Source organism: Balaenoptera physalus (assembly GCF_965194825.1).
Source record: "Balaenoptera physalus genome assembly, chromosome: 3".
Taxonomy (NCBI): domain Eukaryota; kingdom Metazoa; phylum Chordata; class Mammalia; order Artiodactyla; family Balaenopteridae; genus Balaenoptera; species Balaenoptera physalus.
The window spans coordinates 20,403,109-20,682,516 of record NC_138890.1 but is presented as its reverse complement, the minus strand read 5'-3'; the positions used below and the strand labels follow the sequence as shown (position 1 = coordinate 20,682,516).

Below are 279,408 nucleotides of genomic sequence, written 5' to 3'. Positions count from 1 at the left end.
TTTTCAGCAGATTTACTACGTTGTTTCTCTGTATTTGTTTTTTATTCTGAAGGAGAGAAGCCTTACCTGCTTGGGGTTCTCTGAATTTTGTGGATATGTGGCTTGATGTCCCTCATCAGTTTTGGAAAATTCTCAGTCATTACCTCTTCAAATATTTCTTCTGCCACTTTTCTCTCTTCTCCTTCTGGAACTCCAGTCACACAATGTTAGATCACTTGATATTGTCTCATACTCATGATTACTCTGTTCTGTTGTGATTTTTTTTCCTACCTTTTTTCTCTTTGAATTTCTGTTTGGATGCTTTCTATTGACCGATTTTCAAGTTCACTGAGTCAATCTGACTAGTGAATCCACTGAAGGAATTCTTCATCTCTGCTTTCATGGTTTTTACTTCTAGTATTTCCATTTGACTTATCCTTTTGGTTCTGTCTCTTCTGAAGTTCCCCGTCTGTCCTTCCATGTTGTATACCTTTTCCATTATATCTTTAACATACTAACCATAGTTAGAGTCCCTGTCATCTATCTCTACGTCTGGTCTGTTCACAGCTTTATCTCTTAACAATGGATTGTTTTATTCTCACTTTTTTTGTTTACTAATAATTTTCTCATTGAATAATAAGACATCAAGGGTAAAACAGAAGAGACTGCAGTAGTTTTTATACCTGGAAATGGCCACACCTCTTCTTCAGTCAGGCTATTAATATGGTGACTAAGTCCAGCTAGGCAGGAGTTGGGCTGGGATTGCATTTTACAGTTGCTCTTTTTACCTTAAGTGTACCACAGGTTTCAAATTCTTCTAGCAGAGGGCTGCTGGTGCCTAATGCTTAGGATAATGGTTGAAATGCCAGAGAGGTTTTTCTTAGTATTCCTTATTCCCCCTGAGCTTTCATCTTTTCCTACCCACGTGTGCCACAGAGATGGTCTCTCTTTATCCTCTTGCCCCTTCCTCAGTGATAGGCTGCTATTTCTCTGACTGGATGCTATGCTTGTGGTGGGGCAGGGAGCTCTTCTGTTGCCCTGGTCCACATGCAGACTTAGGCAGGTCCTATCTGCTTGGGCCTTGGGGATGTACCTTCTTTTTTTTTTTTTTTTTTTTTTTTTTTGGCCGCATTGGGTCTTCATTGCTGTGTGCGGGCTTTCTCTAGTTGTGGTGAGTGGGGGCTACTCTTTGTTGCGGTGCATGGGCTTCTCATTGCGGTGGCTTCTCTTGTTGCGGAGCACGGGCTCTAGGTGTGCGGGCTTCAGTAGTTGTGGCACTCAGGCTCAGTAGTTGTGGTGCATGGGCTTAGTTGCTCCGCTGCATGTGGGATCTTCCCGGGCCAGGGCTCGAACCCGTGTCCCCTGCATTGGCAGGCGATTCTTAACCACTGCACCACCAGGGAAGCCCCTCAATTGATTTTTGATCAGGGTGCCAAGACAATTCAATGGGAAAAGAACAGTCTTTCAACAAATGGTCCCGGGATAACTGGATACCCAAGTGGAAAACAGTGGAGTTGAGCCTCTTCCTTACACCATGCACAAAAATGAACTCAGAATGGATCATGGGCCTAGATGAAAAAGCTAATACTATAAAATTCTTAGAATGAAGTTAGGTTAGGCAAAGCCTCTTTAGATATGACACCAAAAGCACAAAAGAAAAAACAAATAAATTGAACTTCATAAAAATTTAAAACTTTGAGTACATCTAGTACTGAGATCTTGGTTTCAAATACCCTTCTCCAGTAAAAGGAACCAGGGCTCCTTGGAGAAATGGCTGATTCTAGTACTACCAGGTAGGAATTATACAAGATGAGACTAAAACATCTTATAGTGCCAGAAAGTAAAGAAGTGATACACACACACACACACACACACACACATACATACACAGAGTGATGGGAATAATGTCAAAGGAACCCAGGACCAACTCAAAGCAGAGCTGGAACAATCTGAGCAACAAAATAAATAAAGTCGTATTGGCGTATAAAAATAAATATTGATGAGTCTATACTGATATAAATTAATGATTGAATAAATAAATAAGTGAGAAGAAGAGACAAGTCACCCATGCAGAAGCATTCTAAATAATTTATGTAGCTATTCTGCCCTCAAGGAGTTGGCATAACTCCATAGTCCTTAAATGTTGGCTGCACATAGTGGTTTTTTTCCAAAGAGGACAGTATGGAAACGGGGTGGGGGAGAGAGCTTTACCTGACAAACACTACCTCAGCCCAGTGGTCAAGTTCAACATCAACAGTGATAAATCATGTTGAGAGTATGTACCCTTAATGCGATGTAACGAAAATGGCACTTTGCCTCTGTGGTTTTCCTCCAGAAAAACACAACTCCAGTCTAATTAAGAGAAATACATCAGATAAACCCAAACTAAGGGAAATTCTAAAAAATACCTGAGCAGTATTCCTCAAAACTGTCAAGATCATCAAGAACAAGGAAAGTCTGAGAAATCGTCACAGCCCACAGGAGCCTAAGGAGACACGATCACTAAATGTAACGTGGTGCCCTGGATGGGATCCTGGCAAGGAAGCAGGACACTAGGTAAAAACTAAAGAAATCTGAATAAAGCATCAATATTGGTTCATTAATTGTAACAAATGTACCATACCAATGTAAGATGTTAATAACACGGGAAACTGGGTGTAGCGTATATGGGAATTCTTTGTACTATCTTTGCAAATTTTCTGTAAAACTGTTCTGAAATTAAAATTTTATTTTTAAAAAATGTAACACTTTTGTTCTTCAAAGGACATCATAAATAAAGTGAAAGGAAACTGAGAAGATTCAGTATTTTTCCTAGGAGAGAAAGGCCCAGAGAAGCAGGCAGGGCCAACGATGTTGAGTATTTTTCATGTACTTATTGGCCATCTGTATGTCTTCTTTTGTTAAGCATATGTTCAAATCTTTTGCACTTGTATTATTGGATCAATTGTCTTATTACTGCCTTTTGTGTGGAATTTTATTGGCTTAAAACAACACAAATTTATTATCTTATAGTTCTGTAGACCAGAAATCTCACTAGGCTAAAATCAAGGGGACAGCAGGGCTGGGCTCCCCCTAGAGACTCTAGAGGGTCATTCATTTCCTTGCCTTTTCCACCTTCTAAAGCCACCTGCGTTCCTTGGCTTGTATCTTCCATCTTCAAAGCCAAAAATGTAACGTCTTCAAATCTGTCTTCCTCTGACTCTCACCCTCCTGCTTCCATCTTCTAAGGTCACTGTGATTACATTGGGCCCAGCCAGGTAACCTGGGACAGTCTTTCCATCCCAAGATCCTTTACTTAATCACAACTGCAAAGTTCCTTTGCCATCTAAAGTAACATAGTCACAGGTTTTGGGGGATTAGGATGTGGACATCTTTGGGGAAGCCATTATTTAGCCTACAACACCCACAATCTATTTATTAAGTATAAAAACTAACAATAGAACAATGCATGTAGATTCACCCCACTTATATAAAAAACCCACTATTATTATTGAGTGTTAAGAGCTCTTTATATGCTCTAGATCAAGTTCTTTGACAGGTATCTGTGAACACCATCTCCCAATCTGTGGCTGGTCTTTACATGTTGCTAAGACACACAACAGCAGAGACTGATCTCAAAAACATTATTCTGAGTGAAAATGGCCTTACACAAAAAATTATACTGTATGATTCCATTGAGAAGAAGTTCTAAAGGAGACAAGACTATACTATGGTGGAAAAAAATCCAAACAGTAGGAAAGGCCCTGATATCTGTGCAGTTTAGACCCAGGGGAGCCTCTGCTCAGGGCAGCTACTCTGTGTTCTTGGCTCTGCCCTCCCAGCAGTTGTTGAATATAAATACTCAGCAGTCCAGGCGAGACCTTTACCCAGATAGCTTATGGACCATGGTAATAAGAATGATGGTCCCCAGAAATGTCCGCATCCTAATCCCTGGCATCACACACGTGAATATGTTAATGTTACATCGCAAAAGGGGAATTAGGATGGCTAATCACCTGACAAAATAAGGTGATTATTCTGGATTATCCATGTTGGCCCAATGTAACGACATGGGCTCTCAAAAGCAGCAGCAGAAGTCGGAGAGATGTGATGATGGAAGAGATTCAAAGTGTAAGAGGGAGTTGTCCACTGTTGCGGGCTTTGAAGATGGAGAAAGCAGGTCACGACCCAAGGAATGCAGGTGGCCTCTGGAAGCGGGAGATGGCCCTAAGCTGACAGCCAGCTAGGAAGCAGGGACTCAGCCCTATGTCCGCAAGGAAGTGAATCCTGGCAACAACCTGGATGAGCACACCATTGTCCCCTAGAGCCTCCAGAAAGGATTGTGGCCCTGGTGACACCTTGATTTCAGTAGGTTGAGGTTCACCTTGGGCTTCTGACCAACACAACTGCAAGAAATAAACTTATGTTGTTTAAGCCACCACGTTTGCAGACATTGGTTACAGCAGCAACAGAAAACAAGTACATGAAAAAAAGAAAAGAAAAGAAAACTAGTACATGGACCAAGCTATGTCCTCACAAATCTATTAATTCTGTTTCTCCAGGTATATCATAGACTATTTCTAAGCTCATCTTATGACATACATACACCTTAATAAACCCTAAAGCCAAATATATTCTGTGTGCATTTTTCTTAACCTAACACATTTCTCTTCTCAAATGTTCTGTCCCCAGGATATGATGCTGCCCCTAAGATCTAGCCCCACCCCGAGCCCCAAACCTGAGTCCTGTGTCATTTTGCTCTCATCTGGGCCACGTGCTCCTTAGGCCTCTGCCTCTCTGTGGGCCTCTCTCCTCCCACCACTATTCTCCTGGGTTGGAAGAAACAACTAGAGGAGTTTAAAAAGTGGTTCCCTGAGGCTGGAGCATGGGGACCATTGGACTGATGTTTTTCATGCCAGAGAGAACAGCTTCTCTTAAGACTTTCTCCTGAACAAAGCACAAAGGCAAGGCTTACAAAAGCCAAAAGATCAAAAACCAAAATCCACACACAAAATTGAATGGTCCATTAGTGAAGCCCGTGGGTGGTCCATTCAGAAGTGGTTGTGTGCAGCAGTGCACAGCTTGGGCTGGTTACTGATCTGTGAACTTGTGGTTTTCCAAAGGACTGTGTTGGTTGATCCAGTCTATTACACTTTGTTTTTTTCTGAGAGCTGGGCTGTCTGTTCTCTGCTGATGCTGATAAAGAAGTGCAGAGCAGGAAACCAAGCAAAGATGGAGCCCAACACTTACTGCGGTCAGGGCTTTCCTCAGTTTCCCCTTTTGGTCATATTCTGCATTTGGCAGGGATGGGAACAAGTATAAGGTGTCAGGGTTTAGGCTGGACTAGATGGGCTTCTAGGCCAGGTCCTCCCCACCCTTGAAAGCGGTGGCTGCAGCCAGAGCTTGTGTGCAAGTGGGTTATTTTGAGAAACAATCCAATGAAACAGAAATGGAGGCCAAGGAAATGAGAGTGAGAGGCAGGGAAGTCAATAAATACAAGGGGGTGTCATGGACTTGGTCACCTCTGTAGGCCACTGAGGTTCAAAATAGCCAAGAGGATGGAGGAGGTGCCCTAGGGCATCCAGTACGAACAGTTGCTTGGTTTCCGTCTGTCCTAGGACTGTGTGCCTGTCAAGGTAGAGGCTCGGACTGAACAGAATTTGCTCAAGGAGAGACTATGATCCAAAAGCACATGCAAGTACCTTGGACAATTACAGTTCCATCACCAACAACACTGCTCCTTGGAAAAGCCAACCTGTTCATCCTGAGACCATGTCAGGGAACCAAGAATTCCACCAGTGAGGTAAGAACCTTCACCATGTTTTTCAATGTGTATAATTACCTTGCTGTGCAGTACTATTTGGCATGTTTTCCCTACAGAGGTGGAACAAGAGTTGTTCTTTAATACTTAGAGCCTCTTTAGGCAGTTGACAAAACTTGACCTTGGCCCTGAGGCTGGGGCTTGGTAAAGCCCCCATGGTCATAGTTTTCACAACTTCCGTCAAGCAAGAAGTATTATCTAAGATCCTCATCAGTTCCTCGTCTTTCTTGAGATCCCAAGTTCGCCAACGTGCCTGTCTTGCCAGGAAGTGACCTCCTTACTGCCCATAGGCTGGGAATTCATGGACCATCAAACCAGCAGCAGGCCTGCTTCCTGAAACACTTTACAGGTACCTTTTCCATGCGTGCTCCCAGGGAGGGCAGCCAGCCCTGAGTGAGTGGAACAAAGCTTGGGCGCGGCATGGTCACAAGTCCGGTCTATCCAGCAAATACCCTGCAGGAAGGAGGGCCGAATGACTGGGCCTATGCCAACGGTTAGAGCACCATGCGAAGTCAGGTCACCTGTTTGGAGGTTCCTCAAAAAGTTAAACACAGAATTACTATATGACCCAGCAATTCTACCCTTAGGTTTATCCCCAAAAGATGTGAAAGTAGGGATTCAGACACTTATCCACCCACATTCACAGCAGCCTTATTCACCACAGCCAAAAGGTGGAAGCAACCCAAGTGTCTAACAGCAGATGAATAGATAAACAAAATGTGGTCTATCCATATAATGGAATATTATTTGGTCATCATATTCTGATACTTGTTAACCTTGATGACATTGAAGCCCTAATCCTAACCTTGAAAACATGTGAAATGAAATAAGCCAGACCCGAAAGGATAAATATTACATGATTCCACTAAATGTGGAATCTAGAATAGGCAAATTAAGAGAAAGTAAGTAGAATAGAGGTTCCCAGGGGCTGGGGCAGCGGGGAAAGAGGAGTTACTGTTTAATGGGTACAGAGTTTCAGTCTGGGATGTAGAAAAAATTCTAGAGATGGATGGTGGTGACGGTTGCACAAAACTGTGAATGTAAGACTTAATGCCATTGAGCTGTATGCTGAAAAATGGTTAAAATGGTCAATTTAATGTTCATATACATTTTATTAAACATTTTTTTTTAAGTAAAGTGACTTAGCGCAGGCAGTTTGTTTAACATTTGACCACAAACCTGGGTGGTTTTGTAGATAAAGGCAAGTCAATATGTCCTATTTTCAAAGAATCAATATCTTATTAAGCTCTCCCCTGATTATTAGCCTGTAATCTACATGATCTCCCAATGGATATTTTTCCTTAGTACTGATTGTTTTCATTCAGTTGGAACAATATAATCATTCAGACTGCTTCATTCTAGTTTGTATAAGGACAGCTTGGTAAACTAAAGACTAGAGACAGACAAGAAGAAAGTCAAGCGCTTCCTCATATGCCTCTCAGAAAAAAAGAACATTAAAAAAATACCACCCTTTGTTATAAAGCAGAAACTAACACACCATTGTAAAGCAATTATACTCCAATAAAGATGTTAAAAAAAAAACCACCTATGGTTATGCATGAATAAAAAGTTATCAAAAATACCAACAGTACTCTAAAACAAACAACCTCAATTGGTTTTTCTCATTGTTCATCACACAAACCACAAAAAGGAAAAATATAGAGTATCTGAGCAATAGAATAAGGTTGATCTAACAGACAGATCAAGCTCCACCTCTGAAGACCAACATTACAATCACAATGCAAGAGCTTATCTACATTTTACATCACAAAGAAAAGCTCAACTGATTGCCAGAAGAATAATACAGACCAGATCCCGACAGAAGGCACATGTGTCTAATTCTCCCCTCTCCAAAAATCCCATTAAAGTAATTAGAAAACACACACACACACACCCACACACACACACACACACCGCATAATTTTGAAAGAAATTTCGGGAAGTTGAGTACAGACTAACAGAAAAACTAAAGCAGAAAAAACCAAAACCCCAAAACCCACAGGATAAGACTGTTCAGAAGTAGATAGCACTCAAGGAAAGAGAACGAAAATAAGACACTGGTTTCCATCTGTGTGGTCTGGGAAGGTGGGTGTGTAATTTGCTCTACAAATAGTGAGCAGATCCTGGGGCAGACCAGAGTAAGCTGGGCCGCAAACATTCAGGGGAGTAGAGGGGAGAGCACTGAAAAACTTCAGGGAAATGGGAAAGGCATGGAAAACAGAAGCAGAAATGCCGGCAGGATTCTGCCCCTGCACACCTGGAAGGGCTTGTGGGAGAGCCAGGTGAGCTGTCTCCCCGCCACCCTGCACGCCGCCCTGCACACAAGATGAGGGGTATCACAGCTGAGTAAAATGCGCGAGCCCTTAGGTGAGACTCAGAGCATACAAGAGATAACTGCAGAATCGTAAACATTTTTCATGAAAATGCGGCGATTCCTTTTCTACTTTCAAATACGGCTTGATCCCACTGTATAGCACAAGAGAACTATATTTAATATCCTATGATAAACCATAATGGAAAAGAATATTCTAAAAAAGAATGCACATAGGGATTGACATGTATACACTGATGTGTATAAAATGGATGACTAGTAAGAAAATAAACATTTAAAAAAATGCATATATATGTATAACTGAATCACTTAGTTGTACAGCAGAAATTAACACATTGTAAATCAACTATACTTCAATATAAATAAAGAAATAAACAACAAATAGGGCTTGAACCTTTCTGAGTTAAGAATTAGCTCCCAGACACATTTTTGGGTAAATGTACATCACTTCATAGTTAACTGGGACTCTTCAGAATCATCCTTTAGGGAGAGCAGTCTTTTCATTAAACAATTGAAGTTTCTCACGCATCCGTCAGAAACTGAGTCAGGCTGCTGGTGACAGAGGCCAACCTGTGGCTTAATCACATAGGGCTTTTAATTATTTTTAATTGAAGTATGGTTGACTTACAAAATTATATTAGTTTCAGGTGTACAACAGTGATTCGATATTTTTATAGATGATTGCACACCATACAAAGTTATTATAACATAGTGATTATATCCCCTGTGCTGTACATTACATCCTTGTATCTTATTTATTTTATACATAGTAGTTTGTACCTCTTAATCCCCTTCACCGATTTTGCCCCTCCCCTTCCCCTCCCCTTCGGTAACCACTAGTTTGTTCTCTGTATCTGTGAGTCTGTTTCTGTTTTTGTTTGTTTGTTTGTTTTTCTTTTTGTTTTTTTGAGCCGCCGCGTGGCATGCGGGATCTTAGATCCCTGACCAGGAACTGGAACCTGCATCCCCCTGCAGTTGAAGTGCGGAGTCTTCACCACTGGACCACCAGGGAAGTCCCAGTCTGTTTCTGTTTTGTTATATATTGTTTTTCTCTCAGGTAGAGGAAGTGTTCAGCATCAGGTGTGCGGAGCTGGCAGGACGGCTGCAGCCAGCAGCTCCTTCTGCCTTTCTGCTAGGCCACCCCTAGCATGGGATGTCATTCTGAAGTTCACCTCATGGTCTTAGATGGCCACTGCACTTCCAAACATTAGGTGGGCACCCCAGGAAGGAGCAGGGGCAGGGGCAGAAGGGTGATCTTCCAGCTGAGCCAGCCCCTTCAAAGAACATTCTAGAAGCACCACCTGATGACTCCCACTAACTTCTAACCACCATCAGCAAGAGAGATGGAAAAGGTCACCCCAGATTAAATCTAGGTTTTGACAGGAGGGAAGAAGGAGATAGTACATATCCAGGAGACAGCAGTCCCCTAACTGGAATGAAGCCTTTCTTTCTTTTTCTTTTTAGATAGAAAATCTTTTATTGTTTGAGGGTGATATGATTAGAAAGTAAAAAAGCTACTGGATTCCAATTAATTCAAAACAAAAATTGCCTATTTTTAAAAGAGAGATCAGAGAATATAACAGAAAAGATTTAATAAATAAACTAGATTGAGTTCAACATACTGTAAGATAATTAGAATAAAAGTCATGAGAGGGTTTCCCTGGTGGCGCAGTGGTTGGGAATCCGCCTGCCAATACAGGGCACACGGGTTCGAGCCCTGGTCCGGGAAGATCCCACATGCCGCGGAGCAGCTAAGCCCGTGCGCCACAACTGCTGAGCCTGCGCTCTAGAGCCCGTGAGCCACGGCTACCGAAGCCCGCGTGCCACAGCTACTGAGGCCCGCGCACCTAGAGCCTGTGCTCTGCAACGGGACAGGCCAACGCAATGAGAAGCCTGGGCACCGCAACGAAGAGTGGCCCCCGCTCGCCGCGACTAGAGAAAGCCCGCATGCAGCGGCGGAGACCCAACGAAGCCAAAAAAAAAAAAAAAAAGTCATGAGAAATAGAAATTTTTAAACAGAAAACTACCAACTTTTCTGAGGGACACAAAATTAATTTGCACAACTGGAGAGTCTATGTTACAAAATAGAAAGAATTAGCACGAGAATAATTTTTAATAATGGCAACAGTTACTGGGGGCTCGGTCTGTAGCAGACAGACATTACTCCGTGTGATGGGTTCATGCGTACATTACTCTCAGCAGTCCTGAGGCAGACGGTAATATGACCCCCTATTTAAGATTACACTGAGACACACAGGATTTGAACTTGCTCCTTTCCTACATCTGGAAAAGGATGAAGGAAGGATTCAAGCACAGCCAGATGTCTATAACCACTGCATTTGTCACTATTTCAATCTAAAATTTCATGTAATTCCCCCCAGCTTTGCTGAGGTACAATTGACGTAACATTGTATAGGTCAAAGTACTTTCTTTATGGTGTGTTTGGGAAGGAGGGGCCTGGAGCTGTTGGGTGCATGTAACAGCCTGAGGTAGATTGATTAGAGTTCTGTCTGTGGTTATTCTAGAGTTGGGAGTAGAAAGAGAACCCAAGGTCACACCAGGAGTCAGAGTTTAGATTCTAGCAAAACTAGGAAGCTGTGCCTGGGAAGAGAGAGAACGAGGCCCTGGAGAAGTGGCTCCAACTCAGGAGGGCAAAGAACCAAGACCTGGGCATCGGGCAGCCACCCTGGGCCAGAGGGGGAATGACTGGGAAAGGAGGCGGAGACGACGTGAAGGAGCTTTAGGAAGAACTGAGGATTTGTACATGGGAAATATTCCAAGTTAAAAATGAGGCAAGTATCAACTCAAGAAAAAATTCAAAGCTGCACAATCGGGGTGCTGTATCTGGGGCGCTCTACCTGGCTTGAGAGTAGAATACATTTGCATCATAATTATCATGTATTTAGCTAAAAATAGGGACATAATCACACTTGGAGGTTGGAGAGAAGGCGGATGTAAAAGAGCTAAACCTCAAGTATCATACAAGGAAGTGAATATATAATGCTGAACACTTACAAATTAAGACAAAACAGGCATATCATTTAGAAATACAAAAGTAACTGCCAGGAGAAAGAGCTAAGAGTTGAAAATCACTGCCCCTGGAGAGCAGAACTGGGGATCACGAGAGAGTGGTCATTTTTGTTGTTGCTACTATGGCCTTTGGTATATTTGATTTTTATTTTATTATTTATTTATTTATTTTTGGCTGCATTGGGTCTTCGTTGCTGCACGCGGGCTTTCTCTAGTTGCGGCCAGCAGGGGCTACTCTTCGTTGCGGTGCGCGGTATATTTGATTTTTAAATAACTGCATGTATTATTTCTGTTTTTAAACACAGAACAGAGTTGATTCTACCTATAAATTATTTCAATTAACCCACATGATTGTTTTTAGCACAGTCTTTTCTTTCCTTGGTGAAAACTTCAGTTCCTGATATGATAAGTTTCTACTCTGAGAGGGTCTCATCCTTTTTCAGAGTCATAAATATTTCTGGGGCATGACTCTCTCGCATCAGGGGGATGATACCCTCTTACTTAAATGGCGAGCTCGCTTATTTAAGGGAACTTGTATTGCTGTGCACACTCTGGGTGATATTAAATTTGTTTCCAAATCATGTGCAGGGATGAACAGAAACATAAGCAATTCAAGTAATGATGTTAAGAATTAGACTGCATCCTAAAAACGTTTATTTTTGCATTCCAGGTTGAAATTTCTCTAAGTAGATTTTAGAGAGAGTCTCCTTATCAAAATCCTGAATCAGATCGCTCAAGGCTGCGGAGCTGGCTTAAAGTGTAGCTCCAACCCACAACTCTGGGGCTTCAAAAACCAGCCCAGGAAAATTTGGGGGCTCTCCCTCGAATGAAGTTCCCTTCAAGGGAGGCTGTGCTCTCGGAAACTGAGAGAACTCTGACACTGGGTCTCTGAGATAGAAAATATGAGATTAAAATTCCAACTGGATTCCGTCCTCAGTTTGCAAATTTTCTTACTAAGTGATTCCATATTTGACTCTGGAGTGTTAGCAGGAATAAGCCACCAGGGGGCGCTTTCTGGGGCTTATCCCAACCCTGTTCCCTGCACCCACCCTTAAGTGGAGATTGGCTAAGGAGATGGATGGGCTCTAGAGTTTCAATATTGTGCTTGTCTGCTTTCTGGGGGAGAGTAGGGAATACCATTACCAAATGGATTTTGTGTCCAAGATGATGAATATTGAAATTTCCCCAGTTTCATTCCAGACCAGATAAAGCATTACTTTTATTGGATTGTTTTACTATTATCATAGGTTTTCAGAATGCTTTGTGATGGGTTTGTGTAAGCCACCAGAGAATGCTAACACGGACAGCATGACTCAACCTGTGGTGTGCACAGGCCTCCCCTCAAGTGCTTATTAAAAATGCAGATTCCCAGGCTCCACCCCCCCAACAGTTTGGGTCAGTAGGCCTGGTGCCTCTGGGACCCCACTCTGAGAGCCATAGTCTACCTTATGCTGATCACTTGGATTTTTGTACCCAACCTTCCCAAGACTGGAAAGGGGAACGTTCACGGTCCTCAAAGCCCTGGGCTTCGGCACCCAATGCTCTGAAGAACTTCTCTGGTTACTAGTTGCACAGCATGCTTGTGGTATGTTAAAGTAGGTGGGATAGGTCAGCAGCCACTTATCCTGATAATGCATCCCTGTGGCCCTGTATGTGCAGGGACTGCCCTTCCCTGCCAGAAGTGGGAGGCCAGAAGTGGTGGTGCCATGTCTCCAAGGGTCAGTACAACATTAGTCCAAACATCGCCAATCTGAACGGCGGAGTCAACATAAGGCATTGGCAAAAGGCTCACACCTGCTGTGGGAAATGTCTGTTTCCCAACAATCAGATGACTGAGAGCACAAGACCACAGGATGATTAAGGCCAAGGCCACTTCAACACTTTTTCCCCTGGACTGGAGCTTAGAAGGGGAGAATCAGGAGATGGTGAGGAGGGGTGGGGGTGTGTGTTTGCAAATTTTCCAATTATGCAAAATGCTCCAATTATCTACTGCTGCATAAAAGCCCACCCAAAGCTTGGTGGTGTAAAACAGCAATCCCCCCCCCTTTTTTTTTAACAATTTGTTTATTCATTCACCTATTGATGGGCATTTGGAATGTTTCTTTTTTTTTTTTTTGGCTGTGTCGCATGGCACACGGGATCTTAGTTTCCTGACCAGGGATCGGACCTGTGCCCCATGCAGTGAAAGCGTGGAGCCCTAACCACTGGACCACCAGGGAATTCCCAGCAATTCTTTTTTATGCTCATGGATTCTGTGGGTCAGGGATATGAAAAGAGCACGGGTTGCTCCTCATCCGCTTCACAACGTCTGGGGCTTCTGCTGGGATGACCTGAACAGCTGATGTGGGAGCCCAGATGGCTTCTTCCCTCACACATCTGGGCTCAGATGGCTAAGGAACGGGACCAGCTGGGACTGTCACCTGGAGGGCTGCCCAGGGCTCCCTGGTCTGGGGCTTCAGGAGGTAGGCCTGCTTCCAAGGTGGCTCCAAGGGCCAGTGTCCCAGGTAACCAGGTGAAGCTGCCTGGCCTTTATGGCCCGGCATTGGAAGTCACAGCGTGTCACCTCTGCCATACTCCACAAATGAAAGCAATCACAAACCCACCAGACTCAAGGAGGCGGAAGGAGGACATGGAACCTACGTCTTGAGGGGAGAAACATCAAAGAACTTGGGGCAGTGTTGTAAAACCAACATAGTAGGTCATCAGAAGAGTAAATAATAAACGATAATAACAGAAGAAAATTTCCCAGAGCTGAAAAAAGACACAAGTTTCAAATCGAAAGAGGATTCCCCAGTGCCAAGGAGGAGAAAAAAAAAAGACTCAAATCTGGACACATCCTGGCAATGTTTCAAATCACCGAAGATAACTACTCCTAAAAACTTCCAGAAAGAAGAACCTACTCAAGAGGAACAAGAATCAGAAGATCACATCAGACTTCTACTTGGCAACACTAAACACAAGTATAAGATCAAAATAAACCTATTTTCAGACAGAGGAGAGTTCAGAATGATAACCTCCCCTGAACCGTCTCTAAGAGAGTTTCTAAAGGGCATGTGCCACAAAACAAAACCCAAAAACGCAAAAGGAGGACCTGGGACATAAGAATTGGAGAGCAAAGAGACAAGGAAGGCAAGTCAGTGCATATTTTTAAAGTAGCAGTTTAAAACCAAAATCCCAAATAATTTCTATTGGTTTCCTGTTCCGCCTCTCCCAGGATGGCGGTGAGGGCAAGATTATTACCACGGGATCCCTAGAGGACTCCGGTTCAGGTAAAGCTGAGACTGGGAGGGTCTGCCCCAAGCCACCCAGTTTATTATGAATCACCATCTCCCCTGCAAGGCTTCAGGCAAGGCAGTGTAGGGTTTGCCCCTTTCCCTCCTAAGTTTCCCTCTCCATGAGATCCACTCCCTCCCACATTCTCAACGACCGGTGAAATTTCTCCTAAATTTACCAACTTAGCCGTTTAATGTCTTTCCTCCTTCTACATATTAGATTCTCCCTCTGATTACACTTGCATGAGTTAGAATTAGGTTCAACCATGAGTAAAAGGAAACAACACATGCATGGAAGTTGATTTGTCTCCCTGTGAACGCCCGCTTCAGCAGTGGCAGGTCCAGGGACCCTGGCGTGCCACCCTCCAGGCAGCCTCGCGCCCAGCAGCCTGCTGCCTGCGGGTTATTCATCATCGCCTCTAAGCCACAAGCCCACTTTTCTATACTGTTGTGTGATTCTGGGTCTGGAACTCTGTAAATTACGTTTCACAGGCTCCTTAGCCTGCCAGCCTCCTGCTGGGTTCTGCTGTTGGAAAGTACTAGATGCAGATTGGAAGAAGAAGGCAGAAGGAGCTGATTTCCTTTTCTCCAAGGCCAGCAGCAGTAGCCAGCTGGCTCCAGCCTCTTCAGCGGCACAGACCTTGCCCTGTCCATCAGTGTCTGTACTGCACTTCCTCCCCGACGGGGCTGTGCCTCCTTTGGAGTCCAAGTATCTGCTAGTTCCCACCTTCTCAGAGGCCTGAGCACCAACCATAGGGCACTCCAAGCTCTTGATGCCTCTTTGAGGATACAAAGATCCTCCACTGACTAGTAAAGAAACCCAAATTAAAACTTTTGCACCCTGTAAAGCAATTATACTCCAATAAAGATGTTTAAAAACGAAAACAAAAAAACTTTTGCACCCAGCAGACTATCAAAACTTAAGCACTAAAAAAAAAAAAAAAAAAAAAAAAAACTTAAGCACTCTGATGACATCAAATGCTAAAGAGTGGCAAGTGGCTGGCAGCCAAGATGGGTGCAGAATGGATGCAACCCCCTTTGGAGAGCACCCTGACCTGTAGTAAAACTGAAACGCACGTGGGTTACAACAGTAGCTCCTGCACACTTGTGCGTGAAGACTGCTCACAAATGTTCAGAGCAGCGCTCTAAGGGCAAAACCTGGAAACTGCCTAAATGTCCAAAAGTGCAGAATGGAGAACTAGAGTCTGCTCAGGCCACATCTTGAGCTACATGAGGTCCAAAGGCTCACAAACAATGCTGAATTTTAAACACTGAGGAAGGGAATTCCCTGGCGGTCCAGTGGTTAGGACCCTGCGCTTTCACTGTTGAGGGCGAGGGTCCAATCCCTGGTCGGGGAACTAAGATCCCACAAGCCGTGCTGTGCGGCCAAAACTAAATAAATAAATAAACGTTGAGGAATACATCTGTGTGACATTTATAGTTTTAAAAAATGAAAAACAATACTATGTACTTAGGGATACATACTTCCATGGTAAAAATTTTCAGAAGCACATAAAATGTCAGAACCAGGGGCAGTCACCTCTGGGGGGAAGGACACAGGTTTAAGGCAGGGGACAAAGAGGTATGCAAGCATGTCGGCAATGTTTTGTCCCATACTGCACAGCAGCTCCAGGGATATAAATTAATATGTAACTTTCAGATGATCAAATACCTCAATTTTTAAACACACTTGGCAAAAATGTAGGTTACAGCATCATGATCCCACGTGTGTGAAAAGACAGATTAAGAACACACATCTAACCATCTAATCTTCTGAGGAAGCACCTCTGGGTGTGAACTTTGAAAGGGATGCAAACAAGACCCTGAGAGCCAAGCACAGACCAGCACCATCACTTTAAGCTCTGCCTTCAAATCAGTACCTTAACACCTGCTGGTTCTCAAGCCTGGATACTCATGAGAACCCTCGGGCGGGAGTGGGGGTGCTTTTAAAACTGTAAAACTGCCTTTGCCCGGGTCACCAACTTCTTACACCAGAGCTGGAGAATGAGGCAGGCTCGCTTTCATTCTGCAGGTGACTTTAACACGCAGTCAAGGGTGAGAACCATATAGTACCAGATGCCAACTTGCCTATTTCAGAAATTCAGGGGAGATCAAGTATGGCGAGTATGGTCCTGATGACATGGCTGCTGAGGCCACGGAGGGTTCCAAGCTCCAGGTCTCGGCCACGTGTGTCAGTGTGGACACGACACTCCCCTCCAGGAGGGAGATGCTCAGTGAGGCGGAGCCACCCTCCCTAGCAGATTCTCCGCCTCCACGTGGGTAAATGGCATGGAGTGAAGTGAGTTAATCCACAACAACCGCTTAGAACCACACTTGGCACATAGTAAGCACTCCACCTTAGCTACTTTTCAAGTAAATAAACTGAGGAAAGTGCTCAATAAAATATTTTAATGAGGATCATGTTTACTCTTATGGCTTCATGAGCAAGCTCCCAGACCCATGTGAGGGAAAGGAAAGGCAGCTCAGACCTCCTGGTCAAGCAATGTGAACAATCTCTCAACACCTAACCTGTGTATGCGCAGGAAACATCGAGAGCGACAGGAGACAGTTAAGAGATCAAAGAAGAGCTCTGGGAGTGAGCCTGAAAGACGAAGGAGAAAATAAGTTCTCACCCTTCACCTCATCTACTTCTACATTATCTATTTCACAACGAAAATCTAACTGATAATGTCAATTACAAAAAGCCTGGCCGCAACAGGGAGCAAGGGTTTGCACTTGCTTTAAGATGGAGGCTCGGGCTTCCCTGGTGGTGCAGTGGTTGAGAATCTGCCTGTCAGTGCAGGGGACACGGGTTCCAGCCCTGGTCTGGGAAGATCCCACATGCCGCGGAGCAACTAGGCCCGTGAGCCACAACTACTGAGCCTGCGCGTCTGGAGCCTGTGCTCCGCAACAAGAGAGGCCGCGACAGTGAGAGGCCCGCGCACCGCAATGAAGAGTGGCCCCCGCTTGCCGCAACTAGAGAAAGCCCTCACACAGAAACGAAGACCCAACGCAGCCATAAATAAATTAATTAATTTAAAAAAAAAAAAAAAAAAGATGGAGGGTCAGTTGCTTCTGTGTCCTGGCGCTGTGTCGATGCAGAGCCCGTGTGGTTCTTCAGCCAAGACGCTTAAGAAAACCCAGACCCAAGACCAGCCGATGGAGGAGGAGGTTGAGACGTTTGCCTTTCAGGCAGAAATTGCCCAGTTGATGTTACTGAGCATCAATACTTTCTACTCGAATAGAGAGCTTTCTGAGAGAGCTTATTTCAAATTCATCAGATGCTCTGGACAAAATCATGATATGAAAGCTTGACAGATCCCCAGTAAACTAGACTCTGGGAAACAGCTGCACATTAATCTCATTCCAGACAAGTAAGATCGAACCCTCACTATTGTGGGTACCAAAATAGGGATGACCAAGGATGATTTGATCAATACCCTTGGTGCTATCACCAAGTCTGGGACCAAAGCATTCATGGAGGCCTTGCAGGCTGGTGCAGATCTCTCTGTGACTGACCAGTTTGGTGTCAAGTTTTATTCTGCCTATTTGGTTGCTGAAAGTGGTCGTTATCTCCAAACACATTGAGCAGTATGCCTAGAGCCTTCTGTAGAAGGATCATCCGGTTAGGACTGACACAGGCAAACCTATGGGTTGTAGAAGAAAGGTTATTCTGTATCTGAAAGAAGACCAAACCGAGTCCTTGGAGAAAAGAAGAAGAAAGGAGATCGTGAAGAAACACTCTCAGGGACTTCCCTGGTGGTCCAGTGGTTAAGACTCCACACATCCACTGTAGGGTGCGCAGGTTCGATCCCTGGTCAGGGAACTAAGATCCTACATGCCTACATGCCTCGGGGCACAGCCAAAAAAAAAAAAGAAACTCTCAATTTATTGGCCATCCCATGACTCTTTTTGTGGAGAAGGAACATGATCAAGAAGTCAGTGACGGCTGAAATGTTGTTTAACTGTGAGTGGGAAGACGCTGGACTGGATGGAGGCCCTGTCCCACGGCGGGCAGGGGTCAGGGGAGGACCAGACGCAGCAGCCAGCTGCGCCGGGGACACAGCCTCAGAGGCTGCCACACATGGCACTGTCCACTGTGGGCGTTCCTCACTCCCTGAGCCGCCTCTGGCCCTTCAGGGCACCAGTGGGAACACCGCTGCTGACCCCAACCTGCCCTCCCGCCCCCACAAGCCCTTCCAGATCATCCAGAGCCCCTAGAGTTCCCTTGGGTGGAGGTCACACCCACCACACGGGAACCACATCTGCACCTCACTGGGTCCTTTCACACAGAGGCCCAGGGAACGTGGAGATGGCGCAGGCCCCGCCCCCATGACGCCACCAGCTGTGTGACACTGGGCACATTTTGCTTGACCTGCAAGAGCTGTGATTCCCTACCTGGGAAATGGGGACCACAGCACCTGCCTCCTGGGGCTGTGCCGCAGGCCTGAGGGGACGAGGCTAGGAGCTATAAAGCGTGGCCAGCTGGAAGTCATTTGAAGAAAAGAAAAGCAAGTCTCTTAGGACAGCCACACAGCTGAGGTTGGTTATTTCACTTTATTTAGCAAACCGTCACACTCTGGGCCCCACCAAACGGCTCCTCCAGCCTCCCCCGAGGGTCTGCCTTGGAAAGAAGCTCAGAGGGTGAACAGGAAGGCCCAGGCCCCCCAGCTGGCCTCCTCTTCTGTCACACACACCACACAGCACAGAACAAGATCACTGGTCATGTCCTCAGGTGCCCACCCCAGTGTGGTCTGGGGGCCTCCAGTGTTCAACAGCCACCTCCGGGCGTCTTGGCCCAGCACCAGGCACAGACCCCCTGCTCCTGAGAGGCTAGCATAGGGCAAGGGCCTCTGCCCCCAGCTGTGGGGATGTCAAACCCTTTTTCCCCAGCCCTGAAGCCTGTCCCCACTGGGCAAGAAGCAAAATGTACGAAAATACTTCTTTAATTATTTCTTTGAAATGGTTAAGAAATAAGATCATCTTATTTTTCTTTTATAATCCTAGTTAAAAAAAAAAGTTCACATTAGCGCCAGGGCCCTTCCCCAAGCCGAGTGCCCGTTGCTCAGTAGAAACGCTTGTTCCGCTCCTGCCGCTTCTGAAACACCACGGCCCCCACCACGGCACACACGATGATGCCCAGGAGGGCGCAGAGCAGCAGCAGGAACACCCGCCACCCCGTCAGGGGCCCGCTGCGGAAGTTCCCCGTCGGGTCGTCCACGTTGTCTGAGGGAGGAGAGAGGGGGGAATGAGAGGTCGGACGGGCTCCCAGGAGACGGGGGAGCAGGGCGACAGCCCGTTTAGGTCCCCACACCCACCCTAGAGGCGTCAGCTGTGGCCTGCTCACACCGCACCAGTGAGGGGCAGGGGCATGCACAGAGATTGTCCAACCTCACTGGGACCAAGGTTCCCAGGGATCAAGGCTCCCAGGGATCCAGGGTGAGGTGCTTTCTGCTACAAGAAACTGGTGAACACTGGACTCCTGGGGTCTCCTTGACAGCCTGAGGCAGGCCCAGGACCTGCTTTCACAAGCCCACCCCCAGCCCAATGCAGTGGTCTGAGGTCCCCATCTGAAGAAACACAGCCCTGGCCACAGGCTGCCCTCATTTACATCTGGATGCGTTCGGTCGTTGTCTCCTAGGGGGTCTCCCAGGGCCCCGACCCCCAACCCCCATCCTTCTGCTTTGACCCTCTACCCCAATGGGTCCACCCGTCTGAAAACGAGTTAACCCCTGCTTGGCCAACTGCATGGGGTTGCTGGGTGGGCTGGAGCAGATGATGTGTCCGAAAACCCTTGGCAGCAGAAAGCCTTCAACCAAAGGTCACAAAACTGGTCTATGGCAGGATTTGTTTGGCCCCCAAAACATTTAAAAGCAACTTGAATCTTAAAAAAGTGAGATGTCACATAAAATGTTGGGTTCCACTGGTGCTCTATCACCCGCTGGGCCCACATGCACAACTCTGGGGCTCCTGGGATAGATTTTGCCACACACACACACACACACACACACACACACACACACACACACACACACACACACACACACAGGGGCCTCACTTCCCCCACGAGAACCCTTGCTCTGTGAGGACGAAGCGGTGGCTGGCTAGTACTCTGGGAAGAACTCAGGCTTGGGGTTTTGCCAAAACTCAAGTTCACATCTTGCCTTTTTACCTTTCTAGCTGAGGAAGCCTTAGGATCACCTCTCCCAGCAGTCACAGGACCTACTTCCAGGCCATTCACTGAGGCCGCGCACTGAGGTATCAGACTGCCCAATGCACCACACACACCAACAAACAGCCCCTTTGGCTTCACTGGCCGTTATCCCAGCACTGAGTGCAGGAGGATGCAGACACCAGGTGCTCACACACCTGCTAATGAGCACTATTTGCTGATCCAAGGGCCTGGCTGGACCAGGGAAGGGCAGATGGACCCCGGGCACTTGCCCGAGCCGGCCCAGGCCCCACCGGGAGGGGCTGCAAGTGCATACCTTTGGGCGACTTGAGCAAGTTGACGCTGGGCTCGATCTTGGTCCAGTCAATGTTCTCCTCGTCAGGCGTGTGCTCCACCATCAGCTGGAACAGCTTCATGGAGATGATGTCATGATTGTCTGAAGGATGAGAGTTAGCTTCTAAGGGGCCTGGAGCCGCTTCGGCGCACATGGCCCAACGGCCGCCCCCCCCCCGCCACCACCACATAAAGTAGCCAGGTTCCCTGGGGAGAGCCCAGCAGCCCCCAGCAGGCAGCATTCCAGGGGCTGGAACACCTCCAGAACTCAGCAACAGGAAACCTGGAAGGAGGCAGAGCGGACAGGAAAAAGTAGGAGTTTTACAATCAAAATCATTGGGTCTAATCCTGGCTCTGCTGTCCTCTTTGAGGCTCAGTTTCCTCATTTGTAAATGCAGGTGGTAATCTCCATCTTGCATGATTATCAAGGCATATAAATGAGAAAGTACAGACAAGGCACAGGCGTATTGCTTGCAGATAGTATGTCTTTGAAAACAGAACCAGATAAGGACCCACACATTGTTCTATGACTGGTTGAGAAGCCTGATCCTCCCAAGGGCAGGCAGCCCCCCAACGTTCCTGTCACAGAGACCCAAATACAGGATGCAGACAAACGACTTGGCAGCCAGCTGAAAGCTCGGCCAGACACACAGTCAAGCGACTGTACCTGAGGAGACTTGAGAAAGGCCTGGGTCCAACTAGTATGGGCAGGAGAGAACCTCTAAATGACACTGACAATAACTGACCACCCCATTTTTGAGATGGGGAGGGTGAGGCTCAGAACCAAGACAAGGGTCCCGGTCAGCCTGACTCCAGCTATCAGCTCAGCTAACTGACTAGAATCTGAGGAAAGGTCCAGAAAAGGGAGAGCCTAAAGAGCAAGGACCTCCGCGGCTGGATTGGGCAGAGCCCAGCCATACCTGACACCAGTACGTGCAGCCCCTGGAAGCCCAGGGACAAGCACGGACTCTGGAGTCAGGCAGCAGGTCCCATCTGAGCTCTGCCGTTCCCTGGGTGCATGAACTTGACAAGATCCCTTCAACTCCCAAATGCCCGATGGTCCCAGTTGTATAAAAGGGGAAAGAGACCCCTTATCTAAGAAGACACCACGTGCCTTTACACATGCGATGCCTGATGGGAGGCTGGTGTGCACAACCCTCCAACTAATGGTCAGACACTACTGTGTGCATGGCTCCCTCCATTGCCCTTCCCGAGGCCTCTCTAAACAGCCGTAGAGAATATCCCCCTGCCACAGATCTGGCTCTGTTCCCAGAACCTTCTCATGACACCTGCTGAAACACTGTCAGATGGAATTCCAAGTAACCCGGAGGAGGGCTGTAGTGAATCCACAGATGGAACAAGACGGGCCATGAGCTGGTAATTACTGAAGCTGGTTAACAGCAACAAGGGGCTTATTAGAACACCTCCCCTCTTATGGGTATACAATCGGAATTTCCACATTAAAAGCTTTAAAACAAACCCCCCCCCAAAATAGACACTGGGACAGGTGGACCCAGACATCCGCATGGTGAGGGGCAGGCTCCTGAACGGTGCTGGCTCACAGGCCCTGGAAACAGCTATCCTGACAATAAACAAGCCTCTGACTGGTTCTCCACACTGCTTCCTAGCTCTGGTAGGCAGGAGCCAGCCCCAGGCTTGGTGCCTCCCAAGGGCCCTGAGAAGGGACTAAGGACCAAGGCCAAAGGCCACCATCAAGTGCCACCCAGGCCTGGTGGCCCCAAGAGGCCTGTGCAGGCAGGCAGCAACCCAATGCTTGTAGCACTCACCATAGGCCAAACAAGACAGAGCCCTGACTCTGTGAAGCTTACAATTCAGTGAGGGGGACACAGATAATGAAATAAATTACATGGCAAATTCCAGGATGGTTAAGTGCTATGAAGAAAAATAAAGCTAGGAAAGGTGATGGGAAGTGTGCAGGGGACTGGGATGTGTGTATGCGACTTTAAATGAGGGAATCAGGGACAGTCCCACTGAGGAAGTGACATCTGGGCGAGACCTGGAGAAGCCAAGGGAGAGATGCAAGCACAAAGGCCCAAGGCAGGAGGGCAGGGGTGGGTCTGAAGAGCGGCTAGGGGCAGTGTCACCAGGGAGCAGGGAGGATGAGCCAAGGGAAGGGGGTGGGAAGGCGGCACACAGGCCTGACAGATCACCGCTGGAAGGGAGGTGGGAGGAGCAGCTCTGCTGCTGTGTTGGGAGAAACTGTTGGGGCTGGCGTGGGAGGAGGGACCCTCGGGAGGCTCCTGTGGTTGTCCGAGAGAGGGAGGATGGTGGCCCGGACCTGCCGGCAGTAAAGGAAGGGAGAAAAGTGGTCTGAGGCAGGGAGAAGACAAAGCCAGCAGGACCAGCCAATGGATGGGAGGCGGCGTATGAGAGAAAAAGCGGAGACCAGAATGATACCAAGGTGTTTTGACCCGAGCAACTGCAAGAACAGAGGTTCGTTTCTATCTCTGGCTGTGGGTGTGTGAAGGCTGAGAGGCCTGCTTGGCACCAGGCGGAGATGCTGAGCAGGACGCTGGTGACACAGGTCTGGAGATAGAAATCTGGGGGTCCACTGCATCCAGATTCAAAGTCCCCCAGCCCCTAGAGGACAGAGAGAGATGGCGGCTGAGGGACTGCTCATGGATATGGGAAGACGAGGAAGAAAACCAGGCAAGCGTGGAATCAAATGAAGGAAGATCAAGGAGGAAAGGGACTGGCTGTGTCACAAGCTCCCAAAAGACCAGGGAAGGTCAGACTGAGACTTGACGCCTCGCTCAGCCCACACACTCACCAGACAGGTCGCCGGTGCCGGCCGAGGCTCCGAAGTAGTAGCCAGTGGGCAGGCGCACGCCCGTGATGTCAATGCAGTTCTTCCACTCGTTCTTGTCCTCCAGGTCAGTCATCACCTGCAGCCGACCAGCAGGTCAAGGGTAGCCTGGGGCCGGCCTGCCCACCTTCCCGAGCCCCCCCAGAGCCGCCCCTCCCGCCCACTCACCGTCAGGCGACCCCGGGAGTAGCGCACGGCCAGGAAGGTGTCGTGATCGCGGTTGCGGAAGTCAGCCGTGCAGCCTGCCAGCTCGGTCCAGCGGCCATCCTTGCTGTGGTCGTAGGACAGGGAGCCGTTGTTCACCATCACGGAGATGTACGGGAACACACGCTGAAACAAGACGCAGGTTACTCTGAGGCCAGCCCAGCCCGTGGGAGGCCTCAGGGCACCCACCACCCTGATCCCTGGAGGCTCCTCTCATGCAGGGACCAGGGAGAAGTCCCGTCCTGCTCTGCAGGAGAGCAGGGGCCTACCTCTGTGGTCTCATCATTGGGATACGTGTCCAGGAAGATGGCTAAGCCATGGAAGTTGTCTTTGCTTCCAAACACAGGCCCTGGAATTAGAAGGAGATGCTCCTGTAACGGGAGAAACTGGAGTTGTCCCATGGATACCTGAAGGACAAAGTAATGCCAGCATGGGTGGGTTAATCTGTGGTCATTCTCCCAGGAAAGAGAAGGGATCTCTAAGTGGGGGTCGGGTGGGGGACTGGAGGGTGGTCTCAGGGGTGTGGCAGAGAGGACTCAAGTTTGAAGCCTGAACTGTGAAGGAACAGCACCTGCCTATGTGCTCTGAGGTGTCAGGTGACAAGGGGATACCCAACCTGTGAAAACCAGGTGGCCATTGCAGTAAGAACCATCCCTTAACCCTTCTGTCCAAGGCCAGACAGCAAACATTTTAGGCTTTGTGGGCCACAGATGGTCACTATCACACAGTCTTCCCTGTTTTTTCCTTTTTAAAATGGTAGAGGGACTTCCCTGGTGGTCCAGTGGGTAAGACTCCGTGCTCCCAATGCAGGGGGCCCAGGTTCGATCCCTGGTTGGGGAACTAGAACCCGCATGCATGCCACAACTAAGAAGCCCACATGCTGCAACTAAAGATCCCACGTGCTGCAACTAAGACCCGGCGCAGCCTAAATAAATAAAATAAAATGGTAGAATGGTAAAACCATTCTTAGCTGGTGTAGAACACCAGGCCACAATGGGGCACAGAGTTGGGCCACAGGGTCATCTTCTAAAAGGACGCTCCCTCCAGTTGCCCCCAGGTCCCAGGTTTCCTCAAAGAGGAGCAGCAGCACCCTAACAAGGGGGTGCAGAGTGGAGGATCCTTGGCCACAGACGCACAGGTCCCACCTGTGCGAGTGCCACCCTACCTGGCACCAGGCGGTCCCGGGTATACCACAAGGCAATGCCGTCACCATGGAGATTCTTCTTCCCTGCGCCATGGACTTTGAAGTGAACGTGCATCTCCCAGTCCTTGAGGAAGCAAGGCTAGAGGGAGAGCAGAGGGCTGCTCAGAGCTCCCCAGGCTTGTCTGCCAGATGGAGGTGACCCGGCACAGACCCTGCACTGAGATGACACTCAGGACAGGGCCAGGCAGCAGGGTCATGAGTGTCACTGACCAACTGACCCCCCAGCGTTCTCAGCAGGGAGGGAGGGGCTGCTGGGCCTCCTAGGTCGGGAGTGGGAGGCCACAGAGTATCCCAAGGCTGCTGAGGCAGCTTTTTAACAGAACGAGGGAGATCCATAAGCACTTACACTTCAAGATCAAGATATTAAAGATACTAAGAGAGGAAAGATAAGTTGCAAAACAGTATCAGCACTATGTGCTCATTTTTGAAAAAGAAAGAAGTTAGGATATGTGTAGAGAAAGAAGGAAATGAAAGAAATATGAACCAACATTAATAAAAGCTAACTCTGGGAGGGGAATGTCTACTTTCTATGTCTGAATCTTCTGTATTGAACATATTACTTCTGTAATTAGAAAAAACTCAAATGAAAAATAAAAACCCTATGTCCCACTGTGGGTGATCTGGCTTGTGCACCACTGATTTACCAGATTCACTGTTCTGGGCCTGGGCACCAGGAGCCCAGGTGAAGAGACCCGGCCCCTGAGAACACAGGGTTAGCAGGCACCTGCACTACAGCCTGACACAGTGTGAAGTCAGCCCTTCAAGTTCTTGACAGTTCATTGGCTCTGGGAGACCCTGCAGATTCTGGAGGGGGCAACTGTGAGGTGATAAGAACCAGGTCTCAAGGACATATGGGCACGGAATCTAAGTCCAAGACCTGATGAGCAGATGGAAGGCCTGGTGAACCAGTCTTGCTTTGGACTGAGACGACAAAAACTGCAAGTGAAAAGTAAGAATGAATGAGAAAGGCTTCCCAGGGACTGCAGCTCAGCTCTGAGTCCTCACAATCCCTGAAATTAGACTAAACAGACTCACCCAAGCCTCACATTTCAGCAAAAAAATCTTGCAAACACAGGGGCGTCCCTGGTGGCGCAGTGGTTAAGAATCCGCCTGCCAATGCAGGGGACACGGGTTTGAGCCCTGGTCCGGGAAGATCCCACATGTCAGGGAGCAACTAAGCCTGTGCGCCACAACTACTGAGCCTGTGCTCTAGAGCCCACAGCCACAACCACTAAGCCTGTGAGCCACAACTACTGAAGCCCACGCGCCTAGAGCCCGTGCTCCGCAACAAGAGAAGCCACCGCAATGAGAAGCCTGCGCACTGCAACAAAGAGTAGCCCCCGCTCGCCGTAACTAAAGAAAGCCCGCACACAGCAACAAAGACCCAACGCTACCAAAAATAAAAATAAATAAATAAATAAATTCATTAAAAAAAAGAAAAAAGCTATCTTTCATTCTTCAGGGAGAAGAAAAGTGATCCGGATCCAGATGTAAAGTCAGAGATTCACGAAGGAATGAAGAACAATGACTAAAGTAGATATGAGACTAAAAATCTAAATAAATATTTGACTGCATAAAACAATAATGCTTTGCGTGATTTAAAACAGAAAGATTAATAACAACGGGGTAAAAAGAGTTAAAGTGTTCTAAAAGCCTTGCATCGTCCTGGAAGGAGTTAGAAGTACGTGTTATCATTAGACTTTGGTAAAACATGATGTGTGCTTTAAACTCCAGAGAAACAAAATACTGGGAAATAAGCACAGAACTTTCAAGCTAATAGAAGAGTAAAAGTGGAATAAAAATTAGCCAACCCCAAAGAAGCCAAGACCCGAGAGGAGAATGAACAGAGGTCAGTACAAACAGAAAGTAAACAGTAAGATGGCAGATTAAACCCAAATAAACGTATCAGTAATTTTACTAAATGTAGATAGACTAAATGCTGGTAAGGGTACACATGATCTCCCTGTATTATTTTCTTTTCTTCTTCTTTTTTTTTTAAATGAAGTACAGTTCACATACAATATTAGTTTCAGGTGCACCACATAGGGATTGATATTTACATACATTACGAATTGATCACCACAATAAGTCTAGTAACTATCTGTCACCATAGAAAGTTATTGTAATATTATTGACCACATTCCCTATGCTGTACATTACATCCCCATGACTTATTTATTTTATAACTGAAAGTCTGTACCTCTTAATCTCTGTATTTTTTCTTACAACTGCATGTGAATCTACAACTATCTCAAAATAAAAAGTTTAATTTTAAAAATAAATAACACATCAAAGACTTAAACTTAAGAACTATAAAACTCTTTAGAAAAAAAACGGGGGAAAATCTTCACAACACCGGATTTAGCAATAATTTCCTAGATATTACACCAAAGCACAGACAACAAAAAAATCAAATTGGACTTCATCAAAATTAAAACCTTTTACACATCAAAGAACATGAAGAGAATGAAAAGACAACCCACAGACTGAGAGAAAATATTTCCAAATCATATATTGATAATGTCCAGAATATACAGAAAACTCCTAAAACTGAACAAAAAACCCAATTCAAAAATGGGCAAACGACTTGGATACACATTTTTTCATAGAATATATACAAATGGCTCATCACATGAAAAGACGCTCAACATCATTAGTCATTAGAGAAATGCAAATCAAAACCACAAGATACCACTCCACACCCATTTGGATGGCTATCATCAAAAAAATGGAAAATAAGTATTGCAAAGATGCGGAGAAACTGGAACCCTGATGCATTGCTGGTGAGAATGTAAAATGGTGTGGTTGCTATGGAAAACAGTTTGGTGGTCCTCAAAAAGTTAAACAAAGAGTTACCATATGACCCAGCAATTCCACTTCCTAGGTATTTACCAAAAAGAAGTGAAAACAGGCACTACAACAGCCACCTATGTCCACCCACGTACGTAGCAGCGCTGTTCACAATAGCCAAAAGGTGGAAACCACCCAGTGTCCACCAACAGATGGATGGATAAACAAAATGTGGTGTGTGCGCACGCACGTGCACACACACACACACACACACAGAGGAATGTTATTTGACCATAAAAAGGAATGAAGTACTAAAATATGCTACAACATGGATGAACCTTGCAGATATTATGCTAAGTGAAATAAGCCAGATATAGACAAATATTCTATGATTCCATTTATGTGAGGTACCTAGAAAAGTCAAATTCAGAAAGAGAAAGCAGAATAGTGGTTACCAGGGGCTGTGGGGAGGCAGGGAGCGGGGAGTTAGTGTTTAATGAGTACAGTTTCAGCTTGGGATGATGAAAAAGTTCTGGAGATAGATGGTGGTGATGGTTGCACAACAAGGTGAATGTACTTAATGCCACTAAACTGTACACTTGAAAGTGGTTAAGGGACTTCCCTGGTGGCGCTGTGGTTAAGAATCCGCCTGCCATTGCAGGGAACACGGGTTCAAGCCCTGGTCCGGGAAGATCCCACATGCTGTGGATCAACTAAGCCCGTGCACCACAACTACTGAGCCTGCGCTCTAGAGCCCATGAGCCACAACTACTGAGGCTGTGTGCCACAAATACTGAAGCCCGTGAGCTATAACTACTGAAGCCTGAGCGCTACAACTACTGAAGCCCGCATGCCTAGAGCCTGCGCACCGCAAAAAGAGAAGCCACGGCAGTGAGAAGCCCGCGCACCACAATGAAGAGTAGCCCCCGCTCACCGCAACTAGAGAAAGCCCGTGCGCAGCAACAAAGGCCCAATGCAGCCAAAAATAAATAAATAAATTTATTTTTTTTAATTATAAAAAGAAAAGTGGTTAAGATAGTAAATTTTATGTCATGTATATTTTACCACAATAAAAATTTTTTTGAGAAATTTTATTTTCTTTTTCATGCAGATACATATTTACAGTAATCAAAGTATTTACATTTTTTACAGTATTTACATTTTTTTAAATATTGAAGATTGATTTACAATGTTAATTTCTGCTGTACAGCAAAGTGACTCAGTTATACAGATACATATACTCTTTTTCATATTATTTTTCATTATGGATTATCATAGGATATTGAATATAATTCCCTGTGCTGTACAGTGGGACCTTGTCGTTTATCCATCCTATATATAATAGTTTGCATCTGCTAATCCCAAACTCCCAATCCTTCCCTCCCCCACCCCCTTGGCAATCACAAGTCTGTTCTCTGTATCAGTGAGCCTGTTTCTGTTTCATAGATATGTTCATTTGTGTCATATTTTAGATTCTACATATAATTGATATATTTGTTTTTCTCTGTCTGACTTACTTCACTTAGTATGATCATCTCTAGGTCCATCCATGTTGCTGCAAATGGCATTACTTCATTCTTTTTTGTAGCTGAGTAATATTCCACTGTATATCCACATCCTTATCCATTCATCTATCGATGGACATTTAGGTTGTTTCCATGTCTTGGCTATTGTAAATAGTACTGCAATGAACACTGGAGTGCATGTATCTTTTCAAATTAGAGTTCTGTCTGGATATATGCCCAGGAGTGGGATTGCTGGATCATATGGAAAATCTGTTTTTAGTTTTTTGAGGAATCTCTATACTGGCTGCACCAATTTACATTCCGACCAACAGTGTAAGAGGGTTCCCTTTTCTCCACACCCTCTCCAGCATTTATTATTTGTAGACTTTTTAATGATGGCCATTCTGACCGGTGTGAGGTGGTACCTCATTGCAGTTTTGATTTGCATTTCTCTAATAATCAGAGACGATGAGTATCTTTTCATGTGCCTACTGGCCATCTGTATGTCTTCTTTGGAGAAATGTCTATTTAGGTTTTCTGCTCATTTTTTGATTGGATTGGTTTTTTTTTTGTTATTGAATTGTATGAGCTGTTTGTATATTTTGGAAATTAAGCTCTTGTTGGTCGCATCATTTGCAAATACTTTCTCCCAGTCCATAGGTTTCTTTTCATTTTGTTTATGGTTTCCTTTGCTGTGCAAAAGCTTATAAGTTTGATCAGGTCCCATTTGTTTATTTTTGCTTTTATTTCTATTGCCTTGAGAGACTGACCTAAGGAAATACTGGTAGGATTTATGTCAGAGAATGTTTTGCCTATGTTCTCTTCTAGGAGTTTTATGGTGTCATGTCTTATATTTAAGTCTTTAAGCCATTTTGAGTTTATTTTTGTACATGGTGTGAGGGTGTGCTCTAACTTCATTGATTTACATGCAGCTGTCCAACTTTCCCAACACCACTTGCTGAAGAGACTATCTTTTCTGCATTGTATATTCTTGCGTCCTTCGTGGTGACCGTTACATTTTAAAAAACTGTCCCAATGCCATTGAGTATTGTACTGAAGACAATCGTTTCAAAAATTAAAGTATTTAAAAGTAAAAAACAATAAAAGGTTAAATGGTAAATTTTATGTTATTGTATTTTACCACAATAAAAATAAACGAATAACCGCCCAAAAGCCTAATTTTATGCTGTTTACAGGAGACAACTCTAAAACATAAAGAAGTGGGAAAAAGAAAAGGATAGAAAAAGATATTGCATGCAAAAACTAAGCAAAAGCAAGCTCGTGCAGCTATGCCAATAACAAAGTTTAGAAGGGGACTCTTCTTAAGAACAAAGGACTCCATTTTTCAGGAAAATTTTGGTCTCAAAATATATAAAGCAGGGGCTTCCCTGGTGGTGCAGTGGTTAAGAATCTGCCTGCCAGAAGTTGAGACACAGATGTAGAGAATGGACATATGGACACCAAGGGGGGAAAACTGCGGTGAGGTGGGGATGGTGGTGTGCTGAATTGGGCGATTGGGATTGACATGTATACACTGATATGTATAAAATTGATGCCTAATAAGAACCTGCAGTATAAAAAAACAAACAAAACAACTAATACTAAACTTTCATTGGGTTATTTGTATGGAAATATGTTAATATAAATGTTTCAGACATTACATGAAATTCCTAAAAATCTTTTATTTGTATTTGTATGGAAATATGTATGGAAATATGTTAATATAAATGTTTCAGACATTACATGAAATTGCTAAAAATCTTATATTTGTATTTGTATGGAAATATGTATGGAAATATGTTAATATAAATGTTTTAGACATTACATGAAATTGCTAAAAATCTTATATTTGTATTTGTATGGAAATATGTATGGAAATATGTTAATATAAATGTTTCAGACATTACATGAAATTGCTAAAAATCTTATATGTTCTGGTATAATGTTATAAGTAATAATCCTAGTTATTACTTTAAAATGTATATCTCAGAAATAAAAAAAAAAAAAAAAAAAAAAAAAGAATCTGCCTGCCAATGCAGGGGACACGGGTTCAAGCCCTGGTCCAGGAAGTTCCCACATGCCGCGGAGCATCTAAGCCCGTGTGCCACAACTACTGAGCCTGCGCTCTAGAGCCCCTGAGCCACAACTACTGAGCTTGCATGCCACAACTACTGAAGCCCGTGCGCCTAGAGCCTGTGCTCTGCAACAAGAGAAGCCACTGCAATGAGAAGTCCCTGTACCACAACGAAGAGTAGCCCCCGCTCACCGCAACTAGAGAAAGCCCGTGCACAGCAACAAAGACCCAACGCAGTCAAAAATAAATAAATAAAATAAATAAATTTTAAAAAATAATAATAATATATAAAGCAGAAACTGACAGACTACAAAGATAAAGACAAATCCATACACAGGCATTTTAATACACTTCTCCTAATAACTGATAAAAACAAGCAAAAATGTCAGAAAGATATAGAGATTTGAACCCAATCAGCAAACATGACCTAAGGACCTAAATGGCACACTTCATTCAAGCAGTAAAGAATCCACATCCTTCACAAGCACACACAGAATGTTTCCCCAAAATCCTGATCATTCGAAGGACCATTTGCAAGTCTCAACAGACCTCCAAGGATTGAAATCATAGAACCTGTTCCCTGACCATGATGAAATTAAACTAGATATTAATAACTTAAAAAATAAAGATAACTAGAAAAGCCCTCATGTATTTGAAAAAACTTAAAAACATATCTCACGTACACAAAAGTCAGCCCAGAAACCAAGATTTCAAATGGGCTCTTCGGTGCCCAGGAGTTTTCTATGCCTGGGAACAATGCACTGAGATAAGACCCCAGCTGGTGGGAGGTGTGCCTCTGAGAAGGGCAATGATGCACTGGAAGGTGGGAAAGGAAAACCTCCCCTCCTGTCCCTGGCATGTTTGCAGGGAGATCAGTTTCAGGAAAGAGTACCCATGGAAGTTGAGGACCTAGAAACCAATACCTCCAAGACTATCCCAGCCTTAGAAAGTCTCCGTGTACTGCAGGTAAGACTGCAGATCATCAGACTGAATACTGTGATACAGACAATATAAAGAAGGATTTTAAGCAGATGAGGTACGGGCTAGAACTGATGTAGAAGTTGATTTTGAGGGCAGAACATGACATGGCCATGGTCCTCCATCCTGGCTGCACAGTTGAGCCACATGGGGAGCTCAGAAATCTTAATGCCCTGGCCCTCCTCCAGGCCAACTAAATCAGAATCAATCATTGGCGGTCACAGACCATTTTACAGTTAGGTAGTTTCTGTGTCTTGGCTTGCCACAAAGTGAAAGGCAGACCTAATCCTTTTTTTTTTTTAATTGGAGTATAGTTGCTTTACAATGTTGTGTTAGTTTCTGCTGTATAGCAAAGTGAATCAGTTATATGTATACATATATCCACTCTTTTTTTGGATTTCCTTCCCATTTAGGTCACCACAGACCACTGAGTAGAGTTCCCTGTGCTATACAGTAGTTCTCATTAGTTATCTATTTTATATTGTCTATAGTAGTGCATATATGTCAACCCCAATCTCCTGTAAGTTTGTTCTCTACATCTGTGACTCTATTTCTGCTTTGCAAATAAGTTCATCTGTACCATTTTTCTAGATTCCACATATAAACGATATTATACGATATTTGTTTTTCTCTTTCTGACCTACTTCACTCTGTATGACAGTCTCTAGGTCTATCCACATCAAGGCAGAGCTAATCTACAGTCAGCTGATACATTGTTAAAATTTTTGATGAAAAATCACTACATGATTTAGGGTTTATAAACCAAAGAAGTTCAAAACATTGAGTGACCCTGCTATAACAAAACTCCCTGCATCTCCATCTACTATTTAAGCAAACACAAGTTCTCAGCATTCACACAGATAAAAACAAAAAACAGAAGTCATGCTAAAGCTTCTCATTCTGACAATGACATCCATCCAAATGGGGGTGGGGAGATGACAGTTGGATGAGATGCATTTCAATAAATGTTTACTTTGTGTAATAATTATTCAAAAATTGTGTAATGTGTAAGGCATTTCTTTTGATCAACTGTATACCAATGATAATTATAATAATCCCAAAGAAAATATTAAAACTTAATTTCAAGGTCCCAACAAGGTTAAAAGCTTAAATTATTACACTTATTTTATTTGCAGAGGAACATGATAGTCTAATCAGTAAAATTTTCAAGCATTAAATATACTGCATTTAGATAAAATTCTGGGGGGCTTCCTTGGTGGCACAGTGGTTGAGAGTCTGCCTGCCAATGCAGGGGACACGGGTTCAAGCCCTGGTCTGGGAAGATCCCACATGCCACGGAGTAACTAGGCCCGTGAGCCACAATTACTGAGCCTGCATGTCTGGAGCCTGTGCTCCGCAACCAGAGAGGCCGTGATAGTGAAAGGCCCACGCATCACGATGAAGAATGGCCCCCACTTGCCGCAACTGGAGAAAGCGCTCGCACGGAAACAAAGACCCAACACAGCCATAAATAAAAAGAAAGAAAGAAAGAAAGAAAGAAAGAAATGAAGTACCTACTCTGCAGGGTTGTTTTAAAAAAAAAAAAAAAAGATAAAATTCTGTGTGGGAAATGAAATGAAAATACAAGTTCAATTTTTTAAAATGATGTACAATTTGGGCTTATTCATAGTCTTTAAAAGAGTGGATCTCAAAAGGGAACCCTCCTGCACTGTAGGTGGGAATGTAAATTGATACAGCCACTATGGAGAACAGTATGGAGGTTCCTTAAAAAACTAAAAATAGAACTACCATTATGACCCAGCAATCCCACTACTGGACATATACCCTGAGAAAACCATAATTCAAAAAGATACATGTACCACAATGTTCACTGCAGCACTATTTACAATAGCCAGGACATGGAAGCAACCTAAGTGTCCATCGACAGAAAAATGGATAAAGATGTGGCACATATATACAATGGAATATTATTCAGCCATAAAAAGGAACGAAATTGAGTTATTTGTAATGAGGTGGATGGACCTAGAGTCTGTCATACAGAGTGAAATAAGTCACAAAGAGAAAAACAAATACCGTATGCTAACACACATATATGGAATCTAAAAAAACAGTACTGATGAACCTAGTGGCAGGGCAGGAATAAAGACACAGACGTAGAGAATGGACTTGAGGACACAGGGCAGGAAGGGGAAGCTGTGAGGAAGTGAGAGAGTAGCACTGACATATATACACTACCAAATGTAAAATGGACGGCTAGTGGAAAGCTGCTGAACAACACAGGGAGACCAGCTCGGTGCTTTGTGACAACCTAGAGGGGTGGGTTAGGGAGGGTGGGAGGGAGGCTCAAGAGGGAGGGGATATGGGGATATATGTATACGTACAGCTGATTCACTTTCTTATACAGCAGCAACTAACAACACTGTAAAGCAATTATACTCCAATAAAGATACAAAAAATAAATAAATAAATAAAAGAGTGGATCTCAAATTGCAATATTTAGATTCCACTGAATAGGAGGCGGGGGAAGAAAGACAGCACAATTATATTCCAGACTGAAAAATCTGATGAAGGCAAGTGCAGAATTCTCTCAGCCTGTGACACTGCCAACCACCAACTACCTCCAACCATAATTAAGTTACTTGTGACTGAACCAATTTCTAGCAGTTCCAGCACTATTTGTACCTCACTTTAAAAAAAAAATTTTTTTTTAATGTTATGCTGAACTCACTTCCTTGAAAAATATAAGGCTACATTGTAATTCTTAAAAGTTATCAGAAAACATGGGGACTTCCCTGGCGGTCCAGTGGCTGGCACATCACGCTTCCACTGCAGAGGGCCCGGGTTCGATCCCCAGTTGGGGAACTAACATCCTGCATGCTGCACAGTGAGGCCAAAAAAAAAAGTTATCTAAAAACACTTGGGACCTAATTAAACTTAAAAGCTTTTGCACAGCAAAGGAAACCATAAACAAAACAAAAAGACAATCCACAGAATGGGAGAAAACATTTGCAAACAAAGCAACCAACAAGGGATTAATCTCCAAAGTATACAAACAGATCAGGCAGCTCAATATCAAAAACAAACAACACAATCAAAAAATGGGCAGAAGATCTAAATAGACAATTCTCTGAAGAAGACAGACAGATGGCCAAGAAGCACATGAAAAGCTGCTCAACATCGCTGATCGTTAGAGAAGTGCACATCAACACTACAATGAGGGGTGGCTGGGCAGGCAGGCAGGCAGGCGGCTAGGTGGGTGGCAGCGGCCTCTGGGCAGTAGAGGGGGCTCTGGGGTGGCACCACAGGCAAGGGTAGAGGGGCAAGTTGGCCGCCACCGCTGCTGGCAGGGGGGCGGGGGGGGGAGGAGAGCCACTTCCAGGTAGGGAGCGGGTGGGAGAAGGAAAGGCGGGAAGCCGCTCGGCTGCGGCACTCTTTAAATTTTTTGGGTGCCGCAGAGGCAACCCCTGCTGATGTTCCTGATCCCCAGGGTGACAACGGCTGCTGCCTAACCTGGAAAGAGGAATGCCAGCTCCTGAGCAGGCCTCATTGGTGGAGGAGAGGCAACCACAGACCCATCAGGAAGCTGCCTCCACTGGCCCAGGCATGGAACCTGAGACCACAGCCACCACTATTCTAGCTTCCATGAAGGAGCAGATAACCCTGCATGTTGAAGAAAGTTGGAAAACAATCATGATTTTTGCTGTGTAATTCCTTGATGGCCTCAGATGACTTCAAAATTTTATCTTTTGGCAAAGAATAGTATTCTGAATGGATGTTTTGTGGGAGAAAGCAAAAGGGGTTCTGGTTTCTTGAGAAAGAAGGAACCTACTTCTGCTCATGGGCTACCTCTTTCGTGAAGCCATGTTCACCCCAGCCTTAAGTCAACAAGTCAACTCTCTCTTGATCTTCTTTAGCACTTTATACCACTGCTCTCTTATATGCTCCTTTGAATGATATAATAAAAAGCTACCTAAGGATAAAAAAAAAAAAACTACAATGAGGTATCACCTCACACCAGTCAGAATGGCCATCATCAGAAAGTCTACAGGGACTTCCCTGGTGGCGCAGTGGTTAAGACTCTGTGCTCCCAATGCAGGGGGCCCGGATTCAATCACTGGTCAGGGGAACTAGATCCCACATGCATGCCGCAACTAAGAGTTCTCATGCCACAACTAAAAGACCCAGCGCAACCAAATAAATAACTATTAAAAAAAAAAGTGTATAAACAATAATTGCTGGAGAGGGTGTGGAGAAAAGGGAACTCTCCTACACTGTTGGTGGGAATGTAAACTGGTACAACCACTATGGAGAACAGTATGGAGGTTCCTTAAAAAACTAAAAATAGAACTACCATATGATCCAGCAATCCCACTACTGGGCATATACCCAGACAAAACTCTAATTTGAAAAGATACATGCACCCCAATGTTCACTGAAGCACTGTTTAAAATAGCGAAGACATGGAAGCAATCTAGATGTCCACTGACATGGATAAAGAAAATGTGATACATATATACAATGGAATATTACTCAGCCATAAAAAAGAATGAAATAATGCCATTTGCAGCAACATGGATAGACCTAGAGATTATCATACTAAGTGAAGTAAGTCAGACAGAGAAAGACAAACATCATATGATATCACTTCTATGTGAAATGTAAAAAAAAAAAAAAAAGATACAAATGAACTTATTTACAAAACAGAAACAGACTCATAGACTTTGAAAACAAACTTATGGTTACCAAAGGGGAAACATGGGGGAGGGATAAATTAGGAGTTTGGGATTAACAAATACACACTACTGTATAGAAAATAAACAACAAGGACCTACTGTATAGCACAGGGGACTCTACTCAATATTCTGTAATAACCTATATGGGAAAAGAATCTGAAAAAAGAATGGATATATGTATATGTATAAATGAATCACTTTGCTGTACACCTAAAACACAACATTGTAAATCAACTATACTCTAATATAAAATAAAATTTTTAAAAAAATTTATATGACAGAATAATGTGACAGAATGTGACTCCGGGGGAAATAAAGTAGTTAATGAAGTACTCTCTGAGTGGGTGGCACTCGAGCTGAGACTTAACAGATGAGAAGAAACCAAGCAAGCATGAAGAGCCTGGAGACAGTGTCCCAGACAGAGGGAATGAGTGCAAAGGTCCTGAGGCAAGAAGGCAGCCAGAGAGGCTGGAACAAAATTAACAGAGCGAATGACTGGAAATGCCAGGCACTAGGGGCCAGACTGCACAGACATAATGCATGTTTATCCCTTCACAAGAGACCCCAGGCTCTAAGGATCAGAGTGAAAGCTGAACAAAGTATCCCCAGATGCCCCTAGCTGGAAGGAGAGGTGGAGCTGAGGTAACAGGCAGATGAGGCAACGCAAGGACAGTGTGGGCTCTCAGAACTAAATGGGGACGTCATCCAGAAGGGACCAAAGAGCAGGGTGACAAAGAAAACTAGGACACTAGCCAACAGCTTAGGCCATGGGAACAGTAGGGATCAGGCAGGCTGAGGAAGGAGTACATTCTGCCCCCAATTATTCCCCTTTCACCTCTTTCCTGACCTTCCTTGGTGTGGAGTCTGTGCAGCAGCTGATCTTGGCCACTGCTTATATATGACACACCAATGTCACCTGAGGCTCCCTAACCTCTGCAGCAAAGGTCACAGAAACTAAACTGCCCATGAGTCCACTGATGACTAGACCCTCAGTCAAGCACTGAGGAAGGGGACTGAGTCTGCAAGTATTTCTAAGGGGTTCCTCCACTGTCCAGGCTGGGTCAAGTGTAGCAAATGAATTGCCGGGCTTGGAGATGAGACAGATCAGAGTTTAAACGTTGTTTATGCCATTCGCTGTCTGTTAGCTCTGCAAAAACTCAGGATAGCCATCTACATCAGTCTGTTTGAGAATTAAGTGCAATAAGGCACGTTAAAGTCAGTGCCTAACACACAAAAAATACCCAATGAAGACCCCACTCGTTCCATTTATCCCACTAATGAGAGGGTTCAGTTCAGGCAGACGACAGCCCCACTACTTACTGGCTATGTGATTTTGGGGAAGGCACTTTCAACTCTGAGTCTTAGCTTCTTAGTCAGTGAAACAGAGATAACATCAGTTACTTCACATGGCTTTTGAAGGAATGAAGTAAGAAGAGTGTACGAAATGTCAAGCACAGCTCCTGACGACACATGGTTACTTCAATTGTCATTACCTGTTATTACTGGCGGGTGTGACCAAGATAGGGAAGGGGGCGGAGGAGGGAATGGCGGCCTTCAAACTAAGCTCAGGCCTAGGCTGCTGACTGCAGTGGCTTACTTAATAATCTGCCTAGCCTCTTGGGAACCACTCACCAGGTGGTTCCAGATAGAGCCCTCTTTGCTGCGCTCGTCAGGGGTCAGACGCACGTACTGGCTCGTGAGCATTGTGCTGCCTTGAAAGTCCCAAAGGAGCGTGGAGCTGGAACCGACCCCTGTGGGCAGAGACACGGGCAGACAGGTGCGTAAAAGACCAGGCCAGGACTCGCTTTGCCAGAGGCAGGGAACCCACAGAACTGCTCTGACCAGAAGAAAGGGCACCCCTTCCCCAACCCCATCCAGCCTCGCCCTCACCCTGAACTCATTCCCGCCCCAGGCCTCACCGTGGTAGGGCTTGATAAGCGAATGCTCCCGTTTGAGGTGTTCACTGTTGCCGTCAGTTATGTCGGCAGCCACCGGCCCCAGAAACAGGAGAAAAAGTAGAAGTGTAGCGGGGCCAGGGCCGGGGCCGGGAAGCCCAGGCCTCCCCGGGCATCGCCGGCCCCAGCCCCAGCGCCAAACCCAGCCTGCCGCCGCCGCCGCCGCCGCCGTCGCCGTCGCCATTCTCCGTTCCTCTCGACCACTTCCGTCTTAGGACTTCCGCCTTCCGGGTGTTCCATCTAATAGCCTCCGGCCGGAAGCCCTCCAACCCTAGTGTCACCTGGGAACTGCCAGCAAAAGCAAAGCCTCGCTGCCGTGGAGACGGCGGCTGTATTTGCTGAGCAGCCTCCCATCCTGGTCAAGTGCCTCGGCGGCTGCGAGGCACCTGTCAGCCAGCCTCAGCAATGGGTTCTTATGAGCGACAAGAGCAGCAACCAATCATGGAACAGCACGTTCGGCTTGTGGGCCAACGGGGAGCAGAGGGATGATTTGTGTCGGAGAGCAGCGCGAGGGTCGTCTGTGAAGTGGGGCATGCTGGAACTTGTAGTTTTCATGGGACGCTCGCGCGGGCTGGGAAGACGAAGCCTAGAACGCTCTTGGCTTCTGGCCACTGGTGGCGTCCCTGGAGTAACATTTCCCAGTCCAAGGAGAAGGGAGTTCTAAATTGAAGGCGGAGACCAGAATTCCAACTCCCGCGCCCCCTAGAACTCACTAGGGCGAGACTTTTTAGCCGTTTCTGGCTCCACGCCTTTGGAAACAGAATTCCCTTACTTGATGGGAAGGCCAGGCCAGGACTCGCTTTGCCAGAGGCAGAAACTTCCCTTCCCAGTTCCTCAGGCCCAGTTGGGTTTCAGCAGGAGGAGCAGACTCGAATCCTGTCCCAGTGATAGCTGGGGCCCATTCGTATCCAAACGATTGTAGTGCCTGCCTGGCGCAGCAGGAAGCGTCCAGGAAAGGTCCGGGAAAGCTGGCCGTGGAGCAAAGGTGGAAAACTGGTGGCCCACAGCCAAATAGAGCACTTGCTGATGCTATTTCAATAAATGACTTAACTACCAATATTTTAAATCAGGAGACAAATTCACATTAAAAATCCAAATTTCCAGCTTCTCAGGAAAAATTGGAAGACCCAACCACACTAGGCTCATGGGGCTGCCCTGCTAAAAATGCCTTACTTTTCTAAGCTAGTCTCCACTCTGGCCACTAATTTACAGCACCTGCCTGGCCCTTCTAGACACTTGAATTAATGACCCCTGTTATAGATCACAGGGTGGGATAGTTGGTTTCCTGCTCCTTTAAGAAGTTGTCCTGGTGAATGAATGAACTTCTTCAGGATTAAGTGCTGAGACATCTTTTTAAAATTAGCGATATATATATGTATATTTCAGAGATTTATCTATATCTGTGCAAACAAGGACATGTGCATTCCACTAGACTTCCATGAGGGCTCAGATTTTTATCAGCTATAGTCACTACTTAATCCCCAGCATCTAGAAAAGTGCTTGGCACATAGAAGTTGATTAATAAGTAATTGGTGAAAGAATGAATGTTTGGTCTAGAGGTCATATTAGGGGGGAGACCTTGTAAACTTTAAAACCCCCTACGAGGCTAGGCCCAGATCCATGGCACAGCAGCCAGGCAGGTGGTCTCCACTCACAGCACACACCCTGCCACCCCCCATCACAGGTATATTGACACCATCATGCACCTTATTAAGACCACCATTGGCAATGCTCCAGGCCCAAATGCAACTCCCAATACACACACCAAGTCTGACTTTATTGAATCCCTCTGTCTGGGTGGCCTGGAGCAAGGTGTCTGGAAAGAAGTGAATTAGGACTGGGTGAAGAGGTATATTAACTAGGATAATGCTAACTGCTATAACAAATAGACCCTAATGTGTAAAACAGCTAGAAGAAGTTGATTTCTCTCTCCCTTAACAGTCCAAAGCTGGTGTTCCTGGTTGATGGGTGGCTTGCCTTCTTACACTAATGTGGAGACCTAGGCTCCTTCCTTTTTGTGGCTCCACAAGCCCTTAGGGCTTCATCATCTTCTGTATCGTCAGCTAAAGGGGAAGGAGAGAATGTGGAGGACACATAGGGCTGAAAAGCCTTGGCACACACCACTCCACTCACATTCAGTTGGCGGGAACTAGTTAGCACATGGCCACACCTGACTGTGAGAGAGCCTGGGAAATTAAAGTTTAGCTGTGTGCCCAGGAGGACTAGGATGTGAATTTGTGGTGAAGAATCACTCAGTTTCCGCCTCTGAAGGTTTCGGGTCATGGCCCTAGAAGGGGGCAGTGGAGTAGAGGGTAGAATATGGAAGAGGAGTGTCACCTTATCCTTGTAGAAAGAGGGGTCCAAACTGGAGTGGTGGGTGACTTGAGGGCTCTAAGTAAGCCCATACTTGTGTAAAATACAAGTCCCGGGGCTTCCCTGGTGATGCAGTGGTTGAGAATCTGCCTGCTAATGCAGGGGACACAGGTTCGAGCCCTGGTCTGGGAAGATCCCACATGCCGCGGAGCGGCTAGGCCCGTGAGCCACAACTACTGAGCCTGAGCGTCTGGAGCCTGTGCTCCGCAACAAGAGAGGCCAGGACAGTGAGAGGCCCGCGCACCGCGATGAAGAGTGGACCCCGCTTGCCACAACTAGAGAAAGCCCTCGCACAGAAACGAAGACCCAACACAGCCAAAAATAAATAAATTAATTAATTAATTAAAAAAGAAAATACAAGTCCCATGGTGGGTACATGCACATGTAAGAAAGAGGCCAACTGAGGACTCTGAAGAGCCTGAGTTCATCGGGGACTGGGTCAGGCTGAGGAAGCAGGGTGTCCCTCTTCAGTCGACGGTACTACACCAAGGTGGGACTTTTATGTGAATGACTATAAACGCACACGTGTCTTTGGGCACAGATGCGCCTGATCTGTTCCCTGCCCAGGTGGGCGAGCGTGTGCATACTTGGTTGCACATGTCACTGGGGTGTCTGAGTTCATATGTGCCTGTGTTCATATGTGACAGGCAGGTGTGCCTGTCACATGTACATGTCTGAAGGGCTGTGCATACGTATGACCGAACGCTCAGGTGTTCCTGACGAGGGAGAACCTGTGTGTTTCTAACCTGTACACCTGAAGGGTCTGTGTGTGCATGACCATGCATGCAATGTATCTGTTTGTCCACACCCAGGAACAGGCCTGCAAAGGACAGCCTGGAGATGTCTCAGGACAGAGGTAGTAACCGCACGTGCACAACTGCCAGGGGGAGGGATGCTGAGTGTGCACATGCCCAGCACACAGCAGGTGTGGGATAGGTATGTGCTGAGTAAAGTACACAAGTGGACACTCAGATCACAGTACACATGTCCCTGTGTCTATGGTAGCCCCTGCAGGGTGTATGAAGTTACCTAGGTGTGTGAATGTGTACTTCTGTGTGCCCAGATGTGCTCTTGGAACTCCCCAGGCTGGGCCAGACCAGGCTGGGCTCCTTGTTGGGCACACGGAGGCCTCTGCTGTGTGTTGGTGCCTGCATGGGGCACTGCTAAGGGTGCATTGGCGGCATGTGTATGTGCGTGTGAATATGTGTGTGCGCGTGCGCACGCGCGCATGTGTGTGTGTGTGTGTGTGTGTGTGTGTGTGTGTAGGAAGAAGCATTCGCTCTCTTAGACCTTGCTTCTTTCTGTGGTTCGGTTTCTATAGAGACACTTCCTGTGGAAGAGAAAAGAGGTAGTGAGCTGGTGTTTCAGGATGTGAGGGCCCACAGGAGCGGAGCTGGGCTCTCTCTCTGCTGCCTGCCCTTCGTCGTGCAAGCTCTGGCCAGAGCTGCCCACAGTCCCCATGGTGGGCGCCCCCCGCAGCGGGGACCCGTGAACAGCAGCGGCATGCCAGGGAAGCCCAAGCACCTGGGCGTCCCCAACGGACGCATGGTGAGTGCGGGCTCCAGGCCAGGCCCACAGGGAGGGGGTGGGCACACCCAGGGTGGAGCCCAACAGGCACACCCGGCAGGGCTGGGCTAGAGCCTGCATGCTGCCAGCGGACGGGAGAAGTTGGGGAGAGGCAGCAGCAGGTGGTAGAACCTGGTACCCTCATCCCAGGACCTTCCAGATGGTTCTGATGGGGACCTGGGGCCACCCCAGGGATGAGGCCAGAGGAGAGCAGGCATAGGCTTCTGGCCCAGTCCCCACTGCTCTCTTACCTAGTACTTTGGCACCATCTGGGGCTGCCTGCATCCTAGGGTAGCAGGGAGTCCCGGCATGCCCTTTGCCCCCTGTATACCCCTACGGGGACCCAAGCCCCCATACCTCACTTAGCCTCAGCCCCCTCCCTCACCCAGTGTCCTGATGCCCAAGGTCAGGTAAGGGGCAGCCCTTAATGGGTCATTGCCCTCCACCTAGACCTACTCCAGAGGCTTCCTGCCAGAACTAGCAGTCCTTGGGCAGCCTGGGATGGGTCAGCAGGGTCAGGCCCAGTTGGCACAGCTTCTGTCTGTTCTATTCCTGGACTACTAGGACGGGTGGGGGGACCTGAGCACTAGGGTGCCCCTGGCTGCTGCTAAATCCTCTCCCTGGCGGCTTGGCATCCAGGTGAGAGCTGCCCTGGAAGAGACCCGCTTCAGCAGATGGAACTGGCTGTGTCGGGCTGCTCTTCTCTCCCTAGGACACCAGCCCACTAGGCAGAGTCCCAGCCCCTCCTATAAACTCCGGAAAGTCCAGTGTCCTAGTCGCCTACCCAGCCCCAGCCTAGTACTGTGGGACAAAGCCAATGGGTCCAGAGAGACCTGGGTTCTAATCTCAGCTCTGTTGTCCCTTACTAGAGGGTCCTCTCTGACCCTCAGTTTCTTCATCTATAAAAGGAGGAGTTTGAAATGGATTTCAAAGGCTTGCTGAGACGATTAAGTGGAATAATGAATACGAGCCCCCTGACCCACCGTGGGGGTTCCATAAATGTCAGCCCAATGCCCCCCTTCATTCTCAGCCCCTTTTCAAGGATCCCCTGCCTCACCAAGAAGCTGAGCCACTCCCCACCCCTACTCCTCCTCCTAATTCCCAAGACCTGTCTCCATACCTCTTCCTCCAGCATCTCTTTATTGGGCAGGAGAGAGGCAAATCCCTCCAAGCTGGCCGTGTCCCCCACCTCACTATCTCTACCATCAAACTAACTTTGGAAGTTCGAGCATCCATGGGCCTCGCACTCCCTGGAGGCATGATGCTTGGCTCACCCCTCCCAGGGCATCCAGGCCAAGGAGGAACACGCCCACTCCCACCCCAGAGGGCAACTGGGTTGCTTCTTCTGGGCAGTGCCCAGAGCTGCAGGGCAGCTGAGGGGGCCCAGAGACAGACCCAGCCTCTGCCCATCCCACATCAACCTATAACGTCTCTACTCAAGAGTCATTCAGAGCAGGGAAGACCCCCAAGCTCTACCCCCAGCCCTGCAAGCCCACGGACACCCTGGCTTTTCTCAGCGACTTTCACACACAGGTTTATCTTTGCCCTTTCCGGGCCCATTCTGATCTCTGTGCCACCTCTTGGAATCCCGAGGGTCACAGATTGGCCACTTGCTGGCCATCGGGCAGCCTTCCGAGGCCACGCTCAGCTGAGAGGAGGGACAGACCGGCATCAGATGTGCATAGATGTAGGCCAGCTGTCAGCCTCCTTCCATGAGTTACCTCCTGAGGGAGGTTCAAAGGAGTACATGACATGCTGAGGGCAGCTAGCAAGAGAGGGACCCGCATTTGAACCAGGCCAATCTGACTCGATGCCAGGTCTCCTCCACCTCCCAGAACTGCCTGGCTCCGTCCTCCCCCACCTCCTCCTGTCACCAACCCCACCCACCACCACCGTCATTCCCTGCTGAGGCAACTTCATTTGTCAGCCTCGTCTTTCTGTCACTCAGCTTGTCAGGGGGTTGCAATGAAACCTGTCACTTACAGATGGCTCCCAGCCTCCCTCCCAGAGATGCCTTCACACAGTCCCAACTGCCACTTCATTTGTTCACTCATGCATTCATTCAACAATCCCTCCTTAGGGCCTGCTCAGTGCTGGCCCTGTCCCAGGCATCAAGACCAAGGCCCATCGCCCTAGGCCCTGCCCTCAAACAGCTCCTGGTCTGGCAAGGCACAAAAGGCACGAGCGCAAATACCAGAATAAAATTAAGGTTTGAGTAAAAGCGGTAGGTCAGGAATAGAGAAAGCTTGAGGAGGACCTGGGAGAGAGAACAAACTTCTCCACTCACTTCATACATTGTTGGTGTGGAAGATGTCCTGAAAGGATGTGCCAGCTGGAGGAGGGAACAACATGGGGAAAGGCCTACACGCAGGGAAACAGGATGTGTGTACAGGGACAAGGCCCAAGGGCTGGCGAGCCTAAAGCCTGGAGAGGAGCAGTTATTGCATCCTGTCACTCTCAGGTGCCCAGTTAGTCTTCCTGCACAGGAAGACCTGCAAGGCAGAGCCCACCGTACCTTGGCCTACATTCCTGGAGTCCAGCTCAGGGCCATAGGTCAGCTTCACAAAGCTGACTCAGGCTGAAGAGCCAGGCAGCCAGGGTTCTCAGTGGGTCTACCCAGAGAGGATCTCTGGGCCTCAGTCACCCCAAGCCAGGATGAAATAAGGTGATGATATAGAGGGCCGAGCCCAGAAGATGCTCAGTAAATCAGCCCTCCCTTCGAAGTCACCCCTCCAGGGGGCAGAATTCATCCAGGAGCCCCTGGGCCCTTTACCCCAATCAACCTTGACCATCTATGCCCCGAGAGCTGAGGCCCTGGACCTCCCAGCTCCCCGGTATGTCTCCTGTTCACCCAGGAAGGCAGCTCAGTGGAGGGGAGACCTTAGGTTTCCAGAGTCAGGCACACTTGGGCCCTAATTTCAGCTCAGGCACTTCCCAGCTGTGTGATTTCTTTGGGCCAAGGTTTCCATATCTGTAAAATGGGCGTAATAATACCTGCCTCACAGGATAAGGATGTGAGGATGGAGGGAGGATGTGTGACACAGATGTGTGCCATCCATGTTCTCTCTCTGCCGGAGAGCTCAGGAAAAGTCGGGTCACCCTCACCTTTGTATTCTCAGATACCAGCGGCTCCCCCAGGGCCCATTTCCAAGGAAAAATGTTTGGCAAACTGAGGCCAGACCGTGGGTTGGGGTTGCCGCTTGGCCACCACACCCTTCCTCATCCTTTCTTCCCCTTTTCTCCCATTCACTCACCACTTCTCCTCAGGCAGGCCAGGGTGGGGCAAGGCCAGCCCTGCTCAGCACAACTTCCCCAGACCCAGGAGCCTGGGCAGATCAGAGCCCCAGCCAGCGGCAGCAGCAGCGTGCCATTCTCCCTGCTGCACGCCTGCCACATTCACAAATGGGGCCTCGCTGACTCATCCTTCCTGGCAGCTCCAGGAGGTTGGGAATGCTGAGCCCTGTGCCACCCAGGGGGTAACTGAGGCCCAGAGAAGGGAAGTTACTTGCCTCAGAAGGGTCACTCTGGAATTGGACCCCATCCCTGCTCCCTGCCACCTCTGGATCTCCATCCTGTCTCAGACCCAGCTATATGGGTTATTAACATCTAGTGGGGCAAGAGGGGCCCAGGAAGAACTGCATGGGGCGTTCGGAGTCAGAGCATCCCTGGCAAAGGGGGTGCCAGCGCCTCCTGTGAGGGCAGCGGAGGGCAACTTGGGCCCTTGTGGCTGCTTGGGAGCACCTGGGCAAAGAGGGTGTTCCTTGAGGAGGGAGTTCAGGCTGATTCCCTCCTACGATATAGGCCTGCCCTCCAGGAGCTACAGGCTGCTAGGGGAGAGGCCCAGACACAGGTGGGCAGCGGTGCGGTGGGCAGGGGGATTCGGGGCAACTGGTGTTTAGGGAAGACTGATGTCAACAGGCAGAGACTGGAGAGCCGTAGGGTGGGGAGAGCAGGAGCAGATACCAGGCAGAGGAAACAGTAAAGCAGGAAGCAGGAATGTGAAGAGGTGTGGGGAAAATAGAAGTTTGATGAAGTGTAGGGTGGAGGTGAGGGGGAGGGCGACGGGGGAGGCTGAAGGGGTTCATTAGTCAGGCTCAGGCAGAGCTTCAGCAGTAACCCAGCAACTGCTCTGCCTCCCAGAGTGAGGAGTGGGGCCAGAAGAGGGCCTGGGAGCCAGCCCCACATAAAGACACAATCCATTCAACGTGATGTAAAGAACAAAACAAAATAGGAGTGAAGCCAAGCCCAGGCCCCTCTGCCTTCCCTGGGGTCCTGGGCTGCCCACAAGCATCCCGTGCCCCACTCCCCCACACACGGAAAAGTGCAGTGGAGAGCCCTGAGCAAGGGAGAGGCTGAGTCCTGGGTTGGAGGGCGGGCCAGAGAGAGGCCGGTGTGTGCTGGGTGCGGGAGGAGGGAGGGCCAGGTGGCCACCGTGGAGTGGGAGGGGAAAGTCAGGATGGTTCCCGGAAACCTGGACAGAGGGAGGTAACCAAGGCTGGGAACAGCCACAGAGCAGCCTGGGGAGGAAGAACGTGGGACAGGCAGGTGCAGGCATGAGGGCAGCTGACAGGAAAGGGAAAGAACAGTTGGGAGGGACCTTGGGCTTCAACTTGTCCCCTTCACACACCCCAGGAGTTGAGACTTTGTCCTGCAGCCCCGGGGAGAGAATTCCCATGAAGCTGTCAGATGGGCGAGTGCAAAGGCAGCAGGGCAAAGGCTGGGGCAGCCAGGGGAGGGCGTGCAGGGTGGTTCCATGTCCAGCCTCCCTCTGCACAAGCTTTCCCTCCTCCTCCGTAACGTCTTATCCCCGTGCTCCAGCTTGGAGACAGGCTCAGGGAGGGGCCCAAGGTTGTAAAACTAGAAAAGGACAGGGCTAGGATTTGAATCTTTGTCTGACAGACCCGATCCCTGTGTTCTTCCCTCTACCGCAGGGCTTGGCAAAATTGAAAGCTGAAGCAGGGCCAGACACCAATACTAATGCAACAACAATAATAGTAATGTTTCTTGAATATTTACCACATGCCAGATAGTGTTCTGAGTTCTCTTTCTATGTATATTTAACTTATTTAATCACAGCAAGCCTTTGAAGTCCTGACCATTATTTGCCCCAGCTGTATAGAGGGAGAAACTAAGGCACAGGGAGGTAAAGTACTCTGCCCAAGGTCACACAGCACAAATGTGAACTCAGGTAGTCTGGGGCCTGCCTCCATAAATAACATAAATGCATCAAACTGGCCCCAGAGACCTCTGAGGAGAGTGCGAACCCCTTCTAGGGAAAGTGGTTGCTGCTCAGGGCCAGCCAAGGTTGCCATTCTGGGAAGAAGCTCAAGGTAGCTGGGGCAGAAAGCTGGGGTTTCATGTAAAACTCCTGACTTTCAAATATGGGAAACCCCTTTAAAGTTAAAAAAAACAAAAACATTCTGATATTAATAATGTCCTACTTATTTGCAGGCCAGCTCTGGCCCACAGATGTGTGACCCGGGTGCTCCCAGGTTGGGGAACAGAGAGGGAGATTCCAGCCGGGAGGGCAGGGAGAGTCTTCCTGGGGAGGAGATGTTTGCAGACTTGTTTCCAGTAGGGATGGAACGAAGGGACAGGTGGCGGAAGCTCCTGTGACAGGACCTAGTGAAAATGTAGGAGGTGAGAGGGAGGAAGGAACTGGGGATCAGTCAAGCCCTGGTGTTAGGAGCCCAGGTGATGGGAGGAAAACCAGATTCAGGGAAGCTGGTTCTGTGCCCTGCTTTGGTGGTGGCAGAGGTGGCTTCCATTTGGGACTGGCTGAGTTGGAAGGGCTTGTGGGGCATTTGGGTGGAGATGTCAGCAGGAAGTTGGCTATGTGTGTTTGAAGCTGGGGAGATGTGGGAGGGAGAAAGGGCCCAGAACAGAGTCAGAGAGGGGTAGAGGCCACCTTGCGTGCATAGATGATGAGGAAGCTGGAGGATTTGCTAGGAAGGTAGGAAGACCGAGGGAAACCACTGCAAGATTCATTTTGAAAGGAGGGTTTTTCTGTTTCACTAATGGTTGGGATTCCCAGAGAAGTCAGAGTTGTGCATGTGGGGGAAGGGGGGATGTGCAGAGGAAGGGATTGGCCTCTACAGCTACTCACAGGGTAGTCCATAACCAGCAGCATCAGTGCTTGGGATCTTGTCAGAAATGGAGAGTCTTAGGCTCTCCTGAACCTGAATCTTTGGAGGTTCCCCCCGCCATCATTCTAATGCACACTAAAGTTTGAGAACCACTGCTCTCTACTATAAAATAGCATCCTGTGCCCTGCCCATGGTGGGGTGTTTCCAAGAGGAGGCAGTTGCAATAAGGAGATCATCAGTTACAGAGACACCTCTCCTTCCTCAAAGACAACAGCAAACATTGATATAACACCTGCCACATGCTGGCCACTATTCTAGATGCTGGAAATATATTAAACTGATTTGATCCTCACAGCAGGCCCAGGAAGTAAGTTAACTATTATTATCATCATCCCTCACTTACAGATGGAGACAAACAAGTTACTTGCCCAAAGTCATACAACTAGTAAGTGGCAGAGACAAGATTAAAAGTTTGTGTTCCTACCCACCATGCTCTACACCCAGGCTCACCCAGTGGGTGCTGGGGGTCAACAGGGGTGACTGGGGTGTACCTGGTATAAGTCCCAGTGCACATAGTGGTTGGCACATGATGGAAGGGGAGCCAGGGGCAGCCTGAGCAAAACCCTGAGCAAGCAGTGACCTGGCTGAGAATGCCCAGTGTGGCCCTCCAGGCAGAGAAGAACACAGCTCCAATCCTGGGGGCTGGGCCTAGAACTATCCCTTGAGAATCCACCCTGGGCTCTACTCTGACTTTCTACCTCGGGTTTCTTGTAGGTTCTGGCTGTCTCAGATGGAGGTAAGTGACAGAGTATGTGGAGGAAGCCTGGCTGGGGTCGGGGTGGGGGCTGAGGGGGGTGTATGTGGAAACAGCGTGGGGATACCCCTGCCATTTGCTGTCTTTCCAGGAAAAGTACCTGAGATGGGATTGGGCCAGGGGCTGGGGAAGGCTGCAAGGCTCAACTGCACTTGTCCATCCCCCTGCAGAGCTGAGCAGCACGGCGGGACCCCAGGGCCAGGGCGAGGGCCGAGGCAGCTCCCTCAGCATCCACAGCCTTCCCAGTGGCCCCAGCAGCCCCTTCCCCACCGAGGAGCAGCCTGTGGCCAGCTGGGGCCTGTCCTTCGAGCGGCTGCTGCAGGACCCGCTGGGCCTGGCTTACTTCACTGTAAGCCCTGGGGTGGGATAGGGAGGGCGGATGGCAGTGGCCACCAAGGGGGGAAGGGGGGAGGGCATGGGAGAGGGCATGGATGGAGTTTCAGGCTGGCCAGAGTGGGACTCCTCTGTCAGCTGCCTCATCTGGCCTTTGGCACTCTCTTACTCTTCTCCCAGCTGGGAAGTTTCCTTCTCTCTGCCTCTTATTTTCTCTCTGTGCCTCCGGATCTCATCCCATCTGTCTGTCTGACCCTATCTGTCTGGCTTGGCCTCTTGGCCCTCTCTCTATACCAATCTCTTGGACCACATCCCCTGACTGGGTCTCTGTGTCTGTGCCTCCTTCTCCCCACCCCTAGGAGTTCCTGAAGAAGGAGTTCAGTGCTGAGAACGTGACTTTCTGGAAGGCCTGCGAGCGCTTCCAGCAGATCCCGGCCAGCGACACCCAGCAGGTGGGGAGAAGGGGGAACTGAGGTGGCGAGATGAGACCAGGGCCTGAGCCATGCCCCTGACCTTCTCCTGTCCGTCCTGCCCCAGTTAGCTCAGGAGGCCCGGAACATCTACCAGGAGTTCCTGTCCAGCCAGGCACTGAGCCCTGTGAACATCGACAGGCAGGCCTGGCTTGGCGAGGAGGTGCTGACGGAGCCCCGACCGGACATGTTCCGGGCACAGCAGCTTCAGGTGAGCGGTCCCGGAGGCGCGGCCTGGGATAAGGGGCGGCGCCTTGGAAGGGAGCTCGGTGGAGCAGAGGCAGGGCCAGATCCAACGGTGGAGCCTGAGCGGCAGAGATGGTGGGGATGGGGTGGGGAAGAGAGCAAATCTGGATGCTGGGACCCAGCTAAACGTTGGGCAGGGCGCGGGTCAGAGGTAAGAAAAGAGGCGACAGTGAAGGAGGGGCTAGGGGCGGGACCTGGAGCAAGGAAGGGCTAGGGGCTCGTTCCCTAGGTTGGGGACGCCGCCAAACCCCAGGGCCGAGTCTGGGACTCTGGCGGCTCGCAGAGCGCCCTCTCCAGCTCACCGCCCCGGGAACCGGCTCCGCAGATCTTCAACTTGATGAAGTTCGACAGCTATGCACGCTTCGTCAAATCCCCGCTGTACCGCGAGTGCCTCCTTGCGGAGGCCGAGGGTCGCCCCCTGCGGGAACCTAGCTCCTCGCGCCTTGGCAGCCCTGACGCCACGAGAAAGGTGCGGACGACGGCCTGTGGGGGCAGGCGGCTGGGTGCAGATCTGCGAGGGTGTGCCCACGGTCTGCCTGCGGGTGCGGCCCGGCCCAGTGCCAGTGGCTTCCCTGTATCTTGCAGAAGCCGAAGCTGAAGCCCGGAAAGTCGCTGCCGCTGGGCGTGGAGGAGTTGGGGCAGCTGCCGCCTGCTGAGGGCCCTGGGGGCCGCCCGCTCCGCATGTCCTTCCGCAGGGGTGAGGGCAGGAGCGGGCCGCAGAGATGAGCGGGGTCGGGAGTCTGGGCAAGCCTGGAGAACACCCCCTTCCTCCTACTGGTCCCGCAGTCTCTAAGACTGTGAAAATCGAAATGCAGGTCCGTGTGACCCCCACGTTCCCCTGGTGGTTCGGTTCCCACGCTAGACCCCAGAAGTTTGGGAAGCCCCTCTCAGCAGCGAAGCTTCCAGGAACCCAAACCACGTTAGACCCCTGCAAAAGGGCTCCAACAGGGTCCGCCTGGCTGGGAGAGGCCTCGGCAGAGAGGTTGGGGGAGGGGCTGTCCTGCTCATTCTCCTCTCCCCTAGAACTAGGGGGCAGTGCGTCAAACTCAGCCTTGCGCCGAGAGTCCCAGGGGTCCCTCAACTCCTCCGCCAGTCTGGACCTCGGCTTTCTTGCCTTTGTCAGCAGCAAATCTGAGGTGAGCCCACTGCTGGGGGAGATGAGGTGTGGGCTCGGGCCACTACTCCGGCCCCTTTGTGGGCCACCGTCATTCCAAGTCACCGGCCCCACTTCATCCTCCACTTGATCCAAATGGCCAACCACTCAGCCTCCTCGCTTTCTTCCTGTCCTCACCACATTGGGCCCCATGCATGTTATGGGTGCACATCCTCTTCAGCCGATGTGTGTGCACGTGTGGGTGCCCAGGTGTGTACAGCACGTGTGTAGCAGTCAGTGGGTGGACCTGTCTCTGGGTGCCCATACGCTTGGGTGAGCATACATGTATTCCTGTAGGAGGATGTATCCTGCCTGCCTACAAGTGTGCCCTTGGGCATGTGTATGCCTGTGTGTGCCCCAGTGAGCTTACGTGTCTGTGTACCTGTCTGTGTGTCCTTGCATGTGTACACATCATCTCCCTTGACACCTGCTCTGAATCAGAGCCATCGGAAGAGCCTTGGGAGCTCAGAAGGTGACAGTGAAAGCCGACCAGGGAAGTATTGCTGCGTGTACCTGCCTGATGGCACAGCCTCCTTGGCCCTGGCCCGACCTGGCCTCACCATCCGTGACATGCTGGCAGGCATCTGTGAGAAACGAGGCCTCTCTCTACCTGACATCAAGGTCTACCTGGTGGGCAACGAGCAGGTGCGAACCTGGCCTGTTCCCCAACTCTAACTCCCTTCCTGATCCTGAACCCACCCCCATTCCTGTCTCTGCTCAGCCATGACCCCAACACCAATTCCACTTCTAATTCCAACCCCATCCCCTATCCCCACCTCCTTCCTAACTCCAGCCCCCACCACAGCCCCCCTGCCCCATGCCCAACTCCAAATCAACCCAGTACCACCTCCTCACTCAAACTCAGATATCCACTCTCATCCCATGAAAATCCTGTCCCCACCCCATTCCCATCCTGGTTTCCAGCTTCATCCATCATCCTCACTGTGATAGTCTCTGGGAGGAAGAGTAGGGGAAAACCACTGCTGGAGCTGAGTTTTTCCCTGTCACTCCCAGAGTTCAGACTGCCCATCCCTGAAATGGCCATTTGGGGATCCCTTACTTCCTCTGCCACCAGGGGCACACAACTGCACCCAACCTATGAAAAACTTTCCTTTAGGTACAAACTAACATAGCTTTAAAGAGGAGGCTAGAGCAAAATTCACTTAAACTAAACCATCCAATAAGGGGGAATCTAAAGGAAGGATGCTGTATCCCAGGGAGACCCGTCAGGATTTCATTCACCCAATAAACAGTCCTAAGCCCCTGCCAGGTGGGGGCAGAGGGAGCCAGGCTGAGTTCTGTCCTCCAGGTCCAAAGGCTGGAGGTGAGCCAGGCAGGATGTGATCAGGAGGAAGAGTTGAAGCTCCAGAGAGTTTCTGTGTCAAGGAAGGCATTTCTGGTTGGTCCCAGGAGGCTTCATGGAAGAGGTGGCCGTTGATGAGGATGAGGACAAATTTGCCTGGCAGAGCTGTGGGGGGAGGACATTCCAGGCACAGGTGGGTAAGAAGTGCAGGGCAGGTTCAGGGGCCTGGAGTATGGGAGTATAAGGGCCACAGTAAGAGAAGCTCTGCCCACTTTCTTGGGCCACCCAGGCAGCCTCTGCAGCCCTGATGGGTTTTCATGTCTGCTAAATATAACTTCACCACCCACACTCCACCTGTCCCTGCAGCACAGCACAGGCCTATTGCCTGGGAGGGCTGCCTCCCAGCCCTGGGCTTGTGCAGGCAGCAGGGCCTCCAGGGGTGGTAATTACTACAGCTACTTTTATGTACCTACTGTGTGCCAGGTGCTGTGCCAGATACTTCGCATCCTTCTGGCCTCACAGCTGTCTTGCGGGGAAGAGCCCTTTTTGCAGTGAGGAGACAAGAAGTGTCCTTAGTAGGTGGGAATGGAGAGAAGTGGACAAGTGTATAAAAAAGGGACAAGGCCTGGGTGGCTGACCAAGGGTAGGTGGTGAGGGAGGAAATGCGTCCAGCTGGTCCAGTTGGTTTTCCCAGGCCTGAGGGACAAGGGGCAGCTGTCCAGGAGGCAGATCCTGACCTGGCTCAGGAAGAGGTGGCCCCATGATCCAGGACTTAAGCCTGCCCCTTAACCAAGCAGCCCCATTACCATTTCGTGCCCACCCCACCTCCATGTTTCTCATAACTCTGTTCCTTTTCCAAGCCTGTCCAGCATTCTTGCCACTAGGCTCTGATCCAGCCTGGTCTCGTACTCTGTCGGCATCTCTATGGCTCACCCGACCACCGGCCCTTCCCTCTGGCCCTTAGGGAGCCTCAGTGGCGGCCCTGGGAGGAAGTGATGATTGTTCCCTCAGACCCTGGGGATGGGGGAGGAGGGAAGGAGAAGGAATTTTGAGACCCTGCCTGGCTCCTGCAGAAGGCCCTGGTCCTGGATCAGGACTGCACCGTGCTGGCGGACCAGGAAGTGCGGCTGGAGAACAGAATCACTTTCGAGTAAGTGTCTGTCGCTCCAGTCTAGGGTCCGGGGGTCCCAGCACTCGCTTGGGTCCCAGTTCTGGCGGCTGTTCTCCCTCCAAGTCCTGCCCCTGGTGCTAACCCCGCCCCTTAGGCTAAGACCCCACCCCCAAGAGGTCCCACCTCCCCAGTTCAGGCTCCACCCTCTCTCCGGCCAGTCCCAGGTGGGTTGGGGGAGAGGCGCGGCGGGCTCTGCAACCTTCCGCAGCGCCAGGGTCCCGCGCAGGCTCGAGTTGGCGGCGCTGGAGCGCGTGGTGCGGATCTCCGCCAAGCCCACCAAGCGGCTGCAGGAGGCGCTGCAGCCCATCCTGGCGAAGCACGGCCTGAGCTCGCAACAGGTGGCGCTGCGTCGGGTGAGCCGTGTGGCCGAGGGGCAGGGGCGGAGCGGGGCGGGCTGCCTGTTCCGCGGGCTGCTGACCTGTCCCCTCAGCCAGGCGAGAAGCAGCCGCTAGACCTGAGGAAGCTAGTGAGTTCGGTGGCGGCCGAGAGATTGGTTTTGGACACTCTCCCAGGTAAGGGACGTTGGCCCAGGGGCTTGTAAGGGGCAGCTCTGGCCCAAGAGGAAGGGGGTCCAGGCGAGAGGCAGACAGGAACGGTGGCCCTCTCTGCCGCAGGTGTGACGATCCCTGAAGCTGGCGACATATCCCCCTGCTGCAGCCAGGTGAGCGAGGGACTGGGCACCCTCTTTTGCCCGCCAGCCTCCCCTCCCGGTTGTGGCTCTAACCCCACATTCTCGCAGGGCGGCCAGCCTACAATCCAGGACAAGGCCGCCCACCTCCCTCCACTGTCCCTGAACTCACTGGCCCAGGCACCCAGTAGTATCACTGGGAAGCGGCAGACCTGTGACATTGAAGGTACATTGGGGATGATGGCGGCTAGGGACCAGAAGGGTTGGGGACCGTTGAGGGTGGGTGGCCTTAGAGAGCCTTGAGCTGAGGCAGGGGCCTGGATGTCACTGGGGCTGGAACAGGGTCCACTGGGGTTGAGGGACCAGAAAGGCTGGGACAGGGGGTGGGATGGGGGCATTGGTGCTGGGGTCAGGGAGGCTGTGGCCATAGTAAGGGCAGCAGGACTGTGGTGGGCTAGCATAGGTGGGTCTGCACCCATGGGCCCCTTGACTCTGCGGCCATTCCCAGGCCTGGTGGAGCTGCTGAACCGGGTGCAGAGCAGTGGAGCCCATGACCAGAGGGGCCTTCTGCGCAAAGAGGACCTGGTGCTTCCAGAATTTCTGCAGCTGCCTGCCCAGGGACCCAACTCCCAGGAGGCCCCACCACAGACTGAATCAGCGGCCCAGCCCAAGGGGAGCCCCTCAGACTCCACTGCGCACTCGGCCCTCTGACAGCTACCCAACCGTCCAGGCCGGCTGCATGGCACCTGGCGGGCCAAGCATGCCATGGGCCCGCTCTGCATGCCCTGTCTGTGCCATGAGTGTCCCTGGCCCCTTCCTGCCACGGGCAGGCCCACAGGAAGAGCTGGGAGGGGATGGAGAGGGGACTCAGAGGAGTGACACTCCACAGCTGCCACCACTTGGTCCCTTACAGGCTTGCTTGTCCATCCCTTGCTGCCAGGCCACCAGGGGGAAGTGGGCCTAGGCCCCAGTGCAGGTGTGCCCAACACGGAGGGGCGGCGTTGGCAGTGCCAGCCTCCCCACCATGTGCCAGGCCTCAGCAGGGAGTAGGAAGAGGGGCCGGCTCTTCCTCGGGGAGCTGGTATGAGTAAGGCCTGGGGGTGCAGGCAGGCAGGCAGCCCCTCCCGCTACCCACAGAGACGCTACTGGACTTTTGGATTTTGCAGTTGGCTTGGGGCAGCTGGGTTTGTCCTGGATGTATGATATTGTTATTATAATAATTATTATTATTCTGCCATGGGGCGTGTTCCTTGTGTGCCAGTCTACCCTGTGTGCCGCCCCCACCCCCAAACTGCGTTGCCTCTGTCACCAGGGTCATGCCAGGAAGCCCTTGGGGACCTCAGGATGTACCCCCTGACTTCCTGTTGTCAGAACCTCTCTTCCTGACTGCACAGAGTATGGGGTGTGAGTGTGAGAGAGAGACAGAGACAGCCAGAGAGAATGAGGGAGGGAAGGAGGAAGCAGGGGAGGGAGGGAGGAAGGGGAGGGAGGGGTGGACCCCTCTGGGGAGCTGTGCCTCTGCTGGTGTCATTGTGCTGTTCCTCAGTCTCTGAATCTGAGTACAGTGTCTGGTCGCTGTCCTGTTTCTACTGGGGACTGAAAGTGTCTCTGTAGACATGGCGGTGGGCTCTTTTGGATTCATCGAAGGCCTCGAGGAGGACACTGGTTTTTGTGGTGGGGGCAGGTTCTGCCCCCTGCCTGCTTTGGCTGGGTGGTCTTCTCTGTCCCCCGGCAGCCAGAGAAGCCCACAGCCCACACAGGGAGGAGGAGCAGGGAGAACCCCAGAAGGAGAGCCCCAGCCTGGGGGCAGAGAAGCTAGACTCAGTCCCGGTGCTGCTGTGACAGAGGAAACAAGAGGACGCAGGAGCCTTGAGAAGGCACTGGGGGAGTGAGGGGCCCTCTTGACCACCTCCAGCAGGTTGAGCTCTCTTCCCCACTCCAGCTCTTTGTACTTGCTGTCCCCTCTGCCAGGGGCTCCCCATACCTGCCCCCTATCTTGTAACTGGCTCCTCACCCGTGAAGTTCCTGGGAGAGATCAGTGCGGTTTGCTGGCCTTTCTCTAGAAGTGGAGCGCAAGCCTTCCTCAGGGGGCCTTCATGGCTTGTAAACAAGAAAAATTTATTTCTCACAGTTCTAGAGGTCAAAAGTCCAAGATCAGGTGCAAATATGGTGGGGTTCTAGTGAGGACCTTCTTCCAGGTTGTAGACAGCCAACTTCTGTGTCCTCATATGGTGGAAGGGGTCAGGGAGCTCTCTGGTGTCTCTTTGTAAGGGCACTAATCTCACTACATCCTCATGACCTAATCACCTCCCAAAGGCCCACCTCCACGTACCATCACCTTGGGCATTGGGATTTCAACATATGAATTCAAGGGGACACAGATATTTAGACCATAGCACAAGGTGACCAGGAAAGCTCTACTGAGGTGTGTAAGCTGAGACCTTCAATGAAGCGGGACTTTGGTGTTTGTAAGTCTTAGAAATCCCACTCAGAGTCACAAGCACACACACACTGAAAGAATGCATTGGCTTGTCTAATGAAGAAGTCTAGGAGTGGCTGGGTAAATTTAGGAGTTTAGGTCATTTTAGTCAGGAATCTCCGTCCATCTCAGTCCTGCTTTCTTGTGTTGGCTTCATTTGCACGCGTATTCTCTCCCTGCATGTCCTTTCTGCAAATCCCCAAAGGACGGTAGAAAATGACCAGGATTGGGATTCTGACTGGGGTCAGAGGATCATTCCTGAAGCACACTGAGTAGCCAAGCCTGGCTCATGAGATGACCTTAACAGCCAGAGGGCTGGGCCAAGCCAGCCAAACAAAATGGGCTGAGGGGGCAGAGGGCTGAAGGCCAGGTAGAAGAGCCTCCATAGAGGTCAGCCCCTACAGGAGGAGGAATTCACATCTCCCGAGGTCCCCAAGTTAAGCATGCTCCATCCTTTATCTCATTTTGTCCTCACAACAAAACAGCCTGGTGGGGATGAAATCAAGGCTGCAGGGGGGCAAGTGACTAGTCCAGGATCATGCAGGGGATTGCTGCTGGGGTGTCACCAGCACTCAGGCTGTCTGACTCAGGGACACACACCAAGCAGGGCCTGGATGCTGTAGAAACCCCCACTGGGGAGCCAGGGCCCTCTCAGAGGAGGGCACGTTGATGTGGCTACCCTGGGGGGGGGGGCGGAGTTTGGGAATTTCTACTAAAAATTAAAAACACACAGCGTGTGACTCCAGCAGTGCCACTAGAGAATCACTCACTTCTGGGCACGTGGAGGCCCATTGCTGCAGGGTTGTCTATTGCCTGAAAACTGGCAAAAGTGTATAGGGGTGGGGGGTAGGGTAACACAACACATGCTCTGCGATACCACACAGCAGATAAAGAATTGGGTACAGCATGTCCTGCCATGGGAGGTTCTCCAAGACAGTTTGGTAAAAGAATGCAGAGCAATGAACATGGCATGATACCTTTATATAAACCACAAACACACAGGCACTTATAAGTGTACGGAAAAGAGAGAGAATGTTCTAGAAGGATACATACCAAACTGACAGGGAGATGGGAAGCAGACCAGGAAGGGGTAGTGGTCAAAGGAGACTTTCACCTTTGCTTTAATTTTTTTTTTAAAGGATGCAGTTAAAAATAATTATAATAACACAAAGAACTCCGCAAAGCCACTTCTTTGTCACTGCTGGCCTGCCATCCCTTTCTCCATAAGTAGTACCCAGATCTTCCATTAGGGGCTTCAGCCCACTGCCCCCTCAGCCCATTTTGACTGGCTGGGTGTGTCCCTCTGCCACAATCCCCTTGTGATCTCCTCCCCATCATGCCCCCTGAAGCAGCCCTGAGCCCTCACTGTCCCAGCCTGGCCAGGCCCCAGCTGCAAGGAAGGGGGTCAGGGGCACCAGCTGGTTAACCCCTGGGGCCATGTTTCATAGTCACTGCACAGAGGTGGACTCCTGGGTGGTGGGGAAAGATAGCAGAGCTGCTTCCCCTCATCCCACCAGGTGGGAAGCCCGGAGAGGAGTTGGCCTGTTCACCCAGCACCCAGTGTGAAGGAAGGGAGAGAACACACATCTGCTGACCACTCTGCAGCCTCCAACACCCCCATCCTACAGAGTTCACAGGCTGACAGAGGAGGCGTGACTTCCTCAAGGACACCCGTGGGGCCCAACCCCATGTGGCTCCAAGCCTCTAAGAGAGAATCTGTCTCTTGTACCCCCACCCACCTTAATAGCCTTGGGGTACGGGATGGGCTCAGGGTGAGAACAGGGCACACAGTGACCTTGGCTCTGGGCCAGCGTGGGAGCAGGTAGAGGCATTGGCTGCTCACCTGGAGCCGGGCTGCTAGCACTGTTCTCTGGGGACAGCCACCCCACCCCCAAGGGCGAGCACAGAGTGCACCCGGTAGGGGGCCTGGTCTGGTGATCAGGTGACTCAGACTTATGGGGGATTAGAGGCTGGAATTCAGCTTCCACAGGGAAATGAAGGCCCAGATGGGGAGGAACACACATGGTTGGTTACAGTGAGTCAAATGCAGCCAGAGCTGGGCACAGGCCCGTACCACTGTACAACCACGGGGGCGCCATTCATGTCCACCATGGTCCTGGGGGTGTCCAAGAAGAGCTAGGGACATGAACATGTGTATGTGTCCTGTGACTCCTGCAGGGAGGGACTGAGCGAGTGGTGCTCTGTGACCATCTCAGCTCCTGTCTCCAGAGAACTGGCTTGGGGGTAGAGCGGAGGCAGAAAGCCAAGGAGGTAAATGAGCATCCTACCTGCAGGCCAGCCCAGAGTGCCAGCTGCCAGGACGAAGTGGCCAGCTAAGATTGGTGGACCGGGGTGACCCTACAAGCCGAGGAGGCCCCCGTCTTCCTGCCCCATTGCCAGGAAGCACTGAAGGAACCCAGAACCCAGACCCCAAACCTGAAGCTTGGAGTGTGGAACTGGAGCTTGGAATCTGGAGCACAAAGCCTGGATCTGGGGCCTGAAGCACAGACCCTGAACCTGGAGGCAAGAGCCGGAAGCCCAACCTGGTGTCTGGAATCTGAAATTGAAGATTAGGGCTCAGAACCCGGAGCCCAGCGCCAAGAACCAGAGCCCCGAGCTTGACATCTGATGTCTAAAACTGGAGCCCGAGACTGAAACTCAGATACTGGAGCCCACCTGAGGCCAGAACCAGAGTGGGGACCCCAGAAATTGGAGACAAGCTCCAGGCCCAGAGCATGAAGGCCAGGACCTGAAGTCTGAAGCCAACCTCCGAGCTTCAGGTCTGGAAACCAGAAGCCAGAGCCTGGGACCACCAACTGGGAGTCCACAGCCTACCATTCAGGCCTGGTCCCTGAGGCCAGCAGGAAGGGCATAGGACTGGGGCCATGTAAGGAAGGGAACTGAGGGGGAAGAGGTGATTTCTGAGAAAAGCCCAAAGCAGCCTCAGCTCTTTTGGCCACAGACTTTGGCCTTGTCAGTCAATGAGTGACCGGCGCTTGGGCCACCAGGATTAATCATTACATGGGGCACTTATCCCCCAAACAAGGACAGGGCATCCTCAGATCAGCCGCCCCTGCCCTGGACCCAGAGGATCTAATGTAGCCTTGGGCTCCCCCTCTGGAAAGTGGGCCTCAGATGGGACAACGTCTCAGGGCCCTGCCTGATCTGTGCCGGGCAGCTCAGATCAAAATCCAGGCTCTCTCAAGAGAGGGCAGTCAAGAGGGCCAGGGGAGGGACTGCTCTGTTCCCAGAGGGAGGTGACAGGTGACCCCTACCGTGTCACTCAGCCTGCTGGTGAGAGTGGCTGCTTTGACCGCAGATACAGAGAGGATGTATCCGTGTGTGCTATGCACACTCATGCTGTGTTGGTGTGCAGTTGTGCTGGCTGAATACCGGGCAGGAATGTTGATGCCCATATTCCCGACGTACAGCACTGTGCCGCCTCCGTGGGGCTTATATGCTGGTTGAATATTAAATAAACATATTGATGAGAAGAGGCACAAGTTTCTCAAACTGTGCTGATGGGAAACCCTGTTGTCATTAACCAGATCCCCTCAAAAAATCCAGGTCATGAACAGATGGTCTGGAATGTCAATTTTTCCTCCTTTGATTGTCGTTAAACCTTAGGTCCTGCAGAAAACTTACATGCAGCAAATTGTGTGTATTTAAGGAGCAAATGGATCTTAACAGAGAATTGTAGAAAGGGAGAATAACTGGAGCTGGTTGTGCCAGCTTCCACAGATTGCTCCCTTTCTGGAACACACACTTGCTCTTGGGACCATTCTCTACTCCGTTCAGCAATCATGCCGCTCCTGGAGAAATCCTTGTCGTTGGTGTGACGAAATTCAGTGTCTGTCAGCCTGTCCCATGCACGTTAGCCATGCTGTCTCTGCTCCCACCTCCTTTTCCTTCCCTTCCCCCAGCACTGCCCCGACTAGGCTCTCAAGGGTCACTAAATCCACTCTGTTCTCACGTTTCCTGACAGCAGCATTTGATCTTGCTGACTAGGGTATCTCTTTCAAAACGTGGGCAAACCAGGGGTGGGGATGGTGGTGTGCTGAATTGGGCGATTGGGATTGATATGTATACACTAATGTGTATAAAATTGATGACTAATAAGAACCTGCAGTATAAACAAACAAACAAACAAAACAAAAAACAAAACAAAAAAAAACCGTGGGCAACCCTGGCTTCTGGGGCATCTGCTCTTCTGCTCTTCCTCCCTATCCCTGCCGTGCCTCTTCCTGTTTCCTCCCTCAAATGTGAGTGCTCCTCTGGGCTTGGCTGGGTCTCTCCTCACTGTGCACACTCTCCCTGGGGGCACCTTCACCTGAGGTCACGCAGGCAGGAAGCCAAGTCACACTGCACCCTGACGCTGTGACAGGATGCTGGTCTTTGGACTAGCAGGGGTAGGATTTAAAAGGAAGAGGGGTGACATGGTGAGATTTGCATTTTGGAAGGCTGGCTGGCTGCTTTTTTGGAGACTAGATTGAGGGGAGCAATCAGACAGAAAGGCTACTACAATAACCCAGCTGAGAGATGGTGGCCAGGACCAGGGAGGTGGCAAAAGGATTAGGGAGCTCCCAGAAAAGGAAAATTGGGAGAATTGGGGGATGAATTTGAGACCAGGAGGTAGAGGAGAAGCGTGTGTCAAAGATGCCTCCTCCATGTCTGGCTCCGTGTCTGGACCACATGCTGCTCACTGAGGTTGGAACACGCAAGAGGCCCCATTTGGGGAAAGGAGAACATTGCGTGCTTCAGACCCGCAGCTCCAACTGCTCGTGCCAGAGACACCTCAGACACAGTGGTACAGTTCAGTACAGACGGATCTTTGCATCTTCCCTCCAAAACTACTCCTCCTCCTGGGTGCCTTTCTCAGTGTGAGACACCACCAACCACCCAGGCTCCGGGCCCAGAGGTCTGGGGGAGGCCGTGGCCAGAGTGCAGGTGAGCAGACAGGGCAGGACTCACCATTCAGGGGACACACAGAGTCTGTCACAGACAGAGAGGAGGCAGGCCATGCGCAGGAGTGGGCTGAGATGAGCAGAGGGGCTGAAATGCTTGGGGGCTGGGGTGTGGCCACCTTCTCCACTGCTCTCAAGAGTCCCAAAGGCAGCTCTGGTCAGCTCCCAAGTTTCCATGCTTTTGCTAGGGCTGTGGCAGCCCCACTCCCCACAAAATATTTTTGCAAGTGGTGGAGATCCACAGCATTATGTAATTGTTTCTCTTGCGATGCATTTGATTAATAACTGCCTCCCCCGCTAAACCCTGAGCTCCACGAGGGCAGGGAAGGTAGGCTTCAAAACTGTCAAAGATCCAAACCTTATTAAAAAGGAGACACACCCCCAGCTCATAAGGAGTGCCTTGGATACCGCTGCTCCTGCCCGGGGTCTGACTGGAGCAGGCAGGGGAGAGGACCACGCCTGTGGGCGGGGGTGCACGTACCCAGACAGTCTCTGAGTCCATCAGCTCAAGGATGAATCCAACACAAGAACTCAGTAATAATTGCATTTCCCTGGATCAGCAACGCCCCTCCCACCCGTGCATGAACGCCAGTCTTACCCAAATCACTCCCTCCATGTAGGAGAGGTTCTAGGACACCCAAGGGTTCACCATGTAAATTAGGGTTCATGACAGAACGTGATGCAACCATTAAAAACAACATCTGTGCTGAGTGTAAAGACACAGGAAAAGGCTTATGTTATAATGTTAGATGAAAAAAAGCAAGATGCAGTCTTCCAGAGACAATAAAATCCAAAGTAGATAGAAAAGGCACAGGGAAAAGGACAAAAGGCAGTGTTTTAAACATCATGGTGATGTTTCTGAGAAGCAGGATTGTCTTTATTTTCCTTTTTGCTATGAATGGAGACCTTTCTAGCAAGCAATGGGTGGCTGATTTCCTGCCTTAGTTCCCCAGAATCTTCCAGAACAAGCCATAAGACTATATGGCTTATTGTCCAAACCAGGGCACTTTGCAGAGTGAAAGGGGACTCTGGGCCAACAGTCATAAACCCGGACTTGGCCAGGCAAACCAGGACTTACAGTCACTCTCCTCAAAACCAATCCCAGCTGCACCTCCACCCCCGCAACCCCTCTCTCCCCTGTGGGTTCTGTGGCCTAAACTACCACGGCCACAATGTGGTGGCGCTGGGATCCAAACCCAGGCTGGCCTGTTCTCTGCTCTTAGCCACTTCGACAGAGAGTCTGCTGTGAACTCTATGCAGTAGATAACTCCACAATGTGCTGCAAATTAAGCACTAATGTTAAAGGGGGAAGTGTGCAGAAATGTCCATCCTCCCTGATGGAAAAGGCTGGGACTGTGTCGCCCTAAGATGTGTAAGATGTTGAGTGAGATTTGTAGCTCAGGGGACCCTGAGCAAACAGAGTAGCTGGTGAGCCAAGAGTTGTTGACCTGAAACAGGGCTGAGAATCTAGAGGAGATGGGGCCATTTCTTTGGCGGGGACACTTCAGCCATCCTGGAGACAGTGAAAAGGGCATGAGAACGTGAAGAGAACAAACATGCTGAGGGACTTTGTTCTAGGCACTGAGATGGGTCATTTATCTCATTGAATCCTACAACTCACTGAAAAATTCATGCTCATTTGCCATTTTATAAGGGAAGGGACTAGGGCTCAGGGAGGTGAGTACTTAGAATCCCAGGCCGACTCAGGGACTGGACCATTTCTTGGATCAGGAGAGAAGCTGGCCTTGCAATCTTGGCTCAGCATGGAATAGGAACTCAACTACTGTGCTTAGAAATGGATGGACAGACACAAGACTGGCTGGCTGGCTGGCTGGCTGGCTAGGTGGATGGATGGATGGATGGATGAATGGGCCGATGGATGTTAGGTCACTCAGACAGTTGCCCAAGCTAGATCTTGAATGGAACTCACCACTCCTGGATCTGAGAAAATCTTAATCCCTTAGAAGGGAAGCTCCCTTCTCATCTCTCTGTGAATATGGGCCACAACTCAGGCTCCAAGGTCCTGTAAAGAGAAACAAGCTTCTCAAAGACTCCCTAAGACCCCTGTCTGGGTTTCAGGGACTCTACAGCAGACCTCATGTCATCATCAGCTTCCTGATCCAGAAGCCCAACTGTGATATATTTCTTCTCCCTCCCACCCTCCCAACACCAATTGTCCTGCCCAAGAATCCCTGGGATGCATCTTCTCTCCATCCCTCTTCTTCCCACTTAGATTCAGACCTCATCCTCTCTCACCTGGACCATCTCATCACCCTTTTAACCGGTCTCTCTGCTTCCAGACTCACTCCCTTTGACACATCCCAACCCCCCACACCTGGGACCATTCTAAAATGGGGACCAGGCCCTGCCCCATGTGGCCAGGGGCAGATTCTCTCAGGCTCACATCCTGTATCTGTGGTCTTGGACCGTCCACAATTCAGCGCTACATAGCCTCTCTGGGTTTGTCTTCTGTTGCTTCCTCCATCACACACTCCCTCTCCAAATGCCCCTCAAGACACACAGAGAGACCCATAGACACCCAGATGCAAGGCAAGGCTGAAGGGTGTTTGTGTTACTCCTTGCAGAGTACTGTCAGGCCAAGAATGAGGGAAAGGGGCCAGAGCCATGGAATCTCTGGGGACCCCGGGAACGAGGTGCCTGAGTGGCATCAGGGTCTCTGCCTGGGGGCATGGGATGCATCTGTGCCCTCCTTGCTGTGTCTGGGTCATGGCTCTGGCTGAGTATCTGTGTGGGGGAGGGGAGAGCCTGTCCACAGACTCCCCCTGCAGAGCTGACGATTAGCAATTAACCGGGAGGAATCTCGGGGGTGAGGTTAATTGGGGAACAGAGGGAGGGCAACTAGGGTTCTAGGGACTTTGCCCCTGACCCGAGGGTATAAAGAAGAGGATCCCAGCTTCTCCTCAGGCCCCTAGGGCTTCCCTGAGCATCTGAGCAGGAGCTGAAACACAGAACACCAAGGTGAGTCCAGGGTCCCCACACCCCAACCCCATCCCCAACTCTTAGGCTCCTCACCTCTGTCCTTACTGTGCCTCTGTTTCCTGTCCCCCATAACATCTCAGTCCCAGCCCAGCCTGGCTCACTGCCCCAGAGTAAAACAGACTCATGCTCTTCCAGGGCTTGGAATTCAGCTCTGCATGCCCCCCAACCCCACAGCCAGGGCCCTTGGAATAAGGTTTGGGGTGAAGGGTGGGGTGCTGAAGCAGACTGGGTCACTCCCACCCCGACAGCCGGGAACTCCTGCGGCAATTCAGGGGCAGCTAAAGCAAGTCAAGGGCTTCCCAGACTTGGGGACAGGATGGGGGCCCTCCTTAACTAAACAAGTCCTGGTCTGAGCCTCATTCATGGCAGAAAGGCCCATCAGTGCTTGTTTATTGCTGGGGGGTGGGGGTGGATGGAGAAAGAAGTTCACTTGTGAGGATGAACCCCTGTGCCCCAGGGGCACTCTGGTGGCACCTGCATCTGTCATTAGAACACTTGTTCCCATTGCCATGTTCCATCTATTTGAGGGATTATTTCATTGACATCTGATTCTCCACTAGACTTTGAGCTTCCTGGGGGCAGGAGCTGCATCTGTATTTAGCCAGCTGTACCCCAGCATCGAGCTCAGTGCCTTCGATAGAGTAGATGCTCAGTAAATACTTGCTGAATGAATGAATGAATGAATCCCCAAATCTGTGCTGAGCACCTGAGTGTGCACGTCTGGGTGTGGGGGGACGGTGGAGGGTGTGCTTCGCTGGATGTATGTTTGGAATCACACACCATGGGTGTTTGCGCACGTGAGCGTATGGGTGTGTGAGTGTGTGTGAGTTTCCAGGACACGGCAGTTCTCACTCAGTGTTGCTGTGCCCCTGATGTGCAGGGCCCACGGTGTGCACCCAGGATGATGTCCTACGGAGAGAGGTTGGAGGGCCGGGCTGTCTCCCCACTCCCAGTGTGTGGGGGGCACATGATGCATGGGGCGGCCTTTGCCTACGTGCCCAGCCCACAGGGTGAGCGCTGCTCCCACCCCTGGACCCTGCTTGCCCTCAGTTGCCTACGTCCCGTCCCGGTGGGGAGGCCTCCACCCCTCTGCCCACCCCTCCCAACCTCCCCGGGACGTGGGGCCTCAGGGAACTCCTGACCAGCCTCGCTCCCCAGTCCTGCACAGGATTCCAGGGACCTCAGCCTATGCCTTCCCCAGCCTGGGCCCCGTGGCCCTCGCCGAGCAAGGCTGCCCCTACGGGGAGGTTCTGGAGCACCACGACCCGCTGCCTGCCAAGCTGGCCCAGGAGGATGAGCAGAAGCCAGGTGGGCCTGGGTCGGGGTGGCAGGGGTGTCGGCAGTCACTGGCAGAGCCCTCCAGCCACTGTGCTCATGACTGGCCCGTCTCCAGAGCCTGGGTTGGCCCAGAAGCTGCGCCGGGCTGGCTTGACCCTCCTCAAGGTACCACTGATGCTCGTCTTCCTCTACCTCTTCGTCTGCTCCCTGGACGTGCTCAGCTCAGCCTTCCAGCTGGCCGGAGGTAGGGCAACAGAACCAGAGGAATTATAGAAACAGAACCTGCAGGAGATATATAGAGATCTATGATTTATTGCAAAGAATTGGCTTACGTGATTGTGAAGCACGCTGGGCCTCTTGGGCAGAAGCCAATACTGCAGTGCACAGGTGGAATTTCTCCTTCCCCAGGGAAGCCTCAGGGGAGAGGTAGGGCGGAGGGGAGGGGACCAGGGAAGGGTTTTGAAGCGTCTCGGACAACGCTGGCTCATGCTCCCTAGGGAAGGTGGCTGGCGACATCTTCAAGGACAATGCCATCCTGTCCAACCCAGTGGCAGCGCTGGTGGTGGGGATCCTTGTGACCGTGCTGGTGCAGAGCTCCAGCACCTCCACATCCATCGTGGTCAGCATGGTCTCCTCCGGCTGTGAGTTGGCCCACGAGGGCCAGGGAAGGAGTGGGGGGCTGGGATTCTGGACCCGTGGCTGGGGTGGGAAGAGCAGGAGTGGGGGCAGGGGCCGCGGGCAATGGGCAGCTCTGGTGTCTCCCACTCTGTTCTCCAAAGCATGGCCTGGAGTCTCAGCCAGGAGGGGTGCCCCAGGAGCTGGGAAGGGTGGCAACTAGGGAGTACACCCTCAAGAAGGCTCACCTCCATGTCGCCACACAGTCACTCATTCCATCAGTCAGGGGAACAGAACCAGAGGAATTAGAGAAACAGAACCTGCATGAGATATATAGAGATCTATGATTTATTGCAAGGAATTGGCTTATGTGATTGTGAGGCAGGCTGGGCCTCTTGGGCAGAAGCCAATACTGCAGTGCACAGGTGGAATTTCTTGTTCCCCAGGGAAGCCTCAGTTTTGCTCTTAGGGCTTTTAATCTCATGAGATGAGGCCCACTCAGATTATTGAGGTTAAACTTTTCTCAAGGTCAATTGATGGTTGAGGCAAATCCATCCGCAAAACACCTTCACAGCAACATCTAGATTAGTGTTGGACTGAATAACTGGGTATTAGCCAAGCTGACACATGAAAGTGATGTCACACTCATGTACACATGTGCACACACAAGCACAGAGACACATTTGAATTTAGGACCCGTGCCCTCATGGACATGCACCCACACACTCGTTCACATATACACAGGTGCGGTACACATATGTGAACATCAGTTCACATGTATGCACACATGTAAACACACAGCATGTGCCCCCATGTACCTGTGACGCTGAGGCTGAGCAGAGTCAGCAGCATGGCAGGAATGCCTGCTGGGCGCTGGGATGAGGGCAATGGGTCTGACAGGAGAGGTTGTGGGGCAGGAGCTGGGTGGCCCTGATCCAGTTAGTTAAGAGGCGCCCTCTTCTACCAGTGCTGGAGGTAAGCTCTGCCATCCCCATCATCATGGGCTCCAACATCGGCACCTCCGTCACCAACACCATCGTGGCCCTGATGCAGGCGGGGGACAGGACTGACTTCCGGCGGTGAGGGGGTGGAACAGTGAGGGGCCTGTCCTTGTCGGGGGAGGGTGGTCCCAGACGCCAGGAGCCCCCAATCTGAGTGCATCCTGGCTCCGGCCTGCCCTGCAACGTGGCCTCCCTGCCCCAGGGCCTTCGCGGGGGCCACAGTGCACGACTGCTTTAACTGGCTGTCAGTTCTGGTCCTGCTGCCCCTGGAGGCTGCCACCGGATACCTGCACCACATCACTCGACTTGTGGTGGCCTCCTTCAACATCCATGGCGGCCGCGATGCCCCTGACCTGCTCAAGATCATCACGGAGCCCTTCACTAAGCTCATCATTCAGGTGGAGGCAGGGCTGTCGTGGGGCGGGGGCTGGGGGACTGTAGGACCCCACCCTCACTCCCCCCTCCCACACCTTGCCCACAGCTGGACAAGTCCGTGATTACCAGCATTGCCACGGGGGATGAGTCCCTGAGAAATCACAGTCTCATCCGGATCTGGTGCCACCCAAACCCCATGGAGGTGAGTCCCAGGTCTGGCTTCAGTGAGAAGACTCCCTCTTCAGACAGCTGACTGCCAGTGTCATTGTCTGTTCAAAAGCTCTATGTAGACCTAGGGGATCATTTACCCTGGGAGGACAAATATGGGGCACTTTTGCAGTGATACTGTGCCTATGGCAGATGTTGCTACACCCTCCCAGCCTCACACCAGCTTCAGGCAGCCATTGCCAATCAATTAAAGTTAGCATGTCATCGATCTAGCCCAGAGATTGGTTCTCAAAGTGTGGACCGGTGACACACATACCACCTGGGAACCCATTAGAGATGCAAACTATCCGGCCCTTTCCTAGACCCACTAAATCAGAAAAAAAAACAGGTAGAGCCCAGCAGCCTACATTTCAACAAGCCCTCTAGGGCTGTCCCACGCTCAAGTTGAAGAACCACTGATATGGCTCAACCCTGTGGTTTCATAGGTAGAGAAATTGGCTCTAAGGGGCTAAGAAACTCTCCAGAGCTTGTCCTACCACTTCAGGGCCCCAAGCTCAGGTCTTGCAATCTAGGGCTCTCTCTTCCCCCGGGGGCCAGGGGGATTAATGACTCACTTCTGCCGTGTTTGGGGGCCCAGGTAATGTGCGGAGGTGGGCGGGGAGAGAGTGTCCCAGGAGCAGGACAAGTGGGCCATGGAGACCTCACTGGAGACACAACAGCCACTTGTACTGATATTGGGCTCCTTCCCCTGGAGACTCCCACAGGCTGGTGTCCCCTTGTCCTGCTGCACTCTTCCTGCTGCTTTCTGGCTTCTAATGCCTGGAATGAGGCTCCGTTTGGATCAGTTGGACACTCGTGGACCAGCCATTACACCAGGCTAACATGGAAGCTAGCAATTAGCACACTTTCTCACTCAGCCATAAAAAGGAAAATGCTTCATCAAAACCATAATCCACAGTATTTGCTCCCCCTTGATTATAGCATACAAGAAGTAACACCATTTAGAACGAAAGACAAGGAAACCAGAAGCCCAGCACACCCTCTTCACTTGCTACTTGATGTTCCCAGACTTTATCCCAGTGTGAACGGAGAACATTCTTTCAACTGGCCCTGCGAGGTTCCTTTGCATCTGAGTGGCACACAGCTCCAGCTCAGTCCTTCTGAGTGTTCAAGGCAGTTTGACATCAAAAAGCCCATGCAGACAGCTTTCACGCTGGCTTTGTGACCCCTCTAACACATCTCCCCTTCTCATGAGCACTCTGGGCCCTCTCCAAGCTCTCTGAATGGCCAAAATCCCCTCCGCTTCACAGCAAAACCTGAAAGAGACCAAAGTCACACACTTTGAACTTCACAAAAAGCAAGCTGTGGAAGGGAACTCCTCAGCCGTGGTGATCCTCGAGTCCTCTGAAATCCCTGCTGCCTGCCTGCAGCTGCATTCACCTGGTCTCCCCTTGAAGGATGCACCAGCAAATGTAGCTCTCACCCAGTGGAATCCTCAGTGACGCTGGTCCTGAGGCCCAGGGATTGGAAGCAACCCACCCAAGTTCACTGGGCCGGGGCTGTCCTCACTGGTGCCTCCACTGCTCCTGCTACTGCTCGCCTGAGCACTGTTTTCTCGTCCCAGCTCTCCCGGGAAACCTTCCCTTGAGAGCAGGGTCCAGACTGGATTTCCTTGGCTTGGAGAGTAGCTGGGGGTGGGATGTGAGCTCCCTGTTCTGGCCCTCTCTCTGGGACAGTCCCCTTTGGAAAGTGGCTCACTCAGCCACGTGCACTGGCCGCTCCTCCTGCACTGAAGACTCACGTTTTTCCTCTGGCCACCGAGTCTCCTGTGGCCCCTTCCAACCTGTTCTCACTGCTTCCAGCTTTCACCAAGCTAGGCCCAACCTCGCCTAAGCCAGCCTCCAGGGCACCTATGTGATGACAGTCTGGGGTTTTCCAGATGGTGAAAGAAAAACCAGAGGCAGTGTTTGTTAGCATCCCAACAATTCTTGATGTTCCAGGGTCCTGACACTGTCCTGGGAATTACCTTCTTGTGTGGTCACGGTGTGGATTGTCAACCCTACATACCTGGTTTAAACCAGCTTCTTTTGAGGACTTGGGAGGCAGGGATTGTCACAACCCCATTTTAAACAGGTTCAGACAGGCTTGTCCAAGTCTATGTGATTGAGGTAGGACAAAAATCCTGGTGGAATCTGGAGCCCACACTCTTGACTCTCCATTTCGCTGTCTCTTCCAGATGTATATCCCACCATATGTGTCCATTTCCCACTCTGCCTATCAGGCGTGAATGCCACCAGGTGACCACAGCCACTTGGAGACCCTCCAGGGGTGGTAGGTGCAGCTGTAAAAATGAATTCTCCTCTTTGCCACCAGATGGCGCTGCTAGCAGAGCACTCACGCTCTGCTTCCAGAAAAGCAAAGACCCTAAAACACCTCTTCTCCTGGAGGGGAGACTACTGCACACGCCCACATCCTGCACGGTTTTCCCCAGGGGAAGGATTCTTGGAGCCCACATTCCTCTGTGAGCTTAATCATATCCTTCAGTTCCCAGAGGTGTCTTCTTAATTTGGGTTGTCTCTGCAAGCACATAAATCCCAAGCTCTCTCTTCCGAGATCCCTCACAACTAGCCCCTGGGGAGAAGTGGGCAGCATTATGGACCTCATGCTTCAGACAGGGAAACTGAGGTTTAGAGAGGTTACGTGTTTTGTCCAGTGTCACACAGCAGGGAGTGCTCAGCTGGGGTTGAGCCCAGGGCTAAGGCAACCCCTCCACATGCCCCTCCCACTCCTCCACCCCCACCTACCCAAGGCCCAGGAGGGATGGGCATATCCTGGGGCTATGCCCCAGACCCTGGGCCTGGCAGCTCTTTACCTAGGCTGGAGCTCCCACCTTCCCCTCTGCTGGACAGGGAATCCCCAGGGCCTGCTCCTTCCCCTCCCGTCTCTGCCCACCCAGCCTGGCAATGCAGTTGACCCTCTCTCTGCCACTCTTGCTGCCTCCACACTCCTCTCTTGCACTTTAGGGTCTCTGGACCGGCCCTTTGAACTCAGCCAGGGCCACATAACCCCAGGCAGGAAGGTCAAGTTTCCAAAACTCAGAAGTCCTAGCCCCCAGCCTTGCCCTGCCCTGACATTGTCAGCACTGAGTGGGACCCCAGTGGAGCTCCTCTCCTCCTCCTCCAGCCTCCCCAGGTCCCAGAGACCCCTCCCCCAAGAGACCCCTAGGCCCAGCACAGTGCAGGATGGTCCACCAATTTCCTTCCCAGCAGGGCCAGGATTTTCAGGCATGTCTGCAGGAGCCATTGATCCTGACCTAGGAAGTCAACCCATACCCACACACCATGTGATACTAGACAGGCCCAGGGAGGGAGGGGGTCTAATCCTTATTTGGAGGCACAATTTATCAAAGGCTTGTCATGATCTAAGCCCTGTTGTGAGTGCTTCACACATATTTCCTCCTGTAACCTTTGCAACAGCTCTTTTCTTATCCTGCTTTAGAGAAAACAGGCTCAGTGAGGCGGCATGACTTGCACAAGGTAGCTGAGATAAAAGCAGGATTTGAACTCAGATCTGCCAGACAGCAAACACCCAGCTATCTCCCAGTTACCACCACTTTTCCAGCCGGCTTTTCCAATCAAGCCCATCAGAGACTATTTTCTCCTGGTTTCTCGGCCTGCAATTCTGGCCCAGGCTTGAGGGTGCCCCAGGGCCCTGGTATGGCCAACTGGGTACACAGATGAGCACGCTGCCCCCCTCAAGGGAGTACATGTCACCAAAATAAACCCCAATATAAAGTCAGGTGCCATAAATAGTTCTTATCTCTAACACACATTTTTTAAATGACACAGATTAGAATAAAACATAAAGGAGCTGTAAATCCAAGTGCCAGTACCACACCTGAGCCCTTACCCTCAGCACCCAGGAAGGTCAGAGGGGTGTGGGCTGTGGACTCCCCAGGGGATCCCACAGGGAATGGGACCAGGGTCCATATCAGCTCCCAGAGGAGGAAGATGGTGGTGACAGGGAGAAGCTGTGGCTCTTTCATTTTGCCTGGGGCCCAAGGAGTAAGGGCCCCTTTCTGCGGCTCAAATCCTCCTTTGTAACATGGCTTCTTCCTAGCCAAGCCTGGCCCACTTTCTACTTTCACTGATGGGACCCTGGGGGAAAGGTAAGGAGCCCAGGTTGCATTTTTAAAAAGAACTCCTTAGGGAATTCCCTGGCAGTCCAGTGGTTAGGACTCCACGCTTTCACTGCTGAGGGCCTGGGTTCGATCCCTGGTCGGGGAACTGAGATCCCACAAGCTGTGCCAAGGAAAAAAAAAACAACTCCTTAACCCAAGAAGGCTACAGATGAGTGGTTCCAGACTGGCCAGACTGGCCTTCACAGAATTGTAAAGTATGTCTTTAAGTGGTTGCCAGCATTTACAGATTGGGAGATTTTATCTAAACCTTCAGAGTTGTGGTTTCTCTTGTAGAATCAGGCCCTTTGGCTAAGCTGGGCTGCATCTCTGGACAGTGACAGTGGCCTGGAGCTGAGTAGCTGCTGCCCCTTTAGGCCCAGGACACTCCCCACCACCTCCACGCACAGCCTGAGCCCCTCACTTAGGCTACCTGCCTGGCCCTGGGCCCTCTGAGTTAAGGGGCCTCTCCAGGAACCCCCTCCTCTTCATCGATAGTAGGTGGGGGAGGGAAGAGATGTTGGTCCTGGGCCCTCTGCCCCACCCCCTCCAGATAAGGAATTGAGCAAGAGGAAAACAGAACGTGGGCTAGGTGCCTGAGGGGAGAGGACAGGGCAAGGATGCTGAGGAAGAGGAGGCCCTGAGACAGGGATTGATAATAAAAGATGGGGAAGGGAGAGTTTTCAGAAGAAGTGGGCCATGGTCAGCAGCCTCCAATGCCAAGGAGAGGTAGAAGAAAACATGGACAAGACACCATCAGATCAGGAGGCCCCTGCGGGCCCCAGTGAGAGCCAGATCAGTGGGTTGATGGGGCTGAATATTCTGAGGGCCGACTACAGCCAGATTCTCCTGTGGCAGATATTTTCAACTCCATTTCATCATTGGAGGAAACAGACTCAGAGAGGGCAAGCAAAGCATCCAAGGGCATGTAGTCAAGAGGACCATCTGTATCCCCTCCATCCCTCCCTAACCCCCACCTTAGCCCCCATCCCAGGCTGCATTTTCCTGAATTCTCTAAGTCACTCTCCTCTTAATCTAGGTTCCCTCCCGCAGGCCCAGGGCAGAGGCCAACACCAGCCGGATGCTCGGAAATGCCACTATGGAGAAATGTGAGTACCTGCAGCGTGGGAGATGTCTGGCACGGCAGGGCAGAGTCTGGCAGAGGCAGGGCCATCTCCCACCTGGCCACTGCTGCTTCCAGCCCCAGGAGGACAGCTGTCAGCCAGCCCAGCTCCTGGGCTTGGGTCTGGCCCTGCTCTAGAGGTTGAAGAGACATGAGGCAGGGCCTTTGGCTCTGAGCCCAAGAGGGTGGCAAAGGTCGGGGGCTAGGAGCTGGATTGAGTGGGTCAGCTCTCAGAAGCTTGATACAAGTACCACCACCCTCCCGCAGGCGGCCACATTTTCGTGGACACAGGACTGCCTGACCTGGCTGTGGGGCTCATCCTGCTGGCTGGCTCCCTGGTGCTCCTGTGCACCTGCCTCATCCTCCTCGTCAAGATGCTCAACTCTCTGCTCAAGGGCCAGGTGGCCAAGGTCATTCAGAAGGTTATCAACACTGGTGAGCCTCGAGCAGTGGGTGGGCAGGCCCCAGGATGGGCCCTTCTGGATCTTGCTGAGTCCTGCCACTGCCTTGGTGTGTGATCTGGGTAAAGCCCTACCATCTCGGAGCCTCAGCTTCCCCATGTGAACAAAGAAGAGACTGGACGAGGTGATTTTTGAGGCCCCTGAGGTGCTGACACCTGGGGATCTGTGGCTGCTTCCAGCTGTGGTTCCATTCTAGCAGGTGGCTCCAAAGAGATTCTCAGAGGCCATTGTTTGATTCAATTAATAGTCATTGAGCCCCTACTGTGTGCCAAGCACGGCGTGGTGCCAGGGATACAGAGGTGAGCCACACAGAGATGGCTCCTGCCCTCAGGGGGCTCACAGCCCACAGGGGGAGACAAGCAATAAAAAAGTGATCGAGGGGGGATAAATTCAGATAGAGCGGTAACTGCCAAGGAGAAAGCAAAAAACAGCAAATAGAATATGGAAGAGGCTGCTTTTGATGGGTGGTCAGTGGCTTCTGTGCAGAGGTGACATTTGAGCAGGGACCTAAATGTGGAGCAGTCAGATGTGGCTGAAGAGCTTTTCGGGTGGAGGGAACCTACCTGAAAGTGCAAAGGCTCCGAGGCAGCGCTCAGCTGGGCAGGACTGTGGCACAAAAAGGTGGCCAGCAGTGTGGTGGGAGCTCAGTGAGTGAGGTGGAGAGAGATAGGGAGAGGTCAGCGAGGTAACAGGGACAGAGCAGGTCCCAGGCTGCGCTCAGAGCCTAGACTTTATCCAGGGTAATGGGGGCACTTGGGGGTTTGGGCAGGGCAGTGATACCATCTGACTTTCATTTAAGCCTCATTTTGAGCTTTCGGGACACTGCCTGGCACTGGCAAAGGCAGCATGACAAACGCTGGAATAAGGGGCATCCATGGATCTATGGGAGCTCAGAGGAGGGAGATGCAAAGTCTGCCCAGGGGCTGGGGTCAGGGAGGGCTTTCCAGTGGCAGTGATATCCACGCTGTCCCGAGGATGAATATTTAGGAGTGAGGAGGATGTCCCAGGCAGAGGGAACAAGGGAGCAAAAGGATGATAGAAGCAGGCTGAGAAGGGCCTTTAATCCAAGATCAAAGAGGACCAGGAAAAGCCACCGCCGTTGAGCAGGGGACTGACAAGGTCCCACTTGGAAGCTGACATCGATTCCTCCTCCCCAAGGAAAGTCCCCGCCCCCTCCCAATGCCCTCCCACTGACCCTACTGGGACCGTTTGCTCGCAGACTTTCCCACCCCCTTCACCTGGGCCACAGGCTACTTTGCCATGGTGGTGGGCGCTGGCATGACCTTCGTTGTCCAGAGCAGTTCTGTGTTCACCTCGGCCATCACCCCACTCATCGGTGAGTCCCCACACCGAGTCAGGGTCAGGTGGGGCAGGGTTGACAGGAAAAGGGCTGAAGGAAGGAGCTGGGGAGACCATGTCCTCTCCTCTATCCCCAGGCCTGGGTGTGATCAGCCTTGAGCGCGCCTACCCACTCACACTGGGCGCCAACATCGGCACCACCACCACGGCCATCCTGGCTGCACTGGCCAGCCCCCGGGAGAAGCTGTCCAGTGCTTTCCAGGTGCGCTTGGGAGAGTAACCCTGTCAGAGGCAGGACAGGGCTAGGACTGGTGCCTGGAGCCTGACCCAACGTAGGACAACACGTACAAATTAGTTTTTGACTGCCTACTAGGGGCCACCCACTATGCCAGACTCTATGGAAACCATACGGGCAAAGTATACCTGGTGCTGCCCTCAAGACCTTAGTGTCTAACAGGGGAGAGACATTACTGAGAGCCATGCCAATCGAACAAGAGTAAGAGGGATTTGTACTCTGAGGAAGGGGTGCTGGCTCAGTTTGGGGGATCAAGGACTGGGGAGGCAGACAGCAAAGGGGTTGCTGTTCTAGGAGCAAAGGAGTAACTGATAAGCCAGGATGTTGCCCACTCAGAAGGCCAGAGCTTCTGAGCCAGAAACTGGTGTGAATCTTTTAGCTACTGGATCTGGGCAGGATCTGCTGGGGAATTCCTGAGAGGGAGATCAGTGGGGGAAATGTGGAGAGTTCAGGGCAGCAGTTATTTACCTACTGGTCCAGAAGTGTTTCAGTATTTTACTGGGGGAATGTCAGCCCTAAGTGCTGACTTTCCTGCTGCCCAGACCCTGTAGGGCCACTGTTATCTATCTTGACTCAGGAGCTGGCGCCCCTGCCCACCTCCACCCCTCCACCCTCTCCCCTGCAGATTGCCCTCTGCCACTTCTTCTTCAACATCTCAGGCATCCTGCTGTGGTACCCAGTGCCCTGCACGCGCCTGCCCATCTGCATGGCCAAGGCACTGGGCAAACGCACCGCCAAGTACCGCTGGTTCGCCGTCCTCTACCTCCTACTGTGCTTCCTACTGCTGCCGTCGCTGGTGTTTGGCATCTCCATGGCAGGCTGGCAGGCCATGGTAGGTGTGGGCACACCCTTTGGGGCTCTGCTGGCCTTCGTGGTACTTGTCAGCATGCTGCAGAGTCGCAGCCCCGGGCGCCTGCCCAAGTGGCTGCAGACATGGGACTTCCTGCCCCGCTGGATGCACTCCCTGCAGCCCCTGGACCACCTCATCACCCGCGCTACCTTGTGCTGTGCCAGGCCCGAGCCCCGCTCACCCCCGCTGCCCGCCAGGGTCTTCCTGGAGGAGTTGCCCCCTGCCACACCCTCCCCCCGCCTTGCGATGCCCCGTCACCACAATGCCACCCATCTCTAGGCTCCAGCCCAGACTGCTGCCTGGAGTCAGGAAATGCCTGTGCCTGGTGCCCGGGGTAGAAGGGCAGAGGGGTGTGTCTGTGTGCTCTGGGCATGCGCCTGTCCTTGCGCAGGTCCTCAGAGGTCTGGGCTTGTGAGAGACCTGCTCTGTCCCTGTCACTCGTTGAGAGACAGTGTTATGTGCACACGTGGGCATGTTGGGGTGAGCCTGTGTGACAGCCTGCATATGCGTACTGATGCACCTGGGGGTGGGGTGGGGGGGTGCATGCCAACTGCAGGTTACTTGGGTATGATTTTGAGTCCTTTGCACATGTGTCTGAAGACCTGCACTGTGTTCTTGTGCACACACAGCTCTGACTGGGCTGGGTGGGAGTAAGGGTGAGTCTGAGTTCATGACCTACAGCTGTTTGCTCGCGCATAGATGTGGGAGCCTGAGTCGCTGGCTGAATTCTCACCCCCTCCCTGCCACCTTCCTTCCTCCATGATACCATTCTCCTCATCCTCACCCAGGTTTTCTGTGTCATTGTTACAACCCTCTTCCCCAACACTGCTTGATTAAAAAAAAAAAAAAGAAATGAAACTCTCATTGTGCACTTGGAAGTCTGCTTGCTCTCCGTCTAGGGGGGAGGAGAGACCATGGTTTGGGGTTCAGCAGCACTATCTCCCCTCCCAAAGAGAGCCTGTTGTGCCCTGGAGGAGCCAGCCTACAAGCTCTCCCCAACAATCCTCCTGGCCCTGCCTAATGAGTCCAATCCACAATTCAAACTTCCTGGAGCCCCGGCTAGGGCCACCTTAAGGCAAGTGTAAGGAGGACTCTTTGCTAACCCCACCAGGCTGACCTCCTCTGGTCTCTATCTGCCTCTGCTCACCCACCTCATTGCCTCCCTCCCTCCCTCTCTCTGGGATAAAATCAGTTCTCCAGAAAACAAGTGATAGGTGGGGGCCTGTCAGGGCCACTGGGGGAAGGAGAGGCAGGGTGGAGATGGGCAAGAGAGGTCATGCCCTGGACCCCAGTGCACAGGGCGCAGAAACTATCCACTCTCCCTCTCACCTTTATCCTCTACTTTTGGGCAATAAACCAGCCTTCATTTAAACCCACCCAAATTTTTCAATTCCTCCTCCTCCATAGGTCCCCCTGAGCTGAGGCTTGCAGAGGGAGGGTCAAGGGGTGGGGGGTGCCAAAGTTCCTCCCTCTAGTCCAGGGACATATCCAGGGCCTTTGGACCCCAAGGAGGCAGGAACGCTGTAGGGCCCCAGACCTAGTTGTGACGGTCTGCAACATGTGCCTCCCCACCCCCACCTCCGTCTCCTTTGAAGTATGTGCAGGGAGATGCAAGGGCCTGCAAGCCCTAGAGCTGCTCTCCAGGCTACCAGCCCCACCATCACCCACTCACAACCCTCACTAGTGCTTCCTCTTGTCATGTGGAGGGGGTGAGAAGTACCCTGGCCTCCAGCTTAGGGAGTGTTGTGGGAGGGTGGGGAGGGGACTTCCTTTACCGTATGTCCCACACAGATCTGTAGAAAGTTTTGTGGGAAAGGATGCTCAGGCCTGAGTTAGAGGGTTTGAGAACTCCCTCCTAGGGTTGGCCGTCCTTAGGACCCTGGGAAGGCACCAAGGCCCTTGGACTCTGGCCTAGGGAGTTAGGCCACAGGCAGGGCACCCATGGGAGGGCCTGGTGTAGGGCTCAGGAGGCTGGGAAGCCTCTGGACTCATAATACCAACCTCACCAGATACATTTTCTGCAAGGATCTTCTAGTAAAGTACTTTCCGCATCTGCAACCCTCCCCATCCCCCTCACGACCGGAGGGTGAGTCTGCCACGCCCAGGTCAGACTTTATTTTGCCGCTGTCTGGCTGTCCTGCTAGGTGCCCTGCGAGCGCAGCCCGTGGATCAGCTCGTGCATCTTCTTGTTGAGAATGCCCCCATGCACGCCCCGCCGGCCCATGAGCACGAGGAGCACACGCGGCGTGTGGCCCACGCAGATGGCGCGCCCGTCCAGCCCCTTAGTGCGCGCGTCCAGCACTCCGTCTCCCTTGGCCAGCAGGTGGTCTCGGATGACGCAGCAGCGGCGGCCCGCCACGCTCAGGCCCGCCTGCAGGAAGGTGCGCCGGTCCGGCCCCGTGAGTACACCCACCTCCTGCGGTGAGATGGCCGCCAGCAGGCCACCGGGCCGCGATGCCCACACGCAGCGATTGTCCGAGTGGCCCACGATGGCCACGTCGTCGATGCGCTGGTCCCGCAGCACCGCACTGATGTAGCCTTTCCACTCGCCCATGCCGGCTCAGAGTGAGCCCCTCGCCTCTCACTTTCGAGGGTTGTCCTGCTGCGCCGCGCACCTGGAACGCCCGGGGCACTATGACGTATTCGGGGGGCGGGGTTGTGACGTTGAGGTGGCTGCTAGGTCACAGAGCGGCTATCTATGCTGGAGAATGGGGTGCGGGTGGGGCGGCGTTCGTATCTAAGGCCTGATGAAGTTCTAAAGTTAGCCTGAAGGAGGGAATCGCACGAGTCAAAATAACTCTCAAAATAAACAAACAAGCGAACACTTAAATGGCCCATCAAGCACAGCACACATGAGTTTAAGAACAAAAAGAAAGGTGCCATGTCTAAACTGCCTGACCTCTCAGCCTGATAACCATGCAACTCCCAGAATGTGGTTCTCAAACATTAGGAGTATCAGAATCTCCTGGAAAGCTGATAAACAGATTGCTGGGCCCCAAGTCAGAGTTTTCTCATTCTGCAGTATGGGATGCAGGCAGAGAACACGCATTTCTAACAAGTTCCCTGGCGGTGCTGCTGCTGGTCCAGGAACCACACTTTGAGACCCACTGCCCTAGTGACAGTTGGGGCAGGGGTGAGGGTCTTCCACGCCATCAGCCTTAAGGGTCCACACCACTGATTTAATGTTAAGTACTTCTAACCATGGTTCTCAACCTCCGCTGCAGATAGAATCACCTGGGGAGGTTTTAAAACAAATGGCTAGGCCATTTTAGAAATGGCGGCTCTGCTGGGAGGCATGTTCTCCGGGCAGCCACCCGGACCCCCGCCACCCCCGCCGGGGCTCTTGGGCTAGGCTTCGCTTCTTCAGGCCATACCAGGCGTTCCGAGAACTTCTAACAGTACCTTGGTGGACGAGTTGGAGTCATTGTTCGAGGCTTGTTTTGCTTCTCTGGTGAGTCAGGATTATGTCAATGGTACAGATCAGGAAGAAATTCGAACTGGTGTTGATCAGTGTATCCAGAAATTTCTAGATATTGTGAGACAGACAGAATGTTTTTTCCTACAAAAAAGATTGCAGTTATCTGTCCAGAAACCAGAGCAAGTTATCAAAGAGGATGTCTCGGAACTGAGGAACGAATTACAGCGGAAGGATGCTCTGGTCCAGAAGCACTTAACAAAACTGAGACATTGGCAGCAGGTGCTGGAGGACATCAACATGCAGCACAAAAAGCCAGTCGACATCCCTCAGGGTTCCCTGGCCTACCTCAAGCAGGCATCTGCAAATATCCCTTCACCGATGAAGCAGACCTGAGGAAAAGCCACCTGAACATGAGCTGGTGGCTGAGTCAGCCCAGACACAGTTTTGTCAGACATCACTTCTTGTAGACATGACATTTTGGGAGAACTCTTTGCCAGAGAATATGATTTTAGTTTTGTGCTCTCATCTAAAATTTTCCCCCTATTTTTATAAGTGTTATTTCTGGAGTACTTTATAAAATGCTTATTGCTTTGGTAAACCAAGTATATTGTCTTTAGCAAAGTTTAAGACTGTTAGTGTGATGCCATTTACAGATTCCTTTTTATGTTTTTGGTTTTTGCTGCTTGTTATTATTTTTATTTTTGAATGAGTGTTAATCTCTCTGTTTCCAGTTTTAGATTATTTTGTATGATCTGAGGGGAAAAGCTTGTATGATCTGATCTGCATATCAAAGGATGAGGATTTTGGTTGTAGGCCTTTTATGATAATTTACCCATCAGTGGCAGTATATAAAAATATGTAAATGTGCTGTTTTTCAAGACTTTGAACTACCTCAAGAAGAAGAGTATATAAAAATAAAAATATATTAAAATATGTAAATAAATAAAAATATGTAAATTATATATATAAAAATATGTATATAAAAATATGTAAATTTGCTGTTTTTCAAGACTTTGAACTACCTCAAGAAGAAGAGTCTAATGCAACAATGTAACACTTCCAGAACCTCAGAAAGAGGATATTTTGTAAATAGGTTGGAAGAGGATTATAATATCGTAGGTTAGTGTAGTAACTGTTATTGTACTGCGGTAACCTAGTGCTATAGGAATCCAGTAGTATCCTTAAGTTAATGTTGACTTTTATTTGGGGTAAGTTTATATTTTGTGTAGTGTTTATTTACTTTTGGGGGGGGGGTAGGAGCAGTGATATGCTAGTGATATTCATTTCTGCAATAATCAGTTTAAGTAACAGAGCGGACCCTGCTCTCAATAGGGGCATAAGTGAAGTATGAGGGTTAAAGTTTGCTGTGATCATCTCTGAGTTTTGAGTTTTGTTTGTTTGTTCTGCTGTTTGGAGCAGATTTTTCCATTAATGAATTTCTTGCTAATGGGTAGTGTTGATTCCAAGGGACTGGGGCCTTGAGGTGGGAGGTTGGCTGCAGGGTGCATGGGAGACTCGGTGTTTGGGAAGATATTTTACCCTCTGTCAGTCACACAGGCCACCTCAGATTCTCTGTTGAACCGTTGTTGAGAAATACAAACCAGCACTGTGTCTGGTCTGCTGTTGAGAAATACAGACCGGCATTGTGCCTGGTCTCCTTGGATGAGGCTTTCCTTTCTCTGTTGTTCACATTCCCTCATTAGATTACACCCCTTCTCCCTCACCCAGTGCTGCACTGTCTCTTGAACAGGCAGTAATTCTGTGACTCGGTGTCTTGCCTTGCTTTTTCTCCAGCCTTGAAGGCCCTGCCCCACCCACCTTGACATCCACTCAAGTTCCCCTCTGGCCTGGACGCCACCTGGTCTCTGCAGCCTCCAAAAGCCCTCTCGTCATATCCACAGTACACAGGACTTCTTGTCTCTTCTGCCAGCCTTGCTTGGTTCTCCCTCTGGAGTTAGTGATCTGTCTCCTTGTTCCTCACGAGAAGTAGGCATTATTCCCCTCTGAATATACAGGGACCATTTATTATCTTTTATACATAATAACTTAGTACTTATTTTTGTTTGTGTATGTGTGTGTATGGTACACAGCCGGAGGCCAACGAATTCCCTCATTCGGAGTATATAGTTAAACAAAGCTTTTAAAAGTTGTTTTTAATCACATTATCTGATTTCAAGGTTGTTAACCTGGTCATCTCATGCCAATTAGAGGGTCTGATTGGCAGCTTTAGATTTCTTGATTAAAAACCTAACTAAATTGATTACATTTTAGGCATTCTTTCAGTAATGGAGAGGTTCTTAGCGAAAAGTTCAGGAACTATTCTATTTGGTGCTTAGTAAAAATATTTTGAATTAATGTGTGTACCAGTTATTGTCATTTCTTTATTAACTTCAAAAGTTTTCTGCCAAATAAACATTTCACTTTTTTCTGTTTGTAACAAAACAAAACAAAACAAAACAAATGGCTACCCACCCACCCCCCTTCCCTAGAAATATTGATTTAATTGACCTGAGGTGGATGTTGGGCATAGGTTCAAAAAGCTCCCCGTGGTGATTCTGATGTACAGTCAAGGTTGAGAACTCCTGTTCTATAAACTTAAAATATTAGTTTTATACTTGTGGAGTCACCTTGCACAGGTTTGGTACACAGTGTGGCTTAGTAAATGTCAGCTGGACATGAATCTAAACCTTGCATCAGATCTCAATAGATTCTGTTCTCTGAAGGGGTGTGGAGAAGTTGAGCACCGGTATACTATCTTGGCATTTCCCGACGGGACCCCTGAAGAGCTGTGCCTTTCAAGCATCTTCAAAAGCACTTTACTGAGTTCTATGCCATGCCTGGCGCTGGGCTGGCAGCGCTGGTGGGAATGGAACACATTCCTTGCTATCCATGATCATGCCTCAGCCATGCTTCCATTCCAGAACTGCCCAGGAGGGAAAGACGAGTCCCGGGGCGGTCAGGAAGCAGTGTGCTCCCGGATCCAGGCTAGGTAGTTGGCCACGTCGGTGTATACACCCGGCTTGTGGCGGTCGCCACAACCTGAACCCCAGCTGACGATGTCTCGCAGGATGAGCTGGAGCTCTGCGGTCTCATCCTCACACACCAGAGCGCCCCTGGAGTCACCCTGGTTCGGGGACACGCGGCTCAGCGCCCTTGGCTTGGGGTCTGCACTTGACCGGGTTGGAGGAGGGCGCCAAGCGAGTCCAAGGGCTCACCTGGCACGCGTCAGTGCCACCCTCGAGGAAGCCAGCGCAGAGCATGCGGGGGGGGGGGGGGGGGGCGGTGGTGGTGGTGAAGGCGGCTCCGTGCACGTCGGGGGCGGAGCAGCGCTCCGGACGGATGAGTGGCACCTGAGTGCCGCTTCTTCCTTCTACTGCAGGAAGCTGGAATATTCCCCTGACCCTGCGAAACGAGAGCGCCTTCCTCACACCCCTCCCGACTCCTCTCTGCCCAGGCCATGGACCTGGCTGCGCCAGGCTCTTTCAAACCCGCTCATCTCCTGCCTCCCTCACAGCAAGCCCGAGAGGGAGTGAGTTGCCTTTAACACTATTTCATAGACGAGAAAACTGAGGCCAGAGAGGAGCGGTGATGTGAATGAACCAGGAGGAAGCAGGACTGCTTCGGAACCCCACCCCCACTTCCCATCCAGTGTCTCAAAACCTTGGTCCCCATCCAGCCCACCTGCTGCTCCAGCGCGGGCCAGCGTCCTAGTAGCCCTTGCAGCCCTGTGCCCAGAGGGAATCAAGAGAAAGTGCGATTCTCCCGGTACGCCTCAGATTTGGGGACGCCCCCCAACAGTGAATACCAAGCTCTTGGAGAAGCAGACTGAAGAGACAAGGGCCCTGCACGTCCTCACAACCCACCAGGTCGGCCCCACCTGTCCCTGGCAGTACCAAACCTGCGGGCCTCTCTTGACTACCCCGGTGGCCAGAGGTCTCCCTCCCGCCCCCAGCCGTTCTGCCTATCTTCTAACTGGTGACCCCAGCCGGCCACTTCGCAGAGCGCAGGTTCGGATTCGGCCGGGCGGGCGGCGCTATTCGGCAGGCACACTGGCTGAACGAAAGACAACGGGTGCGCGCAGCAGCCTTCAGCGCTCTCCTGCAGGCGCACCAGAGCTAACCCAAGCGGGGAGGAGCATGAGACCGGGACGCTAGGACTTCGAGCTCTGCCCACCCTTTCCCCTGATCCCCGCGGGGGCGCCCCCACGCACCCAGGTCGTGCTGGTAGGTGATACGCGAGAAGGCCTCGTGCAGGGGGTAGGCGCGCACGACCAGCGGCGGTCCTGGCCGAGCACCACTGTCAGCTCCTCCGGCGCAGGTCTGGGGGCAGGGTCGGGAAAAGGAAGCGCGCTCAGAGCCGGCCACAGGCATCCTGCGGGAGCCCCCTCTTTCCGAGGCCCTTCTTGGGTTTCAGCTTCCTCCTGGGGAGCTCTGAAAGGGAGAAGGGGGAAAGGTGGGCGGAGACGCGGAGAGGTAGGGCACGTGTTCGGGTGTCGCGCGGAAGCTGGGCACAGAGGAGAGAGGAGCTAGGGATCCCGGGCCGGGAGCTGAGCGCTCAGGCACTCGCCGGTTCTGCAGGCAGTGAGCCGCGGTCAGCACCCAACAGGGGGCGATGAGGCTGCCGCTGCAGAAATTCTGGCCCTGCTACAGCGCGGCGATGTAGGGATGCGCCCCGGGGAGCGCCACCAGTTCCCCGACGACGCGGCTCAGCGAGGACAGCCGTTTGTGGAGCCGCTGTCCACAGCCCGCCGGGCCCGCGCTGGGCAGGGGAGTCCGCTGCTCGGGCAGCGAGCACTAGCCTGTGGGAGAAGCCCAGGCTGAGGGCCGGGAGACCCACGATCAGTTGGAATGTAGCTCGTCCCGTGATTTCTCTGCTCGTATTCTTAACCTTTCCCAACTACCTGAGGTCAGAGGTCGAAGCGGGGTCTGGGTCGTGGGCTGAGGTTTCTGCAAAGCCGAAAGCGAGGGCAAAGGGAAGTACTGGTGCCCCGATGAGATCCGGATCGGAGGAGGGATTTGGGGCGCCGCCGGGGCTGGGGCCTGGCATCGTGCCAGGCGGCAATAATTCCAGCTCAGTCGGTCGCTTCTCCAAACAAAGCACCACGGGCGGGTGTCATTGTCCTGGTTCCTGTAACCACGGGGTGGGGTTGGTTGAGAAGCCCTAGAGGGCCCTGGGGCGGAAAGAGACGCCCAGCCCTGCCCCACCCGCGCACCGGCAGAAGGCGTGGTCGCCCCGTCTCCGATTCAGCGCTTGCTCTGCGGTCACATTCCAGTAGGTGGCCTCGGAGGCCCACGGCTGACAGGGTGCACCCGAGAGCTTAGTCCGGGCCACGCCGCGGTAGCTGAGCCCGCGGTCGCGGTCGTCGTAGCAGTTCGCCTTGAAGTCTGGGGAGAGAGAAGGCTCCCTACAGCTAGGGTATGGAATGGTCTCCTGTCGCCCTCTCACCCACTTCTCCACTCTCCCTCCTCCCTCTCGGCAAGCCCTTCCCACGTGGGGGCGGGGCTTCTTCTTCCCAGACACCCTAACTCACCCACTTCGCACAAGCGTCCAGCGTAGCCCGTGGGGCAACGGCACAGGCGGTGGCCCTCTGCCTGTAGGCAGCTGCCCCCACTGAGACATGGGTTGGTACGGCAGACTGGGAGAAGGAGCATGCTGAGCCCCCCCTAGGCTCAAAGACCCCCGCCCCCCACCCCCCACCCAGAGAGCTCCCTCTTACGCTGGCACACCACCTGGCCTCCTGCCAGCCTTTCTTTCCCACCTTCTGCCCTCCTCCCTGGCCAGCTCCCCACCCATCTACTCACCCTGGCTGGCCAGTGGCTTGCACTGGGCATTCGGACCCTTGCACTGGCACTTGGCTACACCTGCCAGCTCAAGCCTATGCCATATTTCATTCTTCTGGAAGAACCAAAGAAGCTGGGGCTCAAAGCACTTCTCTGGGGACAAAGGGGTAGGGTAGTCTCAGGAGAGTGTGGGACCATGCCAAGTCTCTGGGAATCCACAGGACCTCTTCAGTAGGCCTGTGGCTGCCCCTGTTCCCCAGCAGCCCCTCCCCTGGCCTCAGCATCTCCTTACCTCTCTGGCAGTGCTTCCCAGTGAAGTGATCTGAACAGATGCAGTGTGGGCCGTTTGGCATGTTCACACAGGTCCCTCCTTTCTGGCAGGGGTTGTGTTTGCTGCAGTGATCTGAGAGATGAACACAGGGGGAGAAAGTGTGGGGAGCCTGAATCAAACAGATGGGGCCAAGTCCCTACCCAAACCTGCTTGTCTTTTGACCTTGGCCCTCCAAATTTCCAAGCCTTAGTTTACCCACCAGAAAAATGGGGCTACCCCCTCTTAGAACTTCTCCCTCTGGGAGGGAAGGAGATAGGTGGGCCCAGAGTCCCATATGTTTTAGATCTGATGATACCCAGGAGAGTAGCTAGGGTCGGGGAGAGGGCCCTGGGCCACCCCAAAGGTTGTGTGGCACCTTTCACTTTCTTTGGCTCCAGGCAGTATGCCCACATCGCTGATCCTTCTCAAAGTTGGGGGTGGTAGCACACCTGTAGACAGAGATAAGGCTTAAGACATGGAAGTGACCCAAGTGCCCATCAACGGATGATTGGTTTAAGAAGATGTGGTATATACACAATGGAATATTACTCAGACATTAAAAAAGAATGAAATATTGCCATTTGCAGTAACATGGGTGGACCTAGGGAATACCATACTAAGTGAAGTAAGTCAGATGGAGAAAGACAAATAATATGTGATAGCATTTATATGTGGAATCTAAACAGTAACACAAATGAATCTATATACAAAACAGAAACAGACTTACAGACATAGAAAACAAACTTACAGTTACCAAAGGGGAAAGCGGGGGTGGGGGGGATAAATTAGGAATATGAGATTAACAGATACACACTACTATACATAAAATAGATAAGCAACAAGGATTTACTGTATAATACAGGGAACTATATTCAATATCTTGTAATAACTTATAATGGAAAAAAATCTGAAAAAAATATATATATGTAACTGAATCATTTTGCTGTACACCTGAAACCAACACAATATTGTAAATCAACTATACTTCAATAAATAAAAAAAGAAAGAAAGAAAGAGATAAAGCTTCCTAGCTCTGCCCAAGGGGCTGGGCTGCCCTTCCCTATCACAGCCCCTTCTCTCCAAGCACTGTTCCTTGGACAGAAGGATGGGCAGAGTCCACCTCCCCCAGACCCCTGCTCCAACCCTTCCGGGGTAGTCTTACCAGGGTCGGGGCCGGGCCAGCCTCTGTGGATACATTTGTGATACAGCTGCCGGTGGTACTGGAAGGGGAAGTGGCAGGGCTCCCTGGTGACAGTGAGAACTGCAAGGGTAACACACTCCTTAATGACTTTCCCCGTGCCCCATTGCCCAGGTACCACCCCTCAGAGTCTGGTTGGAAAAAGGATAGACCTTTGAAAAGATCATTGTGCCTTCAAGACCACATCCTGCTTAAGAGTTGGGTTTCTGGAGTCAGTTGGTGGACTCCTGACTCCACCAACTACTAACTGCGTGACTTTAGACAAGTCTGCAGCCTCCAGGCCTAGAAGAGTGCTTGCCACAAAGTAGGCACTTAATAAATACTTGTTGAATGTTGAAGTCACTTGACCACTCTGAGCCTTAGTTTTCTCATCTGTTAAAAATGGCAGGGGCTTCCCTGGTGGCGCAGTGGTTGAGAATCTGCCTGCTAATGCAGGGGACACGGGTTCGAGCCCTGGTCTGGGAAGATCCCACATGCCACGGAGCAGCTGGGCCCGTGAGCCACAACTACTGAGCCTGCGCGTCTGGAGCCTGTGCCCCGCAACGGGAGGGGCCGCGATAGTGAAAGGCCCGCGCACCGCAATGAAGAGCGGTCCCCGCACCGCGATGAAGAGTGGCCCCCACTTGCCGCAACTAGAGAAAGCCCTCGCACGAACCGAAGACCCAGCACAGCCAAAAATAAATAAATAAATAAAAATAAAAGTAGCTATAAAATTAAAAAAAAAAATGGCAAAAATCATACATAGTACAGATGAAGGGTTTCAGTTTTGCAAGATGCAAAGAATTCTGGAGACAGATGGTGGTAATGATTGCACAATATGAGTGTACTTAATATCACTGAACTGTACACTTAAAAATGGTTGAGACGGGGATTCCCTGGTGGCGCAGGGGATAAGAATCCGCCTGCCAATGCAGGGGACACAGGTTCAAGCCCTGGTCCGGAAAGATCCCACATGCCGCAGAGCAGCTAAGCCCGTGCGCCACAACTACTGAGCCTGCGTGCTGCAGCTACTGAAGCCTGCATGTCTACACACCTAGAGCCTGTGCTCCGCAACAAGAGAAGCCGCCGCAATGGGAAGCCTGTGCACCGCAACGAAGAGTAGCCCCCACTCGTGGCAACTAGAGATAAACCCTGCACGCAGCAACAAAGACCCAACTCAGACAAAAATAAATAAATAAATACATTTATTTTTTAAAAACCCAGCATGTCAGTATGGTCCTATTTTTGTACAAACATATTTACATATGCATAAAAAATAAATCTAGAATGAAATCTCCAAAATTTGTAACAGTGGTTTTTGGAAGATAGTGGATTATGGGTGACTTTTCCTTCTTTTCTATTTCCGTAATTTATAAAGTTTTTACAAAAATAATATTGCTATTGTAATTTTTAAAAATAGTACAATTGAGCCTCATTCAGATTCTGTATTTGCTTATCTGCACTTCTTGCTAAAATTTATCTGTAACCCCAAACCAATACTCAAGGTGCTTTCACTGTCATTTGTGGACATGCACAGAGTGGTGAAAAATTTGAGTCACCCCAAGTGCACATTCCCAGCTGAGGTCAAACAAGGTGATGCTCTGCTTCTTGTTTCAACTCCTACTGTAAACAAGTGTCTTTTTTTTTTTAATTTTTAATTTTTATTTATTTTTTTATACAGCAAGTTCTCATAAGTTATCCATTTTATACATATTAGTGTATATATGTCAATCCCAATCTCCCAATTCATCACACCACCCCACCCCTGCCACTTTCCCCCCTTGTTTTCCATATGTTTGTTCTCTACATCTGTGTCTCAATTTCTGCCCTGCAAACTCGTTGATTTGTACCATTTTTCTAGGTTCCACATATATGCGTTAATATACGACATTTGTTTTTCTCTTTCTGACTTACTTCACTCTGTATGACAGACTCTAGATCCATCCACGTCTCTACAAATGACCCAATTTCGTTCCCTTTTATGGCTGAGTAATATTCCATTGTTTATATGTACCATATCTTCTTTATCCATTCGTCTCTCGATGGGCATTTACGTTGCTTCCATGTCCTGGCTATTGTAAATAGTGCTGCAATGAACATTGGGGTGCATATGTCTTTTTGAATTATGGTTTTCTCTGGGTATGTGCCCAGTAGTGGGATTTCTGGGTCATATGGTAATTCTATTTTTAGTTTGTTAAGGAACCAACATACTGTTCTCCGTAGTGGTTGTATCAATTTACATTCCACCAACAGTGCAAGAGGGTTCCCTTTTCACCACACCCTCTCCAGCATTTATTGTTTGTAGATTTTCTGATGATGCCCATTCTAACTGGTGTGAGGTGATACCTCATTGTAGTTTTGATTTGCATTTCTCTAATAATTAGTGATGTTGAGCAGCTTTTCATGTGCTTCTTGGCCATCTGTATGTCTTCTTTGGAGAGATGTCTATTTAGGTCTTCTGCCCATTTTTCGATTTGTTTGTTTGTTTTTTTAATATTGAGCTCCATGAGCTGTTTATATATTTTGGAGATTAATCCTTTGTCCATTGATTCGTTTGCAAATATTTTCTCTCATTCTGAGGATTGTCTTTTCATCTTGTTTGTAGTTTCCTTTGCTGTGCAAAAGCTTTGAAGTTTCATTAGGTCCCATTTGTTTATTTTTGTTTTTATTTCCATTACTCTAGGAGGTGGATCTAAAAAGATCTTGCTGTGATTTATGTCAAAGAGTGTTCTTCCTATGTTTTCCTCTAAGAGTTTTATAGTGTCCGGTCTCACATTTAGGTCGCTAATCCATTCTGAGTTTGTTTTTGTGATGGTGTTAGGGAGTGTTCTAATTTCATTCTTTTACATGTAGCTGTCCAGTTTTCCCAGCACTACTTATTGAAGAGACTGTCTTTTCTCCATTGTATATCCTTGCCTCCTCTGTCAAATATACAGTGACCACATGCACGTGGGTTTATCTCTGGGATTTCTATCCTGTTCCATTGATCTAAATTTCTGTTTTTGTGCCAGTACCATATTGTCTTGATTACTGTAGCTTTGTAGTATAGTCTGAAGTCAGGGAGGCTGATTCCTCCAGCTTCGTTTTTTTCCCTCAAGATTGCTTTGGCTATTTGGGGTCTTTTGTGTCTCCATACAAATTTTAAGATTTTTTGTTCTAGTTCTGTAAAAAATGCCAGTGGTAATTTGATAGGGATTGCATCGAATCTGTAGATTGCTTTGGGTAGTATAGTCATTTTCACAATACTGATTCTTCCAATCCAAGAACACGGTATATCTCTCCATCTGTTGGTATCATCTTTAATTTCTTTCATCAGTGTCTTATAGTTTTCTGCATACAGGTCTTTTGTCTCCCTAGGTAGGTTTATTCCTAGGTATTTTATTCTTTTTGTTGCAATGGTAAATGGGAGTGTTTCCTTAATTTCTCTTTCAGATTTTTCATCATTAGTGTATAGGAATGCAAGAGATTTCTGTGCATTAATTTTGTATCCTGCAACTTTACCAAATTCATTGATTAGTTCTAGTAGTTTTCTGGTGGCATCTTTAGGACTCTCTATGTATAGTATCATGTCATCTGCAAACAGTGACAGTTTTACTTCTTCTTTTCCAATTTGCATTCCTTTTATTTCTTTTTCTTCTCTGACTGCCGTGGCTAGGACTTCCAAAACTATGTTGAATAATAGTGGTGAGAGTGGACATCCTTGCCCTTGCTTGTTCCTGATCTTAGAGGAAATGCTTTCAGTTTTTCACCATTGAGAATGATGTTTGCTGTGGGTTTGTCATATATGACCTTTATTATGTTGAGGTAGGTTCCCTCTATGCACACTTTCTGGAGAGTTTTTATCATAAATGGGTGTTGAATTTTGTCAAAAGCTTTTTCTGCATCTATTGAGATGATCATATGGTTTTTCTTCTTCAATTTGTTAATATGGTGTATCACATTGATTGATTTGCGTATATTGAAGAATCCTTGCATCCCTGGGATAAATCCCACTTGATCATGGTGTATGATCCTTTTAATGTGTTGTTGGGTTATGTTTGCTAGTATTTTGTTGAGGATTTTTGCATCTATATTCATCAGTGATATTGGTCTGTAATTTTCTTTTTTTGTAGTGTCTTTGTCTGGTTTTGGTATCAGGATGATGGTGGCCTCATAGAATGAGTTTGGGAGTGTTCCTTCCTCTGCAATTGTTTGGAAGAGTTTGAGAAGGATGGGTGTTAGCTCTTCTCTAAGTGTTTGATAGAATTCACCTGTGAAGCCATCTGGTCCTGGACTTTTGTTTGCTGGAAGATTTTTAATCACAGTTTCAATTTCATTATTTGTGATTGGTCTGTCCATATTTTCTATTTCTTCCTGGTTCAGTCTTGGAAGGCTATACCTTTCTAAGAATTTGTCCATTTCTTCCAGGCTGTCCATTTTATTGGCATAGAGTTGCTTGTAGTAGTTTCTTAGGATGCTTTGTATTTCTGCAGTGTCTGTTGTAACTTCTCCTTTTCATTTCTAATTTTATTGATTTGAGTCCTCTGCCTCTTTTTCTTGATGAGTCTGGCTAATGGTTTATCGATTTTGTTTATCTTCGCAAAGAACCAGCTTTTAGTTTTATTGATCTTTGCTATTGTTTTCTTTGTTTCTATTTCATTTATTTCTGCTCTGATCTTTATGATTTCTTTCCTTCTACTAACTTTGGGTTTTGTTTGTTCTTCTTTCTCTAGTTCCTTTAGGTGTAAGGTTAGATTGTTTATTTGAGATGTCTGTTGTTTCTTGAGGTAGGATTGTATCGCTATAGACTTCCCTCTTAGAACTGCTTTTGCTGCATCCCGTAGGTTTTGGATCATCGTGCTTTCATTGTCATTTGTCTCTAGGTACTTTTTGATTTCCTCTTTGATTTCTTCAGTGATCTCTTGGTTATTTAGTAACGTATTGTTTAGCCTCCATGTGTTTGTGTTTTTTACATTTTTTTCCTTGTAATTGATTTCTAATCTCATAGCGTTGTGGTCAGAAAAGGTGCTTGATATGATTTCAATTTTCTTAAATTTACTGAGGCTTGATTTGTGACCCAAGATGTGATCTATCCTGGAGAATGTTCCGTGTGCCCTTGAGAAAAAAGTGTAATCTGCTGTTTTTGGATGGAATGTCCTATAAATATCAATTAAATCTATCTGGTCTACTGTGTCATTTAAAGCTTGTGTTTCCTTATTAATTTTCTGTTTGGATGATCTGTCCATTGGTGTAAGTGAGGTGTTAAAGTCCCCCACTATTGTTGTGTTACTGTTGATTTCCTGTTTTATAGCTGTTAGCAGTTGCCTTATGTATTGAGGTGCTCCTATGTTGGGTGCATATATATTTATAATTGTTATATCTTCTTCTTGGATTGATCCCTTGATCATTATGTAGTGTCCTTCCTTGTCTCTTGTAACATTCTTTATTTTAAGGTCTATTTTATCTGATATGAGTATAGCTACTCCAGCTTTCTTTTGATTTCCATTTGCATGGAATATCTTTTTCCACCCCCTCACTTTCCGTCTATATGTGCCCCTAGGTCTGAAGTTGGTCTCTTGTAGACAGCATATATATGGGTCTTGTTTTTTTTATCCATTCAGTGAGCCTGTGTCTTTTGGTTGGAGCATTTAATCCATTCACGTTTAAGGTAATTATTGACATGTATGTTTCTATGACCATTTTCTTAATTGTTTGGGGTTTGTTTTTGTAGGTCCTTTTCTTCTCCTGTGCTTCCCACTCAGAGAAGTTCCTGTAGCATTTGTTGTAGAGATGGTTTGGTGGTGCTGAATTCTCTTAGCTTTTGCTTGTCTGTAAAGCTTTTGATTTCTCCATCGAATCTGAATGAGATCCTTGCCAGGTAGAGTAATCTTGGTTGTAGGTTCTTCCCTTTCATCACTTTAAGTATATCATGCCACTCCCTTCTGGCTTGTAGAGTTTCTGCTGAGAAATCAGCTGTTAACCTTATGGGAGTTCCCTTGTATGTTATTTGTCGTTTTTCCCTTGCTGCTTTCAATAATTTTTCTTTGTCTTTAATTTTTGCCAAGTTGATTACTATGTGTCTTGGCGTGTTTCTCCTTGGGTTTATCCTGTATGGGACTCTCTGCACTTCCTGCACTTGGGTGGCTATTTCCTTTCCCATGTTAGGGAAGTTTTTGACTATAATCTCTTCAAATATTTTCTTGGGTCCTTTCTTTCTCTCTTCTCCTTCTGGGACCCCTATAATGAGAATGTTGTTGCGTGTAATGTTGTCCCAGAGGTCTCTCAGGCAGTCTTCATTTCTTTTCATTCTTTTTTCTTTATTCTGTTCCACAGCAGTGAATTCCACCATTCTGTCTTCCAGGTCACTTATTCGTTCTTCTGCCTCAGTTATTCTGGTATTGATTCTTTCTAGTGTATTTTTCATTTCAGTTATTGTATTGTTAATCTCTGTTTGTTTGTTCTTTAATTCTTCTAGATCTTTGTTAAACATTTCTTGCATCTTCTCGATCTTTGCCTCCACTCTTTTTCCGAGGTCCTGGATCATCTTCACTATCATTATCCTGAATTCTTTTTCTGGAAGGTTGCCTATCTCCACTTCACTTAGTTGTTTTTCTGGGGTTTTATCTTGTTCCTTCATCTGGTACATAGCCCTCTGCTTTTTCATCTTATCTTTCTGTGAATGTATTTTTTGTTTCACAGGCTGCAGGATTGTAGTTCTTCTTGCTTCTCAACAAGTGTCCTTTTCATGCTCTATTTAGTGCCATGTTTTTCAAATTTTGTGCTTTTGATACATGATTTTGCTGTTGAAAATGGCCCCCAAATAGAGTGCTGAAGTGCTGTCCAGTGTTCCAAAGTGCAAGAGGGCTGTGATGTACATTATGGAGAACACTTGTGGGTTAGATAAGCTTCGTCCAGGCATGAGCTATAGTGCCTCTGGCCATGAATTTAATATCAATGAATCAATAATATATATTAAGTAAGGTGTCTTTAAACAGAATCACACATAAAATAAGGTTATATGTTGATGAAAATGTTGTGACCAGAGCTCACAGGAACATAACCCTATATTTCCTCTAGGAGCAATGGTTCCGTTTTTGCTAATTCAGTGTTCATGGTGACTTTATAGAACATGACTACCACGAATAATGAGAATTGACTCTATCTATTTCAGAGGAGTGTTGTGAAACTTAAATGAGATCGTGTCTATAAAACACATACACAGAGTCTGGCACATAGTACATTAGCTGCTATTTTGTATTAGAGGCCCAGTGACACTTGTGCTGAGGGCCAAATCAGGGACAGGACATTAAAGGAAGAGAGAGGGGTCTGAGACGGACCTTTAAGATGCAAATGGAATGGACACAGAAGAGTAGGACCCTAAGTAGGTGACTAGGCAAGGGCAGGGCAGCTAGGTTGGGTCAGGCTAGAAGGAGGAGAGCAGTTTGGCTAGGTGTGGAGTGCTGAGGAGAGGAGGTGAGGTACTCAGGATTGCCTCAGTGCCATGCTAAGGGGCTGGGCCTGATCCCATCAGGGCAGGCTTGCCAGGGCAGGCTCAAACTAGTTTACAATTCTAGGTAAATATTTAGTGCCTGGAAGAATAAAGGCAATGGGGAACTATGGCAGGGGGGAGATGGCAGATATCCACCATCTAAAAGGGAGCTTGATAATAAAAGCGAATATATTTTAAGCATTTACCATGCACCAAACTGTGGGCTGAGTGCCTCACCGGGATTAATGACTCATTTCTCCTTCTCCACAGCCTTAAGAGTTTTACCATTACCAGCCTCATTTTACAGGTGGGGATTTAAGCTTGGAGAAGTCAAGTCATTGGTCCAGAGCCATCCAGCACATAAGGGATGAAGCTGGGATTCAGAGGCATTTGGGCTCCAGAGCCCTGCTCTTGATACTTCCTTGTCTGTCAAGGGCCCTGGCCTCTGTGTGGCATGACTGATGCCTGCGAGATGTATCGAGGAGAGGAAAGGAAGGGGGAGGCTGGGGAAACCGAGGAAGACTGGCAGGTACTGGACCAGACACTCAGATACAGCCTCAGCCTTGCCCTCAAGGAGCACTCAGTTCACTATCACTCTGGATCCCCAGCACCCATGTGCACAAGACCTGGCATATAGTAGGCACTCAGGTCTGAATGCCAGCCAGACAACTCTGGGGATGAGAGTGAAGAGCGCCCAGGATCCTTCCCCTCACCCCAAGGGCCAGAGACTAACAATCTGCACACTCCCTGCCATACTCATCCCTGTTCAAGGGTCTCTCAGGAGGCGGACCCAGGCTACTTACCCACTGTGTGCTCACTCTCTATGAACTTATGCTGCTTGGGGGCTTTCCAAGGTGGAGTCTATGACAGAGAGAAGAAAGCCGGGAATTTTCCCAGAAAGTCGTTGCCTGCCCCGATCCCATGCTAGTCCCCAGCTTCCTTTCACAGTCCAGAAATGCAGAGATTTCCTCAGAAGGCCTGGACCCCTCCTTCCTCCTCCCATTGTCTCCTCAAGGTCCCCCTCCCCCAGTAATGCAGGCCATGTCCTCATATCCACCAGCACTGTCTGTCTCTCTCTCCTCTACTTTGGCCTTATAGGCTTGCCTAGTCTTTCCAAACAGGCCTTCCAATCAGCTAGACTAAAAGGTCATGGGCAGAGGCCAAGGCTGTGATAGGGCCATCCCAGGGCCATCCCAGTACAACCCTCCTGGTTCCCACAGCCCTCACCAAAACCGCTGACTCCATGCTCACCAGCAGGACCCCCAGGAGCAGCAGAGCCCTCATGGTGTCTGTCTGTTGGTCCAACCACTTGCCCAGGAGTCCAGATCAATAGAACTGGTCAAAGGTCCCTAAGGCCTGGGAAGCAGAGATTGGTCGAGCTGCCCTCCTGGGCTGTTTATGGAAGGCCAAGCAGAGAGTTTCCTTGATGGGCCCCCAAGGATGGGACAGTTGGGAGCTGGTGGGTGGGAGTAGCATAATAAGGAGTGGGGTTCCTCCTCTCTTTCCCAGATAATGGAACTGGAAGCAGGAAGAGGGACCATCTTTGTTTCGGGTCCTATTGGGGATGAGGAGTTTAAGGAGATCCAAGAGAAGCTCCCTACTTTAGGAATCTTAGAGTCCATGGAGAAGTATATTCATTTTCTATTGCTGCCTAAAATTAACCACAAACTTTGCAGCTTAAAATAATACCCATTAATTAGTTCGTAAATCTGTGGGTCAAAAGTCCAGCACTGCATGACTCAGTTTTCTGCCCTAGGTCTCACAAAACTGAGATCAAGGCTAAGTTTTCTGGAGGCTCTGGGGAAAAATTCCCTTCCAAGTTCATTCAGGTCATTGGCAGAATTCAGTTTCTTGTGTTTGTAGGACTGAGGTCCCTTTTTCTTTGCAAGCCAGGGGTTGCCCCCAGCTGCTAGAAGCTACCTGCATTTCTTGCCAAAGAGCCCCTTCGATCTTCCAAGCCAACAACAGAGAATCTCCCCCACGTTGACTCTCTTACCCTTTGAATTTCTTTTTCCAGGAAGAACCCTGTCACTTTTAAGGGCTCATCTGATTAGGTGAGGCCCACTAAGGAGAATCTCCCTGTCTTAAGGTCAGCTGATTTGGGACCTTACTTACATTTGCAGCGTTCTTCTACAGAAGCATCTAGATTAGTGTTTGATTAAATGACTGGGAGAAGGTATGTTTACACCAGGGAACTTGGGGGCCATCTTAGAGTTCTACCTACAAAGAAAGTAAATTATCCCATGGAAAAAATACTAAAAATACTAAACCAAGGGGTGCTAAAATATGCAACTGGAGCACAAAGGAGGGAGATAGGTTGGGCATGTATTATTTTTCCTGCCCAACAACCATCCACCTTGGTTCAGTAAGGACACCCTGCTTTTTCCTTTGGGAACCACTCCTCCTTCATCCGCTCCATGAGTCTCTAGTGCTGCCCACTCTATCCTCAGTTCTAGGGCTGGGGGTGTGGCCTAGGTCTGGCCAATCAGAGCATGGTATCTCTAGACCACAGCGATTGGTTCAGGGATAAGCTATACACAAGTTTGGCCAATCAGAGTCAGCCTTGGGACTTTCACCAGAACTTTTATGATAAAGGTGCTTTCTTCCCCCTGGGGTCCCTAAGAATGCAAGCCTGGAGATGTTGATGGCCATCTCTGTCACTGCCTGGGGAAGGCCTGCCTGAGAATGAAGCATACACACAGGAATAGCAGAGCAAACAGGGAAGGAAGGATGGAGGAATGCTGTAGGAGGCAACCTCCTAGATGGTCCCCATTGATCCTCACCTCCTGGGATTCATGACCTTGAATAGTCTCTTGTAAAACTGATTCAGAGCTGTTCTGTGTGTCCAATAGAATATGGAAGAAATGATTGTGTTTGACTTCCAAGCCCAGATCAAAAAAGGCATTGCAATTTTTGCCTTGGTCTCATGGATCACTCACTCCGGGGGAGGCCAGCTGCCATGCTGTGAGGACACTTAAGCAGCCCTGCAGAGAGGCCCATGAGGGAAGAAAGTAAAGCCTCCTGCCAACAGCCAGCACCAACTGGACAGCCATGTGAATGAACCACTTTTGATATGGATACTGCAGCCCCGACCATCTGGCCTGCAACCTCATTAGAGACCTCAAGCCAGACCATCCTGCTAAGCTGCTCCTGAATTCTTGAAACTCTGAATTTGAGAAAATCCTAATTGATTTTTGTTGTTTTAAGCCATAAATTTTAGGATGATTTGTTACCCAGCATTTGATAACTAATACAGATAAATTGATTACTGATTATTTTATTTGAGAACCTGGATCCTAAAACGAGAGATACTCTCAAGAATTCTCAGTTACATGCACCAATTAAAACCAATTTGAATGGACTTCCATCGCTTTCAAAGAAGTCCTGACTGATACAAAGTAATTTGTGGGAAATGAAGGGAAGACAGAATGCAGCAATTCCTTAATTCTGCTGGAAGAGAGGCAGGCCATGGAAGACTTCCTGGAACAGAAACACAACAACAGGACGTCAGGAGTAGAGGCACCACTTCAACAATTGTTTTCAAAAGTTGATGTGACAGTTATTGGGACTTCTCCACGGCATGTGGGATCTTCCCAGACCAGGGCTTGAACCCGCGTCCCCTGCATTGGTAGGCAGAGTCTCAACCACTGCACCACCAGGGAAGCCCCTTTCATCAGTTCTTGATTGCAGTTCTTGAATACAGTCCATGGCCTAGAGCTGGTCCCATGTTGCCTCCTTCTTCCTGATGAGAAGCCAGCTCTCCCTCCAAATGGAAGGGGCCTTTTAACTTATTTTATTTATATTTATTTTGGGCCGCGTTGGGTCTTCATTGCTGCACGTGGGCTTTCTCTAGTTGTGGTGAGCGGGGGCTACTCTTTGTTGCGGTGCCCGGGCTTCTCATTGTGGTGGCTTCACTTGTTGTGGAGCACGGGCTCTAGGCGCATGGGCTTCAGTAGTTGTGGCTCGCGGGCTCTAGAGCACAGGTTCAGTGGTTGCGGCGCATGGGCTTATTTGCTCCACAGCATGTGGGATCTTCCTGGACGAGGGCTTGAACCCATGTCCCCCTGCACTGGCAGGCGGATTCTTAACCACTGCACCACCAGGGAAGCCTGGAAGGGGGGGGTCTTTAAAACAGGTCTTCACAACGAATAGGACTTTGCAGGTGGGAAAGGGAGAGAACAGCTTCCAGGCAGTGTGAGTACTACAACTTCACAGAAACCTGAATGTAGCATGTCAAATGAAGAATGTAATGAGCACAGGGTGCTTTGTAGGGAATGTGAGATGAGGCATCCAGTCTGTTGGGACTGGAGGTGGACATTCATGGGTATTTGGATGTTCAACATCTATTCCCCCTTCCTCTTCCTCTAGTCTCCCAGTTTCTATTTGGGGTCACCCCTCCCCCATTGTGTGGGGGAAGGGTAATTTCTAGTGATCACCTCCCACTCTGGAAGCCTAATGGACCAGATCACCCTCTCCCTACATTAACATAGTCAGAGGGGCCTAAACGTGGCCAATGGGCACTCTCTCCCAGGACTCTGAATCCTGAACAGGCCACCCAAGGATCGTGAAAAGAGCTGGGGTTGGAAGTCTGCCATTGCACCAACTGTGCCCCGACCAGATTGTCCCTGCTACATGGCATAAGTCAGGATGCCTTCCAAAAGCTAAGCTTAAGTAGCAAGGAAATTCTAATGCATCATTTCATATCATAAGAGATCTAGAGTGGAGGGGTTCCAGGAACAGTGCTTTCAGTGGTTTAACAATGTCATCAAGAACCCATGTTCTTTCTTCTTTTTGTTTACTATGGTCCTCAGTGTGTATACCTTCAGGCTGATTCCCTCATGGTCACAAGATGGCTGCCACAGCTCCAAGAATCACGTCTAAACTCCAATGAAGAGGAACCTTCCGTTCCAGTAGATCTTTCTTAGAAATGAGGAAACCTTCCTCCCCAAAAAATCCCAAGCAGACCTCCCCTCATGGCTCAATGGCCACAACTGGGTTACCTGACACTCCTAAACCAATCTCTGGCAAGGGTAAGGGGACCTCCTGTCTTAGGCCAATCAACCCTGGAGCCAAGTCAGGCTGTGAGGTAAAGTGGCCACAGGAACAGAATTGGGACTCTGCAAAAGAAGAAGGGGAGTGGTATTGGATATTAGTTAGACAACCAAAGTGTTTGCTGTAATTCCTGCTTCCAGATCCTCTAGTGGCCCTTAATGCCTTCTTATTTCCAAGCCTATTCCTTCTAGTTGATGCTATGAACCGCTGAGGGCATTCCCATAAAGTAAATTCCCTTTTGTTTAAGTAGCTAGAGCCACGTTCTCTTGCTTGCAGCCAAGGCCTTTCACTCTCCCTTATCCCTCAAGTCTAACCAGCCTCCAAGTTCTGTTCATTACACCGCCCACATATTTCTCAAATCCCTCCACTTCTCTCCATTCCTACTTCCTTTCTTTGACTTCTGTAAAATTAAAGGTATATACAGTGGCAGAACATAATTTGAGAACCTCTGGTGGACATCTGTCTTTTCCCTTCTTTAGCATTCATTCTCCCTTTATCTAGTAAGAGTCCTCAATGTTCCTTTGGGGAGGGGCCCATTCCCCCTTCCATCAAGTGGATATAAGAAAGCTTACCCCATCCCTCAGCTGAGGGTGGAGTGGGCATGTGATCCAGACCTGGTCAATTAGAACACTGCCTCTTTAGGAAAACTCAGGGTGCTAGATCCCTTATTCAAAGAGGAACATTTCTCATATTTGTTCATTCTAGTTTATTTTCATTTAAAATCTTTTAGGTTAAGTTTAAGCTTTTTAAGAGTTAGTTTTGGAAATTGAAACACATTACTAATACTGTAGGAATTGGTGAGGCCTTGACTTAAAACTTTCTTTGTACTGTGATTTCCTTTTGGGTGTATTTTGCTAAATGAAACTTGTTAAATTTTTTGTTAACTAAATTTTTTCTTAAAATAAAGAGACTTTTTCACAATGAAGAAAAAAAACCCTGCCTCTTTCTGTTCTCAGTGATTGGTTCAAAATGAACACCTGACCCAAATCAAACCAATGAGAGGCAACCCCGGGATTTTTGCTGGAATCAAGATAGAGGCTTTCTCTTTCTATAAAAGTTGCCGTGTTGGTAGGAAGTGAGGTTGAAGCTGCTGGCAGCCGTCTTTAAAAGCCGAGTCAGAATATGGGAAAGACAAATTTTGAGTGACACCATTTGAGACCTGGGATGCAATGACACTTGAAATCAGAACCACCACCTACACTTTTCAGTTACTTAAACCAATAAATTCCGGTTTTTTACTTAAGCCGGTTTTAGTTGCAACCAAAAGTCCTAACTGATGCAAGCAAGAATTCATACATTGTTACCAGGAAGTTCCTAAAACAAAACAAAACCGCTAGTGATCAGCACTGTAAGTCAGTAGCTTAAAGAATAGGAAAACAGCTTTTTCGCAACGGGTTTGTCGCCAGGACACAGGTGTTGTGAAAACCACCGCTAAACCTAAGCAAAAATGGGAAAGGAGAAGACTCACATCAACATCGTTGTCATCGGACACGTAGATTCGGGGAAGTCCACCACTACTGGCCATCTGATCTACAAATGTGGTGGGATTGACAAGAGAACCATTGAAAAGTTCGAGAAGGAGGCTGCCGAGATGGGGAAGGGCTCCTTCAAGTATGCCTGGGTCTTATACAAACTGAAAGCTGAACGGGAGCGTGGTATCACCATTGATATCTCCCTATGGAAATTCGAGACCAGCAAGTACTATGTGACCATCATTGATGCCCCAGGACACAGAGACTTCATCAAAAACATGATTACAGGCACATCCCAGGCTGACTGTGCTGTCCTGGTTGTTGCTGCTGGTGTTGGTGAATTTGAAGCAGGTATTTCCAAGAATGGGCAGACCCGTGAGCATGCCCTTCTGGCCTACACTCTGGGTGTGAAACAGCTAATTGTTGGAGTTAACAAAATGGATTCCACCGAGCCACCCTACAGCCAGAAGAGATACGAGGAAATTGTAAAGGAAGTCAGCACCTACATTAAGAAAATTGGCTACGACCCCGACACAGTAGCATTTGTGCCAATTTCTGGCTGGAATGGTGACAACATGCTGGAGCCAAGTGCTAACATGCCATGGTTCAAGGGATGGAAAGTCACCTGTAAAGATGGCAATGCCAGTGGGACCACACTGCTTGAAGCTCTGGATTGCATCCTGCCACCAACTCGCCCAACTGACAAGCCCTTGCGTTTGCCCCTCCAGGACGTCTACAAAATTGGTGGTATCGGCACTGTCCCTGTGGATCGAGTGGAGACTGGTGTTCTCAAACCTGGCATGGTGGTCACCTTTGCTCCAGTCAACGTGACAACTGAAGTGAAATCTGTTGAAATGCACCATGAAGCTTTGAGTGAAGCCCTTCCTGGGGACAACGTGGGCTTCAATGTCAAGAACGTGTCTGTCAAAGATGTTCGTCGTGGCAATGTGGCTGGTGACAGCAAGAATGACCCACCGATGGAAGCAGCTGGCTTCACAGCTCAGGTGATTATCTTGAACCATCCAGGCCAAATCAGTGCCGGCTATACACCTGTGCTGGATTGTCACACAGCTCACATTGCCTGCAAGTTTGCTGAGCTGAAGGAGAAGATAGATCGTCGTTCTGGGAAAAAGCTGGAAGATGGCCCCAAATTCTTGAAATCTGGTGATGCTGCCATCGTTGATATGGTTCCTGGCAAACCCATGTGTGTTGAGAGCTTCTCTGACTATCCTCCTCTGGGCCGCTTTGCTGTTCGTGACATGAGACAGACGGTTGCTGTGGGTGTCATCAAAGCAGTGGACAAGAAGGCAGCTGGCGCTGGCAAGGTCACCAATTCTGCCCAGAAAGCTCAGAGGGCTAAATGAATATTATCCCCAGTACCTGCCACCCCAGTCTTAATCAGTGGTGGAAGAACGGTCTCAGAACTGTTTGTCTCAATTGGCCATTTAAGTTTAATAGCAAAAGACTGGTTAATGATAACAATGCATCGTAAAACCTTCAGAAGGAAAGGAGAATGTGTTGTGGACCATTTGTTTTGTGTGTGGCAGTTTTAAGTTATTAGTTTTTAAAATCAGTACTTTTTAATGGAAACAACTTGACCAAAAATCTGTCACAGAATTTGAGGCCCATTAAAAAAGTTTAATGAGAAAAAAAAAAAAAAAAGAATAGGAAAACGATGACCTTAGAAGCAGGGACTGGAGGGAAAAAAACAGCAACGAACTTCAATCAGGAAACCTTCAGTCTATAGGAGTTTACAAAGAAACTTTCCCATGTGGACACCCCCCGCCTCAGCAATTTCTACACGCGTGCCCAGTTCCCCCTGAACATCTGGGTCCCTTCCATCAACTGCTTTGTATCAGAGCAGAAAGGCACCATCTCCTCACCCTGGTTTCTGTCTTTCCATACCTGGGGTGTCAGTCTATGGAATGAGAAGGGAGAAACCATCAAGTTCCTGCTCACAGGTGCCTGGATCCACAGACACACACAGACCCCACTCCTCTGTAGCAGAGACTTGGGGGCGTACATTTCAAGAGGTGGCAGAACTGCCTATTCAAAGACAAGTTTAGGGGGTCAGAAGGTACCCAGCCCATCATCCTTCATTCCTCCTCACTCGGTGGCACCATTTTTATCCCAGTCATTCAGGCCACCATAATGGAACATTTGTACAAATGGAAGCCACTCCTTCCTCCAGACCAGCACTGCCTGTCAGAACTTCTGCAATGATGGAAATATTCTCTACCTGTGTTCTCCAATACAGTAGCCATTAGTCACATGTGGCTATTGAGCACTTGAAAAGTGGCTAGTATGATGGAGGAACTGAATTTTCATTTTATTTAATTTTAATTTTAATTTAAATAGCCACACGTGGCCAGTGGGTACCGTACTGGACAGTGCAGCTCCACAGTGTGACAAGAGGGAGAGGTGTATGAAATACTGTTGGAGAGCTACACAGGCCCAGATCAAGTTGGGCCCTGGTAGGCCAAGGGGAAGAGTTTGGGTTTTATTTTTAAGTGTAATGGGAGGTGTCTTAGTTATCTACTGCAGCTAATAAGAGATGACATATTGCTCCCAAATTTAGCGGCTTAAACTACAAGAGAGTGCGACTGGGGTAGGGTCCACTTCCAAGTTCATTCACAAGGCTGTTGGCCTCAGGTCCTTCTTGACTGTTGGCCAGAGACCTCAGTTCTGGCCATGTAGGCCTCTCCATAGAGCAGCTTCCTTGAGGGTGAGCCAGCAAGGGGGTGAGAAGGCACCTAAAACAGAAGCCACAGCCTTTTAGTAACCTGATCTTGGAAGTGACATTTCAACACTTTGGCTGCATTCTTTTCACTAGGAGTGAGTCATTAGGTCCACTCCATGCTTGAGGAAAGGGGATCGCATCAGGGGGTGAATATCAGGAGGGGGGATCACTGGGGTCATCTTAGAGGCTGCCCACCCCAGGAAGCCACCAGGGGGTCCTGAGCAGGAGAGTGACAGGACCAGGTTGATTGTTTCTAAAATAAGCAATAGAGTCACATGATACAAGATTAAAGTCCAAAAGCGTATAAGGGGACTTCCCTGGTGGTCCAATGGTAAAGAATCTGCCTGCCAATGCAGGGGACGCGGGTTCGATCCTTGGTCAGGGAACTGATCCCTGACCAAGATCCCACATGCCGCGGGGCTACTGAGTCCTTGCACCTCAACTAGAGAGCACGCGCGCCACAACTACAGAGCCCACCTGCCCTGGAGCCCGCACGCCACAACTAGAGAGAGGCCCACGCACCACAACAGAAAAAAGATCCCGCATGCTACAACAAGGACCTGACACAGCCAAAAATAAAAATAAAATTAAATAAATAAATAAATACAAATCATTTAAAAAACAAAACAAAAAACAAAAACAAAGGGTATAAGATGAAAAGCCCCCCTCCAGCTCTGTCCCCAGCCACTTAACTCCCCCTTCCTATTGGCAACCAGTGTTCCTGTACCTCGTGTGGCCTTCCAGAGGGGGGTCCATGCATACAGAAGCAGATTCATCTGTGGGAGTTAGTGTTGTTCACTAAATATTTCCAATTCTATTCTCCTTCCAGGCGTATAGTCGTTATTCCAGAATCTATTTCTGGGTAGCAAACCACTCACAACTTAGTGGCATAAAACACCAACTTATTAGGCTGATGGATTTTGCGGGTTGGGAATTCAGGCAGGACACAGCAGGGATGGCTGTCTGCACCACAATGCCAGGGGCCTCAGCTGGGGCTGATGGGAATGCCTGGGAGCTGGAATCACCCAGGGGCTTCTTGTGCTCTAGGTGGGACAACTGGAAGGCTGGGCTCAGCTGGAACTGTCAACCATAGCAGAGCACCTACCTACACGTGACCAATCTATTCAGTGTGGGCTTATCACATCACAGCACAGCTGATGAGCCTGAAGGAACATCCTGAGAGAAGCTTCTAGAGAACAAGCATTGCAAGAAACCCAGGCTCCATGGCCTTTTGTGACCTGGCCTCAGATCTCATGTGTATCACTTCCACCATATTCTACTGATGACAAGAGTCACTAAGGCCAGGCCAGAGGTAAGGGCAGGGAAATGAGAGCCCACCTCTTGCTGTGTGGGTGGCAAGGTCACACCGCAGAAATGCCTGTGGGATGGGAGTGTACTGCTACACTCATCTTTGGAAAATACAATCTCCCACAGTAGTGTTGGATTTCCACACCCCTCTCAACTTAGTTGTGGCCATGTGGTTACCTTAACCAGTGAAATGTGAGCAGAAGTGACTTGTGTCACTTTCAGATGCAAGCTTTAAGGGCCATCATATGATTCCCCACATTTCCTTTTACTGCCTGACATTGCAGAAGTGCAGATTGACAGGGAGGCCCTAGTGTCCTGGGTCCCTGAGTGACTACTCCTAGTGGAGCCTCCTCACTTCCCAACAACCTGCACTGGACACAGGGTGTACCTGAGAAATAAACTTTTGTTGCTTTAAGTCACTGAAATTTGGGGATTGTTTGTTACTGCAGCATAACCTAGCCTATCCTGACCTTTTGTATACAACTACTAGCAAACCTTACCCACTGTTCTGCACTTTGCTTTTTTCAATTTTTTTAAGATTTTTAAAATATTTATTTAATTTATTTATTTGGCTGCGCCAGGTCTTAGTTGCGGCATGCAGGATCTTTTAATTGAGGCATGCGGGATCTAGTTCCCTGACCAGGGATTGAACACAGGCCCCCTGCATTGGGAGCATGGAGTCTTAGCCACTGGACCACCAGAGAAGTCCCGCTTTTTTTATTTAACAATATATCTTGGAGATTGTTTATATCAGTACATGAAGAACACCCCCACAGTTTTTTTTTTTAAAGCTACATAGTATTCCTGTACAGGAAAGGACCAAAGTTTACTTAACTAGTCCCTATTAAGGACAATTAGTACATTTGGTATTTTTGGACAATGCTGCAGTGAGCAACCTTGAATATTCATTTCTTATTTTGCTTGAGTGCAATTATATTTGTAGGATAAACCCTAGAAGTGCATATGTCAGACGAATGGTGGCAGACTTCCCTTTTAAAAAGGATCACTTTGGTCATAGCTAGAGAACAGGTTGAAGAGTCAGAACCCAAGAGTTGTGTGTGATACCATCCCCTCCTCACCCCATATCAATCACCAAGTCTTATTCATTTGAGCTCTATGATAGCTCTCAACCTGGCCACTTGTCTGCACCCACTGGCCACCGCCCCAGCACAGTGCATCATTCCTCTCTCCAATGATTCCTCTTAAAAGGGTCTCCCACCTGTCTTACTCAGGATACTTGGCTCTAAACAATGAAGCCGATTCTGGGTAACTTAGGCAGACAAGGAACTGATTGGATGCTCTCGGGTGCTTGCTGAATTCCCCTACCCCAGGAAGGGCCTGGCTCGACCACCTCCCCCTCTTCTTCCACTGCCACCACAATGAACCCTAAATGGTCCTCTGATGTCTTATGTTAATCATTTGCATTGGATTTCAAAGACCTGCTTGCAAACATTGGAAACGCTCCAGGTACCAGGGACCTTAGAGAGGAAATTCTGCCTCCTGATTTCCCTAGTGGAAAGCAGGGCCTGCCTCTGCATTTTATAGGTTTCCTCCCAAAGGGGAGGGGTGTTCAGATGCTGGGCGTCAAAACAATCAGTGTTTACAAGTCAGCCTAAGCCCCTCTCTCCCCACCCTTCACCCCACCCATAGCACAGTGTGGCTGAGTCAGCAAATATGATCAAACTACTCCCTGGTTTAGCACACCCTGGACAGCTCCCCACCACTCTCAAAATGAAGTCCAGACTCCTTACCTAGCTTCCAAGGACCTCCCTGATCCAGGCCTCTTCAAGGCCTCCCCATGCACACCCCAATGTGTACCTGAAACTCTAGTTCAATGCTCTGCCCTCAGGTGCCAAATGCATGAGCCCTTAACCACCTTCCTCTACAGAACTCTGAACATGTGTTGGCCCTCTATCCAGAGGCTCTTTCCCTCCCACTCCAGTTACCTCTGAAACCTGCACATTCTCACTTAACTCTCAGGTCTCACTTAGACACAACACCCTTCACTGGGTGAGGTACCTGCCCTTTGTCCTACTGGCCACTGGGTTTCCTTCCTTCAAAGTACTTTTCTTTATTCCCCAAAGTATCCTAGATCCATGCACTTTTCTCCATCTCCACTGCCACTTTCTCAGTCCAAGCAACCATCCTCTCTCTCCTGCAATTCAGTAGGCTCCCAACTGGTCACTCTGCTTCCACTCTTGGCCCCCTGAAAGTCTACTAGCTAGAGTGATCTTTTAAAAGTGTAAGTCAGGAACTTCCCTGGAGGTCCAGTGGTTAAGACTCCGTGCTCCCAATGCAGGGGGTGCGGGTTCAATCCCTGGTCGGGGAACTAAGATCCCACATGCCACGTGGCCTAAAAATAAAATAAAAGTATAAATCATCCTTTCAAAGGCTCCACATTTCATTTAAGAAAAACAAACTCCTCTCCGTGGTTTACAAAGCCTTTCAGGATCTACCTAGAATCCCTGCGCCTTCAACTCATCTCAGACTTTTGGGCCCTGAAGCTACACAGGCCTTCTTCCTGTTCCTTGAACATACCAAACTTACTCTAGGCTCAAAGCTTTGCACTTGCTGTTGCCTCTGCTTGAAACTCTGTTCCCCTAGATCTTTGTGTGGTTGGATCTGCTCAAATGTCACATCCTGAGACCATTTCCCCTATTTTGTCTTAATGTCTCAATAGCACTTGTCACTCCCTTAGACCATCCCATTTATTTGTTTACTCATAGGATTACCATATTTATCCCCCTTCTAGCAGGTAGGCAGAGAGATTGACAATCTTGCTGGCACCACTGTATTCCCTAGCACCTGGCCCAGTGCCTGGCACAAAGTGCATGCTCTGTATTTTTGGATGAATGAATGGATAGGAATCAGAGAAGCCTAGTTGAATCGGGCTCTGCCTTATCCGCAAGTTTGGGCAAGCCTCCGTTTCCTGGTGTGTGAAGTGAGGGTGGAGGGAGTAGGATGTTGAGCTAGAAGGTGTTGATTAGCTGTAAAATTTCGGCCTTGTTTTCTCCCTAGTCTTAGGCCTGCAGCCCTCCACTGGACCTCAGCTCCCCACCTGTATAATGGGTGTGAGTTCATTCCCTACGTCTTGGGGTGGTATCGCTGCCTTATAAGGCAGCAGAGGCCGAGGGCGGACAAGGCTGTGTGGGTGGAGAGAAATCACAACATCCGGCTGTGGGGGCGGGGCGGGGCGGGGCGGGGCGGGGGCGTCCGCTGTGGCCGGCCTGGAGGCCTGGGAGCAGCTCGGGAAGCCGGCACCCTCCTGTGGGCCTCTCCCTGCTAACGATGTGCGCCCTCCAGGATGGGCCGGCCCAAAGGAATACGGCCGGATACACGGCCCGAACTTGCTTGAGGCCAGCCTGCAGGAGGCCCAGGATACCAAACGCATCCCCTACAAACCCTGGACAAGCCAAGGCGAGCCAAAAGGACCTGGCCCACACCCACATCTAATGGCCCAATCAGAGTGCAAAGCTGAGAATGACTGACGCTTCCTTCATCCAATAAAATACCCGGGATCCGGGGCGTGACCCAGAGGACCCACCTCCTTTGTCCCAGCGGAGGGCTCGGCCCTAATTGGCAGTTTGGTATCCTACGAAGGCCCAGAAATTCGAACGTAGGGGCTGAACCCCACCGCAGACCAACCAGGAAGAGGTGACGTTTTAAGTCCCGCCCCCCTGTTCCTTTGAACGAATTCCTGGCTCTGGGGGCGGGGGATGATGAAGAGGCTATCTAATGGGAAGACGGCGCGGCGAGCGCTCGCCCGGTTATTGGCCGAGTAAAGTAAACAGAGGGCGGGCCGGGGCGGGGCGTGCCGGCGCCGGGGTGGCCCCCGGGAGGCGGCGCAGAGTGCTCGGCGGGCGGCGGCGGCCGGTGAGGCCCGGGAGGCCGCGGCGCGGTCACTGCGAGCCGAGCCGAGCCGCGCCGATCGCCATCCGGCCCCGGCTCCCTCGAGCAATCCCGGCCGGTGGCGCGGCCCGGCGGGCCCGGCGGCGCCGCAGCCCATGGAGCTCGAGAACATCGTAGCGAACACGGTGCTACTCAAGGCCCGGGAAGGTGAGGCTGTTGGGTGCAGAGAACGCGGGCGCGCGGCCTCAGAGCTCGACCGGGCGCTTCAGCCGCCCCATCCCCTAGGGCAGCTCGCTCCGTGCCCCGCACCTCGCGCAGACACGAGCCCTTCCGGCCTGTGGTCCTCTTCCTCCGCACCTGCCCCCCGGGAGCTGGAGCCCAGCAAGGGGTGGGGGTCAGGCTGCCGCCCGCGCGGAGGGGGGGTGGGGTCGTGGTGAGAGGGTGAGAGAAGGAGAGAGGAAGGAAGAGAGGAAGGAAGAGGGAAGGGTGGGACCCCAGCCCTGGGAGAGCCTCTCTGAGCCCTCTCCCAGGTGAGAGGTAAGAAGATGCCCCAGGAAGGGGAAAGGGCAGCCCACACCGCACGTGCCCGGGCCCAGACTCCGGCGCCCAGCCTGGGCGGGCACAAAGTTGGTGCAGGGTAAAAGGTTTGGAAAATAAATTAACCGAGGCTCTGCCGTAGCACAGCCTATGCGAGGTGGGGAAACTGCTGGTCATATATGCTACCAGCATGACTGCCACTTGCTCGGTGCCTCAGGACACTGGGGACAGAGGTGAATGGGTCACAGTTTTTGCCCTCGGGACTAGTAGGGCATCTGGGCACAGAAAAAACTGGAAGCTGAGTTTTGAAGGAAGGGAGGCATGCCAGGCTAGTAGGACTGTTAAGAGCAAGACCTGGCAGAGGGAGCCTGTCTTGTGAACCTAGTGTTGCTGAGCTCCTCAGACATTACCAGGCACCTCCTCTATGAGGGTCCTGGGGATGCATAGGGACCAGACTTGGTCCTCATTGCCTTGTGGTCAGTCTGCCCCTCACCTGCCACTGTTCACCTCAGTAACATAATCACCGAACACCTACTCTGTGCCCTGTCGTGTCCAGGGTGCCAGGGACCAGCAGAGAAGAAGACACTTCTTTTTGGAACTCTAGAGCGGGGAGGTCAGGGCTCTTTGCTGGGCTTTCAGGCTGAAAAAGACATCTGCTTTGCCTTTCTGACCTATTTTACAGGTGGGAAACTGAGGCTTAGATCAGTGACTAGCCCTCAGGACACACAGTGAGACTGGTTGACTCACGCCTAGGACACAGGATGTCCCTAATGCAGTCTGTAGGAAACCCAGAGGAACCCCCAGCTGGCACAGCATCTGGTGCCCCCTGCCTGCCCAGTGCATGTTGACCCTGGGGAAGTGCTGCCTGGAAAGGGGCATGGCAGTCTGGGTCCTCAGTGCCCAGAGCCTTCCTTATCTCCTGTCCGTTATCGAGTCCTGGGGCTAGGCCTTCCTCCCAGCCTCTGGGGGCATCTGCCGATTCTGTTCTGCCTCGTCATCCAGCCATCCAGGGAGGAGGGGTGGGGAGAGCCTGGCCAGGCCTCCCTCCCTAGGGCTGTAGCCAGTTCAGGCCTCAGGCCTGCTGAGAACACTGCCTTGCCTGACCAGAGAGTGTGGGCACCTTCTGGGAGGCTTCCTCAGGCCATGGGTGAGGCATAGGGGGTTATGGCCAGACTGAGACCAATGCCTTCACTGGAGAATCCTTACTCCAACCTGGCTTTGTCCCTCTCACCTGGGTGGCTCTAGACAAGTCTCTTCTCTCTGAACTTCAGTAACTCTTTTTGTGGGATGGTTGAGGGTGGGACCTGAAAACTAAAGGAAATCCCAGTTGTCACTGAGTTCTGAACCCTGGTCTGTAGATTGAGTGCATTGGAATCCCTTCATGAGCTGGCTGACAGCTTGGACCCTGGGCCTTTGCCAGCTTCCCAAGTGATCTGAGGCCCTGAGTGATTTGGGATTGCATGTATTCAATTGACACCTGATACCAGGCATGTTTGGGGTGGGAGAAGAGCTTGGGTTGTGGTCCTAGGGAGCTGGGTTCGAATCCTGCCTCTGGGACCTCCAGGCTTCGTAAGCTTGGACCAATTGACTCCTCATTTCAGGGCCTCGGTTTTCTCATAAAATTGGGCCAGGTCTGGCAGAATTGCTATGAGGATGAAGTGGGACAACACTGAGGGTGTGAACCCTCACTTAGTCCTCCTTCCTTTCCCAGGCCCCCAGAGGCACAGGGAGGGGACCAGGCTGGGGTGGGGAGGAGCCCCACTGACTCTGGTGGCAGTTCCAGGACAGGATATTTGCATGTGACTCTGCTGCTGCCTTGATGTGGCCGGGAGGAGGGAGAGGAGGAAGTAAGTGATGGGGGTAGCGGGCGGATGGAGGTGTGGGGGAGGAGTTCCCCTTCTGGGGAGGCCTCGCCCTGGGTTGGGGGGTGGGGGTCTGTTGCTCACTCACAGTGGAGCAATGACTGTGGGGTATGCTGGGTGCAGGCTGCAGGAGGGCTGCTAGCAGGTTTCCCAGTGGGTACCCTACAACACTTCCTCTTCCAGGCAGCTTAGGTCAGGGAGCCTATTGGAGGACCCAGCCTTGCCCTCTCCCTAGACGGTGGCTCCTCCTGCACCACCTGCCTTCAGTCAGGCCAGATGGAAACAAGGCTGGGTAAACCATAGCGGAAACTGAGGCCAGGCAAGGGATAGTGGTGGCCTGAGGTTGCCATTGAGTTGTTGGAGCTGGGACCCACCTCTTGCCACAGCTCTACTGGGTACTGGACACAGACTCTCCTGGTCACCATCACAATACCTCTGGAGATGGCTCTGGACCTGAAGTACACATGGAGAAATTGAGGTTCCTAGAGAGCAAGTGATGGGCCTGAAGTGTAAAGTGGAGATTCAAACCCAGGTCTGTAAGATTCCAAGACTCAGGCTCCTTCCACCATTTTCAACCTCATGGCCCACAGGCCACATCTAGCTAGATCTCTAACATGTTTTATTTATTGGGCTGCAGTGGGTTTTTTAAAATATAGGAACCAATATTTCATGTAACAGTCCAGAGTCTCAGCTGATTTTGAAAAGTCAGAAGAGCTGGCCACACTGGGCCAGCATTCCTGCCTAGTAACAATCAAGCAGTCAGCCGTGGTTGTGCTGCAGCTGCCCCTGTTCGAAGCAGCACCCCAGGTCCAGTTCCCACACTCCTCACCACTCCCTGTTGTCTACCATCTGGCCCACATTTACTGTACCTGTCTGGCTCTGTAGGCATTTGAGCTGCTACCCTGGTCTCAGCAGCTACAGATGAGGGGTCAACTAGGTAAAATGAGGCAGGTAGCAGGACCAGGAAAGCAGGAGTAGGGATCCTGAGTGCCAACCCTCCTGCCACCACTTTGTTTGCATCTCTGATAGCTCTGATGCAGGGCCCCGTAATAGGGGCCTGGAGCCTACCTGGTGACCCAGGCTGCCCTCTGCCTCTGGCATCTCTCAGGCATGTCCCACATGTCCTGGAACATCTCCCTTCTGGGCCTTGACTTACACAGTTCCCACCACTATTGTGTCCTTCTCTTTCTTCACCTGGGAAACTCCTACCTGGTAGGAAGAAGCTGAGGCCTGCCAAAGCTACCTGGAAACCCCACTCTCCCCCAGTGGCCTGGCCTCATGCCCCTCTTGGCTCTTCCAGCCCAGAAACCCCTAGCAGGAGGGCCTAGGGGCCCATGTGTGTCCTGGAACCCAGCAAGGGCATGTTGCAGCATGCGGAAGGAAGGACCGAGGTGCCTCCCAGAGTGGACTGAGCCTAGGCTGGGCCCTGAAGGCCTCTGGACTGCACTGAGGGTGGAGGGGAGGCACGGCAGTGGCGGGACTCGAGACCCAGCACCTGTTTGCTTCCACAGGTGGTGGCGGGAATCGCAAAGGCAAAAGCAAGAAATGGCGTCAGATGCTGCAGTTCCCTCATATCAGCCAGTGCGAAGAGCTGCGGCTCAGCCTTGGTGAGGCCTGGGTAGAGACGGGGTGTTGGGTGGAGAGGTGAGAGGGTCCCGCTGGTGCCAGGGGGGCCTCCCCTGAGACCTTGCCTCAGGGTGGAGGGGCAGGGTTGGGGGTTTTGGGGAGCAGAGAAATTGAGGCCGCACCACCAACCCAGTTTCAGTTCCTGGGTTTGGGCTGGGTGGAGGGCAGAGAGCACACAGGACAGCAGCGGGTGGTTAGGGTAGGCGTGGGGAGGAGGACGGGGTCAGATTGGGGGCGATCTGAGGGAAGCAGCGGAAGGGAGGGCCAAGCCTCGGGCGAGCAGGGCTCTCAGGATGGAGCGGAGGGTGCTTCGGGGGCTGGAGTCAGCCCTCACACTGACTGCCCGGGAAGCCCCAGGCCTGTGCTCAGCCCCACCCAGCTGGCCCTGTGGGTGCCCAGCAAAACCTTGACAAGAAGGGCCTGGCCCCCTCTGAAGGCCTGCACGTGGGCTAGGAGTACACCATGGCTGCTTCCACCGCCGGGAAGGAGGCCTAGCCTTGAGCTCGCCGGAAGCCACAGCTTCCTCCCACACTTTCGCCAGGCAGGCAGCAGGTGTGGGCCGGGCCCAAGCCGGGCCGGAACCTCACAGACCGCACCCAACCCCAACTGTGACGTATGCAAGTGGTGTGAACCAGGAGACTGCGGCAGGAAGTGAGGACCCCGGCTCTGGAGCCACACTCCTGGCTGTGTGACCTTGGGCTACTTACTTATCCTCTCTGGGCCTCGGAGTCCCAAGCTATGATGGCAGTAACAGTAGTGCCACCTCAGTGCTGTGGTGAGGGTTCTAAAGGAGACAGTGGCCGCCATACTGCAGGGCTGGAAGCTGTTGTTAGGGCCCCGGGCCTGGTGGTGTGGACAGGAGTGCCCTGCCGACGGGCTCCAGGTCCAGAAATCCAACAGCTCCCACCCCTGCCTGCAGAGCGTGACTACCACAGCCTGTGCGAGCGGCAGCCCATCGGGCGCCTGCTGTTCCGAGAGTTCTGCGCCACGAGGCCCGAGCTGACCCGCTGCATTGCCTTCCTGGACGGGGTGGTGAGTGCAGCCCAGCCCAACACCAAGGGTGGGCAGAGGTCCCGGGCCACATGTGCCCCACCTCCCCACGCCTGTTGCTGTATCCAAACCCCAAGCTTCTCTGCCTCCCACCCCACAGACTGAGTATGAAGTGACCCCTGATGAGAAGCGGAAGGAGTGTGGGCGGCGGCTAATGCAGAATTTTCTGAGCCACACGGTGAGTGAGCACCGATGGAGGGATGATGGCAGCGGGTAGAGCTCAGTGATGGGGAGAGGATTGACCACAGCTCAGGCAGAGAGTGCCCTGGAGCTGCTCCAGGCTCACCAGGCAGCACTGTGGGCATGGAGCCCAGGAGGGTGGGCTGGGGCTCTGGGCCCTGCAGCCTGCCAGCAGCTCTGCTTCACCCTGCCTCAAGGGGAGCAGGAGAAACCAAGTTCAGCAACTGGGCAGGCTGGCGCACCACCGGCCCATAGCCACCCCAGCACAGGCCCGAGGTCTCTTGCCATCTCTGCCCTGGGAGTGGGTGGCTGGCCAAGGGAGCCCCTGCACTGACCTGTCTGTGGCTTGTCCCTAGGGTCCCGACCTCATCCCTGAGGTCCCCCGGCAACTGGTGACTAACTGTGCCCAGCGGCTGGAGCAGGGGCCCTGCAAAGACCTCTTCCAGGAGCTCACCCGGTAAGCCTCTCCCTGCCCATAGGCTGAGAATCGTGTCCTGACGAGGGGGCTTCTGTGGACCCAGAAGGCTGTGAACAGTTCAGCAGGTGGTGAGGGAGCTCAGCCTCTCACCCCAGCCTTGCGCCGGCTCTGTGACCTTGGGCAGGTTGCCTCCCCTCTCTGTAGCATCCTGGGCTTCAGCCGGGATGCATGTCTCCCACCTAGGTGGGTTAGCAAGAGGGTTGGCCGAGGATGCTGCCTTTCAGGCTGAGCATACACATAACAGGGGGCCTGGCCCATCAAGCCAAGAATTTGGGGTGTCAGGGGCTGACCAGTGGGCTGGGTCTTCTCGATAGGCTGACCCACGAGTACCTGAGTGTGGCCCCTTTTGCCGACTACCTCGACAGCATCTACTTCAACCGTTTCCTGCAGTGGAAGTGGCTGGAAAGGTGAGCTCCTTGAAGGCTGGGCCGGGCTGGGCCGGGTTGTGGGGGCTCTCACGGGCGTCAGGCCCCTGATCAGCTAGTGTTTGCTCCCCAACCCCTTGTCCACAGGCAGCCAGTGACCAAAAACACCTTCAGGCAGTACCGAGTCCTGGGCAAAGGTGGCTTTGGGGAGGTGAGTGGCCAGGCCAGAGCCCCAGCAGAGGTGGGGTAGGGTGGACCCTGACAAGCCCCTTCCCCCTTTGAGCCCCTGTACCCCCAGGAAGGGCACAGCTGGTCCCCATTTGCCCCATCTACCCTGGCTACAGGTGTGTGCCTGCCAGGTGCGGGCAACAGGCAAGATGTACGCCTGCAAGAAGCTGGAGAAGAAGCGGATCAAGAAGCGGAAAGGGGAGGCCATGGCCCTCAATGAGAAGCAGATCCTGGAGAAAGTGAACAGTAGGTTTGTAGTAAGTACAAACAGGAGACCCTTCCCTTTTCCCTGGCCACGCCTGCTCTCCCCACTCGCTGGACTAAGATCTCTTCCCTCCCACAGGCCCCCTCCAGGCACGACTGCCTCCCCTGCCCTCAGAGATGCCTGGGAAGGGTGGGTTTGGGGAATTGACACCTGGCCTAGGGAGCAGGCTGAGCCCCCAGGGAGTGGTACTAAGAAGGACTTTTCAGGCGGCTGGCACCAGCCCCGCCACCAGGTGGCCCACGGCCCCTGCTTCAGGGCTCGGGCCCTCTTGGTCACAGGTGAGCTTGGCCTACGCCTATGAGACCAAGGACGCGCTGTGCCTGGTGCTGACGCTGATGAACGGAGGCGACCTCAAGTTCCACATCTACCACATGGGCCAGGCTGGCTTCCCCGAGGCTCGGGCCGTCTTCTACGCGGCGGAGATCTGCTGTGGCCTGGAGGACCTGCACCGGGAACGCATTGTGTACAGGTGCAGGGGTGTGGCCCTCCTTGCCAGGGACCGCAACTGGGCTTGGGTCGAGGCTGCAGAGAGATGTTGGTGTGCTGGGGCTGTCACTGCAGGCACAAGTCTGTCTGGGCTCTGGCTGGGGGCTCCACACTCACCCACACTAGGCAGACTTGAGAGGCTCAGAACCCAGGCTCTGGGGTCTGGTTGACCATGTGTGAATCCCGGCATTGTCACCCCTCTCTCACTCTGTGACCTTGGCCACTCAGCTTCCTGCTCACAACACCATTTTCTTTCCTGGGAAGCAAAGACTATAATTCCTGCCTCTCAGGTTGTTGTAGGGAATGAATGAGATAATGCTGTAAAGTACATAGAACTCGGTAGTGGAGAGCTCCTCTTACTACTGTTACTGGTGATGATTTCATTTGAGCCTCACAACAGCCCCATGAGGAGATGGGTGAGTAGCCTCGTTTGACAGATGGAAAAGGTAGAGTCAGCCACCAGAGTGGAGGGAGAGCGGAAGCCCCTTGACACTAGGGGTGAACAAATCTGCTGGTGACGTCTGGGAGGCTTCCCTCTGAGTGGGAACTGCCTTCCACTTGCGTAGCGAGTCCCAGGAGTCCTGGCTGCACAGATCCTTCATATGCTCCCTCAGGTTGGGGCTGCTGCCAGGGAAGGCAGGGCTGTCAGTCCTCTGGCAACAAAAGGCTCCCACACCTTGCTGCACATCCCATCCCAGGGAGTGAGCGAGCTAGGAGGGGGTGGCCCTGTCTGGCTGCTGGGCAAACTGAGCAGCCTCTGATCCTGCCCTTCTCTCCCCACAGGGACCTAAAGCCAGAGAACATCCTACTAGATGACCACGGTGGGTGAGGGGCCACAAAGGGTGGGAGAGGCATGGGGGAGGTCTGGCCCACCTGCCTAACGGGCCTCCCTGCTTCTCCACCCACATTCAGGTCACATACGCATCTCCGACCTGGGGCTGGCTGTGCATGTACCTGAGGGCCAGACGATCAAAGGCCGTGTGGGCACTGTGGGCTACATGGGTGAGTCTCCCTTCCCCCTGGCCCACCAGCCTCCTGGGCCCTCTCTCTGTCTTGGGCCCAGTCCCCACTACCTCTGTTGGGAAGTCTCCTGTACCTCAGGGAATAGAAAGAGTTGATGTTCTTCTTTTATAGATGAGGAGACCAGGACTCAGCCAGGGCCTCACACACTGTGAATCCACAGCGTTCACTCACTACATATTCATTGAGCTCGTCCTACTGGCTGCGCCTACAGGTGGCTACCAGTGAAAGACAAGAGCCTCATACCTGTTTCCACGGCCCCGGTCCTCCACTCCCGAGACCTGCCCATGCTAGAAGTAGGAGTGCCCATCTGTGGCGGAGGCCAAGATGTGGCCCCAAATTCCCCTTGGGACCACGTGACACAGTAGACAGAGCTCCAGCTATGGGCTCCACCTCTTCCTTGTTATGTGTCCTCGGGCCAGACATTCTGCTTCTCCCAGCCTCACTTTCCCTGACTGTAAAGTGATCATCACCTACCCCCAGGGTTGCCTTGAAGATGAAAAGAGGCAGTAGAGGCAAAAATCCCTACCTGCCTGTCCTGGCAGGCAGTAGGTATCCAGCAAATGAGTTGCTGTCTTCTTTCCTCTCTTTGATATTAAATCTAGAGGTTGCAAACTGGCAGCCACACTAGGCCTAATTTGGCCTCCATCTGTGTTTAAATCAAATTGTTTTTCAAACAAGTTGAATTGATCGCCAACATTTGATAACCCAGACAGCTTCATGTTAAAAATACGGATTTCTGACTTCTCTTGAAAAATCAGAAGACGTGGCCCCCTGCAGGGCCGTAGCACCTCCGTTTGATGGGATGTGTGCTCTCCTACTCACCTCAGTCCCCACCGGGCTGCTGATGGTGCCTGCCTGGCTGGTACCAGTGGGTGTTTGAGCTGGTTACCCCACCTTGACATGCATGCTGGGCATTCCTGGGGCCCCGGGGCTCAATTCCGCCTCCTGCCCCGTCTTAACTCCTGTGCTGTCCCTCCCAGCCCCAGAGGTGGTGAAGAACGAACGGTACACATTCAGCCCGGACTGGTGGGCGCTAGGCTGCCTCCTGTACGAGATGATCGCAGGCCAGTCACCCTTCCAGCAGAGAAAAAAGAAGATCAAGCGGGAGGAGGTGGAGCGGCTGGTAAAGGAGGTGCCCGAGGAGTACCCCGAGCACTTTTCCCCGCAGGCCCGCTCACTCTGTTCCCAGGTACAGCAGGCAGCAGGAGGCCCAACCGGCCAGGGCTGGGGCTGGGGCCGCCTCTCCCGGGGCTACCCTGACCACCCTGCCTTGCCGTAGCTCCTCTGCAAGGACCCTGCCGAGCGCCTGGGGTGTGGGGGGGCCGGTGCCCGCGAGGTGAAGGAGCATCCCCTCTTCAAGAAGCTGAACTTCAAGCGGTTGGGAGCCGGCATGCTAGAACCACCCTTCAAGCCTGACGTGAGTGCCCCCACTCCTGCCGAGGACAGGGCCAAGCCCTGGCTGGAGGGCAGGGGTGGGCGGGAAGGGTTGGGGGCTATTGGAGGATTGGTTGGGACACCCTCATTGCAAGTGTTAGAAAACGCAAGTGGGTTAACCAACAAAACAGAATTCACTGGGCTCAGAAAAATGAAAAGCTGTGGGAGAGGCCTTGCTTTTGGCCTGCCCGATCCAGGGCTCCAACAATGTTGCGGGAATTCCGTCTTCCTCTCTCTCCCCACTACTGGTCAGTGTGCAGGCTTCTCTTTCAGGCAGCTGTCCCCAGGGTGTGGCAGGCCTACATCTTAACAGCTCAGCCACCCTGGAAGACAGAGTGCCTCTTGCCCAATAATTTCAAAAGAAGTCCTAAAAGGAAAAAAAAACGCCTGAGGCTGACGCTCATTGCCTGATTGCCCAGAGGCCCCTCAGCAGCCACACCTGGATCCTATACCCACTTGAGCCACTGCCAGTGGTGGGAGATCAGTTTCCCAAAGGAAAACTAAGATGCCTTGCCAGCAGGGGAAAGGGCCATTGGGCTGGCAAAACATCTGCTGCCCACTACACCTGGCAAGGCTGACCTCCCATCTGGGAGCAGGACACTCCCCTCTGCAGAGTCTCACTCATTTACTGAGCATCTCAGTGGGTCAGGCATCCTCCTGGCAGAAACATCCTCGAGTCATCAAATTCTAAGTGGCAGAAGCCCAACTCAAACTTAACGCCCAACATGGAGCTTATTGGTTCATTTGGCCAGAAAGTCCCAGAGTAGGGCCAATGTCAGGGTTTCATACCGTGTTGTCAGGACTCCATCTCTCGGCTCTGCTGCAGCCTGTTGACTGTTCTCCCACTGAATTCAGGCTTCTCTGTATAAAGTCATAGGGAAGGTTCTGATTGGCCAATATTAGGTCATGTGCTTGCCCCCCTCTCATGTGTAAGAGAACTGGGACCTGTGATTGACAGTTCACCAGGAACACGGGGGAGGAAGGTAGGTGATGGGCAGGCCAGGTTGGTGGCTGTCAACCATGCACGTGATTGTTGACACACTCAACAAATATCTGAGTGCCCATATGTGCCAAACCTCAGAATTAATACAGTCAACAGGACCCAGTCCTCCCTTCATGTTCTAGTGAGAAGACAGAAAAATAAACCAGTAAGTGAGAAAGGAGTGGTGGAGGGGTGGGAGTATTTCTAGACAGGATGGTCTCTGAGGAGCTGATGGTTAAGTAGAAGCCTAAAATAATATGTGAAGGACAGAGCTGTACCAGGATTTGGGGCGTGAGCATTCCAGGGAGAAGGAGCAGCCAGGCGTTGAGATCCTGGTGCAGGGACCAGCCTTGAGAGGTGGAACAGCAGTGGAGGCCAGTGTGGCTGGCGTGAGCATGTGCAGGGAATGTGGAGCAGGAATATGAGGTGGGGGTGTGGGCCATAGAGCAGGGGAGCAGGAGCGGGAGTGGGAGGCCAGCTAGGGGGCTGCTGCCTCTGCAGGACTGCATCTTGTAGGTGGGTCTCACCAGCAACCCACGGTTTTAGCCTTGCTGTGGGCAGTTGAACTAAGAGCCTGACTTCCGGCAGCCTGCCTCAGGGCTGGCCCTGCCACTCAAGTTTACTCCTCCTTCCCTGCACATCAACCTTGAAAATCAGTGCCCTGGAATTTAACTTTTTTAGAAGCAGCAGATGAAAAATGTGCTTGATGATGATATAGTTTTTAACAGCTTTATTGAGTTCACATACCATACAACTCACTCCTTTAAAGGATATAATTAAATGGCTTTTAGCATAGTCAGGTTGTGCGACCATCACCGCAATCAATTTTAGAACATTTTCATCACCCCTCCCCCCAAAGTACCCCATACTCATTAGCAGTCATTCCCCATTCTCCCCTCCCCTGGCCCTTGGCATCCACTAATCGACTTTTTGTGTGTGTGTGTCTGCGTTGTGTCTTCATTGCTGTGCGCGGGCTTTCTCTAGTTGCGGCGAGTGGGAGCTACTCTTCATGCGGGGCACGGGCTTCTCATTGCGGTGGCTTCTCTTGTTGCGGAGCACAGGCTCTAGGCATGCAGGCTTCAGTAGTTGTGGCTCGCGGGCTCTAGAGTGCAGGCTCAGTAGTTGTGGTGCATGGGCTTAGTTGCTCCACAGCGTGTGGGATCTTCCCGGAACAGGGATCGAACCCGTGTCCCCTGCATTGGCAGGCAGATTCTTAACCGCTGCACCACCAGGGAAGTCCCTACTAATCTACTTTATGTCTCTCTATATTTGCCTATTCTGGACATTTCATATTAATGGGATTATATAATATGTGGTCCTTTGTGACTGGCTTTTTGCACTTTGCATAATGTTTTCAAGGTTCACCGATGTTGTAGCATTTACTGGTCCTGCATTCCTTTTTTATGACTGAATAATATTCCATTGTATGAATATGCCACATTTTGTTTGTTCATCAGTTGATTGACATTAGGGTTGTTTCCACTTTGGGGCTATGACGAATAATGCTGTTTTGAGCATTCACATACAAGTTTTTGTGGGGACATATGTTTTCATTTCTCTGGGACATACACCTAGAAGTTGAATGCTGGCTCATATGGTAACGCTATGTTTAACCTTTTGGGGAACTGCCAGACTTTTCCAAAAAGCAGGTGTATGATTTTACATGATGATATTTTGACATCCTTAACAGTAGGACTTAGAAAAAAATGTAACGATGAAAAAAGAAGTGGCCTTCTGGAGTGAGGTGGGCTCCTGGCAGAGGGCTGGGGGTGCAGGGAGGTGGGAGGAATGTTCTAATCCTTTGGTTGGCTGTGAAACAGAAGGGGATGGAATATGCCATTGTACGTCCCAGGACAGAGGACCTATCAGCTCCAGGCCCCCGCATGGGGTACCCAGCTGAGATTCAGTCTGCGCTGCCCTCACCAGTTGCACGTAGACAGCTGTATACAGGTGGAGGGGGGTGCCTGTTACTGATTCCGTATGGCACTGTGGGGGCTGGTTGGCCACCGTGGGTCAGCTCTGCAGCCTTGTCAGGCAGTGAGCAGTGAGGGATAATGAGCCCCAGTTTAGAGGGGAACTTGGGCCTCAGAGAGAAGGGACTGCCATGCTCAGGAAGTGCATGGGGCATTTGTGTTTTGTTTTGTTTTGGAAGTATAGTAGATTTACAATGTTGTGTATTAGTTTCTGGTGTACAGCAAAGTGATTCAGATATATATATGTACGGGTGTATATATGTGTATATATATGTGTGTATATGTGTATATACAGATATGTGTATATGTGTGTATTCTTTTTCAGATTCTTTTCCATTGTAGTTTATTACAAGGAATTGAATATGGTTCCCTGCGCTATACAGTAGGACCGTGATGTTTATCTATTTTATATATTGTAAAATATATCTGCTAATCCCAAACTCCTTATTTATCCTCCCCCCTTCCTCTTTGATAACCATGAGTTTGTTTTCTATGTCTGTGAGTCTGTTTCTGTTTTGTAAGTAAGTTCATTTGTATCATTTTTTTAGGTTCCACATATAAGTGATGTCATGTTAAATATATTTGTCTTTTAACGACTTACTTCACTTGGTATGATAATCTCTGGGTCCATCCATGTTGCTGCAAATGGCATTATTTCATTCTTTTTTATGGCTGAGTAATATTCCACTGTACATTATTTATATACATGTGCCACATCTTCTTTACCCATTCATCTGTGGATGGACACTTAGGTTGCTTCCATGTCATGGCCATTGTAAATAGGGCTGCTGTGAACACTGGGGGCACCTGCAAACCAGGAAGCTGCAAGGGTCAGGGCAAACCCAGCCCCAGCTCAGGGTTGAGCTGCCCTCCTGTCGAGGAGGGGTGTGTGTGGTGTTCCTGTCTAACCACTGCCTCTGTCCCCCCAGCCCCAGGCCATTTACTGCAAGGACGTTCTGGACATCGAACAGTTCTCCACAGTTAAGGGTGTAGAGCTGGAGGCCACTGACCAGGACTTCTACCAGAAATTTGCCACGGGCAGTGTGTCCATCCCCTGGCAGAACGAGGTGGGGGCCTGCCCAGCTGATAGGGTGGGCTCCAGAGGGGCACCCTTGGGGGCAGTACTCACAGCTGCCTGTTCTGCGGCAGATGGTGGAGACCGAGTGCTTCCAGGAGCTGAATGTCTTCGGGCTGGATGGCTCAGTTCCCCCAGACCTGGACTGGAAGGGCCAGCCGCCTGCACCCCCAAAGAAGGGACTGCTGCAGAGGCTCTTCAGTCGCCAGGTAACCCCCAGCAGTGTCCTGCCTGGGTCCCCTGCCTGGCTCCAGGGGACGGTGGATGGGAGGCAGAGCCGGTGCCTGCGTGCACGGGGAGTAGGCATCCTCCAGCCGTGTCAGCGGTGCCCAGGGTCTCTGGCCTCATTCCCGCCTGTCCCCCACCCCCGGCTGGGCTCACGGCCTCTTTTCTCTTTCCAGAGGTGAGCAGTGTGGGCTCCCCATGGGTTGGCCTTGCTGCCCGGCCTTGGGGAGCCACAGACAGCCCTTCCATGGCAGAGGCGAGATGTGGGCGAAAGAAGTCTGGTGCCCGCTCCCTACCTCCCCCTCCCCACTGCTTCCGTGCCCAGCACCTGCAAGCTGCTAGCCTTGCTTAGCCATCTGTCTCCCCATGCCCTGCCTCCACCGGCCCCAGGGGAGAGGGCCCTGGCAGAGCCTGGGATCCACCTGGTCCTCCTTACTTCAGCCTGTTGCCAGCAGCCTCTGCACTGATGTACACACATGTCTGGCCTGAGCTGCTGCTCTGGGCCCCTCGTGGGGAGCCCCCTCCTTGGAGCACGGAGCTCCTGGTCTGCCCGGGCAGGGCCGGCCCAGGTGACAGCCCTGGTGGCTAACTGCGCCCGCTCTGCCTCTCTCCCTCCGTGTCTTCCCTGCCCTCCAGGACTGCTGTGGGAACTGCAGCGACAGTGAGGAAGAGCTTCCCGCCCGCCTCGAGCTCCCCACCCGCCTCTAGCCCCCAGCCTGAGGCCCCGCTGGGCGGTTGGCGGTAGCAGCTACTCCGAGCGCTGTTTACAGTTTTGCACAGTGGTCTTCCCCATTGTCCACTCAAGTTGTGGCCTGGGGAACACAGCCGGAGCTGTCCCCAGTGCCCTCTGCCCCTCAGCCCCTGGTCTGGCTGAGTTTGGCAAGGCCTGGACTGTCCCTGGGACAAAGGTGCGTCCCTTCAGCTCTTGTCTGTGGAGCTCGGGGCTTTCTGTATTTATGTCTTTGTACGAATGTATATAGCAACCAGAGCGTTCTTAAGACCCACCCTGGAGCCGGCACAGGGGCTGCTGCCACACTCCAGGCACCTCAGGCCCAGCTCAGATGGGCGAGGTTGGGCCAGGCCAGGCCCCTGGGCCCCCAGCACTGTGCTTGCCACCGCCGACCTCCGAGTGAGACTCGTGCCTGCCCCTGCCGCCCTGGGCTTAGGCCGCCACCTCGGGCCCAATACTGTCCCTTCTCAGCACTTGTCAGAGCTGAATCTGGGACCTCTGTGTCCCCTAGGCCTGTGCCAAAGTGTGACCAGAGATTGGGCTGACCCTGGGATCCCTCAGTCCACTGCCCAGGCTGTCCCAGATGGGTCTGCCTCTGCCTTCCAGCTCCCAGGTCACCTCGTCCCTTGTGCTGGGCCCTGTCCTGAAGACACCTCGTGCAGAAACACCCCAGCCCAGGCCAGGGGAAGGGTAGGGGTGGGGGTATCCCTGGCCAACCGTCAAACATTCCAGACTCCCCTCATAACAGACACATGTGCCCAGCAATAATCCACCCCTCCCTGTGTGTGCCTGTGGGGTGTGTGTGTGTGTGTGTGTCTGTGTGTGTGTGTGTGTGAAGGGGGCAGGCGAGGCTGTGGGCCTGCGCCCTGGGCCCCAGCCCTGGCCCTTCCCCGACTGTGATGGCCATCCTGGTCCCAGTGTTAGGGTAGCGTGGGATTACAGGGTCCCAGTTTTTCCATATTTAAAGCCAAGTTTTATTACCCATTTTGTCCAATATAAGCTGCCACATGTCTCTGTGTGAATACAGTCCGAGCACAAACCTGGCCAGCTGCCCCTGCCTGCCTCTTTCTTGCCCCTGGTGGTCCAGGGGTCTTCCTGCTTCCCTGGCCGTGCTGGAAGTGGAAAGGGATTGGAAGTGAGGATAGTGGGGGCTGCCCTTCCAGCAAGGCCCAAGGGCCCCCAGGGCCGATCTTGGGGTAGCCTCTCCAGGCAGCCAGGTTTTGGTGGCCTTTGGGCCCAGCAGCCTCCTCAACAGGTTGAGGCCTGAGAGAAGAAGCCTTGGGTCCCCACTAGGTATGTGTCTGGCTCTGGAACCACTAGGGTGTGGGCCTGTGCTGGAGAGACGGGCTCAGCTGGCAGTATCCCCTCCGAGGCCAAGGTGGCCTGGCCGCCGTTTGTGGGTTTGGAGCGGCCTGGGGAGTAAGGTGGGAGCTGCTGTTAGGAACACCTGCCCAGTCTGTCTTACCTGGACACCTGCCAGTTAGGAACACCTGCCCAGTCTGTCTTAACCTGGACACCTGCTGTGTGATTTGCCCAGGGCCAGTACACGTGTGTTAGAGCCATTCCTCTGCTTTGCCTTTGAAGCAGGAAATGTGGCTGGGCAGAGACAGACACTGGTGACGCTGGAAGTTAGGCTGTGGCAGAGGTGGGTGGAGACCAGCCATGTGGCCATCAGGGAGGATTCTCTGAAGGTAGCAGTTGAGCCAGGTCTTGAAGGAGACATTCACCTGGGGGACAGAGGAAGTTGGGGAGCATTCCACCTGTGCAGAGACTTGGGAGTGGCAGCCTGTTGACCACAAGTCTGTCCCGGACTTCACAAATCTGTTCCTGGTCTGTAGCATCCCAGTGGCCCCAGCCCCCCAGGGATGCTCTGTAACCACCATAAGTGTTTGTTCCTTGCCTCTGGGCTGGGTACCCAGTGCCACAGAGGCCACATGAGCTTTGCAGTTGGATAGCTCTGGGTTCAAGTGCCAGCCTGGCCACTTGCCAAGCTGCCTTTGCATAGGCCCTTCCCTTGTCTGGAACCCTGGGTGTGATACCCATCGCCTCACCGGGCATCTATGAGAATCCAATTAAGTAGCCAGTCACCCCCTTGAGCCCCTGGGTCACTGGCAGGACTCTTGCCTGTTGGGGGTATGTGGGTGCTGGGGGTCAGGCTGATGGCTATCTTAAGGACAAGTCAAGGTTCCAAGTACCAACTTCGAAGGGGCCTCTGGTGGTGGCCTAGCTCTTGGTATGTGGAGAGCGCACCGCTGCTTCTATTGACTTGAGGGAAACGGGGTAGGGAGAGGGCCTTGCCTAGGTCTTCCAGCTGGTGAGCGGCCATTGCAGGGTGGAGAGGAAGCCAGCTGAAGATGAAGACGCTGGAGGTGAGAGGTTGGGGCCTGAGGTGCTCCAGGCTCTGTTGTGGGCGGTGGGGAGAGATAGGTATTAGTGTGCAGAGGCCACAGCCCAGCTCTGGGCAGGTGTGCGAGGGTAAATGAGTGCCAGGTTGCCGGGTGGGTCCAGACCTCCCACCAGACTCCCCTTAGGCTAGGTAGGAACTTCTTGGCTAGGGTTCAACCCACCTTAAAGTTCTTGCCACAGTGGATGCTTGGCAGAGAACACTCCCAGAATTCACTTCTTAACAAGCCTTGCCCAAGTTCACCTCCTCCCCATCCAGCCCTATGGTAAGAGCTGGGGGACCCAGATGGAGATGAGGCCCCTGCCAGCTTCGAGCTCTGTCTGGTAGGCAAGCAGATGTGGGGACAGTGGGACCCAGTGTGATCAGCACTGTAGCAGAGATGATGCTGGGACTGGGGGCCAACACCAAACGGGAGGCCCCTTGCCACAAAGGTGTCAAGTTGGTACCCTCCAGGATACAGAATCAGATGTTCCCAGGGGAGGAGACGGATGGTCTAGAGCCTCTAGTGGTTTAGGATGGCTGAACATGGGGTAGTGGCTGGAGCGGAGGTCAGTGAGACTCTGCCATCCTGGGCTTTGAAAGCTGTGTTAGGATGCGGGGTCTCATCTGGAAGGTGGGGAAGTCCTGAAGGGTTTTTTAGGTGGTTGTGTCAGGGTGTCTGCCTAGCATGTACAAAAGCACCCCATGTTTCCTTTGGGTAGACTCCCCTCAGTCCTTTTGGTTTATATGAGACTGGGCTTGCACCCCCTGCATACACATATACCTAGAGCATGTGACCCAGGTTGGGCTGTTAGGAATCTTTGGTTGCAAGTGACAGAGCTGTCCTATAGCTAACTTAGAAAGTGTTAAAGGGATATGGAGGGGCTTCCCTGGTTGCGCAGTGGTTGAGAATCCGCCTGCCAATGCAGGAGACACGGATTCGAGCCCTGGTCTGGGAAGATCCCACATGCCGTGGAGCAACTGAGCCTGTGCTCTAGAGCCTGCAAGCTACAACTACTGAGCCCGCGTGCCACAATTACTGAAGCCCGTGAGCCTAGAGCCCACGCTCCGCAGCAAGAGAAGCCACCGCAATGAGAAGCTCATGCACCACAATGAAGAGTAGCCCCCACTCACTGCAACTAGAGAAAAGCCCGCGCGCAGCAACGAAGACCCAATGCAGCCAAAAATTAATTAATTAATTAATTTTTTTAAAAAAAGGGTTTGGAGGAGCTGAGATGGGAAGAACCAGAACTGAGGCAGCTCATCAAGGCACAACCTCCAGAAGCAAAAATGCTACAGCCATGTTTGTGTCTCTGCACCACTGAGCTCCAGATCCAAGGAATCCAAATGACCAGGCTGGGAACCTGCCCACTGTACACCGGGGGCAACTAATGGGGTGAAATGAGTCCCCCAATGAAATCAGGGTGCTCAAAGAAAAGGTAACGGATACTGGGTGTCTGAACACATATCCCTTCCCCCATACCTGGATTGGATCACCTATGGGCACTTGGCCAAAATGAATCCAAAAAGAGCCTAGGGGGTTGCTAGAACTCTTGGGGAAGAATTGGGGTTCTCAGTTCCTCTGGGGATGGGTGGCTTGTGCCTAGAGCTGTGGGGTCATCCTCACCACCATCTGGGGGCAAATTTGCCTGAAAATAATGCAAACAGAAGAGAACTGAGTGGAGAGAACAGATAAATGCCTCATTCCATTGCTGGAACACAATTGTGATCACAGCTAAAATCTACCCCTGGACTTCCCAGTTACATGAGCCAAATGCCTTTGAGCTCAAGCCTATTTGTTTTGAGGTTTTGTCACTTGGAACCCAAAATGTCCCAGCCAACATGATGGTGGAGGATGTTTTTGGAAGACCACCCTAAGCATGGTGGAGAATTTGGACTGGAAACAAAGAACCCAATTAAGAGGCTGATGGACAGTCAGGTTCAGACTCAGCCTAGGTAGCGGGGCCCTCACTAGAGCTCACCTCTGTTCCCTGGGGATGAGCAGGGTCCATGAAAGCCAGGGCTATGGATCCAGCACTAGGTTTTCCCTGTGCTACTTCTTACTGGACATGTGGTAGTGTGTGCTGGGAACACAGTGGGAAGGGCCGTGAGTTGGGAGTGGGCTATGTATTTGTGAGTTGGAGCCACATTGGGGTGCCTGCCTGCTCCAGCCCCTGCCTACTGCGTGTGTGCGGTGCCTGTCAGGATGTGGCCAGGGCCTGGACATGTGTGCGTTCTCCGGGTTGAGGTAGGTAGGTAGGTAGGTGTGTGTGTGTGTGTGTGTGTGTGTTCGTTCTCCATCTCAGCTCCTTGGCTGAGCATCCTGTGTGCTCGGCCGACGACGGTGTGCACCGGGTCTGCTAGCGTCTGCCGGGTCCGGACAGCCTGTTGCCAGGAGCTGTGCGGCGTGGCGTGGGCATTCCCTGTGCAGGGTGAACCCAGCGCCCTGCCTGCCGAGTCTCGGTGCGGCAGGTGGGTGCCGGGTCCTCAGCCTTTCGCTCCCAGGACAGCATCCTCGGCGGCGAGTGACTGGGGGTGGGGGCCCTCTGCCGGCGGCCGCGCGCGCGCACGCCGGCCTCGGTACGCGCCGTGTACGCGCCCGTGCGCGCGCCCCGCGGCTCCAGCCCAGCTCTCGGAGCCGCCTTCGCTGCCACAGTCCGCTCCCTGGGGCCGCCGCCGCCTACCCTGGGTCGCGGGGTCCGTCCGCGGGGCCCGTGCCGCTCGCCCCGAGCCAGGAGGACGAGCTCGAGGAGGATGCCTGGGCCCGTGAGTACCGCGGCGGCGGGCCGGTCAGGTCCGGAGCGCGGGCGGAAGATGGTCCCGGGGCTGAGCCCCTCCCCGCGGGCGGCTCCGCGCCCTGGCCCCGGGTCGCCGCCCCGGACCCCCGCCACGGCCAGCCCCTCCCCCAGCCCACACCGGAGGAAGGGAGGGAGGGAGGGAGAGAGAGGAAAGGCGCCAGTGAGCCAAGAAGCGGGAGCAGGGCGCAAGCCGCCGCCGGTTCGCTTGGAAACGGTTGCCACAGCAACCGGGTTGCGCTCCCCGGCAACGCGGCTGCAGGGCGGCGACCCCCCATCCCCGCCCCCACGAGGGCCCGAAGCCCCGGGGGACTCTCCCTCTCGCGGTGGGGGGAACTCCGACCCTCTGGCCCGTCTGGGTGTGCCTGCCTCCACAGCCGTCGAGGGTGGGGGTGGGGGGCGAGCGGCCCCGTGGGCAGCAGCTGGCTCCCACGTGGCTGCAGTCGTCGCAGCAGGGCTCCTGGGGTGGCAGCAAACGTGGGGGCGGGCCAGCCCCTGGGCCAGCCACAGGAGGAGGAGGCATGGGTCCGGGGTCTGTGCCCGTCACCCCAAACCCAAACCCCCCACCACCACCCCCCGCCAGCGAAATGGCCTGACCCGAGTTGGGTGCCCCAAAGGCGATGGTCCCTACCAGGGGAAAGGAAAGACTCTCGCATCCCTCCTCCTTACGGCCAGAGCATGTGCCAGACCGTGGCTTGGGCCCGCAGTGGGTCTCTGCTCCTCTTCTCAAGCCATCATTCTCCGGGAAGGGGTGGAAGGAGCGTGGGCAGTAGCAGAGGAAAGGACACTGCTGACCCAGGGAAGCTGAAGCCCAGGCCAAATAGGAGCACCCGGCCCCCTGTCTGGATCACAAGTGTCCCTTTCTTGTCTGAGCACAAAGCCCAGACTGTGCTGGGTGGCATGCAGGTTGGCCGGCAGGCAGGCCAGCGCCACATGGAGATGTCCTGTCTTCCAGGGGAGCTCCTCTGAGAGGAGAATGACCGCTGAGTCAGAGGAAATGACCTCTGGCTCCCCTCCCAACCTCCCCTCAGTGGATAGCGTGCTGGGGGAGAGAAATGGCCCTCCTGCCAGCTCTCCCGGGCCTGACTCAGCAGATGCCAGCCCCAACCGCAGGCCTCGGACCCAACATCCCAGTGACCACAACCACCCTTGGGTTTCCTTTCCCATCCAGGGAGGTCTCCTGGGTACCAGAGGTGACCATTACCTGGTCATTTGAGGCCTTGACACAGATGCCCTTAGATGGGTGGTATCCTAAGTCAGGCCTGAGTCTCCCACAGGCAGGAGTGCCTTTGGAATTACTCACAGGCTCCTTTCATTCTGTTCCTGCTCTGTGTGAGACCTGTGTTGAGCACTCTGCATCCATGATCTCCTAGTCCTTACAACATTGTGCAAGGTAAGTTTATTATCCCCATTTTAGAGATGATGACTCCAAGGCTCAGGGAGGTAAAGTGACTTGCCCAAGGTTGCGCAACTAATAAGTGGTAGAGCTAGGTTTCCAGTGCAGGTTTCTCTGCTGGCATGGCCCCTCTCTGCTATGGTATTGCTACATACTATCTCTTGTGAGCCAGGCAGAAAAGAACTGTAGAGCCTTCTAGCGGAGCATTCTTAACCTTCTTCTGCATTCCTCCGGTGAGGAAATTCCCTATGTCTTTTAGGCCTTGGTACACCTTTCCTTCTTCCAGCAAAATCAGCCAGATTCTTGCCCCCAGATGCTCTATAGGACCGTGCTACGGCTGGGTTGCCTCCTTTCCTCCCTCCTTCCATTTTCTCTCTCTGAGGGAAGCTGAGCAGTGAGGGCTACCTCAGTCCCCTGGGAACTCCCAAGGCCCTATTCCTTGGTTTGTGGGCTCTGTGGCCTGGTCAGCTTGCAGCCCTGGCTGTAGCAGAAGGAATTTAGCAATGATGGGCCCATGCACTGCTGGCCCCTATGGGTGTTCAGTCTAGCTCAGGGGTTAGAAACCCAAATGCCTCCAAGGCCCAGGTGGATTAGGGCACTAATCAGCTGCAGTCTATGTCACCATCTGAGAATGTGGACTTGGTATGACGAGGTTGTCCAGTTTTCAAGTTGACCCAGAAATTTATGTAAAATCTCCTGGTTTTTAAATGTTGGCAACTAATCATATTTTTAAAAAATGATTATGGGCCAACAAAACATGTCCATGAACTGTGTCCAGCCTGAGAGTCACAAGGCTGAGATCTCTAGTCCATGGGAAAGTGATGGCAGTTTTTGCTAGACCATCTCCAGGCTTGTGTAGATGTAGTGCCATGGGCCAGTTTCCACATTTGAGCCTCTTGAGGCTGCAAGGTGCTGGCATTTGGTTTGTCAAGCGCAGCTGTATATGCTGGTGTATTTTCACATCCCCCATCAGTTCTGCTCCTACCTTGGCACTGCCAGGCAGGCCTCATCGTCTCTATCATACAGGTGAAGAAACTTCAGCTCAGGCATGGGAATAGCCGGGATGGGATTACACAGTCCGGGCAGGGCATAAGCAGGATTTGAACCCAGGGATCCCTGCTCAGTGCTCTGCGTGTTCACCAGGCTGCCCCTCAAAAGAGGGTACAATCACCTCTGCTCCACTCCCCCACCCCCGAGGTGTGGCCAACTCCCTTGGAGGGGCAGATCTGAGTACGATAGACACCAACCCACTAGGGCCCCAATCTCTGTTGTCCTGTTTGCAGTTTCGCAAGCCCTGGGTTCCTGGCATTGTGCCGAGGTTGGATCACAGAGATGCTGCCTGCAGGTGAGGGTGTCAAGCCAGTACCTTGGCCTCGCTGGAAATGAGGTTATGGCCAGCTCCACACCTGGCCGACTGTGGCAGCTGGGACAGTTGCCATCATCTCTCTCTGGCTTCAGTTCATTTGTCTTGGTGTGGGAGGAGTGTAAAAATGTCACCAGTGCCTCCCTAAAATGGCCTTCCTGCCAGGACAGTGGGCTTTACAGTCCCCTGGATTTCATAAGCCCGCAGGCGATGTGGGCCTGAACTGGCCCCAGCTCCCTGCCTGTAGAGTGGGGATGGCAGCAGCTCCCTCCTCGCTGAGGTAATGAATCTAGAGAGGTTAGCAGGGGGCTTGGCACGTGCAGGGCACGCAGGACAGGTGACTGGTCACCTTTCCTACCCCACCCTCATTCCACACACCATACTCTCCTCCTTCTCTCCTCTGTCCCCTGGCCTGAATGCCTGTTCCTTCACTTGACCAGCAACTCTGGTGTCACATCCAGGGCTTCCCCTTGTGACCCAGAGCCCCTGTTGCCTGGGATTCCTTCTTTCCACTCCAGAGCCCCTGGTACACATCTCCACATAGACTTTTCCTTTTATTCACGTAGACGTATGCATCCTCAGCTTGCTTATAAACCTCCCTGTGAAGGCTGAGAGCTGCTTTCTCAGTGACATTTTGGTGAATGGCCAACATTTCCCAGGAATGAACTAGATGCAGACCTAGCTCTTGAGGTATTCCTTGTCAGACAGCTAAAAGACCAAACAGGTAACTGGACACCTCCAGTTACTCCTTCAACAAGTGGTTTTTGAGCTACCGTACGCCAGATGATCAAGGCAGATGCAGCCCTCGTGTTGGACACAGGCCACTACAGAACACTGTGATTGATATCGTTGGTCTTCTCATCCAGCCCTGCAGGGTGAGGTAGCTGGAGGCTGACATGTCCAGGGAGGTAACAGGTGAGGCCAACAGGTGAGGCTGAGGAGCACGCGCTGGGGCGAGAGCAGCGAGGCTGTGTAGCAGCTGGGTTCAGGGGCGGGCCAGGGGGAAATGGACAGTGTGGAGAGTGGCAGGCCAGGCAGAAGCACAGCGTGGAAGTAGAGAGAGTGGTGGCAAGCACGGTAATGGGGGCCCAGGTGAGAGATGACAGTGACCTGACCCAGCCAGCTGCAGTGGGGGGACAAAAGGAAGTGGACAGATGAAGACACACTACACTGAGGGTTAAAAACAACAGGATTTGGCAGATGGTGTAAACGGTGGGCCCTTTGCTGAGATAAAAGACCCAGCAGCAGATCTTTGGGGTCTAAGGTTAGGGTGCCGGGGTTCTCCATACAGAGGAGTAATGTGGGAGGTGCCCACAGCAGTGCACCAGGCCCTAGAGTAAGAGATCTGTGTGACCTTGGGGGTCATTTAATCTCTCTGAGCCAAGTGTTCTCATCTGTCAAATGGGCAGAATGCTCACCTAGTTTATAGGGTGACTGAGAGAACTCTCTGTGGCGTCCAGCCTGGGGGCACACACCTCTGCACCCCCAGCTCCGAAACTGTGGACAGCAGTGCTCATGTTTGTTGGGCATCTCCAAGCCCTTTGTATGGATTAGCTCACTCTTCTCCACAGCCACTGATGAGGAAACTGAGACAACATGTCACCCCCCAGCTCTCACTCCCATCCCCTGCTGTGCTCCCAGTGAGTGTGTGGCCTAAGGAAACCCTACAAAGTGATATACTCACAAACTCCACAAATAAACCAAGATGGAATCCTGAAAAATGTCCAAATAACCCGCAAAAAGGTAAGAAAAGAGAATAAGGAAACAAACAGAAAACAAATCATAAAACGGCAGACTTAAGGATGAGTCTGGCCAAAGGCTCCTCTCCCAGCACACAGTTGGAGTTGGTATTTACTAGGGACCAGGCATGTGTCTGAAGGGGATGGGGAAGGTGAGTGGCTGTGAGCAAGAGGCAGGGTCTGAGTTTGAAGGGCGCCCCAGACCCGGACAGGAGCATGCACAGGTGTGAAGGGATAAAGGAACAGCCCTTTGGAAAGGCTTTGAGAAGCTTGGCTTGGTCAGGAAGAGCACTTGGAAAAGCCTGAATTAATTCCTTGACATTTATATATTGGGCAACTACTGTGGATTAGATGAGATGTTACTGAGCAACTCCTGTGGACCAGACACAGGGCAGGAGGGAGGTTCAGGCAGGATTCCTGCCCTCTGGGCCTGTTGGAGCACCAGGGTGAAGCAGCAGCCCAGGAGGCATTGTCCCACCCCACCCCCCCACCGCCAAACTGGGCATTGGAGCCAGTGTGGGGTCAGAGGGCCAGCTCAGCTGTGAGACCTTAGGCAGACTTCCTCTCTCAGACCCACAGTGGCCAAGTCTGCAAAATTCAGCAATAGTTCCTGCCTCTCAGCTGGAGTTTAGCTAAATTAGAAATAAAAATACCCACCAAGGCCTGTCTACTGTGTGTCAGGCCTTGTTCTAGGCCCCTTCCACACAGAATCTTATGTGATCTTCAACACCGCCTTCTCACTGGGGGTCATGCCCATTTGATAGATGAGACAGGCTGAGAGGCGACAGTGGCACCCAGTGGGTCTTGGGTGTGGCCTGTCCCAGTCCTCCTAATGCCCAGCGAGCTGAGCTGGACCCCTCAGGGCACAGTCCCTGTCCTTTGTTCCTTGTTAACCCTAGAGCTGCCATTCTGTCTCTCCTTCACCCTGTAGCCTTTCCCACTCTTGAGCTGAGGGCTGGTTGCCAGAAGCATCAAGTTTTGGTGGGAAGGAGTAGGAAGGCGCGTTCTGGCTACAGGCTGGCCAGCCTGGCCAGTGTCCCCACGACTGCCAAATCTCCTGTACTGAGTGCTCACGTGCATTTATTTACATCTCACTCATCACTTAGGGGAAAGTGTTTCAACACAGACTTTGGATTCACACTCAGGCTAAATCCTAGCTCTTCCCCTTATTAGCTGTGTGACCCAGGGCAAGTCACTTCCTTCTCTAAGCCTGTCTCATCCATCAAATGGACACGACCCCCAGTGAGAAGGTGGTGTTGAAGATTGCATTAGATTACTCTGCATGAAAGGGGCCTAGAATGAGGCTTCACACAGTAGACAATCCTTGGCAGGTATTTTTATTTCTAATTCAGCTAAACTCCATCACCTCCAGCCCCAGAAGTGCTTTCCTGACCCAGAGCTGTTCCTACTTTGCAGGCCAAGGAGCCCCCTAGTTAGGGCCAGCTTCCTCAGAGCACTCCTGAAAATTCCTGTGGGCTCAGGAAAAGGAGAATAACAGATTTAATTAACTCCCAGTGACTGGCAGCATCGTGTTTTTATCTGGGCTGCGTCGCCATGGCAGCCTCATGGTGGGGTTGTCGAGGGGGCGGGTGGAGCTATTGTTCCTGCCATTGTCTGTTCTGGAACACAGGCCCAGGAGAAAGGGACTGGCACGGGCACCAATGGCACATGGCACAAAGCAGTCACGGAGTCAGAAAGGAGCCATCTGGGGGAGAAGTGTGGGGTGGCCCGTGTGGCCTGGCTTCCCCCCAGCTTGCTCTCAGACCACTCTAAGTCAACTTAACGTGGGGTCCCCAGCTTGGGGCTCAGGCCCACTGTGGCCCCCAGAGCTGAATGCATGTGTGCCTTGGTTGGGCATGCTGAGGATGGGGGGTCCATGGGGCTCCTGGAAGAGACCCACAAAGTAGCTCAAGCAGCAGCACTCTCCCACCCCAGGCTAGGGTTTTGTGGCCAGGCTTGGGTTCAAATTATGGAACCGTCAACTGCCATCCACACAGCTAATTGTGTAAAATCTGTAAAACAGGAATAATTTGTTACCCCAAAGGGTTGTATGTGAAAGACCCTGGGTATAAGGCAGTCAGGAAGGGGTCATTCCTGTTCTGAGGGGGTGGTGAACAGTCGCCTGTCCCTCCTCAGTCAGGGCTCCCTCCTACATACCTCTTAGGATGCAAGGTTCCCCTCTCAACCCTGGCTGTGGAGAGGAGATGGAACTAGAGGTGCCCATCTGGAGTGATGTGGAACCAGGTGGTACCGATTACTTGAGCTAGTTTTCCTACCCTCTGCAGAGAGGGAAAGGAATTGGGGGAAGAGACATGGCGGCCTGGAGCTAGAAGGGCAGGGCCAAGTGGGGCTGCGCATGGGTAGGAGGCTGAGGACGCGGAGACGGAGCTGGGATTCAGCGAGCGGAGGCGCCTAGAGTAAAGGAAAAGAGGGAACGGCCCACGCTCGGCGGCGCGTTGGGCTCAGACAAAGACAGGCTGGTAGCACGCAGTAGCCGCGGGAACCACCCGCCCGATCCCTCCCTACAAGAGCTGAGACAACCAGGAAGCCGCGGTGCGGTCCGGAATGTTCCACGCTTTGTACATCCAGGGTTGGGAGCGGATACAAGGCCTAGGGCGCCAGGGGCTGCCAGGTGTGTATACATAGGGCTGAACCTGGGCACCGGCGGGCTGCTTGTGGGGCCTAGGATGTGGACCACCTTTTCTCCGCCGCAAAACAACCGCGCCATGGCTCCCCTTCAGCGCCCTGGGAGTCTGCCTATGGGCCTCTCAAGCCCTTTCGGAGCTGGGGTACCCTGCACCCCGGGGATGCGGATGGTAAATCTCCCGTCCTCACTGAGGCCGAACCTGGCCTTCACGCGCCCCCTGCTGGCCTGTCTGGAGTCACCTCGGCTGGGAGGCGGCGGCGGCCGGGTCTCAGATACGGGAAAGCCCTACGGGGGAAACCTCGGAGCGTGACGTCATCCCGGTGACGTCACCGGGCCCCGCGGAGTGCGGAGGTTCCGCAGAGGAGGCTTCCCCGGGATTGCGCAGGGCACCGGCGCGGGCAGGGAAGTCGTCCGGGGCTACAGCGCGCCTTCACTGCGCCCTGTGTCTGTCCCACAGGTCCCGCGCGGCCCCGGGTGAGGCCCGCCAGCGTGCCTGCCGGCGCCATGGGAAGGAGCGGGCGCCGCTGCTGCTGCCTCCTGCCTGCGCGCGCACGACTTGAACCCAGCTGCGGGCAGCCCCCGGCCGCGGGTCCCCGAGTGACGCTGGCGGCATCTGGGAGCTTGGCGCGGGCCCGGGGCCACGTCGAGGAGCCCATTGTCCAGTGAAACAGCCGAGGACCCGCCGCCCGCGCCGCCGCCATGGTTATGTCCCAGGGCACCTACACGTTCCTCACGTGCTTTGCCGGTTTCTGGCTCATCTGGGGTCTCATCGTCCTACTCTGCTGCTTCTGCAGCTTCCTGCGCCGCCGCCTCAAACGGCGCCAGGAGGAGCGGCTGCGTGAGCAGAATCTGCGCGCCCTTGAGCTGGAGCCCCTTGAGCTCGAGGGCAGCCTGGCCGGGAGTCCCCCCGGCCTGGCGCCCCCGCCACCACCTCACCGCGGCCGTCTCGAGGCGCCGGCGCACGCCCACCAGCACGTGCACGTGCACCCGCTGCTGCACCACGGGCCCGCGCAGCCGCACGCGCACCCGCACGCACACCACCACGCGCTTCCGCACCCACCGCCGCCGCACCTATCAGTACCGCCGCGGCCGTGGAGCTACCCGCGCCAAGGTAAGTACCGACCTCCGCCAGAGGGCAGCCTGGGCCACTAGGGTGGGCGAGGCCTCGGCAGGGGGCGGGCTCGCTGCTGACCCGCGGGGCTTCCACAGGGGAGCCTCCTTGAGAACCTAGGAGGAGGGAGCGGGTTGGGTGTGGGGTTGGCGGCTGGCCAAGGCCTCTGCGGGTGGCTGAGGATGGAGAGCCTCACGGCCTCGGACCGCTTCCCACTCCGCAGCGGAATCGGACACGTCCAAGCCACCGTGCTACGAAGAGGCGGTGCTGATGGCCGAGCCGCCGCCGCCCTACAGCGAGGTGCTCACGGACACGCGCGGCCTCTATCGCAAGATTGTCACGCCCTTTCTGAGCCGCCGCGACAGCGCGGAGAAACAGGAGCAGCCGCCGCCCAGCTACAAGCCGCTCTTCCTGGACCGGGGCTACACGTCGGCGCTGCACCTGCCCAGTGCCCCGCGGCCCGCGCCGCCCTGCCCTGCGCTCTGCCTGCAGGCGGACCGCAGCCGTCGGGTCTTCCCCAGCTGGACCGACTCGGAGCTCAGCAGCCGAGAGCCACTGGAGCACGGAGCTTGGCGCCTGCCGGTCTCCATCCCCTTGTTCGGGAGGACTACAGCCGTATAGAGGGCGCCCGGCGTCCCGGGCCCCACCCGCGGACTCCTGGCCTGATTGCGGGGCTTTTTAAACGCTTCCCTTGGACTGCGGAGGTGGGTGGGAGGGGGGTGGGGCGGGAGGGAGGGATTTCTTACCCCGTTTGTTACATTTTGAGGATAATAAAGGTGTGTGATCTGGTTTGGTACAAGCGGAGGGGGCACCCACTGCTTGCACCCAAGGTTCTGGCGGCCAGGTGTGCCTGGCCTTATCGGGACCGAACCTTGTTGCGCCTTTCAGCTACAAACCGGCCTGAGGGTGTAGAACTAAACCTGAGGTCTGCCTGCTTCAAACCACTGGCCGGTTCCCCAGGAGGCCTCATACCCCACCTTCCTTGCCCTTGAGGTCTTGGTGAGGGTGCCCCCTGCAGCCTTGGAAGTGGGAAGAGTTGGGAATGGGGTCGTGGCAGGCGGTCCACCCCAGATCAGCCCCTGGAGGCCCGGAGCAGCAGGCCCAAAGGGATCTGGATTTCTTTATTAACAGACATGAGCACGACCTGTTACAGAAGTTTGTGCTTTCCAAAAAACAGTTACTGAACGTGAAAAAGGAACCCAAGCAAAGAGGGAGGAGGTGGAAAGGGGCCACCCATAGCCCTGACCTGAATCACGCCTAGGGCCTCCAGCCTGGGACCTGCCCAGCAGGAGGGGGCAGGAAAGGGCCAGGAAGCTGAGAGGCCCCAGCTGGGCCTGCTACTTCCTTCGGGCCAGGTGGGGAGGGGTCAAGAGAAGGGGGGAGGGGGCGGGTCCCAGGGAGCCAGAGCCCACGAGCCATTTATTGCCATGTTTTAAAATTCGTGCAAAATATCTGAAGCCCTGGACAGAGAATACAAAGTGATATTTTTCCAAGAAACAGAAAACTAGGAAAAGAGGTGGGGGGAACATTTTCCCACCAGAACTTCCCCCCACGCCAGGCCCCAAGCAGGGTGAGGCCTCCACCCCGGCCAGCTGAGTGAGCAGGGAGGACTAAGAGCTACAATCTGGACCAGGTGGGAAGGGGGTGGAATTTGCAACAGCATCTCAACTACCAACGGGAGGAAAACCAGTCAACTGTACAAGTCTCCTATCAACTTCTTTAAAAAAGAGAGAAAAGCTGTAAAAGTAGGGCCCTGTGGGTAGGGAAGCGGCCAAGTCCCCGGCCAGGGCCGGAATCCAGAGTGGGTGCCAGGCGGAGCTGCTGCAAGTGCAGGCACTGCGGGCCGTCTGGCCAGAGGCCGGCGCAGGTGGGCGGCCTTGGCGAGGGCAGCCTGAGGGCAAGCATCACCGCTAGTCGCCACCCTCGAAGCCCTCCTCCTCTTCCGGTACCGGGTCTGCATCCCAGCAGGTGATGTCGATTTCTATGGTGTGCAGAAGGGAGGGGAGTTAAGGAGATGGCCCAGCAGATCCATGCCTGCGTCCCTCCCAACCCTGGGGAGCTGTGCCAGCTCTGCGGCAGGCGGGGGGAGGGCTGCCTGTCCACACTTGAACACAGCACCGCCACCCAAATTCTTCTCCATCACCCATCCCAGTACTACCTGGAGGCTTGTTGTAGAACATAGGAGGCGGAGCCTTTGCACACAGCTCTTCCGATTGGGCAAACTCCTCCTCCTGTGATTGGCTGAAATACCCCTCACTGGCCTGTATGAGAAAAGCTCCATGTCACTGGGTCCCACCCAGCAGGACTAGGGCTGACCTACCAGGCCTGAGCACGTTTCCCCAGCAACCAGCGATTGTATCAGTGGTTGCCAAGCAAACACAGATGCCTGCCTTGGGAATAAAAGCAGAGCTGGCCCAGGGAGGGGGAATGAAATACAGCTTCCCCCCCCAACGATGTGGGTCACAGTGAAGGGGGGCAGGGTACTGCTGCAAGCCTAAGGAAGGCAGGGTCAGCCCCCTGCTCCAGCCCTGACCACTTCCCCTCCCATCAGGCAGCCCCAGCCCCACCTGGGTCCCCTCCTTCTGGGTGGTCTCGCCATTGGTCAGCAGGTGGGGCTCTGGCTCCAGCTCCGGCTCCTGCTCCGGCTCCTGATCCAGCTCCTCTAGAGCTGAGGGCAGAGTTGGAGCCTGGGGAGCAGCCAGGGGCTCCCCTTCTACTTCCTCCCCTGGGTCACAGAAGGTGGCTGGTGGCTCAGGCAGCTCATCAAAATTGAGAAGGTTGGCACTGCCTTCACCTGCCGGCGGCAGTGGCTCCTGAGCCACCTCGTCCAGCAGGGGCACTTCTGCCAGAGTGACTTCGGCACCTGAGGGTGGTGTGGGGGCCCTAGGCTCAGCCTGGGGTACGGAGGCCCCTTCCCCATTGCCAGGCCATAGGTCAATGAGGCTGGCAGTGGCAGGGGTGACGGTGTTGGCAACACTGGTGTCAGCAGCAGCAGTGTCGGTTTCAATGGCATCAGCTGCTGGGGTGTCAGCTGCAGAGGCTCCAGCCATGGCAGGCTCTAGAGAGGCAGCCAGGACTGCCTGCTCTGTAGACGCCATGAACATCAAGTCCTCCGTGGGGCTGCCTTGGCCCTGGGGAGGCTCTGGTGCCTGAGGGGACTCCTCCAGGGGGCTGGCCCAGGCCTGAGGGTCTGCTGCTCTGGCTTCCTTGTGGGTCTCTTCACTATCCAGGCCGGGGCTGGGCTCCTGGGTCTCTGTCAAAGCACAGATGGAGGAGACATGTGATCAGCTCCCAGGAAAGGATGTGGGCCCTGGGCAGGCACCCTACAGTACCCTGCCCACCCACTGAGGAGTCCAGGAGAGAAGGCCTCCCCTAAGACTTCCACGCAGAGTGCCTTCTAGCACCCACTGGGCCCCACTGCCCCTTTACCTAGTGTCTTTCAACCGCTCAGCAGCCCTGGGAGGAAGGCACAATCCCCACTCCAGGGAGACACTGAGGTGCAGAGAGGGCAGGTCTGACCAGGGCTCCTCCCTGCCCCAGCCATTTCCAGGGCAGTACAGTCTGGCCCAGATCCCTGGGGGGTTGTTGCCATGGCCATTTGGAGTTCCCAGCCCAGGGGCTAGGGCCATTCACACACCTTGGGCTGCTGGGGGTGGTGGTGGCAGTGGTGGAGGCTGCGAGGACATAACCTCATCCAGGGCCCGCTCGATCTGCTCAGTGACAGGGGTAGAGGCCACGCTGGAGTCAGATGGGCTCCGGGCAGGGATCGGGGTAGGCACCATCCTCCGGTGGCTGTCCAGGTGGCTGCCTGTGGAACAAAAACCCCTAGGCTGGTCAGTAAGGGCCAGGGAGCCAGGTGGAACCAGGATTGTCCACCTTGGGGCCTGACCAGCCCCTCCTCTCTGGAGTCTGGGTCCGGGCTGGGAGCTCCCCAGGCCCCCCAGGGGCCAGACCACAGCTCCAGACCCTGTAAGCCAGGCCCCTAAGGGCCAGTGTCCCTTCAGGGCCAAGGGAAAGAGGCGGGCGGTACCTGCTCTGGGGACAAACACCAGAGATCAGCAGTCAGGCTGGGGGAGTGAGGGCAGGGGGGCTGCTGGGAAGCGGGGGGCCCTCCTTACCCCCCCCACGGAGGCCTGGGGCTGCTACCTACATGGGAGGGAGGAAGAGAGGTTTGGGGTGCGGTGACAGGTGATATAGGGAAAGGGAGTCCGTGGAGGGGAGGAGGAGGAAGAGGAGGAGGAGGAAGGCCCACTGTCCGATGCCTTTATGAAAGGGCAGTACGGACGACCTGCCAAGAGAGACAGACAGAGAGAGAGAGACAGAGGACAAGAGAGGGTCAGTCTCCCCCACCCCCACCCTGAGGCCTCATCCACCCCCAGCCTGGCCCTGGATGTCTAAGCTGCCTTCAGCCAGGGCGCACATTCAGCCAAGCTGGGCCAGAGCCTCAAGCCAACAGATGACTCCACCACACCAGCCACACACAGCAAAGAGCCTGATACGCCACAATGCAACCAGCCTCAGGGCAGCCCACGCCTCGGAACAGCCTGCCCCACCCCTGGAACCCTAGCACAGAGCCAAGCACACAGAAGGGGCAAACAGACCAGCAGACAGGGAGCGGAAGGGGGCTTCAAGGAGAGGTGGAAGCTGCACAGGGAGAATCCAAACAGGGAACCCTGGGTACAGGCTCCAGGCTGCTCAAACTCAGGACCAGGGAAAGAGCCCACTCCTCATGCACCCACAGCCCTTCAGATAAGACCTAGTTCAACCCCAGCAGGGCTACTCCTTGCAGCCAGGGGCATGCCTTAGCCCTTGTGAGAAATGCCCAGATGGCTCTAGCACAGCCAATTGCTCAGCCCAGGCCCAACACTGACCCTGCCGGAGCCCTTCTCAGCCCTGCCACCTGGAGGTGGTGGGTGGAAGCACACCTGATGATTGGCCTTGCCTTCTCCAAGGGGTCCTTGGGCAAGGTTTCCTTTCCAAGAAAGGTCCCAAAGAGGCTCAAGGCCAAAACCTGAGGAGTGGGGGATTGGGTGGGGGTGGGAGCTGGGACTACCTGGTCGGTGGTTGAAGGGTGAGGGCACATCACAGCTGCCTGCGGAGGCCGATGCGACTCTTTCCTGCTGCTTAAAGAACTCCCGTGGGTTATCAGGTCGCTGGGCAATAATGGCTGCGGCCTCCTGGGGGCACATGGAAAGGGTCAGGCCAGACGGGGCCCAACTGAGGCAGCCCTACCAAACTCAGATGTCTGGTCCCCCCGGCTCTCACCTCTACCTCCGATTCTGACTTCTTCATCTGGGTCTCTTCCTCCTCATCCCGCTGGTCACCCTGGAAACCAAAAGGGAAGGTGTTCTGAGCACCCCACTCCCACAGGAGCTCTTGGCTTTCTTACAGCCCCCATGTTTCCTCCACTATCTGGAACCACTTTCACGACCCAGTCACACAGCACCTTCTATCTGCAAGGTCCTCAGCCACCTCATCTCCAGTCCAGACAGGCCCCTGGGCACCCAGGGCCATCCAGGAGCACTCCCTGCTTTGCAGCTTACTTTTCTCCAACCTCCTACCACACCTACCGCACCTAGCCAACCACACCTCCATCACTGCTGCCTGGATCTTGGTAACACGACTGAGGCTTCTTCATTAGTCCCCTGCCTCCTTGCTCTCTTTCCCCCCATTTCTTCTCTACAGACCTGAAAGGATCTTTTCAAAATGTTAGTCGCCATCACTTAAAAATCAGGTTTTCTTACTGAGATCAGGGTCTCCAGTTTCTCTTGAAATGCCAGAAGCCCTGCCAACACAGGCCAGCGTGTCCCAAAGCAGCCATTGACTAGAGCTGCACTGTAGCGGCCCATAGGGTGTGTGTTGTCCAGTTCACCACAGCCCCCACCACTCCCTACTGCCCTTCACATGTCCACTTCACTCGCTGTTTTGAGATTGCAACCCCAGGAGTAAAGGTAGGTGGGGCCCCTTTGCTTGGCCCACGTTCCCTTCTCCCTGCCTGATCTAGTCCATCACTTCTCACAATGCTCCCCTCCCACCCTGACTCACCCACACCCTGTGAGATGTAGGCATAAATTCCTCAGCATGATGTAGTTGCAGTTCCTGGAACATGCATACAACTTCCCACCTCCGTGCCTTGGCATGGGAGATGAATCTCTCTCCCCAAGTGCCCGACCCCCACCCCAGGTCCAGCTCTTCCTGCTTCCGGCCTCAGCTTGGGCACTGCCTCCTCGGGAAGGGGTCCCTGGCCCATTCAGGTCATTTCCTTCCCTGGGTCCCCATGAGGTGTTCCAGGCATACACCACAGATTACACTGTGTCATAATTTCCTGTTTCTGGATCATCTCCCCACCCTTTGTGGGTGATATAGGATAAGAACTCACGTACGTGTGTGAGTGGCCAGCCCAAGGTTCAGTTCGTACCTGTTTCCTCAGTTGAACTCATCACACCAAAAGCCTCAAGAGGGCTGTCATCCCAACTGCCACTTTGTGTCTTCCAGAATGAAGTCTAAACTCCTCCTCTGACCTTGCTCTCTCCTCCCAAATTTCCCAGCGGGCTCCAGTCATTGGGGAAGTCTCCTTGCCTTTCCCAAAAAATGTACATCCCACCAGCCTTTGCTGTTACGCTGCCCCTGCCTAGTATAACCTTGCTAGGTTCCTCTGCCTTGTTCAAAAAAAGGACCAGAGGCAGCTTACCACAAAAACCTTAACTACATAACACTGTGAAAACCACTGAAACAAATTAGAGCTTGGGGTTGGAGAAAGACATCAATATACTAACCATAAAGGTCAATAGCATTGCTATCCCTGAGCATCTTCAGATAAATGGAAGCTCCCTGGCATCCCAGGCAAAAAGGGAACTCACGTAAGGAATGCAATTCTTATCAGAAGAGAGAAAGCAGAATAGCTCCTTAAGCCAATATAAAGCACTTCATGGTTCTAAATTCCAAAGTTTCTCATGTGGGAACTCCCTCAGAGGACCTGAAGTTGCAGGGTAACCACAGTGACCTGCTAAAACACCTACTGTCACTGTCACATGAGCCACACTTGAAGGGTCAGATGAGACTATAAAATAATGGTGTGACACTGTAAGCCTTTGCCTGAAACACTGGTAATTGGTGAAGATGAGCAATCAGTTCAGTGGGTTCACTATACTATTCTTTCTACTTTTGTGTATGTATGTGAAATTTTCCATAAATATAAGCTTTTTCAAAAAGAACTTGCTCTGAACGGATGAACAAAATCTGGTATACATATACAATGGAATATTAACAGCTTTCAAAAGAAAAGACATTCTGACGCATGGATAAACCTTGAAGATGTTATGCTAAATGAAATAAGCCAGCCACAAAAGGTAAAATAACTGCATGATTCCACCCATACAAGGTACTTTGAGTAGTCACATTCTTAAACACAGAGAGCAGAAAGCAGTTGCCAGGGGCTGGGGGAGGGGGCAATGGGGAGTTAGTGTTTAATGGGTACAGAGATTCAGTATGGGAAGATGAAGAAAATTCCGGAGATAAACAGTGGTGATGGTTGTACAATATAAATACACTTAACACCACGGAACCGTACACTGAAAAATGGTCAATATGGTACGTTTTATGTTATGTACACTTTGCCGCAATTAAAAATAAACTAATTCATCAATTAATTGTAAAAGAGCCTTGTTCATCTTGTTCTGCACCATGTTTCTCACACCAGCACGTGGCAGGTGGCAAGGGTTTGCTGAATGAATGAGGCTGCAGCTTACTAACCGCATGTCCTCTCCACCCCCAGGGGCTAATGTGAGTGGAATGACCTATGACAGCCGTTACTGCCAGTGCCGGCAGGGCTGTCCGGCCAGCCCCCTGTGGGCGCGACCTTGGAGCCTGAGTCCCCAGGGCCCAACGGCTACCCGTCACAGTCCCAGTCCAGACGACTACTGCCCACCTCCTGTCCTAAACTCTACCATGCTCAGCTTTGAATGACCTTAGCTATTGCTCAAGTATAAAATTCAATTCAAAGCATGAAGATTTGACTCCACTGTGATTTTGAAAGGGTCAATCATGATGACCCTATGGGCCATCCCAATGTTTGGAGGTTCAGCCAGCACCCCGGGAACAAGCGCCTGTTCTCAAAGAGACACTACACACACTTGTATATAGATGCTCAGAACACCAGCCCAGATTCAGTCAATGGCTCTGCAGCACTCTTGCTGTGGGGACCAGGCCTCGAGCCCCATAAGGGCAGGAAGCATGTCTAATCCACCTCGAGCCCCTCAGGCCCTGCTGGGAGGGGGCAGGAGGAGCCTGGCCAGTGAGGGTCTGGGTCAAGGTAGATTTTCTCTTTCAGTCTAGAGTATTAGCTTCTCCAAGGAGGTCTCTTTCCACAGCCAGGGAACAGAACCCCACACGATCAGGTACCAGGCCTGACACTGCATGATACCCCGTGCCCATGCAGCAGTACCCAGAATGCCCAGCACTGTCCCCAAGACACTTACTCCCCCTGCAAGAGGCCCAGGAACACAGGGACCATCCTCACTTCCCTCACCAGGAGACAGGAACCCCGACTAAGAACTTACAAAGATGGACTGCTCCTTCAACCGCCTCTTGGCCTCCTCTGCTTCCAAAGTCTGTTGTTTCCTCCTGGAATGAAAGGCGCAGGGAGCCCTTCAGGACGGGCCACTCGGGGCCGGCGGCCCAAGGCCCGGGGGGTGGGGCGGGGCGCACCTGTGCTCCTCGATCTGCTGCTCCCGCTCCCGGTAGCGCCGCTCCCGCTCCTCCTGCTCCTGCCGCTCCTGCTCCATCCGCTCCTGCTCAAACCTGAGCCTCTCATCCAGAGCCTTCTTCCTCTCCTCCTCCTTCCGCAGCTCCTCCTCCTTCTGCAGCACCCCGTGCCAAGGCAGTGCAGGCCCTGAGCCCGGGGCCCGCCCCAGCCCTCCAGCCCACCCCCAACCCAGGGTTCTGAGAATTCAGGGGCTTGCTCCCTCAGTAGGGGAAGCACGTAGGACGGGCCAGGCTGCTGAAGGGAGGCGCTTAGGGAGAGAAGGCAGAGCTGCCCCAAGGGGTCAGGACAGGGAGGGGCAGCTCAGCCTGCAGGCCGGGGTCAGGGTCCACACCTTGGCCTGCTCCCAGAACTGCTCGCGGTTAATCCGCTTCATCTCCACAGCTGCATCAGTCTTCTGATAGGTGGTGCCCTGCAGAGTCAAGCGGCCTGGCGTGAGCGAAGCCCACGGGCCGAGTGCTCAGGAGCCCCCACACGCAAAGGGTGAGGACTGAGAGGAACCGGACGGCGGAGCCCTGGGCAGGGCCAGCCTGCCTGGGGCGCACACTGACCACCGGCTCGGCGTTCTCATCCTCACGTAGCCGCAGTCGGTGCAGCACGGGGCTGGAAAGCCGTGCCAGCCCGTTGGAGAGCCGCTGCCCGATGGCGCCCGCATCTATGTCTTCCACACTGCTGGCGTTCACGATCACATCGACGCCCTGCAGCAGGAGGAAGGCGTGTTCAGGCAGCAGGGCTCCCTCCCATCACCGCCCCCTTGAGCCCTGACCCCACTCGCACCTGGAAGAACTCGGCCACCTTAGCCACGTGGCTGGCACAAGCACATTTGCGGGCATCAGGCACATCTTCGCCAACCTGCAAAGTACCCAGCAAAAGGGGGCGTCGGGAAAGGACAAGAGTTGGCGGCAGGCTGAGGCCCAGGGCTCTCTTCCCGGGACTAGTGGGGTTCTCTCCAGCAGTGTCAGTGAGTGGAGTGGGATGGAGGATAACCGTTCTTGGGCCTTCGGCTCCCTTCCCCAGCCCATAGCTGCATACCCAGTTGATGAGCACGTATTTCGGCAGAGCAGCCTGGGAGTCCTTGACGCTGCAGAAGCCATACATCACCTTCTGGTTCTCAAAGTGGCCAGAGAGCTCCTGCAAGCCCCCATCTGGGGGAATCAGGAGGGTGTCAGGCCCCATCTCCTGAATCCCTCCCCCACAAAGGGCCTGGAACCCAAAGCAAGGACTCCTCTTGTGGGCTCTGCAGGCACCGCCAGAGATCTGGAAGTCCCAGAGTTCTGTGTTGGTGTGAAAGAGGCAGCAGGCAGGTGTGAGCTTTGCCTCTGAATCCCCCAGGACCTTGGGGAAGAACTGAGGAAGTGTTCTTCACACGCCAAGTCTCACGCGGGGCTGGCACCCACTGAGGTAAAATAAAACCTTTTAGGGCTCTCAAGAAAGTGGGGTGATCTAGGCCATCCCTGCCAGGCCCGTTCCCGCCTAGCTGTGTGACTTTGGGCAAGTCACTCTCCCTCTCTGAGGCTCAGTCTTCTCATAATCAAACAGGAAACAAGTCTCCCTCCCTCCCCACCCTGGGGATCTTAGGGATAACCACAGGAAGGACACTTGGCCAGACAAGTGTGGGTCTGCTGGATGCAGGCAGCGAGGTGGCCTGGAGCCAGGCGGATGGGGAAGAAAACAACCGGAGGAGGGAGCGGAGAGGAAGGCAAAGGAATGGCTGGAATTCTTACCTCCTGACGCTGCAAGCTTGAGGTCATCTGAGCCATCCTCATATGTGTACAGAGCCCTGGGGAGAGGGAGGGGTGGCTGGGAGAACTGTCAGGGCCCAGGCAGCCAATTTTGGGTGGAGACGGCTCTCCGGGGTAGGAGGGACACAGAGGGGGCAGGACAGGAGGGGGGTTCCAGCCCAGCACTTAAGCCTTGTCACCATGACAACAGGGCTAAGCACCATTTCAGGCTGGAATCCAGTGGGGGACAGTCCGGGATCTGATGGAGGGAGGGCTGAGTCAGGTGGGGAGCAGGCAGTGGGGAAGAAATCGCTGCCCAGTCGCTTGCTTCCAGTGAGCCAGTGTGTTGCGTCCTCGGAGCCCTGGCCCTAGCAGCCTGCAACCCAGCCAGCGGTGTGAGATGGAGATTCCAAGGCGACGGTTCCTTGGTTACCGTTCCCTGGCTACCGCTCCTCATCCCCATTGGCCGTTGCCAGGAACCTACCTGGCGCGTGCCTCAGTACCCACTGCCCCTCCCCCCACATCGAGGGGGATGGGGAGAGAGAACCTGATGCTGTTCAGCTCTGGGCATCCCCTGGTAACTATGGCAACCCAGCAATTGGCACGCGACTGGCCCACCCCAGCTGCATCCTCCTGAACACAAAGGACCTCAAGGGGACACGCCCTCAGTCTCAATCTCAGTCTCTCTGAAATGGGGAGGAGGTCACCGTGGTCACTCCTGCCTGGACTCTGGCCCCTGGGTGAATGTGCTCTCCTGGCCTTCCAGCCCTAGGCCTCCTCCGCCCTAGCTGAGGCTCTGGCCTCTTGGGACTGCTGGCCTTTCCTTCCCTCTCAGCTTTGGCAGAAAGCTGACCTAGCAGCCTTCCTCCTTCCTCCTCCTCCCTAGCTTTTTCTTCACAGGTAGCAGTGGCACAGCATCCATTTCACAGAAGGGAAGAGAGAGATGTCTCCTCCCCAGGACCCACCTGGAGGACAGGCTTGGGGCCAGGAATAAAGGTCATGTTCCGGAGGTGCAGGAGGCTCAGCCCCTCCCCCAAGCTCCCCTTTCCTTACTGCCAAGGTAGGGGGCTAGGAGGAGAGGAGGCAGGAGCACCAGGGAGATGCAGAAGAGAAAGCGAGCAGGAGGCAGAAAGAGAAGACAAGAGAAGGGAGGGAAGTGAAGGGATGAAGAGAAAATGAAGGAGTGGGGAGAGAGGAAGGGAAATGGGAGGGAAGGAAAGAGGGAGGAGAGAAGAGGGAGGAAGGGAGAGAGGGAAGAGGAAGGAAGGGGGAGAGGGAGGAGGGAGGAGGGCGGAGCAAGGAGGGAGCAGGGAGGGCCTGGTCCAGGCCCAGCCCCATGAGGTCAGCACAAGTCACTGCCAGAGCCAAATGGGCCCCCAGCCCCCTGCTTCTCGGGATCCCTCCCTCCTGAAAGGGACACAGGTGGGCTGTGGGGCCAGGAGCTCCTGGTCCAACTGTTGCCCAGGCTACAGTCCTGGCAGCTGCTTCTCAACACAGCTGTCCCACCACCTGTCTGGCTGCCCTAACCCACCACTGGGAACAAAAGGCCCTTAGAGAAGCAGGGTCTTCCCTTCTCCATTCCACAGATGAGAAACTGAGGCAGCACTCCAAGACCCTGGCTCCCAGACACTGCTCTGGCCATCACACCTCCCTGGGGTGACTTGTCAGCCTCTCCTAGGCTCTCTGAGGGACCCTGGCTCCTCCCAGGACCCTGCCCCTTCCATTCTTTACTCCTTGCCTACCCACCTCCAGCCACCTTTCCTGCTGCAGCCCTGGCCCTTACCTGGTGGAAACCATAGCTGAGTTCAAAGGTTTCAGCAGGCCTTCAACCCTGAGCTCCGCCCACCTGCCTTTCCAGCCAGACCTCCGTATCCATACCGTACACTCCGGTCACATTGGATGGCTCCCTGATTCCCAGCACAGTTCTGGATATTTCCCACCCTGGAGCCTCTGCATATGTGGTTCCCTTCACAGGGAGGCCAGACCTGTTTCTCCACCCCATGCCCATCCCTGACTGAAATCTCTCAGGGACCCAATGCCAGCTCCCATGAAGCCCTGCCCTGCGCTGCACCTCCCCAAAGCGCTTACCACACTCCAGCAGGGACGGGAAGAGGCACCTGAGCCTGCCCCAGATCTCACTAGACCACCAGTGCTTCTCAAACACATTCGAGGTGGCCTGAGCCTTGGGTGGGTGGGAGCTGGTGAAACTGCAAGGAATCAGGATGGAGGGGGGCAGGAATCTACATGTCTCACCACCTCCAACCCCTGGAGACAGACACTGTCCTGAACTATAAGCTTCGTGAAGGTGGGACATCTAACTCAGTCCTTCAACACAGAGCACAGAGCAGCTCCAGAAGGTGTTTGCAATATTGAGACAAAACTCTGAGAAACCATCTCGGCCAGAGAAAGTGGACTGGGGTGAGGTGGGAGCTGGAATGTAGCAGCTCCAGGGAGATCCTGGGGTCAGCTGAGGATGGGGGGCTCAGGGCAGGTGGATTCTTCAGGACAATCACACTCTCAGGATATTAGAACTGGAAGGGCCTTGGGTATCCCAGGTATGGTTGAGCCCAATCCCCTTTTCCTCTTTTCAAGAGGACCAGAGAGGAGCAGAGACTAGCGTGGTTACATAGCGAGTCGGGTCACATCCAGGACAACACTAGTTCTTTTCACTACACAATCTGACTTCCTGGGTCCCCTGCTGCCAGCATCAGGGCAGCAGTCCGTTTCAGAGTGAGCCACCTAGGAGTGAACTCCCCCACCCCTACTCCCCACTCAGAGGTAAGGTAAGGGAGGGCAGTGCCAAGCCCCGTTTGCCCAGACAGCAATTTTACCCAAGACGCCCTCCTCCAGCCTCTGAATGCAGGGTCTGCCCCTGAATCTTGAGACCCCACTGTACCCCTGGTTCTGTGCTAGGTGCTGGGGACCCTCATGTCCCCTTCTGCAGGGTGATCCTCACATCCTTTCTACCAAATGTTTATCTGGGCCCTTGGGAGTGAGCAAATATATGTATGTATGACGGTGCACGTGTACATCTGTGTGTGTCCCACACACAACACAGATTGGGGTGGGGGAGGGGTGAGGCACGCCAGTGATGAATAACTCACTTTGGCCACATGGATGCTGCTGGGTGGTGGGAGCCCAGGCCTCTGCTGAGCAGGATGTAGGCCAGCAGTGGCTGTGGGAGCTTTGCCTTTGGGAAGGTAGGGGTAAATGGGGTGGTGGCAGGCAGCACCCCCAGACTGGAGGGCAAGGGTCCCGACGTGGGCTGTGCCTCTCTCCAGGCATGGCCCATATCCCAAGGCCAGCTCCTCCACCAGGCCAAGCCAGCCACTTGCCCTGAACTCCTCCCATGATGTCAGTCCCCCTGGGGCAGGGCTGGGACAACGGATGGGCCGCTTGCCCGCTTAGCCTGTGCTGGCCTCTCCTGTGACTGACCCGCAGGACAGGAGAGCTTGTCTCCCACGTCCATCCCTCCAGGCCTGGCCGCCCGCCAGTGCTGCAGTACTGTGGCATGGATGCCTGGCCATCTTGTCCCCTCCTCCAGCCCCCAGGTCAGTGTCCTCCCAGCATGAGGGTGAGGCCAGCCCAAGTGAGGTCCCTCAGACCTGCCTTCTCTTTGTGTTTCCTGCCTGCCAAGGAGAGAAGAGCCCTAGGGAACAGAATGGGCATCTGCCCCAGGAGAAGAGTATCTTGGGGGGATGATGATTCCTGAATGGGGCAGTGTGAAACCCCCTGGCTTTCCTGCCACCCTGGGGACTCCAGCCCCAGAGCAGGTGGTCCAACCCCTCCCACAGCCTAGGGGGAGACAACAGCTGGGGAGGGAGGAGAGGGCAGCCCAGCTCCTCCCCCACAGAGGAGCTGAGAGCCCCTTGCCCCTGGGCCAAAGGGCTAGGCGCTCAGTGGATCCATTCACCCCCTCATCATTCTCTGGGAACTCCTGCAGCGTGGTGCGCCTGGGGGCTTCCTCCCAGGGACCCCACCTGGCCCCCTAGGCAGGCAGTTCAGTTCCTTTGGCATGTCCCAGCCCAGCTGCCTACTCCCTGCAATCCCTTTGGCATCGAGGAGAGCACTTATCCTTGCCTCCTCCTCGACCCCTGAGGGGAACAGGAGTCACTTGGCGGTGGCCCTGCGGCAATGAACGTCTTTCCATCACACCCCAACTCCGAGAGGCCCCCCGGTGGGCGGGGCGCCCCGGCCCCCAGCCCGCTCTGCTCCTCCCCCGCCCTAGCTTTCCTTTGTGCTGTGGCCGGGGCCGGGTTGGGCCGGGTAGGCTGCGCTGGCTCTGCTAGCTCGGTCCCTGCCCGGTCCTCGCCCGCTCAAAGGTGGCAAAGGTGCCCTTGGCCGCCCGTGCACACCTGTCCGCCCGGCCCGAGGCAAAGGGGAGGGGGCGGGGGGTGGGCTTCCACAAGGCCGGGAGGCCCCGGGCCACACATCTGGACCCTGCGTCTCTCCAGCCCGCGTCCGGCCACCGCTCCCACCGCGCGGCTGGGGCCGCCTCCGGGCGCTTGGGGCCCGCCGGTGCCCCGCCTGGCCCGGCCCCTCCCCCGGCGCGCACAAAGGCAGCCCCTCCCTGGCTCTCCCGGGCCGCTGCACCATTTCGGGGTCTCCCCCTCCCTCCCGGCTGCGGGGCGACGGGGCCGGGTGGAAACAAAGGCGCGGCGGCGCGGGGACAAAGGGGCTGGGGGGCGGGGGCGGGGGCTCACCAGTCGGCCGCGCTCTCCTCCCGAATCACCTCCTCGTACGCCGCCAGCAGCTCCAGGCGGTGGCCGCTGAAGCTGACGCCGGCCATGCTGCGGGCCGGACCGAGGCCGAACGGACAGACGCACGGACGGACGGAGAAGGAGGGAGGGAAAGAGGGAGTCGCCGCGCCGCCGCCGCCTCGGAGCCTCTGCAGCGTCGCGAGCCGAGCGAGCCAGCGGCCGGGGGAGGGGAGCCGGCCGGCGGGGGGCGGGGGGCGCTGGCTCCGCCCGGCTCGCTCCCTCCGCGCGCTCGGTCCTAGCGCCGCCCCGACCCGGCCCAGGGGAGGCCCGCCCCCCCTTCCCGGCCTGCCCCGGGGCGCCCCCACGCCCCTCGCCGTCAGTATCTGCGCCCCGCGCCCGGGCGGGTGTACTCTTCTGCGCGGGGCCATTCTTCCCGTGTCCCAAATTCTCACCTGTGGTGTCCCCAGCCACAAACCTAGCCCCGTCCCCACCTCTCCAATCCCTATCCAGGCCCAGCTTCATCCCTCTCCTTTCCAGCTCCCGGTCCCAATCCCAAATCCACTCCATTCCAATCCGGCCCAGCCCCACTCCGTCCTTAATTTATCTCCACCCAGCCTCACCCCTATCCCTGGTCCATCCCAACCTCCAGCCCCAACCCAATTCCCGTGCCAGCCACCCCTGGCCCATCTGCAGCCCATCCCCACCTCTGAAAGGCCCATTCCTAGTCCATCCCCATCACTGTCCACTGCTGTCTTCATCCCCAAATCCCCCCCCATTTCTGTCCCCTCCCAGCTCCAGCCCCACTCCCAACCCCATGCTTAGCACACACCCCCTACCCATTCATCAGACCCCACCCCTAGCTGCACCTTCCTCTTTCCAACCTATCCTGTTCCCATTCTGATCCCTGTTCCCAACCACACCGCTCCATCCCTGCCTCCTAGACCATTCTCAGCTCCTTACCCCAACATTGCCAACCTCTACCCCATCCCTGCCCTACCCTATGCTGAGCACCCCTCCCTTACCAGCTGCCCCCTGAGTCCTCTCAGGTGGGGCCAGACTAGGAAATCCTTTGCCTTCTCTCCCAAGCCTCAGGCCTCCCAGAGGAATCTAACCCCAGACTCTCAGGGAAGGGCTCCTCCAAGGACGCTCCAGGGCCAGCCTCCTGGCACCTTAATTTCCCAAAGCTCTGAACACAGAAAACACTGGGGCCTAAGAGGAGTCCCTCGAGGGGAAGTGGACACCACTGCCAGGGCCCCCTGGAGCATCCCTGCTCCTGTCTGAGCTGGAATCCTGAAACCCTCTGCAGCTCTCAGAAGCTTTTACCTCCACCTACAAAGCCTCCCACCCCTGTCTTCCCAGAGGAGGTGACAGAACCTGAGCAAACTTTACCTGGTCCAATCTGGGAGGTGGTGGGGCTGGGCCTCTGAGTTCTGAGTTGGGTAACCAGCTGGGCCAAGAGGAGGAGAGCAGTGTGTGCACTGATCTCCAGCAGTGGGTCCCAGCGCTTTGGGGTAGGAAGAACCTCTTAAAACTCAATACATTTCATGGGTCCCCGCCTGGGGAACTCTCTGCGTCCACTATGCCCATGGACCCCTGGCCCTGGCAGTTTCTCCACGGCCCCCACTTGGAGCAAGTCCCAGGCAGAGTCAGTAGGATTCTGGGGAGGGAGGAAGACCCCACAGCAGGGCTGAGGGGTGCCTGGAAGCGGTAGGTAGGGGGATCTCCGGCCTCAGTCCCTTCCTGCTTCGACTTTTCCCAGCCCAGAACACCTTCATCTCCCCATCCCGAAGCCCCCTCCCCAGCCTCCTGCTCACTCAATTTCACATCCAAAAAACAGAATCCCTACCTGCATGCTCTCCCTTCCTCAAATTCCTGCTTCCCCCCAGACACCTACAAACTCCAGCCACACCCACTCTTACCTCTTTGCCATCTATATTTTTAAACAAACTTAATTTTAGAACAGTTTGAAATTCACAGAAAAATTACAAAGATAGTACAGAGAGTCCCCATATGCCCCATGCCCAGTTTTCTCTATTTCCAGGGGAGCAAGAAGTTTCCCTGCTCACACACCCTGGAGCCTACCCTTCACCCCTCCACATCATTATCATCCTATAATTTGTACATCCGGTAGTCTGTCTCCTTCCCGCATTTCCCTGGCACTGCTCTGACCAAGGTCACCAGAGACCACTAAATTGCCAAATTCAGTGGCCCTGTTGTAGTCCTCAGTTTCCTCAACCGGTGGGAGCAGGGTGACCAATGATCACTACCTCTTCTGCAAATCTGCCTCCCATCAGCTACCTGCTGCCCCTGAAACCCACACGCTCAGCCTTGGTGGGTGGGTGCTGGGTGCCTCCTTGGAGGCCCTCCCACCAGGCTTTCATGTCTACCACTCCCAGCACTGATCACCCTTCAAGTCTCTCCCACTCCTAGATCTCGAGCTCCTCCCTGCCCCTCCCCCCCTCAGCACTGGGAGCCTAGTCCAATGGCTTCTGGGTCCCCAGAGTGGAAAAGCCAAGAAAGAGGGAGGATTCAGATCCAGAAGTTGGTCACTCGCTGTGTGACCTTGAGTAAAATGCTTTCCCTCTCTGAGTTTCCTCTTTGATAACATGTTGTGAGGATAAGATGTGACTGGATGAAGGCTTAGGAAGCGAGAACCCCTTCCCCTTCCTCCTTGCAGCCCCGCCCTTCCACGCCCACCTTCCTGCTCTGCGCTCCCCCACACCTCTCAGAGAAGGCTTCAAGGCTGACATGTAGGTTTCAGGACTTTTTCAGCACCAGCTGGTGGAGCCTTCTCTGCCCTCACCCTCCCTCTGCAAGTTCCTACCAAGCACACCTTCAAAATTTGCCCCCTCATCATTACAATGCTCCCAGCACTTTCCAGGTCTTGCCCCTGGCATGGGGCCAGCCACTTTCATCACTTAGCTCTGCTCCTGAGCTGCACAGACTACCGTGTGACTTTAGACTCTGCTTGGCCTTTCTTGTCTCACTATAAAATGGGGATGATAATGATGGTACCCACCTCATAGAGTCTGTTTGAGGAGTTTTTTTTTTTAAGTAAATTTGTTTATTTTATTTATTTATTTTTGGCTGCGCGTGGGCTTTCCCTAGTTGCGGTGAGCGGGGGGTGGGGGTGGGGGGGGGCTACTCTTCGTTGCAGTGCACGGTCTTCTCATTGCGGTGGCTTCTCTCCTTGTGGAACACGGGCTCTAGGCGTGCGAGCTTCAGTAGTTGCGGCACACAGGCTCAGTAGCTGTGGCTCGCGGGCTCCAGAGCGCAGGCTCAGTAGTTGTGGCGCATGGGCTTAGTTGCCTCCGTGGCATGTGGGATCGTCCCAGACCAGGGCTCAAACCCATGTCCCCTGCGTTGGCAGGCGGATTCTCAACCACTGCACCACCAGGGAAGACCCTGTTTGAGGATTTTTTAAAAGTATCTAGAAAATGCTTAAAATGGCAACTGCACATAGTAGGTGCTATTGACGCGTTGGCCATTATTACTATTTCACAGCTGGGAAAACCGAGGTTCAGAGAGGGGCAGTTACTCTCCCTGTAACACACAGCTGGTGAGTGGCAAAATCTGTATGGGAACCCCAGTCTGTCCTGTATCACATCAGCATAGCACACACCCTCCCTGCTTCCCCTTCTAGCACCCCCATTTTTGCATCCAGGGGCTGGCCTGGAATTTGGTAGTAGCTCCTGAGGCTACAGCTGTGGGGTCTAGGGAAGGAGTCAGGGGGCAGGGATCCTAGGCGTGGAGAGCAGGATGTCTGCCCAGTGCAGTGGACGTCCATGGTCAGGCATCCCTGCCTGTCTTCTAGTTGATTTTCCACTGCAGGCTCCAGAGGGGAGCATGTGATTCAGGCCAGTGGGTCAGAACCAGTGACTGCTTCAGGAATGGACACATGACCCAAGTCAGTCCAATGGGAGCCAGCCCTGAGCTGGCCCCACTGGATGTGGGCCTGGAGCTGGCTGAGGGGCATCTTTGCTGATAATGGGGAGAGTTGCCTGAGAATAAAGCCAGCACTGAGAAAAGCAGAACTGAGAAATGGAGGTAGGGGGAGATCTGGGGGTGGGGGGTGCGGAGAGCGCACCCGGGGGCTCAGAGACTCCTGATATACATCCATGGGTAGTGGATCCTGCCATGTCTGAAGCCATTAACCTTTTAAGTTAAACGAGACAAATTATCCCTGTTTTTTTTTTTTTTTTTTCTTTGACAGGCAAACATAGAAGTACAGAAAAGAGAGAAAGAAGGTAAATAATTCCAGCATTAAGTCCTCTTAATAACGTGTCTCTTTATAATCATTGGGCTATCCCTGTTTTTGCTTAAACTAGTTTGAAATGCGGCTGAGAGTCCTTCCTAGTTGACCTAGTCTCCAAGTAGTAGTCATTTTTGTCAGTGGCAAGGGACATGGGTGAAAGCTGAGTTAACCTTCTACTGCCCCCGGGCCCTGAGCGGGAGAACCTAGGCTGGTCTTGGGACTCTCCCTGGCCACTCTGTAGTGACCCCACTGCACAATCTCCCAGGGCTGACCCCAGCCTCCTGAGTTCTCCGCAGGCTCCCAGCAAGCTTCTTCTTGCCCCACCATAGCTCCTGGAACCCTAGGGTCACCCCCGCACGCCCTACCCTGCCCCACTTTAGGTCCCAGTTGGGGAGGAGCCCTTCCTCCACTCTCAGGTTTGGCTTTGAACTCAGGCCAACTCAGGTTCGAATCCCAGCCCCGGCTGCTGCCCCCTGTGTGCCATGGGGCAGGGCCCTTTAGCCCCTAGCCTCAGCTCCCTTTCTATAGCAGGACCCTGTGTACCCTGTGAGTGTTCCAAGGCCCAGCTGGGGCCCAGCACCAAGAAGGCAGCACCAGAATCATCAGTTCCTGCCTGTGTACCCTGTACTCCACCGCCTGTCTCCCTGCTGACTTCAAATGAGCTCAAGCTGCTCAGAGCTGGGAAATGCCCCTCCCTGGCCTGCTGTCTCTCCAGCTGCCCACTCAGCCCCCCTCCAACGGCTCTGCCCCCTCGGCTGGGGGGACTGCACTCTCCAAGGGAGCTAATGGCCTCCCATGCCCGGTACAAAGACATTTCCCAGTACCCTTGGCCTCCACCTGCATAGCCTCACACCCAAGCTTGAGAACACCGTGATCCCTGCAGTTCTGTGTTGGGGAGGGCGGCTGCTTGGACGTGCAGTGGGGAGCACCTTGGCCTTTGATCCATGGAGCAGCAGACCCGGGCCATTCAGGCTGGGTGGCTCTGGAAGGTCACTTTCCCTCTCTGAGCCTCAGGTCCCTCATCTGAAACATGCCTTTCATGACATCTCTCTTAAGCATGTTTTGATGATTAAATGACATCTAAGAGATTGCTCTGTGGTTCCGGCAGAGAGAGAGGTGGCTGTTCAGAGCAGGTGCCCATGCTTGTTTATACTTCCATCCAGACCAGCTCTGCTTTCCTGAGATTCAGTCCTCAGCTCTCTGCTCTTTGCTCTACTCTCCCTTTACATCGGCCCTCTAATTTCTTCAACCACCTTCCCCTGGCAGGAGCCTCCAAGCTGCCTCCTCCACCCCTCTTGGCTACTCAGCTGACCACGATGGCTAGTGGTCCTCTGGGCCCACCACAGCCAAGCCTCTTAAGACAGTCGTCTACACTCTCATCTACACACTCTCTACACCCTCCCCCTTGATCTTCCAACCCTGGCATCGGAAGTCACCCAGTTGCAAAAGGCCATGGGGACTCCTCAGCCTTACCTGCCTGGTTGACACTCTTGGCGACTTCTGGAAACACTCCTGCCCCGCCCGGAGGCTGTGATCCTCCACTTCTGGCGGCTCCTTCTGCTTTCTCTGCCCAGTGCTGTGATGTCTCTACTCCCCCATCTCTCATGTCTTCTCTATGCTGCGGCCCTGGCCATCCTCACACTGGATTTGGTCCACGTTTATTTTTTTTTAATAGGATTTTTAAAAATTTAACTTAGTTGCCAACATTGAAAAACCAAATTTCACATAGAAGTCTGAATCTCCGGACGCTGTTGGTAAACTGGCAGATCTGGCTACAGCTCAGCATTCCCACACGGCTGCCCCCAGAGGCCCCCCACAGACGGCTTCCAGCAGCACTCACCATCCACCCCTCTCCATGGAAACCAAGGATGGACTGAGAGAGCTTCATGGTTCAAGAGAAGTGGGAGAGAGTATATTTCTTTGTGGAAGTGAAAGATACTCTGCATTTAATATGCCAAGGATGTCTAGGGACTTCCCTGGTGGTCCAGTGGTAAAGAATCCGCCTTCCAATGCAGGGGACGTGGGTTCGATCCCTGGTCAGGGAACTAAAATCCCACATGCCACGGGGCAACTTAGCCTGAGTGCCACAACTACTGAGCTCACGTGCCTCAACGAGAGAGCCCGTGTGCCCCCCACGCGCCCTGGAGCCCGCGTGCCACAACTAGAGAGAGAAAACCTGCACGCCACAACTAGAGAGAAGCCCGCGTGCCACAACGAAGAGCCCACGCCGCAATGAAAGATCCCGCACGCCTCAATGAAGACCCCGCATGCCTCAACTAAAGACCCGACACAGCCAAAAAAATAAATAAAATAAATAAATAAAATAAATATTTTTAAAAAGGCAACAAGAAATTCTTTTAAAAAAAATAAGCCAGGGAGAACTATGTTGAAAGAAAACCACATCCTACCTGCCTTGCTCCTGATGTGACCTGCCTGGGCCCCTCTCTGGGCATCAAAGACAAGTATCTATGATAACTGCCCCAAACTCACTCCCAAATTGAATCCAAGGTGAATCTAGACTTGAATCTTCTGCTGCTCCCTGAATTGGTCTCCTAAATGTCCCATAGGCACCTCATTCAGTCATTCAACAAACATTCACTGGGCATCCACCATGTGCTAGGTACTGTTGTTCTAGGCTCTGGAAAGACGACATGAAATTGGAAAAACCCGAATGAACTTTTTGGCCAACCCAATAACACAGGAAGCCCTGCACTCATGCTCCAGGGGTCCTCGAGAGAACACAACAGAGAGGCCCGTCTCTTCTCTTAAAGAGGACAGGCCCAAGCACCTGTTGAGAATGCCAACAACTTTAGATGTGCTGAGGTTCCTCATGCCAAGGGAGCCCTGGAGGACAGGTGGCCATGGGCACACTGAATTGTCTTGGCCTAGTTTGGGGCCTTTCCTCAGTCCCTCTCCAGTCCAAACTTGGAACAGGAGAAATGACAGTCCCCCTGGGGTAGTGGAGGGCACCAGTGGGAAGCAAGAGACCCCAGGGAAAGATGGGGCCACCACCATAGCCTCCAGGTTTTGAGGTAGCAGGCAGAAGTAAGCTTCCGAAGGAACATCCCTGGAGCATGGCACTCAGTGCCGGCCAGTCCCAGGACAGTGCAGCCAGCTTCGTACCTGCCTTCTAGTCTGGCTCATGGCTCAGCAGCTGTGCAACTTTGGTCAGGTCTCCTAAGCTTTCATCTATAAAATGAGAATAACTGCAGGCACCTCACAGTGTTGCTGGGAGGATCATGTAAGACGATGTGAGGAATGACTGGTATACTCCAGATGTCTAGCAGACCTGCCTTCCTTCCTCTCCTCACCTCTCATCCCAGGTCTCCACTCTGGGCTCCCTGGGACCTGTCACTGGATCCCATCTCTGCCTTTTGGCTTGTTGCTCCTCTCTTCCCCTGAGTCCTGCCCCTCCTCCCAGTCTCTCTCCTTCTGTTCACCCCACTCACGGCTCTCGGGGCTTTTTCTACAACACAGATCTGAACACTTCTGTGCCCTGACCTCCCCACCGCCACCTTGTCCTCAGGAAGCAGTCCTGGCTCCTTGTCCTGGCACTTGTGGCTTCCCAGGACCGGAGGGCTGCCCTCTCCAGCCCCACCTTCTTTGCCTGCAGCATACAGATGGCAGCGGTCCCTCTAGGCCCTCACTCTGGCGTACTGTTTTCCATGTCCCATCCCTGAGGATGCCCCTCAACTCCTCTTCTCTGACCTCCACGCCAGGCCAGCCCAGGCGCCCCCCACTTCTGCGGGTCCTGGGCCCAGCACATGCGATTCCCCTTTGCCTCCTCCTGCTGACTGAGAGTCCTCCATGTCCCCATCACAGGACCACCAGGATGGTAAGCCCTGGAAAACTTAATCTCCACCCTGCTACGTGCCTCAGATCCCACCTTTCTTGATGCGTAGGGGGAAGTGCACACCGGACACAGCTGGATACAGGTTTATTGTGGCACTGTATGTGAAGAGGGGCCGGTGTGGCCAGCACCAGTGTGCAGAGGTGGTGGAGGGAGTGGGGGGAGGTGAAGCGGGTGGGCAGGGGCTCAGGGAACCGCAGGCTCAGGCCAAGAGTCGGGGTTGGGCAACTTTTGCTGCCCCTACCCAGAAATCTGGGGTGATGACTCCAGAACCAGCAACCCCTCCAGCTGGACAGGGCGGGGTGGGCAGCAGTGGGTGGGAGGGGCTCACACGTGGGAGAAGGCGTGGCTCTTGCAAAGGGGCTTGTCCTTCTTGGAGTAGAAAGTCTTTCCTTCCAGGTTGATCTGACATATCTGGGAACAGCCAAGGTCCAGTTACATGGGGTTGGAGGTGGCAAGAGAGGCCCCTTCCCAACCACTTAGGAATCCCAGAGGCAGGGGTGGGAGGGAGGGTGGTGAAGAACACAGGGCTCTGGGGGCGGAGCCTGAGTCGGAGGAGGGGCACTCACCGCGCACACGAAGCACGTATCGTGCCAGCTGAAGCCCAGCGCCTCCAGGAAGCGGTCCCCGGCATCGATCTTGAAGTCACAGCCTCGGCATTTTGTGCCAAACATCTTCTCATAGTCTGGAGACACACAGAGAGGAAGGGGACCCTGGGTTCTCCCCTGCCCGCACCCCGCCCCCTCACCCAGCCCCGCCTCCTTGCCTGTTCCACCCCATACCTCGCTCGCAGTAGGGGGCTCCTTCCTCCATATAGAAGGCCCTGTTCCGAATGGGTGTCTTGCAGGCCGCACAGGTGAAGCAATGCACGTGCCAGGTCATCTTCAGGGCATGCATGATCTCCTGGGAGGAAGCGACAGTCACTTGGCAGCTCAGCACCCTCCTCTCCAGAGCCGGGGGCACAGGAAAGCAGGCTTGGGTCCTCTTTCTTTCAGGGTAAATGTTACGTCTGCACACGCATTGCTGCTACTTTCTCTCTCCAGCCCTGAGGTCTCCCCGTGGCTGTCCACCATGCCATGTCTAAAGCTCAGCTCCCAATCTCTGTACCCCAAACCTCTCGCATTCCCACAGCTGTCTCCATGTCAGTTGATGGCAACTCCATCCGCATGGGCCAAATTCCCTGCTTTCTCCCACACCTCACTTCAGGTCCACCAGGAAATCCTGCTGGGTCCACCTTCAAGATGCGTCCAGATTCTGACCACTTCTCACAGCCTCCGTGATGTGAGATGTGAGCCTTGGGCACCTCTGACCTGGATGACTGCATGAAACTGGCTTCTGTGCTCCTTCCTCTGCCCCTACAGACTGATATCAACCTGTGCCAGGTCACATCCTTCTCTGCTCCAATTCCTACCTAGTCCACATTTCTCTGAGCAAAAGCCAAAGCCCTGGGAAGGGCCCAGAGGCCAGCAAGTCTGGCCTCTGTCCCTCTGCTCTCCCCACACGGCCTCTCATCCATGGCTGACACACCAGACACACCGTCTTGGGGCTTCACACCAGCTGTCCCCTCTACCTGGACTGCTCTGCACCAGATACCTGCAAGGCTTACCCCTCACCTCCTTCAAGTTTCTGCTCAAAGGTCACCTTCTCCACGAGGCCCACTCTGACACCACCAGTTCATAGGCCAACCCGCCTTCCCAGAGCTACACTCCCAATAGCGCTTTCCTTTTTTCCACACTAACATACTACCAGGTAATTTACCTATTTTGTCTAATGCTTATTGTCTGCTCCCCACCCCCTTCTTCCTGATCCAGTGTAAGGTCCAGGAGGGCATGAAATACCAACTGTTCTGTTAGCAGGTATATCCCAACAGTGCCTGGTCCATGGGTATGCACCACAAGTGCTCGTGAGTTGAGTTAACCTGCTCCACTGGAGGCCTGCCAAAGCAGAGGCTGCTGGTGGGCTGAGCTCTCCCTGGGGCTGGGACCCTCGGGCCAACCAGGACAGCAGCATTCCTATCTGGAGCAGGCAGAAGGCAGTGTGGAGCTCGGAGGGGGGATCAGATCTTTGGGTTCAGCCAGACCTTAGCTGCATGGCTTGCCCAACAGCTTTACCTTCTCTTGACATTTGGCTCCTTCCCTTCTGAACTGAGAGCCTAATCCCAGCTTTGCAGCGGTGTTATAAAGATGGTCCCACATCTGAAGCCAGGGGTCCCAGACCCAGTGCCTGCCAGGGCCAGGTGGGGACTGTGCTGTGGGAGAGAACCTGTTCTCCCTGCAGGGGTGGTGCTGACCACTTCATTTAGGAATGCCTGGAAGGCTCAGGTGGAAATCTAGGTGTTAAAGTCAAATCCAGTTTTTCAATGTTGGCTATTAATTTAAAAATGAAACAGTGTGGACCAAGTAAGACATAAGTGTGGGAAGCACCTAGCTCTCAGCTGGCCCGTGTGACCTCTATAAAATCTGTCATGGGAATTCCTGGCAGTCCAGTGGTTAGGACTCCATGCTCTCACTGCTGAGGGCCCAGGTTCGATCCCTGGTCAGGGAACTAAAATCCCACAAGCCGTGTGGAGTGACCAAAAAAAAAAAAATTTGTCACATCTCACATATACCTCTCAACCACCCTAAGCAGGAAGTTACTGCCACCCCCATTTTAGTGAGGCCCAGAGAAAGTGACTTGCCCCAGGTCATACAGCCAATAGATGGTGGAAATGTGTTTTGAGCCCAAGTCTGGCTCGCTACAAAGCTGGCTCTTCCCACTGCCTGGTGTTGCCTCTTTGCAAGGATAAGACAAAGGGTTGGGGGAAGGAACTTGGCTGTGAGCCCACAGAACAGGGTCTTGGCAGGAGCATAGGGAGCCCAGAGCTGGGCCCAGTGGGAGCGTGGGCAGGGAGGCAGGTCTCTGCCAGTATCCAGAAGAACCCGTGAGCCAGTTTTCCCTATCTTATGCCCAAAGCTTCCTAAATCTATCTGCCTCTCCCATCCCACCATGCTGACCCAGGGCCAGCAGCTCAGTTCTCCTCCTCTAGCTGTCTCCCCCTGCCCCGGGGAAGCTTGCCAGGCACACCTGACCTCAGCAGTCCCCAGCTCTGAACTTCTAACACGGCCCCTGCCCCCCTCTTCCGCCTCATCTCACACCCTCCCTGGGTGTTGCCTTATGACACAGCTCTTCCCTCCTCTTGGAACACTTTCCCCTGATCCTTCTCCATGCTAATTCCTACTCATGTTTTAAGTTCAGCTTAGAGACCACTTCCATCCACTCCTTCAAGTCTTAATTGACCACTTCCTATATACGGGGCACAGCATAATGCGTGAGCAAAACCGCCCTGGCCCCAATCCATGAAGTTCACCCTGGGGAAGAGATGGGACAACAGGACTGGAAGGTAGTGAGCAAACAGTGGGGAGCCTGGGCTGGTGGGGAGGGTGGGTATCAGAGAAAGTGCCCCTGAGGAAGTGCTATTTGAGTCCCGGATGAGAAGAAATGAGGTAAAGAGAGTGCTAAAGAGTATTCCTAGCAGAGGACAGCCTGTGCAAAGGCCCTGTGGTGAAGGGAACAACACACTGGCAAAATGGAGAAGCCCATGTGGCTGGAGCACAGAGTGAGGGGGACTGGTGGTGAGTGGTGAGCCTTGAGAACATAGTGTTCCAGAGGGTCCCCAGACCAGGGGACAGGTCCCCTCTAATGTGTCCCCTCCAACTCTGCTGAAACAACCTGACTGTCCTGTGTTTCTCTCCCCATGCTCCACTCTGAGCTCCGAGAGCAGGCATAGTCCCAAACACCAGGCACAAGCAGAGCCCAAAGCGTGTGGTAAATTGGGAAGGTTAGCTTCCTGCCCCATGGGAGGGTGAGGTAGGAGCTTCCTGGGGTCTGTCAGGCCCTGGAGTCCCTGCAAGAGGGGAAGCTGAGGGCCCCTGGGCCACACTGTGGAACCACTGGCCTGGGCTGGGGCAGGAGCAGGGCTTGCCACCTTACTCTGGGCTTACTCTAGGACCCAGGAGCCAGTCAGGCTCTGTGAGCCTTGCCCCCTCATCTGCGGCCTGGGTGATAACCCTGCCCACCCAAAACTGTGGCAGGGAGGGACAAGAGTGCCGTGCAACACAGGCAGGGCCATCAGCGAACAGAAGGGCCTTGATCTGTGGGAAACGAACCCAGATGCCAGCTTAGGAAAGGTCCTGGGATCCAGCCCGTTCTGCTAGAACAGTCCAACAGGGTATGGCCTAGGCTGGTGGAGAAATTACTGTGATCTTGGGCAAAATTTCCTCATCTGTAAGATGAGAATAATCCAACTGACTTCGTAGTATGATTAGCTGGATGCTTACACATAGTAAATGACCCACAAGACAAGACTGTGATAATGTCCTTTCTTCCCTTCCAGTCTACTGATGGAGCCCCCATTTTTTGCTGGGCACATAGCTATACCAGACTATATTTCCCGGCCTCCCTTGCAGCTCAGTGTGGTCATGTGATTGAGTTCTGGGCAATGGGATGGAAGTGGAAGGGTTGGGTGGCAGCATCTTCTAAAGATGGCTCCCAAGAGCCTTCCACCCCTTCTTCTCATTCCAACATCCTGCTGGTTGGAACGTGGAAATTTTGCCTGAAGCTCAAGTGGCATCTTGGACTACGAGTGGTAAGTAAGCCAATGTTGAGAATGTCCGAGAAACAAGATACAGGAGCCTGGATCTGCCTACAAGTCCCAGATTGCCCACCTCTGGACTTTCTTAGGTGAGTGATAGCCGCCATTATTTTTTCTATCACTTGCGGTCAAGGTAATCGTCACTAACATGACCATCACTACAGAGCTCTCTAGCCACATCTGGAAGCTCTGCCTATGAATCCAGAAATGGGGAGAAGCATGAGTGGCAAGAAGAGCCCAAGCTGAAAGTCAGCAGTGCCTGGGGCTGCTCTGGTTCGGCCCTCATGCTCTGCAGCCCTGGGCAATTTCTGCCTCTCTCTGGACTTCAGTTTCCATACAGGTACAACTGAAACCCCCTCAACTTGTCACCCTGCCTGTTATGCTCCCCTTTCCTCAGGTTGCTCAGCCCCTGACACCCTCAGAGTCCCCTTCCTCTGTGTGCGCTCCTGGGGGCAGGGCCACACCTGTCTCTTCACGAGGTGCCCCTAGCGTGGGGCATACTGCCCACACTCAGTAAAGAGAACGAATGGGAGAAGGTAGATAGTGCATCACTCTTAACCCATGACATGTGCTGACCCAAGTCCCAAGCCCAGCTCTGGGTGGCAGCTAGGTTGCCCTGCAGGAGACCAGGTCAGGCTATACTGCATATTTAGCCTCAGCGGGAAGAATAGGATTTTGAATCACAAGTTTTTGAGCCTAAATTTCTGGCTTTGCAAATCAATAGTCCTGTGTCCTTCAAGCCCATCAAGTCATCTTTCAGAGTTTCCGTTTTCATATGTACTAGGGGCGGCAGACACTGTGCATTAGCCTCCCAAAAGCCTGTCACAACCCCCTTCTCTTTTGCCTTTCTCTCTTACAGGGGACAGAAGCTAAAATACTGGATTTGCCAGCTTCCCCCATGGCCCAGGTGCTCACAGGATAACAATTCCAACAACTGAGATAAAGATGCAAGTTCCTGGTTTTTCTTCCAGAGTCAAAAGGCAAAACCTCATTAAAAGAAAGCATCTGACCCAACCATTTATCTGGCAACCATGATACAATACACTTGAGGACAAAGATCTACATGCTAAGGATTTCAGAACTTAAAAAGAGGAAAAGCCTGAAGGCATCCTTGAGCTGCTATTCCACCCCTGGAATTCTTGTGATTGAAGTAAATATTACTCCTTCTGTTTCAGCCTCTGTAGTGGGGTTTTCTATTACCGAAGCTGAATGCAATCCCCACACAGCAGCCATCTCTTGTTTTGGCCTGACTAGCACTTACCTCCCTTCTTTGGGTAATGTCATCCTGGTTTTATTTTCAAGGAACCAGTCCTGTGGTTCAGGCAAGGCCACCAGACCCCACTCCAGGAGGGGGTGTCACCCAGGCCTGGCCAATTAGAGTCACGCGGCTTGGTTCGGAGATGGGCATGTGAAGCAAGCCAGGCCAATGGGCATCAGCACGGGGACTCTTGATACATCAACTGGCACAGAGATGCTCTTTCACTTTGTGGTGCTAACCTGGGGAGATGTAACCCTGGAGCCACTGTGGCACCATCTTTGCCGCTTTCTAGGGAAAAGCATGCTGGGAACGAAGCCAACAAAGATGAAACCAGAGGCAAGCAGTAGAAAGACTCCTGATGACCTCGGGATACGCATTCAGCTGGGCCTGAAGTTAGCACCCCTCAGCCTTTCTGATTATTTGCGCCAACGCTCTCTTGCTTGAGCCCTTTTGAGTAGATTTAGGTCATTTGTTAAGAGGATCCTGATTAATGAAAAGTAAGATCAATATAGCAGCCCGACTGTTAGGCTGGTAAGGTTCCAATAGGCTCCTGCAGGGAGAGCTCCCAGGCTCAGGAGTTGCTCAACAACACTCAACACTCAAGGGTCAGACTTGCCTTCCCAGCCACCCGCCAGCCCCACTCACGCCAGTGATCTTCTTCTTGCATTTGGCACAGCTGGGTGCATAGCGCACGTCATAGCAGGGCGGGCAGAAGATGGCGCCCTTTTCCTCGAAGAAGCCACCCTCTTCCAGGACCTTCCCACACTGACTGCACACAAACTCCTCGGGGTGGTACGCGTGGCCCAGTGCCACCAGGTAGCGGCCCCTGGCAGGAGGCAAGGGCAGTGAGCGGGAATGGATGCAAACGAAGTTGGGGCTCCTGGCCAGAACCCCACGGGGTTTACCCAACACCTACTATGAAGCCTTGCAGGGAAAGTTCATTCTCTCCATCTCCAAATAGGGTAGAAACAGGCTTGGGAGGTGACTTGACCAAAGTCACACAGCAAGAGAGACAAAGCTGCACTGTTTTGATGACAGGAGATGAGGGAGAGGGGCAGTGTTGGAAAAGGGAGGAAGGTTACACTGGGTGAGAGCTGCTGATTTAGGCCTAATAAGTTGAACCCAAGGAATTGGTGCCCTGGGGGGGCAGGAGGCCTGGAGTGCCCATGAGCCCTGAAGACCAGTGGGCACTTGAGCTGAGCCTGGTGCCCACCCTGTCCTGCTTGCCTGTTCCATCTGGCCTGGGGAGGGCCCTGCAGGTCCCAGATAAATGGCGATGTCTGAAGGAAGGGGTGCTTCACAGAGCCTAAGAGCTGACAGGAATCTAGAGCAGTGAAGGGCCTGGGATGAGAACTAGGAAGGCACACTGTCACACTGATTCTGGGGGGCTGTGTGACTCTGCCAGGCCCCGGGGAGCAGCGCAGAGAGGGAGGGACTTCAGAGGCTTAGCAGAGAGAGACCAAGCAAGCAGGAAGGAGAGAGGCAGAGGGGCTGGGAAGGGGAGGCCCTTCCTTGCCCAGAGAGCAGCGAATCTAGGGCTGCCGCTTGGCTGTGTCATTGGCACTTCCTCCATTTCACCAGGGCAAATGCTGAACAGAGGCTAATGACGGGTGGGCTGCGGGTAAGGAATGCGGGATTCAGAATCTGAGGAACCAGCCCAGGTCCCTACCCTCACTCCAATAGGGAACCGAATCCTCATCCTCCCGCAGGCGCGGTTGAGATGAGTGGGGAGATAGATGGGGGAGCAGAGATCAGAAAGACACCAGGGTTGAACTTGAGATCAGGAAAGACCATGGTAGGAAAGGAACAGGGCCACCCACCGGATGACCTTGTGGCACTGGTGGCACACGGGAGTCTTGCCATTGCTGCCACCGCTGCCTCCAGGGCCCCCTCCAGCGGCAGCCTGCACAATGGAGGTGCGGTTCTGCATGGGCGTGGGTGTGGCTGGCTGGGTGTGCCGGGTCAGCACCGTGCTGGTCTTGTCCGGGGCGTAGCGCTCAGCGAACGCAGGGTCCACAGCCCAGGGCGGGCGGCTGGTGGGGCTGGGGGTGGTAGGGCCTGCCAAGGCCAGGAAAGTGACTCCAGGGGGGTGTCCAGGGACGCCACAGGACAGTGGGGAGACCCCGGGGCAGCTTGGAGGGGCCCACCCCCATGCCTCTGGAGGCTACCCACCCTTCCCCAGGCCCGAGCCCACTCTCTCTCACCAGGCCAGGGTTCCTGGGGTGTAGCTGAAGCTGGGGCTGGGGCTTCTGTCCTGGGCACCTGGCTGTAAGATCTGCCATTCAAGGCCCTGCACGGCTGAGGCTCCTGGCATGGCTCCACCCCCCAACCTTGGTCCTGCTGGCCCCATGGGAGATGCGTGGGTGCATGAGAGCTGCTGGATTGGACTCCAGGTCCCACTGGGGTAGGGATGGGTAGGGCAGCTTCTCCTAGCCAGGTTCCAGCTGGCTGGTCTGTGGCACAGGGCTGGGAGGTGGAGCAGGGCTCTCACTTCTGGGGCAACTCTTGGGTCTCTTTCTGATGGCAGGGCCCCCTTTGCTGGGTACCCCCACCCACTGAGACCCAGACTGGCAGGGCCCATACTGGATCTTATCCAGCTAACACCCCTTTACCCCAAATGCAAACCAAGCCCACAAAGATAGAAGACAGAGGCAGAAAAAGCAGGGCCGAGCATGTTTATTTTCATGCCTAAGCCAGCACAGACCTGGCAGACAGCAGTACCATAGGGCAAAGAGTGAAGACAGTGTCAGATGGAGCCAGGCCCTGTGCCAGGAGGGCAGCCGAGGCCAGGCCAGTAGGAGGCTCAGTCCAGGGGCAGGAAAGGGAGGGGTGAGGTAGGCAGAAGCTGGAGGCACCAAGGGGGGGTGCCCTGGGAGGAGGAACAGAAAGAGAGAGGCAGAGAGGGCAGCCGGCTGGCGAGGGCCAGGCTACGACTGCACGTTGAGCACGTGGGCAGAGCGCTGGTGGTGCCAGTCCCGGAGGCGGGTGTAGCGTGGGCTCTGCAGCTCCAGGACATACTTTTCCCTGAGGAGCAGAGAGAGAAGGAGGAGAAAGTGGAAGGAAGGAGAGATGGAAGGGAGGAAGGGAGGAAGGGAGGAAGGGAGGGAGGACTGAAGAAAGGAAGGAGAATGGAGAAGCCTGGCTAGGGACGGCCAGGGGCAGACACAGGGTGGTGGGTGGAATGGGAGAGGCAGGAAGTGAGAAAGAGGGGCTGGAGCTCGTCCTGTTACCTTGATTTCTTCAGATGCTCCTCATCCGGGTCTTGCACTGAGAGGGCAGAGGCAGGAATTGACCAAGAGCAGACAGAAGGCCACCCCAGCCCTGAGCCCTGGCAGAGGGTCACGGGGTGCTGGAGCAGGCTCCAGCTAAGCCCAGGCCCAGGTTGGGGGCCAGGAAGAGAGTCTGCCCTGCCCTGGGATGGCACTTACTGAACTCGGTGCCCGTGAGGTGGGCGAGAATGCGGAAGGAACGGGACTGGCCTGTCCCAGGCCTTGGCCGCCAGTCCTCCGTGTCCTCCATCAGCCGCTGCTTGCTGGCGTCTGGGACCAGCAGTCGGAGCGGCTGTCTGTGGGGAGGGTGTGGCTCAGAACCTCATGCTGGGGTGGGCAGCGGGGGCAGCCCCTTCCCAGATTTGGTACATGTGGGCTATAGTGATGGCAGAGTGGGGAAGGGCAAGGCCAGGGCCCTGCTGGGTGGGAGGTTGGATAGGTAAGTGAGAGGGGAGGAGGGCAATCAAGGTGAGAAGAGGGCAGCCAGGGTGGGAAGGGGCCACCACCCAGAGTGCCAAAAGGAAGAAAGAGAGGGACAGGCAGAGGGGGCTCACTGACTTGTCAGGGGTCTGCACCTGTGAAGGAAATAGACACATGGACAGATAAAGGGACAAAGAAATAGACAAGGGGAGGAAGAAAGATGGCAAGGGATCAGAATAGCTTGAGGCAAGGCTGCACTGTCTAGGGCTCAGACGACCCGACACTAAACCCCAACCCCAGGCCACCAGCGAGGGGGCGCTGCCTCGTTCAGAGCCTCCAGAAGGACAGTGCCCAGGCAGGAGCCACACCCTCGGAGGGGCCCTGTGCCTGCAGTCCCCGCCCTGGCCGCCAGGGGTCGCTGCCGCACGGTTCCGGCCCGGGCTGGGGCGCAGCGCAGACTGAGCAGCAGCGGGCAGCGGGCAGCGGGGCAGCGGGCGGGCGTGGGGCTGTGGACAGATGGCGTGGGCGGTGGGCGGGCAGGAGGGGTGTGGGCGGGCAGGGTGCACGTACCCATTCTGCTGCGGGGCGCTGTCAGCGGGCTGGGGGGCCCCGAAGGGCCGGGCCGTCTTGTTGAGGGAGGCGCTGGGTGCAAAGGTGTACCGCGGGGGGTCCGCGGCGGAGGCCAGGGCCTGGGCGGAGACAGAGCGGGCAGGGAGGGCAGGGGCGGGGACCTGGCTAGAGTGGGGTGCCCCCCTGGCGCAGAGAGGACTGGAGAGGACTGCGGCGCTCCAGCCCCACCCCCACACATCTGGCCTGAGGCTACGGGGAAGGGGCGACTCGGGTTTCAAGGGGCCCATTTGGGAGCGATGATCTCCGCCCACGCGGCCCGAGGGCGAGGGCGGACTAGTGCAGCTTGCAGCACAGGCCGGCGGGAGGCAGACAGGCAGACGGACAGACAGGCAGATACGCGTGGTACCCTGACCGTGCGGCAGCCCCCGGCCCAACTCCCAGTCCCCAGACTCCCCAGCTGGCCTCCACCCTCTATTCCCGGCCAGGGATGGGGGTACCAAGGCTGCACCAGGGAGGGCAGGTCAGCCCGGACGTCCAATCCCACCCCGCCTGCCGCCCAGATGTCCCAAGCCCCTCACATACCTTCTGCGGTTTGCTCTGAGGCGGCTGGGCCCTAGAAGAGAAGGGAAAGGGGTGTTGATGGGCAGCCCCAATGGCGTGCCCACCTGCCAGGCCTGCTCAGCGCCCGCATACCTGCTGAGACCCAGGCTGAGGCGCTCCCCGCAGGCACGGATCTTGTTCTGGGCTTCGATGTGTGTGAGGCCCCCCGCATTCTCGCCATCGATACTCAGCACCCAGTCGCCCACGGCCACGCCGGCCTGCGCAGCTTTACCTCCAGGAGTGAGCTATGGAGAGACAGAGGATCATGGAGGCCCAAGGCTCTGCAGGCCAAACTCAGGCCAACAGCAGCCAACCCTGCCTTTCCTTAGCTGCTCCACTTGCAGAACCCAGAGGCCGCTTCATTCAACATATTTCTGGGCAGCTGCTGCATACTAAAGCCATCTGGAAAGGGGTGGGGCTCACCTGAGCTTCACCATCGCCCCAATCACCCTGCTTAGTTATTCGTTCACCTCCAGGGACCCTCCCCACAGTCCAGAAACTGCTGACATCAACAAGCAGCCACCTTCAGGCTAAAACCCAAGCTTCTCAGCTCCAGCCGCAGCCTTGAGGCCCCTGCTGGCCTCTCGCCCAGGCCATTCCACCCACTAGACATGCCCTCTGGCTTGTGCGTGTGGCAAGTACCTCCCTGAGCACTGTTGGGTGCTCTCATTGACCTCTTACACTCCTAGCACCCTGTCCTGGGGCCAACTGCAGGGATCTACCGGAACACTTTGAGCGCCAGGAATAGGCCCCATCACCTCTAGGTTCCCAGTGATCAGAGTGACTGAATGGGGTCCAAAATGTCAGCTGGGGCTTCATAGGTTGTAAATAAATATGGATGTCACCCCAAGCCCTCAACTGCCACATCACCCTCTCCCCCCAATCCTTCAGGCTCTGAGTTGTGAATCCCTGGTTCCCATGGCAAATGAGGAGCAATAGTAGGCTGGAAGGAATGGTCACCACTAGTATGAGCTGAAACTATCAGGATGACCTCTGGGAAGTGGTGGGCTTTGGCGAAGGGAGAGTGGGATGGGCTGCCTCTGGTGTGAGAGAGTCCAGCTATTTATGAAGGCCTCAAATGCTGGAAGGAACCAGGATTTGGCCTTGAGATTAGGAGGAACCAACAGCAGTTTTAAGGCCCGGGGTGGGGTATTTGCCAGGGTCCAGATAGAGGTGACCCTGAAGAACCCAACTGGGCCCTCCCATCCCTCTAGCCTAGTGGCAGCAACACAGGCAGGAGTAGCACTGCTGTTCATACGTCTAAGCCCACAGGGCTGCCTGGCCATCTGGCAAGGGGCCTGGCATTGAGCAGGCTTGGGGGGAAGTGCTGGGAGGCAGATTCACATTGTGAGATTTGAGGGGTACAGGCTGCCTGTGGCCCCATGAGGCTCATCAGGTAGGCTGATGCTCAGACTCAGTTGAGGTAGGGAGAGAGGAGGTAAGGGGTTCCAGAGAGATGGCAGAGGGACCATATGCAGAGAGTAATGGCACTAGGGCAAGAAGGGAGACCTGGGTTTGATGGCTCTATTTCATGCTTGGGAAGTTAGAAGGGTAAGACAGCTGGGTGGCCCTTTCTTCACCTGCTAAAGGATAACAGCAGCTTACATTTATTGAGTACCTAGTACTGCCACACACTGAATCCTTCAACAACCCTGTGGAGTAGAGTCTGGGAATATACCTATTTTACACATGGAAAAACAGAGAGATTAAGTAACTTGCTTCAAGTCGCCCAGCTAGCAACTCAAGAGACAAGGCCAGGACCCTGGCCCTAAGGCCCCACCCTACCAGGCCATCTCTGCTGAGAGCTGGGGCCCAACTCAGAGGTCAGCCCTCTGGCTGGAAAGACCCCCTGACCTCCTAGCTGGGTTTAGGGCTTGGATCCCCTATCTTACCTCTAGTCCAATCCAACCCCTTATAATGGGCATGGGGAAGTGACGCCCTTGCAAGGAAGTGACTTACTCAAGGTTGTGGTGAGTCAGTAGACGGGAAACCTGGTCTGGCCACTCCCTACCCACACTGGCTGGCTCCTGGGAGGTGTGGGCTAAGCTTGAGGTGGGGGTCTCAGGTTGAGCAGGAGCAGTTGGCTCCCAGAGAGGGGATGGGGAGCTGGGGACTACTTCCTTCTCTGGAGTGAGGAGGACAGGAAGCACAGGAGGGATAGGGGAATGATCAGAGAGGGGGAGACAGAAGCAGAAGGGGGGGGCAGGGGGGGCAGGGTGTGTCTGGAGAGAGAAGCAAGAGGGCCCAAGGGACCAAGGAAGGGAAAAGCCAGGGGGCTGGACACTGCATGGAGTAGGGGGTGAGTCAGCCTGAGGGCTCCACTGAGCAGCCCAACCCCCAAGTCCCAGACATTACCTCATCTCCCAGGCCCGGGCCTACAGCCAGCCCTAGCCCCTCCCTGCCCCCCTCCATGCTGGGGTCAGGGGAGAGAAAGGGTGCCAGCCCAGCTCAGAAAAGACCACCTCACACACCCACCCACCAGGGCCTAGGTCCAACTCCAGGGATGGGCTCAGCTAGTGGCCCCACCCACATGCTGGGGCTGCTGACAAGGGAGCCTGGGCTCAGAGTGCCCCCAACAGGCCACATTTGAAAGTCCATCCCTTAGGCTACTTTGTTGCCCATCCCCACCAATGAAGAAACTGAGGCGCAGAGGTCAGCCAAGGCACCAGCCACATTGGCCAGCACTTTCCCAGGGAGGGGAGTATAGGGTAGGTTTCCAGGGCTGGCAAGGCTTGAGTATGGGGTGGGTGTATGTGGTAGGGACACCACTGCCCTTAGCTACCTTGCTGGTAGGGGAGCTTCCAGGGAACCCTGTGGAAGGGTCCCTGGGAACAGTGACTGCCTGCCTGCCCTGGCCACCAAGCCCAACTCTGACAGACTCTGCCTTGGGGCCCCCTCTAGCTGGGCCCTCTGGCCCCCTCCAGGCTGTGCTTGCCCTGGGTTTCCTGCCAATAGCTGCCTGCCCACCAGGAGCCTGGGTGGGCCTCTCTGGACAAGCGGATATGGTGACAGGAAGTCCCCACCCCCTCCTGACCCCCAGGCCACAGTCAGAGACACCAACCCAAGGGCTGGCCTCGTGCTCTCAGGGCAGGCAGTTCGTTCTGTGTCCCACAACTGACCCCACAGCTGGAGCCACAGCCTGGTGGTGATCAGCTGAGGGGCCCACTCATGGGGTTCAGGGGTCCAGGCCTAGGCCAGCTTTTTTCCAGCTCTGCACACTCCAGCCACCAGTTGGCCATCCCAGCATGGGGCTGCATTCTTGGGCTTATAAGGCAATCCCCCTGCCATAGGGAGGAGCCAGCCCCCAGCTCCGCCCCCACCAGAACAGGCTCTTGGGAGCTGAAGTCACAGCCCTAGAGCCCCGTCCCAACCCCTGCTTGGGGTCAAAGGCCACTGCATCCTGAATGGGACCAGTGGCTGGGATATAGGTCCTCACATAGGCCTGGGGAGAGGCGCCCCACCCATCCACGAAAACCGCAGGCCACCCCTGTGCCTGAATTCCAATCCCTGCTTTGCCATGGAATCGCTGAAGGAGCCCCTTTACCTCTCCAAGTTATCTCAACTGGATAAACAGGTTGAGAGTTGCTATTCCTTGGGTGGCAATGAGGATGAAGTGAGATCCTGCAGTCAGAGTGCCCTGCCTGGGGTCCAGCTCCAAGCATTGCTCCCTCAAGCAGCTTAGATCCTTCCTTGAGACCTCAGGCTCCCCTCCTCCAGAAATGGCATCTCCCTGAGCCTCGAAGGTGGCCCCAGGAGCTTCGCGGACTGGCATCAGGTACAGTGCAGTGCTGTGGAAGTGTGGGAGCTCCTTTCCTAGTATCTGCCTAGTTGGGAGTCCTTGTGGCAGGTGCCCACATCTCTGGACCTGGACACCTCCTGGCCTGCTGGCCTCAGCTCACTCCTGCTCAGACTCCTCCCATCACTCACTGGAGATCTGAGCACCCAAAGATTCCTGAGGGAGCCCCTGCCTCAACCTAGGCTCACCCGGGAGATGGAGAGGGGCACATTGAAGTCCTTGCCCCCCTGCAGCCGGAAGCCCCAAGGTGCTGGCCCCTCTAGTACCACCTTGAAGGAATCCATGGTGCCGTTCCTGAGAGGAGAGAAAAGGTGAGTGATGCATAGTGGGTGCACAGGCAGGCCCATCACGGGACACCAGCCTCGGACTAGTGCCAGGCAGGCACTGGCAGACGCTGAGCACACCCAGGGGGAGGGTAGGCGGGCACCTTGTTAGGTTTGGCTGGGCTACTAGCTGGAAGACCTCACTTTGGAAAGACAGGGGCAACCCCCCTTCCCTAAGGAACTGGGAGGGTGAGGGGAGCCCGCATCCAGTCTTGAGGTTCCTCTCATCCAGGAGTGGACCGCAGGGCTAATTTGGCACGGCCTCCTCCTAAGCCAACCTTGAGCCTCGGACTGGACGGCAAGGCCATTCCGGGGCCGGCGCTCCTCTCCCCCGCCCCCAGGTCCCGGCAGGCAGGCCTCGACTGGAGCCTGCTCGGACTATATAAGGCGTGTAAGCTGACACTATGCGGAGAGCCAGCGGAGGGAGCACACGGGGGCTCGGGACGCGAGGGGGAGGGGTGGGGAGGGAGGCAGCTGGAGCGGGTCCTAGCCATTCCAGGACCAGTCGAAGCTGCTGGGAGCCAGGGCGGGACCCCTGGGCGCTGGGGGGGACTGCGCGGGGGCGCGGCCCCTGCGGAGGCTGGTGGGGGCTGGGACTCCAAAGCGTGGCCAGGAAGGAGATTCATCCTGGAGCTCAGTGGGGGTGGTGCCTCCCACACAGGCCTGCTACCATTCCGACGTGACTCAGTTTCTCCCGCCCGGGCCCCATGCACTGGCCGAATTCGGGGAGTAGGGAGCGGCGCAGGCGCCAATCAGCCCCGCCGCAGCCGGCTTTGCCGCAGGAAGGCGGGGGCGGGGGTAGGGGCTCCGGCCCACCGGAGGAAGCGCAGAGCTGGCTAAGACCCCCAGTACCCCCTGTGGTCCCCAGTAGGCCTCTGCCCCCCGCCTGGTCCTGCCCGAGACGCCCCACGCTGTCGCATGTACCTGCTCGGCCCCGCCGGGGCGCTGCTCAGCAGCGGCCTCCAAAAAGCCGCGTTGGGATCCGCCGCCCGAGTTCTGACCCCGCCCCCGTGGCCGCCGTCCGCTTTGAGCCCGCGTAAGGGGGCGGAGCCAGATACCACGCCCCTGTCAGAGTCACGGCCTCTCGGGCGGTGGGAAGCCCCACCCAATCCTTCCGCTCCGCCCAATCACGAAGTCCCATCTCACTTTGAGCTGTAAGACACGGCCCTCCTGGGTCCCCTTGGTGGGGCGGGGCCTGGACGGGGCCTGGGCGGGGACTGGGCTGCTGGACACCTTCCTTGCCCCGGAGCCCGAGTCGCCGCTCTCCTGGCCCCTTGCGCCTCCCGTTGGAGGAATGAAAAGAAAGCCGCCTTAGAAACCAGACAGATCTGGACCTCAGTCATCTCTGAACCTTAGTTTCCAACTCGGAAAAATGGGACAATGATACTCGCCTCTCAGGGCCGCCGTGTAGATAGGCACAGTTTGGCGTAAGGCACAGCCATTGGCGGTTCCAGAATTTCTAAATCGGACGAATTTGATAGAGAGTTGCGGGGTGGGGGTACCTCGAGGTGGGGTTAGTGGAGGAGGACAGGACACAGGGGAGCTTGAAGTTAAGTTTGCAGAACACTCCACCGAAGGCAGAAAATAATGGCAGCGGACGGAGGTGGAAGGGCCCTTGGCTCGCCCCGATCCTGACCTGTGGGCCCTGCCCTTACTCCTACCCGCTGACCCCCGGCAGTCAGCAGCCTGTGGCCCTGCAACCACGGCTCAGCGCTGACTGTCGCGATGGGCTGTGTCCTGGTATCCCGCTCCAGAGCGGGCAGCGCCTCCAATGGTGGTGTCAGCGTCCCCACTTTGCCCCAGTGCTCAGCCCCGGCGGCTAAGCGCAGGAGGCGGGGGAAATTGAGCAGGGACCGAAGTGTGTGGGTGGACGAATAGGCGTCCACCTCTCAACTCCTTCTAGGGCATGGCCCATGCTATTCTCCCCCCTCCACCATCATCTTCTGCGTCATCCCCCTCACTCCAGAAATCGGTGTAAGCGTTCTCATCTTTAAATAAATTCTCTCTTGATCCCACATCCCTCTCCAGCTATCTCTCTTTTATTCTACTCCCCTTGAGAGTAAAATTCCTCTGAGTTGTTTATCGCCCTGCCACCCTTGCTTTCCTCCCGTTCTCTCTTGAACCCACTCCGGTCAGGCTCTTGTCCCCACCAGTCCTCTGAATTAATTCCCTCTTCAAAAGGTCTCTAATGACTTCCAGGTTATCAAATCAATGGTGGTTTCTCAGCTTTCCTCTTACCCTGTCTAGGAGCAGCTCTGGTCCAGGTGCACTCCCTCTTCCCCATGGCTTCATGCCTTCCTCCTGCCCCACTGACTGCTCCTTCTCCACCTCCTTTGGCAGCTTCTCATTTACTTCCCAAAGTGGCCATCAGATGTTTCCTCTCTACATTCACTCTCTGGGACCCCATCCTGTTCTGTGGCTATCAATAACACCTATATGCCAAAGACTCCCAACTTATATGTCCAGCTCTGGCCTTCCCCCAAGAGCCCCAGACTCTAGTATCCAACAGCCTGTCAAACCTTGGATGTCTACTAGATATCTCAAATCATCATGTCCCAATTTAAACTTGCAATTTCCCCAGCTCCCTAACTCCTTCCTCACCTCGGTTAAGCAAAAAAAAAAAACCTGCAGTGCTATTCATCTGCCTGGTCCAGTAAAAATTATGGTTTTCCTTCCTTTATCTTCTGTGTCATACATCAGATTCTGCAAATTCCACCTTCAGAATCTGTTCCACACCTGGCTTCCATGGTTGTCCCTGACACTTGTCTCATGCCTGGACATCTTAACAGTCTCCTGATAGAGCTCCCTGCTTCTACCCTTACCCAGTCCAGAGTCTTCTCCATGAAGCAGCCAAAGTGGTATTTTTATTTTTATTTTTCTTAAAAGATGTATTTATTATTTTATTCATTTATTTTATTTATTTTTGGCTGCATCGGGTCTTAGTTGCGGCACACAGGATCTTCATTGAGGCATGCAGGGTCTTTAGTTGCAGTGCACGGGCTTCTCTCTAGCTGTGGTGCGCAGGCTCCAGGGCATGTGGGCTCTGTAGTTTGTGGCACACAGGCTCTCTAGCTGAGGCGCGCGAGCTCAGTAGTTGTGGCACACGGGCCTAGTTGCTCCGCGGCATGTGGGATCCCAGTTCCTTGACCAGGGATCAAACCCGCGTCCCCTACATTGTAAGGTGGATTCTTTACCACTGGACCACCAGGGAAGTCCCCAAAGTGGTATTTTTAAAGCAGAAATCACACCACATCACCCTCAGCTTTTAGCATTCCAGTGGGCTGGCATTGGGCTTAAAACTAAAGTCTTTCAGACATACATGACACTGATAAACTGGGTCCACCCCCCCATCACTCTCCTCCTCGCTCACTCCACTCTAGCCACTCTGGCCTCCACTAATCCTCCAACACAGCAAATGTATTCCTGCCTCAGGGCCTTTGCACTCGTGACTCCTTCTGCTTGAAACACCTTCTCCCAGATATCTAAACAACAGCCTGTCTCATTGTGTTCAGGTCTCTGCTCAGATGTTGCCTCCTCCTTCCTTGATTGTCCTATCTAAAACAGCAGCCCCCTGACACCTCACCTGCATAATGCACTAGTCCCTTATCCTGCTTTATTTTTCCCTATAGCGCTTACCACCATTTGACATTATATTAAGTGTTTGTTTCTTCATTGCCCTCTGTCCCCATTAGAAAGTCAGTCCTATGAGAGCAGGGGCTTGTCTGTCTTGTTCACCATCTCTCCAGTGCCTGCACACAGTGGATATGAATGAGCAGATGAAGGAAGGACTGAGAGAGTGAAACAGCAAATGAGCAAAGGAAGAAGTGGCAGCCTGGGGCTCCGGGCAGTGCTCCAGCAGAGAGGGCCCTGGGATCCCATTCCTTGGGCCCCTGCACGGCTCAGACCTAGATGGTGCCACTAAGAGCTCCCTGCACAGGCAGCCCCCGGGTAGAAACAGGCCTTGGGCTAGGACACAGTGCCCCCTGGTGGTCAGGACACCTGCAGCTCCAGGGCCAGTTCCCTAGATGTTTCCAAAGACTTTCTCTTCCACAGTCTGGTTGGAACTTCACAAAAATAGCCATGAAACAAAAAGGTTTAGATTTGTAATAAAAAAAAGTATGCCAAAACAACAAGAATCTACTGTATAAAACAGGAAACTACATTCAATATCTTGTAATAACCTATAATGGAAAATAATTTGAAAAAGAATGTATACATGTATACATGTAACTGAATCACTTTGCTGTACATCTGAAACATTGTAAATCAGCTATACTTCAATTTAAAAATGAATATAAATGGGCTTCCCTGGTGGCGCAGTGGTTAAGAATCCGCCTGCCAATGCAGGGGACACAGGTTCGAGACCTGGTCCGCGAAGATCCCACATGCCACGGAGCAACTAAGCCCGTGCACCACAACTACTGAGCCTGCGCTCTAGAGCCCTAGAGCCACAACTACTGAGCCGTGTGCCACAACTACTGAAGCCTACGTGCCTAGAGCCCGTGCTCCGCTACAAGAGAAGTCACCGCAATGAGAAGCCCACGTACCGCAACGAAGAGTAGCCCCTGCTCGCTGCAACTAGAGAAAGCCTGCGTGTGCAGCAACGAAGACCCAACGCAGCCAAAAATAAAATAAATAAATAAATTTATTAAAAAGAAGAAAAAGACTGCATCATTGTGAAGTGACAGTGGAGTGTCACTCTCATAAATGGGATGTACCAAGGGTGTGAGCAGCTGAGGTGGAGTTGAGGTCAAGGGGCCAGGAGGCTGGATCTTTGGGGGCACGATCCTTGTGTGTGTGGTGGCCCAGCGTTGGTGACAGGAACAGCAATAAGGGGAGGACAGTAAGGCAGGCACTAAAGTCTTCAAGAGACTCCTTATTTCCCTCTAGAATGAGGACTCCTTGAGAACAGGACTGTGGCTGTAATGAACATGGCTGTGACCTCAGTGCCTGGCACAGAGTAGGCACCTGATCAAACTCGAATGAATGTATGCTTGGTATGTAATTTGATCTTTATCCTTGACAGTTGAGGAAGACTGAGGCCAGGGGTTCCACAGAAGTGTCTGCACATTTTTGAGTCTCAGTGGGGAGTGTTTTGGGTGTGCGCACCTTTGAACTCCCTTCCACCCTCCCGTCTCCCCCCACACACACACTCCTCCCCAGCCCAGGCTTTCTGGTCCCTCAAAATCAGCCTCCACACTGCTTCCCTGGCTGACTATGTCCCTCTACTGAGGATGAGACCAAGCTCATTGTAGGATGGTGAGGCCTCTCATGTGCGGCCAACTCTCCCTCAGCCCCTTGGAGCCCTCCAGGTCCATGGTCTTCCCTTGCTCTCTGCACCCACCGTGCCCACCTTCATCCTGGAAAGCTCCAGGGCTCACTGCCAGCCTGGTGAAGCCCTGCCTGCCCTTCACACTCAATTCAGGGGGCACCTCTCCCATCAGCAAGCCTTATTTCTCCCTCTGCCCTACTGTCAGAGTTATTTCTGCTGAACAGGACCACGTGGAGCCGTAATTATCTGCATCTCACCCTCCTGCTCCAGGAGACTTGAGCCTACTGGTGGCGGAGGTCAGGTCCAGGTCACGTGTGTCCCTGGAACCCAGCACAGGGCATTCGTGTTTGCTGCAATGCCCGTGTTTGAGGGTCTGTGTGGACCCGGGCAAGCCACTGCAAGGAGCCGTAGGGAGGAGGCATGGACTGTGGGCCACAAGGTGGGACGGAGAGAAGAACTAAAAGGCTTTATTACCAGCAGATCTGTACACTATACACTGGGGGCCGGCAGGGCACCTGAGGGGTCCTCCCCAGGCTGTCTGCCTTGTCCCTCCAGGCTAGAGTGAGTGTGGGGGTGTGTCTGCAGATGTCCATTGTTCCCCCGCCCTCTTGTCCCAGGGAGAGCGCCTTCCTCTCCTCCGGCCACCACGATACTCGGTCAGGGCCTGTCGCAGGGAGCCGGGCCCTTCCTGCGCTCGCGGCTCAGCAGCGTCACCAGCTTGGCCTTGAAGCCCAAGTGCGCGCCGGCGCGGGCGGAGCCCCCGGCCTCGTCGCCGTTGTCGGCCAGCTCCAGCTCCAGCAGTCGCCGGTACTGGGCCTCCAGGCTGCTGTCGTGGGCCGCGCCGGGCCAGCCCAGGTCCTGGCTGTTGTGGTAGATGGGGATGGCCAGGGGGCTGCGGCCGCCCGGGCCCTCCTGCTCCGGACAGCCGGCGTCGGGCGCGGGGCCGGCGTCCAGCACGCACAGGTTCTCGTACAGGTGCTCGGCGGCGTCCGGAGGCCGACTGGCCCGCTTGCACACCGACGCGTAGAGCGCGGGCGCCGGCTCGTCCGGGGCTACGGGGCCCAGCAGAGCAGGCAGGCTCTGGGGCCCGGGCTCGGCCGCCCGTGCCCTCCGGGAGCCGGGCGCCTCGGGCCCCAGGGGCACCTCCCGCAGCTCCCCCGGAGGCTCCAGCGAGGGCAGGGAGGTGGCCCGCGGCAGGGGGCAGGGCTGGGGCCCCGCCGGCTCCGGGAGCCGCTCCCGCTGGCGGGCGATGGCGGCGCCTACGGCCGCGCATAGGTCGCGGGAGCGGGGGCTGATGAAGGCGAAGAGGCCCTCGCCCGAGTCACAGCGGCGGCCGGCTTCAAAGGAGAACACGCCCTGGGCACGGGCGGCACGGGGAGTCAGCGGCTGAGGGGCCGCCCGCCAACCGCTACCCTTCCCTGCGGGACCAGTGGGGCGGCCGCCCAGCACCTCACCTTGTCGGAGCCGAACTTGCGCAGGAAGCGGTAGGGCCAGGTGTAGAGCGCCTGGGGGCTGGCGGGCTCGTTCAGCTGGATGGAGTCCTGGCCCAGCAGCAGGAGGTAGGGCCCCTTCAGCTGGCAGCGGGCGGCTGCCTCCGTCCTCTGTACCACCACTGGAAACTCGCCCACTGCAGGCACGGCGCCGTGAGGGCCACAAGAACAGCCCCCGGGGGTCCCGGAAAGATCCCAGCCCTGTTTGTGCTAGGGCTGAGGCTGCCCCTGTACCTCCCCGACTCACCTTCCTGCCAGGAGGAGTAGATGGAGTTCTCCTCCATCTGGACCAGGCCTCTCTTGGGAGCCTCTGCCTCCCCTGATCCTTGGGAGCTCTCCCCTGTGCCCTGGGGAATGGGACAAGGTCAGAGGTTAGTGTCCCATCCACTCCTCTTCCCACATCCTTTCTCTGGGGTTCGTGACAAGCGAGGGCACCCAGAGACCTGAGTGCCAGTCCCAGTTCTACCCCTGACACACTGCAAGACCCTGGACACCCCTCTGAGCCTATTTCCCCACTGGCTCCCCCTTGAGGGTGCTGAGTGCTGTAAAGCAGAGGGCACAAACGAGGCTGTCCTCCATTGCCCTTGAGGTTGGCCACCGACTGGGCCGGCCTGTGTGTGTCCCTGACAGCTTGGAGCAGTAAAGGGGTGGGAGCTTCAAGGGTGGGACCCACGAGTGAATGGCCACTTGTTCCTCCCATCTCTGGCCTCTTTCCCCATCTCCCACCATGTCCTTTGGGCTCTGACCCTGAGCATCTCCATCATGACCACCTTGGCCCATGATACCATGGCCAGGGTCAAATGCAATGGCTTTCCACTGGTCTCCTTGCTCCTGTTTATTTCCTTTTTTTAGTTATAAGAATTGTGGTAAAATACACAACATAAAATTTACCATTTTAACCATTTTAAAGTATATGATTCAGAACTTTTTCGTCACTCCAAACGGAAGCCCTGTACCCATTAACTGCCACTTCCCATTCCCCCCCTCTCCCCATTTCCTGGCAACCCCTAAGCTGCTTTCTGTCACTATGGATTTGTCTATTCTGTATTTCACATTAATGGAATCATACAATGTGTGGCCTTTAGTGTCCAGCTTCTCTGACTTAGCATGTTTTCAAGGTCCATCCATGTTGTAGCATGTATCAGTGCTTCATTCCTTTTTATGGCCAAGAAATGTTCTGTTGTATGGATAGACTGCATTTGGTTTATCCATTCATCAGTTGATGGACATTTGCGTTGTTTGCATCTTTGGGCTATTGTGAACAATGCTGCTCTAAAGATTCTCTTACAAGTTTTGTTTTAACACCTGTTTCAGTTCTCTTGGGTATACGCCTAGGAGGAGAATTGCTGGGTCATATGTTAACTCTATGTTTAGTTTTTGAGGAACCGCCACTCATTTCCTTTTGGTCCATCACAGACCCTGTAAAGCTTTAAAACTCTCAGCTTCTGTGTCCAACTCCCCAAAGGCTTCTCCTCCCACTCAGAATAAAATCCCAGACTCAACATGTGGCCCAACGCAGTTTCAGCTGGCTCCCACCGAACTCTCCACTGTTGCCTCCTCCTGGGCCCCCTCTCACTCCTTACCTTCCAGCCACACTGACCTTTCTGCTGCTTGAACATCAAGCTTTTCCCTGCCTCAGGGCCCTTGCCCATGCTGTTCCATTAGTTCAGGGGACTCCTCAGACCTGTGTTTAGGACACTCTTTCCTCAGATCTTTGCCTGGTGGGTTATTTGTCCTCGAGGATTCAGGTGCACTCTCCTCTCCTGAGAAGCCTTCCTGGACTATCCTGTCTAACATCCCCCTACTCACTCCTGGTCCCACCCAGCCTCTCATTTTCTCCATAGCATGCATGGCCATCTGAGATTTGTTCTGTGGGCTTCTGGGCTGTTTCCCAGGCTTCTAGGTGCTTGGCAGGTGCTTGCTGAGTGATAAGATGTGAATGAGCATGGAGATGAACAAGGTGTGAGTGAACTGGTCTCCCTGGCTGGCCCCTGGATGCCTTACCCACCCACCCTGTGCTCACCGGGAAGGCCAGCTGGCAAATGGGGCCCATCCAAGACTGGCGGTGCTGTGCGGCCAGCAGGTGGCTTCTCTCCGTGGTGGTGAGCAGGAAGGCACCAGTGTCCCGCGGGCAGCTCTCGCCGTCAGCCGGCAGCACGGACACGCAGTCAGCCAGGCGGATGACCCGCCGCTCTCCTCGCCGGCCAGGCCCCACAGACCTGTCACCTGCTGGCCCCAGGCCACCATCCCGGACCTCCCAGCTCTCTAGCCGTGCCACGCCTGATGGGCCTCCTGCATACAGTAGACCCCATACCTTCCGCCAGGACTTCTGCAGGAGATGAAGGTGGGGGAGATGACCCTCGGGTGGCAGTTCTCCCTGCAGCTCAGCCTAGCACAAGCCACTTAGCAAACACTCCTGGCCACCCAGGCTGGCCTCTGCCTCGCAGCTCTTCAGGCCACAGAGGATGCCTTGCCAGAGCCAGCCCGGCAGCAGGAAGCGTCTGTGCTTGGAGTCAGTCAGCCCTAGCTTCAAATCCACCCCACGCTTTCCTAACTGTGACCCTCCCCCCCATAAGCACTAGGATCCTCGTCTCTCAAAAGGTTATGAGAACACGGGGTTGGCGCTTCTACTGGGCAATGTCTGTAAAGTATCTAGTGGCCGGAGCAGACCACCTGACACTACTGCTTTGTTGGTGCATCCACCCCCTGTAAAGAAAAGGTCAACTGGGCCACGGGACAAGGGCTGGGGCGGGAGGGAGGCCTCAGTCTCATGATGGCAAGGAAGGAAACATGCAAATAGCGTCGAGCAAAGGAAACAGACGGTTTATCTGCCTGGGCAGCAGCTGCAGCTGAGCTGTGGGTGTGCAGGGCCTGCTACCCCAGGACAGGGCTGGGAGGAGCTGAGCCCTCTTCTGCAGGATGGAGCTCCACTTCTGGGGGCTCCTCCAGCTCAGCCTCCAGCCCTCTCGAGGGGCCACAGTGCCACTAGTAGATGGGATGGAAAACTGTTGGATTAACCAGCCTCTCAGCTCTGCCCTGCCCCAAGGGTTCTTGGCTCCCCACTCTTGGCTTCCCATCTGTAAATGAGGCAGGGTCTCGAAAAGGCCCACTCAGCCCAACCCGCTCAGGCTGAGAATGGGGCTCTGTTCCACCTCCCCACACCTGGGTTGGATTCCCCACCTGGACTCCTACCCCCATTCTCCCAGGTTCTGGTGGGCTGTCCAAGGCTGCGGCAGAGGCCCACCACCTGTCCTAGGCAGCTGCCTGGCAGCCAGGGTCCCCACCTTGCCAAACTTGATGTGCTGCTGGTAGAGGATGCCGTCCTTGATGGGTGTCTCCAGAGGCTCCATGGCCATGGCCGCCGCTCCGAGGGCCTGAGGAGACTGGTGACGGGCCAGAGGGGAACTCCTCACACTTCCCCTTCTGGCCACTTCCCCCTCCCTCTGTCCAGAGAGGCAGCTGCAGGGGTGGGGGAGGGGAGCCCTGTCTTCGGAAAAGGGGGTAGGATGGGGGTGAAGGGCATCACATATTTCTTCCTTGGGGTTCCAGCTGGCCCAAGGTACCCACTAGTGCCAGGCAGCGGCCTTGGACCACCTGAGGGCAGATGACCCGTGCCTGCCCGGGTCAGCTGGGTGTGAGCCTCTGACCACAGGCTGGCTCCCGAATCAGGAGCTCCGACCCCTCCCCCATCCTGGGGCAGTTGTGTACCCTGGGGCCTGCCATTCCCACAGCCTGGTCCCTGCCCCAGGACCTTTCTCTAGCCAGACTGGCAAATTCCTTGCTTTCCCGCTTGGAGTCCTGGTTGGTCTGCTTGTCTTTATTCTGGAAATAGTTCTAATATTCACTTGCTCCTCTCCATCTTCACAGCCCCTATCCATTGCCAGCTTTGGCATCTCCCCTTTGAACCACGTCCCCACCTGGGCCCACCGGGCCCTCTCTGCTAACCCCAAACCAACCTGTCTCTCCCCTCCCTAAACGCTTCCTGGCTCCCAGTGCCCTGAGGTCTAGCTTGGACTCCTTGGCCCGGCACTCAAGGTGCTGGGTATTCTGGCCTCCACCTCCCCCAGCCTGGCCCCTTCAGGGCACCTCTCACCGTGCTGCTCAGGGCTCTGGGCCTTCTTCCTCTGGGAGGCCTCCCCAGACCACCCCACACTGTCTGAGAGCACAAAGGCCCCAGCCCTCATGGCACGGCCCCAGCCACGTGAGTGTGGGTGGCACGCCCCCAGCGGGTTCCCTGGAGAGCTCACAGGCTTTTTAAGCTTTGCTTCTTGCTGGAGTCCTGTTTCGGTCTTGTCTTCCTGGAGGCCAGTATGGGAGCTCTGCATATGAATCTGAATCCTGGGGACAGCCTCATTTCAGTTATTCAGTGCCACCTCTGGGAAGGAATGTATAAACAGGCTGAATACTGTTTGGGGTCACATATGGGGTGTGTAGCTTCTCGGGCAGGAAATCTTTTCCAAGGGCCTCATTCACATGGCTTTGTGCCCACTGTGGCCCCAGCAGCCCTGAGCTCTGGCAGCCTCAGACACCATGTCCTTTGCATTCTCATTGCCATTTCAGCGATGAGGAAATCAAGGCTCAGAAACATTAAGTAACTTGCCCTAGGCCACACACCAAGCGACAAACATGGCTTGAGCAACTGCTGTCCTGCTGGGATAAGCATGTGGCCTTGCACGTGAAGTGCCTGGACAGAGAAGCTATCACCAGTGCTTTTTCTGTCTACCCCTTGCAAGATGTTGAAATCCTGGCCCATTTGCCAGCAGTCCCGTGACCGCCGCCCACATTTATTTATGGCTGATCTGTCTGTCCCACTCACCTGTGAACTTCTCAGAGGGCATCTGCCTGGCTCATTTGTGTCCTGAGCCCAGCAGATACCTGGGCACAGAGCTGGGTCAGTGGGTGCTTGTGGCGTGAGTGGCAGTCCTGTGGCATCTGCTGCCCCCTTGGCAAACAGAGCACAGGGTTCCCTACTGGGAGCCTGTGTGGGAAAGGGGCCTGAGGCAGGAAGTCTCCTCCTAAAGGGCCTTAGGAGAAGCCCCAGGACCTTTACACAGTGACAGGAAGAGGGAGGCTGGGGCAGGGCTGGAGATTGTAACAGCCAACCAGAAAGACCAGCAGACCCAACCAACCATTTCCCCTTGGTCCATCAGTGTGGTCCTTCTCTGAGTCATAAATCCAGGTAGACTAGAGGAAATACCCTAAGCCCCCAGAGGGGAACCCGGGTGGGCAGCTCCTTCCACAACTGAGTACCAGCAGGTGTGGCAGTAGTGGTGGGAGATGCCAAGGCCCTACCTGACAGGGGCTCTGGAGGTCAGAGGGTGAGGCCTGCCCAGGAAGCACGGGGCAGACGAGGCAAAACACAGAAACTGAGACCAAAAAGGCTGGTGTTTTAATGGCAGCTGGGGTAAAGAGGAGCAAAAATAGTAATTCTGGGGGGCACAGGGAGCAGGCAGCCAGGTCCAGCCTGGCCCAACCCAGGCCAGCTGGGCCGAGGATGCTGGCTTCTTGCCCACGGGGCAGGGGTGTGTGGGAGGTGGCTGGAGCTCCAGGGACGGAGGCCCCTTGGAGAGAAAGAGGGATGACAGCCAGCTCAGAAGTCCATGGAGCTGTGGGCCAGGTAGTCCTTGCGGCCGATGTTGCTAACCTGCTTCGTCTGCATAGCCTCGAGTTTGGGGCAGTCGGTGATCCGATGGCCCAGGCCCCCACAGAAGGCACAGCCACGCTCTCCTGGGGGAATGGGGTAGCGGTGGATGGGGAAGGAGGGTCAGCATGGTGATGGGGCCAGGCTCTGTGCCCCAGACTCTGGGCCCCCATCAGACCCCCAGACCGCTGAGGGGCAGAACGGGCTTGTTCCGTGGTGTTCCCGTCATACCCCCACTGGACTAGTGTCTCCCACCCCGTGTCACCTCCAATGTCCAGCATGGACTCGTCCCCACAGTGCAGTACTTGCAGCACGGGTGGAACCTTCTGCTTGGCCTCCAGCAGCAGGGCTTTGAGATCCATCAGCACTGACTCGTCTGTGGGGGAAGCGGGGAACCATCAGGTCCAGCCCTGGGCCCTGTAGCCAGGACCTGGCTGGTCATAGGTGGAGGACCCAGGGGACAGCCAAAGGTGGCCCTGGTGGCAGACTCACCACAGGCCTTGTTGATGAAGGTGGTGGCAATGCCTGTGTTTCCTGAGCGCCCAGTGCGGCCGATACGGTGCACTGCAGAGAGAGGGAACAGAGCATCTGGCCCACTGCCCAGGCGCTGGGGCGTAGGCCGCAACCCCAGCCCCCCAAACAGCCCACCATAGTTCTCGATCTCCTCAGGCATGTCATAATTGATGACGTGCTGGATAGCAGGGAAGTCCAAGCCCTTGGAGGCTACGTCTGTGGCCACTAGGACATCCTTCTTGCCCTCCCGGAATGCCTCGATGGCCTTGGTCCGTTCCTCTTGGTCTGGGAAGGGTCAGGCAGGAGCTATTAGAGTGACAGCAGGAGTCTGGGGAGTAGTGGCAGGCCAGCCAGGTAGGGGAAGGGATAAGATGAGGGGCTGCTATGGCAGCGGGGTCCATGCCTATGCACGTGCCACCCTAACCTTTGCCCCCATGGATGGCCACAGCCTCGACCCCCTTGAGGAGCAGGTACTCATGGATGGCGTCCACATCTGCTTTCTTCTCCGCAAAGATGAGCACCTGTCCAGGAAAGCCAACTCCAGTCACAGGGGCTGACTCCTGGGTGCCCCCGCAACCTTCCGCCAGCATGCAGCCCCTGGGCTAGCCTGGCTGGCAGCACTCACGGGCGGCGGTGTCTTCTGCAGGCACTCAAGCAGGTACACCATCTTGGCTTCCTCCTTCACATATTCCACTTCCTGCCACCACAGGATCAGGTTAGGTGGTCCTGAGAACAGGCTCACCAGCCATGGCCCTGCCACAGAGGATGGGCCCCCAGTCCCGGCTAGGAGGTGACCAGAGAGCCTCTTGCCAAGGGCTGGGTACCATGAGAAGGCTTCCTGCTAAGGGCCGTGGCTGTGAATGAAACCCCTAGTGCCCATAAGGTGGCCCCCCACCCGGCTCCGATCAGCTAAGGGAGCCTCACCAGATCCAGCCCTCACAGGTGAGACCGCCCATCAGGAGTGCTTGCCCACCTGGATGACATCCAGGCTGGCAGCCCCGGCACGCCCCACATTGATCGTGACAGGCTTTACCAGGGCACTCTTGGCAAAGTTCTGAATCTTCTTAGGCATGGTGGCGCTAAAGAGTAGGGTCTGTCGCTGGCCCTGAGGAAGAAGAGGGCTGGGGCTGAGGGCACGTGGGGGCTGGGGAGCCTGAGGGGCTGGGACAGGGGGTGGGCAGCACAGGGCCTTAGGGCCCTCCAGAGTTGAATGTGGTGTGTAGGGGGAAGGTGGCAGGAGTGTCCCGGCCAAGTGGGGAAGGGCACCTTGAAGTAGGAGAAGATGGTACGGATGTCACCCTCGAAACCCATGTCGATCATGCGGTCAGCCTCGTCAAGGGCCAGGTAACGACAGATATCCAGGCTGACCATCTTCTTCTGCAGCAGATCCATGAGGCGCCCAGGGGTGGCCACCATCATGTGCACACCACTGGGGACCAAGGAGGGACACTGACGGCAGGGCCACCTGCTAAGCCCTACCTAGAGGCCGGCACTCCACCTTGTTCTGCCCTCCGGCCTCTTTCCTATCTCTCCTCACCTGACCCTCCTTGTCACTGCCACCACCTTGCTCTATGGACAGCACAAGGCTCTCCTGGAGAGTGCTGCAACCTTCTCGACCACGACTCTGTTCCACTGCTCTACCCCAGCCATGTGGTCACCTCGGCCCCACACACCCTTCCCCCAGGTCACTCCTCTTGCCCCCAGGAGGACAGTCCTGAATCTTCAGATAGGCCTCAGCCTGTGCTCCCACAGCTCCCTTTGTAGGCCTCAAAGGCTCACTTTCGTGGTACAATGAACTCATCTTTTCCATGTCTGCATCCTCCCTGACTAGCAATGCCTATGAAACAGGAACTGGGTTTGGCCTGTCTGTAACCCTGGACATCTAGTGAAGTCTGTTGGGAACTGCACTGTGTGGAAAGGGCACAGGGCCAGCCATGCCCCAGAGCCTCAGCCTCCTCGATGGGTCACACTGAACAACCCTGACCTTCCTGGACACCCTGGGGCCCCCACCTCTGTGCCTTCTGCCTGGAATGCCCCGATTCCTTGACCTCCCAGATGCCCCCATTCCATCTGCTGTGTTCCCACAGTACCTCACCACATCCCTCTGTCCCACCCCAACCAACCTCCCCATTAGACTGGGGGCTCATTGAGGGCTGGGCCCACGGGAGGCCTCCGCAAGGATCTGTCGAGTGGCTAAAGCAAAGCGTCCTTTAGCTTGTCTAGGGGCTTTGGGGAAGTTTGGGCGGGGGTGCCTATACTCACTGTCGGATGGTCTCCATCTGCTCTTTGACGGACATGCCCCCGATGCAGAGAGCACAGCGCAGGAGTGGCGAGCTGTCCTCCTGCAGCAGGCGGCAGTAATACTCCAGGATGCCGTGGGTCTGCCGGGCCAGCTCCCGCTGCAGGTACAGGGGCAGTGGCTGGCACCAGAAGGTGGCCCCATCTGTGCCCTGCCCTCCAGGCCAACCTATCTTACCGAGGGGCAGATAATGAGTCCATAGGGCCCTTCACGCTTAGAGAAAGGTAACCTCTTCTCTTGCTCCAGGCAGAACATGATGACAGGCAAAGTGAACACCAGTGTCTTGCCTGAACCCGTGAAGGCTATGCCTATCATGTCACGGCCAGATAGACTGGTGAGAGAAGAGAGGCCTGAGGATCAGGTTCAGCGGAATACAGGGACTGCTTCTCATCTAGCAACCACTCCTCCCCAGGGCCGCCATGTTCACACTCACATGGTGGGAATTCCCTGGATCTGAATGGGTGTTGGGTGGTGGATGCCCTTCTTCTTCAGGCCTCTCAGGATGGCTACAGAAAACAACACTGGCATCATCCTTGTGTCTCATAGGTACTTCAACAGGCCCCCAAAGCCTATAAAATTGGCACTATGTCCTTCAGGTTACAAATGATGAAACTAAAACCCAGTAAAAAAAAGAAAGAAAAACAAACACACAGACTTGTCCAAGGCCTCTAGGTTAAGCAGAGACAGGATTCACACCCAGGTCTGTTTAAGGCCGTCATCACTTGCCCACCAAAGCTCCCTAATGACAGAAGCTGGTAAATATGAAGAGTTGCAACAACTGAAAAAGGAGCATAAAGACACATCCCTCCTTCTCAAATCCCTCATCCCCACTGACTAGACCCAATGCTTCAGCTGCTGGGCTTGGTGGGGGCTAGGCTGCAACCTCACAGATGTTCCCCTATCAAAATGTGGTGTTGCTCCCAGCTCCCAGGCACCTGCAGGAAATTTCATTTCCTTGAAGCTCTTGATGGGCGGCGGGATACCATCTCCTTCCACCAAGATGTGGTACTTCTTCCGTACACGCTCATGCCGCTCTTCAGACATGCTCAGGACGTAACGGGGTGGTGTCCAACTGTGGGTGGGTGGCAAGAGTCAAGAGAGCCCCTGGGCACAGCTGGCTTTGGGGTGTTCCCGCCAGTCTCCACCACATATCGTCTTAAGTAAGAGTGACTGACTTTCCAGACCGGAAAGACATACCTAGTTTTGATTGGATCGTCATACGTGATTCCCTTAGCCATCTCCTTCACTGACATCAAGGCTGAGGAAACAGATGTGGCTCAGGGCTGGCTTCTGCTTTCCAGAGGCCAGGCCCTTTGAAATATAACATGTCTAGGACTGGGGGAGGAGGCTCAGTCCCCCTCCTCTCTGCCCTAGCTACAGCCATACCTCGACCCTCAGCCACACTCTCCAGGATCTTCTCCTCTTCCTTCAGCTGTTTCTCTTTGGCAGACTCCTTGCGGGCTGACCAAACAAGCAGAAGGTGTCAGAGAGAAACCGAAGCAGTGCACCAAGCTGAGCCTCCCGCCTGCTGCCCAGCCCACCTTCTGCCTTCTCTTTGAGGTGCTGGTGCTGATCCAAGAGGCTGACGTTGGACTGAGGGCCCAACGGGATGTCGTCCTCATCTCCCCGGGGCTCGCTGCCGCTGTCCTGCTGCTCCTCTTCCGCAGCTCCCTTGCGCCTTCGCTGCAGCAGCTTCTGGAGCTGAGGTTCCACCAGCGCCCCTCAGAGCCGAGCCCAACGCACAGTGGGGCATCGGGCCCAGGCGCCTGCGTCAGGATCCTGGCTTTTGGGAGAGGGTCCTTGTGCCCCGAGGCGCACAGCTGCCCCACCCCTCAGATCAGGTCGCCAGTTCCTCGTTTGCCTGGGGACCACGCTCCCGTGTACTGACACCTCACTCCTTAGACCGGGGGCCACTCCCCATCCCACCGCCAAACCCCCATCTCCTGCCCTCATTCCTCCCTCGACCCGGGGCCCTCACCAGCAGTTGCCGGCGCTGTCGCAACGGCACGTACGGCACGTAGTCTTCGTCGTCCTCATCCTCTGCCTCGGAGCAGCTTCCTGTGGCAGTCGCCTCGTCGGTGCGAGCCCGCTGCATATACACACGAGTCAGACCCAGACACCCACCCCCTCTTCACGATCTCTCGCCACCCGCGCAGACCCCCGCCGCGTTCCCACCTTCCGCTCGGGTTCCGAGTCCTCCATCCTTTGCTGCACGCATGCGCACCACGATAAAACCCCGCCTCACCTATGATGAGATCCAATCAGATGTGAAGGGGAGGACGTCGGCGCCTAGCAACGACCTCTAAGTGCCGGATCGCGCAGAGGGACAAACTTTCTCCTGTGCCCCTGTCTTGCGGCGTAGCGTCTCCGTCCCCTGTGGGCGGCTACGCAGCTGTTGCCAGGGCTGAGGGCGAAAGCGTCAGGCAAGGCATTGTGGGACGCTGGAGGATTTGGAGCACGCGCTGAAGGCGCAAACCGAGTCGGGTTGAGTCGTGGGGACCGCTGATCCCGAAGACGGCGGTGTGCTGGGTCCCCAGCCTCGCCCAGGGCGTGACGTCACCCGGCACGCCCCCGCCGGCGGACACTGCGCCCTCTCGTGGCCGGGGAGCTGTGGGACCCAGCCAGCTGGGATCCCGCCCCGCTCTCTATCCCGCCCCCATTAACCGGCGCGGGCCAAGGAGGGCAGGGCGGGGCTTGCAGAAAAAGTGACTCAACACACGCTGCCGCTGACTGGTGTTCTCATCTGTGTGAGACACCTATGTTCAGAGTGGTGAGGGATAAAATAATGATGACGGTGGGTTTTAACTGAGGGCCTGTATATGTGTGTAAACGATTATTAATGTAAATGCTGTAATAGAGCTCAGAGAGTGACTGGGGAACCAGAGAAGGCTTCGAGGAGACCTGGATCTGAAGTAACAGGGAAGTGTGGAATCTCAGAGCTGGGAGTGCAAGAAAGGGAGAGGCTTCCTGATAGAGGGTCTAGCAGGAGTGAAGTTCTGGCCACGTGCAAGTTCCCAGGGAACAAAGTGATCACGTGGCCCGTGTGGGGTTGGGTAGTCAGAGCTAAGGCTTTAAGGTAGACCCAGAGCATGCAGGGCCGAGACTGTCAGGGTGATTTCAACTTCACTGGGAACTTTTAAAGAGGAGTGATGGGTCAGTGCTGTTTTCTTCCTTCCTATATTAAATATGAGTATGTGCTGGGCATTGTGCGTAGTGTCGAAGCAGGTAAAAGATGAACAAGACACAAACCTGGCTTGTGAGGACCTTTCAGATTAGGTGAGGAGACAAACATAGATAACTGGTCTTGAGATTAAGAAATCTCCTCTAAGACACAAAAGGTACCACTTTTGGAATTAGCATAAATCCAGGGCAAACTTGATTTTCACAGTATAAGTGGCTTCTCAGTTGAAAGAAAGGGATGTGAAAGTTAAGGTGGAATTCATGAACAAAGTGTTAACTGGGAAGAGGGAAACAAGTGAGCAAAAGTCAGAAGCCCAGAGGGTGCCAGGCCTAGCTGGAGACTGAGGTCATCAGGTGTGGAGAGAGTGTACCAGAGGCAGGGGCCGGGCTTAGAGGACCCTCAATGCCATTCTCAAAAGTCTTTCTCTGTAGGTAAAGCGGCTGCTTGATCAGACCTGCAACTTTGAAATGATGAAGCAGAATTTTAGATAGTTGTGACAATTCAATTGTAGGGCAGGAGCCTAGTGTAAGAGCTGAAGGGAGAGAGGAGCACAGGTAATAAATATACAGAGAAAAGTTTCACAGAAGTGTCCACACTTCCTTGGGGATTGGCCAAGGGACCAGGAATTGTGAGCCTATAGTCAATGCTGTTTCACCTCTTTGGAAGAGGAAGCTTGTACTGCCAACCCAGTGTGTGTGGGGGGGTGTTCAACCTGGGAGGAAGGAGGGAGTGGTTTCCGATCCTGCTCCCAACACTCCACAAAGGGCTCTCTTAGTGACTGTGTGGCCACTACCACTGTCGCTCCGCACATTGAGCTCAAGCTAAGAGCTGGTTATGGTAGGAAAATGACATTGGAGGTGAGGATTCGGGACAAAAGTGTGTGTGAGGCATTTCTAGCGAACTATTATATTAAAATCTGAATTCACAAACCAGATCCATGGTGGGGAGGGGGGGATGAGATAGTTCATTACTCTCCTAACTCTCAAGTACTTAGGCTACACATCCATTCCCGTTGTAAAGTCAAGTCCAATTTATAAAAACTCCATTTACCATCAACTTCCCCTGACAACTCCAATTGTCCAGGCTATAGATGCCCAGTTCAAAGGCCTCAAGCCTTCCCCTGATACCTTCTCACATCAGCTGCACAGAGATCAAGTCGCACCCCCTCCAACTCACCCATCTTGGAGGTAGGGAAACTGAGACAGTGTGGGGAAGGGGTTGCTCAGGGTTTCCACACCAGAGTCCTCCCAACGGGAGGAAATGGCACAGATGCTGCTGGCATACAGGCCTATGCTCTAACCCTAGTTGGCCAAACTGAACTCAGTAGAGTCACCTTCTTGTCTGAGCTTTAATTTCCGCATCTGTAAAATGGAATAACAGTCCCACTTAGCATTGCTTCGAGAATTATGCAGAAACGATGCCAACCTGTTGACAGGTAGCACATGCTCAAGAAGGTTAATGACTAAGAAGGACTCCAATGCTTCTGAGTACATCCTTCACCCTCACTCCCCACCCAGACAAGGGAAGCACCAACATACCAACTCTGTGTCCAAATGTTGCTTTATCTTTCGGCAGGAAAGATCTTCACAGTATCAAAAAGAATTGAAAAAACAAGTAAAACAAAAACAAAAAACCAAACACAAAGAAAGCAGTGTTGGGCCAGCAGTACCATCAGCCCCCAAGCCCAAAGGCCAGCCCAGCCCCTGGGCTCTGAGTGTGGAGGCTGCGTAGCACCAGGAAGCGGTTCTGCGGAGGTCCTGAGGGGCCCCAGCACACACGGCATCTATTCAGCTTTTGGTTGGTCCGGGATGGCAGGGAGGGTCTTGGGCAGGTGGGTGGCGATGTGAAGGAAAAAGGTGTAGACCTTCAGCTGGCGGTCAGGGTCTCAGGACACCCTGAAGAAGCTTGATCTGGCAGGGGCTGAGAAAACAGAAGAGCATGGCCACATGGTGAGCAATGGCCCCCACCCTAGCCTCCCCATGCTGGCTCTGAGTCTCCACAGGTGCCCATGGAGGCAGGAACAGCTGCCTACTATTTTTGTCCCCTGGGCTGAAAACACTGAACAGACTTTCTCGATCACCTCCAGCAGGGGATGAAGGTTAAGTCACAATCGGGGGGACAGAGCCCTGGCCCCAGTGAACATCATCCTAAATCTCAAGGAATGTGAAAAAAAAAAAAAAAAAAAAAAATCTCAAGGAATGTGGACAACACTCGAGCCCACAACGCTCTGCTGTAGGCTAGAGTGGAATAAGAGCCCAACCTCTGGCATTGCGCTCCTGTTGACAGTGAAGAGGCCACCTATGCACTCAAACTCCTGCCTCAGGCTCCAGGTACATGGCCTGGGCTGGGTCCCGAGTCTGTGCCAGCACTGCTTTCTTACGCACCTGGGGCTCACAATCACGCTATGAGGAGGGTGGAGAAGGTCAGAGGAGAGCATTCACTGGAGGGGAGCATCCCCTGTCTTGAGAAAGAGATCAGCCAAGAGGGAGTGGGAGAAGATTATGGCTGGATGAGGTTTCCTAGATGACAGGGGCATTGGGCTGTGGGAGGAGGTGTGACCCGTTTTCTCTCATGAAGGGCAACAGATGAAGATGCCTGGAGTCCTTGTAGCTCCTGGTTCTTGTGGAGGTGGTGAAGAAAGGCAGGAGGGCAACCCAGCCCTAGCAGAAGCTCCTGGGGGCATGGATGTATCAATCTGGCAAAGGATCAGGATGCCCAGGCCCACAGAGCAGAGGGGATGCGGTGAGTCTGAGGACAGTCCTGACTCTGGGGTAGTACAAAGGTGCCACAGGGAGCCCAGCCCTGAAGGCTGCCCCTGGGAAGCTGAGGTCAGTGTCAAGGGTGGGGGGATCCTGACCCAAAAGGGGACTCGGGGACTCAGCCCAGGGTCCAGGAAGTCTGTTTCCCTGGCACTGGAAAGAGGAGGAAGAGGACAGGTGAGGACATCCCCCTGGGGGGTCCCTGAGCTCGGCCCACTTGCCCCAGCTTCCTGTTGCCTTGAAGGCAGCTGTGTGGTTGCCAGCCAGAAAAGGCCTGACCCCAGGGACGCATCTTAGGGTGAACTATGGCACTGCACAGCCATTAAGCCCCAAGTCCAGGACCAAGGTCTGCCAGCCAGCCATCTCTTTTGCCCTTGGTTCCCAGCCCACCACTGCCTTCTCAGTTTTCAGCCTGGAACATCATCTGATATGTCAATATTTCAGACAAAAGGACCCTTGCAGGTGACTGGGAGAGGAGGCCAGAGCCCAGCTGTGGGCCAGGCTCTTCTTCCAGGAGGCAGTTTCACTACCAATTTCCTCATGGAATCTGTCCTGTTTGGGGAAGAGGGCCCACCTATTCCTCTATGCCTAAATGACCTCCAAGGCCTTGGTCTAGCGTGGCTGCCCTGTCCCTGTTCCCTCGGGGCTGGGTCCTTTTCACATGGCTTCAACTGGGAAGCACCTTGGTAGCCTGCATGAAGAAGCCAGGCCAGGCAAATGAGATTCAACCCTCAGGCTGATAATGTCAGGTGTGGGAGCAGCTCTCTGAGGCCCATGGCCTCCTGGACACTTTGGGAGGCAGCTGGTGAGGGAAGTAGAGGCCTGGCAGTGACACCCCAGGAGATGGCAGGGCTGGAAGGGCCGTTCAGGAACACAAGCAGGAGAGCTCTCAGGAGAAGAGATGTGGCCGGCCGAGCACCTAGACCAACTCTCTGTGCCCCAGAGCATGAAATGGCCTAGCAGGGGCACAAAAGGTGGCACAGCATGGGATGAGGGGGTGCATGCAACACTTGAGGGGGGTCTCTATACCTCACTGAGCTGTGCTGGGAGTGGTTTTCTTGAGGCTGAAGTTGGTCCAGTTCACAGCAACTTTCTGACGCGTTTGCTTTGCAGAATCCAAACAGAACCTGTTAGGTTCGGGAGATGCCAGAGAAGCACAATCAGAAGTTCCCTCCTCTCCCCACTGGACCCTCTTCTAGACCTGTGTATCATGGTCACTAAAGAAACCAGGTCAGCTCTGCACAACCCCTCTGGCTCCCAGGTGTTGGGGTCTAGCAGTATGGGGCTTCCTGGATGAGATGCCCACAGGCCCAGCGGACAATGCGTAAACAGAGTGACACTGCCTTAGGATACAGCCTCCCTCCTCACCCTGTATTTTACTCTAGCTATACTGAGATGCCTTCTGTTCCTTCAAGGATGATGTGTTTCTTCTGCCCTCAAACTCTTTTCGTTTTACTTGGCCCACTCATTCCTATTCCTCAGGTTTCAGCCTGGTTACCGCCTTTTTTGGGAGGGCTGCCCTGGCCACCCCACCCTTCAGCTTGGCCATTCCTAGGCCCTAGCCCCATGCCCTTACTCCTCGGACAGCACTTATCACTGGATTGTATGTTTATGGCTCTCTCTCCCCGCCTAGATGGACTGTGTTTGATTTGCCTTTGCCCCCAAAACTCATCCCAGGCAGAGCAGAGGAAGTGCAGGTGGATAAAACTGGAGAAAGCCCTTGTTCTTGGGGCCTGACATGCCTCCTGCTCCCTGTCCCTTGCACCTTCCCAGATGACCTGTCCTGCCAAATCATCCTGGCTACCTGTGTCCCAGCAGATAGGCTGGTGGGAGAGGGCCTGGAGGGGCTGGACAAGCTCTCCCTCCAAGGGCACATGGCTAAGAGTGAGGCCTTTCTGAGAGGCTTGAGTGTGTGAGTGTGTGTGTGTGGGGGGGGCCCTGGAGTCCACCGTGAGCGGGAGAGCAGGCAGCCTCACACCTACCTCTTGAAATACTCCACCTCCCGGTCAGTCTCATCCATCTCCACCCCATCCATGTCCTTGGGCAGGAACACATCGTCTAGGAAGACACAGCCAGGAGGGCTCAGTGCTCACCGCCAGGCGTCTGGGTCATGCTTTTGGGGCAATGCTGCTCACATGTGAGGACTGCCCTCCACCCCATGGCCTGGCTGGGTGGGGGGTCAGCCACTCAGTTCCTGGTGCACTCACCCAAGGAGGAGGCTGACTTCTCCTGCTTGTTGCGGCTCCGGCGGCTGCGGGCCTTGCCCTGTGGCAAGCTCTGTGGCCTTGCTGGGCCTGGGGGCTGCATAGACTCCTGCTCCAGAGGCCGTGCCTTGGCGTCACCTGGCCAGTTTTGCCAGGAGCTGCCCTTCTCCTTGTCAGCTTTGGGGCTGCTAGCCCAGCCTGGTCCTGGTTGGGTTCCCTGGCTCCCTTCTCCAGCCTCGGCACAGCTGTCCACTCTGGGAGGCTCTGGGGCCTTGCTTGGCTGCTTGGGGCTGGGGGTCTGGCCCTTGGCACTGGGAGTCTCAAGGCAGGCTGGGGCCTGGGGAGCTGGGCTCACCTTGCTCTTCTTGGCCTGACTACCCTGTCGCTTGCCCTTCCGTGGCTTGCCACCTGAGGCCACAGGCTCAGGCAGCTCCTGCTTGCAACCAGGGACCTCCTTTACACTTAGCTCCTCAGAGCTAGGGTTACCTGGCTTGGGTGTCTTGACCCAGATCACCCGGGACAGGTTGGGCACGGTGTTGAGTCTCCTCACTAGCCCGTTCTCAGGGATGATACCAGGAGGGGGGCCCCTCACCTCTGTCCATGGTGGGTGGAGACTTCTCATTTCTGCCCATGGTGGGGCTGGCTCGCCTGGAGCGTGTAACATATGGTTCTGAGGGGAGCCCAAAGTCAAAGGGGACAGGTCAAGGTTAATGTCAGGCCGTTGCTCTGAGGAGCCATTGAGGTTTGAGGGGGCTAGACTCTGAGGCTCTGGCTCAGCAGCCCCCTCTTTAGTGAAGCCATTGCTGTTCATGCTGAGCTCACACACACTGAAGCTGGCGCGGATGGAGTCCTTGACAGTGTTCTTGATCTCCTGTAGACGGCTGCTCAGAAAGCTGTTGACCCGATCCAGCTCCCGATCGGGCCACTCCAAGAGCCTCTCCCTGGCAGGCCTCAGCTCCCGGCTTCCAGAAACACTACGATTTGCCTGCTTTAGAGCTTCTGCTGCCAACTGGGCCTTCTCCTTTTCCTGCCAATACAAGAGGCAGTTTCCGCAGGGCCTTGGCAGCTGCCAGGCACAATGCGACACCTGACACGTCTGCCTCTGGCCCAGTTTTGCCACTAACTGGCTAGAGGCAGGGCCTGGCAATCCTGGCCTGCTCACCCTGCAGTAATGAGGATGAAATGCAATCAGATAGGTACATGTCCTGGGGATGGAGGCAGTTATACCCACAGAGGGTAGGGTTTTTACATCTTGTTCATCCAGGGCCCCAGTATCAGTTCTAGGGCCTAAAAAGGCTAAGGCAGCTAGGACTCAAAAGGGATAGGATCTGCCTCCCAGGCATAAGCTTAAGCAATTCATTCACTTGCTGAGTCTCAGTGGACTCATCTGCAAAATGGGGACAATAATTCTGGAGTGAAGACCAACGTGGGGGTGCATTAAGGAAGATGGCTGCTACAGAGGCATTCTCTCCAATTCTGCAGGTGGTAGGGGAAAAAAAGCCATGACATCAGGTAGGTCTTTCAAGAAGGAAGATGTGGGGCTGTGAGACTGCCATGGTAGATCAGACTGCTCTGGGTGGCTGGGAATGTGTGTGCCCTCCTGATGCCCCATGAGGGAGGCTATTGGAGAGGGCCAAGTTCCCATAGGAAGGCCACTCGGTGCTTAGTTGGCCTCAGGCAATCAAGGCCATGCCTAAAGCATGCCCAGTGGCATACAAGACACAGCCACATGGGGCCCCCACAGCAAGATGTAAAAGCAGCCCCTTTGCCCAGGTGAGGACCAGGAGGCTGAGGAAGGCTGGACCCTGCCACTCAGCAGTGACAGAGTCAGATCTGGAGAATGAAAACAAGTCTGTGGGCTCTGAGTCAGCCCACCCCTCTGCCTAACCTCAAGGCACCAGCAGGTTAAGGAGGCCTTTAGAGGGAGATGGGAGACAGTTGTCAAAAGCCAACAGGAACAAGGTGGTAGCGGTGTGCTAGGGGGCCAGATGATTTCACCATTTCACCTATTTCCAGCTGATTTGGGAATGGAGAGGGAGAAACAGGATGAGTAAAGCGAGAAAAGAGGTCTTGCGACCACCTCAATGTCAACTTTAAGAGGGTGACCCTGTGCCCCAGTGGGCATACATTTATTTATTCTCTCATCTTTTTAAAATACTAGCTCCACAGCTGACTAGGACCACAACTGTGGGACCTTGGACAAATCACTTACTCTCCCTGAAGCTTAAAATCTCCACTTGTAAATTTGGGAGAAAAACTGCCAACCTATATACGTCAGAGGGTCACTATGAGGACACCTGAGTGGGTGTGTGCCCCTTTCCCTGGGCACTAATAACGCTTTGCCTTGGCAATGTGGTACTCAGGTGAGGAAGAGAAACAGTCTAGAGCAGCTGTGTGCCGTGGAGTTCAATGCTACAGAGCTCTGAGGCCATGGGGATGGACAAAGAACTGGAAGGCCCTTCACTCTGCTCCTCCTCTGCACTAGAACAGCTTTGCTTTTATTTGTTAGGAATTGAGGTTCCATGGAAGATTTCAATTGCAGAAAAGAGTTTTGCTCTCTACAAAAGACTGAAAACTACTGGTGTAGAGGGAGTGACGTGGAATCACGTATAATTTGGTAGTGAGAGAAGGAGAAAGCACAGATCCACGCATTTCCTGCTATGTACCATGAGCCTGGTACTTCCCCATGTTGTCTCACTTAATCCTCACAACTGCCCTTGCTGTGTCGTTCTCCTCAATTTACAGACGAGGAAACTCGACTTTGGAAAGAATAAGGAACTGGCCCAAGATTACATGCTAATGAAGAGGCAGAGTCAGGAAAGCACACCCAGGGGTGATCTTCAGACGTTGTGTTTTTCAATATCCTTTGACATTCATTTTTTGACTTGTGACTCTATGAGGCACTGGGAATTCAGCCATGCGTGAGACAGTCTCTGCTCACTGACTTGAATCTGCCAGGGGAGACGGACATGAAAACAGGCTGTTTAATTCTGAGCGCCAGTGACAAGAGGTACAGGGAAAAAAGCACAGAGTGCTCTGGGAACCCAGACTGGGCCATCAGGAGGTGGTTGCCAGAGAAGGTAGTATCTCCTGAGCACTGAAGGGTGAACAGGATTATCCTGGGAAGTGTGAGACAAGCACTTTCTAGACAAAAGGAAATAGAAAGGCTGGGAAATGGGAACAGGCGAAATATTTAGGGAATGCAAACATTCAGAGGGACAGCTGGAGCACAGATTTCTTCTGGTGGGGGGGAGTGGGCAGGAAGGCCAGAGGGGCAGACTGAGAGATGAAGCTGGAAAGCTAAGCAGGGGCTGGATCCTCAAGAGCCCTGCAGGACATGCTTGAGCCTGGATTTGACCCTAAAGGCAATGTTCAGCCACTGAAGGCTTTTTAAGCAGTGGCAACAGGGTGTGAGCTCCTTGGGAGGTAGCACAGCCAGGACTTTTGGTTACGGGTGGGGAGAGAGAATGAGATGAGTCATGAAATCAACATCGACAACCACTACTGCTGTTGCAGCAGCTACACTGACGAAGCGTTCACTCTGCCCAACCTTTCTGTGCATCACTCCATTTTATTCTCGCAAAAGCCTTGAATTAGGTTCTACGGTTATTCTCATTTTATGGAGGAAGAAACTGAGGCTTAGAAGTTAAGTGATTTGCCCAAGGTCATACAGCAAGTATGGCAGAGCCAGGTTTCAAACTGGGGTCCAATTCCAAGGCCCGCTGCTCTCCATCACCATGATGTAGTCCTCCCAGGATGGCACCTGGGGTTCTGGTTCAGGCAACTGGGTGGATGGTAGTGCCGTTAACTAGACAGACAACGGAGAAGGAAGAGCGGGCTCTTTGGACAAAGATGACAAGCTCAGTTTGGGATATGCTGAGTTTGGGTACCTGCGGGACATCTGTGAGGAGGTGCCCAGCAGCAGTAGGAGATGTCACCATGAAGCGCAGGGAGGAAACAGGTGGACATAATGACCTGGGAGGCAACACTATCTAGATGGCTGTTTCCCAAGGACCTGTCCTCAAGGGGGAGGGCCAGGCAGAGGAAGAGGCACTCACAAAGGAGACAGGACAGAAGGCAGAGAAAAAGTGAGAAATGTGGAGAATGTGGCCTCCCCATTGCCCTTTCCCCACCCCCACTTGGCTGAGTTGGAGGAGCCAAAGAAAACAGTGTTTGAAAAGGAGAACAAACAAAGTGTGAGATGTTGCCTAGTGAAAAAGAAGATGGAACAGGAGAGAATGATTTGGCAACAAAGAACTCATTGGCGGCTCTGTGGAGCGGTGAGCTGACAATTGCAGAGTAAATGCAGATGACGTCTTTCTGTGATGAGGAAAGAGACTGGGGTGGTGTGAGGTTGTATGCTCAAAGGACAGTCTGCTTTCAAAAAAAGAGAGTACTGGGCACAGTGAACTGCTGACGGGAAACAGCCCAGAGAGGCTGGAGCCACACAGCAGGAAGCTGGTGTTAGACTGAGGAGGCAGGAAGGACTGCACAGGCCTTAGGTAGGAAAAGGGCTAACTCTTCCCTCATGACAAGAAGGAAGTCTGCAGGTGGGGTGGTAAGCACTGAAAGAGTGCCTGTCCACTTGGCTTTTAATCCTTGTTGAAACAGTAAGGTTATCCTGCCAAAAAATAAGGTGGGGGTGGGGAGAGCCTGGCAGTTGGAGCAGAATGGAGGTCTGACAAAGGGACTGGGGAGAATGGAAGTGACGAGGAGCCAGAAGACTAGAGAGCAGCAAAGTGGGGGCTCAGGCACGCGGGAGACCACTCGGCCTGGGTGCCACAGATAGATTCGATCCAGTGCCTTCCTCAAGGTGTAGAAGGGGAGAGGCAGGCTTTGGTCGAACCCAGGACTGTGGTTCTTCTGAGCGGGTGTAAAGGAAGGGCAACGGGGCAAGGAACTAAGGACTGGTAGGAAAGTGAATGAATGATGGTCAAGGTAAGAGAAGAAGGACAGGTGACAGTCTTCAGTGGATGAAGAGTGGTGGTGGGAGGTTGTAGATGACACAGCCAGGGGTTGGTTTCAAAGCAGCAAGGGTTAGGACATGAGAGAGAGAGAGTCATGGTCCGGAAATTGATGAGGGAGCAGAAAAATACCCAGCTTTACCTGTCTCCCCAGGTGGGTAGTGGGTGGATGGTTCTTGTGGAAGCTGTGTTTTTGGTGGACTGCAGTTAAGTCTGGGAGGTGGAGGAGGGGTACCGGGGAGGAGGTTGATGTATAAACAGATAATGACCATGATCGCTAGTTACAGGACATCAGAACTACCCGCTTCTGTGTTGTATCTTGGCCTCTAGACTGGGCAGGGCAGACAGTAGCTGTGCAGGAAGTTTCTGAACGAGTGAGTAGAGAATGATAAAAGGCAGACTAGAGAGATGTGCGAGGTGCAGCCGTAGCACAGCGTAAGGTGTTACCTGAGGAAGACTGCAAAGAAGGAAACATATGAATTGGGCTTGGGAGGAGGTTTTCAGAAGGAAAAGGAGGGGGCAGACATGAAGGAGAAAGGATATCCAGGCATAGCGATTTATGAAAAGCACACCAGGCCTGGGAAATGTGAAGTGTGCTTGCTGGGACCTAACTGGGAACCACTGCCTTGGGAGGCCAGGAAAGGCCAAAGAGACCACTGCTGCCCACTGCACACTTCTGGCCAGGCAACGCTGGCTAGGAGACAGAAAATGCTGACCATTTTCTGAAGGCAGTGGTGGGACCCTTTGGTTTACTACTTCAGGCTGCAGGGAAGGGGTCCTGGTTTGTCCTTTGGTTTGGAAAAAGATGGAGAATCACTGCTGCTTTCCAGAGCACCAGGGCTGTTTGACCACCCAGGACCTGGAGCTAGCTAGCTGTCAAACCCATTCTCTTCGGCTGAGCTCCTGAGTGTGGCACTGTGCAGACAAAGCTGAGGGCAGGCAGGCCAAGAGGTAATGAGGTGGCAGGGGATGAGCCATCAAACTCTGGTGCTCGCCTGGCAGCAGGGCTGCCCAGGAATAGCTCCCCTGGTTCTATCCTCAGCCTTCTGGGAGGAGCTCACTCAGCCCTCAGGCTGGGTCATTCCCATGGCTTCAATTACATCCCCATGCCAGCAACTCCCAGCCCCACACCTCCATCTCCACTTGGACGTCTCATGAGAATCTCCGAGTCACCGTGTCCCAACTGAATTTCCAGTCTTCTGCCAATTCCACCCTTGCTCATTAAAGGTACGCCATCCTGACAGTCACCCTAGCAAACACCTGGGAGATAATCCCTGACTCCGTCATCTCCTTGTCCTGCAATCAGATCACCTGCCTCCTCTGAAAAACCCATCTCTCTTGCTCCAGGCCCACTATCAATCATCTCTCCCCTGGTTCTTGGTTCTCGAGCCTGGAGTATCACCCCTCCAGGCTACCTTCCATACTGCCACACGGTCATCTTGGGATGCAGATCTGGCAAGTGCATTCTGTGATTAAAGCCCTCCAGCGACCCAGTGGCCCCACCCCCACCCCCGCAGCTGTAGGATCAAGTCAAAGCCCTTAAGCAGGGCCCACGAGGCCCTTCCCTCACCTCCACTCTCTCTCCTGCCTCTCTTGGGTTTGAGCTCTGGCTTCACAAAGGTGCTGTGGATGTGCTATTGCCGCTGCCAGGAGGGCCCTCCTGATGAATCTGTACTCACTCCCCACGACTCAGCTCCCAAGGCAGCCTCGTGGTACAGCCATTTCCAGCATGCCCAGGCAGGACGGGGGGCTTCCCTCATCCCAGCACTTGTCACACACTAACGTGCTTGTCCAGTTTTGTGTCAGTCTCTCCACTGGACTGAGTTTCTCCAGGGTGAGAACTTAACTGCATCATATTTTAGCTCCCAGTATTTGCAGAAGTGTTTGCTGAATGAATACCTGACTGAGGCAAATCCTGGGCTTTGAGGAATCCAGCAAGCGGCTTCTGACACTATGACTTGTTTTTCCTCCAATCACTGGCCCCCAGGCTCCCTCACCCTGATGCCTCCCAAACTTATTCAGACCTTCCCAGAGCAGAGAGCCGCCAGCACCATTCATGCCCCAAAAGTCCTGGGGGCGAGGGATTCCTCTGGGAGAAGAGGTGGTAGAGCTGGGCTCCCGCCACACCCACCTTCTTTTTCAGTTTGTGCCGGGCCCGCTTGGCGGCCCTGGCGCTGTTGGGGACTTTGGGCTCCGTGCTGTTGATGAATTCCAGCAGCTCATCCACATCTCGGTGGTCCACGGCGGGCTCCCCAGGGATCCCGCCCAGGGCGCCCCCCTTCATGGGCAGCTCCTCTTTCCGCCTGGTCAGCCTTGAGCGGAGCTTCTCTCGGATCTCGGTATAATTCCGACTCGTCGGGGCAGCGGGTGGCTGGGGGAGGGGGAGGTGCTGACGTTACACCCTGGGCCTGGGAAGCCCGTAGCACTCCCACCCGCTGGCACCAAACATGTGGTGAGAAGCGAGACAACTGTTCTTTCTACCACAGCCACTAAGACCAAATGGCTTCACCCTCAGCCAGGCCCGGAGCCAAGGCAGTGGTGGGTGGAGGGAGTGAGAGGTACGCAGCAGTGTTGGGAGCACACTGACTTGGGAGCCAGGAAAGCAGGTTTGAGCCCAGGCTTTGTCACTCAGAAGCTGTATGACCTTGGGCAGGTTCACTGAGTCTTTGTGAGCCTCAAGTTTGTCATCTCTAAAATGAGGATAACCACCGCTAGCTCAAAGGTGACCAGCAGTGTAATTACTTTCATTTCTTCTGTCCTCAACTGCTCTCCCTTAGCCAGCAGCCCTTTCCTCTTCACCTTATGAGACTTCTGAACTGCTTTCTCCCCGTCCAGAGACAGCACGTACTCTGCTCTGAGCCTCCTCCCTGGCACCATGTGTGTTCACTACCTGTCCCTCGGCTGGCTCTCACACTGGGGACTGAGAGCCTTTGCTTCCACTCTGCCTTCATCATGCACGAGCCTTCACTTCTCTGTGATTACACACGTATACATACTCATCAGAATCATAGCTTTCCTCTGCCACCTCTTTTCTTTTTGCCTAAGGAAAAAAAGTGAATCTTAAGAGAAACCATGCGAAGAGCAAAGGCAGCAAAATGTTAAGAAATCTCTACCTCACCAACGTGCTGTGAGGATCAAGCGGGCGGACGCTGGTGTGAGGACTCACAGGGTCCAGGCGCAATTATTAGCCCCGTGAGCAAGGGGGCCTCGGGGAGAGCACGGTGCTCCTCTGGCTCCCCTGGCTGGCCACAAGCCCGCCCCGGCCTGGGCAGGGCTCACTCACCGCATTGTGGCCGAAGAACTCACAGTAGCAGCAGTCACAGAACTTCCCATCTCTCTGGTGGGTGGAGGATGAGGTGCAGGAGCTACGCTCTGAGCTGCTGTCCTCTTCCTCGCCCAGCCCCTCGTCTGCCTCGCAGGGCTGGGGCAGCTGGCAGGTCAGGCCACTATGGGTAAACTTGTGCCCCTTGCACCCAGGGTCCCTGCTGATGGGGGAGAAAGACAGGCCCAAAGGTGAGGAAGGGCAGGGCAGGAGCAGGCCACGAGGAGCCCAGGAAGCATCCCCACCATCACCTTCATCTGCCTCATCCCACAAAGGCCAAGGCAGTCAGACTAAATCAGAGCCTCACAAGAACAGGGCAAACACTCTCACTGTCCCTCAGGGCCCAGCTCAATGGCGTTATTCTGGAAAGGTTCCCCGTGCCTCCCCTGCCCACGCCTACCATGTGAGCCTCCTGGACTCTGAGGACGCCAGGTATACTTCTATCCTACTATCATGCTTTATAGCGACGGTCTGTTTACCCATCTGTCTTTCAGACCAGAGTGTGTATTCCTCAAGAATAGGGACTATGCCACTTCTATTTTTGGGTCCCAGTGTGTAGCATAACAACCTTGTACACAGTAGGTGCTCAGTAAATACGTGTCTGAACAGATTAGTGGACTGATGGCTCCCTGGAACATCTAAAGGAGGTCAATGTCCTTTTACTAAGGTCCTTTTTTCCCTATTTTGTTTGTTTTTGGCCATGCCACGCAGCTTGTGGGATCTTAGTTCCCTGACCAGGGACTGAACCTGGGACCCTGGCAGTGGAAGTGCCGAGTCCTAACCACTGGACCACCAGGGAATTCCCTCTAAGGTCCTTATGATTGAGTCTGAATCACTGGACAGAGCTGCCTTAGCCATGGGGCCTTGAAGTTAAGAAAGCAAATGTGCCCTGTGGGCCACAGACTCTAAGAGCTACTACTTGCGCCAGATACTGTATACAGCATGTTATTTCTAATAATATTTCTAATATTTCCCCAAATCCTGCAAAATAGGTGCTGCCATCCCCACATTGCAGTGGAGGAGGCCAAGGCTCAGAGTGCTTCACTGCTTTGCCCAAGGATCAGCTAGGACTCAGTCTGTGTACACAGCTCACGCTCTCTCACTGCACTGCTCTGCCTCTGGATTTCCGGAAGCATCCTGTAATATAGATTATTTTCCCAGGGTAAGGAAGAGACAGGCCTGCAAGGTCCCAGAATTGGAGCCAGAAGAGTCAGAGCCCTGGGTTGGCTATCAGCAGTAGGAGTGCCCCAGGGCTAGGGCCAAGGGAGGCAGGAGGAAGGGTGGGGCAAGGAGCAGGGGTGGGTCAACACTCCTACTCAGCCTTGAAGCAGTTACAGAAGACAGACCACCGCCCTTCTGCTTCCCATAAGAATATGGGAGTAAAATCTCTGAGCAGGGAATGAAACAGGAGGGAAGGGGGCAGGGCGCAGCCTTTGAGAGAATGACATAGCCCAAGGACATGACATAAACTGATTAGAATCAAATGGGTCCAAGATGGCACACAAGTCAACTTCCACTAGACCTTGAGCCTCTGTATATGCTTACTGTAACACATCAGCAAGCTAAATGACACACCAACAGGCACCATAACAGTTCCAAGATGGACCAAAAGGATCAAAAAGTGGGCTGTGGCCCAATTCCTGGAAATCCCGCCCCTTCCCAAAAGAGCTGGAACACTCCTCCCACTCATTAGCCTATGAAATTACCCACCCCTATAAAAACTGACAACCCCCGTACCCTGGTGCCTTTCTTACCTTCTGAGATGGGAGAAGGTGAGGGAGGTTCCATGGGGAAGGAATCATTATCAAGGTGCTTAGAGGACTTCCCTGGCGGTCCTGTGCTTAAGATCCTGTGCTTAAGACCCCGAGCTTCCACTACAGGCGGCATGGGTTCGATCCCTGGTCAGGGAACTAAGATCCCACATGCCATGGGTTCGATCCCTGGTCAGGGAACTAAGATCCCACATGCCGCCAGGCGTGGCCAAAAATCACACACATGTGATTTACAATATAAAAAGATAAATATATCTTCTCCAAAAAATTGTATCTTTCATTATATTAATATAAACTTTCTCAGTACTTAAGAGTTACTTCTAGGAATCTATCTTAAGGACAGAACTCCTGACTCAAAACAGATTTGTGTGCAAGAATGCTTATTACAGCCTAGTCTATAACAGTTAAAAACTAGAAATGCCTAAATATCCAGGAATAGGGGAATGATAAACTATGCTAGAGCTGTACAATAAGACATTATGTGGCCACTGAAAAGTTTTCTGAAGAATTTTAACTGGGGAAATGATCATGGTATAATGTTAAAAAATAACCACACAAAAATATATAGAATGTGGACCTTGTTTTGTTATTTATATATATTATTTATATATAGAAACATCACAGGACTTCCTTAGTGGTCCAGTAGCTAAGACTCAGCACTCCCAACGCAGGGGGCCTGGGTTCGATCCCTGGTCAGGGAACTAGATCCCACATGCCACAACTAAGAGTTTGCATGCTGCAACTAAAGACCCTGCATGCCGCAGCTAAAGATCTCGCATGCTGCAATTAAGACCCAGCGAAGCCAAATAAATAAATAAATATTAAAAAAAAAAAAAAAAAAAAGAACATCAAGAAGAAAATGTACTGCAGTGTTAAAGTTTAGGTTGCCAGGAATTATTTTCTTCTTTTATATATTTTAAATTTTTATACATTTCTAAATTTTTCCAAGTTTTTAAATAATAAACACATATTTCTTTTATAATTGAACTATGGAAAAAACATAAACACAGTCTACCCTTTAATTTCTATCCCAAAGGTACCCTTTGCAAAGTTTCCCAAAACTCTTAAGTTCAAGCTGTCAGGGAGTTTGCTCTTTGCGCCACTCACTTACCTGTGAGTGCTAGTGAGCTGCTGAGAGCTGGGTGGTGGGAGGAGGGGCCCGCTGCAGTGCCCGCTGCAATGCCCACTACAGGGGTGGCTGCAACCCGAGAATGGTGGAGGCATCTTCAGGAGCGGCATGCTAGTGGAGGGAAGGTGGGGGCTCTGACATGGCCCTGGGGTGTGGGGGGCAGCAGCCACGGCAATAGGGCATTCTGAAACCTGGGCAGGGAAAGGTGCTGCCGGGGTGGTGGGCAGCAGGTGCGGGTGGGGTGGTGAGCCAAAGGATCCAGGGTGAGATGGGATCAGCAGCGCTGGTTGGGGGTGGTGGCCGGTGGGGCTGTTAGGTGGAGCAGTGAGGTCTGAGTGCCGGTGGTGCTCCGAGATGGGGAAAACCTCACCTGTGGGCGGATGGGGGAGAGAGGTGTCAGTGGGAGCCCAGATCTTGGGAAGGAAGCCCAACGGCTCATTGCTGCAGCATCCTGCTTACTGCGACCAGAGGGAACATGCCTGGGCACAGCCTTTCAGCATGGTGGACTTGTGAGCTTTTGGAAAAGCCCAGCAGTACCTTGGGCTGGAGAGATTTCTCTTCAGGCAGCAGCTGGACAGGCTGAAGCCCAGGCCTGAGAGAGAAGGCACCAGGAATGCCAGCCCCATGCAAGGCCACAACACCTCTGCTGGCATAAACAGGGGATACATGTTCTGTCTCTCAGTGCCTCTTTAGGACCTGCCTGTCAACAGGCATTCCTCAGGCCCAGGGCAGGATCTACAGAAGCCAGTGGAGCAGCAAGTTGAGGCTCTGCCTCTGGGCCACGTGGACTGAGGCAGCCAGGGTATGCCAGACTCCCAGTTGGCCCCCGATTTCAGAGGACAAGTGGGAAAAGGCTTTGATGACTCTCTCTGGCTTATGCACCAAAATAACTGGAATTATGCATTACTCAACTCACAATTCTGGGGGCAGCACCACTTTGAAGAATTCAGGTCCTCCATTTAGAAACAGACAGTAATTCATATTTACACAGTACATCAAAAACCCAAGATTTTTTCTTTGGGTCACTAAGCGTTATCTCAGGGTCTGAAAAAGGCTTACACAGCTGCAAAACTGGCTAATAATCAAGGCAGCTCACACTGCCAATCTCTTGTGGATGGAAGTGCAGTGCTTTTATAAAAGCACCCATCCCCTAGATGGAGAAAAGGAGGCACCCAGGCCCTCTGTGCTGCTGCAGGAGTCAGATGATCTGATTCCTAATTCCCTAAAGGCCCTTCCAGACTTCACTTTCTGTTCAGCCAGTGCTTACCAGGTCCCCTCTTGGATCCAATGGGAACAGCTATCAGAGCCAGTCCTGGGGAAAGGAGTCCCACCAAGACAGTCAAGGGCTAGATTCCCTGCTTGGCTTCCACCAGAACAGCTCCACTTTTACTTATTGGGTTGGCCAAAAGAGTTTAGGTTTTTCCACAAGATGTTATAGAAAAACCCAAACGAACTCTTCGGCCAGCTCAATATTTTAATAACCGATCTTCTGATTTGTTTGAACAAAGCGGTTAGGAAAACAGAGCTCTCTCCACTTATGGGGCCTGGCTGTCTTCCGAGCTTGGAGACTCACCAGGGATGGAAGAAGGACTCCCGAGCGAGCTGCCTGGCACGGCCCCACTGGAGTGCGGGGAGTTCCAGAGGCCCGAGAGCTTATGTGCTGACAGGAACGAGCTGGGATCCCAGTCCCCTGAGTTCCCATGGCAGGAGGAGGACGAGGATGAGGACGATGAAGAGGAGGACGAAGAGGAATGAGAGTCACCCCCACAAGACTGCGATTTGCAGGATGTGTGTGACAAGGAGATCTGGGGAAGGGGGAAGAAAAAGGTTCATGGTAAAAGAGAAAACATCAGAGCTAACCCTCTGCTGCCTCAGCTTCCCCAGGGACACCTCCTCCTCCAGGCCCCCATGCCATGGCCAAAGCACAATTCCCACAACTAAAGGTGCAAGGGCAAATGCGGGCCAGGCCTTTGCCAAGAGGGGCTGTGGTGCTCCCAGTGAAGTATGTGGATATGATGAGACAGATTCTGGTAATGGCAGAGACTGCCTGTCAACTGTGGGCCTTTGGGGAGTCCTGAGAGCTGGCAAGGAGAGGAACAGTCTTTAAATTAGGAGTCCCGAAGCTGAACTGATTCTGGGTAAAAGAGAGGGGCTGGGGGGAATAAGAAACGAGAAGTCCGACCTCTGTGATTCAGGAGATGGCACTTAGACAGCTCCTAGGCATCTTGGAAGCCTTCTAATGGAGGCACATTGCAGACCCTCAAACTGACCTTTGCCCTCCATATCATATTGGTTGGCTTTTGAGCTGCCAGAGAGCTGAAGGCAGCACAGTCACAGGGAAGGGTCAGGATCTCAATCTACCGGTACATCTGAGCCGGCCCTCACACTGTGAACTGTCCTCAGGGGCTGGTGGGCTGCCTGAAACCTCTCTTTTCTTCCCCCAAATGTGAACCCAAGCTGCTAATGCTGTGTGGATGCAGCCCAGCAGCCTCTTGGCACCTGGGCGTAGGTGCTGCCTGAGGAGAGCCACCTGAGAGGACAAGGCAGCAACGGCTCAGCAGCCTGACTTCTTTGGGCAGGCAGCGCTCCTGCATTCAGGGACCCCTTCTCAGCGGTTACCTACCGCCACTGCATGTTCTCGACCTGTCTGCCTTTCATCTTCCTCCATGCTCTTTCGGCAACTCTGGCAGACCCATAGAGGCATCTCGCCTAGGAGATTCTTGACGAGCTTTGGCATGAAGTCAGGGGGCAGCTTCTCACCCTGCAACACCAGTCCATTTTGGGAAGGGCCTTCTTCCCAGCCTTTGCGTTCCCGGTGACACAGCAGGCAGCAAGTCTGCACAGACTGGCTGAAGGTGGGGGGAACCTGTCCAACAGACAGAAACAGGGTTTCCCAGAAGGGGAAGGGCTCTGCTTAGAAATAATATTAATAATACTAATGACGTCACTTATTACGTGCCAGGCACTGGGTTAGGCACTTTATTTACCTAATTTTAGTCCTTGTAACAGCTCTGCAAACTAGGTGTTATCATTCTTCTTTTTTAAAAGAAGAAACAGATTTCAAGAAGTTAAATAAGTTGCCCAAGGTTATAGAGTTAGTGAGTGAACTAGGATTTGAACCCTAGTGAGGGTGACTCCAAAGCTCATGCTCAAATGCCCTAATGCCCCGATGTCCCCCAAATCTTGAACGTTAATGAGAAGATGGCCCTTCCTTCTCTGGCATGTCTGGGAGACGCCACAATCCTTGGGTGTCTGTGAAGTCTATAGACCAATCCCCACCTGAAAGAAAAAATGTTTGTTAACGCAGTTTGGGGGAACATGTAGGTTTCCTGAAGAGCTGCACACTTCCATTAGGATCACAGCAGCATTTTGGAGGAGCCAGTCAAAGAGTATCAACTCAGCTGAAAATTGAGTTGGAGGGTAAGGCAAACCCTGGTGCTTCTGAGAGGCAGTAAGGTATGGTGAAAAAACCCTGGGCTTTGGGGGTCAGACTGACATGCATTCTAATCCTTCCCTGACCACAAATTAGCTGGGTGACCTTGAGCAAGTTATTGAACTTCCTGAGCTCTGATTTCCTACCTACCCTGCAGAGTTGTTGTGAGGGTTGGTGCCTAGATAGGGAAAGTGCCTAGCCCTGTGCGTGCCGATAGCATGGTCCCAGTACACAGTAATTATTATTTGGATTTTTTTTTTTCCCTTCTAGGACAAACTTCACCTAGAAATATAAGTCTATAGGTTTTCTGTCACATTGAGGGGTACTGACTGGGAGACTGATTGTGTCTAATGAGCCCAATTAATGGCTTTCCTATATCCTGCAACTTTGTACTATAGTCCCTTCTCACTCTGACAGTCATGTCACTTTCTTCAGCCAACGGGATGTTAGCAAACATGCTGCCAGCATAAGCTTGAAAAGTGTGTATGCATTTCTACTTGCCTCCTTGCATGGCTGGTCTTGCTCGCTCTCGCACCCCTGCCATGCCATGTAAGCATGACCAGGCTAGCTGCTGAAGGGATGTGAGAGACACGTGGGGAAAACTGAGTCTTCCCAGCTGATTGGCCAGCAGATCAGATACACGAGTGAGCACAGCTGAGGTCAGCCAAGTCGGCCCCGATCAGCAGAAACACCCAGTCAACCCAGAACTCATGACAAATAATAAATAGTATTGTTTTAAGCCACTAAGTTTTGGGGTGGTTTGTTACACGCAGTAGTTAACTGATATACCTTCCAAACTTACCCACCACTAGGTAACAGGTATTTGCAGAAGCCTAAGCAAAGGCATTAATAAGGGTATCATTTTCATCCTACCAATAAAATAAATGGCATCATCTTTTTCGAATAAAATCACCTTCTCACAATAAGTTGGCATCAGGGTATCCTTAAATCTGTAATGTTACAATTACACTGACCTGGGTCCCTGGTTTCTAGAAAAAGAAAGGAATCAAACAGCAGTACCAGGAGCATACTGAAACATTTACGGAAGTACAAGGACCTTGGAAAAGAGTATCAGAGAGAGAGAGAAAGAAAGGAATCTTACATATGGAACTCATGTGAGATGCTGCCTAAACAGTCTGTGCCAAGGGGACATTTCAGTGAGCAAGTCAGCTGCTTAATGGCAGCTGCGAAAGAATATAGGTTTCTAGAACCCATTGCTGATGAGTATCTCATGGAAAGGGTGGAAGGCTGATGGAGAAGGATGGTGTTCAGATGAGTTACAGCAAGGGAAGCCTTTCTGAGATGTGTACCCAGGAAACTTTCCATAGCTACAAAATGCCACAGTAACTCCAGAAGGAGGAGGTGAAGTCAATGCCCAAGTCCCTTTCCCTGTGAGAAATAGAAAAGTGACCATATTTTTAAGGCAAACACCAGGACGTGTAATTTTACTACAATGGAGTTTCATTTCATTTCAGTGTTAGGTTCTATAGTTACTACATAAGATGAAAATCTTGTATGAGTAAAATTATTCTCGAAATTTTTTATATAGCCTGTAAAGTACAGTATATATGGTTTTGTAGGTACAACCAAGAATTCAAATGTATAATGTAAATGACAATGTGTAATAAGTGATTTTTTGTTTTCTTTTAAAAGTGAAAACAGAATTCTTATAAGTTAAATATGTAATCAATGTGACTGTACTTAGTGCCAGAGTACTTGTGGGAGGTGCTGGGGTGTAGTAGAAACAACACTCGCTTTGGCATTAATCCTGGGCCTCCATCACTTACCAGCTGTATAATGCTGGGCAAGTTCTACTTATTCTACGTCTCTCCAACTATAAAATGGGATTAAGTCCTGACTTGCAGAGTTGGCTGTGAGCATTGTGATAAAGCACCTAGTGCCAGGCATATATGTTGCTCAACATATGGCACTAATTATGAACATGATGGGGGCAACGGGAAACAGTATTTAAAATCAGGATTACGATTGAAAATATAGAATATACAGTCACTGTATTTTAAGAGAAAGCAACAGTCTCTCACATGCAATGAACTGAAGGTGATTTTTAGGCATCTTAATCTGTCCTCACTCCATGAAGTCATTCCTTAAGTCCCCCCAATACTTCCTGTACTCTCCTATGTCATGCCTTTGCTAAAGGGGATCCTCTGCCTAAAACCCCCTTCCTCCCCACATTTACCAATAAGTAGAAGGGCAAGGCTTAAATAAGGCCCAGCTTAGGTCCAATCTCACCCAAGCTTTCCTAGAGATTCCCTCTTATAATTCACCTCTCCTTCCCATATCCCCACAGCACATTGTGCCTTTGTTACAACATCTGTGCCTTCCACTTAACTTATTTATCTGTCCCTTCTACTAGACTGTGCTCTTAGAAGGCAAGTACCAGATCTGATTCTTGTCTGTATCCCTCACAGTACAGCACAGGGCACAGGCTCAGCTGGGCACATAGTGGCTAAATCAGATTTGTTAAGTGTCCCCATGGCAATACAGCTGGCAGGCAGTTTGGTGAGACATTGCTTGAAATTACTGTTTCCCACAGAAAAAGGCCATCTCCCCACCCTGGACCTCCACCCAAATGGTTCCAATCTCAAGTGTGGAAGAGTGGAAGATTGCATTCCTTGGGGATTACAATGAGATTCCACATTCATGGAAATAACATGACTTTCCCTAGAGCCAAAATGGTACACATGATAAATAAGAACAGCCATCAATGGAAGTGAATTTACAGGGCAGGCTGTCTTTCTAGTTAAAGGAAGAAACACAGGGCCTGGAAAGCTAATTAAGTACAATCTGAAGCAGGGATATACCACCTACATTGCATAAAGTTGCCCAGAGGATTAAGTGACATTAGAGATGCAAAGCACTTAGCTCAAGGGATCCTTACAGGAGGTATTCAATCTATTATCTAGGCCCCTTGGCTGGTCTGTTCTTAATAAGTCTACACTGGAAACTAGCTTATCCACTGTCTTGAGTTTGGTATACTAGATTCTTTCTTTCTAGGCCCAGGTAGTTCTGGGGGCCACCCTCAAAGCTGTCTTAACTCTAATCTTTGGTGCCTGCCCCTGGGTAAAACTCCCAGTGGAGCCTGGGGACTTTTCCCTCTGACATTTTCATCTCTACTTTAATTGCCAGAGGGTTGTGGGAATTCCAATCCCTGGAGATATTATATACAGTTAATACCACCAGATTTTTCAAATTTTTGCTTTGGCAGAGAAAAGCTCTTGGTTCACAGTTCCCTTTGACTGCAATCTCCTGCCATTTTCCAAATTCCTGGCAATCATGACTTCTTATCCCCTGTAGTCAATTCAGGCTTTCAACTAGCTGTTCTCAAGCTGTACTTTTTAGCACCTGGCACAGGATTCCCACATGAATAACATAATCAATAAATGTTTATCGAATGAATGAAAATTCCAACCATGTTTCTTCATCACAAAGGCTGATGGAACTGATTCTTAAATCCAGCAACCCTGGGCAACAGCTACTTATTCCTTCTTACCTCAGTTTAAATTCAGAGCCTCTCCAGATTCCGGTCTAGCCTTAGGTAAAACATGGAGGAGAGAAAGGAAAGGTTCTAGTGGTTCTCTAGATTTGGGATCTGCTCAAAAAAGCTCCAAGATAATTCTGCTTCATCCTCTGAGCAAACCCCAAATCTCTGGACAGTGTGGGGTTACTCACACAGGGGATCGGTGTTGTAGCATGCACATCCCCAGAGCAGTCAATGAGCCAGGGGAACCCTAGACTGTGGCCACTCCCAGCCCAGGAGGCTGACATGTGCAGCCATTAAAACCAGTACCTGCTCCCTCACCTGACCAGGCCCAAGACTTTTCTTTGTCTGAGAAGCATTATGCTAAGACATTCTAGTTTTTCCTGTGAAAAAAGAGATAAAATCAAAGAAAGGGGAAGCCAATTTTTTCATGGAACACCATTTTTACTTCAAAGAATGACTGACTGACAAACTACGGTTATTCAAACTTGGGTTATTGGCAGACATTTTCTCAAAAAATGACCAAAACGAGCCTGTCACTTCAAGGAAAACAACTCTGTATTTACGGTCAATGATAAAATTCAAGTTTTAGGAGAAAATTAGAATTTTGGAAAAGTTGTATCTACAACAATGAGCTTGACAGCTTCCCAATACTTAAAGACTTTATGATGAAATTGATGGTGATATTAACAAATGTTATCTTTTGATATTATAAAATGAAACAGGAAAACATTTGGAAGATATAAATAACTCAGTGAACCTACTTTCCAAATGATCAAAGCATAATGTTACAGAATCATGCACTGGTATAAAGTCCGCTCAAAGTGTTAGGTGAACCAACAGATTTTAATGTAAATGAGTATAAAGACTTTACTGATATGGTCTCAGATTCCATACTGCAAAGAAGAATACAAACAATCATCTGGAAAGGCTATCAAAATACTTTTCTCTACGTATCTGTGTGAGGTTGGATTTTTTTTTTAAATACTTCAATCAAAATAATGTATTGCAACAGACTGAATACAGAAGCATATATGAGAATCTAACTTCTTTCTATTAAGGCAGACATAAATTTGCAAAAGTGAAAACAAGACCATTTTTCTCACTAATTTTTTTGGAAAATTGTTATTTTTAATTTAAAGTTGTTATTTATGTTAATGTGATAGGTTTAATATTGTTATTCTGCAATGAATTAGTAACTAAATATTTTTAAACTTTCTCAGCTTTAATACTTAATTTGGTAAATATCAACAGTTTAACCAACAAAAGCTCTTTCGGGTCCTCAAAATTTTTTAGGAATGTAAAAGGGTCCCAAGACCAAACACTTTGAGAACTGCTGATGTAAAGCATCTAACAGTGCCTGTCACCCACTGGGTGCACTATAAGCAATAGTGATTATTAACAACCATATAGCAGTTCATGGCATATCTGGATAGCTTTCTGGGGGCATGAGTAAATTTTGCACTTCAGACTTTCTGGCCACAACTTGGGAATTATGTGTCACTAGGCCAGATGGCTGTCAAGGACTGCTCTTGAAGCTGGATCTAATTTCCAGAACCAAACCTGCTCTCATTCCTTTCATGGATTCTTTTTACTCCCAAGAGTTTGTGTATGTTTGAGAGGATTCCCCCAAGACACATGCTGTATCTAGCCAGCAGCCCTGCAACAGTTTCCAAATTCTATTCTGAAGTGGCCCAGTAGAGCACTCTACTCTCAAGTCACCCAACTCCAAAAGCCTCCTTGTCACTGAGGCAGGCAGAGGACAACAGTTAAAATTCCCTTCCAAAAGCAGAGAAAATGATTAATCCTCAGCCTAGAAAAACTTATCAGCTCAGTCATTACCACTCACTCTTCCATTCACCCATTCTTTCCCTCATTCAACAGACATTCTCAGGGCCCCTACCTGGTGCCAACCATTGTGCTAGGTGCTGGGAACCATAGAGTTCCTGCCTTAAGAACACATGCATAAACCAGGCAGGTTCATGCACGGGGTTGTCAATGCTCCCAAACTCCCAGGATGCCTCATACTCATTTTGGAGAATCAGGCAGGAACACATATTAAAATAACATACAATTATAATTAATAAACAAAATAATACATAAATTAAAAACTGATTAGGACACTGGGCTTCTCTACTTAATATAAGCTTATTATGTGCCTTCTCACATACCTATCCAGTTTGAGGATCTCTTTCCTTTACCTCCTCTTTCCTACCTTGGTCCCTCTTTGATCTCTAGGCTCCTTTCCGGTGGAGCTCGCTACCATGGCACCCTTTGGCCCCTGGCATTTATAATTCGGCCCCAGCTGACCTCTCCATACTCCATTTCCATGCTTAACATCTGAGAGCCATAGGTTCTACTCATACTGTTCCTCAGATACACCTTGCCCCTTCAAACCCCAGCACTTCAGCTTTAACTCCTCAGGAAATTCCTACTTATCCCCTAAAATCTTGGTCATAGGTCGTTGAAGCTTTTGCTGGACCAGGCTGAGTAGAATTATTTCAGTATAGCACTTATCACATTGTGCCATAGACATATCCTCTGCCTACTCCAAATCCTGGTAGAATGGGAGCTCTTTGGGGGCAGGGAGTAGACTGCAGCCATTTAAGTGTGTCCAGGAACTAGGCTTGGCTTGGGCCCGGCACATAGTAGGCATTCATTGAATAAATGAACGAGTCCTTAAAGCCCATCTGGCTCATGTCTCAGCTGCTCTACACAAAGGATAGAAACTAAAACACAGCCAAACAGCCCCTTTCCCGACATACCATGTTGAAAACACATGGCTGCGTCACTCCAGGCCACTAATGGGAGGGCATCAGTGCTAAGAATCTCAGACCATTCTACTGCTGGCCATCAGAGGTGTAGTTAATTCTTAGGGAGCTGATACAACCTCAGTGCCCTGGAGCTTTCACCCAAACTCCCACTCAGGCTGTTGGCTCAGGTCCTTCCAGGAGGTAAGACAGTAGTTTCACAACATAAAGCCACTTTGTGGAGAATTCTCTTTGGTTGTACAAGCTGAGTCAAGGATAGGGCAGTGAGTCTTTCTGACCCCAGGGGCCCTCTACCCACCAAGGCTAGTTCATCTGTCAAACCTGCCTCCTGGGTGCAATCAGCAACAGGAAGGCCTAAGCTGCTTCTTATTTACCTGGAACCTTGGGCAAACCTTATTACCGACTACTCTGTAATGGCAACACAGAGTTCTCATGGGTGGAAGAGTATGAACTTTGGAGACAGACTGTTGTGAGTTCAAATCCCAGTTCTGCCATTTTCAGTATGATCTTGGATTATTATTGAATTTCTTTGAGCCTCAATTTCCTCATTTATGAAATGAGAATAAAACCATACTTCACAGAGTTGTGAGGACAGAAGGAAATAAATTATATAAAGTACCTGGCCTGGGCCTGGCACACAGTAGGTGCTCAATACCCGTTAGTTTCTTTCCTCTTCTGTCCTGGAAGAAATGACAGGGAAACTTACTAAGTGAGACTTGCCCAATCCAAAGTTATTACTTGAAGCACAGGACAGAAGACTAGACAGGTGAACTTCAAGGTCTCTTTGACCCCCACCCCCCCACCCCTCAGCCCACATTCTCTTGCTGCAACTTCCTAATAAGAACCTTCAATATTTCCGGGCCCTTCTTTCTGCCTTAGTTTCCCTATATCTACTCACTTCAGAATGGAGGGGGAAACCACAAAGGGATCTGGATAGCTAAGAGCCTTGGGTAGGAAATAAAGGACAGGTGGCCTATAGGACTGCACCATGTTCATCCACCTGGAGTCTGAAGGATGAGGGTGGGAACATGGGCACAGAACTGAAGGGTGCAAACACTGGGCCTTTCCCGGGACACAAGCATGCCTCTCCTCAGTCCTTCTCTGCTCTGCATATTCTGCCACGAAGAACCATTAACCACTCCTTTCCAAAATATCCATTCCCTTTCTCCAATACATAAGCACTCACATCTTCACTCATACTGTTCGCTCTGCCTCTTCCTTTTTAGGCTCAATTTGGGTGTTACATTCTCCTAAGTCCACAGGCAAAATAAACTGTGCTTTGCTCTGGGATGCCCTAACACTTTTTTACATGTCTCTTGTAGAGAGCTTATCACGTGTATCCTGATTATTAAAATCTGTCTTCTCCACAGAAGACAGCTTTTCAAGGGCAGGGCCTGTGTCTCATGAATCACTGCATCCCAATCATTCAGTAGAGGTGGCAGCATGTGTTTCGATACACGAAGAAAGATTAGCAGTTGGAGAATATGGGCAACAACTAGAGAACTGGGAAAAGTTTGTTTTTTAAAAAACTAAGGCTGTTTCTTCTCCTGCTTATGGAAAAGCTCTCTCCTCCCCCAGGAAGCCCCATTCTTTAAAGAATAGCCTAGGCCTCCGCAAAGATCCCCATGGCACCCTCAGTTCAGCAATTCCCAGACCCAGCCACACATCAGAATCACCTGGGGCAATTTAATAACAATAGATCCTGGGCTCCAGACCTAAAGACTCTAGGTTTGGGATAGGGTCCAGCAAAGCACAAAGGATCTGATTATTAGTTAGGCTGGGGTGAGGGAGAGGTAGAATCAAGCAATCACAGCTGCCTCTCCCACTGAGAATTACTTCCATGCTATCAGAGAGAATTTAATGAAGCACATCACATTCACTTTCCTACTTAAAACCTTTCATTGATTCCTCATTGCCTACAGGATAAAGCCCAAACCTCTTGGTTTTCAAGAACCTGCGAAACTCTCCAGCCAGACCTCTCACCACTCTCCATGAGCTGGGCAGTTCTGGCCTCTGGGTCTTTGTCTATGCTGTTTGCTTTGGTTAGACACTTTCTCTCACCTTCTCTGGAGGACCTTCTACTTGACCTTGAAGCCTCAGCTCTGAGAAGCTTTTTCTAGGCTAGCACGTCTGTGCATCCTCAGAACAAAGCATCTATAATAATCACAGCTACCACTTGTGCTCAGTGCTTGACATGCAGTACTTGCTAAACCCTAGTGTGAGCCCAGCATCACTGTCATTTTATACATTAAAAAAAACCCCAAAAGGCTGAAATACTTCTAAAGGCGTGTACTAGGATCTAGGATTTGACTCACCTCAGAGGAAGTGATGCTCTTCTAGCCTAACTGCAATTATTATATGCATGTTCTTTAGACCATGAGCCCCTGTGGGCAGGGACCATGTCTGATTCACTTCTGCATTCCCAGCTAGCCCAGGGCCTGGCACAGATCAGGTGTCCATTAGTGTTGGTAGAATAAATGAACGCCAGGTCAGGTGAGAGGAAGGCTGGGCATGGTGTGTGTGCAATGTGCCTGAATGAATGAGTGACTGCCAGCCTGGCCTAGCAGTGCGGGCAGATAAGAACAAAGTGCTAGAAACCTAACATCTCTTTTATTATAATTTAGTTTAACAGCCATTCATTGAACACATAGGACCATGCGTAATAAATACACCAAAAATAAATTAAAACATAGCCCATGCTCTCAAAAATTCTAGGTTTAGTAAGTAAAGATGTTAGGATCTTAATAGTACATCTGATATCATTTATTTAGCTTATAGCTCTGGGACATTTTAAGGAAATTTAAAATTTTAATTACTTTTTTTTTTTTTTTTTTGCGCTGTACCACATGGTATGTGGGATCTTAGTTCCCTGACCAGGAATGAACCCATGCCCCCTGCATTGGAAGCTCGGAATCTTAACCACTGGACCACCAGGGAAGTCTGGAAACTTAAAATTTTAAAATCTTAGTAGGTAAGTCTTCATCTTAAAAAGACTTTTGGCATTTCTACATAGTGAATCTCTACTGGCTTACAAAGAACCAGAGGTGACAAGGATCTCTCCTCAGTACCATTTCTTCCTAACTGCAATGAAAATGGCTGGGTGGGCAGTGATTTTAAGGGGGAAGTCTCAGGGTATAGGGATTATCTCATTCATCTGTGTGCCCCAAATAAAGGCCTTGGCACAGAGATCGTTAATACTTGCTGAGTGGATTAAACATAATGAGATGATTTTAATAAAGATACTGGCTGATCATTTACTCCAGTCCCATGAGGGAGCAGGTTTAACTCTGAGCAGTGGGGGAGCCAGGTCTCTACAGTTCCTTTAAACTAGGCTGGGCAAAGTCCCAGGTGATGCTGTAGAGATGAGAAATGGGAAGGGCAGGATGAGCTCAACCCCCACCAAATAAATGCCAGTTTACAGTCTAGCAAGTCTCCTGGGGGTTTACTGAGTGTGCACCTGGACTACAAGCTGAGTGGTCCAAGAGAACTAGAGACAGCCAGCAGAGCTGGCAGGTGAGAACACTCAGGCTTTGGATGGCCAAATGGCTCCCTGCCACATGCCACGTCCAATTCTAGCTCTGGCGTGAGGAGCACTAGGTGCTATGTGGGTTGCTCCACATTCTCTGGTGAAGTTGTGGAAGAGGCTTAAAGAAGGGAAGAAACATGCCCACAGCAACAAAGCTAGGAGACTGAGCAGGAAGCTCACCCCAAGTCTGTAACATTAAATACTACGTCTCACTGCCTCCTCCAACTGCTTTGTAAGTTGGGTTTGTTGTTTTTTCTTTGCTAAGAAGGCTGTAACTGTTTTAGTCTTCTTGTGAAATAAATGAGGATTTGGGTTTTTAGTGAATGTATCAATGTAGTTTAGTGGCCTAATCAATTAGAAGTAAGGACTTTTGGGATTCAAATTAAGCTCAAAGTCCTGCATTTAAATGTGTACAGGTTATGAAAATGAGCAAAGGAAACTGGATGCAATCAGAGTGGCCTATGAGCCTTAACTCAGAGTAAGTAATGATCTTCTAGCCTTACCGCAAACTACCATATACTTGTTCTCTAGACCAAATGAGCCCCTTGTGAGGAGGGACCTCGGCTGATTCACTTCTGCATTTCCAGCTGGCCCAAGGCCTGGCACAGATCAGGTGTCCTTCATATGATAAAGAGGGCAGACACTTCTCAGAGACTGCAGATTACTGCCTCCTGGAAATGTGGGCCCAGGAGCACCAGATTTTATTTTAAGAGATGGCACAAATCTAGTTTTGCGGGAAACCTTTGATTTTTAAAAATACTGGCTCAAATCAAAACAAAAACAGAAACAAAACTACATGTGACTTGAGGCATTTAAACCTGTATGTGGACTGAAAGTGATCTCATTTGCCATCTTTGGCTTCGGTTTGGCATCTGACACTGAATTTCACCTTACTTACCCACTCTAAGTATTTAAGATAGGGTTCTAAGTGGTGGTGGGAGCCAGAGATCCTCACCAAAGGTATGCCTGTGGGTAGAGCAATGACTGATCCCAATTCTTTCAGCAGGTGCTTTTCACCAAGGCACAAAGGCCTGCTTCTGGCACCCAGAACCCCCTTCCCCAACAAAAATGGGGCACAATCAGAGGAGAGTTTGTCAGTTTGTTTCACCTATTGAGGCTAGAGTAAAAAAATGCCCTGTTAAATACCCCACAGTACACAGAGTGTCCTGTTTTTGGTGGTAGTGGGGGCACCTATAGTAGGAGTTATTTGGGCAAATGTTTAGCTTCTCTGAGTTTCTGTTTCTTCATCTGAAAAATGGGGTTAATAGTATTTATATCCTTCAGTTCATTCATTAAAATTTGTTAACCACCAGGCATAGGGGTACAATGGTGACTGACTTGGTTCCTGCACTCTCAGAGTTTACACAGCAAAAGCAGACCAATAATTACACCAATAGCTAACTCATCACTTTGTGCTAAATGCTGAGGAGAACACAGGGGTAGTGGCAAGGTATGTAAAGTGCCTAGCATGAATAAATGAATGAATTGGCAGGTCAAGCAGTGGAGTAGGTAGGAACCTACATGTTAAAGTTGTGTCCTATATAAAAACTAACTGGTTAAGCCATCAACCAAACTTTCTGGCCATGAATACTATAGGCTGGTTAAGTGGCAGGGGACCCTGAATGGGAAAGAAAGAAGACAACTCCCTGGTTCTCTCCTCCCCCACTATCCCATTCTGGAGAACAGCACTCCCAGGGGGCCCAGAGAAGGGAAAGAGAAGGCTAGAGGGGAAAGCAGCTTCAGGGTGGGACGTCAGACCAGGCAAGGGTGGGGTCCAACCTGAGGAGTCAAATCCTTTGGAACCAGTCTCAGCCCAGGGTAGGGGTGGGGATGAAGGTGGGGCTTCTGACACTCAATAAGTGGTGACATCTTCATTAATTAAAAATCTGATTGTGATCTGAGACACAAAGGAGACCAGTATCAAAACTGGGTTACAATAAGTACAGGTTCTCAACGGATTCATTCTCTCTCATTCACCTAATTATTCCTACTCTGTGTCAGCAAGGCCCAGGGCTAGGTGTGGAGGATCAGGGATAGATGGCATGATCTGTGCCCCAGTGGAGTTCAAAGTTAGGGGGGGCGGGGCACAGACACATCAACAGACTATCTCATTGTAGAATGGGGAGTGCTACCGGAAGGGAGCACACGGGGCTGTGGGACAGAGGGGGCACCTCACGCAACTGGGGAGGTCAGGGAAGGCTTTCTGGGAATGGTACCCCAAACAGCATCCCCACTCACATGCACAATTCCAGAGATTCTACTAGAAAGCTGTCAAGAGCCATGCCTTCTGGCTGCACCAGCCTCCCAGAGTCCCCTGCTGCCCGATGCAGTGTCTGCAGAGCCAAACGCATCTTCTGCCACGCCTCATCCTCATCCGGCGCTGCATCCGACCCTCCAAGACTCCTGCAGGAGCCTGCCTTCCTTGGCAGGCTCATCCAAAAAACCAACTCAAAACTCTTTTGTCAGAGCAAGCTTAGGGCGAGCCACCCAGCCCCAGGTGCCATAACCCTCCCAGAGCAACTGTGGCTCATGCCACCCCAGCTTCGCAGTGAACATCGGCAGGGTACCTCCTATTATCTCCTTTGCTCAAATCAAAGTGACCTTCTCCCAGGTGGCAAACTGGAAGCTTTGGAGAGTCCTCCTACTGCTCACTCTCAGCAGGATTCGCCAAACCCAGGGATCTGAGGGTCTGGGTGGGCCGCCTTGTAGGTCGGGGGTATACAGGGGAGAAAGAGCAGGTTTTGCTGGGTTTCCACCTCGGTGCAGGAGCCCCCACCAAATAGTCTTCTGGGCAGCCTGACTGCTGCAACTGCTCTGCTGGGCAAGGAGAGGAGGGAGGCCCCGGGAGACATATGCTGGGGGCACAGCTGCTGAGGGGGCAGCGAGGGGAAGGGGTGGAGCCGCTCCCGGGGGGAGAGGGAAGAGGTTGCAGCCTTCCAGGCCCCAGCGCCCCGAGGTGGCCTGTGGGTGGGTGGGGAAGCAGGTGGGCCCAGGGGAGGTAAAGGGCACAGAGCTAAGCTGTGGCCTCAAGATTGGTGCGCGGTCCCAGTGTGGGTGTGCGACCAGAACGTTTCCCGGAGGCGGCGGGAGAGGGCAGGAAGCCTGGTCTCAGGAGAACAGGACGTGCCGTGCCTCGGCTTTGGACCAAAGGATCCAGACTCCACTCCCGCCTTGGGGGAGAAAGCCTCAGCCCTGGCCCAGGGGGTAAGGCTCTGGCCCCAGCCGGGGGAGGATGGTCCATCCCCAAACCCGTCCCGGCCCCGCTCCGGGGAGGTGAAAGAGCCCGAGCAGCCAGACTCGCCTCGCTCGCTCCTACCTGGGGACCGGGAGCCAGATTGGGGTCGTCCTCCTCCCTGGGGCCGTCGCGGTAGGGCTCCGCCGGCGCCTCCGGGGGCCCTGCACCCGCTCCTGCTTCCAGGCTCGGCGGCGGCGGGGGCTCCGGCGCCTGGGGCTTCTGCGGCCCCGCGGCCCGCGCCCGCTCGCGCCGGCCCGCGCCGCCACTCGGCCTGCTCCGCCTCCGAGTCATGCTGCTGCTCGCGCCGCTCCCTCGCTTCACTCGCGCCGCCGCCTCCGCCTCCGCCTCCGCCTCCGCCGCCGCCGCCGCCGCCGCCGCTCCCCTTGCAGGACAACAGCCAATATGGCGGCGCCCGGCTCCCCCTCCGCCGCTGCCAGCAGGTCAGAGGGCACGCGGAGTCCGCGCCGCCGCACTAGCCCCCGAGGCTGCCTGCGCCATTTTGAGTAAGGTCACCACCCGGAGTTCCGCGGAAGAGTGAACCTGCTGAGGAAACGCCCTCCCCATCCCAGGATCCAAGGGATGAGACCTGCGCGAGGGGAGGGTGTGCGCTGTAGTAATCGTGCTGCACGGCCCTGGGCGCTTAATAACTGTTAAATGGATGAGTGAATTCGTAATTTCTATAGTGCTACGCTACTTTCACAGCCATGACCTGAGTCCTCGTACCTATTTTGCAGCGGAGAAAACCGAGGCTGCAAAAGGCGAAATGGTTGCTCAACATCAGCCAGCCAGAACTCATGGGCTCGTGGACAGCCTGAGCTGAAAGGGACAAAGGGATTGTCTAGATTCTTATTTTCAGTGTATGGTCCACGGGGAGTCCAGCGTTTGGTGCTTGGGACAGCGAGACACACCTTCTCAGTCTGTTGGGGAGAGTGGACACTTAAATACACAATTACAAGTGTGATAAAGATGAGATGACTGGGGCACGTACTAGGTCAGTGTTTCCAAAACAGTGGTATGTGCGCGAGAGGATTTTGAGTGGTACGCAAAGGAACATTAAAAAAATGTAATGATTATGTATTTAACAGTTAAAATTGGGATATTTTCCCTCCCTTTCTTTTTTGAATATATGACATGCGTATAGTACAAATTTTTTAAAATAGTTTTGAGTGCAACTTGTCTCATGCCAGGGCCAGTGGTGGCCTGAAACCATATGGTGGTTATATGTAGAGTTGCTGTTGACCCATCAACAAGGGCAGAATTCTGACATTGGCCCAACCCAAGGGAGCAAGGACTATTTTTTTTTTAAATTATTATTTATTTATTTTATTTTTGGCTGTGTTAGGTCTTCATTTCTGTGCGAGGGCTTTCTCTAGTTGCGGTGAGCTGGGGCCACTCTTCATCGCGGTGCGCGGGCCTCTCTTGTCGCGGAGCACAAGCTCCAGACGCGCAGGCTCAGTAGTTGTGGCTCACAGGCTTAGTTGCTCCGTGGCATGTGGGATCTTCCCAGACCAGGGCTCGAACCCGTGTCCCCTGCATTGGCAGGCAGATTCTCAACCACTGCACCACCAGGGAAGCCCACAAGGACTATTTTGAGAGGAAGGGCTAAATGGAAGGCCCTGGAGCTCTCCCTAACTGCCAAATGAAAAAATAATACTTCCATCTCATTACAGGGATTAGCGCCACCATCAAAGATTTGAAAGATTCAGGGTGATTCCCACTATATCAACATTACCTCTTCAGTTTGGCCAGAACAGAGAATAGATGGTATTCTTTCCCATTCATTTATTTTCATTGTGGTAAAATTTGTGTAACATAAAACTTATTGTCTTAACCATTTCTAAGTGTACAGTTCATTGGTATTAAGTACATTCATATTGTTGTGCAACCATCACCACCGTCTATCTCCAGAACACTTTTCTTCTTGTAAAACTGAAACTTTGTACTCATTAAATAATAACTCCCCATTCTCCTGTCCCTTCAGCCCTTTGCAACCACCATTCTACTTAAAAAAACCTTCCCCTTTTCCCTACATCTCAGCCTCTGGTAGCCACTATTCTACTCTCTGTTATTATGAGTTTACCTTTTTTTTTTTTTTAATATTCCACATATAAGTGAGCTCATGCAATATTTATCTTTTTGCGACTGGCTTGTTTCACTTAAAATGTCCTCTAGTTTCATCCGTGTTGTTGCAAATGGCAGGATTTCCTTCTTTTTTAAGGCTGAATAATATTCCTTTATATTTATATTTTATATATATATACTTTTTGTATATTCCTCATATATATTCCTATATATATTGTAGATATTTATATATTCCTTTATATACATATACATATATACAGATATCTATCCATCTATATCACATTTTCTTTATCCATTCATACATCAACAGAGAAGATCTATCTATCTATCCATCTATCTATCTGTCTATATCACATTTTCTTTATCCATTCATACATCAACAGAGAAGATAGGGCTTCCCTGGTGGCACAGTGGTTAAGAATCCGCCTGCCAATGCAGGGGACACGGGTTCGAACCCTGGTCCGGGAAGATCCCACATGCTGTGGAGCAACTAAGCCCATGCACCACAACTACTGAGCCTGTGCTCTAGAGCCCACAAGCCACAACTACTGTGCCCGCGTGCTACAACTACTGAAGCCCTTGCGCCTAGAGCCCATGCTCCGCAACAAGAGAAGACACTTCAATGAGAAGCCCGTGCACCGCAACAAAGAGTAGCCCCCGCTCGCCGCAACTAGAGAAAGCCCGCGTGCTGCAACGAAGACCCAATGCAGCCAAAAATAAATAAATAAAATAAATAAATTTATAAAAGCAATAGTAAAAAAAAAACAAAAAACAAAGCCAGAGAGGATAGATGGTCTTAAATCATGACCGAGCATTATGATAAACTCATTCTGGTAGGGAACCCAACTGAGGGACTTTCTCAGAGTGGTCGTTCTTGGAGGAGACCAGTGCAATTGTTGGCCCACAATTATAGGTCTGATCAATGCTTTTTAAAAAAAAATATTTACTTGTTTATATGGCTGTGCCAGGTCTTAGCTGCGGCACGTGGGATCTTCGTTGCTACGTGTGGGATCTTTGTTGCAGCATGTGGGATCTAGTTCCCTGACCAGGGGTTGAACCTGGGCACCCTGCATTGGGAGCATGGAGTCTTAACCACTGGACCACCAGGGAAGACCCTAGTCAATGCTATTTATTCTATACCAAACCTCAGGAAAAGTTTGTGTTCCTCTGGCAGGGGCAGCAGTAGACCTTTACTGTCTTGCTTCAGGGATATGTCACTCTCTGGACACACTCAGTTTACAGGAATTTTTGACCAAATCACCATTTCAGTGGATATCAGGCTAATCTACTGTGATGCTGATGACAATATCCTGAAGGACCTTGAGAACAGGAAGTAGCAGATACCCTAGATGATTTGGTAAGCATGATGTGTGTGCCAGCGGGCAGATAATAAATCCCACGAATATATAGGGGCCTATCTACTCAGTGAACTATCTAGGGTTCTGGGGTGTGTTTTGATATTCTGCACCAAATAAAGGACAAGCTGCTGAACATCACACTCCTGACCACTAAGAAAGCGGTACTGTACTTGGTGGGCTTCTTTACTTGGGTATAAAATATACCATATTTAGGTATATTATTTTTACCTATTACTGGGTCACTTGAAAGCTATCAACTTTAAGGGGGACCATACAAGGAGAGAAGGTTTTCTTACTGGATCAGGCTGCAAAGTAGGTAGTTCTGCCTTTGGCCCTTATATTCGGGCATTGGCTTTTGGAGCAAAGTTACGACCTCGTTCAACAGTTGTTTTCCTTCCGAGAAACATCTCCTGGCTTGCTTCCGGGGTGTGTGGAAATTGGATGCCTGACCATGGCGTAGCAGGTGACCACGTGACCTGAGCTACCATGTTATCTAATCTACCTAGTCACAGAATTAGGGGTGGCTAGCGGTACTCCATCATGAAGAAGAAGCGACATATATGGCCTGGGTCCAGCAGGCCCTAAAGGCACAAGCAGGTTGCCTGAGCAAGTTGTTTACATTCCTCTCCTTCTATTGATGTTCATGGTCCCCTGGAGAGTTGTTTGTGATGGGTTGACTAAGTAAGAATAATCTAAAGCCCTGTTTATAAACGGCTTTGCACATTATGTTGGCTCCGTCCAGAAATGGATTGTCGGGGTCTTCCAATCTTCCTCCGAGAAGGCCTGAGGGACCTGGAAAAGGGAAGTGTGCCCAAAGGCCCCAAAGTAAAGAGGCACTGATTCCTAGCCGTTGGATAATGGTTTAGTCTGTTGGTCAGGGACTTGGAAGGAACCAGACTGAAGGCTTAGTGACAAGAAGTTTTGAGGAAGGTAAATGTGGATAGACTGCCCAGAATGTCTTCAGAGCATAGGGTTATTAGTGTACCAGATGAACGTTCACCAAAGGGTCTCACTACAGAAGAACTTCTTAAGAGCCTGGTGGGCAGTTTGGCTCCTTCTGTGGCTATCAGGCAGTCTCCTTCCCTAGCCATCTCAGGACTTGCTCTATGGGTTTATGAGAAAACTGGCCCAGTATTATGGACTGCTCCCTTCCACAGCTGGCCTACTCTTTGTGCTGAACCCAATTTGCAAGCCTCAGGGAACCAGCCTGAGCCCCCAGGTGGAGCCTTACTTTGAGGGAACCAGCCAGCTATCTCGTGGCAGGGAGATTACATTGGACTCTGTATTAGTCAGGGTTGGCTAACTGCTGTAACAACTGACCCCAACATGTCAGGGGGTTAATACCATAATAGTTTAGTTCTTGTTCATGTCACAAATCAATGCTGGATGAAGGGGACTTTGCTTCATGCAGTCATTCAGGGGTCCACTCCCTCTCTGTCTTGTGGCTCCGCCCTCATCCAGGTTCTCTCCATTCAACGAGAGGATGGTAAAGAAGATAGAGCGAGGGTTGCCTGGGCTGTTTTTATGAGCAATACCTAGTAATGACTATACATCACTTTCACTCACATTCTGTTGGGGAGATTTCAGCCACATGGCTCCACCTGACTGTAATCTTTACTTCCCACTCCTTCCCCTCTCCCCAGGCAAACCACTGATCTGCTTTCTGTCTCATGAATGGTCTACATTTTCATACAGTATGCACTCTGTTTTGCCTGACTTCTTTCCCTCAGCATAATTATTTTGCAATTTATCCATTTTGTAGTGTGTATCCATAGCTCATTCCTTCTTAATACCGAGTGGTATTCCATTGTATGGAAGTACCACAGTTTGTTTATCCATTCAGTATTGATGAATAGTCATGACAGACCTTTCTCATACATTTAATTAACTTATTATGCTGCTCTGAGAACTGGAAGAAAATATTTTTAAAGCATGTATGCAAGGTACTAAAATCACATCTCTTGCAACTGCTTACATTTATATATTTTTTTAACATGCTAACCCTAAAATGTGTGAGAGCAAGGCCAGCTTCACGGATGTACAACCTGCACACCCACTCAGGGTCCCTTATTCGGAAGGGCTCTGAGCTTGGCTTAACTTTCTGCCATCACCTTCTTGAAATTCTCTCTCTCTCTCTTTTTTTTTGGCCGTGCTGTGCAGCATGGAGGATCGACCCTGTGACCCCTGCGGTGGAAGCACAGAGTCTTTTTTTTTTTTTTTTTTAATTATTTATTTATTTTATTTTATTTTTGGCTGTGTTGGGTCTTCGTTTCTGTGCGAGGGCCCTCTCCAGTTGCGGCGAGCGGGGGCCTCTCTTCATCGCGCTGCGCGGGCCTCTCACTATCGTGGCCTCTCTTGTTGCGGAGCACAGGCTCCAGACGCGCAGGCTCAGTAGTTGTGGCTCACGGGCCCAGTTGCTCCGCGGCATGTGGGATCTTCCCAGACCAGGGCTCGAACCCATGTCCCCTGCATTGGCAGGCAGATTCTCAACCACTGTGCCACCAGGGAAGCCCGAAGCACAGAGTCTTAACCACTGGACCGCCAGGGAAGTCCTTTGAAATTCTTAATAATGTTTGAGCAAGGGGCTCACATTCTCATTTTGTACCAGGCACTCCAGTTTATGTAGCTGGTCCTGAATGAGAGGGTGTGTAGTTTTTAAAACTGTTTTTTCGGGGGCATGAAGCAAAAGTTTGAAGGCCACTGGCCTCGACTGTCAAGGCTGTAAGAGCTTGGGCTTTTGAAACACAGCATCCAGGATGGTTTGCAAGTTCTCCTACCTTCCACTCTGTGATCTACTTTACTCCTACTGCAAGGCAACAGTTACAGAACTAACTGCTTGAGTGGTGAGGAGGGAAGTGGAAACTATAAGGGTGATGCAAACCAGATTACCAGATCAGCATAGTGTCCCATCTGCACAGGTGAGGTTGGGCACTATAGGCCTCACACAGCTAATTGAGGGTTTTACCCTTTCCCTGGGGTTGTGTTTAAGGCCCTGGAGTCTTATCTAGTACTCAGCTGTGAGTGAGTGTGTATGTGTATGTGAGAGAGAGAGTGAGAGTGAGTGTGTGTGTGTACAGGTGTATCTAGTTCTCAAGGTCATCCATCCACACAGGCGTTCATGGAGATGTCATTTGTCCCCAGTGGCTGCTGCTGAGAACTGGCTGTTCTCACTCACATGTCTACTAGAGACCCCAGCTCTCTTCCTGCCTCGTGAGAATCTTGGTGAGGTTACCTAAGGTTCTTTTTGCCTAGATGTGCCCCAGAGCCATCTCCATGCCCGGTTTTTCTGTTTCTCAGGACAACCTTCCCCTCTATTTTGGATTCTTTGCTCCTTCCTCTGGCCTCTCTCTGTGCTCTCATTGCTTCCCTCCATCCTCCTCTTCTTTACTTCTGTGATAGGGGAGAGCCAAATCTGACTACATGTTGGATCTGTTTCTTTTACTTTAACCTTTGCTTTCCGCTGCTTTTTTTCACTAAAAGGATACTGTCTATACATAATGGCCTAATAATGCCTCGGGGAACCCTGCCCCTCTGCCTGAATGTTAAACTAAAGTGCCTTTGTTCAGGGAAGCATCCTCACCCTGTCCACCTGTGGATGGCTGCAAGTAAGAAGAAATTAACACATCCCCTCCCGGAGGCTGGCCATTCCAGGGGATATTTACAAAACGTACGGCCTTTTTACTATACTTCCTCATCTCCTCCCCCCGCCCCACCCCCCGCACCCCTGCCCCGTTCTGTAAAAGAAACGGGCATTCAAACCCCGATAAGATAGTTTTTTGGAGAATTTAGTTGGCCATCTTCTCAGTCTGCCGGCTTTCCGAATAAAGTCGTACTCCTTGCCTCAACACCTTGTCTCCCGATTATTGGCCTGTCGTCTGTCGTGCGGCGAGCAGAGTGAACTTGGACTCAGTAACACTTCCATTTCTCCAGACCACTGAAGTCCTCCTTTTGGGGTATCTGGAGGAAGCCCCAGTAGATAGCACTGTCTTCTTTTTTTTAAATATTTATTTATTTATTTAGTTAGTTGCACCGGCTCTTAGTTGTGGCAGGTGGGCTCCTTAGTTGCGGCTCACCGGCTCCTTAGTTGCAGCTTGCAGGCTCCTTAATTGCAGCAGGTAGGCTCCTTAGTTGTGGCATGCATGTGGGATCTAGTCCCCCTGACCAGGGATCGAACCTGGGCCCTCTGCATTGGGAGTGTGGAGTCTTAACCACTGCGCCACCAGGGAAGTCCCAATGGCACTGTCTTCTTGACTAGAGTTCTCTACATACTGGAAAATGAAGCAAAGGAGAGGCAGGTGGAGGCTGAATATTACCTTATTACTGACAAGGACCAGGGAAGAGCATTTGCTCGATGTGGGCAACTGAACCCCCAGCCCCCAGTCATGGCAGTGCTAGAATGAGTGGACCTCCCTTCCAGAGCCCCTGGAGGGGTGGTGGATGTGGCAGATCCTAAGAGGAAGAAGGGCAGAGCTGAGCAGAGCATGTACCATGTTCTTCCCAAGTACACTAATCAGATGAGTTCTCTCTCCCAGAAGCAGAAGTTTCCTGTCAGTGGAACCTCTTCACCCTGGACCAATTCTTCCTCTCCTCTCCTCTCCTCTTTCTCTTGAAGTTTCTTAAAACTTTTCAGGGACTTCCCTGGTGGTGCAGTGGTTAAGAATCCGCCTGCCAATGCAGGGGACACAGGTTTGATCCCTGGTCCAGGAAGATTCCACATGCTGCAGAGCAACTAAGCCCATGCGCCACAACTACTGAGCCTGCACTCTAGAGCCCACGAGCCACAACTACTGAGCCCGTGTGCCACAACTACTGAAGCCCGTGTGCCTAGAGCCCATGCTCCGTAACAAGAGAAGCCACTGCCATGAGAAGCGCATGCACCACAACAAAGAGTATCTCCCGCTCACCGCAACTAGAGAAAAGCCTGCGCACAGAAACGAAGACCCAATGCAGTCAAATATAAATTAATTAATTAATTTAAAAAAATCCTTTTCAGCTGTGGCTGACACTTCTCTCCTTTGCCCTGAGTCCTTGTTGAAACCAAATCCAGAAATACTTAAAAAAAATCTTTTTAAAATAAAAATTTTTTAAATAGACAAATGTAGACAGAATTCTATAATGAGTCCCCTTGCAGTCATCACCCAGCTTCCACAATAATCAACTCATGGCCAATTTTGATTTATCTATAAATTTTACCTTCTTCCCCCCACCCCAGCTCCTGTGTTATTTGAAACAAGTCCAACGTATCACACCGAAAAGACTCTTATTTTCTGCCCTGTCACATTCCACCCCTGAGGAGCAATGAGCACAGAATGGACTAGCTATTTGAAACGGGGTCGGAGTGAATTACTAGGGGAAAAAAAGTGGTAACATTATAAAGACACTCTCCTGCCATAGTAGTTAGGCTGTTTCCATTTTCCTTGCCACAGTTGAGGTTCAAGGACTTATCATTTGTCTCTGGCAACAACCTTGTTCTTAGTTTCCTTGCTTTTCTCCCTCTGTATTACTAGTGTTTCTTCATGTGACCACCTGCATCAGAATCCCTTGGAAAACTTGTTAAAATGCAGATCCTGGGCCCCTCTCCAGCCCTGCTGAATGAGATTTTTTAAAAAAATTTATTTAATTTATTTATTTTTGGCTGTGTTGGATCTTCATTGCTGCGCACGGGCTTTCTCTAGTTGCAGCGAGCGGGGGCTACTCTTCCTTGTGGTGCGCCGGCTTCTCATTGCGGTGGCTTCTCTTGTTGCAGAGCATGGGCTCTAGGTGGGTGGGCTTCAATAGTTGTGTCACGCGGGCTCAGTAGTTGTGACTCACGGGCTCTAGAGCACAGGCTCAGTAGTTGTGGCACACGGGCTTAGTTGCTCCGCGGCATGTGGCATCTTCCCGGAGTAGGGATTGAACCCGTGTCCCCTGCATTGGCAGGCAGATTCTCAACCACTGTGCCACGAGGGAAGTCCCTGAATCAGACTTTTGAGTGTGGTTCCAGGTGTTTTTTAAAGGGAGCCCAGAATGATTCTGATGTGCACTGATGTTGAGAACTGCTGTCCCAATCTAGCCTCCATGCTGTCCCCAGATAGTCTTCAAACACCAAGTCTGACCATTTCACCCCCCACTTAGGACAACCAGGAGGCCCCCCCAACAGGATAAGTTCCAGGTTAAGGCCTGGTACTTAGGGCCCTTCAAGAGCTGGCCTTTGCGTGCAGCAGCCTCGTTCCCCACCACTCTCTCCCTGAACCCTGGGTTGCAACCCTATCATACAATCTTGATGTGCTCAACACTGCATTCTCTCCCTTACCCCTACAGGGTTTGATAAACTTATTCTGATTATTCAAGGACCGGGCCAGGCCAGTGTCTCTTCTTCTTGGAAGCCATCTGTGACTCATTCCTCTGTACATTGTGGTAGAAAAGCTGGGGATTCAGATAGACTCAGGTGTCCATCTAAGCTCTACCACTTACTGGCTATGTGACCTTAGGAATGTCCTCGATTGCTTTGGGTCTCAGTCTCACCATCTAGAGAATGGGGATGAAAGCAGTATCTCATGGGACTGTGAGACATAAATGGAGACCTTGGCACAGTAGGGAGGCAAAACTTTACCTCTGTCCTCTTAGAATCTCTGGCTGGTTCCAAGAATTAAATTGACCTAGGACAGATTAATAGAAGAAGAGCATATAGATCTTTACATGGGAGTCCCCACAGGAAAAACAAAGATCCAGAGAAGTGGCCAGGCCTAAGTGTTTATATAGTAGGCTGGACAAAGAGAGACAATTGTGGAAAAGTAACTAAAATATATGGGGAGGGACTTCCCTGGTGGTCCAGTGGTTAAGACTCCACACTTCCACTGCAGGGGGCAAGGGTTTGATCCCTGGTTGGGAAACTAAGATCCTGCATGCCATGTGGCACGGCCAAAAAAGAAAAAATGGGGAGACTAAAGATGAGTTATTTTAATAAGGTCTGTTTGTGCAGATTTCTCTTGGTCTCAACTTCCCATCTCTGGTGATAAGAATCTTTCCTCCTGGTACAGAGAGAGCATCTTTCACAAATTTTGTCTCCTGTTTTCAGGAAGAAAAGCGGAGGTCAGAGTACCCTTCACGTACCTGCTATTTCTTCAAGAGCCTTTAGCTCAATAATTCTTATGCCAAAGTGGCATATTTGGGATGGCATATTTGGGATGGCATATTCTGCCACCTTTCAGCACAGTGCCTGGCACATACAGTAGGGTGTTCATAAACAAGAGCTCCCAAACAAGGCCCTGGCCAAGAGACGGTTAAAGACCAGAGCATCTCAGATCACTCTGATATTTAATGGAGCCCACACTGTCAGAATTCAGCTAATGCAATGATTTATCGTGATAATAACTATGAGGGCATCATAACAATGAGATCATCACTGCTCATTGGCCAATATTAGCTCCATCACAGGGCACTCTGACTCCAGTTTTGTCCCCTTGGGCCCTCTGCCACCTTAGAGTGACTTTTCTAGTAAGTATTATAATGTTGTAACCCAGGGTTTTATTAATTTCCCATTCCAAAATGGCATTCGAGAAATTATAAGGTGTGTGTGTATATCACATTTTCTTTATCCATTCATCTGTTGATGGGACACATAGTTTGTTACCATGTCCTGGATTTACTGTAAATAATGCTGCAATAAACATGGGGGTGCAGATATCTTTTTAAGATAGTGATCTTGTTTGCTTCGGATGAACACCTAGAAGTGGGATTGCTGGATCATATGGTAGTTCTATTTTTAATTTTCTGAGGAACCTCCATCATGTTTTCTGTAGTGGGTGCACCAACTTACATTCCCACCAACAATGCACAAGTGTTTCCTTTTCTCCACATCCTCTCCAGCATTTGCTACTTCTTTTTTTTTTTTTTTTTTTTAAGAGCAGGTGATATACAAACTGGCTTTTTATTTTTATTTTTATTTACTTAAACACTATTTTATTTATTTATGGCTGCGTTGGGTCTTTGTTTCTGTGCGAGGGCTTTCTCTAGTTGTGGCAAGTGGGGGCCACTCTTCATCGCGGTGCGCGGGGCCTCTCATTATCACGGCCTCTCCAGACGCACAGGCTCAGTAATTGTGGCTCACGGGCCTAGTTGCTCCGCGGCATGTGGGATCCTCCCAGACCAGGGCTCGAACCCGTGTCCCCTGCATTGGCAGGCAGATTCTCAACCACTGCGCCACCAGGGAAGCCCCAACAGCATTTGCTACTTCTTGAGAATGAAAATTCTGTGGGAGAGATGGGCATAACCCTGATAAGTTCATTCTCTAGTTGGGCATTCTTTGTCTTGGGTCATCATTTCAAAACCTTGTAAAGATTTCTTCCTTGATCTTGTCCTTGTATCCCTGAGAACTATTTTGTTTAGCTTAGTTTGCCTAGAGTTAGGAGGTTGTATCTGGCTCTGATGGGTGCTGGTTGGCCTTTGGCCAAGCTTCAGAGAAATAAAGTTACACATGAACCATCCTTATGGACCATTCGGTTCCATGGGCTCTTTTAAAAAAGGGCTTCTTCCTGGTCAAACACTTAACCTGCTGAATGCTTTCTCACCACAAAACCACCAACTTGTACTTAGCTTTCTGACTGCTACAATTTCACCAGTGACAATTTGGAATTGCAGTGGCCACTTTGGGGGGCTTTTGACATTGAAAAGATTGTTCATTTAAGAGACACCTTCGAGCAAAAAACAAACTCTCATGAAGAGATTGTCTTGTTTGTTGAAAAGAGAGATCATTTTATTTAATGTAGGATGAACTCCATGCCTCCATTTCCATACCTCAGGGATTAGTAAATGTGGGCTTTCTAATTGTAAGGCTTGAGAAATTTGTCAAAGGCCCAAGTTACTCTCTAAACCAGCTGTAATGTGGTTTCTTCTGTTTTTCTGTTTCTAAAGTTCTTCCCTTCCCTTGCAGAGGAAACATAAGTAGTCTTTTAAAATAACAATTTCAGATTGGTCTAAAGCCAGCTGCTTCTCACTTTTTCTGTTCCTCTCTCTTATTCTCTCAGTAAACTTAAAGAATACCATTAAAACAAAATACAAAACAAAACAAGACATTCAGTTGTTATGTGCACACTCTAGAACTATCTAGTCCAAATAAATAGTAAAAGTTGTCTAAAACAAAGTTATTCAACTGTGTTTTTTATGTGTGTAGACACTCAAAAGTCTATGTGCATAATAGCCTTTGTTAAAAGATAAGAAGAAGCTTTAATTCCAAGATAAAAGAGCTTTGGGCATGATTGAGAGTCTTGGAAAAGTAGTTTACCATATAAAAATAATGTAAACACAATATTCTGGTTTGTACATGACCAGGGTTAAATTTCTCATGATTTAAACTTTCTAAATTTCCTGATTCATTTTATGAGTTAGGTAAGTTACCACTGTTTCCATAACCTGTTTAAAATGAAAGATATGTATATAGTTTTATTTCACTAAATGAAATTATAATGTTGGATGTCTTTTTTTATTGTGGTAAAATATACATAACATAAAATTTTACCACTGTAACCATTTTTAAGTGTACAGTTTTGTGGTACTAAGTACATTCACATTCTTATGCAATCATCGCCACCATCCATCTCCAGAACTTTTCTTCATCCCAAACTGAAACTCTGTACCCATTAAACACTAACTCATCATTCTCCCCTTCCCCAGCCCCTGGGAATCATTGTCCTACCTTCTGTATCTATGAATTTGGCTATTCTAGGTACCTCATGTAAGTGGAATTATACAATATTTGTCCTTTTGTGTCTGGCTTATTTCACTGAGCATAATGTCCTCAAGGTTCATCCATGTTGCAGTGAATGTCAGAATTTTCTTGTTTTTGAGGCTGAATAATATTCCATTGTATGTATATGCTACAGTTTGCATATTTATTCAAACCTGATGGACATTTGGGTTTTTTCCACCTTTTGGCTATTGGGAGTAATGCTGCTATGAACATTGGTGTACAATATCTGCTCAAGTCCCTGCTTTCATTTCTTTTGTGTATATACCCAGAAGTAGAATTGTTGGGTCATAACGGTAATTCTACATTTAATTTTTTGAAGAACTGCCATACCATTTTCCACAGCAGTTGCATACATTCCCACCAGCAAAGCACAATAGTTCCAATTTCTCTGCTTATTTGTATATCTTCTTTGGAGAAATGTATATTCAAGTTCTTTGTCTATTTAAAAATCAGGTTGTTTGTTTTTTTGTCATTGATTTGTAGGAGTTCCTTATATATTCTGAATGTTAATCCATTATCAGATATATATAATTTTAAAATATTTTCTCCCATTCCATGATTTGCCTCTTTACTCTGTTGATTTTGTCTATTGATGAAAAAAACTTTTTAATTTTTAAGTAGTTCTATTTATATAGTTTTTCCTTAGCTGACTGTGCTTTTGGTGTCACATCCAAGAAATCATTGCCAAATCCAAAGTTGTGAAGCTTTTCCCCAATGTTTTGTTCTAAGAGTTTTATGGTTTTAGCTCTTATATTTAGGTCTTTGATCCACTAAAAAATAATTAGCTTCTTTAATTTACGTTATTAAAATTTTACTTTATTTAGTTTTTAGTCATGGTAAAAAAACATAAAATTTACCATCTTAATGATTTTTAAAAATATATCATTTTTTTTTATTTTTTATTTTTTTTGGCCATGCCGTGCAGCTGTGGGATCTTAGTTCCCCCACCAGGAATTGAACCTACGCCCTCGGCAGTGAAAGTGTGGAGTCCTAATCATGGGACTGCCAGGGGATTCCCCATCTTAATGATTTTTTTTTAAAATTTATTTATTTATTTAATTTATTATTTTTGGCTGCATCAGGACTTAGTTGCGGCACATGGGCACTTCGTTTTGGTGCGCAGGCTTCTCTTTAGTTGTGGCGTATGGGTTTTCTCTTCCCTAGTTGTGGCACGCAGGCTCCAGGGCGTGTGGGCTCTGTGGTTTGCGGCCTGCAGGCTTTCTAGTTGAGGCGCGCAAGCTCAGTAGTCGTGGCACGCGGGCTTAGCTGCCCAGCGGCATGTGGGATCTTAGTTCCCTGACCAGGGATCGAAGCTGCGTCCCCTGCATTGTAAGGCAGATTCTTTACCACTGGACCACCAGGGAAGTCCCTCTTGATGATTTTTAAGTGTACTGTTTAGTAGTGTGAAGTACAGTATATTCACATCGTTGTGCAACTGATCTCTAGAATTTTTCATCTTGCAAAACTGAAGCGCTATACCATTAAAGAGTAACTCCCCATTTTCTCCTCCCTGCCAGCCCCTGGCAACTACCATTCTACTTTCTGTGCCTATGAATTTGACTACTCTAGATATCTCACACAAGTGAGAGGCATCACACAGTATTTGTCTTTTTGCGACTGGCTTATTTCACTTAGCACAATGTCTTTAAGCTTCACCCATGTTGTAGCATGTGATATGATTTCCTTCCTTTTTAAAGGCTGAATAATATTCCATGGTATGTATACATTGTATTTTATTTATCCATCCATTCAATGAACACTTGGGTTGCTTCCACCCCTTGGCTATAGTGAATAATGCTGCTATTTTGAACATGGGTATGCAAATATCTCTTTGAGATTCTGCTTTCAATTATTTTTGATATACAGCAGTAGGATTGCCAAATCAATATGGTAATTCTATTTTTAGTTTTTGAGGAACTGCCATACCATTTTCCATAGTGTTGTGCTGTTTTACTTTCCCACCAACAATGCACAAGAGTTCTAATTTCTCCACATCCTTGTCAACACTTGTCTTCTGTTTTGTTTTGTTTTGATAGTAGCCATTCCAATGGGTGTGAGATGATGTCTCATTGTGGGTTTTTTTCCTTTTAAACAGGCTTTATTTTTTAGAGGAGTTTTAGGTTCACACCAAAATCGAGCAGAAAATGCACCAAGTTCCTGTAAACCCTCTGTCCCCACACAGGACAGCCTCATCCACTTTCAACATTCTACACCAAAGTGGTACATTTGTGACAATCGATGAATCTTACATCATTATCACCCAAAGTCCACAGTTTCATTAGTGTTCATTCTTGGTGTTGTACATTGTATGGGTTTTGATAAATGTAGAATGACATGTATCCATCATTATATTATCATACAGAATAATTTCACTGCCCTGAATATCCTCTATGTTCAGCCTATTCATCCCTCCTACCCTCCCCTCCTAACCCCTGTAACCACTAATCTTTTTACTGTTTCCATAGTTTTGCCTTTTTTAGAATGTCATATAATTGGAATTGGAGAGCAGAATAGACCACCCCAAGAAATCATCCTTATTGTCAGAGATAGGGAATTCAAAGCTGAGAAGGCTCTATAAACAAATTTTGTTACTTTTCATTAATTTGCTACCCCAAGTCCAAACCCCCTTGTTTTGTCAAATCTTCACAAGTAATTGTTTCTTTGTCTAAAAGGTTAAGAAGCAGCCTGCTTTGGTCACTTCTTTGAGTCTCACATTTCTTCAAGCACTCATATGTACAAATTAAATTTTTCTCCTGTTAATCTGTCTTATGTCTAATTATTAAACCAGCCACGAAACCTAGAAGGGAAGAAAGGAAAAGTTTTCCTCCCCTACAGAATAATACAGTATGCAGCCTTTTAAGATTGGCTTCTTTCACTTAGTAATATACTTTTAGAAAAAAAAAATTATTTATTTTGGTTGCTCTGGGTCTTAGTTGCGGCATGCGGGATCTTCGTTGCGGCATGCGTGTGGGATCTAGTTCCCCAACCAGGGATCGAACGCAGGCCCTCTGCGTTGGGAGTGCAGAGTCTTACCCACTGGACCACCAGGGAAGTCTCTTAGTAATATACTTTTAAGGATCCTCCATGTCTTTTCACAGCTTGATAGTTCTTTTTTTTTTTAGTGCTGAATAATATTCCATAGTTTGGATATACCACAGTTTTTTTTATTCATTCACCTACTGAAGGACATCTTGATTGCTTCCAAGTTTTGGTAATTATGAATAAGTCTGCTATAAACATTCATGTGCATGTTTTCGTGTGGACATAAATTTTCAACTCATTTGTGTAAATACTAAAGAGCATGATAGCTGAATTATATGCTAAGAGTATGTTTAGTTTCGTAAGAAGCTGCCAGTCTTCCAAAGTGACTGCATCATTTTGCATTTTCACCACCAATGAATGAGAACTCCTGTTGCTCTACATCCTCACCAGCATTTGGTGTTGTCAGTGTTCTGGATTTTGACCAATCTAATAGGTGTGTAGTGGTATCTCATTGTTGCTTTAATTTGCATTTCCCTATGACATGATGTGGAACATCTTTTCATATGCATGTTTACCATCTGTATATCTTCTTTGGCAAATTGTCTATTCAGGTCTTTGGCCCATTTTTAAGTTGGATTGTTAGTTTCCTATTGTTGACTTTTAAGAATTCTTTGTATATTTTGGATAACAATCCTTTATCAATATGTCTTTTGCAAATATTCTCTCCCTGTCTGTGGCCTGTCTTCCCATTCTGACAGTGTCTTTTGCAGAGCAGAGGTTTTTAATATTAATTAAAATGAAATTATTATCCATTATTTATTTCATGGATCATAACTTTAGTGTTGTCTCTTATAAGTCATTGCCATATCCAAGGTCATCTAGTTTGTCTCCTGTGTTATCCTCTAGGAGTTTTATAGCTTTGTTGTTTTACATTTAGGTCTGCGATCCATTTTGAGTAAATTTTTGTGGAGGGTGTAAAGTCTGTGTCTAGATTCATTTTTTAAAATATTTTTTTAAAATTTAATTTTATTTTTGGCTGCGTTGGGTCTTCATTGCTGTGTGCAGGCTTTCTCTAGTTGCAGCGAGCAGGGGCTACTCTTCGTTGCAGTGCGTGGGCTTCTCATTGTGGTGGCTTCTCTTGTTGTGGAGCATGGGCTCTAGGTGCGTGGGCTTCAGTTGTTGTGGTGCGTGGGCTCAGTAGTTGTGGCTCGTGGGCTCTAGAGCACAGACTCGGTAGTTGTGGCGCACGGGCTTAGTTGCTCTGCAGCATGTGGGATCTTCCTGGACCAGGGATCGAACCTGTGTCCCCTGCATTGGCAGGTGGATTCTTAACCACTGCGCCACGAAGGAAGTCCCTAGATTCATTTATTTTGCATGTGATGTCCAGCTGTTCCAGCACCATTTGTTGAAAAGACTCTCTTTTCTCCATTGTATTGTCTTCACTCCTTTGTCAAAGATCAGTTGACTACATTTATGTGGGTCTATTTCTGGGCTTTCTACTCTGTTCTGTTACTCTATTTGTCTATTCTTCCACCAATACCACACTGTCTTGATGACTGTAGCTTTATAGTAAATCTTGAAGTTGGGTAGTTGTTCTCTTCCTTCAATATTGTGTTGGCTATTTTTTTCCCAGTTACTTCATTTTTACTAGTTCACATTTTCAGCAGACAAATCAAGGTGCAAACAGGGTCTTTTAGCCTTCCATAGAAACTTTAGAATCAGTTTATTAAAGTCTATAAATTAATTTGTTGGGATTTTTATTGGGATTGTGTTGAATCACAATCAAGTTTGGAAGAACTGACATTGTTACAGTATTGTATCTTCCTATCCATGAATATGGAGTATCTTTCCATTTATTTAGTTCTTCTTTGATTTCTTTCGTAAGAGTTTTGTAGATTTTTCTCATATAAGTCTCGTACATATTTTGTTAGATTCATACCTATTTCATTTTTGGGGGTGCTAATGTAAATGATACTAGATTTTTTCTTTTCTTTTTATTGAACTATAGTTGATTTACAATGTTGTGTTAATTTCTGCTGTATGGCAAAGTGATTCAGTTATACATATACATACATTCTTTTTTATATTCTTTTTCATTATGGTTTATCACAGGATGTTGAATATAGTGCCCTGTGCTATAAAGTAAGACTTTGTTGTTTATCCATTCTATAAATACTAGTTTGCAGCTGCTAACCCAGAACTCCCACTCCATCCCTCCCCCACACCCCTCCCCCCTTGGCAACCACAAGTCTGTTCTCTATGTCTGTGAATCTGTTTCTGTTTCATAGATAAGTTCATTTGTGCCATATTTTAGATTCCACAATGATACTATATTTTTAATTTCAAATTCCACTTTTTCATTGTAAGAAACAATTGACTTTTGAATATCCATCTTGTATCCTGCAACCTTGTATCCTGCAACCAGGATCACTTATTAGTTCCAGGAGATTTTTGTGTTTTTTTTAATGTTGATTCTTTCAGATTTTCTACATAGATGATCAAAGTTTGTTTGATCATGGGGTAGCCAACCTTGGAGAGCTGAGCATGAGGTGGGGTGCTGGGCTGGTGGGCTGGTCCCAGGCTCCCTGGGTCAGGCTCCTGACCCCACTTCCACATGGAGGCATTTCTCAGGACAACTGGCACAAGGGCTGCAAGACTGGGGGCAAGAGAAAGCCCTACCACAGAAGTGGAAGTATGAGCTGGGACACCCCGCTGCCAACACCAAGAGTGGCCCCCGCCGCATACACACAGTCTGGGTGTGAGGAGGTGACAAGAAGTACCGGGCCCTGAGGCTGGACGTGGGGAGCTTCTCCTGGGGCTCAGAGTGTTGTACACGCAAGACAAGGATCACTGATGTTGTCTATAATGCATCCAACAACGAACTGGTCCATACTAAGACCCTGGTGAAGAACTGCATTGTGCTCATTGACAGCACATGTACCAACAGTGGTACGAGTCTCACTATACACTGCCCCTGGGCCGCAAGAAGGGGGCCAGGCTGACTCCTGAGGAGGAATAGATTTTAAACAAAAAATGATCAAAATAAAAATTCAGAAGAAATATGATGAAAGGAAAAAGAATGCCAAAATCAGCAGTCTTCTAGAGGAGCAGTTCCAGCAGGGCAAGTTTCTTGCATGCATCGCTTCAAGACCAGGCCAGTGTGGCAGACCAGATGGTTATGTGCTAGAGGGAAAGGAGCTGGAGTTCTATCTGAGGAAAATCAAGGCCCGGAAAGGCAAATAAATCCTCTTCCCTCCTATCTTAGCTCATGTAATAAAGGTGTTTATTGCTCTAAAAAAACAAAAAATTGTTTGATCACAGAAAGTTTTATTTCTTCCTTCTCAATCTGTATATTTTTATTTCCTTTTCTTGTCTTATCATATTAGCTAGGTTTTCAGTATGATGTTGAAAAACAGCAGTGAGATGGGACATCCTTGCCTCATTTCTGATCTTAGCAGGAAATCTTCGAGTTTCTCACCACTAGGTATGATGTTAGCTGTAGGTTTTTTGTAGATCGTCTTTATCAAGTTGAGAAAGTTCCTCTCTATTCCTAGTTTGCTGAGAGTTTTTTAAAAAATAAATTTATTTATTTATTTTTGGCTGCATTGGGTCTTTGTTGCTGTGCATGGGCTTTCTCTAGTTGCGACGAGTGGGGGCTACTCTTCATTGCAATGCACGGGCTTCTCATTGCAGTGGCTTCTCTTGTTGCAGAGCATGGGCTGTAGGCGCGCGGGCTCAGTAGTTGTGGCACACAGGCTTAGTTGCTCTACGGCATGTGGGATCTTCCCGGACCAGGGCTCGAACCCATATACCCTTCATTGGCAGGCAGATTCTTAATCACTGGGCCACCAGGGAAGCCCACCAAACATTTATTAATAGTTCTAAACCTTTTGTTTCTCTGTAAAAGGAAACCAATGTTCAGTAATTAATGTATCAGTATCTTATTTTATTTGGTAATGACCTAGTTATTCAATAAACTTCCATCATTTAACTTAATTTAGCACAACTCTAAATTTTCATGTTGTCGAACACTTGGAGAGGTTTTTTTTTTTTTTTGGCTGCAACCCCATGCGGCACGTGGGATCTTAGTTCCCAGGCCAGGGATCGAGCCTGTGACCACTGCGGTGGAAGTGTGGAGTCTTAACCACTGGACCACCAGGGAAGTCCCTGGAGAGCTTATTTTTAGATGGGCATTCCTAAAACATAATTATTCCTAAAAAGTTCAACCAAAACTCTTATCTCATTTGCATTTTCTTTCCTTAAAAGTTTCCTCACATTGAGTTTCCCCAGCAGTCAGCCACAAAGGGCTTATGGACTGCTGAGATCCTGATCTCCTTATCTCTCACCCATGGCCAAGTCGAGCCTGAGGCAGCCAGAACCCCTGGGCCACTGGTCTTCAGTAGCAAGCATCCTCACCCATTTACCCCAGGGTGCTGAAAACAATTTCATTTTCTACACATGCAGTGAGTGAAAATGGCTGGAAAGCAGTGAGAAGAACTGGTTTCTCCATTTCCCTGGCCCTGAACCAAGACGGCGGAGTAGAAGGACGTGCTCTCACTCCCTCTTGTGAGAACACCAGAATCACAACTAGCTGCTGGACAATCATCGACAGGAAGACACTGGAACTCACCAAAAAAGATACCCCACATCCAAAGACAAAGGAGAAGCCACAATGAGATGGTAGGAGGGGCACAATCACAGTGAAATCAAATCCCATAACTGCTGGGTGGGTGACTCACAGACTGGAGAACACTTTTACCACAGAAGTCCTCCCACTGAGGTGAAAGTACTGAGCCCCACGTCAGGCTTCCCAACCTGGGGGTCCAGCAACGGGAGGAGGAATTCCTAGAGAATCAGACTTTGAAGGTTAGCGGGATTTGATTACAGGACTTTGAAAGGACTGGGGGAAACAGAGACTCCACTCTTGGAGGGCACACACAAAGTAGTGTGTGCATTGGGACCCAGGGGAAGAAGCAGTGACCCCAGGGGAGACTGAACCAGATCTACCTGCTAGTGTTGGAGAGCCTCCTGCAGAGGTGGGGGGTGGCTGTTGCTCACCATGGGGACAAGGACACTGGCAGCAGAAGTTCTGGGAAGTACTCCTTGGTGTGAGCCCTCCCAGAGTCTGTCATTAGCCCCACCAAAGAGTCCGGGTAGGCTCCAGTGTTGGGTTGCCTCAGGCCAAACAATCAACAGGGAGAGAACCCAGCCCCACCCATCAGCAGTCAAGCGGATTAAAGTTTTACTGAGCTCTGCCCACCAGAGCAACAGTCAGCTCTACCCACCACCAGTCACTCCCATCAGGAAACTTGCACAAGCCTCTTAGGTAGCCTCATCCACCAGAGGGCAGACAGCAGAAGCAAGAAGAACTACAATCCTGCAGCCTGTGGAACAAAAACCACATTCACAGAAAGATAGACAAGATGAAAAGGCTATGTACCAGATGAAGGAACAAGATAAAACCCCAGAAAAACAACTAAATGAAGTGGAGATAGGCAACCTTCTAGAAAAAGAATTCAGAATAATGATAGTGAAGATGATCCAGGACCTCGGAATAAGAATGGAGGCAAAGATTGAGAAGACAAAAGAAATGTTTAACAAAGACCTAGAAGAATTAAAGAACAAACAAACAGAGATGAACAATACAATAACTGAAATGAAAAGTACACTAGAAGGAATCAATAGCAGAATAACGGAGGCAGAAGAATGGACAAGTGACCTGGAAGACAGAATGGTGGAATTCACTGCTGAGGAACAGAATAAAGAAAAAAGAATGAAAAGAAATGAAGACAGCCTAAGAGACCTCTGGGACATTAAACACAACAACATTTGCATTATAGGGGTCCCAGAAGGAGAAGAGAGAGAGAGGACCAGAGAAAATATTTGAAGAGATTATAGTCGAAAACTTCCCTAACATTGGAAAGGAAATAGCCACCCAATTCCAGGAAGTGCAGCGAGTCCCATACAGGATAAACCCAAGGAGAAACACACTGAGACACATAGTAATCAAATTGGCAAAGATTAAAGACAAAGAAAAATTATTGAAAGCGGCAAGGGAAAAACAACAAATAACATACAAGGGAACTCCCATAAGGTTAACAGCTGATTTCTCAGCAGAAACTCTACAAGCCAGAAGGGAGTGGCATGATATACTTAAAGTGATGAAAGGGAAGAACCTACAACCAAGATAACTCTACCCAGCAAGGATCTCATTCAGATTTGATGGAGAAATCAAAAGCTTTGCAGACAAGCAAAAGCTAAGAGAATTCAGCACCACCAAACCAGCTCTACAACAAATGTTAAAGGAACTTCTCTAAGTGGGAAACACAAGAGAAGAAAAGGACCTACAAAAACAAACCCCAAACAATTAAGAAAATGGTCATAGGAATATACATATCGATAATTACCTTAAACATGAATGGATTAAATGCTCCAACCAAAAGACACAGGCTCGCTGAATGGATACAAAAACAAGACCCATATTTATGCTGTCTACAAGAGACCCACTTCAGACCTAGGGACACATACAGACTGAATGTGAGGGGATGGAAAAAGATATTCCATGCAAATGGAAATCAAAAGAAAGCTGGAGTAGCTATACTCATTTCAGATAAAATAGACTTTAAAATAAAGAATGTTACAAGAGACAAGGAAGGACACTACATAATGATCAAGGGATCAATCCAAGAAGAAGATGTAACAATTATAAATATATATGCACCCAACATAGGAGCACCTCAATACATAAGGCAACTGCTAACAGCTATAAAACAGGAAACTGACAGTAACACAATAATAGTGGGAGACTTTAACACCTCACTTACACCAATGGACAGATCATCCAAAATGAAAATAAATAAGGAAACAGAAGCTTTAAATGACACAATAGACCAGATAGATTTACTTGATATTTATAGGACATTCCATCCAAAACCAGCAGATTACACTTTCTTCTCAAGTGTGCATGGAATATTCTCCAGGACAGATCACATCTTGGGTCACAAATCAAGCCTCAGTAAATTTAAGAAAATTGAAATCATATCAAGCATCTTTTCTGACCACAACGCTATGAGATTAGAAATGAATTAAAGGGAAAAAAACGTAAAAAACACAAACACATGGAGGCTAAACAATACGTTAGTAAATAACCAAGAGATCACTGAAGAAATCAAAGAGGAATTAAAAAATACCTAGAGACAAATGACAATGAAAACATGACGATCCAAAACCTATGGGATGCAGCAAAAGCAGTTCTAAGAAGAAGTTTATAGCTATACAAGCCTACCTCAAGAAACAAGAAAAATCTGAAATAAACAATCTAACCTTATACCTAAAGGAACTAGAGGAAGAAGAACAAACAAAACCCAAAGTTAGCAGAAGGAAAGAAATAAAAGATAAGAGCGGAAATAAATGAAATCGAAACAAAGAAAACAATAGCAAAGATCAATACAACTAAAAGCTGGTTCTTTGAGAAGATAAACAAAATTGATAAGCCATTAGCCAGACTCATTAAGAAAAAGAGGGAGAGGACTCAATAAAATTAGAATTGAAAAAGGAGAAGTTACAACAGACACCACAGAAATACAAAGCATCCTAAGAAACTACTACAAGCAACTCTATGCCAATAAAATGGACAACCTGGAAGAAATGGACAAATTCTTAGAAAGGTATAACCTTCCAAGACTGAACCAGGAAGAAAGAGAAAATATGAACAGACCAATCACAAGTAATGAAATTGAAACTGTGATTAAAAATCTTCCAGCAAACAGAAGTCCAGGACCAGATGGCGTCACAGGTGAATTCTATCAAACATTTAGAGAAGAGCTAACACCTATCCTTCTCAAACTCTTCCAAAAAATTGCAGAGGAAGGAACACTCCGAAACTCATTCTATGAGGGCACCATCACCCTGATACCAAAAGCAGACAAAGATACTACAAAAAAAAAAAAAGAAAATTACAGACCAATATCACTCATGAATATAGATGCAAAAATCCTCAACAAAATACTCGCAAATAGAATCCAACAACACATTAAAAGGATCATACACCATGATCAAGTGGGATTTATCCCAGGGATGCAAGGATTCTTCAGTATATGCAAATCAATCAATGTGATACACCATATTAACAAACTGAAGAAGAAAAACCATATGATCATCTCAATAAATGCAGAAAAAGCTTTTGACAAAATTCAACACCCATTTATGATAAAAACTCTACAGAAAGTGCTCATAGAGGGAACCTACCTCAACATAATAAAGGCCATATACGACAACCCACAGCAAACATCATTCTCAATGGTGAAAAACTGAAAGCATTTCCTCTAAGATCAGGAATAAGACAAGGATGTTCACTCTCACCAGTATTATTTAACATAGTTTTGGAAGTCCTAGCCATGGCAATCAGAGAAGAAAAAGCAATACAAATTGGAAAAGAAGAAGTAAAACTGTCACTGTTTGCAGATGACATGATACTATACATAGAGAATCCTAAAGATGCCACCAGAAAATGACTAGAGCTAATCAATGAATTTGGTAAAGTTGCAGGATACAAAATTAATGCACAGAAATCTCTTGCATTCCTATACACCAATGATGAAAAATATGAAAGAGAAATTATGGAAACACTCCCATTTACCATTGCAACAAAAAGAATAAAATACCTAGGAATAAACCTACCTAGGGAGACAAAAGACCTGTATGCAGAAAACTATAAGACACTGATGAAAGAAATTAAAGATGATATCAACAGATGGAGAGATATACCATGTTCTTGGATTGGAAGAATCAATATTGTGAAAATGACTATACTACCCAAAGCAATCTACAGATTCGATGCAATCCCTATCAAATTACCAATGGCATTTTTTTATGGAACTATAGCTAAAAAGCTTAAAATTTGTATGGAGACACAAAAGACCCCAAATAGCCAAAGCAGTCTTGAGGGGAAAAAACGGAGCTGGAGGAATCAGACTCCCTGACTTCAGACTATACTACAAAGGTACAGTAATCAAGACAATATGGTACTGGCACAAAAACAGAAACACAGATCAATGGAACAAGATAGCAAGCCCATAGATAAACCCACGCATCTGTGGTCAACTAATCTATGACAAAGGAGGCAAGGATATACAATGGAGAAAAGACAGTGTCTTCAATAAGTGGTTCTGGGAAAACTAGAGAGCTACATGTAAAAGAATGAAATTAGAACACTCCCTAACACCATGCACAAAAATAAACTCAAAATGGATTAGAGACCTAAATGTAAGACCGGACACTATAAAACTCTTAGAGGAAAACATAGGAAGAACATTCTTTGACATAAATCACAGCAAGGTCTTTTTTGATCCACCTCCTAGAGTAATGGAAATAAAAACACAAATAAACAAATGGGACCTAATGAAACGTCAAAGCTTTTGCATAGCAAAGGAAACCATAAACAAGACGAAAAGACAACCCTCAGAATGGGAGAAAATATTTGCAAATGAATCAACGGACAAAGGATTAATCTCCAAAATATATAAACAGCTCATTCAGCTCAATATTAAAGAAACAAACAACCCAATCCGAAAATGGGCAGAAGACCTAAATAGACATTTCTCCAAAGAAGACATACAGATGCCCAAGAAGCACATGAAAAGATGCTCAACATCACTAATTATTAGAGAAATGCAAATCAAAACTACAGTGAGGTATCACCTCACACCAGTTAGAATGGGCATCATCAGAAAATCTACAAACAACAAATGCTGGAGAGGGTGTGAAGAAAAGGGAACCCTCTTGCACTGTTGGTGGGAATGTAAATTGATACAGCCACTATGGAGAACAGTATGGAGGTTCCTTAAAAAACTAAAAATAGAATTACCATATGATCCAGCCATCCCACTACTGGGCATATACCCAGAGAAAGCCATAATTCAAAAAGACACATGCACCCCAATGTTCATTGCAGCACTATTCACAATAGCCAGGTCATGGAAGCAACCTAAATGCCCATCGACAGATGAATGGATAAAGAAGACGTGGTACATATATACAATGGAATATTAGCCATAAAAAGGAACGAAATTGAGTCATTTGTTGAGACGTGGATGGATCTAGAGACTGTCATACAGAGTGAAGTAAGTCAGAAAGAGAAAAACAAATATCGTATATTAGCACATATATGTGGAACCTAGAAAAATGGTACAGATGAACCGGTTTGCAGGGCAGAAATTGAGACACAGATGTAGAGAACAAACGTATGGACACCAAGGGGGGAAAGCGGCGGGGGGGTTGGGGTGGTGGTGTGATGAATTGTGCGATTGGGATTGACATGTATGCACTGATGTGTATAAAACTGATGACTAATAAGAACCTGCTGTATAAAATAATAAATAAAATAAAATTAAAAAAAAGTTTCTTCACATTGAGTTATTTTCCTTGCTGACAAATTTGTAACAGATATAACAAGATTTTATTTTGCATATATTTAGCCTAGGCACAATAAAAGTATACTTAATGTTGGTGACTCTGAAAAAAACAAAAATCAATAAAACAATACTATATCACTTCATGGGTAGTGCAAGTATCTTATAACACAAAATATTTCTAATTCCTCTTTCCTATCCCTGTATCACTGCTGTCATTCACTTAACTCATCTCTAAGCTATAATCATTGTGTATATTGTTGCTTTATTATCTTGAATGAACTGTTATCTATTAAATCAATTAAGAACAAAAAATTTAAGGTTTTCATTTTACCTTCACTTATTTCTTCTCTAATGGAGATCTCTTTATGTAGATCCAAGTTTCTGACCTATGTTACTTTCCCTCTTTCTGAAGAACTTCTATTAACTTTTTTTTGTTTGTTTTTGGCTGTGTGAGATCTTAGTTCCCTGACCGGGGTTGGAACCCATGCCCCCTACAATGGAAGCACGTAGTCTTAACTACTGGACCGCCAGGGAAGTTCCAATTAACATTTCTTGCAAGGCAGGTCTACTGTCCACAAATTCCTTCAAGTTTTGTTTGTTTGAGGAAGTCTCTATTTATCCTTCATTTTTGAAGGATAGTTTCACAGAATTATGAAAATATAATATAGAATTCTAGGTTGGTGTTTATTTTCTCTCAATACGTTAAATATTTCACTTCACTCTCTTCTCACTTACATAGTTTCTGAGGAGTAGTTGGGTATAATTCTCATATTTGCTTCTCTATAGGTAAGAAGTCCCCTTCCCCCAGTTTTTTCAAGATTTTTCTTTATCTTTGATATTCTGCAGTTTGATTATGATATACTAAAGTATAGTTTTTGTTGCTTTTGTTTTTGTTTTCAGCATTTATTCTGCTTGCTGTTCTCTGAACTTCCTGGATCTGTGGTTTTGTGTCTGACATTAATTTGGGGGAAATTCTCATTCATTAATGTTTGAAATATTGCTTCTGTTCTTTTCTCTCTTTCTTTTCCTTATGGTATTCCTGTTACAACTATATTATACTTTTGGTTGTTATCCCACAGTTCTTGGATAGTCTGTTTTGTTTTTTTCAGTCTTTTCTCTCTTCTCTTTCCAGTTTTGGAAGTTTCTATTGACATATCCTCAAGCTCAGCGATTCTTTCCTCAGCTGTGTCCAGTCTACTAATGACCCATCAAAGGGATTCTTCTTTCTGCTACAGTGTTTTGGATCTCTAGTATTTCCTTTTGACTCTTTCTTAGAATTTCCATCTCTCTGCTTACCTTACACATGTGTTCTCTTATGTCATCTACTTTTTCCATTAGAGTTCTTAGCATATTAGTCATAGTTATTTTAAATTCATGATTTGATAATTCCAGCATCCCTGCCATATCTGACTCTGGTTCTGACGCTTGCTTTGTCTCTTCAAATTGCATTTTTTTTTGTCTTGTAATATGCATTATAATTTTGTTGTTGTTGAAAGCCAGACATAATGTACTGGGTGAAAGTAACTCTGGTGAATAGTCTTTTAGGAAAGTGGTGGTAAGGTGTCAGAGTAGGAGAAGCATTCTGTAGTCCTATGATTTGGTCTCAGTCTTTCAATAAGCCTGTGCTCCTGGGCTGTGAAGTTCACTAATGCCTCTTAGTACCCACCCCCCCACACCCCCCAATGGCTGAAGTTAGGTATTTTCCTTCTCCCAGTGTTATACACTGATAAAATCTCAATAGGTTAGGCTCTGGTAAAATAGTTTTTCTTGAGGGCAGACCTTGTTAAGAAGAAAAGAATGCTTTGGCATATGTCAAAATGGTTACTTTTCCACTCCCCCTGATGGGATCCCAAGGAGATTTTCCCTGATATTCAGGGGGATTCATAGACACTTAACCTGGTTGAGCTCCTGTGGATTAAACTCACAGAAGTGAGGGCCCCCTCTGGAGTTTTTAATTTTCAGACTTATCCACACTGAGCATCTAGCAGTTTGTAAATTACAGTTCAGACTTTCCTACCCTGGTACTGGTTCCTGAGGAGGTTCCTGCTTGTGGGTTTCTGCTATAGTAAGTTGTGATTATCTGTATCCACTTTTCTGTCTCTCCAATTTTGGGGGCCGTGGTTTGCCCTGTGACCTCGCTTCTCTGACAGATCTAAGAAAAGTTGCTGATATTCCAGTTTTTTTTTTTCTTTCTTATTCTTAGAATAGAGTGTTGATTTCTAAGCTCCCTACATGCCAGACTGGAATCGTTGTGATTTTCATTTGCATTTTCCTAATTATTAGTGTGTTGAGCATCTATTCATGTGCTTGTGCACCATTTGTATATCATCTCTGAAAAAAATGTCTGTTCAAGTCCTTTGCCTATTAAAAAATTGGATTATTTGGGTTTGTGTTGTTAAATTGTAGGAGTATATATATTCTATATATTTTATATAGATTTGTAAATATTTTATCCCATTCCATAAGTTTCTTTTTCACTCTGTGGATTGTGTCTTTTGATGTACAGAAGTTTTAATTTTCATATAGTCTCATTTATCTATTTTTTCTTTTATTGTCTTGTCACATCCAAGAAATCATTGCCAAATTCAAAGTCATGAAGATTTTCCCCAATGTATGCCTTTAGGAGTTTTATAGTTTTAGGTTGTATATTTGGGCCTTTGATTTGATCCATTTTGAGTTAATTTTTGTATATGGTGTTAGGTAAGGGTCCAACTTTATTCTTCTGCATGTGGATATCCAATTTTCCCAGCACCATTTGTTAAAGACTGTCTTTCCCCCAGTGAATAGTCTTGACACCCTAGCTGAAATTCATTTAACCATATGTGCAAGAGTTTATTTCTGAGATCTCTATTCTGTTCCATTGGTCTATATGTCTGTCTTTATGCCAGTACCACATTGTTTAGCTTTGTAGTAAGTTTTGAAACCAGAAAGTGTGAGTCCTCCAACTTGTTCTTCTTTTTCAAGATTGTTTTGTCATTTTGGAAGTTCCCTTGAACTTCCATATGAACTTTAGGATGGATTTTTCTACTGTGCATAAAATGCCATTGGGATTTTGATGGAGATTGGGTTAAAAATGTAGATCACTTTGAGTATTGTGGAAATCTTAACAATACTGTTTTCTAATCTATGAACACGGGTTGTCTCTCCATTTATCTATGTTTTCTTTCATTTATTTCAGCAATGTTTTGTAGTTTTCAGTGTGGAAATCTTTTACCCCCTTGAATAAGCTAATTCCTAGGTATTTTATTCTTTTTGATGTTATTGTAAATGGAATTGTTTATTAATTTCCTTTTGCAGTTGTTCATTTTTAGTGTATAGAAATGCAACTAATTTTTTAGTGTTTATTTTATACCTTGCAATTTTGCTGATTTCATTTATTAGTTCTAAGAGTTCCCCCCCACTCCCCGCTTTGGTGTGTGTGTGTGTGGAATCTTTAGAGTTTTCTACCTATAGTATAATGTCATCTGTGAATGGAGATAATTTTACTTTCTCTTTCCCAATTGGGATGCCTTTTATTTCTTTTTCTTGATTGACTGCCCTAGTTAGAACTCCCAATTATATGTTGAATAGAAGTGGCAAAAGCAGGTATCCTTGTCTTATTCCTCATCTTAGAGGAAAAGTCTCTCACCATTGAATGGGATGTTAGTTGTGGGTTTTTCATATATGACTTTTATTATGTTGAGGGAGTTTCTTTCTATTCCTAGTTTCTATAGTGTTTTTATCAAGACAGGGTGCTGAATTTTGTCAAATGCTTTTTCTGCAACAATTGAGATGATCATGTGTTTTTCCCCTTCATTTTGTTAATATGCGTACTACATTGATTGATTTTCATATGTTGAGCTATTCTTTATTCCAGGAATAAATCCCACTTGGCCATTGTGTATAATCTTTTAATATGCAGCTGAATTCAGTTTGCTAGTATAGGCATACCTCGTTTTACTGTGCTTCATTTTATTGTGCTTTGCAGATATTGTGCTTTTTACAAACAGAAGGTTTGTGGCAACCCTACATCAAGCAAGTCTGTTGGCCCCATTTTTCCAACAGCATTTGTTCACTTCATGTCTCTGTGTCACATTTTGGTAATTCTCACAATATTTCAAAAATTTCATTATTATTATATTTGTTATGGTGATCTATATGAGTGATTTTTTTTTTTCTGGCTGCTCCACGCAGCTTGTGGGATCTTAGTTCCCCAACCAGGGATTGAACCTGGGCCCCAGAAGTAAAAGTCCTGAGTCCTAACCACTGGACCGCCAGAGAATTCCCTATGATGAGTGATCTTTGATGTTACTACTACAACCAGCTGAAGGCTTGGATGATGATTAGCATTGTTTAGCAATGACATATTTTAAAATTAAGTTGTGTACAATGTTTCTTTAGACATAATGCTATTGCATACTTAATAATAGACTACAGGATAGTGTAAACATAACTTTCATATGTACCAAGAAACCAAAAAATTTGTGTGACTCACTTTATTGTGACAGTTGCTTTATTGTGGTGGTCTGGAACCAAACCTGCTATATCTCCGGTTCTGCCTGTATATGTTGAGAATTTTTGCATTAATGTTCATAAGGGATATTGGTCTGTAGTTTTCTTTTCTTGTAGTATCTGTGCCTGGCTTTATATAAAGGCAGTCTTGGCTTTATATTCTCATTCTATGAGTTAGGAAGTAATCCCTCTTCTTCACTTTTTTGGTGTTAGCTCTTCTTTAAATGTTTGATAGAATTTTTCAGTAGAAGTTTTCAGTGAAGCCATCTGGCCTATCATCTTTATTTGTCAGGAGATTTTTGATTACTGATTCAATCTCTTTATTAGTTATGAGTCTATTCAGATCTTCTATTTCCTTGTGATTCTGTCTTGGTAGATCTTTGGTTTCTAAGATTTCATCTAGGTTATCTAGTTGTTGGTACAACTATTCATAGTATTCTCATAATTCTTTTGTTGATTATCAATAGCAATGTCCCCATTTTCATTTCATTTCTTTTTATTACTGAATAATGTTTCATTATATGGCAGTATCACAGTTCATTTACCCATTTGCCTATTAAAGGACATCTCATTTGCTTCCAAATTTGGGGCTATTATGAATAAAGCTGCTATAAACATCTATGTGTAACTTTCTGTGTGGACATAAGTTTTCAACTTATTTCAGTAAACACCAAGGAGCGTGATTGCTGAATGAAATGGTAAGAATACATTCAGTGTCTGTAAGACACTGCAAACTGTCTTCCAGTTAAATCCTTTTTTAGGTAGATATAAAAACCATGGTTTTCCACCCTTTTTGGGTACTGTGACATTTGTTTATTAACTTTATTATATATATAAAGTTCAATAGAAGAAAGTTTTCACTTTCTGCATTTCTTTTCTAACTACCATAATTATTCATCATGATTGTTCTTGAAAATATTTTTCCTATGGAGGAGAGGGGTGTTAAAATATTATCTATTCCAGGTGTGAAATATGCTAGGTTCCTCACTGAAGGAATGAGATCTCCTTCAACTGGCTTCAAATATGTGTTCAAAAGTCATTTCCGGGCTTCCCTGGTGGCGCAGTGGTTGAGAATCCGCCTGCCAATGCAGGGGACACGGGTTCGAGCCCTGGTCTGGGAAAATCCCACATGCCGCAGAGCAACTGGGCCCGTGAGCCACAACTACTGAGCCTGCGCATCTGGAGCCTGTGCTCCGCAACAAGAGAGGCCGCGATGGTGAGGGGCCCACGCACCGCGATGAAGAGTGGCCCCTGCTTGCCACAACTAGAGAAAGCCCTCACACGGAAACGAAGACCCAACACAGCCAAAAATAAATAAGTAAAATTAAAAAAAAAAAAAGTCATTTCCTCATCCTGAGGCCCACCCTATTTAGAAATTGCTTTCTCACAAATTTAGATAATATTCGTGGTTTATATAAAAGTGAAGAATATTAATAAAATATTCCAGGCAACATTTTAAAGAATCCAAGACTTGGGGTAGGAACCAAAATGGCGGAGTAGAAGGATGTGCTCTCACTCCCTCTTAGGAGAACACCAGAATCACAACTAGCTGCTGGACAATCATCGAAAGGAAGACACTGGAACTCACCAAAAAAGATACCCCACATCCAAAGACAAAGGAGAAGCCACAATGAGATGGTAGGAGGGACGCAATCAGAGTAAAATCAAATCCCATAACTGCTGGGTGGGTGACTCACAGACTGGCGAACATTTATACCACTGACGTCCACCCACTGGAGTGACGGTTCTGAGCCCCACGTCAGGCTTCCCAACCTGGGGGTCCAGCAACGGGAGGAGGAATTAATAGAGAATCAGACTTTGAAGCCTAGGTGGAATTGATTGCAGGACTTCGACAGGACTGGTGGAAACAGAGACCCCACTCTTGGAGGGCACACACAAAATAGTGTGCGTATCGGGACCCAGGGGAAGGAGCAGTGACCCCGGGGGAGACGGAACCAGACCTACCTGCTAGTGTAGGAAGGTCTCCTGCAGAGGCGGGGGGTGGCTCTGTTTCACTGTGTGGACAAGGACACTGGCAGCAGAAGTTCTGGGAAGTACTCCTTGGCATGAGCCCTCCCAGAGTCTGTCATTAGCTCCACCAAAGAGCTGGGTAGGCTCCACTGTTGGGTTGCCTCAGGCAAAACAACCAACAGGGAGGGAACCCAGCCCCACCCATCAACAGTCAAGTGGATTAAAGTTTTACTGAGCTCTGACCACCACAGCAACAGTCAGCTCTACCCACCACCAGAGCCTCCCATCAAGCCTCTTAGATAGCCTCAACCACCAGAGGGCAGACAGCAGAAGCAAGAAAAACTATAATCCTGCAGGCTGTGGAACAAAAACCACATTCACAGAAAGATAGACAAGATGAAAAGGCAGAGGGCTATATACCAGATGAAGGAACAAGATAAAACCCCAGAAAAACAACTAAATGAAGTGGAGATAGGCGACCTTCCAGAAAAAGAATTCAGAATAATGATAGTGAAGATGATCCAGGGCCTCAGAATAAGAATGGAGGCAAAGATCGAGAAGATGCAAGAAATGTTTAACAAAGACCTAGAAGAATTAAAGAACAAACAAACAGAGATGAACAATACAATAACTGAAATGAAAACTACACTAGAAGGAATCAATAGTAGAATAACTGAGGCAGAAGAATGGATAAGTGACCTGGAAGACAGAATGGTGGAATTCACTGCTGAGGAACAGAATAAAGAAAAAGGAATGAAAAGAAATGAAGACAACCTAAGAGACCTCTGGGACAATATTAAACGCAACAACATTCACATTATAGGGGTCCCAGAAGGAGAAGAGAGAGAGAGAGGACCCAAGAAAATATTTGAAGAGATTATAGTCGAAAACTTCCCTAACATGGGAAAGGAAATAGCCACCCAAGTCCAGGAAGCGCAGTGAGTCCCATACAGGATAAACCCAAGGAGAAACACGCCGAGACACATAGTAATCAAATTGGCAAAAATTAAAGACAAAGAAAAATTATTGAAAGCAGCAAGGGAAAAATGACAAATAACATACAAGGGAACTCCCATAAGGTTAACAGCTGATTTCTGAGCAGAAACTCTACAAGCCAGAAGGGAGTGGCATGATATACTTAAAGTGATGAAAGGGAAGAACCTACAACCAAGATTACTCTACCTGGCAAGGATCTCATTCAGATTTGATGGAGAAATCAAAAGCTTTACAGACAAGCAAAAGCTAAGAGAATTCAGCACCACCAAACCAGCTCTACAACAAATGCTAAAGGAACTTCTCTAAGTGGGAAACACAAGAGAAGAAAAGGACCTACAAAAACAAACCCAAAACAATTAAGAAAATGGTCATAGGAACAAACATATCGATAATTACCTTAAACGTGAATGGATTAAATGCTCCAACCAAAAGACACAGGCTTGCTGAATGGATACAAAAACAAGACCTATATATATGCTGTCTACAAGAGACCCACTTCAGACCTAAGGACACATACAGACTGAAAGTGAGGGGATGGAGAAAGATATTCCATGCAAATGGAAATCAAAAGAAAGCTGGGGGCTTCCCTGGTGGCGCAGTGGTTGAGAATCTGCCTGCCAATTCAGTGGACATGGGTTCAAGCCCTGGTCTGGGAAGATTCCATATGCCGCGGAGCAACTGGGCCCGTGAGCCACAACTACTGAGCCTGCGCATCTGGAGCCTGTGCTCCGCAACAAGAGAGGCCACGACAGTGAGAGGCCCACGCACCGCGATGAAGAGTGGCCTCTGCTCGCCACAACTAGAGAAAGCCCTCGCATGGAAACGAAGACCCAACACAGCCAAAAATAAATAAATAAATAAAATAAATTTATAAAAAAAAAAAGAAAGAAAGCTGGAGTAGCTATACTCATATCAGATAAAATAGACTTTAAAATAAAGAATGTTACAAGAGACAAGGAATGACACTACATAATGATCAAGGGATCAATCCAAGAAGAAGATACAACAATTATAAATATATATGCACCCAACATAGGAGCACCTCAAAACATAAGGCAACTGCTAACAGCTATAAAACAGGAAATTGACAGTAACACAATAATACTGGGGGACTTTAACACCTCACTTACGCCAATGGACAGATCATCCAAAATGAAAATAAATAAGGAAACAGAAGCTTTAAATGACACAATAGACAAGATAGATTTAATTGATATTTATAGGACATTCCATCCAAAACCAGCAGATTACACTTTCTTCTCAAGTGCCCACGGAACATTCTCCAGGATAGACCACATCTTGGGTCACAAATCAAACCTCAGTAAATTTAAGAAAATTGAAATCATATCAAGCATCTTTTCTGACCACACTATGAGATTAGAAATGAATTACAGGGAAAAAAACGTAAAAAACACAAACACATGGAGGCTAAACAATACGTTACTAAATAACCAAGAGATCACTGAAGAAATCAAAGAGGAAATCAAAAAATACCTAGAGACAAATGACAATGAAAACACGACAATCCAAAACCTATGGGATGTAGCAAAAGCAGTTCTTAGAGGGAAGTTTATAGGTATACAAGCCTACCTAAAGAAACAAGAAAAATCTCAAGTAAACAATCTAACCTTACAGCTAAAGGAACTAGAGAAAGAAGAACAAACAAAACCCAAAGTTAGCCGAAGGAATGAAATCATAAAGATCAGAGCGGAAATAAATGAAATCGAAACAAAGAAAACAATAGCAAAGATCAATAAACTAAAAGCTGGTTCTTTGAGAAGATAAACAAAATTGATAAGCCATTAGCCAGACTCATTAAGAAAAAGAGGGAGAAGACTCAAATCAATAAAAGTAGAAATGAAAAAGGAGAAGTTACAACAGACACCACAGAAATACAAAGCATCCTAAGAGACTACTACAAGCAACTCTATGCCAATAAAATGGACAACCTGGAAGAAATGGACAAATTCTTAGAAAGGTATAACCTCCCAAGACTGAACCAGGAGAAAGAGAAAATATGAACAGACCAATCACAAGTAATGAAATTGAAACTGTGATTAAAAATCTTCCAGCAAACAAAAGTCCAGGACCAGATGGCTTCACAGGTGAATTCTATCAAACATTTAGAGAAGAGCTAAAACCCATCCTTCTCAAACTCTTCCAAAAAATTGCAGAGGAAGGAACACTCCGAAACTCATTCTATGAGGCCACCATCACCCTGATACCAAAAGCAGACAAAGATACTACAAAAAAAGAAAATTACAGACCAATATCACTGATGACCATAGATGCAAAAATCCTCAACAAAATACTAGCAAACAGAATCCAACAACACATTAAAAGGATCATACACCATGATCAAGTGGGATTTATCCCAGGGATGCAAAGATTCTTCAATATATGCAAATCAATCAATGTGATACACCATATTAACAAATTGAAGAAAAACCATATGATCATCTCAATAGATGCAGAAAAAGCTTTTGACAAAATTCAACACCCATTTATGATAAAAACTCTCCAGAAAGTGGGCATAGAGGGAGCCTACCTCAACATAATAAAGGCCATATACGACAAACCCACAGCAAACATCATTCTCAATGGTGAAAAACTGGAAGCATTTCCTCTAAGATCAGGAACGAGACAAGGATGTCCACTCTCACCACTATTATTCAGCATAGTTTTGGAAGTCCTAGCCACGGCAATCAGAGAAGAAAAAGAAATACACGGAATACAAATTGGAAAAGAAGTAAAACTGTCACTGTTTGCAGATTATATGATACTATACATAGAGAATCCTAAAACTGCCACCAGAAAACGACTAGAGCTAATCAATGAATTTGGTAAAGTTGCAGGATACAAAATTAATGCACAGAAATCTCCTGCATTCCTATACACCAATGATGAAAAATCTGAAAGAGAAATTATGGAAACACTCCCATTTACCATTGCAACAAAAAGAATAAAATACCTAGGGAGACAAAAGACCTGTATGCAGAAAACTATAAGACACTGATGAAAGAAATTAAAGATGATGCCAACAGATGGAGACATATACCATGTTTTTGGATTGGAAGAATCAATATTGTGAAAATGACTATACTACCCAAAGCAATCTACAGATTCGATGCAATCCCTATTAAATTACCAATGGCATTTTTTACGGAACTAGAACAAATCATCTTAAAATTTGTATGGAGACACAAAAGACCCCGAATAGCCAAAGCAGTCTTGAGGGAAAAAAACGGAGCTGGAGGAATCAGACTCCCTGACTTCAGACTATACTACAAATCTACAGTAATCAAGACAATATGGTACTGGCACAAAAACAGAAATATAGATCAATGGAACAAGATAGAAAGCCCAGAGATAAACCCACACACCTATGGTCAACTCATCTATGACTAAGGAGGCAAAGATATACAATGGAAAAAGACAGTCTCTTCAATAAGTGGTGCTGGGAAAACTGGACAGCTACATGTAAAAGAATGAAATTAGAACACTCCCTAACACCATACACAAAAATAAACTCAAAATGGATTCGAGACCTAAATGTAAGACCGGACACTATAAAACTCTTAGAGGAAAACATAGGAAGAACATTCTTTGACATAAATCACAGCAAGATCTTTTTTGATCCACCTCCTAGAGTAATGGAAATAAAAACACAAATAAACAAATGGGACCTAATGAAACTTCAAAGCTTTTGCATAGCAAAGGAAACCATAAACAAGACGAAAAGACAACCCTCAGAATGGGAGAAAATATTTGCAAACGAATCAACGGACAAAGGATTAATCTCCAAAATATATAAACAGCTCATGCAGCTCAATATTAAAGAAACAAACAACCCAATCCAAAAATGGGCAGAAGACCTAAATAGACATTTCTCCAAAGAAGACATACAGATGCCCAAGAAGCACATGAAAATATGCTCAACATCACTAATTATTAGAGAAATGCAAATCAAAACTACAATGAGGTATCACCTCACACCAGTTAGAATGGGCATCATCAGAAAATCTACAAACAACAAATGCTGGAGAGGGTGTGGAGAAAAGGGAACCCTCTTGCACTGTTGGTGGGAATGTAAATTGATACAGCCACTATGGAGAACAGTATGGAGATTCCTTAAAAAACTAAAAATAGATTTACCATATGATCCAGCAATCCCACTACTGGGCGTATACCCAGAGAGAGTCATAATTCAAAAAGACACATGCACCCCAATGTTCATTGCAGCACTATTTACAATAGCCAGGTCATGGAAGCAACCTAAATGCCCATCGACAGACAAATGGATAAAGAAGAAGTGGTACATATATACAATGGAATATTACTCAGCCATAAAAAGGAACGAATATCGTATATTAACGCATGTATGTGGAACCTAGAAAAATGGTAAGATGAAAGAAAGATGAGCCGGTTTGCAGGGCAGAAGTTGAGACACAGATGTAGAGAACAGATATATGGACACCAAGGGGGGGAAACTGCAGTGGGGTGGGGATGGTGGTGTGCTGAATTGGGCGATTGGGATTGACATGTATACACTGATGTGTATAAAATTTATGACTAATAAGAACCTGCAGTATAAAAAAACAAACAAACAAAACAACTAATACTAAACTTTCATTGGGTTATTTGTATGGAAATATGTTAATATAAATGTTTCAGACATTACATGAAATTTCTAAAAATCTTATATATTCCGGTATAATGTTATAAGTCATAATTCTAGTTATTACTTTAAAATGTATATCTCAGAAATAACTAAATTTCCTTGTCAATTGCATTATTATGAACTGTCATCAAATCTTTAACTGTGGTCATTTTTAAGTCTTTTGTCATTGACAGACAGTTCTGGGTGTACTCTGATGCTTTTGCAAATATGTTCCTATAAAAGGGTTTCATCTTCAAGGAATTCATGGAAAAGACTGACAAGTACAGGTTTCTGGTAACTGACTGTACTGCTGAACTGAATGAATAAGCATTTTCAGAACTCTAATGAAAAACGAACGAACTCATAAAAGTGCTAACAAAAGATCAAGATGAAAAAAGAAATTAATTACATGGGACTGAGTGAACTGATGAGGATGATTATAATTTTTGTGACTTTCTGTTTGAATTTAAAAAAAAATCCCACAAGGACTCAGAGGCAAAGAATATACAAATCAATTTTCACTGCAAAGTAAAGGAGCTGTTACAGTGGAGGATTACTGGACTGAATGTCAATATTATGACATAGTATGAGTGTCTTTCATGTTTGGTAATTGCAATCATTGTTGCTTTTGTTGTGGTCATCCATTTACAATGCTTGGTGTCAGTCTATTTATCTCTTGTAAAAATAAAATACAGTGTGTGTGTGTGAAAAAAAGTGTTCATTTATCTATTTCATATTTATTGACTACATCTTAGACACTGTGTTAGCTGCTTGTTCTAGATGTTAGTAAAATATAGACCTTCCTGCTCAAAGGGTCACAGTATTTGTGGGAAAACAAAAAAATGAACAACCTGTCTCAAATAGCTTTGTACTTCCCAAAGAGAACACACCTCGTAGGTACAATAAATATATGTATTATAAAAAAAAAAAAAGAATCCAAGACTTAATTTTTTTAAAATTGCTTTCTCATGCCCCTGCCAACCCTCTAGCATTCTTGTTGCCCTTACTCTGGTCTACTTTTTATTTTTCAATCTTTCTTATCACTTCCAAGCTCTCATATAATTTATTTATTTATTATGCTCATTGTCTGTTTGTACTACTGGAAGGTAAACCCATGAGGACAGGGATTTTTGTTTGGTTCCATTATCCTTCCCAAGTGCCCAGAAGTGTCTGGCACATGATATATGCCCCATAAATATTTGTTAAAAGAATGACTTCATGAATCTCCCTGGGTGTATTGCACAGTGGTTGCAACCTAAGGATATGGCCTGACAGACCTTTCAGAGTGGGGTGTCAAACAGCTCCATTATTCCATTATTGGTTGGTCCTCCACACTCTTTCCCTGATCTTTAAGGAGTCAGATTCTGTTTGGCGAACTGTCTTCTTGGAATGTGCTGGAGATGGCTTTACCTATCAGATCTCTTTGGTGGATCACCTTGAGTTTTCCTATCCCACTGTCAGCCTGCACATCGTACACATGTAGGATTCTCAGTTAGTTTCTGGTAGAATGGGACAGCCTGTCTACCAGTCAGCCATTTGGAGCTTACTGGAATAGCAGGAGGCCACAGCTATGCAGGGCTCATGGAAGGAAGTCCTCCTTCAGGACTTGTCAGACCACAAGGGACATTTTGGATCTCAAGACATCAGCTCCTTTTGGAGCTTGGCATTAGGTCCTCCACCTCAGGAAGGAGACTCAAAACAAGGCCTGGCCCAAAGCCAGTCCCCTCTCCCATACTTCAGTTCTGCTCCCAGGATGGGGAACAATATCATTCTTCCTTCCTCCTACAGCATTTACATCAAAGTGCTCACCTTCTTGGGACCCTTGCTTGGCCTTCATATCAACTTGGCCCCTAGCAAGGGAGGACACCCAATTAAGCAAATGAAAGTTCCCTTCTTCAGATTGATCCCACTTGTTTTCAGAGTGAACTGGGTGTGGTGCTATGTTAAGACAGCTCCTGTGTCCAATTGCTGATGTCCACTCAGTGACACTGCTGTGCCTAAGATGTTGCAATTTCAGTCCAAGTAAAATGGATCAGCTCTACAGCACAGGGATTGGTGGCTGCAACTTTTCTCTGGCACCTTTTGCATAGTAGCGTGGGTTTCTTCCATGGACTTGGGCTGGCTTGATCTCAGGATGGGTTTTCAGGGTGCACTTGATATTGTGAAATAAAATTCATATTTTATGGCAAGACAAGAAAAATTTAAACATAAAAATTTTCTCTGCCCTTTGGCCTACCCTGTGCATTGTGTATCTGCATTATACATCAACCAAAGCTTCCCCATTGGCAGAAATACCTGCTTAACAATAAAGAACAATATTCTCCTAACATCAACAAGACAACTCCTTAAAGATAACATTCCTTCCTGATCTTGTAAGGGGCCACGATGATGCTTAGATCTGGATTGTGTAAACTGTCATTTAATGTACAGCCCTCTGTCTCAAAAAACTTATATAACTCTGCCTTGACTTCTAACAGGAGGAACAGTTCTCAGAGCTTTCTGAGATGTTTTTCCTGGATTATAATCCTCAATTTGGCTTGAATAAAATTTTCCATTTTTTTCTTAGATTGACTGATTAATTTTTTGTTGACAATATGACCTGACTAGGTTAAAACCCCAGGTGTGGTACTGTTCCTCCTTTCTGCCTTCAAATGTATTGCTTTCTAAGATGGGACTGTGTGTGTGTGTGTGTGTGTGTGTGTGTGTGTGTGTGTGTGTGGTGTGGTGTTTGTTCCCCTACCAGTGAAGAAAACCTTATTTTCTTTAGTAATGTGCCTGATAAGGAAGCTCGCCTGGCCAAGGAAGTGTTAATTTTCTTGCAGATGACAAAACTGTCTCCCTGGAGGAAAGAATATTCTTCCTGGCAACATAGTATTGCCCTTTAGGAAGCCATAGCCTTAGAACCATCACATAAGGAGTGTTTGACACTTCCTGGGCCTGGCTCATCTATAGAACTGGCTTCACCAGGGATCTTAGGTCTCCCATGAAGTTACATCTAGCTCCCACTTGATTTTCTTTTATTTAAAATGATCATTCAGATGATAGAGTGTCTGTGTGTTTCCAGTTTGTCCCATTGCAAAAGAATGCCATTTATTCATTCAGTAGGCCTTTGTTAGCACTCCCTCCATGTCACAGCTTAGCTTGGTGATGGGTAAACATTTAGAAGAAAAAGATACTGTTCTTGGCTGAGGAGCTCCTGATCCAGAAAAGGGAGCACAGAGTGACAAGGCCATTGAGTGCAATGTGATAGGGGCTGACATTCGGGACGCACGGTGGTGTGGGAGCCCAGAGGCTCTGGGAAGGTTTTATAAGGGAGAGAACTTTGAGGTGAGCCTTCAAGGGTGTGTAGGATTTTGTTATGCTGGGGGGGGTGGGGGTGGGGCGTGGCGTGGCGGGATAACTCTGCAGTCAGAGGGAATCGCCAGTGAAAAGTTCAAAGTGTGAAAGGGTATTTGATGTTCCTTGAATAATACAGTGAGAAGCCCCATGAGGTTTGAGCATGGAGATGAGAGTGGTCTTGAATGAGAGGTGTGCACTTTCTTCTATTGTTTATGGTGAGCAGCTGAGGGCTGTGAGTCTAGCTGGCAGGTAGAATGAGAGTACAGGGCCCAATCTGTACTGGGAGGTGTTGTGGTGGAATTGATCCTGGCCCAGTTTCTTGCTGCCATTTCACCAGGGAATGCAAACTCAACATCCAGAGGCTTGGGCTCTTATTCTTTTTGAGCTCCAATCTCCCCATCAACTGCGACAGGCACTTATATTTGAAAGTTAACAGTGGTGTCTGTTTGCTTACTTGCATAGCATTTTACAAGGAAACAGCAACTACCATCTGCCAAGTGACTTTTTCTTTGAGTTAGAATTTTGGGGCAAAAAAATATGCATGGAATATCTGCATACGTGTATGTAAAAAATCAAACAATCTTTATTGTGAAATATAACATACATAGAGAAAATGTATATTTACAGTTGAAAGAGGAAATAATAAAGTGAATAGCTGCATACTCATCTCTCAGGTTGGGAAACAGACTGTTACCAGAACCATAACTAATCTTCTGTTTGTCCCTCCCCCACAAACCACTCAATGTCCCTAACCTCCCCCAGATAACCACTAGCCTCACTTACGTATGTCTTCTTTGCTTTTCTTTGTGGTTTTACTTCTGTGTATGTACTCCTTAAGAATGCACTGTATAGCTTTGAAAACCCGAGTAGTAAACCCATCTGTGTAAGGAAAGGACAGTATGGCCACTGTTAGATGAAGCTCCAGAGGATACACTGAACAGAGGTTCTGAGGCATACCTCAGAACTTCCCTCTCAGGGAAGTTGGTGGGCAAGATCGTGAGTGAGTCTTGGAGGGTCTCACCACAGTTGGGAAATCCCACAGGGCTCCGGAGTTTCCAGGTGCTGCACATCTGGCAGCATTATGATAGGAGGAAGGGGCTATTTCTATGTGGTGGGCTGAGCGTTCTCAGCTGATGCAGGCAGCAGGGCATGGAACAGAGCAAGAACTTTTCCTGTATAACCAAGTACAGATGAAAATCAGGACCAGGCTCAGTAGGCCGTGTGTCTTCCGGTTATAAAGACGGTGCAATGAAAGTCAGCATCAAGCGATTCTCCTTCAACGTTCTCCTGGGGATTTCCATCACTTCTTTCCATGTTGGGTCTTCTGGTCCTTCTAACCCATCTCTTCCCCTTTCTTGTTTATCTCTTTTGTTTTTGTGGGGAACATCGCAGTAACCTTTCAAGAAAAGATGCTTGGGAGGTCAATTTTTAGACTTTGCATGCCTGAAAATATCCTTATTCGACCTTCCCCCTTGACTGCTGGTTTGTCTTGGATATGAAATTCTAGGATGGAAATAATTTTCTTTCAATATTTTGAAATGATTACTCCTTTGTCTTCTTGCCTCCAGAGTTGTTGTGGATAAATCTAAAGCCATTGTGATTCTTGATGTTTTTGTGTGTGACTTGTTTTTTTCCTCTTTTCAAGTTTTTGGAATCTTCTATTTGTCCCCAGTGTTCTGGAATTTCACAGTAACTTTCCTTGGTATGGGTCTGTAGGTTTTTGAAGCCTTCTTCCAACCTTCAAGTCAAGATCTTCAGTTCTGGCAACATTTCTAAAATTATTATTATTTTTTGTGGTTGTTGATTATCTTCTCCCCTCCATTTTCTCATTTAGATGGTTGAGCTCCTGGAGAGTTTCCCTCATTTTTCTTATCTTTTCCAGCCCCTTTTTTTGCCCTCCTTATTGGGAGAGTTCCTCAAATTATCTTCCAACTTTCACATTGCGTATTTTCCATTTATGCCTTCAGATTTTGAATTTCCAAGACCTTTTTTTCTTCTTCTTCTGAATCTTCATTCCTTCCTTCCTTTTCCCCTCCATCCCTCTCTCTCTCCTTTCCTTCTATCCTTCTTTCTTTTTTAAAAATAGCATTGTTATTGTTTTAAGGATATTTATTTTTTTTAAAGCATGACATTGTAAAAAATTAACTTATTTATTTATTTATTTTTGGCTGTATTGGGTCTTCTTTGCTGTGCATGGGCTTTCTCTAGTTGCGGTGAGCAGGGGCCACTCTTCGTTGCGGTGTGAGGGCTTCTCATTGTGGTGGCTTCTCTTGTTGCGGAGCACAGGCTCTAGGCGTGCGGGTTTCAGTAGTTGTGGCTTGCGGGCTCTAGAGTGCAGGCTCAGTAATTGTGTCGCACGGGCTCAGCTGCCCCATGGCATGTGGGATCTTCCCGGACGAGGGCTTGAACCCATGTCCCCTGCATTGGTAGGGGGATTCTTAACCACTGCGCCACCAGGGAAGTCTCAAGAATATTTAATTTTTTAAAGATTTCAATGATAGTTTTTAAAAATCTTACTCAATTAAAAATTTACATACAGTAGTATTCACTATTTTTGGTGTTTAATTTGAAGAGTTTTAACCCATGTATAAAATATTCTCCCTGCATAGTGTCTATTTCCTCCAGGTTGCTTTTTTTCTCTTTTGTTTAAATGCGGTCGACATTTTTCTCAGATGTCTAGCAATTCCTGACTCCCTGCTCATGATTAAGAATGGGGCCTAAGAGACTAACTGGGGACTTTTTGAAAACACAGTGGGCCTTGTCAACTGGGAGCTTCACAGTGGGTGTTGACGTGGGCCAATTGTTTGGGGTCAGATTCCCCAGTGAGGAGCCCTCCAGACTCCTGCATTCAGCATGTAGTATGTTTTTAGTATTTCCACCCTGTCTTATTCCTTTAAATATATTTTTATTACTTATTAGCTTACGACAGTATCTAGTTACTATTCTGCTGGGAAAGATGAGAAAATCAACATATTTATACTATCTTCCACCATTTCTGCCTCTCCTTTACCGAATTTACTGAAGACAGTTTCTTTGATTATTTCTAAGTCTATTTTCTGGAACCAAAGTCGCTGCAGTGATTTTTGGCTCAGTTGTACATGTGAATGTATTCAGTGCTCACTACTGACTTTGTTGCTGTCATTGCTAGTTTTTCTGTTCATTTTGGCTGAAAATTGTCTTCTAGGACAGTGATTTTCCAACTTTTATGTTCTTAAGATTCACCTGGAGATCTTCAGACTCTGGTTCAGCGGGTCTAGGACGGGGTCTGAAAGTCTGAGTGTCGGACTGGCATCTCCCAGGTGAGGCTGATGTTGCAGATCACACTGCAAGTGGCAAGATTCTAGCAGGCTCTTCATGAGTTCTGAAACTTTGAAAACATCTCTCTGATGCCTTGATACTTGTGTGAGATTTGAGCATGAAATTCTTGGGTCACATTTGTTTCCTCGATGATTTTGCAGACATTGCTGCACTATCTGCTGATGTTGAAAGTTTTTTGGAGATTCTGAAGGTAGCTTGATCTACCCCTTGCAGGTGGCTTGATTTTTGTGTGCTTGTTTCTTTTTGGCCTGGAAGCCACGAGATTGTTGCTTTGCTTTATCTTTGAAATTCAGTGTCCTTGCAGGTGATGTCTCAGTGCTGACTGATGTGTGAGAGCTCTTTTCTGGGATGTGGTGTGATGCCCTTTTAAATCCGTGGACTCAAAGTTTCTTCTGTTTTGCAAGAGTTACCTGAATCTTTTTGTCTTATTTTCATCTAAATCATTTTTTAAAATATTGAGATATAGGACTTCCCTGGTGGCGCAGTGGTTAAGAATCCGCCTGCCAGTGCAGGGGACACGAGTTCGAGCCCTGGTCCGGGACGATCCCACGTGCCACGGAGCAACTAAGCCCATGCACCACAACTACTGAGCCTGTGCTCTAGAGTCCACGAGCCACAACTACTGAGCTCACATGCCACAACTACTGAAGCCCGCGCGCCTAGAGCCCATGTTCCGCAACAAGAGAAGCCACCGCAATGAGAAACCCACGCACCTCAACAAAGAGTAACCACTGCTCGTGGCAACTAGAGAAAGCCCACGGACAGCAATGAAGACCCAATGCAGCCAAAAAATAAATTAAATTAAATTTTAAAATATTGAGATATAATTCGCACACTATTTTAGTATATTTATCCTTTTAAAGTATACAATTCAATGGTTTTAAAGTATAGTCACAAAATTGTAAAATCATCACTACTATCTAATTCCGCAACATTTTCAACACCCCAGAAAAAACCCCATTTCCCTTATTGGTCACTCCCCATTCCCTCCACCCCCACCACTGGCAAGCACTAATCTACTTCTGTCTCTATGGATTTGCCTATTCTGCACATTTCACATAATTGGGATCATATAAGATGTGACCTTTCATGTCTGGCTTCTTTGGTCTGCATAATGTTTTCAAGGTTCATCCATGTTGTAGCATATATCAGAATTTCATTCCTTTTTATGGCTGAACAGCGTTCTGTTGTATGGATAGATCACATTTTGTTTATCTGTTCATCAGCTGATGGACAAGGGTTCCTTCCACTACCTGAATCGTTTTTGAATATTTCTTTTTTTCTCTTGCTTATCTTCTTCAGAGATTCCAACTATGTGTCTAGTGGGATCTCTTTTGTTCTATGTCTTGCATTTTTCTCTAATCATTTTTTCTTATTTGCTCTTTTTCAATTCATCTTTCTTAATTTTTTCTATCCTTTTCTCTCTGTCCCTGATTGTTATCCATAATACCTCATCCCCTCTTCATGGCTTCATATGTGGCCTTTATTTCAGGGATAGTCAAATTCTCCTCTCCCTCTTTTTCCTGAGCTCTGCTAGAAAAAAAAATTTTTCATTTCTTTCTGCTGTCCTATCATTGCTTCACCAAGCGCCTGCGATTCAGCTTTGAGACCTTGCATGATGGAGGTGATAGTTTTAGTATATTCTATGAGTTCTTGGGGGTGAATCTTTGCTCATCATGCTCATCTTTGCTCATCATGCTCATCTTTTCTACAACAAAATCTTTTGGAGAGATGTTCTTCACTCGTTGATTTTTCCTCTTTCTTTCTTTTTTTCCTCGTTGAATTCTTCTTGGATGAGCTGTTTTCACAAGGATGGTGTGGGGAGAAGCCAGGGTATTTGCATTAGTTCATGGAGATGCCTCATAAGACAGGTGTGTGTGATTGAGGCTGCTGCTCTCTCCCCTGCTGAGCTGACCAAGAGCGGCAGCTGCTTCCCCTGGAGCCCCTCCCTACTCCCCTTGTTAGCCAGGCAGCGGTTTGCCAGGTCCTTCATGTAGCCTCTTATCTCTCTGAGCACCTTATCTCCTTCCACTCTACTGTATCAAATGTTCTTGTTTTGTCCCAACCCCACCCCGGGTTGGCCACCCACATGCATGGGTCTGTCCTGCACTGGCCCTGCCTTGAAGGTCTCCGTGGATGGCCCAGTGTACCCTGCCCCCGGCAGTTTTTCTCATTTTATTTCAGAGTTTGGAGTTAGAGGTTTTCCCTCATTTAATCAAAGACAGAGAGTTGCTGTTTCTCATTGTCTTTTCTTTTCTTTTTTTTTTTTAATGGATATGGGTCCCTTAAAAAAATCTTTTTTAATTTAATTTTTTAAATTTTTACTATTTTTATTTTTGGCTGCATTGGGTCTTCGTTGCTGTGTGCAGGCTTTCTCTAGTTGTGGTGAGCGGGGGCTACTCTTCCTTGCAGTATGTGGGCTTCTCATTGCAGTGGCTTCTCTTGTTGTGGAGCACGGGCTCTAGGAGTGAGGGCTTCAGAAGTTGCAGCAGGTGGGCTCAGTAGTTGTGGCATGTGGGCTCAGTAGTTGTGGCATGTGGGCTCAGTAGTTGTGGCTTGCAGGCTCTAGAGCACAGACTCAGCAGTTGTGGCACACAGGCTGAGTGGCTCCGAGGCATGTGGGATCTTCCCGGACCAGGGATTGAACCCATGTCTTCTACATTGGCAGGCGGATTCTTGACCACTGCGCCACCAGGGAAGCCCCTGTTTCTCATTTTCTTTGCTGCTTTTGTTGGGTTTGGGAGAAGAGGCAGACAGGAAGTCATGAGGAATCCTTTCTCACATTAATTCCAATAAAAGAATGACCAAAAGCAAATGCTTGGGAAAAATTAATGAAGATTTGGAGCTAACACACCCTCCCTTACTACAAAATGCAGGAAAAATTAAATACATGTAAATTTCTGAATTCAGTTAAAAATCTTTACAGGGATATCCCCCACCCACACACTCCAGTTTATGATAGTAAAAATAAACAAAATGCCCCAATGTCTCTAAAACCAAATTTCAACTGTATTATATAGCTCATGTTTTAAGTCAAACTATGCCAAACATTGCTTCTGAATTTGGAGAAAATTCAGCCGTCTCCATAGCATGGTAGAAAACAGTTATCTTACAGAAAGGCAGAAATACTACTTCATATAAAGGAGCAATGGGTGTAAAACACTTGGCAAAGTGTTGCTCCCATTTGAAATCAATGTTGGGTTTTTCTCTTTGCCTCATCTCCTTCCCAATCACAATGGGGACCTGGCCAGGCTGGACCAGGTCCTGGGCAGATACAGTTTTGGGGGGAAATGGAGCTCTCCATCAGGATTGGGCCCTTAGGACAGTCACTGGGACAGCCATCTCTCCCCTGGTGCTGTTTTTGGCCCCTGCAGGTCTGTGTCTAATTGACTGTGGCCTGGGCCTCTCTCTCTGGAGCACTATGACCTGGAGGGCCCTAGAGCTCTTTGTGAGGCTGCCAGAGACTGGTAATACCCGAAGTCACAATCTCAGGGCTCTCAGCCTTGTGTTTTCCAGCTCAGCCTCTAAAGCCAGTTCTGCAGGCCATCTGGCCTCTGTCACCACTTTGCTTGGTTTTCTCCACCTATGCCCACCCCCTGAAATGGCTACTGGAGTCCTCACGGCAGCTTTTTCACAGTCTTCCCCCCAGCTTAACTGGAATCTGGCTGCCCTCCCCCGTTGCCCCTCATCCTCCCTTGTCCTGAGCCTCTTGGTGCGGAGCTTGCATTGGAGTGTCCCAATGCTGCTGCCCCTCCCCGCAATTCTGCTCTGCAGTCCTTTTGAAATCCTGTTTGGGCTCATCACCCTCCCCCGCACTACTCACCACCGCTTTGGAAGTTCTGGGGCTGTGGCTCTTAGCTTCTGCTCTATGCCTGGGAGATTTCCAGGGCCCACCCTGCTGTGAAGGGTTACCTCTGTGGCTCCCCTGGCTGCCCACAGCACACCGGTCACCCCCAAAATGGCCCTGACTCCTGGGCATAGTTCTCTTTATGTGATTGTCTCTCCAAGCCCCCTGGAAGCTCCTCTCCCAAGATAGAGTCTTAGTCATCTGTATCCCATTGTCAAAGTTAGGGACAGCCTAATGACCAGCACAGTCTGTTTTAAGAATAAACAAGACTGGAAGATGGGAACGTAGAGAAAGAAGCACAGGCTCTGCTTCCCTCTGCTGCGGCTCAGCGTGCCCCTTCCCCAGGCTGGAAGCTTTTCTCCATACGCCAGTGTCAGGGGACACTTCCTTGCTCCTCCTTCCTCCCTCCATAGCCCTTAACTTCCAGGACAAGTCCTCGGGCCCTGCTTCCAGTTTTCCTTTCTGCTTAGGGAAGGAGACTGGAGGCCGGCGCGGCCTGTGGCCGGTAGAGGGCAGGCACCCTCCCAGCCGGCAGGGGATTGCTGCCTCCCCCGGTGCCTGGGGCCGGTCTTGGAGGCTCAGGTGAGATTAAGTAAGGGTGCATTGGTGCTGAGCCTTGAGCCCTGCTCTGCAGCCTCCAGCTTTGACTACTGACTGAAGTAGGGTACCGGCCACGCGGAGGAAGCCTCACGCTGGCAGGAAGGGAGGAGGCTCCTGAGGTGGTGAGGTGTCTTGCCTCTCCTTTGGTGAGAGGCTCTTGGGGGCCAGTGAGGAGGGAGGCCAAGCAGGGGCGTGGGAAGAGCTCAAGAGGGAGAGTTGGGAGCCCAGGTTGGGATCCCCTCTATGCAGGTGCTCATTGCTGCCTGCTGTCAGCTCTTCCAGTCCCAAGGTCACAGGTAGAGGGAGAAGATTGTCTGGGAACTTTCCTGGGACTGGAAAAGAGTGGGTGGTTGGTCAAAGAGTTGTGTTTGACCAGGTCTGATTCTTCCACCCATTTATCCCTGCAAATATACAGAAGTAAAGAAATACAACAACGGACTCACATGTTCTCCATTCACATGTTCACATGTTCTCACTCCATTCTCTAGACTGAATAATTACCAAGATTGTGCTGTATTTACTTTGTTACTTTTTCTTTGCTGAAGCATTTTAAGGCAAATCTTAGACATTTTGCCATGTCACTTCTAAATACTTTGTTATGCATCTTTCAAAAACATGTCAGCTACTTTCATACCATAATGCCATCATCATACTTAACAAAATTAACAATGGTTCCTTGGTATCAACTAATATCAGTTCATAGTTGAATTTCTTTGGTGTAGTTTTACTATTGTTTGTCATGTAAGGCCCAATATTTGGTTGTGATAGCTCTTTTTTTTTTAAAGGCTTACAATATAACTGAGAAGGTAGCATAGAACTTTGGCTTTTTTTTTTTTAAATTCACGTTCTTTTATTTATTTATTTATTTATTTATTTATTTATTTATGACTGTGTTGAGTCTTCGTTTCTGTGCGAGGGCTTTCTCTAGTTGCGGCAAGTGGGGACCACTCTTCATCGCGGTGCGCGGGCCTCTCACCATCGCGGCCTCTCTTGTTTTGGAGCACAGGCTCCAGACGCGCAGGCTCAGTAATTGTGGCTCACGGGCCCAGTTGATCCGCGGCATGTGGGATCCTACCAGACCAGGGCTCGAACCCGTGTCCCCTGCATTGGCAGGCAGACTCTCAACCACTGCGCCACCAGGGAAGCCCGTGATAGCTCTTAAGTCTGTTTTGATGGACAGCGTTCTCCCTTTTATTCTGAGTCAATGACGTGTTGCTGACGCTGGTCAACCTGTACAATGGCTCTCAGACTCTCAGTCTGTTTATCTGTATAGTAGGTAGTGTTGCTGCCCTGCCAGGTTCCCTTTACAGGCGCACCCAACATTTTTTTTTTAATTAATTAATTAATTAATTTTTATTTATTTTTGGCTGCGTCAGGTCTTAGCTGGGGCACGTGGGATCTTCACTGAGGCGTGTAGGATCTTCTGCTGCGGTGCACAGGCTCTTCGTTGTGGTGTGTGGGCGTCCCTCTAGTTGTGGCCTGCAGGTTTTCTCTCTCTAGTTGTGGCACACAGGTTCCAGAGCGCATGGGCTCTGTAGTTTGCGGAACGTGGACTCTAGGCTCTAGTTGAGGCGCACGAGCTCAGTAGTTGTGGCCCACGGGTTTAGTTGCCCCGCAGCATGTGGGATCTTAATACCCCGAACAGAGATCAAACCCATGTCCCCTGCACTGTGAGGTGGATTCTTTACCACTGGACCACCAGAGAAGCCCCTGGCACACCCAACTTCTGTCTGCAGTGAATGTTGGCTGTAAGGGCTCACAGCTGCCCTCTACTCAGGGGAATTGCTTGTAGAAAGTTGCTCTTAGCCAACCCGAGCTCACCCTCTTCATGGCCCGCAGCCAGTGATTGACAGGGTTACTGAAGCCTAGCTTTCTTGACCTGAGGAGGGACAATACTGTAGTGGTGCTCATGCTCCAGAGCTTTCCAGGGGACTAGGCAGAGCCTAGACTTCAACTGAAAGCACTCATTTCCTTAGCTTCTTCCCCTGTCCTACTCTGCCTCCCTCAGTTCCTTGCAGGTTTCTTTTGAGAGCACTTGCATGAGAATCCTAGGGTCAAACTGTGCTTCTAGGAGACCTAAGTCTATTTTCTTCCTTAGAGTGTCACTTAACTTTTACTCTGATTTCTTGAATACCTACAAATGGAAATGAACTCTGGAGGCCTAGTCAGAAGCAGGTTCAACTCTTTATAGCAAGATTACTTCATCAGTGGTCTGGGCAGCATATTGTAAGCCATCTGGAGGCATAGGGGATCAATGAATTCAGTCTGATCCCTCTGTTGTGAAGTTCCCCATCAACCTCTCATCTAGACACTCCATCCATTGATTATTCCCTGACTCAGTTACTGCACTAAGGGTGGCAAGGAGGATATTTTTCTAATTCTTTTTCTAACATCATTTCTTCCACATTTATCACCTGGAATATTTCCATAGGGAAGAATTTTCCCTGATCAATGAAAGCTATTTGGTTGTCCTGCAATGCAATTTATTCAGGAAAGGTTAGTTTCTTTCCTGTTAATTGACAATGCTCAGTAAAGAGGTGATGCCCTTTACTTCCTGG

At 50.5% G+C, this 279,408-nt stretch overlaps 12 protein-coding genes, 1 long non-coding RNA gene and 3 pseudogenes across 51 annotated transcripts; 8 read left to right on the top strand and 8 right to left on the bottom strand.

The window, feature by feature from the left end:
• Positions 1-18,951: 18,951 nt before the first annotated feature.
• On the bottom strand, positions 18,952-39,504 carry LMAN2 (lectin, mannose binding 2). The gene is made up of 8 exons (XM_082453599.1): positions 39,114-39,504; positions 38,827-38,945; positions 25,115-25,232; positions 24,219-24,298; positions 23,914-24,075; positions 23,710-23,824; positions 20,902-21,021; positions 18,952-19,639 (listed from the first exon to the last, which is right to left on the bottom strand). Exons 1-8 carry the CDS (start codon positions 39,331-39,333, stop codon positions 19,479-19,481), a joined length of 1,095 nt encoding a protein of 364 aa, XP_082309725.1. The 5' UTR covers positions 39,334-39,504; the 3' UTR covers positions 18,952-19,478.
• Positions 39,505-39,651: 147 nt separating this feature from the next.
• RGS14 (regulator of G protein signaling 14) lies at positions 39,652-56,529 on the top strand. Of its 4 annotated transcripts, none has more exons than XM_082453516.1 (15): positions 39,652-43,070; positions 49,949-49,970; positions 50,159-50,337; positions 50,681-50,773; positions 50,859-51,002; positions 51,363-51,506; positions 51,623-51,734; positions 52,061-52,173; positions 52,632-52,835; positions 54,567-54,643; positions 54,891-55,017; positions 55,095-55,176; positions 55,279-55,325; positions 55,404-55,518; positions 55,801-56,529. In XM_082453516.1, the coding sequence occupies exons 1-15, from the start codon at positions 43,026-43,028 to the stop codon at positions 56,001-56,003; spliced, it is 1,707 nt and encodes a 568-aa protein (XP_082309642.1). In that variant the 5' UTR covers positions 39,652-43,025; the 3' UTR covers positions 56,004-56,529. The 4 variants fall into 4 exon arrangements, with proteins under 4 accessions (XP_082309642.1, XP_082309641.1, XP_082309640.1 ...); XM_082453515.1 differs by having other exon boundaries at positions 54,873-55,017; XM_082453514.1 differs by having other exon boundaries at positions 51,321-51,506.
• Positions 56,530-65,621: 9,092 nt separating this feature from the next.
• On the top strand, positions 65,622-78,235 carry SLC34A1 (solute carrier family 34 member 1). Its single transcript, XM_082453482.1, has 13 exons — positions 65,622-65,714; positions 66,616-66,745; positions 66,894-67,043; positions 67,129-67,257; positions 67,511-67,654; positions 68,596-68,707; positions 68,832-69,027; positions 69,111-69,206; positions 74,389-74,458; positions 74,740-74,907; positions 76,153-76,269; positions 76,370-76,494; positions 77,153-78,235. The coding sequence occupies exons 2-13, from the start codon at positions 66,637-66,639 to the stop codon at positions 77,654-77,656; spliced, it is 1,920 nt and encodes a 639-aa protein (XP_082309608.1). The 5' UTR covers positions 65,622-65,714; positions 66,616-66,636; the 3' UTR covers positions 77,657-78,235.
• A 567-nt stretch (positions 78,236-78,802) lies between these two features.
• PFN3 (profilin 3) lies at positions 78,803-80,652 on the bottom strand. Its single transcript, XM_082453628.1, has one exon. It carries the CDS (start codon positions 79,929-79,931, stop codon positions 79,518-79,520), a length of 414 nt encoding a protein of 137 aa, XP_082309754.1. The 5' UTR covers positions 79,932-80,652; the 3' UTR covers positions 78,803-79,517.
• LOC309656755 (mediator of RNA polymerase II transcription subunit 28 pseudogene) lies at positions 80,646-81,320 on the top strand (annotated as a pseudogene). The gene has a single exon. The product of its transcript is annotated as a mediator of RNA polymerase II transcription subunit 28 pseudogene (transcript).
• Positions 81,321-83,730: 2,410 nt separating this feature from the next.
• On the bottom strand, positions 83,731-101,853 carry F12 (coagulation factor XII). The gene is given in 20 exon segments (XM_082453533.1): positions 83,731-83,919; positions 84,011-84,166; positions 84,169-84,197; positions 84,761-84,910; positions 85,006-85,071; positions 85,074-85,114; positions 85,362-85,438; positions 85,442-85,585; positions 85,587-85,588; positions 85,696-85,922; positions 86,008-86,179; positions 86,326-86,430; positions 86,597-86,728; positions 86,868-86,978; positions 87,262-87,295; positions 87,298-87,334; positions 88,048-88,054; positions 88,057-88,146; positions 96,334-96,391; positions 96,758-101,853. Coding segments are annotated over 20 exon segments (1,863 nt in total). The 5' UTR covers positions 96,815-101,853; the 3' UTR covers positions 83,731-83,751.
• Positions 101,854-101,957: 104 nt separating this feature from the next.
• LOC309656732 (elongation factor 1-alpha 1 pseudogene) lies at positions 101,958-103,727 on the top strand (annotated as a pseudogene). Its single transcript has one exon. The product of its transcript is annotated as an elongation factor 1-alpha 1 pseudogene (transcript).
• A 6,197-nt stretch (positions 103,728-109,924) lies between these two features.
• On the top strand, positions 109,925-137,386 carry GRK6 (G protein-coupled receptor kinase 6). Of its 12 annotated transcripts, none has more exons than XM_082453483.1 (17): positions 109,925-110,158; positions 113,862-113,957; positions 114,896-115,008; positions 115,127-115,204; positions 115,563-115,663; positions 115,999-116,091; positions 116,197-116,260; positions 116,394-116,527; positions 116,763-117,011; positions 117,812-117,849; positions 117,941-118,030; positions 119,032-119,240; positions 119,331-119,468; positions 123,370-123,507; positions 123,590-123,724; positions 128,072-128,292; positions 137,251-137,386. In XM_082453483.1, the coding sequence occupies exons 1-16, from the start codon at positions 110,107-110,109 to the stop codon at positions 128,243-128,245; spliced, it is 1,902 nt and encodes a 633-aa protein (XP_082309609.1). In that variant the 5' UTR covers positions 109,925-110,106; the 3' UTR covers positions 128,246-128,292; positions 137,251-137,386. The 12 variants fall into 12 exon arrangements, 10 of the variants coding, with proteins under 10 accessions (XP_082309609.1, XP_082309617.1, XP_082309615.1 ...); XR_014261492.1 differs by lacking the exon at positions 128,072-128,292 and adding an exon at positions 124,375-124,648 and having other exon boundaries at positions 109,926-110,158; positions 137,251-137,372; XR_014261493.1 differs by lacking the exon at positions 137,251-137,386 and adding an exon at positions 124,375-124,648 and having other exon boundaries at positions 109,926-110,158; positions 128,072-128,199.
• Positions 137,387-137,487: 101 nt separating this feature from the next.
• On the top strand, positions 137,488-139,621 carry PRR7 (proline rich 7, synaptic). Its single transcript, XM_082453606.1, has 2 exons — positions 137,488-137,904; positions 138,128-139,621. The coding sequence occupies exons 1-2, from the start codon at positions 137,493-137,495 to the stop codon at positions 138,523-138,525; spliced, it is 810 nt and encodes a 269-aa protein (XP_082309732.1). The 5' UTR covers positions 137,488-137,492; the 3' UTR covers positions 138,526-139,621.
• On the bottom strand, positions 139,011-153,668 carry DBN1 (drebrin 1). 2 transcript variants are annotated; one of them, XM_082453474.1, is made up of 15 exons: positions 153,090-153,668; positions 148,390-148,445; positions 147,698-147,810; positions 147,443-147,517; positions 147,217-147,363; positions 147,000-147,077; positions 146,611-146,762; positions 146,463-146,526; positions 143,170-143,229; positions 142,958-143,081; positions 142,055-142,192; positions 141,542-141,712; positions 140,472-141,157; positions 140,063-140,165; positions 139,672-139,885 (listed from the first exon to the last, which is right to left on the bottom strand). In XM_082453474.1, exons 1-15 carry the CDS (start codon positions 153,512-153,514, stop codon positions 139,815-139,817), a joined length of 2,463 nt encoding a protein of 820 aa, XP_082309600.1. In that variant the 5' UTR covers positions 153,515-153,668; the 3' UTR covers positions 139,672-139,814. The 2 variants fall into 2 exon arrangements, with proteins under 2 accessions (XP_082309599.1, XP_082309600.1); XM_082453473.1 differs by lacking the exon at positions 142,055-142,192 and having other exon boundaries at positions 139,011-139,885; positions 153,090-153,644.
• A 7,593-nt stretch (positions 153,669-161,261) lies between these two features.
• Positions 161,262-177,086, bottom strand: PDLIM7 (PDZ and LIM domain 7). Of its 7 annotated transcripts, XM_082453551.1 has the most exons (14): positions 176,982-177,086; positions 175,923-176,028; positions 172,032-172,183; positions 171,921-171,951; positions 171,339-171,457; positions 170,903-170,923; positions 170,508-170,644; positions 170,310-170,346; positions 169,284-169,345; positions 168,900-169,137; positions 167,725-167,905; positions 161,974-162,094; positions 161,761-161,876; positions 161,262-161,605 (listed from the first exon to the last, which is right to left on the bottom strand). In XM_082453551.1, exons 2-14 carry the CDS (start codon positions 176,016-176,018, stop codon positions 161,519-161,521), a joined length of 1,398 nt encoding a protein of 465 aa, XP_082309677.1. In that variant the 5' UTR covers positions 176,019-176,028; positions 176,982-177,086; the 3' UTR covers positions 161,262-161,518. The 7 variants fall into 7 exon arrangements, with proteins under 7 accessions (XP_082309677.1, XP_082309678.1, XP_082309679.1 ...); XM_082453552.1 differs by lacking the exon at positions 170,903-170,923; XM_082453553.1 differs by lacking the exon at positions 171,339-171,457 and having other exon boundaries at positions 170,907-170,923.
• Positions 177,087-177,119: 33 nt separating this feature from the next.
• On the bottom strand, positions 177,120-187,899 carry DOK3 (docking protein 3). 4 transcript variants are annotated; one of them, XM_082453520.1, is made up of 6 exons: positions 186,913-187,899; positions 186,104-186,306; positions 184,843-185,148; positions 183,067-183,166; positions 182,784-182,956; positions 177,120-182,685 (listed from the first exon to the last, which is right to left on the bottom strand). In XM_082453520.1, the coding sequence occupies exons 1-6, from the start codon at positions 187,142-187,144 to the stop codon at positions 181,987-181,989; spliced, it is 1,713 nt and encodes a 570-aa protein (XP_082309646.1). In that variant the 5' UTR covers positions 187,145-187,899; the 3' UTR covers positions 177,120-181,986. The 4 variants fall into 4 exon arrangements, with proteins under 4 accessions (XP_082309646.1, XP_082309648.1, XP_082309647.1 ...); XM_082453522.1 differs by having other exon boundaries at positions 186,104-186,202; XM_082453521.1 differs by having other exon boundaries at positions 186,104-186,202; positions 187,067-187,899.
• An 89-nt stretch (positions 187,900-187,988) lies between these two features.
• DDX41 (DEAD-box helicase 41) lies at positions 187,989-193,654 on the bottom strand. 6 transcript variants are annotated; one of them, XM_082453476.1, is made up of 17 exons: positions 193,448-193,654; positions 193,251-193,361; positions 192,814-192,973; positions 192,659-192,733; positions 192,470-192,530; positions 192,208-192,344; positions 191,706-191,778; positions 191,450-191,603; positions 191,236-191,372; positions 190,240-190,402; positions 190,007-190,078; positions 189,599-189,670; positions 189,398-189,494; positions 189,109-189,258; positions 188,953-189,024; positions 188,766-188,836; positions 187,989-188,546 (listed from the first exon to the last, which is right to left on the bottom strand). In XM_082453476.1, the coding sequence occupies exons 1-17, from the start codon at positions 193,472-193,474 to the stop codon at positions 188,004-188,006; spliced, it is 2,175 nt and encodes a 724-aa protein (XP_082309602.1). In that variant the 5' UTR covers positions 193,475-193,654; the 3' UTR covers positions 187,989-188,003. The 6 variants fall into 6 exon arrangements, with proteins under 6 accessions (XP_082309602.1, XP_082309601.1, XP_082309605.1 ...); XM_082453475.1 differs by having other exon boundaries at positions 189,947-190,078; positions 193,448-193,652; XM_082453479.1 differs by having other exon boundaries at positions 189,947-190,078; positions 192,814-193,055; positions 193,448-193,466.
• Positions 193,655-195,995: 2,341 nt separating this feature from the next.
• Positions 195,996-227,497, bottom strand: FAM193B (family with sequence similarity 193 member B). 7 transcript variants are annotated; one of them, XM_082453457.1, is made up of 10 exons: positions 227,149-227,497; positions 213,227-213,469; positions 212,177-212,408; positions 210,586-210,973; positions 207,664-207,862; positions 206,512-206,751; positions 199,420-200,443; positions 199,195-199,270; positions 198,242-198,339; positions 195,996-196,373 (listed from the first exon to the last, which is right to left on the bottom strand). In XM_082453457.1, exons 1-9 carry the CDS (start codon positions 227,356-227,358, stop codon positions 198,243-198,245), a joined length of 2,709 nt encoding a protein of 902 aa, XP_082309583.1. In that variant the 5' UTR covers positions 227,359-227,497; the 3' UTR covers positions 195,996-196,373; position 198,242. The 7 variants fall into 7 exon arrangements, with proteins under 7 accessions (XP_082309583.1, XP_082309582.1, XP_082309586.1 ...); XM_082453456.1 differs by having other exon boundaries at positions 207,664-207,865; positions 227,149-227,495; XM_082453460.1 differs by lacking the exon at positions 206,512-206,751.
• Positions 227,498-228,737: 1,240 nt separating this feature from the next.
• On the top strand, positions 228,738-237,048 carry LOC309656764. The gene is made up of 2 exons (XR_014261499.1): positions 228,738-232,696; positions 233,018-237,048. It is a non-coding gene; the product is annotated as an uncharacterized lncRNA (long non-coding RNA).
• A 1,664-nt stretch (positions 237,049-238,712) lies between these two features.
• On the top strand, positions 238,713-246,480 carry LOC309656749 (small ribosomal subunit protein eS8 pseudogene; annotated as a pseudogene). The gene has a single exon. The product of its transcript is annotated as a small ribosomal subunit protein eS8 pseudogene (transcript).
• Positions 246,481-279,408: the final 32,928 nt, after the last annotated feature.

Coding starts and splice junctions, on each gene's coding strand:
- LMAN2 (XM_082453599.1), bottom strand. CDS start 39,333: ATGGCGACGGCGACGGCGGCGGCGGCGGCGGCGGCAGGCTGGGTTTGG. Junction 24,076..24,218: donor CCAATGATGAGACCACAGAG/GTAGGCCCCTGC, acceptor GTCTTGTTTCAG/CGTGTGTTCCCGTACATCTC. Junction 23,825..23,913: donor ACTCCCGGGGTCGCCTGACG/GTGAGTGGGCGG, acceptor GGTCGGCTGCAG/GTGATGACTGACCTGGAGGA.
- PRR7 (XM_082453606.1), top strand. CDS start 137,493: ATGGTTATGTCCCAGGGCACCTACACGTTCCTCACGTGCTTTGCCGGT. Junction 137,905..138,127: donor GTGGAGCTACCCGCGCCAAG/GTAAGTACCGAC, acceptor CCCACTCCGCAG/CGGAATCGGACACGTCCAAG.
- DOK3 (XM_082453520.1), bottom strand. CDS start 187,144: ATGCAGAGCTCCCATACTGGCCTCCAGGAAGACAAGACCGAAACAGGA. Junction 182,957..183,066: donor CTACTCCTCCTGGCAGGAAG/GTGAGTCGGGGA, acceptor CCGTGCCTGCAG/TGGGCGAGTTTCCAGTGGTG. Junction 182,686..182,783: donor GCAAGTTCGGCTCCGACAAG/GTGAGGTGCTGG, acceptor GCCCGTGCCCAG/GGCGTGTTCTCCTTTGAAGC.
- DBN1 (XM_082453474.1), bottom strand. CDS start 153,514: ATGGCCCCGCGCAGAAGAGTACACCCGCCCGGGCGCGGGGCGCAGATA. Junction 147,078..147,216: donor ATGAGAACGCCGAGCCGGTG/GTCAGTGTGCGC, acceptor TTGACTCTGCAG/GGCACCACCTATCAGAAGAC. Junction 146,527..146,610: donor CAGCAGATCGAGGAGCACAG/GTGCGCCCCGCC, acceptor CTTTCATTCCAG/GAGGAAACAACAGACTTTGG.
- FAM193B (XM_082453456.1), bottom strand. CDS start 227,358: ATGACTCGGAGGCGGAGCAGGCCGAGTGGCGGCGCGGGCCGGCGCGAG. Junction 207,866..210,585: donor CAGCTCACTAGCACTCACAG/GTAAGTGAGTGG, acceptor CTCCCCCATCAG/CAGGGACCCTGGGTGCAAGG. Junction 200,444..206,511: donor GGCACAAACTGAAAAAGAAG/GTGGGTGTGGCG, acceptor TTGTATTGGCAG/GAAAAGGAGAAGGCCCAGTT.
- RGS14 (XM_082453513.1), top strand. CDS start 43,026: ATGCCAGGGAAGCCCAAGCACCTGGGCGTCCCCAACGGACGCATG. Junction 49,971..50,158: donor TCTGGCTGTCTCAGATGGAG/GTAAGTGACAGA, acceptor ATCCCCCTGCAG/AGCTGAGCAGCACGGCGGGA. Junction 51,003..51,320: donor TCCGGGCACAGCAGCTTCAG/GTGAGCGGTCCC, acceptor GGCGGCTCGCAG/AGCGCCCTCTCCAGCTCACC.
- DDX41 (XM_082453475.1), bottom strand. CDS start 193,474: ATGGAGGACTCGGAACCCGAGCGGAAG. Junction 192,345..192,469: donor GACGATCCAATCAAAACTAG/GTATGTCTTTCC, acceptor ACCCACCCACAG/TTGGACACCACCCCGTTACG. Junction 190,403..191,235: donor CAGATGGAGACCATCCGACA/GTGAGTATAGGC, acceptor CTTGGTCCCCAG/TGGTGTGCACATGATGGTGG.
- SLC34A1 (XM_082453482.1), top strand. CDS start 66,637: ATGATGTCCTACGGAGAGAGGTTGGAGGGCCGGGCTGTCTCCCCACTC. Junction 67,044..67,128: donor GGAGGATGAGCAGAAGCCAG/GTGGGCCTGGGT, acceptor GCCCGTCTCCAG/AGCCTGGGTTGGCCCAGAAG. Junction 76,495..77,152: donor AGCTGTCCAGTGCTTTCCAG/GTGCGCTTGGGA, acceptor TCTCCCCTGCAG/ATTGCCCTCTGCCACTTCTT.
- GRK6 (XM_082453483.1), top strand. CDS start 110,107: ATGGAGCTCGAGAACATCGTAGCGAACACGGTGCTACTCAAGGCCCGG. Junction 117,012..117,811: donor CGGGAACGCATTGTGTACAG/GTGCAGGGGTGT, acceptor CTCTCCCCACAG/GGACCTAAAGCCAGAGAACA. Junction 118,031..119,031: donor GGGCACTGTGGGCTACATGG/GTGAGTCTCCCT, acceptor TGTCCCTCCCAG/CCCCAGAGGTGGTGAAGAAC.
- PDLIM7 (XM_082453551.1), bottom strand. CDS start 176,018: ATGGATTCCTTCAAGGTGGTACTAGAGGGGCCAGCACCTTGGGGCTTC. Junction 170,645..170,902: donor TGCAGACCCCTGACAAGTCA/GTGAGCCCCCTC, acceptor CCCTCCCCACAG/ACAGCCGCTCCGACTGCTGG. Junction 169,138..169,283: donor ACCCCAGGAACCCTGGCCTG/GTGAGAGAGAGT, acceptor TGGCCTTGGCAG/GCCCTACCACCCCCAGCCCC.
- PFN3 (XM_082453628.1), bottom strand. CDS start 79,931: ATGGGCGAGTGGAAAGGCTACATCAGTGCGGTGCTGCGGGACCAGCGC.